The sequence below is a fragment of the Tympanuchus pallidicinctus genome, unplaced genomic scaffold (genome assembly GCF_026119805.1).
Source record: "Tympanuchus pallidicinctus isolate F22 unplaced genomic scaffold, pur_lepc_1.0 scaffold3, whole genome shotgun sequence".
NCBI lineage: Eukaryota > Metazoa > Chordata > Aves > Galliformes > Phasianidae > Tympanuchus > Tympanuchus pallidicinctus.
In genome coordinates this window covers 39,981,746-40,270,103 of record NW_026294747.1, presented here as the reverse complement: position 1 = coordinate 40,270,103, position 288,358 = coordinate 39,981,746, and the positions used below count along the sequence as shown (strand labels likewise).

Below are 288,358 nucleotides of genomic sequence, written 5' to 3'. Positions count from 1 at the left end.
ATCCCAATTTTTTATTCCTGATACCCTGACCAAGAGCTTCAACTCTTCATTTCCTCCCTGCTCAATGCATTAATCTCATTTACAATATGAGATCAAGTTGAGAGAATGCATGCATCAGGTTACTGAGTCTCACTCTGAAGTTTGACAAAGTAGAAAAAGAAAAAAGAAAAAGCATTTTTGTTAACTATAATCTGTATGCACATTTTGTCTTCACCTGTTTTTCGATAAAATTCCCTGCAGTGATTTCGAGAAATTGCTAGAAATCCAAATTTAGAAATCTTGTTACCAAGTTCAAAAAAGGGAGTATTCCCCTGAAAGTATTTTTAAATTTATCTGTATCCTGACAAGATTAACTGATTAACAGCTGGGAGAACTCTGTACTTCGTATTTCGCTTAACAAAAAGCTCACTGGTTTAACAGATACATTCTATAAAATTCATTCTAATAGAATACCACCCACAGCTTCCTTGTGCAGAGGGCACTTTGAAATGTGTGTCGATGGCATAACATCCAGGCCCTAAAAAGATTAAGGTCTTGAAGTCCTTGCAAATACTTTAAAAAACTGTTTCCCATTGTCATCTCAACTAAGCAATTTCATCCAGCCTCAGTTGCAGTTGTGACTTCCCTAAGACTGCCCATGTGTTTTTGTATTCCATTGGTAATAAGCATAGCAGAAACACCAATTAGCATCACTAAATACAGTAAAATTCTTGCTTAGGTGAACAATTAATTTAATTAGATTGAAAGTTAATACAAAATCTCTTTGCTGGGAAGTAAGCTGTGTTATGTGGTGGTTCTTGATTCCACAATTCCCTTCACACAACTTTTTTTTATTATTAAATTGTTTCCAACATAATTGGTGAAGAAATATGTGAAAATCATATTAATTGAATGGCATTTTCAAAGGCAGTTAATGCTAATGACTCCAAGACAAAAAAAACTACAGCCAGCTCTGGATGTAAAACAGCATGGCACTTAACCCTTTGCTAAGTATGGTAATTTGCAGGAATTGAGGTGGCATTTTTGTTTCACTGAGTTGAACAAGGCTAGACAAAGGAGAAACAGTTAGTTGTTAAGCACATAGTTAGTTTAGTACTATCCATGTCAAAAAAAAAAAAAAAAAAGTCAAAATAAACAGATACAAAATAATTCACTCAGGAAACATCAAAAACAACACTATTACCAATTGAAACTTGTAACACAGGGATACCACTGGGAGCTTTAAAGATGTAACTGATCCAATTGACTGAATTTTGAGCTCATTATCTAAAGTCACTTGCATGCTCTTAATTCTTAGCCTAAAATCTATTATTTTCCAGAAGTATGTAATGTATTTTACCTCAAGAGGTAAAATAACACAGGGAGTTCTTTCCTTCACCCAATGCCACCAGTAGACCAAAAACTTGCCACAGCACTTGAGCAATTCTTGATAGAGAACCACAGACTACCACCCCTGGCCTTACAATATCTGTTCAGCATCTTCATACAGGCAGTGACTTTATACTCATAAGAACTGTACTTTGTAAAATATCTGCTCAATCTCTTGACTCTTTGGCAGACTCAAAAAGTTCTTTGGAGTAGAAGGAAGCATTATTAAAGCAAACCCTATAGAACAAGTCCTTTACAGAATCACAGAATATCAGGGATTGGAAAAGATTGAAAGATCATCTAGCCCAATTACCCTGCTGGAGCAGGAATACGTAGATCAGGTCACACAAGAAAGCATCCAGGCAGGTTTTGAATGTCTCCAGAGAAGGAGAAGGAATGTCTCCAGACTGCCCAAAACCTCTCTGGGCAGTCTGTTCCAGGGTTCTGTCACTCTCACTATAAATAAGTTTTTTCTTATATTTATGAGGAACCTCCTGTGTTCCACCTTGCAGCCATTGCCCCTTTTCCTATCATTGGATGACACTGAGAAGAGCCTGGCTCCATCCTCTTGACACTCACCCTTTACATATTTATAAGCATTCATAAGGTCACCCTTCAGTCTCCTCTTCTCCAAACTAAAGACACCCAGCTGCCCCAGCCTCACCTCGTAAGGGAGATGCTCTACTCCTTTAATCACTTTTGTGGCTCTGTGGTGGACTCTCTCAAGCAGTTCCTTGTCCTTCTTGAACTGAGGGGCCAAGAAATGGACATCACACCAGATGTAGTCTCACCAGGGCAAGAGAGGCAAGAACCTCTCTTGACCTACTAACCACACCCCTTCTAATACACCCCAGGATGCCATTGGCCTCTTGGCCACAAGGGCACAGTGCTGGCTCATGATCATCCTGTGTCTACCAGGAGACCCACAGGTTCCTTTCCCATAATCTGCTCTCCAACAGGTCAGTTCCCAACCTACGCTGGTACCTGGGGTTGTTCTTGCCCAGATGCAAGACTCTACGCTTGACCTTGTTGTATTTCATTAAATTTTTCCATGCCCAACTCTCTAGGGCTTGCTGGATATCTCCTCCTATTTCTGTTACTCACTTCTCCTAACTGGGTGGGAATACATTTTCAGTATTTCTGGAGTGCTAAGAAATAGGTTATATTCACATTTCTCAGCATGTCCACAAAAGCAAGTACATGACTTTTGCTAGCTGTAAGTTTAATTTTTCATATCTTATGTCCCTTTCTCTCTTTTCATTGCATCAGGAAATGTTGGGCTTGACTTTTCCTACTAGGAATATTTATGGCTAAGTGATGGTTAGGACAATGGAGAGCACAAACTTCACTTTTCACTCCTCACCTTCTACAAGGAGGTGGAAGTATTTTTGCATATGGAACTCCTACAGAGCAAGTAATGCAAGATACTTCTTATAATCAGGACTGAAAATCCTCTCAATTCTTTCAGTCCAAAAAAACTCTACATGTCATTGCAGAGATTGATTACTGAAATCACTATAAAGATTAAGAAATGAGTTATGTCCAGTAGTTATCAGACAAGACTCTCTATTAATTCAGATTAATGATCTAATAAACAATTTGTTGACAGAAATAATTGACCAATTGTGAGAAAATTTGCTGTATGCAATGAATAATGTCAGGAAGGTGATATGCCCAGAAATCTGATAGCATTGCTATTCATATTTCTGCAATCTGTGGTAATAGATAAGTGGTACATGGTTGCTTCTGATGGTGAATTAGTGTTAATGTCTTTTATCCCAGGTAGCAACAGAGAAGGACACTATAAATAAAAACAGCATCTCAAAGTAAAACAGATGTTCTTTTTATAACAGCCTAGCCCTTTATTCTCCAGGGGTTAGAAGTCTAATATATTGATCTCCACTGCCTAGGAAATTTGCTACCTTGATAGAAGAGCTAGCATTTTCACACAGATGAGCAATCCCTACATACTAATGTAGAACAGAAACAAGGCCTTTGGGGTTGAGTTCTGTTTTGCTGAATGTCCACAAAGGTTGAAACACAATATGAACTCCTAAACTACAAGTGGGTTAACACACAAGTATTTGTGTGAATAATTCCCCAATCATTCTCATATGCTTAAAAGAAAATTTCCTTCTCAATTTGCCACCAAAAAGTAAAAAAAGTACTCCAACAGAATTTGAGCTTCTACCCCTTTCCCATATTTCTGTTGTACTGCTATTTGAAACTGAATTTGACTGATGAAATAATTTTCAAATTTTCTTTTGTTGCTTTCTTATCACTTCTCTATACTCCTTTATGACAATGCAGCTTTTCACAGGTTGAAGTCTTGAAATGCTGCTCAGAAGGAAAAAAAGAAGGAATAAACCAAAAAGAAATGATTCTTTTGTTTTTTTTCCACTAGCAAGAAGTAGAAGAAAGTGACAACAAGGAAGAAGATGAAATAGTTGAATGTCACTAACACAACATCTCTAGTTTTAAAACTAAATGAAAGGCAAGGATAGGAGAAAGATTACAAATGTTTGAGGAAAACTTTGCAAGTATACATGAAAGACTAATCTCAACCATTGATATTACAGAGAGAGTAGGTATGCTGGCTACTACTGAAAACAACAAAGGATTCAAAAAAGGGGAAAATATGTAGCACTGGCAGTAGCAAATGAAGGCAAAGGCCTTCATAATTTAAAAATGTTACCATATTTACCTAAACGTGTAACCATACTTTTCGATATTAAAAAAACAAGTTTAGTATGATTCCCATTGTTACAGTAGGAATTAATCTCTCTATGGTAGAGTACGAATTATTGTTCCAAATTTGATTATAAAAATCAACTTGAGTTTGTTTTACCTTATTTTTTTGCAAACAGCCTGGAAACATAATTAGTCTTTCATAGACATTCATTTGATTGCAGAAAAGAATTTGATATTTCTTTTAGAGCATGCTTACCAATAAATGTATAATGGTATGGTAATGGAAATATGTTAGAGACAGTCAAATTCATATACAAAACCTACTCAACATAATTAAACCCTAAAAATAAACAAAGCAAAGATTCCAATTTGAGTTCAAAAAAGTCTCAGTTTTAAACTAATTTTGGAGACCTTGCTAATAAATCCTAGTATTTCTCAAGAAAGAACAAATAGTTTGTAATTTTGTTTCATTAAGCTGTTGCCAAGTTCTGTGCTAATTAAATCCAGGCATCAATAGTAATTCCTCCAAAGATCTGAAAACGTAAACAATGCAATAAAATAAGTAACTCTGTGTTACCATGAAACAAGATGAGCCAGAAGCAAGGAGAGAGAACTGAGGAATTGAGAAATATAAGAAATTCTCTACAACTGTCTCTCATACAGATTTGTTCAATGTTTTACAATGCTTGTTGCATTTTGCATGTATTTCACACCAACAAATCTCTTGTTGGTGAGGAGGGTTAGGGGCTGGCAGCTGAGTTGCCTTCCCAGTAGACTGATAATGTTATAAACAAATGTAAGGAGGAAAAGTCCTTAGAATCTTCCTCTGCTTTCCCTGCAACATATTAATATATCTTCCTGCATTCACTGTATTAAGTATTTATAGTAAGAGAATCCTAGATCTCATAGTTTAATAATACAAGGTTGGCCCAAAGTAAAGAAAAATTGTTTATTATACTTGAAACAAAGACTTCAGAAAGATTTTTTTTTAAATATGCTGTCTTTCTTTTTCTTTGTAAAAGAACCACCTTAGAAAGTCTGTGTATTTCTTATCATAACACAATACAGCAGCAGCAAATGTAGGCCAAGGACATCAACAACACTGCAAAAGACCAGCCTTGTATCAGAATGAGAAGAAAAACATCTCTCAGAGAGACAGAGCAAAGTAAAGGACAGAAAACAGGCCAAAGGAATATGTTCTATTTATATGTATGGAAGTGACTGCAAATAACTAGTCTCAGAACAGGAGTGTTATTTCTTAACACAAAAAAAAGGTTAAGACTCGGAACCAACAGCCACCTACAGGCTGCAGTATCCCACAAATTCCTGTGATGTGGACATAGAAGGCGATCGCAAGACGACCCTTGCTTCTATGCTCCAAAGCAGCATGATGCATTATGCCTGTTCAGCCTCTGTAATTAACTAGATATCCAAGAAGAGTAGCAAGATGATCTTGAAGATCAAACAGCTTAGAGTCTTGTATTGGTTCATTACAAATTCCAACCATCCAACCACCTCATGTACTTCTGTCATTTAGTTCTAGGCTTTAAGTTCTTCTCATGTTATTACTCAGCTTAAAACTCTGGTGCTAGATAGATCTCTTCTAATCAGTCAGCGAAAGCACACAGGCCTCTGCATATTATGGAATGGACTGCAGTGAAAAACTATATATTTAAAGAAACTAATGCAATTGTACACTTAAAATAGGTGAAAGACTTCAGCAGGAAATATCGCCTCCCATACATTATCAGCTCTAAGCATTTCAAGAAAATTCAGATTCTCATATTAACAAAACTTAGTGCTTAGCATAGGAAAGGAATCCTGCTTTTCAGAAGTATCTGGTGGTTTTAGTTTGCTTTCTAACTTTTAACTACAGATTTCCTTGGTCTTCCATTTTTAAAATAAACTCTGAGAGCTTCAGCAATATTCTGTGTTTGAACTGTATTTTGCTTTGTTCTGAATGCCAATGCATTTCTAAGCATTAAACCTGCCACTTCATTCTATGCACATTTGTTCATTCAGTTGGCATGGTATATAATGAGGTTGTTGGAGTTGAGGTTTTCGGGTGGGTTTTTAATAGTGGCTCCAGAAGTGACCATACAGGTAATACAGAGAAAGTTCAATGAGGGGATGTATTTTCCCATCACTGACCTTTCTATCACATTTGTCTTCCAAAAAAAATAAATAAATAAAAGTTTGTCTGCCCCTCTGCACCCATCCAATGTAAGAATACATTGTACCACATTCACATGCTCGCAAGCTCACAGAAGTCAACTTTAAAAAATTAGCTGTCTCCAAACACCAGGAGCTCTCATCAGGAAAGAAGAATCAACCCAAGTTTACAGTAAAAGAAAAAGCAGTTATTAGAATAAAGAACTGTTTGCAAAAAACAGCCCTGTGACACAGTTGTTTATGCTTGTGTAGCAAAGACAAATCTTTGCAGGTATATAAGAAACCTTCCTCAACAGCTGGAGAGTAATGATCCAACATCATACTCATCTAAAATAAACTGCTACATGGGGCTCTGCAGATTTGATCTGCTCCTGGCACGTAAAACTTCCCCCAAACATCTGGAATACATTTGTGATCTGTGTGTGGAGTCAGACGGGTGGAGAGGACAGAGCCTTAAGCAGCAGCACAGAGTGCACTCGAGCAATTGCAACAATAGAATTCTCACCCACAGCTGATGGAATAAAATATCAAAGCTTTCTTCTTCCACAGGTGTTAATGTATCTGACCAGCATGGCACAAAGCTAATTATCTGTTACATCGCATCAAAGACAAGGAACAAGAGAGGGCATAAGAGCTGTGCAGCAAATACTTGAGACTTGGAACACTCAGAACAAACAAAATATGAAGCTCACAGCGCATCCCACTGGCTGATCTAAGAAGTATGAAAAAGGTCAGCACACAAAGATGAAGGAAGAGTGAAGGCAGAGTGCTGCAGACAACTAATCCCAAGAACATTGACATGGGAGCAAAGAGACCTCATTAAAAATATTTTTAAAGGATGTTAATGAATTTTTAGAAAGAAATGTGTACATTTTCAATAGGTCTTATTAAAAAAAACCTTCTGTGGTCAGCTTTCTTTCAAATTATGAGGAAGAAACCAATCATGGGTGGCATTGCTTATATTTCTCTAAAAATGCAGAATATTCAGATACTGAGAGCCCACCAGGGTTAAGACTTATGGTCCCCTCTGGATGTAGAGTTTATGCAGGCTGCTGTGAATTGTATTGGCTTCAGGCAGGTTTGCTCTCTAGACCTTTATGGACTAAAAGCCTATCACAGCTGTGAAGGACTGAATTCACTGACCCTAGTGGCACATTCCTATACTGTCTCCAAGCACAGTTTCTGAAGTATAAATCGAACTTCTACTGTGACTGCATAGACAAGAGCTTTGAAAAAAAACAAAAGGTACATAAAAGTTGGACATGCAACTGAACATACTCATGCTAATTTATCCATGTATCACCAGCACAGCTTCTTTCGTATTTCTAACTATTCTGAGTTCCACAATCAAGGCCAGGGTTAATGCAAGGGCAACAGATGTAATATAAAACTTGAGATTCCTTTGGGTGCTTTTGTTATGTTTTTTTGTTTTTGGGGTTTTTTTTTTGTTTGTTTGTTTTATGTCAGAATGCTCTATTTATCATATCCCAAAATCTCACAAAATAATTGTATACACTGTAGTGTACACCTCTAAAGAGAAATTCAGCTCTTATTAAAAAAAATACTGAAAAAAACACAGCAGCTCATGTTCAGAAAGCCAACCAATCTGTATACACACTTTCCCTCCATGAAAATCTCTCTGGTACTTTCTAATTTATTTTAATTACAAAGTTCTCTCTATTCAGGGAAAAAAAATGGTTTTGTACATCATGCAATACACATAAAAATAGCTACACAGAAATCTCTTTTTCCCCTAGACTGAGCTTTTCAAATATTTGTCAGCAGGTTAAAAATGCTTCTTACAAAACCAATTAAAAGTAATGCCACAAATAGTTATGAGTTCAGTTTTTGCATCATAAGCATTTTTTGCTTGGACAAATATACTTTAAAATGTTCTTTTGCATTCTCTCTGTATTGCACTTCTGCAATATTCTATTCTTAATACTCTTAATACATTGTGTCAACATGTTAAGCTATTACAAAAAAAATATATATATATATATTTCCATGGAGGGCCAATCCATTTGGTTAGTATTTCCTTCTCTTCAGTGATTCTTCTTGCAGCTTTTGAAATGACTCAGCCACTGCAGTTAGAAAATTACCCAAGTCCAAAGACCCTGAAAAGTGCTTCTAGTAAACCACAACAGCAAAACATTAGAGGCTTAGTCTCCTCTCTGGCGACTGCCAGGGCAGCCCTGAATCACATTTCTCTCCAGCTCATATTCATTAGCTCAGGACTGGATACAGGTGCTTCTACCAGACAGAGACACAGAACTGTGCCACATGGAAAAGTCAGTAACTATTTATTTTAAAGGGAAAAACATAATAATTCAATAATTTAATATTCAAATGGACAGACTTCCCTCAGGTATAATCCAGCAATATAAACAACCAAAAATTAATCTTAAAAAGATGACCCATTAATGCCATTCTCTCATCCTATCTAGCATGTTTTTCATGATTTCCCCTCTCATGATCAGCAGAAGTTCTATTAATTAACTATATTTAACACTCATATACTAGTACTATGAAGCAACCACTATGTCAAGTTGCTAAACACAATTAAAGGCATTTTGTAGCTGGAGAAACCAAAGTACTGAAAATAAATTCAACTTTTCACAATGCAGGATCTTACTGGAATCTAGCTTATTTTGTCACTCCCTCCTCCAGCATAGCAAGGCAGAAGAAAACTACCACTAGTATAAGAACAGGAAGAATGTGGTCTTGCTTCAGCCATGTCTTAAGAACTGTAGGAATGGAAAAGCATTACATTAGGAAGAATGGAAAACTGCATCTGATCAGATGAATGTCAGCTACTAGGCAGTGCAAATCGAAACACTCTCAGATACCCAATTCTTCACTTATTTATTGTTATAAAGTATATATAATTAATTAACCTTGTAATTGTGCAGCCAACTCCAAAAATTCTACACTAGGTTTTAAAACTGGAGGAAAACAAAGTTTTTGTCAGTCATTTTTCCATACTGTGGAGACAACACGAGATTAGTGAGGGAGATTCACAGCTTCAAAAGCCAATCTTCCATGCATATAGGGAAAAAAAAAAAAAAAAAAAAAAAAAGGAAGATCCTTTGATCACCCATGTTGGGTGATCATTTTCTACAGAGTACAGGTAGTAAAATTCTTCAGCTAATTATCTCCCTGTGAGATCACAGGAGCCTTTTTCCTTTGAAAAACTGTTTAGTAAGTCTTCCTGCTCCTAACATTATTCCTCTACCCTCCTGCTTTCTCATCAACATGAACGGCAAAGAGCTAAAAGCTTTACTTTACTACCGGGTAGATACCCATACTTCACATGAATTTAGTATTTATTACTTCATTTCTGTGAAAATGGTTTGTGATTTAGAGGCTGTGAAGTCTAACTTACCAGGTGCTGGTGAATCCAGGGAACTTCTTGCAGAAGTAAGTAGCCTGACAAGTAGCCTGCTCTATGCGCTAATAACAGTAACATAAACCTGTCCCATATACCCATCCAATACCCATAATGTCAGCTCTGTTATGGGACAGGAGTGTTGCCCATGTATCTTCTTGAGCTCTTAGTTCCACTGTGTTGTGAATTCCATGACTTAACTAAAATTCATTTTTACATGAGGCTGATGAAATAACTTGTATGTGTAATAGTTTGTAGTCAAGCAAATGTTATTTCCAAACATAAACCTTAGGAGGTAGTCTGTTGACTTCAGTGCTGAGCGTGGTTTAAATGCCAAAGCGAAGTATGATTAGATAGATAGTCCCTTTACACTTTGGGTAGTAATATTAATTTATCCAGTCTTTATAGACTTTGCCCTGAAAGCACCTACATTTAAGCTAATTGTTTCAACTCCCACTATAATCAATGGAGATGATATGACCTGTAATTCATCCAAAATGCATTTCAGAAGTGTTTAAATAAGGCTACCCCACTGAAAACCTTCAGGGGCTCTGATGCATGGAACACAGAGAGGAATTGAATGATATTGAGATATCAACAAATTTACTGGAGGAGACAGAGAGCTAGTGCAGTAAGACCCTTCACTATCACACAGTACAGTTACTTCTGCCCACTCTTCTAAGACAGTCAAATTAGAGCTATATATATCCAGAAGAACCATAAAATATATAATCAAAGCAACTGTGGACAGTGTTACAGCCCAGAAGGAAGCTGCTTTAGTGCAGACTGCTACTTCTGACGGGCATCACTATCACCACCACATTTGTCCCTAAGAACAGAGTAGAGACTATGTCTTTAAAATCAACAGAATATAACTGAAATCATCAAGCCACATACAGGTTTATTTGTGGTAAAAAGCAGACTTTTAAACATGACATTTGAAAGCAGATGCTTTAAGATCACTCATTATAAAAAATGTACCACCTCAGGAATACATGTGAATACATTCCCCAGCTCACCCACAGCCAATAGTTCCCATTCTGTTAAAGAATAAAGCCCTTCTAAGCCCATTACAACAAACAACTTTTTTGATATGTTATTTTGATTTTAGAACAAAGAGTTTCTGAACAGAATAACATATTAGTTTACTCTTATTAGACATACTGCTGCCTTGAATGTTTTTCATCTCCCAAATCTGTTTAAGATACCGAGCATCATTTACATACTTCTTGAACAGTTGTATAAAGACCAGGAATGTGCAGAGGGGCCAGGAACAGACACTGAGAAAGTAGGAATTAATGCAGTAAGGCTCATAATCTTCAGTCATATGACTTCAAGCATATTTTCTATTTCATTTATCCTTAGTCTTAGCTGAGTGCATATTCCTCACTTTTTTTTTTTTTTAAAAAAAAAGATTTCTTTGAATGCCTCATGTTTTCTCAAAAAATGTTCCTACAGGTAGAATGCCTTAATCTGTATGCCAGAAACCAACAGACAACAAAAATTATTGAGCTCATAATCCATACAGCTCAGGAATACTGGTACAAGCACAGACTGCAGGAGCCACTGGACTCTAACAGTAATCATTTCTAACAGCAGAAATATAGTTAGCACTACAGCTCCCTACTTTAATCCTTTACACTAGGTATTATATCTACTACAGATAAAAGATGGCATCCTACATTAACAGCCCCAAGACAGAAAGCCCTTTACCTTCCCATTACTTTGAATAATTGTATCGCTAAACTCAAGAGTCACTTAGAAAGCATTCAGTACCTTTTTGTTGTAGTAATTCTGCGTATGACAAGGAGGACACATTAGACACTTGCACTGTTATAAACTGTCATTGCAGGACAGTCGTTGATTGACTGGGGAATGTTTGCCTTCCCCCAACTCCCCAACCCTTTATCACATTCATATACCTTAAGTGGATTAGCAGGATCCATAAAGCCTTCAAAATCAAGTTTTTGTTTTCTGAATAAAATATATCTTTCTATCCCAAATGACATCTTTCAAGAATTTTTTTGCATTTAAGGAAATGAAAAAAAAAAAAAAAATCAAACTAGGAAATTTACAATTCCTATTGCCACTGGAAATTTGTTCCAAAACTGAAGATTTTGAAAGGAGGTAAACAGTGAAAGCAAAATGGTAACAAAAACTGTGCGAACTTGGACTTCAATACATTTTACTGCATCCCTTGGCAATAAAAAAAATAATTGGAAGATAAAGAGAAGCATGAAATTTACCACCCCCAACTCTGTAGAAAACAATGCTTTAGAATGTGTGCATGGCATTTATTTCCTAGTCTTGCTCTGTTTTCTGACAGTGTCCTGAAGGGTTGATTCCTGTCCACCTGTCCCCTTCACTTGCATTGTGAAGCATTTTACTTCATGATTACTTCTAATCAATGTCAGAAAATCTATCTGCAAAGTGATCATTAGCTTGATTACAGGTGACAAAGCCCAGTCTCTAACATACCAAGGTCATTACAAATAAAAAATGATCTGGGCAAATTATCTTTCCCTTTCTTTAAAAAACAGCACACCTGAGAAGTACAGAAACAAACAGGGAAAGAAAACATATCTACTGTACTAGAGCAATCTACATTACATACTGTGTCCTGACTGCAACTGTTTGTCACTCACTATGACTTACCCAAACGCTCCAATGAGCTTTCCCTCTGTCCCTCACGATGTGGCTATGGGATGGTTTAATGGTGTAGGCCACCCTATTCACACTTTCTTACTTGGACTTTCATAGTTGTGACTGACCTGTTAGGAAAGAGTGACTGTACTGTGCAGTGTCTAACTGTGCATCCCTTGCCTCAAACATTCCTCCTCCATCCTTGCAAACTATCCAAGCTGCCTTAATACCCAAGGTTTGCCAAAAGGCATTTTCACACTTATGCAAACAATGCTGAAGAGCACAACAAGCTCAGTAAAACACAGAACTGAATTCTGAGGCCCTAATAAAAGTTTATTTCATTATCAGTAGCAGTAGTCACCATAATTTCAGCTGCCAAGTAAGGTCCAGACTTCTTTAATCATTAGCTCTTATATTAGACCAAGTCCTTTGATTTCAGTCAGAGTAAGCAATAAACTGTAGAGTTCCTCAATGCTGTCATATTACACAATTGAATTCCACTCTCTTCACTCAAAGTAGCTTCCCTATTACTTGCTTCTGATATGTTTTAGCCTCAGTTTTTACATACTTCATTCCTTTCCCATCAGCATTTCTTTTTCTAAATCTTTTTTAAACCTTTAAACCTCTAAGATCTTTTCTTTTACAGCACATCAGCACATCATATTCACCACATTGGTATGCTTGGATGACAGGAAATGAAAACGCAATGTGCACTGGAAACATCAACAATGCCTTGCATAGGTGGGAAAAGAAAATTTCAATATAATCATGATCTGAAATGAGAAAAAATGAGAATCTAATATTTTAGCCCCCATCCCAGTTCACATCAGATAAAGAAGTTCTGAAGTACTCTACATAAATGCAGGGGAAGAAGAAGATGAAGAGGAGCACTGACTTGGGACTCAAAGAAGAGCAAGTCAAGCCTGAAAAATATCAGAAGGAATTTAACATCACAATTTACAAACAACAAAACTAGGGTAGTTGAGACAGGAAATTCTTCCTTATTATATCTATTTAGATAGTTGGAAAAGTGTTCAAGAAAAGAGAGTGAGTAAGCATGCAGGGGCAAATAACATGCGGCCAACAAACGGTAGAAGAGAATTCTCTTATGTAATGCTCCTCTCACCAGCCTGTTGAAGGGATATGAAAGTTCCCAGTCTATTTTTCTCCACTGCTATCTACTTTTATGACCCTGTCAAAGCCCAGGAATCACTCAATTTTCAAAAAAATTACAGCTATTGATTTCTCTCTTTTTCCTGTCCTTCTTGGAGAAATATAACTTAGGAAGTGTTTCCTTGGTTAGTCTGCGCTTTGTTATTTCTCAGACTTTTCATTCTTCTTTCCCATTCATTCCTCATTATTCCAGAGAGACCTGCACTGAAACCAGAAAAAAGAAATACTGACACTCCTAGTCTTTAAAAGGTCAACCACTGCAGTAAAGAACATCCACTGTGGTTTCCTTAACCTAGTGGAGAGAAAGCACACACAAAGTTTACATGCTCTTTGCAGAAACAGTACACGTGGCCCTCTCAGAGAAAGCTTATTTGGAAACTAGGAGCCATATTATTCAGTTTAAGGGAACAAGGATCGTTTGGGAATGAAATAAATCCAAACACCTCCAGCACAACATTACAAATAAGATCTCCAGGTACAATCAACTTCATTACCTAACTACAGCTTCCACTACAGTTCCCAGCCTTCTCACGGCTTATGTAAAAGACATACAATTTACAAATATTAACTCACCTCTCTGCTTATTGTAAACAATTCACAGACTATGAACTCAAAGACCGGTTGATGTCCATGATCAGAAATTGTCTTAGTAGGCTTTCTATTTTCTGTCTTCTCAGTTTAACTGACATTTCCTGATTTCAAACTTCTTCTCCACCACGTCAATTTTAAGGCATAAAGCAAATGCTTTTTCAAGAACATCACTAACCTAAATTACTTGTCATTACATTGTTTCCCAATGAGCCACAACAGACTCTACCAGAGAACTAAAATCTACAGTGGAATTCATTTAGGCTATCTTACTGGGGCTTGCTATAGAAGCCATGCAATGTACCTTGACAATCACCCAAGCTATAGCCTTTAGGATTTCAAATAATTGTCCACAGTACTGGAAGGTGCTAGAATCAGAACTTTTGTTGAAATTAATAAAAGCTGGAAGTACTCTAATAGAATCAATGAAATCATTTCGCATTTACAATTGTACAATTGAGACCAAAGCCAAAGCTATGATTGTTTTTCTGTTGTTTTTCTTTTTTAATGCAATAAATGGAGGAATCTAGAAATGCCTAGATGGTCAAGTCACTGTCTCACTTTGTTGAATTGTTCTGATCATTAAGTAGCAAGAATGTCTTATTTTTCAAACTCAGACTCTCTTGTCAGTATAAAACTGCCAACAGCAGCCCAGATTTCTTTCTTGCTTGCCTGATGATTACTGGTTTTGACACATGCTGGTACTCTGGGTTGTGAATAATTCAGGGATGCTGAGTTGTTCGGTGACAGACTCAGGGGGTAAAATGAAATCTGACATTGCAGCCTACCTGTTTGTGTTTCAAAGCAGAATTAACAACTAGAATCTCTCTGTTAAGCCTCAGGAATAGTGAGAAAAGGCCAGAATCAAAATGTCTTCACAAATACTGCAGAGTACCCCCACTTCAAACGAAAGGAACATGGCAAAGTAAGTTTCCCCAGCACAGTTCAATAACTTAGATTTCTAATTACCTGATTACTCTAAATTAATAATTAAATTGAATTCTTGAACAATGCTGTTTGGCTCCAAGTGACCCAGTTGTGAAAGTCAGATTTATTCTCTGAAAAAAGAGGAATTTAAGATTACAACAGCTTTCTGCTGAACCCAGCTATTCCACAGTAGAAGAGAATGGTTATTGTGTTCCACTCTATCATTTGCTGAAGGCAAAAACGTCTACAGATCTGCCAATTGAGTCCTTCAATGCTTCTTAATTTGTTCAGACAAAATCCTTTACATTACTACAACTCACAGTTTGAGTTAATCCAGATGATTTTATCTAAATTAGCAAATTGGAGAGTACTTTCAGAAACTATTCCAGGAGGCTGATAAAGCAAGATTGTGCTCAAAAATTAACACAAGTCTCTTCAGTCTGACAGCCACTCTTTGGAGAGGAGTTTCCATGTGATGATCTCTGTCTCTGTGCTGTATGCTGTTTCCATCTTTTGCTGTGCTCTTCTTTCACTAAGTCTAAGGAAGTCCTAGAGTGTTTTCTTTACAGTGTTTCTTGACCTTAGAAATACCAGCAGTGATCTAAGGAGCATAGCTGATGACAGTTAACGTCCAGTATAAACACAGGTGAATTACAAAAGCAATATCTACAAAGGGTGTAGTGCCAAGAGCCTGTAGACCAGTCAAGAGAATCCTGTCGGGCTGTAGGTAGAGTTTTCCCAGAGGACAACTACAACAGTCTCAGGACTACAACAGAAAGCTTTGCAAAGATCAGGTTGACATGAACCCACAGATTCATAGTTCAAGGAAGTATCTACAGCTACAGACTGATAACAGCGATCACACCACTGCGGGAAGTCTGGCCTTCTGAGTCTCCATCATTAAGAATTTTTCCTTATCTCAGTAATATTTATGTTGACTTCACTGGGTTTTGTTTGTTTGGTTTTTTTTAAAGGGATTTGGGGACTGGAGTCAAAATACACCTCAATGAAAACAATTCCCTCTAGTGTTCTGGGTTTTGGCTATATAAAACAATTATTTCCCAATCATTTACATAACAAAGACAATCAAGTCCCTCTTTGCTCAAAGCCTATAGGGAAAGTTTCTGATGCACCAGAGGCACAGCAAATCCATCCAGCCAGACTAAAAGACAGAGGGAAGAAGGTATTTGCACTCCAATACTCTCTACAGAGTACACTGCCTACAGAGCAGGCAGTGTAGCAGCAAGCACTCAATGTCTTCAAAAGAAAATAGGGACACTTCTAAAAAGCTTAAGCTTCACAAAATCAAAATGGAGTTCTGTAAACCATGAAATGCACCTGTGATTAACAAGTAGAAATGGCTCACAGTTAAAAATCAGTAAAGCATTCCCTGAAGGGAGTCAACTTATCTGCATGGAAACATCTCTCCACAGCATTAAAAATATGGTATCATATACAACACAAATCTTAAGGCAAGTCAAATACCAGTCATTAAGTTGACAACTCTGATTTTACTTCCTTAGAGGCAAATAGTTACACAGAACTGCACACAAAAAAGCATAAATAATGAAAAATAAGATGTATAACCTGCATCCAGTTGCTTTTCCCTGGTTGTGAAGTTGCAACCTATTGTACCTGGGAATACCATTGTGTCTCAAAATAGGACAGACCAATTGAACTTAACAGCCACCAAGCTAACCTAGTCGCTTAATAAGTAAGGCATTTCTAATAGTCCAAATGCATTTTCTTTAAAAATGCAGTGAAAAAAAGCTGTCTTCACTGCATACAGTTGCTGAATTGATTTTCATTTTTTCCTCTTCTTACTTCTTTTATTATCATGCTATCTGAAATGGAAATGCTGTTATCATTAGTTGTTTCAAGACGTATACTGTTAGCTGGAATGACACTGACTCTCCCATACCCTGAGAATGTCAGTTTTGCACTGCTTACTCTCACTTACCAGATGCTACACACTGTCTTGCTCACATCTACTTATGCAGGAGTCCTCAACCAAAAAAACCCCTCATAATAATAATAATCTATGGTTATAGAAGGCCTTCTAAGTGCAAGATGACTTGCTATTTTTCAATTTTATTTCTTTATAAACACGGAGTAGGACAGAAATCATTTTTCTTGGGTTTGATAAAGAGTCTAAAGCAAGCACATTAAGCTTTAAGTTAGCTTATTTATGAGTAAGTTGTGCAAGGAAAGTAAAAACTTTTTTATTTTTGAAGTTTCTGGCAAAAAGTAAGCGTAACCTCATCCTAATCTTCTCACACATACACACACTGTTCCCCGTTCTTTTGTTTATTACTGTCTACTCCAAAACTGTGAAAACTCCAGGAAATGTCCTATGTAGTGATGTTGGTACTTAAAGCTGAAAGCTTGAAGCCAATCATTTGATGCAGTAAATTCCAAAGGAATTTTAGTCTTCGCAGAAACTTTGCAGACCTGTCTGTTCCTCATGAAGCCTCTGTCTCCAATTCATTTCTTTTCTAAATTTCCTATGAATGGTTCAAAATAGCAACATACTGGTTAAAAATTACCTTATCTGACCTCCTTTTAACTCTTCAGGTGACATGGTGTTAATTTTTCATGCCCAACAGGAAAGCAGCACATCTGTAACACATTTTTGAAGCCTTTTTTCAGGTTAAGAAGATGATGAATTTAGGTCTGAGAAGTAAATATTTCATGATGTGCAAACAACACGTGCAGAAAAGCTTCATACCATAGATTCAGCCAAGAGAATTTTAATTTTTCATGTTAAAATGGAAAACAGTATTTCTAGCTCTATTTTCAGTTCTGACATAGTAAAACTGGTGACCTAAAAGTCACCTTTTTTTCCTCTGCTTTAGTTCTGTATTCCTGATACACCCATAAATGCCACTGGGACCACAATCTCACAAAACATGAGAAAATCGAAGAGGTGCAAACAATGCTCATGTGGCTGCAGAAGTGTTGAGTTGACTGAAGTCACTTCCAAAATGAGCCTCTCATGATGGACTCTGTCCAGCCTCTGTCAGCTTCCAACAGTGTAGGTTTGACAGAAGGACTCTGAGCATAATGGCAAAAAGACCCACACAGGGTTATTTTAGACAGCAGAACACTAAGCAGCTTTTGCAATGCTGTAACTAAATATGAAGTATTCATCTTCTCAAAATAATTGCTAATTGTTTTTTCTTGCCATGATTTCATATCATAAGCAAATCACACTATGCAGATACAGTCTGTTGGGAACAGAAGCAACTAATAGAAATGCACAAGGCATTGACTTGAGTTTGAGGAGAGAGAAGATCCCTGGGAAGCAGTAGCAGTTGCCATGTTCTGACTTCACTTCTTGGAAGGGAAGACCCGTGTAGCCCCATGTAGGAAAGGCACAAAGGCAGAGGCTGGCAGGATCTGCATGGAAAGGCAGGTGACAGTAAAGTCAATGGCAACTGAACTTCTGTATCTCTCTCCACTTAATTTCTTTGCTTTTGTATACTAATTTTATCAAAATATGTATGTATATTTCTTATTTGACTCAATATAGTGTTAACATCTTTGGAAGTTCTACTTATGGAAAATAAAATACAAGAAATTTTGAAAAATAGGGAAAAAAGCAGAAATATCAGCTTTCCATTGGAAAAAAGCAAAAAGCAAAGAAAAATATAAACATACAGAAGTCACTGCCTATGTATTTCTGATATACAACCCACTCCAACATCTTTCAGATGTCTGTATATTTTGTAAGATCTTATTATTCCACTTCTGTCTGACGTGAATACTCACTGAGATCTGAGTACTTGTCTATACAGCATTACATGCAGACTGATGTAATAATAAGTAGTATCTAAGATGGTCTGCATAAAGAACAGGACAATCATCACAGTCCTAATCAATCTTACTTTAAATAGAAAGGCACAACACATAAAGAGGAAGGACATACACTATATTTTTGGGTCTGTTCTGTCTACTGTTGTGTTGCTTTTTCCCTACATGCCGTCTTACAATTTTCAACTGAAATTTGAAGAAGAGAGATTTTCTTCTAATGTAAGCATTTAGAGGAAACACAGTTGAACTAAGAAAGCAAATGACTTGAACTTTGGACATTTATCCAAATAGGAACCCCCTAGGATGCTTTGGTATCTTCTCACTCAAGGTACTACTTTGGAATATAATTTTTCTGATAATCTCAGTTTGCCTTCAGTTCTAGAGAACACTAAAGGTTATTTTCTTCTAGTATTCTTTCATAGGTGACTTCTGTGTAGAACATATTGTAAAGAGGCATGGCAAGAAAACAAATAAATGAGTGTAGGAAATGCAAGTAATCCCAGTATCTCCTATTGGCCTGAAGATGATGCTTCTCAGATTTCTTTACTTACTCAAACATGGCCAGGTCAACAGTATTCTAAAGCTTCCACTTAGCCACGTTCCCTACCTCACATAATAGATTCACAAGCCAATGCTTTCTGAGAAGCTTATTATGCTTGATTTAACACAATGATGTAGGAACTAGTTCCTGTCAAAATATCCCATGAAAGAGCTGTGCAATGTAACACCTCCCCTACACACTAAGAAGTGTGGGAGACACAGGTACTATTTAGGACAATTATAAAAGATAATTTAACAACAGGTTATACTAGGTAATTTAACAAAATAAACTACATTTAACAAATAAACTACTACTCTGTCTTCCTTCTCCATATTTTTAATTTCCTTCGATGCTAATTATTAATGGCTGTCTGATTATCAGTGGCTGCACTTAAAGTGTGGTAGATCAAAAAGCTAGTAGAGTCCAAAGCCTGTAAATGCTTATGTGGATATCAGGTTTAACTACTCTTACATTATTTACTTCACTTACACAAAGTGTTCTTAAGAGCGTTATTCAAACGGATCAATGAACAAAACAAATGGTTGTCTTTAGCCAGCTGCTGCAGTGGCATACATTAGCACATAGCAACTGAGTGCAATACCTTGAGAGAAGTGAATTACACCCTATTCAAATAATAGCACTTCACTGACCTACGGCAGTAACAGTCAGCCTAATGTCAAAGCATTCTGCAGCTTCTCTCACATGGCTTTGCCTGGGGCTATTCACAGGGCTACAAGTCAGGCTAAGGTGTTATCATCAGATCTCACCAGCACTGCCAGGAGTTCTGGTCCTTTACCCTCTCAAACAAAATGGAAGTAGTCACTGAGGCTCCCCAGAAGTGCACCATGGCAGCCATCCTTCCAAGAGCAGACGGAGTGTAAGCCTTCTAGACAGCAAAAACTGATAGCTTTGGCTATTATTCCATCTCATAACTTTTCACTTCATGGTATATCCTAACCATAAGAGCAACCAGAGTAGTGGAAGTGGGTTCAGTAAGTAAAAAAGTAATAATTGCTCAGCCTTGTACAGCTGATTACACATATAAGTGAGACAAAATAGATCACCAGCTATGCCCTACAGACTTGTGTCCTTTGTTAGCATCTACTTTGCCTTGTGCATTCAGCAGGCTCTGAGAAGTGTTTTATGTTCCCAGTATAAATACTTGACATGGAGTATATTCAAGTTCACAAAAGTGCTGATACTAGAGACTCAGCTATACTGTATATGTAGCTTGGACAGTGCTGTCAGCCAAGCATGCAGTTGACCTATCTACTAATTATTAACTTCAAATAAAATTAATACTCAGCCAGCTATAAGTTGTCTAAGATTTTTTAAAAGTCATTTTCATGCTTGGTTGATAGTTCTAACTGGGGACTAAACACTTCTTTCCAGATGCTCAGGAAAGTATAGTGTAGTGGTGTACTGCAAATGTGAAATTCTGTTTGTTCCAACAGATGGAACCAACTCTGAAAGTGACAGAAGTTCATATTACTTGGTTTCTTTCATCTTGTCTCATCAGGTGTCAGCCAGGGGACCAGCACTGCTATGTACCCCTGCTTTCTTTCCAGTAACTCAAAAAGAACTGAACAACTAGTACTAGTAACCCAGACAGTATTTGAAAGAGAGTCCTGTGCTGCACAGTCTCAGCTGCACACACTAACAACACTGTCTTATCTATACAGAACCTTTCTATGCTGGATGGGTAAAAGTGCAGAACTACAACATTAAGAACCTGCAGCAGTTACCTCCTAGTAACAAATACCTTGCTCCTAATAAAGAAAAAGGAAGACAAACAAGAACAGGCATATTACAGACAGACTTAATCACTTAGAACTCCTCTTGTCAAGCAGCTTTATGAAAGAAATTACTTTGGCTCCCCAGGCGCCTTCAAATCAGATGAAAGGGGATTTCAGCTCAGAAAGGTGCTGACCAGTGACCAGTGACAATGTCCTCAATGAGCTTTTTTAATTTCTACATTCACCATCCTGTAGTTCACAGCCAGTGACTGAAAACAGAATGACAAAGTCAAATAGATAACTAAGGAATAGCTTTGATTTTGAAAGTCAGTGGTACAGTGACAAGTGTCTTGCTCCAAGGTCAGACAAGTTTAACATCCAGAGTACAGAAAACACAGTATTTCAGTACCAGAAGAGGACAAAGACACATGCAGTTTTATCTTATGATTGCTTAGGATACTGCTGAAATGAGATAGAACATTTAATAAAATGTGCTTTTATGGACAATTTGTTCTGAGCCTGGTTAAATAATAAGTGTGTAAGTGTGTGCTATTTTGAACAGAGACAAATATGTTTCTTCAATAATAGTGCTCTGTTGCTATTAAAATTTTTGAATGATGAATTACTGGCATGAACTTCAATGCAGAGATGACTGTTTAACAGAGAACATACTGCAGAGAACAGTGGATTTAGTAAGTGCCAAAACAGGACATTCTATTTGGATGCCAAGTAGTCTGATGACTTCACTGCTAGCCAAAAGCTGCACAAACCCTTGGTTCTAGCTGCACTTGCAACTGTATACAGGAACAGCAAGGTTAGATGCACTTGCAGGGCTGCACAGTGTCTCAGTGCACCAGGCAACACTACTGCTGAGCACAGCAGTCACTAATGAAGGCAATGCCACTGTGCAGCAAGGCATTCCAGGTACTAGACTTTTCACCTACATAAGCAATAGTTAAGAGTCAATGACAATTGGATTTCTTTCACTCACATTGAAGCAACACCTAGAAAATATTTTAACATCAGAAGTAAACAGCCTTAGAAAAATCAACTATTATTTTAAAAAGAACATACTGAAAGAGAGACTCCTTTAGCACAATTCAGATATAGTCTCTTAATCCAAAGGAGCAGTAGCATATGAGAATATGGCCCATCCAGTTTTAATATTTTAATGCATGCATTCTTTAAAAATAAATAATTGAACTGTCAGCTCTAACTGCTTCATTACTGCTCATTCGTTTCCTGCCAGCATCACAAAAATAGTTCACAGAAGGGTTTTGCATAAGGAAAGAGCTCTGAAGGGGAAGGAGTTATATGTCAAAGGGAAAGCAAAGTAGACAGCTTAGAGATGGCTGCAGATGAAATGGATCAGGGAGCCAGTCAGTGCCAAGATATGAGATCAGACATTAGAGAAGTAAATCCTACCTGTGGCAACATGGTATGGAAGGTGTTAGAGTGTAGGCAGCTGTTTAAGTAAATTAAAATTAAAGAGGAAAGAGGAAATTCATCTTTCTACAGAAAGTGGAATTTCACATCCCGTGTCTCCTGATTGTGAAATGACCCCAAACAAGCCAACTCTCAACTGATAGATTATGCTAATGAACATCCTCCAACTCAGCATTATTGCATCTAGGTATCTCATCTGCCTGATCAACAGAAGAAAGTCTTACAGGCTTATTTCTAATAGGAAATAGACTGAAAACTACCTGCTTGACATCTAATGAATCAGCTCTTATTTTCCTGCTATTCTTTTGCTACAGGCTGTGAGACTGACTATCTAAATATCAAAGCAGCTACTTCAAGAAGAAAGTAGTTAGAGTGGTCTGAAGCCCCATCTCCTACTCATTTGCAGCTAGTAATGGCAGTCCTATGATCCCACTGAAAAGGACGCCAGTGCTGCATCTTCTAATTTTTGAGAAAGAAAACAAATCACACCAACATTACCTACGGGTGTCAGGGCAAGAGCATGTCAGAGCTTGCCACTTCTGCTTCTCCACCTAATGACAGGATGAAGGCTCCTGCCAAACCCCAGGCTTATGTCCACTGTTGCTGCGTGCCCAGAGAAAAGCTCAGGAATGAAAACAGGTAATCGATAAACAAAACGGGAACCTGCCAGAGTAACTAACCTCTGTTTTGCCAATTGTATCCCAGGTTGCATCAAGAAAAGCATGACCAGCAGGTTAAGGGAAGTGATTCAGCCCCTCTACCCTGCTTCCTCGAAACCCCATCTGCAGCACTGCATCCAATTCTGAGGCCTACCACAAGACACTGAGCTGTTGGAGTGGGTCCAGAGAAGAGTCATGAAGATAATCAGAGGGCTGAAGTACCTTCCCCACAAGGATAGGCTGAGAGAGCTGGGGCCCCCAGAACCTGCAGGGTGCCTACAGGAATGCTGGGAAGGGACCTTTTATAAGGGTATGTAGCAACAAGATGAGGAGAAATGGCTTTAAACCAGAGGAAGGTAGACTTAGACTAGATATTGGGAAGAAATTCTTCACTTTGAGGGTGGTGAGTCATTGGAGTAGGTTGCCAAGAGAGGCTGTGGATGCCCCCTCCCTTCAGGTGCTTAAGACCAGGAAGGATGGAGCTTTGTGCAACCTGGTCTAGTGTATCCCAGCCTATAGCAAGGGGGGGTGGAACTAGGAGATCTTGATCCAACCCAAACCATCCTATGATTTTATGATTTTGCCTTCTAGCAAAGGGCATTTAACTCTCTCCTTTGCTCTACAACAAATTCAGATTTTTCAATAAAGAAAAATAAAGATTATTTTTGCAGCCCTTCTGATCTCTATTATACAGTGAATTATGATTTCTTCTGACATTAGGCACCATTGCAATAGTTTTGACTTGTACCCAACAACTTCAATGAATTAAATTCTGTATATTATACAAGAGTAATTGCAGACCTTCATACTGCACAACTGCAAGCTTTGGTCATATTACCTGAATGTTTATCAGGTTTATAAATACATACACAAATGAAACTGTCATAAAAATAGATGTCAAAATAAATGGCAGAAATAAAATCAATGATACAACTACAGCAAATCTTTGCTTCTCTCCTCATAAGTGACTACAGTAGTAACTTTACTAAATCTGAACTGTCACTGTACCAGGTCTTAGCTCAGTACTGGCACTCTAAGCATCATGAAGAGTATAAAAAGTGGGATGCTTATTCAATTGTGTCTGACTATGGGACGAATACAATTGCATCTAATAGGCATACTAGTAGCACTGTTCCTTGGTCCAGATAATTCAGCAATCAATAACTGACAAATCCACATTTTTGCAGAAACATCGTACAGAAGTTTATATAAAGTCTATTCTAGACGGCTTGAGAAACAAAAGCTGAAATCCAAATTTATCAAGTTGATAACAAATCCCTCATACCACATGATAGCATGTGGTTATTACACACAGCTATTGTACAGTCTCACATATACCTTCCTTCTGTCTATATGGAAAATAAGTACACTTTAATAAAAAACTACCATATTACCTCAGTGAATCAAATTGGTTTTCTAGAACCAGGTTTTTGAAAATGATAACTGCAAAACAGAGTAATGCTTACTGTCATTCTGCTATTCTCAAATTGTCATCACATCCCTCCACAGGCAAGGATCTGCAGGGAGTTTCAAGGTGCAACAGTATATCCAGATACACCAAAATCCAGGAAACAGTCCTCTTCAGCATGACTTACCCAGGAGATTTCTTGGAAACAACTGTTGAAATAATCAGGAAAAAATTAACAGAAGGTGATGGAAAGCTTCAAATCATTGTGTTTAACATATAAGCACTTTCATTTTGGAATTTTGGACCTTCATTATTCTTTACCTTAACTTATCTTTTAAACTGCATTTTAGCTTTCAACAGAGCTGTATGAAGAAACATTGTTGTGCCTTATACAGTCCTTTCCCCCTCTCTACAAATTTTCATTTCCCTACAATAACATGAGGAACTGGCTTTCTGTTAATTGCTCAGTGAAAGAGAGTGCCTCGGGGCTTTATTAAGAAAGATTTCTGAGAGACTGAACCATGTGTGACCTAAATTGGCTTTCTAAGTGGTTTCTGGAGGGCACCGAGAAGTGTTCACAAGCATAATCGCCTTTCACCTTGACATTAATTATATACTTTACCATTCAAAATAAGTCATGGTCATGAGCTGAAGCATTTATAAAGTAAACATGTCAGAGAAGCAAGATACTGTAAAATGAACAAAAATAGTCCATTCAGCACTATTAAAAAATCCTTCTCTTTTTTTTCCCTCTTTACCCTCAATTTCAATTGTGACCTGAATAGAAAACAGCCATTGGCTCTCCAGAAAGGCAGCAGATCTTCATCTCTTTAAGTTGTTTTGTTTAGAAATAAAACGAGTAATAGAAGGAAAAAATGACCTGCACAGTCCTTTTCTTCTGCATATGAAAATAAAAAGGCCTACTAATTTGAAGAGCTAGTAGTGTCACAAGGCCTCATAAAAACATCCTGCATTTCTTTCCCTTTCTAAATCAAGGATATTTGTATGAAAAGAGGATCTTTATTTCTGGAAAACAAAAAGCATATCTGTGTATTTTTTGCTGTTTACAGGACTGTGTTTAGCCGATGTGTCAAAATCCATTAACTTATTTGTCATAATTTGAGATAGCACTTCACTGCAGCCCTTGCCCTGACTTTTGCCCACACACGGTTAATTGTGCACTGATGTTCTGTTTGTGCTGAGGCACCAGGCTGTGCTGTTTGGTGGGGCAGAGCTGCTGCCATAATCATGAGGGGCAGGGAGTGGGCTGCATTTTGCACTCAGCTGGGCTGCATGAGGCCCATGAATTGTGGGTTGGACACACTTCCCTTACACTTTTTCCTGGCCATGTCCTGACAGATCCTTTTTAAACAGGCTTGAGATAGATGATTCTTTGATTTGATGTAAGATGGCTGTTCTTACACACTGTCTGTATAATACATCCATTCTCTGTTAGCTCTTTTATGTTTCTTCACATAAGTGAAAACTAAGCTTCTGGAAGAGCAATTTTGTTGATATCTGACATACTCAATAAACTAAGCAATATTTCACAACCCTGGAACACCACTTCTTTGATTCACACTGACATTAGTTATAAGTATAATAGATTACATTAATACTAGGGGTAATATTCTAAAGCTATTTCTTCAAGATAACAATAACAACGTTTAGATAAAGAGTTTCTCAACTCCTTCAGAATACTACTGCAGACAGAAAAGAATTATGATGACACTGACAAAGCATATAGAATAATAAATAACATTTAGGAAAATGATTAAGTCTCAAGTAATATTTTTTCTTAGATGAAGTTTTCTGTTACAGACTACAGTTTAAATCTTCAGTCAGATCTCCAGAAAGGCATCTTCACTGTCCAAAGTAGCTCTTCTCTAAAATAGTCACAAAGAGGCTTGAAGATTTTTAGTGCATTTTCAATACTTCAGCTTACTTACATGCTTGCTAATATTAGTTAGCAGGTGCTAATGTAAAGTGTCCATGGACTAAGAAGGTGCAAGAATTCCCATTACAAATTACTAGAAAAATTGTTTCATTTCACTTATTTTCTTTCAAATTTAACTGATTTCTAGTTCCTTTCTAGGAAAAAGAATGACTCTAGTTTATCAATATTTAGGCACTTTGGATATCTACCATATGCCCTATTCTTAAATTTTTTTCAAATTATATCCGTCTGCTTGCACTGTATTCCTCCATTTTCAAATTGTTAAATAACAGCTGATGAGTCTCATATGCAAAAGCTGATTCAAATGCATTATGTTCAGCTGGCACTGCTGTATGTGAGGGTATCACTGACTGCTCTGGAAGCCAAACCTTTCCATATCTTGCAATAAGAATTGCTATCATCCAGCAAGCAGTAAACATTCTAGAGATGACTAAGCCACTGTCCCCCCTTTGTGATGTTTTAATGATATAAACCAAACACTGTCACCAATAATAAAGACTCATGGTATCAGGTTACTACAATAGTGATGCAATTATTAAATTGCTCACTGTAACAGGCAAAATAAGCAAAGCAGAGTTGAGATAAATAACCTTAAATGTGTTCATAATGAGGAGCAGTAGCTGGAAGAACTAGATTTATCCTGGTAATTAATTTAGACAAAGTGATCAGGCAGTAATAAAAGGCCACAGGGAGATAGAACTTCACATCATAGAAATGTATTATCATTAAGTATTGGGTATCAGATATTGCAGGTGTCTTAAAATACCACACCTTCCACAGAAACATTTTTGAAGTAATGTACTGAGCAAACTGTAAAAGAAGGAACAGTGTAATTAATCACTTGGAAAATGCTTACATCAATCCCAAACAGGTACAAGAATACCCTTCAAATTTCTTTCCATTGTTCTACTTGAGCTAAAGGCTCCCAGAACAATGCACAGGTCACAGCATTAATGAAAGATCCTAGCAACATTCATTAACATAAAGCAGTGCTTAGTTTCAGGGATTTACTGGTACTTCTAATATTCTTCATAAATTGTTATATATCCTTTTCAATTCTGATCCTGTTAAATTCACTGGGAGCCTTTCTACAGGCTGCCTTAGGCCTGATTGAGATGCACAGACTCCACAATAAAGGAATTCAAGTGAAAGCAGCATAAGTAAAAGGCTTTGTGCTACAAATATATGAAAGATATAAAAACCAAAACAAGCTAAGCACGGGTATATGTTTTGTCCTGCAAACTGGGGAAAATGAAAGACATTTTGGAAAAAAAAAAAAAACAAATCAAGAGGCAGAACCCTTCCTGTTCTTCGCAGCTGAAATCCAGCTCTGTGGGAACAGTTTAATTTTCATGGGTCATTTTGTAACAGTTCCCCAGCTAAGAACATTAGTTGGTCAGCACATTAGAACAATGTTACCTACTATAAGGGTGCAGATCCCACTGCAGCTACATCTGCAACTTCCCCAGCTTGAGGAAATTATCAAGACCTACTGGAACAGTTACATATTTGCTATTATCACTCATATTTGCTCAAGTGAGTCTTTTCCAACACCAGTTATATTAGTGCTTTTGATCTTTGTGAAACATGAAAGGAAAGCAACAACAGTGCTCATTTACTGTTACAGGTAGTGCTTCTAATGTATTCATGTGCTATAAAAAAAAAATATACTTATCCAATGGCACCTTTCACATATACCATTAAGAGCACATTCACTTGCAGATGTTATCTAACTGATCCAAATTCAGATCTGTTGCCAGGTATTAAGAAATCATCACTTCCAATCATTGACTAAAAACGATTTCAAAGTTTCGTATGAGCATTTCTGCCTTTCCGTACTTGCAAGAAAAATTACATACATCTACCAGTAACACCACAGATCCATGTTTAAGAAAGAAAATTCAGTAAGCATACCAGATTATCTTACAAATGTTGATAAACTATCAACTAAGTAAAGGAAGAGAATTAGAATAAATACTGCTGGAAAGAGAACTCTCTCCACCATCCTTTTGATGATTCCATCCCCATTAAACTTACAGTGAACTGAACACACAGTGAAACAGACAAAAGTATTTCTTTGTACTTATTTACCAGGAGTCAAATTAATCAAAATTTGAAGAGCCTCAACTCTGATAAAAACTTTTACATATTCTACTTGAAACTTCTACTCAATCAAATCTGAAGCCATCTACCAAAAAAAAAAAAAAAAAAAAAAAAAAAAAAAGATGAGTTCATTTCGCAAGGCAAACATTTTTCAAAGATCATAAATATCAATATGCAATATGTCACTAAACTGAGGCCAGAATAACATTTAAACAGCACACTCATAGCAAACCTTAGAATGTGGAAGTCTGGTCTACTGCTGAACCATTAGATCACACCTGGGCACACTGGAGAACACACAGAAGTTGCACTAATTCCATCATGCTAATTTAGTGCCTCTTGTATCTTAGACACAATAAAAAGCACTGTGATGAAAAATAAAACTCATTCACTTCTTAGAGGCCTTTTCCACAAGCACGTGTACCAAACCACCTGAACAGGCGGTTTCAGAATCTTCCATGGAGCCTTCCTCAGCTTATCCTCTCCATCAGTGATATCACATACTTCAAACAGTAGCAACATAAGTGTCAGTACTTAAGTGGGTAGCAAGAAGCTGGGTATAAGATAACATGGTATGAAGTTTAAAGCACACTGGGTCATTTCATTTCAGTGGAGTACTTTCCTCTAACAATGCTGCCAGTGTTGAGCTTGTAATTATTTACTGATCATCTTTTAAGGTCTCTTATGGTCCTGCTACTTATCACAGTAACAGCACAATACAATCTAAAAGAATAGGGTGTGAGAAACTGAAAAAAATCCTCAACTTATATTTTTGGATCAGACTGCAATTTAAAGTAGAACTGATAATTCCTAGCAGCAGCAAGGCTGTCTAATCATTCCTGTAAAATTCATATTTCAGTACAAAAACTCCGTCAAACTGTAAACTGTTTGGAATGAAGTTTTTCATAACAGGCATCCATTTTATAAACAGGTATCTGACTCAGGCAGACTGCAGTTTCACCCATACTTGGGAATATACACTAGGTTTTACCTGCTCATAGAGTCCTTTAGCATTCCCTATTGATACTACTGGCAGGAATTTCGTAATCATGTAGCAGAATGGGAAGAGGGGAGGGAACAAAAAAAAAAAAAACAAAACACAAAACCAGATCAAAGGAAGCAAACTTTTTTTTTTTTTTTTTGCATCAGAAACTACTATCAGTAAGAAAAATCTCAATGTAGGAAAGAAACATTTCATTTGCACAGCAAAGATTTCTCATCTGACATACTGTAGCAGATGTAAAATTTCTGCAATGCTGATGGACTAGTCTCAAAAGAGGCAGTGTATTTGTTTCAAATTTGGTGAGCTCAAAAGACTGCAAGGAACAAACGAGTTACAGAGAGTGAAGTTACTAGTTACTATTCAGTCTTCAGAGGACCCTGAAGGTGTGATGTGGATTGCAGTGCTGTATGCTGTACTGCTTTGCTGCACATAGCGAAGAAAGGCTGTCAGGCAGAAGACTTTCACCAACACAAAATTCTCTTGCAGACTCGAGAGGAAAAAAAAAAAAAAAAAAGTATGAGGGAGGGGGGAGGGATCAATCCAGAAGTGAAGATAATTGCTAGGAATAAAGAATAGAGCTGTTTAGCATTTCAAACAGGGCTTTTGTTCACTGCCTTTCAAATCTATCAACAAAACCAGAAATCCTCAAGCTACAGTAACATCTGTTTTGTTGTTTTTTTTTTTTTCTCCAAAGGAGATCACCCTGATGGATTGTAATATGTTGAGCTGGTATGTCAGTGCGGGCTCACCCGAAGCCACGAGGGAGAACTGTCAATTCTAACAAAGATAAATACAGCTTCTAACTCATGGTGTTTCATAATGCCAGGTGCTGTCCGTTGGTTTCCCCAGCATGATGGATTTTATGGTCAGGTGTGGTGACATCTCATGACCTAAATAGCTTTCAGAAAAAGGCTGGTCTGTTTTGAATGATGATTGATTACATGCCAGAACTCTCTCTGAAAAATGACATTTCAGACTTGCAGTATTGCATGGATACAGGTAAGACCTCGTCAGTTCCTGGATTTCTACTTGGTAAACTTCCTTACTGCCTTACTGACTGCACCCAATTGTATTTTTTTCACAACTTATAACTCAGTCCCTCATTTCTCAATCACCTAAATATAAACTGATAATTGCATCTTTATCTGTACTTTGTGGCAGGGTAACACAAAGAAAAATGAGAACACTGAAGTCAGAAATACTGCTAAATGAAGCTACCAAGCATCACCAGATTTCAGCTATAGATCATGGATTTTGGTTAGCCAATTTGGCAGCAATGCCAAAGATACTAACAGTTGATAATCTGCTGTAACGTATTAATCTAACACAAACTTTAATGAGGTGCTAACTCCTTGGCAGAAAGTATAAGTAAGTATAAAGTATAAGTATAAATACTTATAAGATTTACTGGGGAAAAAATAAAAAAAAAAAAGTTGTGAAGATAGCTTCTGATAGCTTCTTAACCCAAGACTAATCACTCAGTATAAGAAGTTTAATCACTTGAAAAAAACCTGTACAGTATTTCATTTGTCAAAAACACATTTCTATAGGTCACTCTGAAAGTAATGCCCTCTATTTTATTCCATGGAAAATACAACAGCTACAAAGAGCACAAGAACACTGGTGGAACAAATTCTCAGCTGCAAAACTGAGAATTTGTTCATCCTATCAGTTATGCATTTTTACCAGCAATCAACAAAAGCCTGCAAGCAATGCTTGTATAAATCTCCATCATTAGGTTGTATCTTTAATTTCAGATTTATTTTTAATACAGTACTGCCTGAAGTTTCTCCTTGGGTCCTCCGTAGCATTCAGAAGATACTGCAGGTGAAGCAGCTACTGCTTGTTTCAAAATTTTAATCCTCTCCTAAACACCACTGATTTCTCCTTTACTTATAAAATGTTAAACAAGGTCTTGTTCCCTTTCCTAAAAACTAAGACAGGAGATAAAGGAGAAGTTACAGGTACACTTCTAAAATCCACAGTGGATATCAGAAATTTTCCATCTCCTTTTGAAAGGAAAAGTATTCTTTCTTCAGGAGAAAGAAAACACATAATCCATTACCAATCCATCAGTCAGGTGCAGACAGGTCTTTTAAATGTTTCCTGGGTGCTTCTATTAACCCTGTGCTAATACCTGCACTGAATGCTAAGCACTGAATATAAACAGTAATAAAAGCAACTCTCAAAAGACACAACTAACTACACTTATTCTAGGATTAAAAAACTACAGAGCAATTGCTCTTTCCCAGATAAGCCATAGTAACGAACCAAAGGGGTTATACGAAAAGATTTCTATTTCTGTCACATTCATAGGTCTAAGCAATCTCCCAGCAATCGTAAATGCAGCTCTATTTATTTTAAAAAGTGTTTCAACCTGAAAATTTCTAAGTGAATTCATAAAACAGTGGATTTTCCTTTCTCCTTTGTTGATGTTCTGTGCACCCCCACCCTATTACAGATAAAGCTTCTAGACCTGTTTCCTAGATGTGCACACACAAACCTGCATTGAGAAGTACCACCACTGGTGTTGGTCACATACTCTCATACCATCAGAAGAAAATGCCAAAAGCAGAAGAGTGACAGAGGACTACAAGGAAGGAAACATCCACTAGCACTAACTCACAGAGGAGATACCCACCATCAATCCCAGCAGAATGGATTCCAGAGTATGTCTTCCATCTGCTCTCCTATACTGTTGAAAAGTCATTATTCAGTTTAAAAGGCAAAGGGAGCTTAAACAGGCTTAAATACTGAAGGAATGCACTTCCATTGAAGTAGCTACTGTACCACAAGCACTGATCTCTTTCCTGTTTAAAATAATGCAGTTCTTTAGAAATAAAGTGACTGCCTGTAGATCCAAGATTAATCCAGGCAAACATTATCCAAGCTTTTATCACACAGTTTTTCTAACATGCTTGCCTCTGACCTGCCACACTTCGGCTATATTCCAGGTCTTCTTCAGTCAGATTTCATGTTTGCACCAGGCCTTGATGTTGCTGCAGTACAGAATATTTGTTCAATACAGCATGAATCATGCCATGTTCTTTGCTACTGACAAACATTGGGACCCAAAACTGTGGTTTCCACAAAGATCCATGCAAGCAGTGTCACATCAACCTCCCCAGTAAACTACTTCAAAGCATACTTGAAACCCAATCCTATTATCCTTGTACAGCAAAAGTATAATAGAAGACACTGAAAATACTGTCTAAGCAAGGACGTCCTGAAATATTCTACAAAGATTTTCAGCATTTCAAGCCAATGTACACAACTGGCTCCTAGCATCCACTATTTATCTATTTTAAGTTTGAACATTTTACAGGACTGAAAAAATGGCTCAAGATCAGCCATTTTTTTGTTGGATATTAGCAACTCTGCGAACTACAATCCTGTCTCCTGAATCAACTACATTCCAATCCACCAGGCAACTCTTGCAATGCCAAAAGTACCAGAATCAGCACCAGGAGCATTTAAGATGACATACAAATGCCCAAACCAAATCTTCATGAGAGGCAGTTCCTTTGAGATGACTCACATCAGTAATTTACATGCAAAGCAATATCAGACAGTACTACTTCATTCTCATGTATTTAAATGTTCTGCTACCAACAGCTAAAAGGTTTCACTGAGTGCTGAAGATAATAATCTCTTGTTCTTCTCCTACCTTAACAGCCAAAAAACTTCTTCATATGCCTGATTCCCCTGTACACTTCAAAACTGTTTAAAGGATTCCCAAATCAGACCATGGGAGCATACACATGCCTAAGCAATTTTTCACAAGAAACAAATTTAATAAGTAAATTTACACACAGACCTAAAGACATGCAGTTTTATGCTTCTGTTGGAACTCAACGTTTAAAAACAGTTCCAAATATTCAAGATTTGTTTCTTTAAGGGATGGTGAACATTTTACAGACAAATTCTTCTTTACTAGTTCATGAAAATTGCAAAGAAAAAAGAAAACAAAAAATATTTGCTTTTATTTGTTACAAGCAGAACTCTCACTGCAGGGCATTTAATACAAGAAACATATACTTTCCTTCTTTTAATATATGAGACATATTTTCTTCTGTAAGTGAAGAGTAATGGAAACTTTTTAGAAAGAGTTTGTTCCCATTTAATTAAAAAGGGAGGGAAGAAGAAATAAAAATACTGACAATACAAGCTTCTTGGTACCTTCCTTTATGCCTGGTGACAGAAGGGGCAGAAGTCCAACTCTGCCTGTTTCACAAAGTATTGGTTAACAATACCTAAGAGAAATTCCTCATGCTATCACCACTCATGACATTTAGTAACCAGTTCTTGTTTTACTGACAATATTTACCCTTACGTAGAACCTAAATATGCAGCTATATTAATCTGAAATATTTGATACATGGTTATTATGCCTTACATGTTTTCTTAAACACGTTGCTCTCATCAGAGCTTTCTAACATTCAGTCTGTTACCAACCTGTCAACTTCTGACACTTCAACGTGAGATCACCATACTGCTTCATAAATTCCACTGCATTAAAAAAAAAAAAAAAGTAGCAGGAAGAAAGCTTTTAAAGATATTTGGATAATCTTCTAGCTGCTCCAATTCTGCAGACACAGTACACTTTCTGATTTCCGGGCCACATAGAGATTTGGGAAAAAGGAAGACAAGCTGAAAAAAGCAAAAGTCAGCATCAGAACTGCAAGCTAATGTCTAACGGGAAATGTGTCTTTCTGAAAGGGCAGTGGAAGTCCCATGAATGTTAAAAGCAAATCTAAGCAAAGATCAGCTTCAAAATTTAATTTATTTAATACCACCACTAATTCTGGCCCCAAAAGAAGGAAGAAGTACCTGTATCCATTTAATCTCAGCATTATTATGAGATACTGAAACATGATGACCAAAAATCTAAACATAATTCTGAGAGGTTTCAGGCAAATACTGACAACAAATAGGTGAGTACAAATGTGACTTTGATCTGCAAGGTGATCCAGTTATTACTGTGTATGCCCTCTGATATTCACACCTCAGACAATGATACAACAGAAATAGATGTTCATGGAAGGGCGATAAGAGCTTCGTTAAGAGCTTTGAAATGCTCATGCACAGTGACATGGAAATGCCTTCAATTGATGACCTTAAAAAGGAGCTATAAAGAATGGAATATGATAAAAGTATATCAAATAAGGAACAGTACAAGTAAAGGAAACAGGGAGCTTCTTTTCTCTGTTGCATAATCAACATAACAGGGAGATGTGCACTGAAACTGTGAAAGGTGGAAACTGAAAACTAGCAAACTGAAATCATTTCTCATACAATGTGCATTCACTTCCACAGGAGGTAGAGGATGTCAAGAACTTAAAACTTAGAAAATACTATTAATATTCCTTATTATTCAGAATAATCCTATATTCTGAAACCACTGAGATGCACACACTGCCTCAGAGCAGCAGACAAGGGGAGGAAGACTTCTTGGAGAGCCAGACTGCCCCAGCTGTGTGTACTGTCCATCTCAGATCGACCCCACTTATGTTCCTCTAAGCTAACAAATCTGCACAGAAAGGTTCCCTGGTGCCTGTGCCTCACCTTGCAGCCTTACCACCACCCAAATTGCGTAACCTACAATATAAGAGCAGACACTGGTATTCAGCAGTGCAAAATAATCTCTTGGATGAACAATTTTCCTCTCACTCAGCAAACCATTGTCAGCTTTCACTACATAGAAAATGCAGGCAACATCCTCAAAAGGAGATAGTTAACAGATAGGGCAGACAGCCATTGGGAAAGGAGAGACACCTACATGAAAGTCTGCTAGAGTTCTCTTTCTTAGAGTTTCTTGACCTCCCATCAATTACAGTTCAAATTTTGCTACCAAATTCCCTTCAGAAACCACCTTCCTCTATTTCCCTTCCCTCCATCATCCTTCAAACCCAGTAAACTACAGTATCACAGGCACAAAATACATCAGCAAAGAGCATGACTCCATCAAAGCTTAATAACCTCACTCCCAGAAAGAATAATGGAAGAGGGCCCTCTTTGGCCATATTCATCAATTTTTGTTAAGCATTTCCTTCAGAGCTGTCAAGCCACTCATTCCCCCATCTAGCTAAAGAAAAGCCCTGGTGTGGGGCACTGCTGAAAGGCCCTAGGAGAATGAGGGCCAACAGTGTGACCAAAATCACCAAAACTCAATCTCAGCGAGGCTATTAAAGAATACACTGCTGGTTGCTACGAGCCATTCAGACAGATAAATGCTCTGCAGACTTCAAAACACCTGGAGAGAATTAGATTTCTCTAAGCTGCAGATTGCACTTTTTTTTTTTTTAATTTTTCCTCACAGGTTACTCTGTACATCTCTCAAGTGATTTTACCTCTTGTGCAGCAGGCAGACGACACTGTGCTAAGCACAGAGGCCTGGCACCCAAAGGACTTTGGTATTATTTCAACATGATTCTGAAATACGCAGAGCAGGGATGTCTGAAATATTCGTTTGATGAGAATGACTACAAAGCCAGCAGCTAACAATCAGAGTCAGTCTGAAGGGAAGGGATGGAAAGAATGCATTACTTATTTGTTTGAAATAGGTGGAGTCCCCTTAGCCATCTAGGGGCTCTGAGATATGGCAGAGATTAAACTGACCTACTCCTTGATCTAATCTGGTGATTACCACGTCCTCAGGAGATCCCAACAGTAGAAATAAGCTAAGTGATACATTTTTCTAAGTCAAGAAACATATGCCAAAACCTTCCCTTTCAAGAATGCAGAACATTCACTAGAAAAGACTTAAACTGAGCCATTCTAAATGTTTGTGAGGCAATGTTGAATCCATCAACTTCCTGCTGGTTGGCAAAGATGCCTTGTAGTTAAAGTAGATAAAATAGAAAGAAAGTGAAAACAGAACTTTCTACCTCAACTTCCAATTGACATTCTATATAACCTATTCTTTGGATTATCTGGGTTACTGAATGTCTATGCCAGAGACATTCTAGAGACAATTCAGGTCAAGTTAGACTGTTTTGTATCATCTTCTCTCCAGTAATGGCACAGGTGAGTCAGGACTAACAAAACCTTCTAGCTTGATCTGGCACCACATTAGCTCTAGGGAGAACAATACACAGATGCCCCAGTGCTTTCCTAGGTTGTCAACCAAAGGGCAACTGCATTTCCTTGTCTTCACCTCGTAGGGTATTATAAAGACATTTCTTCCACTCTCAAGACCTTTCTTCTTTCCCCTCCAAATCCTCAACTATTTTACAAATTATGTCTTGGGAAGAATCACTTTAGTGCTTGCTGAAAAAAAAAATTAGAGCCAGCAGCAACATTTTAAAGAGCATACTCAATCATAACACAATATTCAGGCTCTACTACAACTTATTACATCTACATCACACCAAAAGTAATGCCTCATTTATTTCCATGGAAACTATAACATTTCAAAGAGCACAGGAACACTACTCAATACAGCAAATTCTCAGCCACAAAACACTTTTTCAATACAGTCACCACAATTAGCTATGCATTTTCACTAGTGATGAACAAGAGCTTGCATGCCATGCTCATAAAAATCTGTACCAGCAGATTTCAACTGTTGTCATCATCACTATTGAAATGTACCATACCACTAAACAGTGTGCTCACATATGCTGTTTTTTTCCTCTGTAAATATTCAGCAAGTGTCAACAAATGCCAATGAGTATCACATTTTTCTGCTTGGAGGAATTCAGTGACATCCCTTTGCTTCATTTGCACTTCCATGCCAGACACCAATCTATCAGACTGCTCCTCTACTGCCATCTGTCACATGGCAACAAAATGTAATGGAGTACCGGTAGAAAGGTTCAGCCTTCACTGCCATACCACCAACATCTACCTCTGACGTTGCAGACCAACATAATACAATAAGAGGCATCACTTCCAGAGCAGACCTTGCACAAGGTCTGAGATTACCACAAGCAGATACATCAGGCTTCACAGAAGATGTTTTGGTTGCTTTGAAAACAAATTTATTTGGTAATACTGTCAAATCAAGATTCATACTCAAATCCAAACTTTACCCAAATTAGGCAGCATTTGAATCCAAAATTTGCTCCTGCCTATTAGCTCATCATACAATTCAGAAAGCATTAGTTAAAGGTGTTTCCACAGGAGGCAACTCCATATGCCATACTAATTACTGCTTTCTTCATGACCATATTTTTGAACTGAAGTGCACAAAGACATTATGTCAGAGAATTAGAAGAAGGCAGACTGAATCTCCAATGACTAAGCAAAATTATTCTTTTGGTTGTTAAAACTCTACAAAAAATGTGAATGAAAGAATACAGTCTCTATAGTACTCTCAAAGTCCCAGTATCTTGTGAACCATAAAATATTGTCCCAGTAAAAAACTTCAGGTCCTTGCAATGGCAATAGAGCAGATGTGAAAAGCACAAGTGAGGAAAATTGAGGTGTAGAACAAAGAACTGAATTGCTTAGGACTGCACTGAGTTAGCGGGAGAACTAGAGACTGAGCAGAGTGTACTCTGTACAAAGGAAATGAGCGAGTTCATGTACATGAACAGAAATTCTAACCACCTGCTACCCACCCACTTAGTAAATACATTCCAGAATTTATGTCACTGGAGTGCTGTGGTTCTGTTCTTGTGGCTTCCTCTCTAAATTGCACTGTGACGATCAGAGCAGACTATTGTCCCTCCATACTGTTACTGCTCATTTAGATGTAGGCAGCACGGTGCTGAGCTGAACCAAGAATCTGGCCCAAACACTAATGACAAGGTACAGCCAAAAGTCACTGATTACTGTTTCACAGCCTCACTAAAATTATCCTTTTCTAGCTGCGAGTTAGTTAAGTCTCAACTTTCCCACAGAAAGACAAGTGAGAATGAATGGCTGCCTGTCCAACATTCCTTGCCTGAGGGCTTTGGTCACAGTTATTAGCACCATGATCTGGCAGATGAAAGTAGCTTTAATGAAAAGACATTGAACAGCATCTCAGACTCCCAGCTGTTTTGTGATGCAGGCAACGAAAAAGACTTGCTAAAAATATCTCATCAGAAATGTGATCCAACTAAATATAACTCTAGCTTTGTTTTTGTTTTTTAATGTGACTTTAACAGAGCATACATGGAGATGAGATATCTTAGCATATGAGTTCAAGGGCTGTGCTATGGTTTCCTCCAATTAAGTCTACTTGCAGTCATATGCTAAACAGAACAGCACTGAAGAAAAGACCAAGAAAAGCCATTTTTTGTCCTGAATCTAAGCTGAAATAACTGGAATTGCAGCACTTTTTTTTTTTTTTTTAGTTTCTCAAATGCATTTTCATGGATGTTGTTATATTCTTCCACAACAACAATTTCCTTCACTACACACTTAGCTGTCACTCTACTTAAAGAACACATCGACTGCTAAGCAGCATACAGCAACAGCATGTAGGTCACTGAAGCAGGAGATGAAGGAGACTGATCCTTAAGTAAAATGTTTTTTTCTTTTAAGAAACAAGAGACTCAGTACAAGAACTGAAGAGTCCAACAAGCAGAGGAGCACCTTACTACATGCTAGACTGTAAATGTAATTGCTTTCTCTATCTATTCACTCCAAGTCAAAGAAACAAGAGCCAGCCATTTCCCCCTCTGATAAGTGAGAAAGGAGAACTGATTAGAGGAGATATGAAAAAGGCTGAGGTACACAATGAGTTCTTTGCCTTAGTCTTCACTGGCAGCCAGCACTCTTGCTTCTCTCATTACTGAAACTCTACATGGAACTGGGGAAGAAAAATCCCCCTCACTATAAGAACAGAGCAAGTCCACCTCATAAAACTGCATAAGTTTATTGGGCCAGATGACATGCATCCCATAGTCCTGAGGGAGCTGGCTGATGTGACTTGCAAGCCCCTTCCATCATACTTGAAAAGTCATGGCTATCAGACAGAAAGAAGGGATGTCATCCAAAGGGACCTTGACAAACTCAGAAAGATAGGTCCATGTAAACCTAAGAAGGTTCAACAGAGTCAAGTTCAAAGTGATGCACTTGGGTTGGGGCAACCCCAGATATGTATACAGACTGGGAGAACTACTCCTCAAAACTAGCCTTTCTGAGAGGGACTTAGGGGTCCTGGTAGAGGAAAGATTTAACGTGAGCCAACAGCATGCATTTGCAGCACAGAAGTCCAATAGTGTTTTGGGCTGCATTACAAAAGGCATGGCCAGTAGATCCTCTCCACACTGCCCTCATGAGGCCCCACCTGGAATACCACAAACCAGATCTGGTGCCCGCAACACAGGAAAGAAATGGGGGTTTTTGATAGGGTCCAGAAGAGGGCCACAAAGATAATCAAAGAACTGGAGCACCTCTCTTATGGAGGCAGTCTGAAGGAAATTGTCTTGTTCAGTCTTGAAGAAAGGCAGCTCCAGGGAGAACTGACAGCAGCTATCCAATAAGTAAAGGAAGATAGTAAACAGTAGGGAAATCAACATTTTACACAAGTAGTAACAGGACAAAGGGAAATGGTTTCCAAATAAAGGAGGGGAGATTTAGATAAGATGTCAGGGGGGAATTTTTCATAGAGAAGGGGAAGAGGTGCTGGAACAAGCTGTCCAGAGAGAATGTGGATGCTCCATCCCTGCAGGTGCTCAAGGTTAGGTTAGATGGGGCCTTAGGCAACCTGATCTTCTGCTTGATCTAGCAGTTGACAAGCCTGAAAGGAGGGGTGGAACTAGATGATCTTTTAGGTCCCTTCCAACCCAAGTCATTCATGATTCATTACAATGTCTCTCCTATGACGAAATGTGTTTTTGCAGGATCCCTAATGTACTGCTAGTTTTCTGAACTAATAACATTAGTAATAAATAGAAACAAAGTAGCTAGCACATCTCCAAGTTAGAAGCAGCAGCTAGGGCTGTATCACATAAAAGATTCCATAAAGTATTTGATAGTGGCAGCTCAAGCACAGTCCAGACATATTTCAATCCTATTGTTCCCGCAGGAGTGACTTCATTTACTTCAGACCATCCTTATACTTCTGTAACAGCACATGTAAAGCAAGAATCCCCTCAAGACAAAGCAGAGAAGTCAAGGGCCCCCAACACAACACCAGAATATCTAGCTGTGCCTCTTGCAAGTGAGAAACACTAAGGATAAAATATGAGTTTCTGGTCTCCACAGGACACTAATACTGACAACGAAGGAAATAGAATTCCCAGCAACTATTAATTTTACTCATCCCTTTCAAATTGTACTGACTAATACAGAACAAGATGCAAACACACTAAGAAATTTATAGAAGGAAAAAAAGCCTGCTGTGGGTGGACATCATCCCCAAGAAGTGCAAGCATCAAGCAGTAATTAATACTTTTCATAGAGTTTGTTGAGAGATTCCCCCACACACCTTATGATAAACATCTCAGAATCATAAGCAAGTCCTGCATTCCTTGGAGACCCAGGAGAGAGGAGACACAGAGTAGGGAAATGGGCTGTAGCTCCTTCTAGGTGGTTGGGATTGGGTGGGGTTTTATTATTATTATTATTATTTTGTAGCCTTTTTTTTTTTTTTTTTTTAGACAAGACAAATGTATATGTTTGGTAAAAAAAAGACTTCAATTCCAGGTTACTAGGTTTTCAAAAAGCTAGTTACAAATCTCACTTAACATCTACAAATGGACTTAATTGGTGACAGAAAAACATAAAATTCAGGCAAAGCCATCCAGTGTTATACTAATCTGTTCCTTAGAAAGAGATAAAAATCAAAGGAAAAAAAAGTGTTCCAACTTAGAAAAGCATGTCTTCCTTTTGAGCAGCAGCTGTTAAGACTGAAGGTTAAATTAAAATATTTTCTATTTCTTTATCAAGATCTTAAAAAAAATGGACTATTCAAATTCAAGTACTTTCATTCTGTAGATATTCAGCAGTACAAACACATTAATCAATTCACATCAGACCACTTCCACAAGCAGTACAGTAAGTCACATCCTAACAGTGAAAATTCTCCAAGGTGTTTATTTAATGCGGAACTCAACTGTAGCTTTTCCTAAAAGCTTTTTGCTTTTTCATTTCCCAAGACATTCATAAGCCTATGATGTACACACCAGACATTTCAAACAAGAATGAATCTCTAGATTCACAATAATCATTCAAGACTGAAGGGGCATTATTCTGAAAGCTCAGACAATTCTATATAAGAAAGAAAAGCTTTATTCCTACTCAGATTACAGAAAGAATTCCAGAATTGCTGTTACGACAAAAAGTTGCAAAGTGCATGTTCTTCCTGCCATCTACCTCTTTTATGACAAGATTCCTTCAACCATTTTTCATTTGCTTTCTATAAGGCATGTGCAGTATTGCATATACCACGTGAACATGCTCAGGTTAAAACACATCAGTTTTACTTTCATTCCTTCCTCTACTGCTGATATTAACTCATTCATATGACCAGAGTTGGAGTCAGGCTCAAAGAAGGAAAGACAAATTATAATTACAATTATCGCTGAAATACAAAGTAAAAAAAAAAAATGAAGGTGGAAATGCAGCTTTGATAGCAATGGAAAGTGCAACAATATATTGCCATCACTGGCCCCACTGACAACAGCTCTGGCACCATTTGCACAACAGGGACTCCCAGGTATATCAGCAATGCCTGCTCAGGTACTGAATGGAATCTAGACAGCAATCAGCCGAAACTATATGCAAAGTCAAGAAATTGATTTGAGTTTCTCTGCTTAATAAACATATTACTAAATATATTAGGAGTTCTTTATTGATCCAGCAGTTAAGAAATACTTTTGGTAATAACCATTTCCCAGAAAGGGTTGAAATCTGACCTCCAAAAATCACCTAGATCTATCTCCAGCTAAAACAAAAGAAAACAAACCAACAATCTTCTGTTTAACCACCGCCCAAATCACAAATTTCTTCCACTGTATCTAGAAATTATTTTAGCACATGCTGGAGAAAAATAGATAAGTTTAGAAATAAGATATTAAAAAACAAGATTTGGACACAGTTTCTCAGTTGCACTGCAGAGGATGTATGAATAGCCATTCTGCTAGCTGAGATAGACTAGAGATCAACAGGCTGATGGGTTGATTAAGGATGTGTTTATAGGAATCTCAAAAGTTCAACAAAGGGAAGCACAAAGTCCTGCAACTGGCAAGAATTCCAAACTGGAGGGACACCCAGCCGGGAAGCAGCTCTGAAGAAAAGGACCTTGGTGCCCCAGCAGACTCCAAACCGAACACAAGCCAGAAACATGCCCTTGCAGCAAGAAAGGTTAAAAGTATCCTGGGTTGCAACAGGAGGAGAGTAAAAGGGATTTTACTCAGCACTTTTATTCAGCACTGGTGAGGCCACATCTGAAGCTCTGTGTCCAGTCCACTTCTGTGCTGTGCAGGTGACAGAGCACTGACCCAGGTTGCCCAGAAAGGCTGTGGAGTCTCCTCCTGGGAGATTTTCAAAAGTTGCCTGGACATGGTACTGGACAGCCTGCTCTGGATGCCCTTGCTGGAGCAGGGGTTGGACCAGATGGACCTGGTGGTCCCTGCCAGTCTCAACCATTCTATGAGGTGACTTAGCTTGCCAGAAATTGATGGATGAGCTAAGTAAGATCTCAGGGAAACACAGACATTTTGGTCAGATTTCCTCCTTGGCAGGCAGCAATACATCCCTTAGCTTCCTTACTGAAGAGTGTATTTAACAAGTATTATTGCCTTTTCAATTAAACAAAAACATTGATTAAACATCATATTTTTCTCTTCTGAAAGCTCGATGAACATCAAAAATAGGTAATGAGAGCACTTTTTTCTATCTTAAGAGTCTTTCCTTAAAACCAAAAATAAGGATTTTCTTATTGAAGGTAAATTCAGGTTTTCAAAGGATGCATAATTTAGATGCTTTTATTTTATTTTAAATTATGAAACAGTTTTCATCTCCCTTTCAACCTGTTCAATAAGCAGTAAGGGAAGGAGATTACAATTTTTTTGCTCTTCAGCAAGTGGGATCATTTCCTTCTGATACAGTTTCTAACTTTTGGCACAAGCAGACAGCACATATTTGAGCATTCTCACTTTCTTTCACACACAAGAACTTAGAGCTTGTTGGAAGTGTCCTCCTCACTCCTAAGATTCATTCTCCTCCTCCAGTCCACCCTCAGTCAAATCCCAGTACCTTTCACAAAATCTGGCTGCAATAATAATAACTATTCCAGATGCACTGTGAACTCTTCATTTCATTTTTCCTCCAGAACATACCATACTTTGGCACTGCTTACAACCAGATGTTAAATTACTCAGGGTTCCATAGCCTACAACTTAAATCAAGTGCCATAAGAGCAAAGTTGACTTCTGAAGTGGTTTGCCAGTTACCAATTTTCACTTAGTATCATCTGGAGCAAGGAAAAAGCTGCTGTACTACAGGCAATTTTCTGCTTAGACAACTTTGTGTGAGGAAGAAGAAAGCAAAGAGATCAATGAACATTCTTGTTAACTGGATAATTCCCATTCTTGAGTTCTAGAACACAGACACACACTTCCCTCTCCCCTCTATGGAGTAAATAATGAGCCATTATTAATTCATTCAGGAAATCTGTTTTCAGTGAAACCTCCGTTCGTTAATTTCCTCAACTCTCAGCTGCCAGCACCTAGAATATTCAAGGTCAACATGCAGTGAAGATATCTCAGGGCTTCCAAATACTCACTGAGGCTAATTTTAAAAGTCATCTATCAGGGCTTTGATTTTTTTTTTTTTTTTTGGCATCCTGTATCTGACATGGTGTGTGTTTCCATGCAGGTTATTTTTAGGTGCTTATTAGCTAATAGTGATGAACAATTTTTCTCAAATTTTGCTTCTCCAACCTTAGGCTACACTATCCCTGATTAGCTGAAAAGATGTTTAAAGAAAACACAGAGTTTGTCAAATTGCCAGCAGAAATGCATCACTCTGTTGGCATCGCTATGGACTGGATGATACCAAACGCCCACCAAGATAGGATAGGTATCAGTACAAACCACAGTCTATGGACTACCTGCAAGCATATGGTTCGAGCAAGTCTGATGCACATACACTGATATAGCCACATGTAAATGATATGCTACATAAGTCACCTCTGAATTTCACTCATACTGATTTTTTTCCCCTTTAACACAAATTGGCTTTAACATATGGCAATTAAAACTAACCTAGCCAGTGGGAAAACACCTGTGTAAACCTCTCATTACCTAACAGCTTATACTACTCATATCACATGTTAAGAATTCAACATGTTGTCAGAGGTAGATTATTTTTGTGATGTTCTACAACCAAATCACTTGCCTCTTTCTTTAATCCCAAGTTTTAACATTACTGATTAGCTTTGTGGAACAACCAGTTTCAAGACATAACAGCCAAGATGTATTTTACCTAAAGCTCCATTCACAACTGACTGAGAAATACTATTTATAATTTATAGCCACTGGCAGATCTACATCAGAGAGCTCCTTGGAAGCAATTATCTGTTATACTTTGCTGAATGGAGTATACAGTATGTTCCCAAAGCTTAATTTTTAATTTTTTTTTTATTTTATTTATTTATTTATTTATTTATTTTTTTACAGAATTTACTGGTTCCTTAAGTTTGTTATTCAAACTAATTACTCTGATCGCATTCATCAGGAGGACCACAGGCCTGGTATTTTGAGAATTTTAATCCTGAAACTAACAGGATTCACAGGAACTAATAGATACTTAAGATTTTACAAGGAACTGAGCTTCTCAAATTCTATCAAAGCAAAGTCCTTATAACAAAAGTAGCTATGAGGAATGAGAAATACTGTTCCTATGCAACCTCTAGTCTATTCCACTGGAGATCAATAATACTTCAAGCAGGCAGAAGATAGCGTATATAGAGAAAGGAACGCATATTAAGCCCAAAGCTGAAGCCCAAAGACGTAGGTCTTATTCTCAGGGCTGTCAATAATTCATTAGTGACCTTTGAAAGGTACTGGAGTATTCTCCAAATAGAACTAATAAAATACTCATTCATTAACAAGCTTGCTGAACTCATTAAAATTAGTAAACTGCTTCAAAGTTCAGAAATTTTAAAGTTTGCTTCCAGCAATAACCTTAACAGTTAAGCTTAATTAATCCAAAAACCTGCTCCTTATTAGTAATGGAGATAACCACAGCTAAATGAACACACGACTTAAGAGCAGAATAAATGTACCTATTTTGTTAAAAAGGTCCTAGAGAGGGTAGGGAAAGGGAAGAAAAAAGACTCAAAAACAAGGATTTTAAAGAAGGTAAAAAGAACAGATGCCACAAAGAATTCTATCCCATATGTGATCTTAAGATATGTAGAGTATCTTAAAGTGCATCAAGAAATTAACACATTTAAAATGCTCCCTGTTAGAGAATAGAAGAGCAAAAGGAAAGGAGGGTTGCAGTGCATGATGTTGCATTTCTTTGTAGCAAAAAAAAAAATGATGCATGAGCCATAAGCAAGCATATTATTAATCTCAACACAACAAGAAGAAAAATAATCATAAATAGCAAATGTATTCATTATTTCTACTTTGACAGCTTCTTCATTCTGCTGAGATTAAACATCACATAAAACAGCACTAGAAATTCAATCACTGATATATCTACTCCAGGTCAGTCTGCACAACAGAAACCAGCACAGGTCCCCCAGAATAAATCTCCCAGTGTTTATATTCCTATTAACCTTGAAACATTCAGTCTGGAGCCGGGCAGAGGTCAGCCATTCCAGTGTATACAAGTCTATGAAGATGTTAGGATCTTCCTATCAACTTCACCCTTTCCAATTCTTTACTGAAAATTTACAAGATACCATGCTTAATTTTAAATGCCTAATTTCCTTTATTAATTTCCCTTCTATTTTATTTTTTGAAACTGCAATCCATGTGGAAAGACATCTCAAATTTCATATTTCCGAAGGTAGATTTCTAGTACTAGTAGTAAGGAAGAAAACTTCACAGAGATCACTTTATAAGTTTGGAAACAAGACAAATCAGAAACTGCTCAGCATACATAATAGTGGGTTGGTTTTTTTTTTTTTTTTTTTTTTTTTTTTTTTTTTTTTTTTGTTGTTGTTGTTGTTGTTTTGTTTTTGTTTTGTTTGTTTGTTTTTTAAGAAAGTCAACCCTTCATCCTCTTTTTCCTGAGATTTTATTGCTGAGTACAACTTCATAAAGTACAGAACATCCTTTTGATCATTTTGGGTCTGCTGTTATATTTTGCTCCCTCCTAAACTCCTCCCCAGTCCCAGCCTACTCAGATAGCAAGGCTGGAAGAAGGAAGCCTTGATACAATGCAAGCACTTCTCAGCAGCAGTCAGAACACTGTTACCAACAGTCTTAACTCCAAACACGAAGGAGGGCACCATACTATATTTCTGCTGCAAATAAAATTTACTTTGTAACTTCATCCCAGGTAAATATACATAAGGAAAGTTTTAAACCTAGTCTGGAGTACTTGCCCCTAGGAGTTATTTTCTTTGTTTTTAAAATGGAACTGCAGGGATCCAACTGTACTCTCCCAGTGTCTGTACTCTTCTTCTAAGGAGAAACACTTAGAGCCATACCTTTATTTTCAAACACTTATCTGCAGAGTAAGTATATCAGAGCATGGATAGGATGGTTTCATAAAATGAAAGGGAAGGTGGGAAAACCTTTCATTCTTGAAGGTTTGTCTTAGACTAATGCTTCCATTCCTTGGGAATCCTCACCATAATGTTACTTCTCACTCAACCTACCTTCTTACCAAAACAAAAGTCCAATAAAGTTTAAGTTGGTTCTCCTATGCTCTGCACTTTTTCTCTTACATTTTCAGCCTCAGCTGCAAATGCCCTCCATCAGTGGTTCAAAGCCAGATTTAAGCCCAATTGCTTTAAAAGAGCAAAAGGAATGATTTAAGAGTTTTATCATCAGGCTTACATAATTAGACTTCTTAACTCATTATCAAGGCCTGAAACCACCTTTTATTCTTCTAAGGCAGCTGTAGGACAAGTACTTATAAATACGCTCTACAGCCAGAATCATTTCTGACAAAAGCTTCAGAAGAAAGGTATCTCCTAGCATTTTTCATAGAGCCCAGATTTGTGTTTATAATTTCAGTCAATGTAGTCCTAATACCCATGCCAGAACACTTGTTTGGATTTTTTTATTAATCCCGTGTGTATTAAGTTGAAAATTGCCTAGTGATCCACTAGAATAGAGAACAGTATGTAAATTGCTTTATTATTTACACTATATTTAGGGCTAGTTTTTAACCAAAACAATTAAATGGAAAGATAAACCCTCACAAATACACACTCCAGCATTTGTCAGTATCAATTAAGCACACTAGATCAAAGCAACTGAAGAAACAGAGCAAGTCTGTTTTTAAAGTGCATCAGATATCCCTACACTGAGTTGACAACTGAGTATGTGCCATCAAGCCAAACAAAACCAAAACTGATCCACTGCGGTCACTGATAGTTAGTCTGCAGTTACTCTCTTAGATCTTGAGATTGGTTTTCTAGCTCTTTCTGAAATTTAACTGCTGTCTTCAAGTGTTGCTGTGGAAGCATTGCTTCCACAAATTAGTTGACACTAGAACATCTGATTTATTAAAGAGTCTAGCTTGCTGTACAGAAGTAGCATTTCTACAAACATAAACAAGTAGCTAAAACGTTAGTTTCTGTAAGATCAAGTTAATTAGCACAAGTACATTACTGAATTCTCACAGCAGGGACCTTGCAGGTAGAACTTACATGGATGCAGCCAGCTCAAACAACGTACATAGTTTAAGTAAGCAGTTGCCATAAAGGATATTTTTACACTACCTGAGGTGTAAGCTTTAAAACCAAGCTTTTCAGTCCTCCCTATTTCCATACGTGTTGTTGCACTGCCATCAAGTGGGGAACATGCAAAGAAGGACAAAAATGGTATGAAGATGTTCAAACAGAGAATAAAAGAAGGAAAAGAGGCTGAAATAAGCAAAACTTCTGAATTTCCAATTACAACAGTCATATTTCGGGAGGCAATTCCAAAGTAATATTCAGAAATCTGTGTAATTGGAATATCATTTCTACCCATAAACCAACACCAGATTGAGTACCAGTGAGCAATGTGACAGGCATGAAAAATCTGTGACCAGATTGCAAATAGATACATATTACTCTGAGTTATCTGAAGGCCTATGTACATAGAATTTTTTTCCAGAGGAAAAATTAGGTTAATTTCATCAAGTAAATCACCAGCTGTGAAAGAAAATGTGCTCCAAAGTACACAGTGCTCAAAAGGCACACAACTGCAGATGTATCCTCTCTGCCTTCTTTTGAGTTAGTCTAGTACTAGCTATGTGAACTTAGCTGATGGGCAAGAATTTGGCCATCTAGTAAATTAAAACTAGTGACTCATTTATGTCAGTACCCAATGTAACTTACAACCTGTAAAAAGGGTTTTAATTTCTTCATCTTCCCACTGTAAAGCCCAAAGTTTTTCCTAACAGAACTGCAAGTACAGCAAGAGGAATGTTGCTGAATTCTTGGCCAACTGCAGCCCTGGGCAATGTTCTACCTTAAGACAGTGCAATTGCTGCACAGCTGGCACTGAACAGGCAGCAGAAGGGAAAATTCCTGAGTACACTTTAGTTCTCAGTATTCACACTGTCAAGCCTTCATGGATGACAGGAAAGTTATGAGGTTTTGAGAGATTAATAACAATATTTATTCCCCCAACTGTCTTTAGCCAAAGGACTTTAGATAAATGGCACAGAAATGAGACTGATTATTTTTTAAGAAGTACTTCACCATCAAATGGAGTTATCCATGTTTTATGAGTCCAAATGTGCATCATATGTTATTGAGCATGCTTCCTGTCAACTAAGGTTCAAAGGAAGATGGTCATATTTTGGCAGCTGGCTGCAAATTGTGCCACGCTGTACAATAGGAAAAATGTTGTGTTGCATTCTTTTCAACACTTGCTAACTGGCTAACCAGCAAACTTTCTCTTACAGTCTGTTTTAGAAGACCGAAGTTCATCCCTTCTAAGCCCATACTAGAAAGGCAGAATAGCATTTCAGAGGTCAATGCTTTCATGACAGATGTTTTTCATATATTGATCTATGTTTAATGATTTACGATGATACAAAGAAAACTTTTCAGGAAACCAAAAATCCATCCCACAGATTTTGCATGACATCCTTCCTTTGATGGACTAACAAGAACTTCAAGCAGTTCACTCAACTCATCTAACACGCTACTAAACTGGCCAGAGATATGCATGGTTGAGACTTGTCACAAACATTATTTGTCCCATATATTATGTATGTTTATAATCCACTTAAGAGTTTGGTCCTAAGTACTTCAGAGACTTTATTTCATTATAAGTGGTTTTGCAGTAGCCAAAAACTTGCCCAGAGTGGTACCTTCTCACTTAATAGGAGAAGTGGCTGATGAGCAAGAATTCATGCTATAGCAAATCTGCATCTAACAGCAAACACTTGGGAAATATGAGAAGCGAAGGTGTCAATACTCAGTAGTAGGATCATATGTGACAATATATGACAATAGTGACAATGCTGCAAGCACCATCTGTCCTCTAAAAGTAGCAGTAGCTGTCTATTGCCTGGGACCTTCACAGTCTAAGAAACAAACTGGCCCAAGATCAGCCAGCAGATCAGCCTGCTTCTGAATTTGTTTAAATCCAAGTAACCTTATACCTTGTAGCTATAAAGTAGACAATGAAAAAGCAGATCTGTATTAAAGCATGGACGAATAGTCCTGGAAACTTCAGCTTTTCTTCTAAGAAATTCCAGCTGAGCAGAATCCGCTTATCAATGGATTTCTGCAGTGAAAGCTCCTCCCTGTTTGTGCAGCCAAATCAACAGAAGGATGGATTAAACTTCAGTTTCTCTGACATTAAGTGCTGCCCATCCCTAAGCTACCTGAAGTCTCTGACATTTGTCACTCTGAGCAGGGCATCCCACTCCAGCCCTTTAGAAAGACCTCAATCCAAAAATCCTTCAGCTAGAAATCAGAGATAATGCAAGATGAAAGTTCCCTAATGCTCACTTTTAATACAAGAATGTATACTAGTAATAAAAAGCACTGACAAACCATCCATAATTCCACTGCAAAATTAATTAAATTGCTTATAATCAGACTGAAGTGATTTCCAGCTATTTTATGCTGCTCATTTAACTCAAAATATTTCAATAGTAAGATTTGTTATGAAGTACTAAAGGCACAGAGTCACTAAGTAAAGTTTCTTCCAGTTCTCCACCTACTAGATGGTTATTATTCTTAATAATGCATTCACAGACAGAAAGCACTTTTTCTTCCTATTTTGATAGAGCATGCAGCCTTTTAGACTTTCCCTTATAACCTGTCCCCAGTCACAAATCTAGCACATTTCTACACACCAAGTTCCTCCTCCATTCATCTGAGCAACAACAATGCTTCTAAAATGGAACAAAATTAATTTCCAGGGAGGCTGCTGTAGCTGGATTTTATTCTTGTGCTGTCTCACAAATCCAGAGCTATTTTAAGAGTATTAAATATTTCTTTACAGATATTATAGGGCTTCAAATGATAAGATGACATAAATCTTGGGTACAGCTTTCCATTCTTACTTCTTGTTGCATATAAACTTTATTTGCAATCATGGCATAGTTGCACAAAGCACACAAAATGATTAAATACAGCTTCAACAACATGGTGGAACAGGATGAGCAAACCTCACAATACAAAAAGCCTCATCAGCCAGCATCATATTCCCTCATTACTAATTGCTGAACAGTTCAGTTCTTAAGACATTAAAGAGAGCATCTGATCGCAATCCTCATCATGTCACCACAAGATCCAAATAAGCAACTGCATCAGATGACTGCAACTAATGACGACATGACACATCTGCGACATCCTGCGACATCAATTATTGTAGCTTGGTAGTAGCACATTTGTGCTATAACAGTGTCTCATCACCACGCTGCAGCACATGGGAGCACAAACATCCACAACATGTTCAGATACTGAAGGATAGAAAGAGAGACACCAAAACCAGGTATCCTGCAGTGTTCCACTTCAGAAATAAGCCACAGAAGTGAAAGACATATGTTACGATACAGGTTTCGTATCATCTGATGTTAAATACCTAAATTAAAAGGTTAGTCACTTCACTGCGCAGAGATATGAACAGAAGCATTGGTGAGTCAATTTCCAGCTGTAAATTAAATGACACTGCTCTTGCTCCCCCCTTGAAAGAGCCCAGGTTCTAAGAAATCTGGGGAAATTAGTGTAAGAGAAACTCACATTTAGTGGCCAGCATTTGACACGTTGCAATGATTTAAATAAACACTTGCAAGACAGTAACACACGGGGCACATGAGGACACACTGAAAGCATGCAAGTCTTTGGCTGGTGTAAATTAACACAAAACCACTGACATTAGGGAAGCTTTGCTGGTTTTAACCTGCCAAAGAACTACAGCAAAGCTAGTTTGATGCCTCCTTCACTTCCTGCAACAGGCAGACTCCCAGTAAGGGTCTATTCAAACAGTAATTAACAATTAACATTCAAAAGTAACAAAACAACTAAAGATAAGTTGGTACTACAGTTGCTGGTACAGCACTTGCTTCATTTTGACACCCTCTCTTGACAACCAAATGTTAACAGTGATGGAATTTTCATAAAATGCATTTTTAACTGCGTGCAGATACACATCTCACCAACTTTAGTGAAAGACTGACTTCATTATCTTCCTATTCTCCTCCTAAAAGGAACTGCACTAGATTTACATGTTTTAAAAGTAAATCAAACAAATTTGTATTTTTGTTCTTCAATCAAATAGAAATTTTGGGGGGCAGTATTTTTAAAATACTATGTTCCTCTTTCCTTTAAGCTGCAGTTGAGAACTATCAACATCTCCCATACTACATGAAAATGATGAACAGAAATAAAACCAAGCCAAGTCTTCCAGCTCTGCCAAGAATTAAACACACAGTTCTACCAGCAGGAGAGCTTGCTTTAGTAACATAATCTGCCTCAGCGTATACCTAAAAGGTTTTCTAAGGCCCCAGATTAAAGTTTAAAGGCCACTGGAAAAACCTCAAGACAGGGACAGCTCCCATAGGAAAAAATGCCATACATAATTCCCTGGAAGAAAGAGGTAATCATTACTTTCAGTAACAGTTGTAATAGCAATAGTACCTATTTTTAATGATTCTCCTTCCCTAGAGATCTCAGCATGCTTTGCAAGCTATATAAGCACTAATTTAAGGTTCACTTAATACTGAAATTCAGCCATCTCTGAGACAGTTTTTCACAGTTGTGCTATACTGAATTACATTATAATATGACAAAAAAATATTAATTTAAAATCACAAGGGAAGTTTGGCAAAGCATTTGGAGAGAACATGTGGGCTTAAAAAACTCTCTACTGAGAAATGCCATGGAATATTTAACAATCTGGAATGGCCAGGATTTCTTGCTTGTAAAGTAGAAAAAGGCAGCACTTACAGCCACCTCCACTTATCATTAAAACAAACTAGGGAGGCAGTTAATCAGTGACTAAAAGGAAAATGCTCATGTACTGTATGGGAATAGCAGCTGCATAGAAAGTATGCAAATGGTATGGGCACAATTCGCACTGGAAGCAGATTTATCAGGAGGTGGATGGCTCAGCCCTTTAATGTTGTTCAGCATCACATTTATGCAAAGCATCTACTGACTAAAAAAAAAAAAAAAAAAAAAAAAAAGAAGAAAGCATATACTTACACTCAGGAAATACCAAGTAAAATTGAAACTAGAAGTAAGCAGAAGAAAAAAAATTAAAATCCCATGTTGCATTTTAATCAAGCCTTATGTTCTTCCCAGATCAGAAATTTGAGCATAACATCTAAGTTTAGAAATACTGCCTGTTGTCTCTATGCAACTCCTGCCATGCTCTCCCATTCCACCTCAGCCCCATCCTCCACAAAAAAACTCCCACACACCCACACCCACTCTTTGGGAAGAATATGTATTTGGATCCTATTTACACTGTAGCCAGAAGCAAATGACATCAGTGATAGAGCTGACATGCTAGAACCGCCCCCCCATGCACCCCCCCCCCCCCCCCCCCCCTCCAAACATGATTAAAAATGCTTCATTTATTTTAATAAAAAATAGCTAAAGCAAGCAAGTCAGAACTGTATTTTCCTTTAACCTTCTCTGATGGCTCAGACAGCCTCTGATCGTATGAGGTTCGCAAGTCATCTGAACACATTAGCATGCAACTATTTAATAACACTACAGTGATCAAGTGCCTGAAGTTATCTTATAGCCAGTTTAGTGAATGTCTAACACAAAATGAGCTAAATTAATGGTGGAGGCACAATGGCTCTATTATGGAAAGAATATTACAGCCATTTCTCTTAATAGTAATCTCCTGTCAAAGTGATGCCTATAGATATTATATAATTGCTTAACACTGAAAATTGGCCACATTGTTGTCATTCCCAGAAGACTTGACTGCAAAATGAATGGACCATGGAGAACTAACAACCCGTCAAAGCTCATAAATAGTCATCTGCAGAAGGCACTGCCTGGAGAAGCAGGAAAAGGAGATTTTTGCTCCCCTGCTGCAGAAAAGATAGAAAGTAACAGAAGTACGTAAACTTAAGAAAAACAGCTATAACTTGTAGCTTGAAAAGTTCAGTGAACATTAGGAACAGCTCCTTCACCAGAAAAGTGTAGAATAAGAGAGGCAATCCATAAAAACAGTCAACTCTGAGCTGCATCTAGACCAAATCACAGATTAGCCAGGCCAACACAGAAAGCAATCCTAACCCCAGTGGGAGGCTGGATGTGATGAAATGTCAATTTACAGTCAACTTTCCTACGATTTTTTACTTGCTACATGAACACAACCCAAGCCAAGATCTAAGTGCAATTGGAAATTGTTACAACTGTTCTTATATCACAGTAAAGCCTTAGGCATGTCATTTAAAGATCTAACAAGACCCTAGGCAGATACTTTCACCAACAGCTGCTCTTCTTCCAGAAGATGATTAAGTTTTGTCACCAATCAGAAAACATTTTAGGTAGACTCTCAATTCTTCACCTATCACACACCTTTACTAATATATAAAGGTATTTCAAACATCCAGATTAGAAGGAAGGTCTAGCACATTTCAATTTCTTCCAGAACAGCTAGCACCAGCTAGTAGTTGGTTATAAATACACAATGAATCTCAATAGACAAGGAGTGGTCAGTAGAAGAAAACTGCTTTCCTCTTTCTCTATTAGAACCTTCATAGTTTAACTTCAGGAGGAAAAAAATCTGCTTCAAAAGCCTTTCATGCTTATGAATGCAGTTTTTTTTCCCTGCCATTTAATTTCAATTTTCTAACAAGCTTTTGTAGGTGGAAGAAATACCTTTTCAAGGATAAGTGACAGATACAAACTGACAAAACTTTCTTGAAGGATTATGCAGCTGCAATCTTTCCACCCACCCCACCACTGATAGAGAACATTCCACATTCTTAAAGATGTGGATCTGCATATGCCAGGTATGCTATGTAAACACACTTATCAAATTCTCTTGTAGTCACTGTGCAATTTGCTCTGCTGACTAGGCATAGTTTTAATTAGCTAGTGAGAGTCCTAAGAAATGAATGGAGTGGGTGGTTCTCTTTCAGTTTGCTTGTTTGATTTTTGTTTTCAAACCATGGCCAACCAGAGCCATGGTGTAAAAAGAATCTTAAAAAAGGAGCTATGTGTACTATTCAGGGATTACTCTGGACTCCAAAACCTCCATTCAACTTTCTACATACTACATAATTCTTATTTCAATAGAAAAGAAAAAATACTAAGACAGTAAACTTCCACAGGTCTTCACAGGTTTTCCAGCTTGCAGGGCTCATTCAGCTTGATTTCTTTCAGATATCATAAAATGGCCTGGGACCATGAAAAGGATTACAATGACCAACTAGTTCCAACCCTCCTGCTACGTATAGGATCACCAGCCACTAGACCAGGCTGCCCAGAGCCACATCCAGCCCAGCCTTGAATGCCTCAAGGGATGGAGTATCCACAACATCCTTGAGCAATACAGCTTTCCAGGAATTGTAACTATCTTGCTAAAGAGCATGCTTAAGTACAACATTAGAAATTTTTAAGTAATGACATATCCACCACATTTGCTAATCAACTATTTGAAAGTATCTTCTCACTCAAACACTGCATTTTTTTTTAATTGCTTATTTCATTCCATTTCATGGAAGACTGAAAAAATCCCATACTAGGACTTTTTTTCAAAATGAGTTATCTGTATATCTCAAGTCAAATTCCAGACTCCCCTTCAGAAAAGGTGAAATACATCAAAGCATATGAGCCTATTTCCAGCTAAAGATCAGCCTGTTAATAGAAGACTATTTCTGTATATCTACCTGTTATTCTCAAAGATCCAGTGTTTCTTCCCACTTTCTGCACATCACTTGAATAAAGACTGACAGTGAGATGGTAATTGACTTTAAATTCTTTGTTACTTCATTCCTTTCCATGAGTTTTTTGGAAAGTTTGCTTAGGTATGGCCAGTATGTTCCATCCCTCCACGTACTGTTCTGTATTTGGCTTTATAAAGTTTTCAGCTGTGATATTCAGTTGATTCAAATTATCCTGTAATAATGCAATAGTATCCTAGCTTCTTTGTTATTAAGTAAACTAATCATATTACTTGCTATTAAATAATTTTTATCTCAGAATGCTGTTACAGTGTTGAATATAGAAGTAAAAAAATTCCTCAGATCTTTTCTTTCCCAAGAACCTTTTTAGAGCTGCCAAGATAACAGATTTTAAGCCATCCAGTACATAACCTCTTAGTTCCAAGTTTTCTGGTTTTTTTTTTCCCCAGTCAAGATGTTAGTGTGCTAAGACAAATGGCTTTGAAAAATTCAAGTACACTATAATTATTCTGCTGTCTTTATTAGCCAGAGATGTTATCTTGTCAAGAGATGACAGTTTTGTTTGACAGGACACATTTCCATAAAACCATCTTGACTGACAATAATATGCTCTTTGTCTCTAACCTTTCCTTGATGACATCCAAACTGTTCTGCTGCCAAGACTCGTGACAGTAGCTGTTCTCTTGTGTTTGGGATAGCCTCTTACCATACTTTTAAACAGCGGGATTATGACAGCTATCCTGCACTGTTATAGAGCTTTCCCATTCTGCAAAGCCCTTTAATATTGAGTTAGAGGCTCAAAGAACCTGCATGTTATTTAATAAATTTATTCCACCCATAATACCACAGGAGGATTAAAAACCACAGAAGAAACAACTGCTAAACACATCTCTCTCTTCTGTGTCACTATTTATAATTTCAGTACGAGTTCAGCAATAGATAAAATCATGTCAGGGCGACGAGGTATTGTTCCTAACCCCAAAATGCCACCTTACTATTAATTCTACTAGCTTTTGCCATTCACCTTCTCTCTTGTATCTTGCTTTAATGCAGGGGCAAAGTCTAAATCAAATTAGACACAGAAATTTACTCATGAGCTTTATCCTGAAAACACAAAAAAGATACAGTAAATTGTCTAAGCAACTACGTGCATGGAAGAAATTGAGCTTCCTTGAAAAAGAAGCAAATGAAAACGCAAACAAGTTTAGGGAACAGTTTCTTCAATATTTTTCATCTTGACTCACCCTTCAAATGTTGAAGTTTCTTTTTATACATATAAGATACAGGCAAATACATATAAGACCTGTAAGTCGATCATTTGTTTTGAAATGTAAAAATAGAACCGATGCCTATGAGAAAAAGCCAAAGACATACTTGAGAGAAGCAAAAAAATAGTTCATCTTAAATAACAACCTCCCTGATGCACTCCCCATTATCTAGTTTTAAAACACAGAAGACATACAGGGAGTTAAAATACCCTTTCCAACACCAAATGAAATGAAAGGCATACTCTGAGCTCATTGAAAAGGACATTGTTAGTCAGAGATGGACAGACATAGAGCTGTCGTGATTCTGGATTGATTAGATTCTCGCCTAAGGGTTGGTGACTTTCTACTGCCTAAAGCAAGAGTAGCTTTCTCCATATTCCCTTGAGGAGTGGGAGGAGATGGTGGAGAGGCATCCACACCTCTCCCAGTATGCTCAGTGCTGCTCGTGCTTAGCTGTGCATATGCCAGGGACATGAAGCATATGGCCCGGGGGCTGACAGTGTCCCGCTTAGCAGATGCCTTCAATACATTCTGCCATAAAACGTCTTCTGGAGGCTAGTTAGCTGTGTTTTATTACACAATTCTTTGTATCCGGTTGATAAAAAGTGCTTGATAAAATTATTTACTTTAACTGAAATACCACCAAGCAACTCAAAGGATCTTGTGCACTTTTTAACATCCAGGAAGTGGAAAATAAGAGACTTTACTACTCTACAGATTTAAATCTGCATCTAGCAAATAGACTGCATGAAGGCAGATTACTAGCTGCCACATGATGTGACAACTCTTCCAAAAGCAGCTACGCTGCTTTGGTTTTCTAAGGAACTAAGGAATTAGAAAGGAAATACAGTCAGACTTAGACAAAAACTGTACCCTGTATGACATTACTCCAAGCACCTTAAGATGAACACATCAGGATGAATGTAGTCATGCAAGCATTGCTTGTCAGCATACACATCCTCATGGTGTATCTTGCGAGCTATCCAAAAATCCACTGCAAAATAAGCTTGCATCTTTGTCCAGGGAGGGCTTCTTGGATTACAACAGCAACAACAACATCTTTACAACCAAAGTAAACTGGGATTTTTCCCCCCGTTCCTCTGGAACAATTGGTGCCAGGTTCAGAATCACTTCCTTATGTCTGAATTATAGAAGAACCTATGTTTAAAAATTTTGATTTTTCAGCAATTCCACAATACAGTTTTAATTATCCCAGTGGACAAATCTTGTTCCCACCTCCCCAGAAAGCTATTCAATAGTCTAACATATTCCACCACCTATTTTGGATTCAGCACTCCGCAGATCAAATTTTGATCAGATTAAGAGCAAGTATATAATTCTTCAGACACTTCACAGTAACCTTAATTATTTTTTTTACCGCCTTCTGAGAAATTAATCACTTGATTTCTCATACTTTCTCTACTGTGTTACCATTTAAATATAACTTAAATGAGTGTAATATGCACATATGAAGAGATCCAAATTAACAGAACTATTTTTCTTCAGTTGCTGCTTAGTCTTTAGCAAGAATTTTATTGGGCCTGATTCAGAAAGGTATACAATAGCATATTCTTCCTTAAGTTCATACCAATGAACCACTAAAATATTCATGCTGCATGTTTTCCATTCAAGTCAATAGATAATATTACTACAAATAATGGGCACACTGATCTATTTCAACAAAATATGAGCCACACCTTTCCAAGTATCTCAAATACTTGCTGACAACTACACAGAGAACAGATAGTTACACACTGCAGATTTTAGATATTTGCAATCCTCTGTTCAAACTCAGAAGTATAGATGGCAAATGCCTAGAGATACAAAAATCCTTACTCTCCTCCAGCCCTTGAGCACTTTATGGTTTACGAGAACAATCTTTGAACAGCACTTGTCTTCTGATCATTCAACCCTTCATATTCACACATATAACCATGGTGTGACAGTGCAGAGTGATTGCTTCAGGAGAATACAGCAATATGACACTTTAAGAAACTTAGAATGATTTTAAACATTCCTGTCGTGGTTTTATGAGTAGACCGTGAAATTTTTCTATCAAAAAAAAAAAAAAAAAAAAACCATGAAGAAAATAAGCTTCTATAATAACTGGGATTACTAAAGAAGAGAATAAAGTGGGTTGTTTTTGGTTTTTTTCATTTTTTTTTTTCTGGATATAACTCTTAAAAAGAAGACTGCAACTGATACATTTTTATTTATGCTAAAAAAAAAAAAAAAGAGAGAGAAAAAAAGCATGATAGCTGGTGCTCTACTCAAACTGAGAGAAGGGAAGATAATCTAATAAAGTAATGCCCATCCTTACATTTTCCAAGAAGGGAAAGATGCATGCTAGTGCTAAACTTGATAACACAAGAATGGAGGTGAGGCAACAGAATAGGATCAGACCACTTCATTTGACAAGACACTGAACGCTGACATACGAGATCACTTACTAGAGGAGATAGGAGAACAATTCACAATAAATAATTCAGTTCCCAGATGTAGCTCTTTCAATAATCAAGATCATGACAGTTTTACAGACATTTGTTATTTGCAATTATCCAGGCAAGCATTTCTAATCCACACCAACTCAAGTGCTGGCTTAAGCACTCAAAATTCACTTTGATAACCCTAACTAATGGCCACACAAGTCAGCTGTTGGTGCCGCTACTGCTTGGCTGCAGAAGCTACAAACTTCTTCAAGTACTGTTTTAGGATATATGGGTCTGAGATTATTTCCATCCAAACCTTTGCACAAAAAGAAATGTTCTTTCTGTACACTTCACAAGTGATATGGACTTGTCACTTCAAGATTTTACAGTAAGATTTTACAGATTTTTAGTCACCTTTTTTTTGGGGGGTGGGGAGGAAGAGAGTGTGGAGAGAAGGGAGTTGTGTGGGGTTTTCTCGTTTCTTTGCATGTTTGCTACCTATTTATCCAGCTCTCCTTTAAAACATAGGAGAAAAGTACGCAGCAGTAGAAGATTTTGGGGACAGATAAAATGTATAGAATAGTCCTTTTTGTCCTATCTGCTTTGTTTCTTTCCTCTATGCTTTGAAATTCAATTACTCTTTTGCTGAAATAGCATCTAAAAAGCTTAACCCAGGCATGATGCAGGTAATTGGATGCATATTCAGTATAGCTCGCATGAATACACCATTCTACTCATATAAAGCTGCAGCTTAGAAGAATTTCTGCTATGCTTCAAAAAAGAAGTGTTACTGAGGTCATGTTTCAGAATTTTACAAAAATGACTTAAATTGAGAAATACTGAAACTGGTATTTGTTTGGGGGTTTTTTTGGTTTTTTTTTTTGTTTGTTTGTTTGTTTTTTACTTTCTCTATGGTCAGGCCTCACCAATCCTCACTCATCACAATGAGTAATGAAAGAGCTTGGCACTTTTTTCTAGAACCTCAGAAAGTCATGCCAAATCAACACAACTGCCTTTTCCAGAAGCAGATCACAACATTTATGAAAGCAATCTGTTTGTTGCTAAAGACAACTTGTTTGTTGTCAGTGGCACACTTACTAAGTAGGGAAAGAAGAATCATGCAAAGCTATTGAAAACAGAGAAACTGAAAATAAGTTTCCTAAGATCATATTTCAAATGTGGCACTTTTTTGCTATGGTAGTTACTCGTTTTCAAAGTTCTGAACAAAATAACTTCACTTGGCTTTAATATTGATGTTGTGGTAAACTACCAGATGCACTTGGAGGTGAGTAAAGACTAGCTTAGTCTGTCAGGAAATAGCAAACATACTTAATGCTTCATGATGCTGACATAATGACCCTACCAGAGTCAGCTAGTTGGGAGCTGTGCTAGACATACCTTGGTCTTCATGTATTCAAAACAAGTCCTACCATCACTGTTGAAGTTCAAGGCGCTTCTCTGTTACATTAACAGGTAAATAAAGAAGGAGTTCATAGGCAATACAAAGTGCTTTGGACATTCTTCTTAACATGAATGTTGAAATTCCACAGATTAAAAAAAAGACAATTTGCTCTGACATTTCCATGCTAACTGGAAAAAGATACCGTTTTGCATCTTATTGCAACAAAGTGGGAACAACTGCCTAATTTAGCAAGGAGGAGGGGACCACTGTCTCAGATTTATTCTTTCTACATTTTTCCCCACACCTACAACATTTGTGCAATTACATTTTCTAATCCTGTCACAAAGCACTCATTCTCATCAACACATTGACAGTTAACATGCCCTCCCCACATTGACAGTTCATGTTAACTAAAGGATCTAATATAAAATATATGTAATATGCAATGCATATAAAATATATGTAATATGCAATGCATATAAATATATATATATACACACACCATTTCATATCATCTAATGGAAAATAATTACCTATAGGGAATGAATGAAACTAATGGTTTTAGGTTACAAAAGTAACCTGAAAATACTGATGGAAGTTCTCTAAATGTTCTAAACATCCAGTATACAGTATTTTTGGATCACAGCTATCTTAAACTATAAGTAATACCAATAAGCAGCCTTAAATTCAGACTCAGAACAGGGAACAGCACACACACAAGCCATTAGCACTAGATTTATCTATTTATGAATGCCACATTTCTGATTACATGGAAAATAAAGACGGGGTGATTGGCAGTAACCAACCAAAAGTAAGTCATGCCTGGCAAAACTGGTGGCCTTTTATGATGGAGTTACAGCATCAGTAGATAAAGGAGGAACAACTGACATCATCAGTCTGGAATTGTACAAAGCATTTGACGCTGTCCTCCATCGCATCCTGGCCGTCAAATTGGAAAACATTTGATTTGATAGATGGATCACTCACTGGATAAGGAGCTGGCTGGATGGTCACACTCACAGTTGCAGTCAACGGCTCAGTGGAGACCGGTGATGACTGGTGTTCCTCAGTGGGAACAGTGTTGGGACCAGAACCATTTAACATTTTTGTAGGCAATATGGACAGTGGGAATGAGAGTACCCTCAGCAAGTTCATAGACAACACCAAGCTGAGTGTGCAGTTGACACACTAGAGTGAAGGGATGTTATCCAGAACAACCTGGACAGGCTTGAGAGGCTGGCCCATGCCAACCTCATGAAGTTCAATAAGGCCAAATGCAAGGTCCTGCATCTGGGTCAGGGTAACCTCAAGCATGGATACAGGTTGGACAGAGAATATCTTGAGAGCAGCCATGAGGAGAAGGATTTTGGGGTACTGGTTGATGAAATATTCAACATGAGCAAGCAATGCGCACTTGCAGCCCAGAAGGCCAACCATATCCTGTGTTGCATCAAGAGTGTGACCAGCAGTCAAGGGAGGCGATTCTGCCCCTCCACTCCACTCTTGTGAGACCCCACCTGGAGTACTGCAATCAGTTCTGGAGCCCCCAGCACAGGGACATAGAGTTGTTGGAGCAGGTCCAGAGGAAGACCACATAGATGATCAAAGGACTAGAGCACCTCCCCTATGAGGACAGTCTGAGAGAGCTGGGGCTCTTCAGACTGGAGAAGAGAAGGCATCAAGGAGACCTTATACCTGCCTTCCAATACTTGAAGAGAACCTCCAGGAAATCTGGGGAGTGACTGGGAGGGCAGGCAGCAACAGGACAAGGAAAAATGGTTTCAAACAGGAAGAGGGTAAATTCAGACTAGACATTTGGAAGAAATTATTTACTGTGAGCATGGTGAGACACTGGAACAGGTTGCCCAGCAAGGTTAAGCATGCCCACTCCCTGGAAACATTCAAGGCCAGGCTGGATGGGACTTCGAGCAACCTGGTCTAGAGGGTGGTATCCCTGCCTGTAGCATGGGGGATGGAACTAGATGATCTTAAAGGTCCCTTTCAACCCAAACCATTCTATGATTAGGTTAAAAACCTCACACAAATAACTAAATACAATAGGATTTGAAGTTTCCTCCCAAAATGTACCTCTAAAATTAGTCTCAATGGAAATAGATAAGGGTTCCCAGAAGTAATGCCTCCTATTTCTTTCCACAGAAACTACAAGAGAACATTCACTACAGCATACAAATCAGACTGCTTCATAATGCCATAATTCTCTTTCCACAAGAAAATAAAATTAAAAATACAAAAGGTAAACAAGATGTAAACGCTGTTCAACTCCTAGATGCTGAAATAAAATGATTTGCTGCAATTTGGCCTCGGAGAAAAGAGGTGATAATGTTTCATCAAGTAGTAGATTGAAAAATACTATTTTTCCCAAGCTTTTTCTGCTTAGAGAAATTAAGAAAAATACTGCTGTTAATATACATGCAGTTAAGAAAGACAGCAAAAATATGATTGCAGATATTAAAAATGCAGTAATGATGATGCAAGACTTGTTTCACGTAGGTCTCGTAAACCAAATGACGTTAGATGATTAAATTGTCCTGAGCTAGATTCTTATTAGTGACCACTAATTAAGAAGTGCTATATTCCATGAATAAAACTCCAAAGCAACTGCTTTCATTCTCACTACTTTCATTATCACTGTGCTTTCCGTTCCGCAAAATCTCTCTATTTTCACTTCTATGATTATTAACAGCTCTAACAGGAATGAAGAAGGCTATTCATCACTCACAAACATTCTATTTGGCAAAGACATTTATGTTGTTTCCTTTTTCTTGGCCAAAATGCATCAACATGAGTATACACAACCATCCAGATGCACCTGAATGATACATATTACACATAGAAAATCTCTACGAAATTGTTTACCAGAACTGTGGTGTACTGCAGAACATTCCCTCTCCCCAGTAGATTTCGGATTCCACTGTCTCTATTTGAATGCTTGTAAAACCATTACCAAAACAATCTCGCCTCAGGCATTATCTGCTCTCCGGACACAGCTAGGTGACTCAAAGCTAATGCCGCAGCACCATCTAGTGAGTGACAACTGCTTTTAACTACTCTTAGGGGAAAAACGACAATTCATCCTTAGCGAACAGGCATGCTATGTCGTAGCTCCAGTGACTGGCAAAGAATATATGCTAGAGATAAAAATAATGGAAAGTGCCTTCAAGTTGCATTTGTGGTGGCCCATTCCCACAGCTTTTAGAAGTTTCATGTTATCTGTAATTGGGTATTTTATGTTAAGAAAAAAATCAAGAACTTAAAGCTAACACTCTTCAGTACAAATCTAATTTACAGCCCAATAAAGTTTATTTAAATTGCCAAGATTCTACTTCAACGTTTAGAACATGCACTGCTGAGAAAAGATCAATTACTTATCTTGTGGTGACATATGGCAGAAGCAATAGCAAAGGCAGCTTTCTGCTCAAGTGAAAATTCCTCTTAAATCTTGAACCTCCTCCTGTAGAACAAAATGTATTCCGTTTATAGCTGAGCATATTAATGTTTATAATATGAACACCAAGTTCCATCAGAATGGTTTTATGTATTGTGGATTATTGAGCTTCACATACAAAAACCAAAATCATGACCAAAGTAAACTGATCCCCACTGCAACTATCCTGAGAGAAAACTATATAGGAAAAAAAACCTAATATACTGAACACATAAAACACAGTCACACAGAGGGAGAAAAAACACAGTGCAAAATTTAATCCAACGTATTTCCCCCACTATCTCTCACAAGCACAGCAACAAACACTTATCAAGAAAATGAAATATCAACAACTTTTGAGCCAAAACCTGTGTAACCACATTAAAATGACCTCACTACAGGTCACATTTACATGGTACAACAGTGTCATAACAGTACAGTTAAGTATTTTCCAGACTCAGCTGGCTGGAATTTGCTTTAGGAGAGACTACAGATTATTAGGTGATAACTGAGCTACTTAGAACACACAAGATAGAATATACAAGATCAAATGGATTCTCTGGCATAATTCTGGCCTAGTCAGACATAACATGACCATTACAGAAATTACATCCTGTTAAAAAGGACAGGCAACACGCACACATTAATATTTTCCAATCATTTTTATTGGTAGAGGGACACAATTGTGAATCTCCAGTAAGCAACAGAATCTGTGTATTGTTAATCTTACCTTGATACAGATGAAAGACCATTCAGTGAACTACATCTTTCTGTACTTTATCCTAGAGATAGTCTGTTTCTTTCCCTGAGGTATGAAAGCAATTTGTGGGGTGGCAGACAGGACACTTAGCTTTAGTTAACACTTTCTAGAATGACCTCTTTAGCTAACAAGATTGCATTAATATAAAGATGTAGGAGGAACAGTAGATAACTTAGAATAAGAAAAAAACCTGCAGATTGCTGTGGAAATCACAAGGACAGTTCCTTCAAGGCTTAATCAGGCAATTAACATTGCAAGAACTGTTACTGATGACAGTGGAACATTAATTCCACTTCCTCCAATTATTCTTTCCAGTTAGGATCACAATACATCTTCTATATGTACAGGAAGGACACCATTATTACCAAGTACTAGGAACTTGGCACCTTTTATTGACAAAAAAAAAAAAATAAGATCCAGATAATTTGGCTCAAAATTTTGTCCCTTTTTCACCAAAAGTTTAGATCCCTGATTCCAGTTCATTCTTAAATATGAGAATCTTAAGACATTAATTGGATATCATATGCAGCTGCTAGAGGCCTTCAATGGCAATAGGAAACTATTTTTTCCCTGAAGTTCCCAACCACAGCAGCTGTATAGGCAGTTTTGAAAATATCATTCCATAGAACCAACCAAAAAACAAGTAGTAAGGACACCATAATTATGTTTTTACAGTATCATTATTTTAAGCTGTAGTTGTGCATTTATTGCAGCTGCCTCATGAAAAGCCAGTTTGAGCACTTCATACAGGAGGTGCAAAAAATTGTGCGTATCTATATTCCAATGAATGGAAAAACTAAAGCATACATACCCAGCCTGGCTGCATTGGGTTTGTTAAAGAAAGGCATCTACTGCAATCTGAAATTGAGGTTTTGCATCTGTGTCACTGCCCACAGGTTAGATTATCAGTCTGATTTTTTCAAAAAATTAAAAGCCCACTTATTCTTTCAGCTTTTCTGTCCAGAAGGCAGTTACAACACTGATCTCAACTTTCATCTGCAAAGATACTGAAGCTCTGCCCATGCAATTTCAACCCCTCAAGAAAGTTACCAATTCTTAGTCATCATTGTGAAGGCAAATACTTACTGAGAAACACAGCTCTTTGATCACACAATATAAACACTGCTGAAGTCCTTCATCATCAGGTTCTCAGTAATCAAGTTCTTCTGGATAGTTTATACCTCACATGTGAGCACTTTCAGCTCCTTGCCTCTAACCTCACCTGATGTTTTAAGATATTTTACTGGTTTTATCTGTTGCTTCTAAGAACAGCATAGAATTAGTGGTATGTAAAACAGTAATCTCAAAATCTTTATGCTTTTCAGTGTTGAAGACATGTAGCCAATGATAAACTCTTTTTAGTTAAATAACACTAAGCACACAGGATTCAGGGAAAATATATGAGAGTAGTAAATTTAACACACTTATTTTTCTGCTTCTACAGCTTGCAAGTTGAAAATGTTCTACTCAGCTACAGATAGTTCACCTCATAACTGGCTGAAATAATCACAGAAAGCCTCACTTCTCTCATCTCTTTAAAGCAGAGTTAAAGATTGCATCCTTACTGTATGCCTTCAGTTGAACTAACCTGTTTTCAGTCTCTGATGTACCACTGACCCTTAGATACTGTGAGAAGCTAAGGGCAAGTAAAGAACTTAAAGGATAGAACTGAGCAGACTTAACTTCCTGATTTGACATAGATACCTTGGATTCCATATATCCCTATTTATTTGGATCTATTCGTCCAGTTTTACAGGACTGCAACCTTTACTTATCAAGGAAAAAAGAAGTTAGAGTGACCAACACACTAATAATATGAGAACGTGCCAAGAACTGTGCAAGTTCAAGGAGGTCAACATCCTATCCTCAGCAATAGCTTGCAGAAATAAGTTTAAGGAATAGAATACTAGAAGGAAAGTTTCTTTTGGTCCTTGTCAGCTTTCTAGAAACAGTTAAATAGGGACAATTGATGGCATAGACCAGATATATATTGTCAAGTTGAACAGTCAACCACAGACATGTTCTTTAAATGCTTTTTCATAATTTGTCATAAGAACATAGAAAAGAATTTTCTACTAAACTTCATTCCCACTGTGTGAAAAAGATATTCCCCCCTTCTCCTTTTAAATCATCATTTCTTTTTTGCCTGCTGAGTTGCTGCGCTAGAAATAGTGAGTAATCAGTCTCTATACTTCTCCTTACTGCTTGCAATTTTATAAATCTTTAGAGGATTTTTTTCAGTAGCCTCTTTCCTGAGACAGAAAGTTCCAGTCCTCACATTGAAGTTGTTGCATCTTTCTGTACATCCTCAAAGCCTGTGTATCTTACATAAATGCTATGATACCCTTCTCAAGATATAGTGAATAGAGCTCTGCAAAGAGTCATTTAACCTTCTCTTTCTCTCCCATTAGATTTTTTTTGTTAAAAAAAAAAAAAAAAATGAAAGTATGCAGAGCTCTCTCTCCAGCCTGAGCAGTATGCAGTGAGAATGAAGTCACTTATGTTTATATCAGATTATATAAATTCATGAATGTAAAATCAGTATAAATTTAACCACAGTACACACACACTGTAGGGTGAAATGCTTTAAAGTGTTTGCACAAACCTCTCACATTATCTGTAAGTGGAAGCATAACCTATAAACTATAAACAAGAGCAGCTAAACCATTAGAGAAAACACTCTTAACAAAATCAAATATTTAAAATAAAATGGGTTTTATACTCTTCCATTATCATTATGTTAGATGTCTGATCACTAAATCATTCCTCCCAGAGAGCAGTCCCACTTTCCTTCAAGTCTCAGATGTTTGATCACAGAAATGCCTGTTAAATGGCTTTTAGCAAATGGAACATTGATTTTCAAAGCCCAAGTGGAGATTTAAAAAAGCATGATGTTCTGTCCGTGTTTTTATTCCTGTGCTCTTTATCATGTGCTTTTTTCACAAGAATAATGTCTGAATACTGTAAGCAGGCCAGCTTGTTAGCGCATTGGGATCTGACACAAGAGAAAGACAACTAATCTCATAACAGGATAATCTCAGTGTGAATCAGCATATCAGTATCACTTGGTGACTAGGTAAGAGCAGTACACTTTGCTGGAAACAATGAAATAGGGCTGCATACCTAGCCAGCAAAAAGAAACCACACAATTTTGATTTTGCCTTCTTCGAAGGTCGGTGGCCGATTCCTCCCAGTAAGCATAAATCTAGTTACAGCACTTCACTCCTGATAGCTACAAAGGTGCAATTCTGGAATGAGGATGTTTCTCTTCAAAACTCTTGCCAACATCTCTTAGCAAAATATATGCTGCCACTCCATTCCAAGAAATGTAGCTCAACTCGCATACCTCAGTCTTAACCTCCTCCTACAAGTTTCACTTTCATAGCTTAACTTAGTTCTCTGCCGATGCACCTTATATAATTTTGGGCGGGCTGACATTTATTCTGAATATTGATTTCTTACTCTCTAGTCTTAGACCGTTTCAGATGCAGGCAAGTTACTTTTACATGTGTTTCTAAACATATACAGGTGATCAAGGTTGATCATTTCTCATCCCCAAACTACCTCAGAGAAAAACAACACCACATCTTCCATGTTCCTTACTTGCAGCATTTTTCTGAATAAATTACACCCTTCATAAGTGCTAGGATTGTTCATTTATAATTGATAGTTTAAACCCTGTGATTCTTTTATCTACTTTCAGCTGAATTACTCAATTTTTCTAAGTAAAGAATTATGAACAATAAACATGTTTACAAGCTAACAACAAAAATGCCCTAGAAATGGGAGCATTGCTGGAATACTTCTGCAAATACAAACTAGACACTCAAGAATTCATGGAATCCTAAGGGATAGCCAATATAACCAAACAACATGCTCAAATAACCATTTTTCTTTATCTGGTTTTACATTTTCCCTGTTTCTGGGGATATTTCCACAGATAATAGCCAATGCTATTCCCATAATGAATATCCTGAATATATCATTGCTTGCTCACTGCCTGACCAGAGTTCTCCCTTTGGTCCTGAGCCTGCAGTCAGCACAGAAAGTTTCAAGAATGGGACTCTGAAGCTAGAAAGGAAAACATCAAGTCCAGACTCCTCTTGTCCCTAGAACCTATCCCCATGCTGGTCTTACAATTTTCTCCTATTTTATCTCGAAGGATTTTAGTTTTCTTCTTAAAGTAATTCAGGTTACTCTAGAGTTCGCCATTAATACAACAGATTCTATTGTATTAATAAGTAGTAAGTGGAGCATATACAATATTTTTAGGTTGCAAGCCATTTTAATGGGTTGGATACATCACTGCAATAAATTACTTAATTTGAAATTGTTCCTTTCCCCCAGCATCTGCACCACAACTTATGAGTCACCTCACAAAGTCATTTCAAAGATACTTTAATATATTTAAATCCACACATCTATGCAGAAGTACAGAAACCTGTTATTTTCAGTTACAAATTCTAAACCATTAGACTGCTTTTCTACTAAATTAAGTTGTTCTCCTCACTTTTTTAGTAGAACAGAAATCTATTGCTGCATTTCTTCAATAATTAAAACATTTTAAAAAGCACGAACACCATGCTTTCACCTAATCAGGGACAAAGATGGGCCTGATGTCACAACACTTTCAGTCTCTCTAGAATAAGCAGGTGTTCATTATGCTGTGTTTGTTATGTGCTGTCATCTAAAGACAGGTCCATGAGCACAAAACCAGTTGGATAACATGGAAGGTTGCCATGGCTAGGTGTAGAGCTGAGGCTCCTAGCACAATTCAGACATAAGAAATCTATACAAATAACTCATGCCCCTGGACCCGTAACATTACAGCTCTGGTAAAAATATAATACTCAGATTTCATTAAAACCTACAAGAAATTCCACTGAAGATAACCAAAGCTTCTCCCCTGAGGAAATAAGCAGTAGGGAGGAAAAAAGCAACTCATAGCAGTAATTCAATAGAGTTAAAATTAGAGTGAATGCAAAAAGGAGTATGATTCCAGAATCTTAAACATACAGCAATATCTTTCTCATTTTAAGAGTATAAGGAGTATAAGAGCATATGGTTAATAAAATTACCTGTTTAAGTATTATTTAGTGTAATAGAAATAACAAGCAACAAGAAAAACAATAAAGCAAATAAATGCACAAATATTAGTGAGTAGATATGAAATGAGACAAGAAAGATGAGAAGCAAGCAGTCATTAACTGATAGGCTGTCAAAAGAAACTACTCAAGATAGCCTTGAGGAAGGCACCACAAAATCAAAATTGTATTACAGAAGCAGAGCTGTGATAGTATATGAAAATATGGAATACTAGAGAGAACTTGAGAAGCCATACAAACATTATAGAATGCTTCAGAGAGACAAAGACAGGGTAAGGGTGAAATAAACACAGGACACTTGTCCAACTAAGCCCTGTATCTGATGAGTCTATTAACAAGTCTTATTACACCTTTTTTTATAACCTCAGCACGACTAGAGAGTAGTGGCTCCCTGAGGGGATCCAGACAGCCTAGATATGGATACATGGGCAACACCCAATTGAATGGCATACAAAGAAGCAAAGAGGCCAAGTGCCGCACTTAAGTCAAAACAACCTCATGCAGTGTGTCTGGAAAGTTGCCCAGCAAAAAAGGACCTGCAGATGCTACTCAGTAGCTGGCTGAGCATGATGCAGCAACATGCCCTGGTCAAGAAGGCCAATGATATCCTGCCTTGCTTCAAAAAATACTGCGGCCAGCAGGACCAGGGAAGATATCATGTCCCTGTATTCACGTCCTGGTTGACCACAGTTTGAATCCGGTATTGCGGGCCCCTCACAACCCTGGTAATGGGACTTGAAGGGTCAGGCTAATAGCTGAACTTAAAAATAGCAAAGGGCTTTTCCAACCTAAAAGATTCTTAATCTTACATACATGCCACAGGGGTCAATTGCCAGTAACAAGAGACCACAGATTAACAGGTCTACATACACTCTGGGGACTGCACTAGATAGCCCAGAGTGCAACAGATTTAAGTGTCAGCAACACAGAATGGATCCTAAGTCACAGGGCTCACTGGTCTGGCAGCCGGCACCAAGAGTGAAAAGAGTAGTACAAGCATGGAATTCTGTATTCTTGTACTTGCCCACATGCATTGGCTAACGAGGAACTAAAAGACCTGTATCTGAAAAGGCTCCAAATAGGTTACCGGGTAAAGTGCAGGGGTCCATATGCAGACATTAGGTCAGTCACTGGCTGGTATCGGCAACTGAGGGGTGCTTTATCTGCAACATAATTAAGAAGCTCAAGGAAAAAAAATTAATTAATCTTACCTCCATGTATTTTTTCTCTCACCCCTTCATTGCAGCACACACGTTGTAAAGCACTGAATAACTCAGAAACGAGCTCAGAAGGCGCAGACACAGCACCTCGCCTTCACCAAGACCTCCTCAGGCACGCACCATCGCGCGCTCGTGACCACAACAACCGCTCTGCAGCACAGCAGCACCGAACAAACTAAGCAGCCACCCGCACTCCTCCTTTACGAGAGCTAATAAGCACCCCTCCGCAGCACGTGCCTTTATTCCCGCTCTCTCCCTTCTCGCCAGCCCCGCCTTGTGAGCATGCGCACCTTCGCTGCCGCACGTGGCTCCGCGCGCCTCTGCCTGCCCGGGCGGAGCTGCCACGCGCTGCAGACGGGGGGATTTGCTGCTGAGGGGGTTGTTAAGCGCAGCGGCTTTTGTGGGGTGATCTGTGAACGTAAAGGAGCTGAGATCGGGCGTCACTTAAGCACACGGAGCGTCCTGGTGAAACCTCGTGTAATAAGATAGCAGTGATCCGAGGTTGCGGTACGGTTTAGTTTTTGCACGCAGTGATGGATGCCGAGTGCCAGGTTAGCTGAGGGGCAGCACGCGCCCAGCCTGCGTGCACCACTGCCCCAGCACAAACAGCTTTGCCGCTCCCGCCCTCTTCCTCAGACACGGCTGCCCTGCGGCTCCTTGCGCAGTTCGGCGCGGGGGACTGTGGGTAATGTAGTCCAATAGCGCCGCGATGCCTCGCGCTCCGTAGTGAAGGCGGAGTGACCTCTGCGAGGCATTGTGGGCCTTGTAGGAACGGGCACGCCCCAATCAGAGGTGTCGCTTGGGCAGGGCGCTCTCGCGCGGCCGATATGGTTCCACCATTATTTCCTACTCCGATCCCATTGGCCAACCAGAGGGCGTGACAGTCAGCGCCTACCCTGGCCAATCAGCGTGGGCCATGTAGAGAGGAAAGTCGTTTCCTGGCGGCTTGCGTACGCTGCCTTCAGCGGTCAGCTTTTATTCGTCAGTGCTGAGAGCTGATTGGTGGTGCTGGGGCGGTGGGTGGGGCGAAGGAGCCGGGCTCGGGGTCTGGCGACGGCGGCGGCGCAACGGAGGCCGGCGGGATGGGGCGGCGGGCGCGTCTCGCGCTGCTGCTGTGCGTCGCGGTTCTGCGGGCCGCGGGGTTGGCGGCGGCTGGTGAGTGTGTGGCTGCTGCCTTTCTACGACGCGCCGGGCTGCAACCTGTGCGGTCTCGTTTCTAGGGGCCTGCTGCTGGGGCTGCCGGCTGGGCTCTGAGGTGTGGGGGAGCCAGGAGCCCTTGGGTGCCGGGTTAGGGTGGGAGCTGCTTCGGCCTCAGCAGGGTGTTGTGGGAGCTGGGCATCTGGTAGTTGTGTGACCGCGGGGTGGGGAGCGGAGCTGGGCCAGACTGGGCCGACATAGGCCTTTAGTGGGGCGGGCCTTTTTTCCTCTGGGATCCCTCAGGAGCTGAAGGGTTTGTGCCTTGCACAGTCTGGCTCGTTCTGGTGGCACGGCAGGAGTCTGTTCAGTGCAACTTAGTGTGTTTTGGTTTAACGCAAAATGCTTTTTTCTCCCTAATATGGATCTCATAGCCGATGCGCCAATAGCGCTGATGTTGGCATTACCAGTTGAACTTTCTCCCACAGATAGATACGTAGCACTACTGGAGCGTACACTGTGTCACTGTAATACCCTTTGCTGTTTCTGTTGGGATGCTGCTTCCATTTGTGTGCTTTGTGTTTGCTGTCATCCTTCTTCCCTTCCTGGGCTCCTGTTTCCCACTCCCTTGGAACCAAAGGAGCAGAGGAGAAGAAACATGCAATGCCTTTATTCATATAGAGAGTCTTTAAAGTCTTTGAGAACTTGAATGTACAGCTTTTGCTACTCAGGGTATGCTTACAGACTGATATCTCAAGAAAGTCAACCTTTTTTCTAGAGGTAAGTTCATTAGTCTGAGATTTATTTTTCATGTGTGTGATAGCAACCTAAAGGTAAGTTCCATTGTTGGAGCTCAGACTGAATATCAACTGTAGTTATAGAGCTTAGTGCGTAATGTTATAAGCCAGCTCAACATGTCCCATGGCATGGAAAAGGCAAGTACAAGGACTGTGAAGCTAGAAGGGAGGCGTACCATGTGTGAATGCTGTGTTTGCACTGATATAAAAGGTAAAGCTGAGATAATTCACTTTAAACGAGCCATCTGTTGTTTTGTGGAAGTTCTGTCAAAATTAGGGGCTGCTTAATGGCACCTCTGTGGCTGTAGTAGCGTGCAGAATGCAGGTCTTCTGGCTGGACTGCTTTTCCATCATCCTATAGCTCTGTGAATATGAGGTTCTCATAGATTAAATTAATCTCAAAAAAAAAACCCTGTATATTTACAGTCAATTGGATTAATAGGCCCAAGTCAAACCATAGTACATTGCCTGACAGTTAAGGATGTTGTTGCCAAAATTAAATTATTCCTGTGATATAAAATTTTTCATTAATATCCCGAATTAGGGAAGGATATTGGATTACAATGGGGGGGGAGGAGGGAGGGATAATAATCTGTCTTGCTCCTATTTCCTCTATTTTCTGAAGGAGAAAGAAGTAATAATGACTTTTTAGGTGCCTTGCTTTCCTTCAGTAACAGTAAGTCTGTGTCTTGTACAGTCTGTTACACGCCTACCTACTGTGTTAAATGCTTCTTTAAATACTTGATCGTTCCCTTATGTCAGGAAACTGTTACCTGGAACCAGAGTATATTAGAGGGAGGGATTTTTAAAAGGTTAAATAAAAATGGTTCAACTGTTATGTCTGAACTTTGGAAGACACTTTTAATAAGGACTTTTCTTAGTCAGGCAATTAGCTATATATTTAAATCCTAACTGTGCTCATAGTCTGCTTCAAGCAATTTCCTGAAGATTTCTTGCAAGAAAACTCATCAAGAGAAAGGAGTGCTTCTTAATTTAAGACATAATGTTAGTACAGATTATGAAGAAATTTGAGGTTGGGTCTAGGGGAAGAATACTAAGGCATCTATGGGGGCATGGGCAAAAGCAGATGAAAATAGAAGCTACTTTTGTTCTGGTGAAAGATAGTGATCTGCTACTGCTTGTAGCTGCAGCGGCCTTCTGCTGCTTCTGCTTCATTAACAGTTTTGGGGGAACATAATCTTATTTGTTTCTGATTGTGGATATTTTTTGATTCTAGATATTTTCCCTTGCTCATGGGAATAAAGAGATAGAAGTTCTTTTGCTTTGCCTGAAGAGAGGAAGCAATTCTTGCTCTGGCTATCCTGTACCTTCTTTGCTAGCATTAGTGATAAGCATAACTTTTTTTGTACTGGTACTGTTTTATTAACTGGTAGGACAGATGAATACAGGTATGTATTTATATTAGTTCTCATAAACATCAGGGTTTAATGGCTTTTCCTGTCCCTCGCAAGGTTTTTTTGTTTTTTTTTTTCCTAACTGGAATACATTCCTAAACTTTTGCCTTATTAAAAGTCTCATTTTCTACAGAGGGCTGTAAACAACTAGCAGCAATTGCAAGGAGACTGGAAAAAAGATTTGTATTCAGTATGAGAGTTGACCATTATCTTCATCTTGTAGTTGCCCTAAAATAAGGGCACTACAAAGATTGTAACTGGGAATAATTTACTTAGATAATTTGAAGGGATAATTTGAAACTAGTCTTGCTGAATAGATGCTGCTTAAGGATTTTGCTTAACTCATTGCAAGTTTTCGAAGTTCATGTAATAGGAATAGGATCTATGCTGAAGTGGCTCTGTTGGCCATTTCTTTTCTGAATTCAACAGTTGAAAGTTTTTTATAGAATTACAGAGTTATGGATTTTTGAGTTGGAAGGGAACTTTAAAAGTCATTTATTCCAGCTCCCCTAGGGGTATCTCTTGGGGACACCTACAGCTATATTGGGTGGCTCAGAGTCCCCTATCCAATCTGACCTTGAATTTCTCCAAGGACTGAGCATCCACCACCTCTCTGGGCATCCTGTTCCTGTGCTTTACTACTCTTTTTGTAAAAAAAAAACTTTTTCCTTATACCCAGTCTAAATCTTCCCTCTTCTAGTTTGAAACCATTTCCCTTGCCCTATCAAAACAGACCTTGCTGAAGAGTTTGTCCTCTTCATTCTTATAGCCCTCTTTTAAATACTGAAAGGCCACTATCAGATTCCCTGGAATCTTCTCTTCTCCAGGCTGAACAGCCCCAGCTCATTCAGCCTGTCCTCCTAGGGGAGATGTTCCATCCCTTGGACCATTTTTGTGGCCCTTTTCTGGATGTGCTCCAACAGGTCCAAATTTGATAAGCAGTAGTCATGGGTGACTTTAGGTTTCCTTTGTTTCTACAAAATTGGGATAAACAGGGCTTGCATTCTGTTTCATCATCTGACTAGTCACTGGCACAAAAAGAATGTTCAAAGAAGTAAAAATACCACAGATGATCTCAAGAACAGCAGTCATCAAAATTCTGATGTGCATATTAAAAAGAATTTCCATGCTCAATGTTTAAGATAAATATACATGTATGTCCTACTCTGTTAATGCATTATGTACACAAAATAGAAATGAAAAAAAAAATGACAAAGATCAAGTAAATGGTATCTCATTTTATGCTTTATTAATGGTCCAAGAAATACTTTCTTCCTGCACTACAGAGACATGTCTTTGCACCCCTACTGTGTACAAAGTGTAGAGCATACTAAATTTCACTTGTTGCTTTGCTGTGATAGTGTTTGAAACTTGAAAAGTGTAGCCAATACTGTAAGAATCATAGAATCACAAGGTTGGAAATGACCTGCAAGATCATCTAGTCCAACCACCCTCCCATTCCCAGTACCACAAGCTACTAAACCATATCTCATAGCTCCTCGTCCAGGCACCTCTTGAACACTGCCAGGGACGGCAATTCCACCACTTCCCTGGGCAGCCATTCCAGTGCCTGACCACCCTATGAAAGAAAAAGTTTCTCCTAATGTTCAACCTAAACCTCCTCTAGTACAACTTCTGGCCATTTCCTCGGGTCCTACTATTTGCCTGGGAGAAGAGGCCAGACCCTTTTTCATCACAGCCTCCCTTCAGGAAGTTGTAGAGTGCAGTGAGGTCTGCCCTGAGCCTCCTCTTCTCCAGACTAAACAATCCCAGCTCCCTCAGCCGCTCCTCATAAGACTTGTGCTCCAGACCCCTCACCAGTTTCGTTGCCCTTCTCTGGACACCAACTGTCAGTCATCAATTAGAATGTTTGTTAAAACTCTGAGAGATTGTCTACAGCTTCCAGTTACTGAATTTTGGTTTGTTTCCCAAAGGTGAGCAAGCGTTCTAATGTTAAAACAAGTGTTAGTTGTCTGGTAGCAGCAGATCTTTAGCGTTATAGTTGATTTGTTCTTGAATATAGCAAAACATTGGAACTGCTGGGCTTCTTCAACCTAATAATGTTATCTGAACAGCACCACCTGATTCCCACTATTTCTACCCCCTCTTTCCTGAAATACTTTCCTGAAAGTGGTAGTTCTTATAAACCTCAGCTAGTACTACAGCTGGAATACTTCTGCTGTATTTAAATAAGCTAACTGAACAGAGGTTTTTCTATTTGGAGTAAAATAAATGCTGTTATTTGAAGCTGATCTTAGCTATATATGAAGTAGTAGATAATTGAAGCAGGTACTTAGCTGCCCCAGAATCCTGGCTGGGCATGTGAACACCCAGCTGTGTCTGTAATACTGCAAGGTTTGTAAGAAACTTGTGAATTTCACCAGCTGCCTGTTTCAGGCACAAATCCTTCTGCTTACTCTTTCCTTTCAGTACTTCTTAGTATCCTTCTTGTTTGTTTTAAAAAAAAGAAAAAAAGTAGGATTCATTTTCTTGTTTTGTTTTCCAGAAGCTCTTTATAGAGATAGGCACCCTTGATAAGAGACTCAACTTTTTTTTTTTAAAAAAAAAAAAAGTCTATTACCTTTTCTTTAGCGTTTGTGCATGGAAAAACAAATGAATCTATCAGCTTTAATCTCTGAAGCAGGTGCACAAATATATCGTCCGTGACTTTATTCAGGAGTTGAACCTTGACCAATAAGCTGTTCTGAGATCCAACTGTGACCTGCCACTAATTCTGTCAGAAGTTTTCTCAACTGCTTCTTGGAAGTAGACACTTCTGTAAATAGAGGGTGCATATTAGTCATCAGTCCTCTGGAATTAACATTAATCTCAGTTATTTCTAGTCATATAGCCAGTAATCTCTGCAACCTCATCTACTTTGCCATGACCCACAAACAGTTAAACCAGACTTGTTGTTTTAAACCGGTCTTAGAACCAATTATTCAGGTGCAGGTTTCCAATAACAAAGCTGGCTCCTTCAGAGAGAATTTCAGTGATGCAATAGAAATGAAACAGGTGATTTACTTTCAGGGTTGAAGAGCAAACATTTAATGAGCTCTAGCTTGTGTTGGTTGTGCTCAGATAGCATTATAAACCCCAATTCATGGGGAGTGGAGTGGAATTCTTATATGTAATAGGAGTTGGTGGCGTGTTTGTTTAGACTTCAAGGTTTTTATTTTGATTTGAATTCTGTACTGGCGGAAGGGAAACCTATAGCATTTTCTTTCATTTCACCTAGATGAGGTGGTGTCAGATGCTGATAATGTTGTCAGATCTGGTAAGAGTCACATTTCAGCTGTCACATTTGAGGCTTTTGATTGAGATGAATGGTAGTGTAAGTCAAGTTGTCTGAAGTACAATGAGTAGTCCTTTGAATCACTTACACAGCTCTGCAAAACAGTGATGAAAGCGTCATAACAAACTTTTCAGATGATCTGCTGCCTCGTTTTCACCTCCTTTCCTTTTGCATTTTAGTGGATCTCTGCCTAATGACATTTCTTATCTTCAGCTTCTCTTCCCCATCTTTCTAACTGGTTAGCCTGTAATAACCCATTCAGGTGAGAAAGATGACAGTTAATCTAAGATTACAGCTCTTAAACAATATCTCAAGTAATTTCTCATAGTTCTAAAGAGAAACTTCTGCCTGAAGTTTGAATATGCTGGTCAGGCACAAGGATTTATGATTCTTCTATGCAAAGTACTGTTTAATTATCAGTGAGATGGTGCTAATATCACTTTCTGGTTAATCTTGAAGCTGTTTATACTAAAGCTGATATGGTGACTCAAATCCTCTGATTACTTGAGTTATTTGCACTTTCTGTGTACCTTTTCAAGCAGTTTAGCTGAACTGGAAGAATTCAGACTGCATGTTAATGTAGAAGATTAATTTGAGTTACAGTAATAATAAATCCTTTAGCTTTTCTAATATTGGATACAGTTGTATTATGCCAATATTAGAAAAGCTACAGGATTTAAAGTTCAGATGTGAGACTTTTGATTCCTCCTGACAACACTTGATGACAGGGTCTATTTTGAAGTGTATTACTTGCATTACTCAACTTTATACACTAGAGTATTTCAAAACAGTGGTAAAATACGACAAAATCAAAACAAAACTTTAGCTGTTATTCAAAAATAAAACATTATGGAAAACATGTAATGACTTGTAATCTCTCTTATAGATGAAGAAGGGAATCAAGATGAATCTCTGGAGTCAGAGGTGAGAAAAGTTTCTAGTCATTCTGTTTTTTTTCTTGTGGAGTAAGAACAAGGGTCTGACATGCCGAGCTATGATTCAATTGTTGTTTTCAAGAATTCTTTAGCTCTCACTGTTTCATTGACTACTTCTGTGTGATGAAAGAATTAATCTTCTGTATCTTGAAAAGTGTTCTTTTCATGGAAATAGGATGGAGTCAGTGAGAGCTAATAGCTCAATTTATTTCTGCTAATCCTCTTTAAATGTACTATACTAATTGGAACCCAGATGAAAATCATGACAGCATATCTTTTTAAATTAATATATGTATTCATTTTTTTTGCAACTTCTTTCTTTGGTTTCTAATCTTCTGAATGATGTGGCTGCTTTCTTTCAGGCTTTACCTGCAGAGGACCAGGTAAAGGACCATTCTGCAGGAACTCGAGTGGTAGCAGGTCAGATCTTTCTTGAATCAGGGAAGTCAGGCTCTCAGCCTGAGGATGAAGAGAACTTCCACAGTCAAGAGGAAGAAAAAGAGAATTCTCTGGAAGAGTTGAACTCTCTAGACATGTCTGACCTATTAAATAAGGATTTGGAAGATGCAGAAATACAGAGTCCAGGTAACTGCTTGCAAGGTTATAAACTAGTCGCAAGAGAAAACACTCTGCATAACTGAGATGTAAATAAACACAAATAGTCATTTTTAACTCATCAGCTGACAAGCATCCTTACTTTTCCAGAATTTACCAGAATGGTAATTGGTATCCTTTTATTTGCAAGAAGCTCTCAGTGTGTATTTTTAGATTCATTTGAGTTTTCTTTGGTCTTATTACTACCATCTTTTTGAAAAGATTGTAATATCAAATCAATAAAGCACTGAATTCTTCATATAGGACTCAAGTACATGTATATTACTGTGTGTGTAGAAACCATAGAAAGAGAAATTGCATCAGTGTTGCAGTCTGCTGACCATGTGTCTGGAGAGTAGGTTGATAAAGAAGGAACAAACCTTGATATAAAAACAAGTTTCCTGTAAGTGCCTTAGGGCAGCAACTAAATTGCTTGTAAACTTCAGTAAATTTTCAAATACAAGTAAAACCTTGTGTCTAACATCTCTAAATTCTAGTGTTCTGGGTTTTCTGTTTGTTTGTATCTTGCTAACAATAATATGAGTTTAATATTATATACATTTATAAGTATAAATAATATAAGTATGATTATATAAAATTATTATTTTTGACTTTCAGTTAGTAGTGAATGGTACCTACGTGATACAGTTGAGTACTCTAGACTTTGTATAGCAAAGAATTTTCCTTTTCATTTTGTCCATAAAAATTTAATCTTCAATTTTGCTAAAAAGAGTAGCTACACGGTAATACTAATGGTGTCTATCTTCTCAGCTCCTGGTTTGAATATCAAAAGAAAACAGGAATAATGAATAGGATCACACTAGTTATTTTTAGTTGTTAATATATTAACTTCGAGTATTTTCTAATGTACCTTCTTAATGCAGAACTAGTGTATAGTCTGTATTAAAAAAAAGAAAAAGTTACTGATAGGATTGAATACTGCTTTTGAGAGATGTAGTGTTGTAAGGAGAAGTATATTAAACTCTACTTAATAGTTTTGTGGCACTAATGAACTAAATACTTCATTTACTCAATCTGTTTCAAAATGAGTTACTTCCTACCTCAGAATTATGTGACTAGATGGCTTGTCCCTGGGTATTGCTTGCATCTAAGATTTTTAACTGTTCTTGTTGAAGTACTGAACATGATTTAAAAACTGTAAGTTTGAACGTCCTGTCCAGTTCTTTTGAACTTGTTATGAAATAAGCTAGTGATGTGGATAGAAGGATTACTTTCTGTATACAAAATGCAGTTCTGACAGAAAAGTGCCTGTATTCTGGGAGGGAGAAGACTGTTAAAGGAAAGCTTCACTGAGGAGATTTTTAACTGAGTGGGGCAGGAATCTGCCTCAGACACATTACATCTCTTGAACGAGCTATCAGAGACAGGACTGCATTACGAGAGATTAAAGCTTTTCTAAAGATATATTCACTCATATGCATGGTGATGGGACTGCGTGCAAAATACTTTTAAACTTTCCATGTGTATTTTGCAGGTCAGTGAGCAGAGAAAAATTCCATCTTTGGAATCTTAGAATAAGTGCTATTAAGACATTTCTTTTGAGAAAGAAGTTGGATTTCTCTTCCCATCTGTGAAGAGAAAAATAAGAATGTAGTATCTTTTGGTTATTTATCCTTTTTGGACAGTTTTCCACCAACTGTAACAATCAGTTGATACGGAGCTGTCAATTCCTGCCATATTTCCCTTCTAATTTGTAGGAATCTTAGAGTAACACAATGTATTTAAAATTCCTGAATACTTATAAATATGTATTTGGATTTCATGTGGTATAAAGTATCTTCATAATGAAGTTCTGTCATGAGCTCTTAGCGTGAGGTTGTGCATTATGCAATAGCTAACTGACATCTAAAATGTTTCAAACCTACTTCCATCAAGACACATTTAATGCATGTTTGATAACACTTTTCCTCGTGTTATTTAAATTGCCTAGGGGCATCTGCCAAGGAATCAACTTAGGAAATGCAATTTGAACAAGTGATCTATTTCTGGGGATTTTTCCTATTAATAATAATAAACTAGTGTGATCTTTTGGCCTTGCAAGTGTAGTTCTCTAGAGAGAGAAAAAAAACACAAACTTTCCATACAGCCACGAGAGGTAGAAACTTTACCTTTAAAAAGCAGTCTAGTTGACATTATCAATTGCAGATCTTTGCAAATGTGTTCAAATGAAGCTCAAGCCAACTGCTGAATTCAGCATACTGAAACAGAACTTCATAAAAGGCTGACTGAAATAATTTCATGTTCAAAAAATGAAGATAGTTCATAGTCTTCATAGAGGATTGACATTACCTAAAAATAGTGCAGTGGAATTGCTAACCTTTGATAGTGTAGTGAGTGCATGAAAAGTAACACCACTAAAAGTAATTTTGAATGCAACTTAAACTGGTGAAGTGAAAAAATGTTTTCAGTGTATTTATGTAAAAAAAAAAAAAAAAAAAAAAAAAAAGTGCAATTTTTCATGGAAGTCTTTCCTTACAATTGTTATATTCTAATGCATTTGCTGAGAAATTAAAAATAAGATACCTGCTGTTCCATTTCATAATTGAAAATAAGATTAATATTTTAAAGTGTTATTTGGGAAAGTAACTGTTTTTACATGCTTTTGTAAGTTAGAATCTTTGATTCAAAAATTGATTAAATACAATTTTGACTTCATAAAAGTTAATATGTAGGAATTATGTTGGTATGTCTCCTATGTTGGTATGATAGACAGCTGCTTCTCTTTATTCTATAAATTAAAGTTATTTCTGGGTATGTATTTTCAGTTTTGACAGCTATTGGAGGCACTGCAGATGGTGAACCTTGCCACTTCCCCTTTTTGTTTATGGAGAAGGAATATGCAGAGTGTACTGCAGATGGGAGGGAAGATGGCAGGCTTTGGTGTGCAACAACCTATGATTACAAGAAAGATCAAAAGTGGGGCTTCTGTGAAAGTAAGCAAGCTGGTGTTTTTTATTTTTGTTCAAATAATACTTTCTTAATTCAGTGTTTTCATATATCCTTATGCTCTTTACTACAAGATCTAGAAGTCCTTATTGTGTATTAATGGCCATCTCGTGTAAGAAATGAGAAAGGCAAAGTTCTCATGATGGGAAATACTGGGGAAGAATTATAGTGCAAATGCAGTTTTTAAAGCTTTTGGGAAATCTTGCAGTGGGGGAATCTGTAAAACTCGCTTTCTGAAGCTGTGGAAGTATGGAGATTTGACAGTGTTCCCCATTATGCTTGCTGATTTTCTTGTATGCAAGCAAGCTTTTTCTAGAAAGCATCCTCCTGAAGGAGGAACCTTTCTTCCATGCACAGCTTGCTTTTGAGCAAGGAAAGGAATAATTTAACAGCAAACTCATGACAGAGATCACATGAGATGGTATCTTTGAAGATGCTCAACGTTTCCTTTGCCTGGTAGTCACTCAGGGTTGTTTATTGGTCTTCAAAAATACTCCTTAAACTCTATTTACCCTTAAAACAAGTAGGAATTTTGAGAGACCAGTCTTAAGATGTGTAATTGCAGATCTTAATGTTTTGGGTTATTTATTTTGCTTTTAAAAGCTGAAGAGCAGTCCAATAAGAGGAGGCAGATGCAAGAAGCTGAGGATATTTATCAGACTGGAATGAAAATCCTTAATGAAAGCACAAAAAAGGCTCAGAAGAAAGAGTAAGTCTACACCTTCCATCTCTACAAGATAATGACTATGTAGCTGGCCAGTCATTTATGTTTATGAATTAACATAAATTAGATGCCTTGGTATTTTCCTGCTTAATGGGACTTATCAACAAGTTAGGCAGTGATGGTACTGAAAATAAATTTCTGAATCAGTGTCTTCCAAGTGTTGGCTTAATGCAAGGTGGTGCTGCAGTTTTCTAGCTACAGTTTGAATGTGAGACCTGCCTGAGAGGAGAGTGTGTGATACAAGTAGTTGATAGGTCACTGTTACTAGATCCTTTTTCAAATGTTTCTTGTTATGGTTTTCATTCGTTTTCAAATACTGGGTTGGTGAAGAAGAGCTTTTCTTGTCCTGCTCTGTTCAATCTTCAGGGAAATGTTAATCTTATTCACAAATTACTAAAGCTCTAATAATTAGGTTTTTGTGAGCTAGAGTAATGTTTGTAGAAGAAACCAAAAAAGAATAGAAGGAGATGTTCTGTTCTTTCTGGTATTTTTACTTTCTGCCCTGTAATACAACCACTTGTTGGTGAGGTAGTTTTCAGTTTACTGTAATAATAGCTAAGTTAAGAAGTTAAGTTTAGAATTGCCTGGTACTTATTTTGGCAACTTCATCAGGAAGTGGTGACTTCAGGGTACTGATTATTATGTGAGAATGATTACTGCGTTAAATTTGTCGATGGAGACAAGGCAGCTTATTCTGACCTCAAAAAGCTGAGCTACACTTAGAGATTGTCCATCACACCTTGGCAAAGATAAAGACAGCTAGTACCTGTTAGCATTTGATTAAATAGTATCAGATTTTAAAACAGAGAACTTTGTTACAGCTAGCATGACTGTTTTATCACATGACTTGTCATGTGTGCAGTTGTCTTGGACCAAATATTTTGTATTTTCATCTGAATAATTTTGTACTCATCAAATCAAAGACTCCAAAGTAGTTTTCAGGCTTATTTTAATCTGCTATATTCTCTGAGGTTATTACAGAAATGGTCCTTGTAAATATTCAGCACGTTGCTTGAAATTGTTCATACAAGAATGTGAATTTTACAGGTTTAGGAATGGAATCTGTTTTGCTTTGAAGTGACTAAAATTGTTTTCTTTTAAGAGCATATCAATATCTTCTGAAGGCAGCTGACATGAATCATACCAAGGCCATGGAGAAAGTGTCTTATGCACTGTTGTTTGGGGATTACTTGAAGCAGAACATACAGTCATCTAAAGAGCTATTTGAAAAACTAACAGAAGAAGGTTCTCCTAAAGGACAAATGGTATATGAATTCTTAAATACTGCAAAAACTCCACAGGTTTATAAGTCACTTAGATCTATAGATTGTACTTGTTTTAAATGGGTTTTATAGATTGTTTTCATCTCATTCTTGAGGAAAGAACAATGAATGTCATCTGTTACCTAGATTTAAAAAAAGGTAGTAGACACAGCACTTTGTTTGAAAATGTGATGTGAAACAACTTGTTCTGGTTGTTACCAGGAGCTAACTGATCTAGCTGTAGGTATCCCTGCTCATTGCAAGAGAGTTGGTCTAGATGACTTTAAGGGCCCCTTTTCAATGGAAACAATTCTGTGGTACTTGTTCATTGTGTTGAAAATTGTGGCTATTGTCAATTTGTGTACATCAGTGTTTGCATATACTTCATTCTCTGTTTCAGAAGCATCAACTTCTTTTGGAGTTGACCGGTTTCTCTTCATTCTTTGTCTTTAAAATCCTATTCCCCACTTAGTGTTCGAGCACTGATTTGCCTTAAAAAGCGAGAGTATTTTTTTTTCTAGAGATTTAATATCAATAAAGATGACAATTTTTATCAGTCTGGAATTCAGTACTGTCGCCGTTTCTCACGGAGACTTAAGTTGTGGTCCGCCCGGCCCCCAGTGACCTGACAGCCTCAGGCCCAACGCCTGACCAAGTCAGTCCCGCACTGGGCCTGATCCATTTGTTTGCTATTCAGCACACCAAAATGATGAGTGACAAAACGCAGTTTATTGTAAGAAACACACTCTTGTTATAGCTCTCCCTATATCACAGTGTTACCAATCACCTTTGCTACGATTATCTCTACCATACCCAATAGACGTGTGGCATGTCTTGTCTTGCCATGTCTCACTATGGTTTCTCAAGAGTCAAGGGGCCCACGCAGAGCCTTGTGACCTCCACAGCCCCCCTTTTATGTATTCCATTAACCACACAAGGGGCCCCTGCAGATCCTATTACGCCTGGTGACCTCCACAGCCCTCTTATTTACGTATTCTGTTAACTACACAGTACTATCTGCATTAAGTGTTTCTCTACACTTTGAGAGCTGCCTAGAACGGTTTATGTGCGCTGTATCTTCTATGCTACTAGTTTCTCTACTGAGTCACACAGCTGTAACAGGTGTTAGAATAGATACAGTAGTACTTAACTAAACTTAAAAAATAAAAGTAACTTGGAAAAATGTAGCCAAACAATTTTTGTTACTCTAACTGCTATTGTATCTGTATTCCCTACATGTATGTAGCAATTCTGACCTTTTGTTTGTTATCTTAGGATGAATTCTGATGAATTGCATGTATGGTAGTTTCTCAAGTTTCTTAAACAACTGAACAACTTAGGAACTTGATATTGTAAAATAAGAAAGGAAGGGCCTAGATAAAGAAAGTACCAAGTGAAGGTAGAGAATAGCATATTCTTTCCGACTTTGAGTTGTTGTATGATTCCTTTATAATTATGTATTCCAGGAATACGTAATCCTGGAATTTCCATGGGATTTGCTGACTATCTTCATTTTATTTCTAGGCCCTTGGATTTCTGTATGCATCTGGTCTAGGAGTCAATTCTAGTCAAGCTAAGGTAACACATGGAAAAGAATCTTCTCTGTGTGTTTTCTTTTTATCTTGGAGGGAGATGTTTATATAATCAGTGATATTTTTATTTGTTAAGGCCCTGGTCTACTACACATTTGGAGCTTTAGGAGGAAATCTGATAGCCCATATGATCTTGGTAAGTAAAATCTCCCAGTTAAGTTTTTATATGCATGCATTTCTTATTATTCTTCCTTCGTGTAAGGAAAAATCTGCTCACTGTAAGCTGTGTGCCACTGTGGATTTAAATGAACCAAGTATATATCCCTTTTCACTTAAAGCAAAATGATATCTGCCTTAGTTGTTCTAAGCTGATAAGAATAGTGAAAGCCAAAGATCTTTGCAGAAGATGCAGTTTCAAATGATGTTGAGATTTAAGAGAAAACATATTGCATTTAAGTGGAAAGATGTTTAGGTGTTCACCTGTAAGTTTGTCCTGGAGTAATACCTGCTGTTTATTGGATACACTTAGCCTTTTGAATGGTATCAGTCAATTGCTTTTAATGGTTTTGGAATTGTCTCATGACTTTCTTTTAGCCTGTTGTCTTGTCAAAACTTGTTCCAGTAATGTGAAAACTTTTGTTTGTAATGTGGCAGGTGCTGAGTTGTGAAATGAGCGCCATCTTTGTTTTCTTCTTAGGGTTACCGTTACTGGGCTGGGATAGGAGTCCTGCAAAGCTGTGAATCTGCTCTCACTCACTATCGACTTGTAGCTAATCACGGTAAAAGCACTTTTTACTCAACTAATGTTTTTGAATGATATAGAAATACCTAGAAAGTCTCCTTTTGTCAGCATTAGAGAATTATATTTTTACACTTGTAAGTTATCAGTTTGATTCTGAATTGTAAGGTTTTGTTGTTTTTTTTTTTTACCTCTATTTTAAAAAAAAAAACTGGATCTCTGTTGGTTACTCAAAGTTGCAGTACAGTATTTGTATTGAGAAAAGCTGCCTGAAAGTTTTACAAGTGTGTTTTCTAGTTGCTAGTGATATTTCATTGACTGGTGGAACTGTGGTTCAGCGGATTCGCTTAGCAGATGAAGTAGAAAATCCAGGAATGGCAAGTGGAATGCTGGAAGAAGACTTGATTCAGTATTACCAGTTTGTAGCAGAGAAAGGAGATGTACAAGCGCAGGTAAAACTTAAGTTCATTTGATATTTTGCAGGAGTGTGGGGGGATTGTATGAAAAGTTTTAGAAAGCTAAAGCTCTAATATCTCTCAGTATTTCTCAGCAATCAGGTTGATTGACATTTCCCGATTATCTTTTGTGAGAAGGAGCTTATATTTTAGCATGCTTAAGATTGGACTTAAAGAAAAGCAAATATCTGTGGAAAAATAAATCCAAAATATTATCACTTCTGTATCTTAGAGAAGATGATATTGGAGTTCATGGAAACCAATCAGACTAGTTTAAGAATAGTTTTACATGTTGTAAGGGAAGTCTTGATCAAAAGAACTGGCCTTGTGAAAGAGCCTCAGTTTCTTACTGCTTTGTTTTTGTAATATTTCTGCATGGTGCCAGCTGGACCTCTTCTATGTGTAACAAAGATTGAGGGGAGAACACTGCAGGCCAACTGTCTTAATTTAACTCTCAACTAAGACTTAAGAATTGTGTAGAATTGAAATGAACAGTCTATTTTTTTTTTTTTTATCTAGGACAGTCACTTTTTATTATTCTCCATTAATTCTCCACTTCTCTTAACATAATATGGAGGAAATGGGTTTTGTATTCTGTCTTTGTGTTATCTGTGTTTCTAAGAAAGTAAATTTTCTAAGGAAAAGTGATTTATTTGTATTGTGCCCTTTATTTTTAGGTTGGTCTTGGACAATTGCACTTGCATGGGGGAAGAGGAGTAGAGCAAAATCATCAGGTAGCCTTTCTGTGTATCTCCAATGTGTATTACAGTTATAAAGGTGGGGTGGAAATAGTGTACCTAAGAACACAATCAAGCAGAACTCTTATTTGCCATAAGGTATTTAATGTCTTCAGTAAAATTTAATTTTGTGTTTAATACAGTTAGCTTAATACTAGTCTTAGAAATGAGGAAGTAAAAATACAAAGATGAGTTTTTCCACTAAATGTTATCTGCAACTGGCTGAGTTTCTGCATATGTAGTAGGATCTTCATGGTGGACTGTGTATACATTAGCAATTATATTCTAACTCACATGAATTTGAAGAGTAGAGCACTTCAGTAGCCAAAATGATGTGACTGAAATACTACAGTTAATAAATCTGTTTAGAAAGCAAAACTTCTGCTGTCGTAAGCTAGCCTACCTATTGCTTGAGGAAGTTAAAATAACTATCTTCTGAAAATACATACTGAAAAACTAGAGAGCTGAGTGTGCTGTTCTGAGGATTATTTCAGACTCTGCTACTGACCACACATTATGTAACAGCAACCACCTTAAAAATGGCTCATCTGTAAGAGTTTAAAGAATATGTTCAGTGGTCAGAATGAGTATACCCAAGCTTATATACCTGTATAGCTTGTGTTCAGTAGCAGTTTTTTCTCTGCCTATTGGAATACACTGAGTAGGATTGCTGCTCAGTACTGAGATTTTATATAGGGAGCTCCATTAAATAAGGCAGGATTGATAAGCCTTTTGCTCAGAAGAACCTGCAAGCCTGACAATTGCACTTGTGCTATATTTTGCAAGAAAAGACTCAGATCATATATCAAGGTAACTAAAATACTTGTTTTCCTTTCTCCAGCGCGCATTTGAGTACTTCAATCAAGCAGCTAATGCTGGCAACTCACATGCCATGGCCTTTCTAGGAAAGGTAAATATTGAACACTCAAAAATAAGACAATTGTCTGTTTCAGTAGAATAATAGTATTTCCTATCTCCTGATTTTGTGTAGTCTCAAACTGGAATGCTGGAAGCTTCAACTTTGCTAGTTTTAAACTGAGAGTAGCAGTTTATTATGTCTAGTCTGTTTTCTATTTCTTTCACTTTTGGAAGGTTTGCTTTTAGTGAAAAGTGCTTGAACTAGACCTTTAAAAATAGGAAATGGGTGTCTAGATAGTTAACTGTGGTGTAGCAAATGTTTATTCCAGGAAGGAAAAAAAAAAAAAAAAAATTTCTTATTCTGTATTGGAAACTGAGGTATCTAAATTAGTTTCCAGTAGATTTGTATCAAAGCCTGAATCTGTCTGCAGAGTGGACCTTTATATCCGTTTCCTGAGACTTATTTCCTTCTTAAATTTAAATTGGACTGAGAAGCTGCTATTTGTGGTGTGAACACCTTTCTCCTTAGAAAGGTATTCAGGTCACTTGCCTGAGATCTAGATTATCAGCTACCTTTACTCTGTATGAGGAGCTAAATCCTTATTATTCCATGTGAGTACCCTGTAAGATTAGGCAGCAGTGTGCAGTAGCTCTGGCTTACCTTCTTGAGGTTCTCACTGCACTGGAGATTAAAAAACTCATGAAAAAAAAGAGTATAGCGTGCTTATCAAGGCACCTGATCTAAGAGATTGCAGTTTCCTGCTTTCAGGGCTGTTTGAATACATATCTAATAAATGCTTGAATTGAATTAGGCTAGGAACAGGGCCTAGCAACCAATTCTTGTTTTCAAGTAGTATTTTACATGCTAGTATAGTTTTACTTCCATTGATCTTAGAGGACTTTTTTGTCTAATTGTGTTTCTCCACACTGGATCAGAAGTGAAGGATATTATTACTCAAAGCTTTTAACTTTATGGATAGTTCATTCTTCATATAACCTCTGAATCTGAAGTTATAGCATAATACATGTAATCTGCTTTGGTATAAGTTCTATAAAGAATTCCATAATAAAATAAATAGAGTTGCCTAATGCTACAGTGCTTCATGATGTCCAGAGAAAATTAATTTATTTGAGTAGTCATCAGAAATGATTTATTCTTTTTTTCTTTCAGATGTACTCAGAAGGAAGTGATGTTGTACCTCAGAATAATGAAACAGCTCTTCAGTATTTCAAGAAAGCTGCTGATATGGTATGATTATCTGCTTGCAAAAAATACAGCATCTGCACTATAGAAGTTGAATAGCTCAGAAATGCTGCTAATGCCTTTTTGCACGCTTATGTATGTGTACAGCTACTCCTGTCCTAGGCTGCAGTTTAACTAAATCTTGAATGTCAAGGATTCTGGAGACTGTTCTGATACTGGTCCTCTTGACTTGATAATTTGCTACATTCACTAAAAGTTTCTGATATGCGCCATTACCTTCTACAATTCTACTTACAATTCTACATACTTCTAGTTCAGGAGGGATGCTGGTGATTAACACAGGACCACCAGCAATCTGCCTCAATTTAAGACAGATTCTTAGAGCTTTGCTAATTGTTTGGGAGTTTCTATGGCATTCAGAATGCTTCAAACTTGGAAAAACTGAAGATAAGTTATTAATGCTCTAGCTTCCTATGGGTGAGTGTTCAACATTTTGAAAATGCACTGTGGACTTTCATAACTAGCATTAAAAGTTTTTTCCTGTTTTAATCACCTACATAGCTATTGAGCAAAATTTCCCAGATACGCTATTTTCTTCTTAAATAACTATTGCTTAATAAATTTGTTTTGCATGTTTTCATCTATTTCAGCACTGCTTGTTTTTGTGTTACTAAAGAGCTGCAAAATTTGAGAGATTTAGTTGTAGGCTTGATTTTTCTTTACAGAATTTTATTTTTTTGCTTCAGGGTAATCCAGTTGGGCAGAGTGGGTTAGGAATGGCTTATCTCTATGGAAGAGGTGTTCCAGTGGTAAGTTTTTGATGGTCATCTTTCTAGATGTAGTGGAAATGTTAAGTCATGGCCTGAATCAGTGGTTGAGCACCTGGTGGGAAGGGAGGGTCAGCCCAGGGGAGCTCAGGTGCAAGCAATGCACCTCACTGACTGGAAGAGGTGGAGCCAAGATCCACCCCTTCCCAGACCTCATTTAAGGGTTGACAGTGAAGGGTGAGGGTGTCTCTTGCTGGAGATCCCTGCTTACCTGAGCTCTTTTCCTTCATTTCTGCGTCTGTGGCTGCTGCATTTGGGTTTGTTCTCATTTGCTGTAGCCAAAGACTTTGCCACCCTGCTATTATGATCCCAGTATAGTATTACACTAGTCATAGCTGATTGTGCTGATTTTGCAACTTCTTGCTTTCTACAAGCTCTTTCTCTAGAGAGGAGTACTGTAGAACACTTACTTGTGGAGAATTATATTGCTCTGAAAGCTTCATGGAGAAACTTTTAATATAAAAATAATAGTAATTCACTGAAGGGTTAACAACTCTTAAACATGTTCTAAGTTCCTTCTAACAAGTTTGAAAATACTGCCAGAGCTGTTAGAGAAGTGGGGCAGTGTGAAAGTTTTGCTGGAGTTGTAAACTTAGCTTTAATTTTCTTGTGAAGCAAAACAAACCCTAACTGCCCCCAATTTTATCTCTTGTGTCAGTGGAGGAACACCTTGAGGCTTTTAATTAGTTCTTTGGCCTCATTGCATTACCAACACAGAGGTCTCTTTTTCTGTCAAGTGTTATATTTTTAGTTATATAAACAGGTATTTATAAAGTTTAATTTTCCAAGTTGAGGAAACAAGTTGCTTGCTTTTGAAACAGCACAAAAAAATCTTTTGAACTATAACTATTTGTGGCAACGTTATGTGTGGATGCCAGCTTTCATTTGGCCTCTAGAGGTTCCTGCCAAACTCAATCATTATATGTGATTCTATAAGTTATATCGTCCAACCTACATGCTGCAGTAGGACTTCTTAGAATGAGTTGCTTGGGACCATCTTCAATCAGCCATCTTTTGAATATCTCCCATATCTCCATCTCTTGGCAACCTGTTCACTTGTCAGTCAGAATATGCCTTGTATGTCTTATTTTTATATCTTAAGCCTGTAGCTGTTTTATTTTACACACGTTCTCTCTTTATTTAAATTGTGCTATATTGCAAGGCTCTAATAACTGGATCCAATTTTCCTGCAGAACTATGAGCTAGCTCTGAAGTATTTCCAGAAGGCTGCAGAACAGGGATGGGTTGATGGACAACTTCAGCTGGGTTCCATGTATTACAGTAAGTGGCATCAAAATAATTTGCCAGGTATAAACAACTGCCATTTCAGTATCTGTTCACTAGGTGGCATTAAAGGTGAGGATATACTGCTTGTATACTGCAGTGTTACTAGACTGCATTTATGTTTTTTTCCTATTTGTCTTTCTCCCCACTCATTTATGTACCTTTCTGTAATGTTTTGTAGCGATTGTGCTGTATTTCATACAACTTTGCCTGTTATGAGGAATGAATAGCATTGACTTAATATTTCTTTTAGATGGTATTGGAGTCAAGAGAGACTATAAACAAGCTTTGAAATATTTTAATTTGGCCTCCCAGGGTGGCCATATTCTGGCTTTTTACAATCTGGCTCAGATGCATGCTACTGGCACTGGAGTGATGCGTTCTTGTCATACTGCTGTTGAGGTAAGGTCATCCACTTATAATGCAAGTCCAATAATGTTAACTTGCAAACAATTGGATATAACTATGTCAGCTTACCTAAGATATGTCATAGTTAAAATGCATTGGTGACTGCAGAACCAAGGCTATCATAAGGGAAAGTGTTAAATTATTGCTTTGTATCTCATGAGAAAAACCTTTAAAAAAACCTTTAATTTTTATGTTGCTGTGATGTGACATTTGTTTTCTTAGCTCAGAAGAAAATTAGATGAACGTAATACACACTTCAGTATTTAAGTACTGATTTTTTTCATTTAGACATAGTTTCAAGTGTACAATTTAAGGAAATTTTTTTTAAAAGCTCTTGTTCAGTATATTTCTGAGTAAGCAGCTGAATCTTGGTGTTTTTCACACACCAAGATTTACTTAGGAATCTATATACTCTATATCTTGAGGTTTAAGCCTGTCTTAAGCAGTGAATTTATCGATTGAGATTTTCCTGTGAAATGCAAATGCTTTTAACAGGTGTTTGAATGTTCAAAGTTTACCTCCTGTAAAATACAAATTTCTGAAGTTCCTCACAGTCTTATCCATCTTCTCTATTCCTCTGCAGTTGTTTAAGAATGTTTGTGAACGAGGACGCTGGTCTGAAAGACTTATGACTGCGTACAACAGCTATAAAGATGGTGATTCAAATTCTGCTGTTGTTCAGTATCTTCTTTTGGCAGAACAAGGCTATGAAGTTGCACAAAGCAATGCTGCTTTCATACTTGATCAAAGTAAGGACTCCAGCTAGTTCTCAGAAGGTTTTTTGAGCTCACTGGTAATAGTCCTGTTAGTAGAACTTTAGAATTCTTGAAGGTCTATCTTGTTCAGTTAGTGCTTCAATGGAACTTTTGTCACCTTTCCTCCTTTTCACACTGGAAAATTGGTAGTCTTTTTACCTCTATAGCTTTCTAACCTTTAAGTCAGGAACACTTAAATTTTGACTTCTGGGATTTAAGAATAGGGTAGTGAGTGTTTTTTCAAAGGGGCTTTAGTTACTCATCTTTACATAAGCTAAAGCTGACACAGCAGAGGTATCAGTTGTAGCTGGGACATAGCATCTTGGTCTGGGTTAAAATTTCAATTATTATTATATCTATAAATCTACATCTCAATTCGAGATTAATGTAAAACTGTTAAATACACTTCATACAGAGAATCTTTTAACTGTAAGGTAGTATGCCTGAAACGATATTCACACTCCAAGTGAAAAAAATTGAGACCTTTGAAGTAGAACCATACAGTTTGCTCATAACTTGTGTGTGGGGAGAGATGTAGAAAAAACAAACAAACAAACAAACAAACAAAAAAATAAAAATGAAAGTATTTCTTACTGATTTCAGACCCGCTGAATCATATTTGGGCAATAGCACACTTAAATTTTTAATCTTTTTACGTGCTGCATATAAGTATTTGAGGGCAGCTAGGTGTGTGTGTGTGTGTGTGTGTGTGTGTGTGTGTGTGTGTGTGTGTGAGAGAGAGAGAGAGAGAGAGTACCAGGTTCTCACTTAATAAATTGATTTCCTTTCTAGAAGAAGCTAGCATAGTAGGAGAAAATGAAACATATCCACGAGCATTGCTTCACTGGAATAGGGCAGCTTCTCAAGGTACGTTTGGTATGGTAACAATTCCAGTTACGTCAGATGTCAGATACACTCTTTTTTTTTTTTTTTTCCTTTATGAAGCAAGGAAGGGGAGAAAAGCTTCTATTTTGTTCAACATTAGTCATATTCCACAAGAGCTTGTGGCTGTTCTTTATTCCACTGGCAGCCATAAAGTTATTGCTTCATGACTGTAGGCATATTGCACTCTGAAGTCCTGGAAAGTGTAAAAAAAATAAAAATTCTAAAAAAAAAAAAAATGTAGAATGCATTTCTCTTGCCATTCCACATGAAATTATAGAGCAGTATTAAAATTGAGAAATATATATTTACTTGAATATTTTAATTGATCCACCTTTTTAATGTAGATACAAAATATCTTGAGGATTTTGGTACTTGTCATCATTTATAAGAAATGTAATTCCTTATTGAAAGCAAGAAAAGACCAGTGATCAAGAATGCAGCATTGTTCAACAAAGCAGAGTTTAAACTCTAGTATTGTGATCCTATAGTAAAATACACAAATCTAAGTTTAATAATCATATATCTCAGTAGAGTTCTCTAACCTTCACACAGGTTCATCTACATAAATGTCAGTCTGTCAACTTTTTACTTAAGGGGAGGTATGATTTAAATGGAGTGTAAGATTTTGTCTGAAAATATTTAGACAGTGCTCTTTTTTACTAGAAATATTCAGTTACCAAGTGATTATCAGAGACTTCAGTTTGTTTTCATTATTTCTGTTTTAAAAACAATTCTTTAGTCCTTAATGACCATATAATAAATGAAAAGCTTTTTTACTTCAGTGACTATGGAAATTACATAGGTTTTCAATTTGTACTGGTAATAGAAATATTGTTAGGGTTACTGGGAGAAGTACTTTCTGGAAAATAGAAGTCTGTTAGGGTTGTCTAAACCTGAGTATTCCTTTTAAAAATCTGTTGTGAGAAAGGCAAAAAAAGAGAAAATATTACTTTATACAGTGTGCATAAAGCCTGTAGTGAAGCTTCATGTGAAATTGAAAGACTTACTTTGACTAGATGTTTTATCTTTTATGATGCTTTTTGTTTCTTTGTAGGATACACAGTTGCAAGAATTAAACTTGGAGATTACCATTTCTATGGATTTGGTACTGATGTTGATTATGAAACAGCATTTATTCACTATCGACTGGCATCAGAGCAGCAGCACAGTGCCCAAGCGATGTTCAATCTGGGCTACATGCATGAGAAGGGATTGGGCATCAAGCAGGTGAGTGAGGTGTAAGCTGATAGGCAGATTCATTACGGTATATTTCTAATATTAAAATCCCTAGTCATAGCAGACTTCAGCCACTATGTAGTCACTTAGCAGGAATTTGTATGCCTCAGTTCAGCCTCCCTTAGCAATTACAGAAATATATCCATTTCATGCTTCTGTGTGTGAGGAAGTAAGGTATAGGCAGGGAAAAAAATTGCCCTTAATTGTGAAGTTTGGCAAAAGGGTAACTCATATTTGCATCCAATTTTGTGATGTTTTCAAGACTTCAAAATATAATGAAAGAAATTAAAATCAATTCCAGATTCAGGCTATTTCTGCACAGGATTGCTTCTACTTATAACTCAGTGCCTGAAAGTATGTGGAGCTCTTCTTTTCAAAATGCCATGATATTGAAAACAAATGAACTGATATTTCAGAGGATATGAACAATGTGATTGTTAGATGTAGCTTTTCAAATTAGCCTAGACTGCAGTTTGCTTTACTAAAAGAAGGCAGCGCATTTAGTTCCTATAAGAAATGTATCAGATCTTAGAATCTTTTGAATTGGAAGGGACCATTAAAGATCATCTAAGCCGACTCTTCTGCAGTGAACACATTTACACCAAGATCGGTCTGTGTCTAGGGACAGGGCTTCTGCTACATCTCTGGGCAACCTATTCCGGTGTATTTTACAAAAAAAAACTTCATCCTTATGCCCAGTCTTAATCTCCTCTTTTTTAGTTTGAAACCGTTTCCCCATGCCCTATCTCAAGGGACCCTGCTGAAGAGTCTGTCCCCTTCTTTCTTCTAGCCCTCTTTTAGGTAATGAAAGGCCACTATCGTGTCACCCTGAAGCCTTCTCTTCTCCAGGCTGAACAGCCCCTAAGTAAACTAAAATGTACAGAATCCTTTACATTCTCTTATATATGTCAGAATAATGAAATTTGTATTTGCATACTAATTCTGAGCAACCTACCTTACCTTAATTGAAATAGCTAATATAAATAAGGAAAGTGAGCACTGAGAATGTCTAGACAAGAAATATCATCTATTAAACCAGTCTTGGAGATTTTGAATACCTAGCTACTCTTCGCTTGCTGTTTCCTAAATTTTAGATTCATAAGATGAGAGAGAATGGAGTTTAGGATTGACAAAAAAGACTGGAACAGTGTTGGATTAGGATAGCCTAAGAAAAGACAGACTGAATTTTGAGTCAAGAAATATTTTGTTATCCTTTCCTGGAATGGAAACTACTGAATTTTGAATGTCTCCTTCAAATAACTCAACTGAAGTCATGATGTTAGCATATGTTGTCTGCCATTGAAGTCTGTTCTTTCACTGGAGGGCTGTGGATGGGTCCTTTATTGACTTCTAGCATTGCAATATCTAACAAATTGGGAATTTTCGCTATTGAATGCAGTGTTGTGTAATTCTATTCTCTCTCTACCTATATTCATACCATTAAAATTGCAGTCAATTCAGGGCTAGGAAAAATGATCTAATAGCTGCATGACTTCAGCTCAGGTTGTTGTTGATTCAGGATAGTCCTGAATAAGTATGATACTTCTTCCAAACAGCTTATGCATTATTCACCATTTACTTACTGAATAAACAGTATTTCTTGCAGATAGGATTCTGTATCGTATTTGCTCTGTATGAATAGCTTTGAGATTCATTCTAGTTCAAAGCCAATTATTAAACCCCTTTAGAAGTTTCACACACATACTGCTATTCATGTATTCACTGATATTGTCCAATTTGAGTCTGCATATCAGAATGAAAACTATATTCTTATTTTTAACAGCATCAAGTCTCTTAAGTTAACTTTTCCATGGTGCTCTTTAGGATTCGGTGTAATCTTAGTTCTTTACTTGTATTAAGACACTTGAGCGTTTGCAGCTCTTTCTCATCTATCAAGTGAGAGTGAAGAATGTATAAATACAACTAATAACTTCCTAATTAGAAATAAAAGTAATACATGATTAGGATCCTTTGTATGCTTATTTCGTGTATACTGTCTTAGTATAAGGAAACAAGGAAATTCAGGCAGACTTCCCAGGCTTGAAGAGTACTCGAGTTGTTTTGGGGTTCATAGGTACATTGAAAAATCAATTTATTTCCGTGTGTATCAAAAAACCTAAGTTTTTCTGTGTTAACAAGTAGAAAGCAGTTGAGGGGGAGCTAAGGTATTTAGCTACATGTATCCTCTGTTCATGATACAGTCACCTTGTTCCAACTAGCTCAGTAGAGAAGGCTAATTTAAGCTTCTCTAAAATTGGCTGGCTGTTGATGTTCATGTTTTGCCACACTGCTCTCACATAGGCATGTCAGTTTACAATAAGAAATAGAATCTAATTTGGAATGTGTTCAGAAATGGTTAGAAGTTGCAGGCTTTCTGCGGGAGGCGTGCTGTACTATAGCTGGGAGGAGTTGTTGCTATGTACTCCTACATGGCTTCTGTTTTCTTACTCTTTCTCATCTGGTGTGGTGTTGCATACATAAAGTATACTCAAGTTGTTGTCTAAATATAGGCTTTGTTTTACAGTACATGGGTTGAATTTATTAATTTTGATCTCTTTATTAGCTTCAATTCCAGCATCAATTGTGCTAGCTTTATCCTTGGATGTAAGCTTCTACTTGTGTATTCAAAGATGACCATCCCTCAGGAAAAAAAAGGAGGGGGTTGTACTTGAATGGTTTTTGTTTAACTCAACCAAGAAAAAAAACATTTTCAAATGACAGCATGTATTTTCATGTAGAAAAAGCTCTAGATCTTATAACTTCTTGAGTTCTTTAGAACTGATTTTTGTATCTTTGTAATTGTAGGATATTCATCTTGCGAAACGATTCTATGATATGGCTGCTGAAGCAAGCCCAGATGCCCAGGTTCCAGTCTTCCTAGCTCTTTGCAAGCTTGGAGTGATATACTCTATGCAGTATATACGAGAAATCAATGTAAGTAGAATTAAAAAGAGAAATGTTTACAACTCAATCTTTTAAAAGAATAGATACCTTGTTTGAGCAGAAGTCTCATATGAGCCTTAAAGTAAATTTTTCTTTTTTGATGTTGTCTTTTAAAGTTGTAGAAGCTGCAGTTCTTATCTGTGCAATAGTGGGAAACCGAGAAGAGCCTAGTCAGTGCTGTTCAGTGCTATTCTTCCCTTGAAGAGAATATCCCAAACCTATTTGACTGCTTCTAGCCAAGCGTCTGATGTTAAAACTGACCACCTGTTACATTGACTGCTTAACAGAAAAGAGAGTGTTTTGGGTTATTTTTTTTTTTTTTGTAGCCCCAATTCTTTTGCTGTTTTATATTCAGTTGTAACAGTCCCACTTAAGTCATGTTTGCTTATATTTGGCAGTTCAGTTATCATACAGAGTTTCTGCTTAATGATGAAATTGAGTTTAGGCGATTTTTCTCCATATACTATCTGAAATATTCTTCAGTATTCTGAGATCTTACTATCTTTTGGATTACTTGATAAATTCAAATGATAGGAAAGCTATTTCCTCTTAGAGCAAATTTGATTTCAAGCAATCCAGGTAAGACTGGAAATCAGTAGTCTGGAACTTTCAAGAGTGAACAACTGAAACTTTTAAAATCAATTGAGCAAATAATCAGAGCTCACAGAAGCTACTACACAGAACACTGGCATTCAAAGTTTTAGATCTACAGTCAATAAGTTCATTAACAATGGCTCTAGTACAAACAATGTCACTGTAGGAGAACATGATTATGTTGGCTACAGCTTATGCAAGTCATAGTCTGATAGAAAGGCAGTTCACATGACTAACAATGAAGTGTTTTGGCTGGTAACTTCCCTGTAAGTTATCTACATGAATCTCAGTGTCATATAACTTAATTATCCTTGACCTTAATGTTCCATTTTTCACGATAGTCTGCAGATGCTTCCCTATTTGGCTGGACTGAGTTCATTTCCTCTTTGTATGTAGCATTTGTGCCCCTCTCTTCAAGACAACTAATATAAGAACAGGGCACATAATTTAAATTTTTTGTATTTGCTGTGTGTCAGGAACAGTATTTTTGGAAATAGCTCCTTCTACAGAGCATTGCTTTTATTGGCATTTAACTCCTGAAAATTGAGGATGACATTGTAATTATTATTTTTCATTCTCAGAAATAGAGGGGAAGAGTAGCAGTTCTAAAACTTCAATAGCTTGTACATTAAAAATATTAGAAGTCAAATATAAAACGTCTTCCTGTTCTTGTTCTCTGACGTGATAATATGGACTTCTTTCTTAGTTAAGGGAAGTCTTCTCACATATTGATATGGACCAGCTGCTTGGGCCTGAGTGGGACCTCTACCTTATGACCATCATCACCTTGCTTCTGGGAACAATTATAGCTTATAGACAAAGGCAACATCAGGCAATTCCCAGACCAGCAGGACTACGACCAGCTGTGCCTCAACAAGAACCACCACCTCCAGAGCATCAACCACCACAATAACAGCAAGGGCCTCGGTAAAAGAACTGGATTTTTCCAAGAAGAACAAATTTCATTGTGATTTAGGACTTCAGATTAATGGTCCCTTCCATAAAAGAGGCACAGAGAAGTTAATAAGGATTAAAGTATGAAAGCTGCTTAGAATGATGCCTTTTTTCAGGGATAAGAAATTTCTTCTGAAACTGATTTGAATGTTATTTCAGTGCCAATGGAATAACACTATGGCTTTTTTCATGGAAACACAAGTGTGCTACTACAAAAAATGTTGCCTGCTGTATCTAGTTTCTCTTTATTCTGAGTCCTTTTCATCTTAGAGAGAAAGAGAGAGAGAAGGCTAGCATTAGAAGATTTTTGCCTGTCTGATAGCAGCTGCCCTATAAAAATAATGAATTTATGGCCAGTTTCATTCCAAGAAGCTGAACTATATTTGAAGTCCAAAACAGTTGGAGCTCTATGAATTCATATTCTGATCTCCACCTCAAGTATTTCTACAATCCTTATTTGATTGATTTCTTACTCTTTGGTCTTCTATGCTGTCTTGAATGATTTAATCTGGATTATTTATAAGTTCTGTAAAACTAAACCAGCAAATATGTAATTGCATTTGTGCTTTTTTTTTTTCCAGTATTTTTCCTCATTATCATCAAAGTAGACAGTTGTCAACAGTTAGTATATAGCCCAGGAGGAGAGTTGAAATAGATAGGGTTTGTAAAACTAATTAGTTGCAAACTGTGCAGGCCCGGATCTCACATCCTTCTAAAAAGTTTTTTGGAGCCTCTTAACTTGCAATCCTTAGTAATGTAAAGAAAAGTTAGTAATATCTTTAAATAGTGTAACCTTGTTGTTACAGACATGCCAAGTCTATTTACATTGCAGAAAGCAGCAGAGTTAGTGTGGGCACTGAAGAAAGAACAGAACCATATGCCTTCCTGGTTTTAAGTAGAGAAAATCTTGTATTTTATTTCCAACAATGCTTCTTGTTATCTGCACTGTAAGAAGATCCTCTTGCAGATGAAGTGTAGTATCTTATGTGCATCTGTTTAATGCATCTGCAGCAAAAAAATAGAAGGGTCCCAAAGGCATGTACTTTCTACAGAAAGGTGTGGATTTAAGCCAGTGATGCTACAAGTTCAGTTAACTGATTAAAAAATCCTGTGTTAAATCACAGCAGTGGCCTGCACCCTTTTTGTACTGGGCATACATAAGAAAGTCAGCCAGTTTGAGTAGCTGTACAACCTGAGGATCCCTGTACCAAAATCTGAAGACAGCTAATGTTATTGACTCTTGACACCACCAAGTTAGTGTTGGCCTTTTTTGGAGTATAGAGAGTATGTATGACCTGTGGGCATATGTTTTTAGACTGCAAGAAGCTAGTGACAGTTTGTCATTGAACTACAATTTCAGAGTATGAGGTTGGAAAACAGTATCATAGGTGTAACAAATACAGATGTTTGTGCTCTTGGCAAATCAGTTAAGTACCTATTTCTGTGCTAGCATTTAAACTCCTGAATATGCTGTCCTGTCTTAAAGTAGAATGAAATACAAAGATAAGGCTTTAGCTTCTCTCTGACAAAATCTACTTCATTCAAAGGGTTAAGAGCTTTCTTTCATATACTTTTTTCAGTGCGTTGGCAGCTTCAGTGCATTGGCATAGACTTTGATCTGTTTTTATACTTAATGCAATTGTTGCATAATATATCTGTAGTTTGGGAGAGAGGGAAAGAAAGATGCTATTCTGTGAACTGAAACGCCATGGATGACTTAATATTAAAATAGAGGTATTAAAATAGAGGTAGAGCTTCTCAGTACTTGAAAATGTTTCTTCTGGTTATGTGGAGACAAATCCATTGTTGTAGTTTGATGGAGGGTTGCAGCATGTGGCAGAGGAATGTTTTTGTTTCAGTCTTTTTCATCATTATCAGTTGGAACAGTATTGAACTGAAACGTAGAGTCTGGAATGTACAACACTCCCCAGTTGCATTTCTGAGGTACCTGTGACTTCTGAGCACTTCTTCTGACCTCTTTCTTTTTGCCTCTGTCACCTAATAGTTCTTTTCTAGCTCAGCATGAATAAATTAAAGTTTATATGGGAAATGTTTTCCAGTTAACTATCACTGATTCGTTGATCTTTTAGGATGTTTAATAATTTTGTTAATGCTTTATTAAAATGTTTTTGTTGTTTTTATCTGCTAGAACTAAATTCTAAAAGCTCTGTTTGCATGAGACTCTCTCATCATTGTTGCTATGTGACAGTCTTACAGCTAGCTTTTCACTGAACTGATGCATTTTTACAGCTAAGAAATCAGCGGAAGAAAATGGCTGGAGATCAGCGAATTATTCCATTTTACAGAACTGCTTTTTGAAGAAGCAATAAGGAAGTCTTTCTGCTTTTTTCCCTGCTTTCTACCAAATTGCTACCACTAACTTTTTTCAGATGACATTCATTTGAGTGAAGTGGTAGTAGTAATGAAGTACTTACCAGGAGTAATAGCAAGTTAACTCAGGGATTAAAGAAATGAATACATTTTCTAAACCATTTGTCATACAACATCACTTCAGCTTCTGAGACAATCCCTTGCTACTCTACTCTGAAACTTGCATTTTGAGAGAAATGTGTTTAACTCTTACTAGCAATATGTTTCTTGTGTGCTTGGTTTGTCAAACTGCTTTTTTCCCTGAGGAATTGGATTGCTCAGTTGTTTGCGGTGAAGTGCTCTTCCCTTTTGGTTGTCCTATAGCTTGTATGCAGAATTATTTTAGAAGGGATACTTAATTTTAAGATAAGCATTTTTACTTATCTGAAGTGTTTTTTGAATGGAAAAACTGTATTCTTTGTGATGACTTAGGTCAAATAGGCATGCTCTGGCCTTCCCAGACACCTGCTGTTTTCTCCCTGAAGGGAAAATAACAACTATAAAGAACAGTAACTATTGTCAGTGGGAGTTCTGTATGCAAGAAAACAGTGGAAAGATGTGGTGTGAAATATTTTTCTACACCTGCAATGTTAAGTAAGCACATCAGCTGCTTCAGCTGTTCTTGCAGTCTGAAAATAACATGAAACTGTTGAGAAAACTAAAATTCTACTTCTTCCCTTTGAGATTTGCCCCAGGGCTTAATCTATCAAAACAATTTTCCTTGCTTTGTATGTCTGTTGTAGGAGAATCTAAGTGCAGGTAAAACCTTTGATATAAATATCCCAGTGAGACTCCTGAAGCAAACTTTATTTACTTCTTAGTCATCTTCCATGAAACATCAGCTCTCTTATTAAACTTAAAAGTTTAAAAAATAAAAAAATAATAAAAAAAAGAAGAACTATCAAATATTCTTCTTGGAGAAGAGCATTAAATTGTGGGTTGTGAAAGGACTTTTAAGACTATGCATTATTTAGTTTCCACCTACTTTATGCTAGTTTTGGCCTTTAAGGATTATATTACAGGGGGTCATAGTCACCTTTGCAAGTTGCTTTATTTTTAGATAGGCAACAATAAACTGAAATTTTATTTTTGTTTCAGAGAATATTAAACTAAACAAAACTTAGTTTGGTTTGAGAACTACTGGAAATGCATATGGCATAGGATTCCCCCCTCAAATAGTCCTTTGTTTTTATCGGCTGCAGTTCTTTAAAGAGTCTTGTAGGACTTTTGTAAATTTATTTTGTATTTAAAATCAGTATAAAGGCTGGTCAAATGTAATATAATTGTGTAAACAAATTCTGTTAATAGAAAGATGTACAGATTCATTTTGTACTGTATCTTTAATCTTGTGAAATAAAGATACCACTTGTGTGGTTACGTTCAGTGTTTACATTGCTTATGGTAACAGAGGATGTCAACTGTAAATCATTTGTTTTCCACTACTGAATGCATACCTTCTTATAACGATACTCATTTCACTTTTATTCCTCTTCAGAAACAAATCAAAGTTAGTTTAGAAGGATATAGAGAAGAGAAATGAAAATTGTGCATTGTATTTTCAGATGTGCTAGCTTGTCTTCTCTGTGTGATACTTTTTTCTAGTATATGCTGCATCTGGACTGTGTGTGGCAAGTGTATATGAATGTGTCTGGGGAGTGTGGGAAAAAAAGTAGTTCAAAGTAGCTAAAGCTGCTGCCAGTAGCACTTGCTGCAGGTAGCTAACAAAATGTAACTGCTGATACTAAAACCAGCTTGAGCCTGATGTACAAAACAAAGCTCGCTAAGCTTGAGCTACAAGTTGACAAGCCTGTAAGCAATAGATCACTGTTTTCTGTCGTGGGAGAAGTAGAAGATTCTCGTCCTTTTACTGGGGGGGAAGAAGGGGAGAGAGCTTCCTCAAAAGCTAAGCTGGAGTTCTACTTATCCAGTTAGTGAATAGTTTGTCATCTTTACAAGGGGAAATGGTTTTAAGTTGAAACAGTGAAGATTTAGATTAGATACTGGGGGAAGTTCTTTACTATGAGAGGGGTGAGGTGCTGGAAGAGGCTTCCCAGAGAGGCTGTGGATGCCCCATCCTTGGAGGTATTCAAGGCCAGGTTGATGGGGCCCTGAGCAGCCTGGTCTAGTATTAAATATGTAGGTTGGTGGCCCTGCCTGTGGCAGAGGGATTGGAGATTCATGATCCTTGCCATCCCTTCCAACCCAAGCCATTCTATGATCTTTTCTTTACAGGAAAGAGAAGTATGTTGAATTGGAGAACCACTGTAGTTCAGGTAGCAAGTGGTAAACACAGCTTAACTTCTGTAGCATAGTCATTGGATTCTGTAGTGCATCTGAGGGAATGCTTTCACCTTGAAATACATCATTGTTTGTTAGTCTGGTAAACTTAGGATTCTAAGCACAGTGATATTTCAAGCAGTTCACTTATGGAAGTAGTTGCTCATACTTTTACTTCTTTGAAAGTGAAATTTCTAGTTGGTTTTTGTTGTTTTTTTTTTTTTTACACTGACATTTCTAAAACTTTAAGAACAACTTTTTAAAAGTTAAAAATACTTAAATTTATTTCACTCTTCTGACACTTTCCATGTTTCCTGTCTCAGGTTATTTCTTCTTGAAAGTCATTTTCATTTCCAATCACAGCTATAAGGTAGTGTATAAGTAGGCTTTCTGGATTTTCTATGGTATGTTGTGTCATTTCTGTGCAAGGCTCATATTGATATTGCTCTTTTTTTTTAATTAATTGCTGCAGAATTGTTTCTACCTGGGATGTTTGCCTGCAGCCACTAGGGGGCATCAGATATCAAGCGGTGCCCCACAGGGAGATACTCCAGAAATAAAAATGAGAAATTCCTGTACCTTCAGAAACTGTGAAATCATGGATATCTTGAGAGGAGTTAAGTACTTGTTGGCAGGTGCCTCAGAACTTGCTTTACAAATCAAGAATTAAGTACTACTTAATTCCAAACTACTCAGTTGTGATAAGTCAGTTTAAAAGTTGCCCTCTTCTATATCTTCTACACTATTCTACTACAGTACTAAGTTAGAATGATGTGTTCTTATGTTGTGCTTGAAGTGGAGAGGGAAAATAACTACACTTTTATACTTAAAAAAAAAAAATAAAAATAAAAAAAATAAATAAACCAGTGTGGAACAGTTGCCCAGAGAGGTTGTGTCATCTCCTTGTATGGAGATATTCAAGACCTGACTGTATGCCTACCTGTGCGATCTACTGTAGGGTACCTGCTTTAGTGGGGAGGTTGGACTCTATTATTTCTTCAGATTCCAGATCCCGTCCAACCCCTGCAGTTCTGTGATTCTTTGAAATTAATTTATATGCTTGGTGAATTTTCCAGTAGTTAATAATCTTCACTGTTGTTGCTATGGTGTGGGGAGGACTTAGGTTAAATTTTGATGTAGTGATTAGTTTTCTCTGGTTCTTATCAACTTGATTGTTGGACTGGACAGTCCATCAGGAATAATAGCTATGCAAAAATATGTATAAATCCTGCAGTCAATTCCAAAGTTGATTATTGGTGTATTACTAGGTTTTTATGCAATTGGACTGATCTTCACGATTAGTTTTTCGTTTGCTTTGGTTGTTTTTCTCTGAGAAACACTGCACAGATGGGAGGTGCCTATAGTAAGAGAATTCAAACCCAGTGAGATAAATGTAGTGATCTCACTATGCACAGCTGTGTTGGCTTTTTCTGCTACTTTGCTTAACAAACAGCCTTCCTGAATGTCTTACTAGGAATATGAGCTTCAGTAGAAGATAAAGGGTCTAACCAGGCAGGTATTTCTCAGAAGAAGAAAAAAGAGGCACTGAATTAACTATTTTAGTGAATATGACAATATGTTAACTGTTTTCCTACTCCGATGTCTTGCATATTCAGTGAAGAGCTCCATTGAGATGCAAGAAAAAAGTTGCACGTGTGAAGTTTCTAATACTTGTTCGAGAGAGTCTAAATGTCATGTTGACTTTAAAAGCCCCTGGAACTTTGATCTTCACTACATTTGTCACTTTTAGTTCATAAATTCACGTGAAATATTTTTAAATGTTTCTGGTGTATGTTTAGCCTCGTAAAACATAGCTCTCATCTATTTATATTTTGGCTCAAAACTGAAAACCTCTATGGTAAATACTGAAAATGAATAGCTGGAAGAAAATGAATCACTTTACGAACTAAAAATAAACCACTTTTTTAAACTTTTCTAATGTAGCATCTCATTAGTCCTTGGAGAGCTCTGTGGTACTGTGAGATTTTCCTGCAGCTACAGGAAGGAAGTTTTCAAGTCATATAAATGAATTTCTCTGCGGCCTTTAACAATCCTTTTGCTTCTCACTTTTACAAAAAAAAAAATTTAATGCTTCCTAATTTTTACACTGACCATAGCACTTGTAGCACTACTATTCTGCAATCTTCTCATTTGCTCACATCACAGCTAACTCTGTGGCTACTGATTACAGTGGTTTACTCTTACAGGACAAAACAAGGATGCCTGGGTATCTGAGCAACATCTTTCCTTCTGAAAATGCCCAATCTAGGAATGGGAAATGAAGGTGATAGCTTGTCATAATGGGAACGGCACTTTTTTGCAGTTAGTGGATTTAAACTCATCTCAGAACATGTGCTGCTTATATCCAGTCCATGTTATTCTCTCTTGAAGCACATGATTGTTCATGTTTGCCTGTGTTAGCTGGAGCAAAGACCTCTTATCCACATCCATTTGTGTACAACGCAAGGGAGTTAAGCAGGTGATCTTGTGTATTTTATCTTACTGTTCTGTATAATCTCAGCCTCTGAGCTGAGGCACACGCATGAATATTCCTGTGTGGCTGTACTCCTTGGGATGTGGTATAAACAGATGAGCGAAGTACAGATTTATTTATTTGGAGGCAGGTGCACATTGGTGTTTAAAACTCTGGCTGTGCTTCAGTGTGGTTCTGAGATTGGCCTCTTCTGGTGTACCACAAAGGGTTAAATCACTCTCCAGAAGTTACAATGGCATTTCCTTGCTTAACTTAATGAAATGAAATATATTTGACCCTGTGAACTGATGCAACTCAGTTAAATCTGCAGAGAAATTTGCTTGAGTATCACTGTTTTGGATGGGAATAAAGGAGCTTAAGAAGTTGGTTTTTTTGTTTTTTTTGTTTTTTTAAATGCAGTGCAGTATCATCTTTAAAATGAAATATCCCAAATATATTTAAAAAAAAAAAAAAAAAAAAAAAAAAAAAAAAAAAAAACTACTGAGTTAAAAACAAATAAATAAATAAAAATTAAGAAGTGAGAGTGTATGTACTTGAATAGGATTCAGAATGATTCTAGCCTTTAGCTGGTCAGTACTACCATTCAGTGTTGTGATCTCAAATGCTCTAACCCTGTAGTCTCATCTGCTAAATTTGCCTGCAACATAGATCAGAATACCAGGAGGAGAATACTGTATTTCTATGGCTAACAGGCAACATTATGATATATATCAGAAAACTGAAGGACACAACCTTTGTTCTTCAAATCCAAACCATCTGAAGTAAACAAGGCTCTTTGAGGTGTTTGAATTAAAAATTAAGAAATAAAAATAAATTTTAACATCTCCTGCTTTTAGGAAAGAAAAAAAAAGTCTGTTCTAACTTCTCTTTTTCTATTGTGTAAATAGCAGTTTTCAACTAGAAACTTAATGTGTAATTGAAATGCTTTGGTTTGAGGTTCCATGCTTTTAATCCTGGTTATGCTTAGAAAGAATCAGAATCTGTAGGATGTGTTTTACTTGCTGGTCCTTGCATTCTGGATCCCACAGGTAAATGCATTTGGAGAACAAAAGCTTAGTGAATCATCTTGCAAGTCTGAATAGAATAATGGTTAAGTATAATAACAGTTAAATGGAGTTACATAATGGTGTTGTCTGATGCTGTGGTAAAGGAGTAATAATTGTAATGGACTAAATAACTGAAGATAATCAAATACTCTAAACCTATAGCAATATATATATATATAATACTATAAACCTATAGCTTCCCTCTATTTTAAACTGCTGAATCCAGCAACATTGGTTTACTGAAAAAGAGATCAGTGCTTCAGAGAACTTCACCTGTTCACTCAAAAGTGGCATGTTACATGCAAACCTTTTTCTTTGGATGATTTTTTTTAAGTTTAGGAATATGCTTTTTGTCAACCTTTAAACTGTCTAAAATCTGTCAGTAAACAGTGTTGAGAGAGAAAAGGGCAGTCTTCTGATGCCGAGCCTTCATTACAACCTGACTGATAAGCACAGCCTGGTGCTGCTGGCTTTACAGTGTGAGGTAGGGTGATCACTGCCACTAGGACTGCTCCTGCTGGCGTGCTTACAGTCTCAGTGCTGCTGAGAAAAGTTAGTCTGTAATGGCTAATTCTGATTCTGTTTGGAAAACAAAAAGAAGAAAAAAGAGGAAATGAAGCTCAAGGATTGACCAGAACCGGGAAGGGGCTGACAGCCTTTGCAGTCCTTTAGAGCGTGGATCTCTGCCAGCTGCCAACTGTGGCCCCTTTGGGAACTCCTCAAGGGCAAGCACTGGACGAGCTGAACCAGCTGTGCCATCTGCCACGCGCCGTGCTTTACAGGGTGGCCCTGTGGTGCTGCTCCTTTCAGAATTCCTGGTGTTCTGCAACAACGCTTCTCCTCAGGTGATCTGGTTTCAAACTTACTATTTTTTTTTTTTTTCTCAGTGACTCTGGTACTAATTAAGGTTGTTAACATTTGCATGATTATAGTGTTTACAGTTATTAACATTTTTCAGCTTGTAAGTTCCAATTTGCAAGGAAGCTGTCCAGTAAGTGGTGCTTCCTCAGCTCGCGGGAGCAATTCCCCAAATCAGTTGAGGGGTGCGGCTCGCGCACGAGCACCTGCGCACGTGTTTGTGCGCGGTGCCCGTGTTGCATGTCCGCAAGTTCCTTTGATTAAAAGCCTTGGCGCTGAGGTAGGGTTAAAAATTACAGCCTGCATACACTCACTTGCCATCTCCCTGGGGTTCCCCTCGCCTCAGGCCGGCACCAGCGCCGAGCCGTGGCCGGGGAGAGGCGGAGCTGCGGCGCCCGCGGCCAATGCGGAGGCGATGCCGCCGCCCCCGCGCCGCCGGCGAACGCCCAATGGCGGCGGCCCCGCGATGCCGGTGCCCCGGTGGGGCGGGCCGAGGGCCGCGCCGAGTGCGCCGCCACCTCCTCCACCTTCTCCCCGGGCCGAGCTGTGCCGTGCTCGCGGCGGGCGGCAGCCTCGAGGAGCGGCTGCTGCACTCCCACAGGTAGGTGAAGGGGGAGCGGCTGCCCGGCGCGGCAGGTTGAGGCAAGGTGGGAGCTGGAGCTGGACTCAGCTCAGGTGGGCCCTGGCCGGGTGCTGGGGCGGCTGCCTCCCCCGAGCGTGTTCTCTGCTGGCTGAGCTTCCCTCGGGCACCGCTCTGCTCTCGTAGTGCTGAGACTCGTCCCCCTCTATTGCGGTGCGTTTTCCTGCCGGGCTCGTGGTGCTGCACTGCCGTTTGGGTCGTGTTCCAGACGGCCATCCTCGTTTCCCGCACCCGTCTGCATCGCTGCTGGTGGGGAGGAGTGTTGGCAGCGCTGCCCAGTGCCCCGCGGTGTTCCCTCCGTGGAGCGCTCCCGTGCCTTTATGGCCCTGCGCTGTGTGCAGGAGGATTAACGACCAACGCGGGGAAACTGTCTGCATCCTCCTGCCTCTCCGCTGCTCCGGGTAATTACTCTGGGTTGGGTTTTTCCTTTTTTCATTCTAAGGAACTGTGCTGTGTTGTCAGTGGCTTTCTCAGGTTAAAATAGTAAGAAGGAAACAGAACTTGCCGGTCACCTTTCCATGGTCTATTTCGAATACTATTGGTAAATAATAGGCCATAACGGCACAAAGTTTGTATTTCCATGTCAGGTGAATTTTTATGCTAATATATGATCAGAAACGGCTTTTAGCTGCTCGCTTGTCTGTTCTGTGAGCTGCATCCCTGTTTCTGCTGGAGCTCCACTTCTCTCTATTGATCCTCGTTTGTTCTGTTGATTCTTGTGCTGTAACTGTACGCAACTTCTCACCTTCAGGCCCATGGTACTACCTTTTTTTAGACCATAGTCTTTCAATGAAAAACAGATTTAAAAAAAAATAAAAAAAAAAAACTTGACACCTTCACTGAAGCAGATGTTGCTTTACAGCTACCTTCTGCATACTTCCTGGACCATCCAATATCTTACAGTCAGTTTACAAAATTGGTTGGAGGGCAGGACATGACTCTGAGCTTCCTGATCTAGCTGTAGGTTCCTGCTTATTGCAAGGGAGTGGGACTAGATAGCCTCGAAGGGCCCTTTCAAACAGTTCTGTGTGTTTATATGATTTCTAGTTTTGACAAGGCAAAAATCTGGCAAATGTGAGCATTTCTTTGCTTGTGAATCATCTGATTAATTCTTGCCTTCTGTGAATTTGCATCTTGTACACTTACCAGTTTGGGCACACAAACCTCAAACTGCTGGCTGCTCATGTTCCCCAGTGTGTTTGTCTTCAGTTTCTTTTTTCTTTGCATAATGCACACTTGGGCTCTGGAGTTTGCCTTAATATTTGGCAGTTAAGCAAGTTTGTTATTAGATCAAGTTCGTGTTATCACAAAAAAACATGAAGACATTATCCACACCTTCAATGGGTTCTATGACATGGTGTTAGCAATGCATACTGTCCTCCTAAATACGTAGTTTTCAAATGGTTGATTGTTTCATCACCAAAAATTAGAAGGGGAAAAATTTCTGCTCACAAAGTATAGCACTGGAAGTAGCCTGCCCACGGAGGTGGTGGAGTCACCATCCGTGGAGGTGTTTGAGAACCATGTGGATGTGACACTGAGGGGCATGGTGGTGATGGACTGATGGTTGGATTAAATGATCTTAGAGGTCTTTTCCAAACTTAATATTTCTAGGGATCTAACTGATTATAATATAAAGCTATATTTGCTATGAATTAGATAGGATCTGTTGTATCATGCTTTGGTCAGGTGATAATCTTTGCCTTTTTCTGTATAGCATTACAATTATTTCATGATACTCCTATAAAAGTCTTAAGCACAAAGCAAGTCACAGTAGTTCCCCAGGACATAGTACCTCATTTTGCATGCACCTAGGAACACAGCTGGCCACTTCAGTGATGAGTGGTCTTTTATAGTCCTGGCTTTTAAATTTAAAATGTGAAAACCCTCAACTGACCATTAAATGTCTGAAGAGAAATGCTCTGATTTTTTTCTTCTCAAATATTACACTCCATCTTGGTTCTGACTGGCTGTAGCACTTACAATTCACATTCTCAGTTCTAATTAGCAACTTCCCAGCACACCTTATTAACGACAGATCTCCTTCTTATCAGTTCCTTGGATCTACAGTTATGTCAGTGGCATCATTCATGCTCTGTTGTGTGTTTGGTTTGGATAAAGGTCCAAGGGTTGCAGTGTAAGGAAGTGTAAGCTGAATCTTCCCAAGGCTGATTTTGACTCCTCAGCACCCACCAGTGCTCCTTGCAGCTCTCAGGAAAGCAGTTCAGCTATTGGTGCTGTTCACTGTTGAGAAATCCAGACTGTGTGTGGGTTGAACCATATTGTACGTGGGCTAAATACAGCGTGTTTAGAGAGCTTCATTTTCAGCTATCTCAAGTCTGGCATCAGCAAATGAGGATGAGAAATAGCACTGAAATCTGTTACAAACCTCTCAAGATGTTCTGCTCTGTGAGGCTTCTGTCACCTGTTGTAGCACTGGCTTTTCTCATCAACACAGTGCTTACCAAGGCAGAACCAACCACTACGTGATCATAGTGCTTCAGTCCTCCTGCCTTGGTGCTGCTCCTTGCAGCACCGTGGCCTCAGGCAGCTTCTAGTCTCTATGTTGCACTGAGGCTTTCTGCAAAGCAATGATGGGTCTACACCTCAAGTACTGTGTTGAGGTTTGAGCCCCTCGCTGCAAAAAAGACATTGAAGCCTTTGAGCATAACCAGAGAAGGGTAATGAGTAAGGGTCTGGAGCACAAGTCTTAAGAGAAGTGGCTGAGCAAACTAGGGTTGTTCAGTCTGGAGAAGAGGAGATTCAGGGGAGACTTTATTGCTCTGTACAACTCCCTGAAAGGAGGTTGTGGCCAGGTGGGGGCTGGTCTCTTCACTTCTTGTCCTATCACTATTATCTTGGAGATGGCCTTAAGTTGCAACAGGCTTTGCAGCCTTGTCTTTGAAAATGGAAGAATATAAACAGTAATTAAAACAAACAAACAAAAAAAAAAAAACAACAAAAAACAACAACGATCAGGAGAGAAGTGTAATATTACGTGTATGTAGAAGTTGAATATATGTGAGCTAATCCCCTAAGAGTGAGTGCTCTGCTGTCAGCTGGGAAAGGAAAGCCCTTAAAAGGAAATTCTTGGGCATTTTTTTCTGAATTGCTTGCACTACTTAAAAAAAGAAAAATTCATAAAATACCCGATGACAAAATCAGATGGTCTTTGTTTTCTGATTTCTTAGTATGTTTTCTTTGCAGTCCAACCATGCTGGGTAGTACTGTAAAGGATAGCAAGTTCTGCTAATGTATATAATAACTTTACAACCACTAACCTCAAGGGAGGAGTACCTGTCTGCGTGTGCTTTAGGATGAGTGTATTTGTCTCCAATGCTCTGTCTGTGACCAAGTGCATTTGGATCCTGGGCAGTACAACGGGAAGCTTCATAGCTCATACATCTGGGAACTTGCCTGGATAAGCGTGTAAATATTTGAAAATTTTATTGGATTCTCAAAGTATGCTGCAATTTCATCCAAGCATGTCTATGCAGATCAGATTGCTGCCCCAAAATTATGAATTTCCTTATGTGCTGCTTCTATCAATTATTTTTTTTCACTGTTCATCTTTTAAATGTGTAGATTAGATAAACTGTGAGTATGATTCTATCACTTTCAAAATGTCAGGGTATGAAAATTCTGATAAAAATTGGGGGGAAAAAAAAAAGCTGAGGAAGTGCAATGCTGTGGGGTAAGAACCAGGGTTGCAGGCTTCCCTCCTTTTCTGATGAACCATGGATGCATGTGCATTAGTGTGTTAAAACAGGAATGCACTTCTGCAGCAAACATCCTGTAATCCACTCTTGCTGCGCTTTTCACATCAGAGTGCATCAACAGGTTTCATTTCAAATGAAACCAAGCTGGAGGACAGATCACTCTGGGCACTCACATAATGTTCTCCAAGTGCTAATTCCTCCCACAGGATCTGATTGAAGATAACCTGAAGTAGAAGACTCAAAAAAGTAATATGAAAGCTCTCTCTTAATGCCAAGTATTTCACCTTACAGCTCTGCCCCCACTGATAGACTAGCATAAACTTATATATGATATAATATACATTATTTATATAATATATATATATATAATCTTGTTTCTGTTTTTTTTTTTTTTGTTTTTTTTTTAATTTAACATAATCCTTGATGTATATTTACACAAAATTATGAGAGAAAGCAAACACCAAAACATAAAGTTTAAAAAGAAAAGGTTAAGGTAAGATAACATTAATGCATACACTCCTTGGATAGCAACAGAGACAAATGGTGCTTTATTAATAGAAAATACTTTTATAGCAAATAAGTTACTGAAATATGGGTGTTTCTTAAGCATGAACTCTACATGATTGGTGGAAGGGAGCTATGAATTAAAGAGTTTTTACTGCCAGCCATGCCTGAAAATCCTTCAGTGTGTGCTTTGCTTGATGCCAAGTATTTCCTAAAATGCTGAAAAAAAAGTAGAAATTGTGAATTGGCACAATGCTATTTGTGACTGAGATTCAGGTGCCCTGGTTTAGGTGTGCAAAAGACTTGCAAGCCTGAGTTGTCATGGGTCATCACATGGGGAGGATTCACCTTGTACTAAAATAGACCAGACGAAGGGTTCTCTGGAGGTGTCATATTCCATCCACTGACTATAAACAGAGCATCGGATGGCTATCTTAGGTGTTGAACTCTGGTGTCCAGAGTTGAGTGAAATGTGATTCATCTCCATTTATTAAGGTAACTGAAGTCAGTGTCTCAGCACAATTCCTTTGACTTGAAGCTGAAGATAGAATTGGCCAATATGCTTCCAGATTTGGTGAATGTGCTGTAACCATCCACAGCTGTCTCATCCCCAAAGAGCAGATAGTGTGCTCTGGAGCTGAGGTCCCCGTCAGACCTATCTGGTGAGTTGGAGAACACAGATCTAGTTTTTTAGGGTTGTTTCTTTTTTGTTATGCTCTTTTGGGCCAAGATCTAGCTGGCCCAAAATATAGATGTGAATATTTATAGAAGCTAATTCTCTCTGTAGGATCTTGAGGTCGCCAGCTGTGAGATGAAATGAAAGCCTTACCTCTAATTTACTCTTGAAAATGGGGAGAGTATATAATATAGCAATTTTTCCTCTCCCACTGTCTAGAGCAGGGGCCTCTTGTGAACAGAAAATACCATTTTGCAGAACTTTGCAGTGGTTTGGTGGTCATGTGGGTGACTGAAATGCATGGAAAAAACAGTGCTAAATGTTTTCAAAGAGAATCAGTATTACTAGCTGTATAACTGAAACCAGAGCTGGTCAAACTCCATTGCACAAGGCTGGTTTGTTTTCTATTAAAGTAGTTTGAGTGGAGCAGCTATAGGGAGGAATTTGGACTATGAAGTTTAATGATTAGTTGCTTTTTAATTACTGGCTGCTCCTTAGGAAGGAGCTACCTTGCTACCAGAAATGTTCCTTCCTCTCTGGTCCTAGCCATATTGTTTCCAGGTCACTGAAGTTCATGTATTTACCTGTCTGAAAGTTACATCCCATATTCAAAAACTGTATATGGTGAAAGCATCAGATCTATACTCTAAATGCCATTCCAGCTTGTAAGGCACATGGGTTCAGTGTGAGGGATAAGGGCTCAGAGAGCATCTGGGTGCATGTTTTATTGGATATTCACTGCCAGAATCTCAAATGTCATTGAAGGAAAAGGCTGTGGTAGAACAGACGGGGCAGATCTGGGCATTTCCCCTCCTCACAATTAACTCATTCCTGTGACTTCTGTAAATTTAATTTAACTGACTCAATGAGATTGATTGATTGATACCATGCTTTATGTGCACTCAGAATCTGACATTGACATATTAGTATTCACTTTTTTTCCCCAAGAAACGATTACAAATATTCCTCATGCTCAATCGAAGCTATTGACACAAAGATGCTTGGGGGTAAGACTGACTGAGAATGACCACAGACCTCTGGTAGCTACAGCTCCAAACAGAGAGATGAAGCTTTTCTGTGACACTGAAATGAGAGCTGACTTACAAGTTTTAATTTCCCCACCCCCTTTCTTTAACCAGAAACTTTGTCTTAAAAAAAATATTTCTTTTAATTCTGCTAACTTCCAGTTATTCACAATGGGCTTTTGCTTTTTTGTTTGTTTGCTTGTTTTATTTTTTGGTTTTTTGTTGTTTTTCTTGGGTAAATTCAGATGAAATTGGATTTAAATCTCTGCTGAAGTGTGTCACTGCCCATTCAGGTAACAAACTGAGGGTCTCGGTCCCTTTGGATCTGTGACTCTGTGGAAGAGGGACGTAGATATCTCAGATATTTTACAACTGCTTGTCTGCATCCCATTTTCGAAACTGATACATTGGGTAGACATTCTTTGCCAAAAGTTACTGGAGTTGAGTCCCAGGAGCTGGAAAGAGAGTTTTAATGGTGCTTTAATATCATTGTAAACTGTTAATGCTGTGCAACTGAGGTGTACTGTGGACTGAGGAGCAGAATAGCACTGTTGACTCATGGCTGCGTTAGGTTGGAGGTAGACCATAAAGTCTCACTTATTTTGTACTGTTTGTTAATTTGACTGGTCAAGATATTTGTTTATAATTTGTGTGTATATATTTGTGTGTGTGTATATGTATATACATATACACACACACATATATATATATTTGGTTCTGGCATAGAAAGTACGGAGTCCCTTTACTCAAGCATATTTTCCTTTCAGAGGTGCTTTCCATTCCCCTGAAGGTAGGGACAGTCATGTTAAGCAATGGGCACCATTGAGTGTGTATATTTAGAACATTTAAAATAAAGAGTGACAACAAACACGGTGTCTGTGGATTGCCCTGGAGTGCTACAGTGTCCTGGCCTGATACTAAGTTGCATAATTGCGATTGGCTTTCCAGATGCTGGAAATGAGAAAAGACCAGCTGGATCATCCCAGGAATTTTCTGCTGGGGCAAGCTTGTTCCCCTGATACCTCTTCCAGAGTGCTATATTTTGTCTGGCTTTAAATGATTAAGCAGCACTTCCTCAGGCTAGAAGACAGTCTCACGTTTTAAGATTGCCTGTGTGCATAGCCCTCAGATAGTACCTCCCTCACAGTGCAATCCCTTTTTAATCTTGATCCCTTTGAAATGTACTGCAGATTCAGCTTTGAAGTTATCAAAGATGTCATATAAAAGTATAGGTACATAGAAGTTATTTATACATGTGGTTGTTAGTGACATGGAAATACAGAGAAAACATGAACTGAACAGGACTTTCTGCCTTAGTGTTCCCAATCTCTCTTTCTAGCCAACATTCAGCACAGACAAACTGATTTCTTTCAAGGCTGCATCGCTTCTCAATGCTCCTTCTTTTTTCTCTGCTTTCACAGTTGGATTCTGTGTTTTCCAGTCACTCAGAATCTGTTCTCCCGTCCTGTTCATACTGCTCAGCCAGATGAATGCCCATCCTCTCTGTAGGCATTCAGACTCCAGTGAAGCATCTCTGTCTGAATGATCCAGTTCTTGCCTTGTCCTGAATGTGACTAGTGTTTGAAAGAGGGCCTGACTTCTTTTTCGTGTTCTCTTAGTCCAAAATGAGTTTAACTAAAGCTCATTGATGGCAACTGATTATACCCACCATTTTCAGCAAAAGGTTTTCACCAAATTTCTAGCATGAACAATAGCATGAACTTGGCTGTAAACCAGAAGGTAAAGTCTCGATGTCATTTCTGCAACAAAAATCAGTCCTGAGGTAGTGGAGGAGTTATGCTGGCTCTCCTTTCATTGATGGAGGCAATATTGGTTTTAGAGTTGCACTGGATTCCAGTGAAGCAGTAATCTCTGGCAAGGTATACAGACACTGCTGGAATTTTAGCATTTGGCAGAATAGGATGACATTTCATGCAAGCCAGGATGTGTACTTAGTACAATGGTGTGTATCATCCAGCACTGTACTTCAGTAAATGTACAATCACTTTCTTTTCTCACTAGCATCGGTTTAGAAGAAGGATGTGTGCAGTAGAGCTTTGTGATCTGTGCTTACCCATGGACAGCTGTTCCAGGTGATGGCACACTGAAGTGACAGTTTTTTTGGGGTGGTTAATTGTACGACACCATGCTTTTTAGTTCACTGAGATAGCTTGAAATTCTAGAAAGAAAACCACACCTTGATGACCATCACAACAGCAAATAAGATATGATGGTTTTTAGAGGAATTAGCGAATGGAGTATATCTGCGTAGCTTGACTGCATGATTTAGACTGCAACAGCCTATGAAAATACCCTGTGCAAAGCAGGGTGCTCAGGGGGATCTCTCTTTTGATAAACATATTCCTTATATGATTCACTTTGGGGGGTTTGACAGAATAAACCAATTTTTAAGCCCATTTTCCCCCGTCCCCCCCATATTATGGATCGGGTTGTCAGTTACTGTAGCGAAGTAAATCAACCTTTTGTGAATTAAAGTGAATGTGGGTCAGAGAGAGTTTGTGATGTGCATAGTAATAATGTATGGAAGTCTGGGATCAGTATTTGTTCTCAATTTGTGCAGTAATGATGGGAAAGAAAATCCACAGATTTTAAATATGCTAGATAAATTAGCATCTTGCCTGTTTCTTGTGATTATTATTTTTTTTCCCCCAGTTCAGTTTTAAAGCACTGCTGCTCTATATGGTAAGATAAACATTTGACAAAGTCTGGTCTTTGCTTCAGATTCTGGTTTGAGCTTGAAGGCTGCAGTTTGGGAAATTATCCTTTTGGTTCTAGTGCAGTTACATGGCCAGAGGCTTCAGTCATGCTTTAAATGCATACTGGACCCACAGTGAGCCATATTTAAAGAATCCTGAATTGTAGAGCTGCTGACGTGACTAAGAATGTGAATGATCATTGCCAAACATTTTTGTCTAGCATTTTTCCTTAGTTTCTGCCTGTTAGACCTTACTTATAATCATTGAGGAAAAAAAAATAAATTTGATTCTTTCTTTTTCTGTATTTCTTCCCTTCTACACTACCTTTCTATGTTACTCAAGTCCTTAGGAATACAAAGAATAAAGGAGGAAGTTGTTTTTCTTCTAGTATCAGGTTTTGAAGCCTATTAAACAGTATCATGTCTCACTAGATTTGGTTGTGTGTATTTCTAAAGAAAAAAATGCAAAAAGAGAAAGACCACTGCCTTCTGAACTGTCTGAATATCCTAGTGTTGTCTGCAGGAGAGAATCTAAGATGCTCTTTTTAAAAAATAGAGGAGCTTCTGTGACAGCTGAATTGTGAAGTACAGAAAACGACAGCTATTGACCTTTCAGATATCAGACTTGATGCAAATATTCTTGAGGGAGATGCTTACGGCTTCCTTACCCACACACATCAGCTACGGACTCTCTTACTGTCAGTGGGTGTGAGCTTCCAGTAAAACTGAGCTGTGTTCCATTGAATTTTTGTGGTCTGGAGAAAATAAGGGTATTTCAGGTCACCTCAGCTTTAAGGTTGGTTCTGTCACTGATTGCAGTGCAAGTTTAGACAGAGCACCTTGTCCGTTAAAGTAAGTGGATATAGTTGTTAATTAGAGTGGTTGCACTTGGCCCTGTGCTCAGGGAAACCCACACCAATTCTCTGTCACCCAATGTGCCAGATGGCTCTGGTTATTATCAGTAGCTCACTCTTCCTTACTTCATCTCTGTCTAAAACAGCCATCTGTGCCATCAATCCATGAGATAGTGGAAATGACCGATCTGGTAATGGCATAAAGTAAACCTGGACATATTCTGATCAGAGCTCTGGTTGCTGTTTCCTTAGGAGTAATCTGCAGCAGGCAAGAGAGTTCCTGCTTCCAGAGGGTCTGGAACTCTACAAGTGAGTCACTTTGGCTCCCTGAGAGGCCAAGTTGGTCCTTATCTATTGAGAGTTCTCACATGAGTGTTATATGCACAGATAGTGGCTGAACTTCTTCAGCTGAATCTGAAATCACAGAACTCATTTAACAGCACATGTAAATTAGAGTAAATGGGGAACTGGGACAAGTTCAAAAACCTGACAGAAACTTTCTTAGAGCAATTTATAAGATAGGGGACTGAATACATGGAGAAAATGTGATTGTCAACATCAGGAAATATGTACAATAATCAAATATGACTTTACTCCTCTCATTATCTATGCTATTCATAAGATAATCTTATGTGAGGTATTTAGGCAATTATTTTTCTGTCATAATAAAATTTGAATTCCTTTATTCCTTTGATTTATTTCAAACATCTTTTTTTTCTGTGTTATTTGTCACTGGATTTTGTACTTGCCATGGCTCCCTAGCATACCTAGGATTTATTTTGGTGCTTGAGAACAGCTTTCCAGTTTGGAGTTTGCTTATTATTCAGGCCACGATGTGCTGATAGTCACTGCCTATTGCATGCCAACCTGAGAGGAAAAATCCACGAGCTCTCGCTCACTTGGAGGTTCGCCCAAGGAAACAATCACTCTGCAGTTCATCCTATTAGAATTGTTTTGTCTGTAAAGGTTTGCCAAACAGATGTAGTCAAAATAAAATTACGTCTTTTTCCTTGAGACCTTCCTGGAATCTGTGGAACTTCATTGTTACAAAAGCCATGGTCAGTCATGGCTTCTTTGCTGCTCTTTTGACTTAGTTTCTTTTTCAGCTACGCATAACAGAACTTGTTAACTTATTCTTCTTCCTTGTCATCTTTGACTCCTGCAGTAGCCAAATGAGACCTAGAGTAACCAATTACATTTAGATCATGGGGATTATATGGGAATGTATAAGCAAGAAAACAGTATTCCAGTATGGATCACAGGAATTTTTCATGAGTAGTTAAATAGTTTGAAAGTTGTTTTTGCAAATGTATCATGTTTCAGTGGTGCCATAAGCTGTTGCAGCTCTTGGTGTTTGCATTCGTAGTGCCTAATGGTTCTGCCTGAAATGAAGGCTCAACGTACACAGTGCTGGGTGTGAGGACCCTAGCAAGAAGTGTGACTTGCTCAGATATATCTTACTGGCTTAGCAATAGCAAAGGAGGAGGATATTTCCTCTGTTGCTAGAGCAGAAATATACAAAAAGAGAGACAAGTAACTTTGTCACAAGAGGAAATGCTAGAAACTGTGAATTTACATAGATTTGGAATGAGAGAAGGTTTCTAGTTAATGAAGTAGTCTATCATTTTAAAGTGAATACTCATCAATTTCAAAAAGGAATTAAGTAATGTAATCTCATCAATAAAAATATCAGGAGGACTAAATGGCCAAGGAATTTTGTTTCAGCTCAGCGATCTTTTATGAACTGGAAATGACTGTCACCCATTTGTCACCTTGATTCATATTCTCCACTGTGAAACTGTAATGTAAAAAAGGGAAACTTGAAGCAGAAATTTAGGCCACTTGGAATTTTGTGACCTTGTGGTCAAAGCACTGTGCTGGAATTCATAATAAGGATCTTTAGGCTCAACATGTATAATATTTAGCTTTGTACTGTAGTTACAGTGTAGTAGTAGTCACACATATTCACAAATTTTGAATCTCAATTTTGTTAATAAAAATCAAATAAATGAGTCCCCTTTTTTCTTTGTTGCCAATTCTATACCAAAGCCTTAATCCACATAATGCAAATCCAGAAATAACAAAATCTAAACTGACATGAACTCCATTTCTGTATGGAGGTGTAATGCTGGCCTGGGAACACTTTGATCCATTAAGTGTGTTTTTGCCTACTTTTGCTTAAGGCGTACAGCATAAACTTTTGCTTTAACTGTAGCTCACTTGGAGTAAAGGAGGATCTATCTGTTCCCTTACTCCTTGTGGGCTCTAGGAGTGACTGTGGATGTTTGGAAGGCTTTAAAGGATGGGGAGAAGAACTCCAAAAGTCACTTGCAGAGTATTCTCTACACTTTTAAAATAGTGAGTGGCATTTGTTTTGCTAAGAAAAGGATTCAGGTTAATCTGCATTGTCAAATGGATCCTGAAGAGATAGGCCCCTCTGCAGATCACAGCATTATTTTGTTAATGCAATGCGCAGTCACATTGGTGTCATGCTGGCTAAGACTCCTTGTTTCATAATGCTTGGGATTTTTTTTTTTCCTTTGGGTGATTTTTGGAAAGCCAAAAGAAGTAAAAATAATTTGAGGTGAAGTTATATTTTTTCCACATAGTCTATGTGGAAGTTAGCTGTACGTTACTCATAATTCTGTTACAGGCATTTTGGTCAGGTGATGGGATTAGAGGTTTCTTGTGAAAGCTGAGAGAACCTAAACTTTTTTTTTTTTTTTTCATCCTAACATTCATCCTTAAAATGCCTCTGCTCTGGAAATCTTTGACACTGCAATCTACTCAGGCTACTTAGCAGTTTCAGGCTGCTTATCTAAAAGCTGTGATAACTTTGGTACACCAGTACAACTGCCTTCAGATACCAGACTGGGAAGCCTGTAGAAAATTCTAGCAGTGGGGAAGCTGTATATTTGCAATATGTAATGATGGGCTTTGTAATAGTCTGTTGGGTGTGAAGACCGAAAGGCACATCCATTAGCTTGACCTGGATCTGAGGCTGGGGGACCTCATTTCTTCTGCTGTAATTGAAGGGTTCTGTGGTGCTGACACAACAGGGCACCTTGAAAAATTCAGCAGTGAAACCAGAACAGACCAAACAGAACAAATCTAGCTTCTGCCTGATATTATACGGTGAAGTACCTTTGAGTGGATTTAGACAGAATGCTTGTACCAGAGCAGTAGAATAAAAGAGCAAATTTGTACTAAAATAATGGTGTAATTCTCTCACATACGTACATAGCTGAAAGAGTTTGCTTTCTTGCCTTCTTGCCGCTATTTTCATTTGACATTAAAAAAAAAAAAAAGAGTTCTACTGGCGTCTGTGTGTATTAAGAACAAAATAAACTGTTTTCCTGTTTCATTTCCTGTGATTTCATGCTTCAGTCCAGGCTTTTCCAGGAGAAAGGAGTATTCAGTTGTTTAGGAAAAGATGTCTTGTTACAGTGAGTTAAACAAGCTAAAACCAAATAAACAAACAAAAAATCCATCCTAAGTGGTCACTTGAGAAAAAGAAGTTGGGAAGGTCATCTACTCCTTCCCTCATATGGAGTCCCTGGGACTCAAAATATCAGATCATTCATTTTTTCTTTGTTAGCTTTGGCAATGACAAATTTCTTCTATTGTTAGCTTTGCAATTTCTATTAATAGCACCCAAAATCATTTCTGTGCAAAGCAGGCAAATATATTTGCCCACACCACATAAATGAACCTCAGGCCCCATGACATCCTGGGTGTCACACAACTGGGAAACAACTCTGCAGTAAAGCATGTGGGAGTCCTGGTGGACACCACATTGAACAGGAGCCAGTAACGTGCCTCTGCTGCTTGGAAGGCTAATGGTGTTTTTGGCTGTATTAGGCAAAGTGTTGCAAAAGAATGTTGGGATGGTGACCCTTCTGCTTTGCTCAGCACTGTTGAGGCTGCATTTGAAGTACTGTGTCCAGTTCTGGGCCCTTGTACAAGAGATATAGACATACTGGAAAGAGCTCTTCTATTAGGAGAGACTGAGAGAACTGGGACTGTTCAGCCTAGAGAATGTTCAGGATTGAGACCGGATGAACCCACTGCCAACCACAACCATTTTGCGAATCTGTGAATGCAGAGCTCCTGCCATGGGAGTGGATGAGAACTAGGCTGGAGCTCACATACAGGCTGTTTTCCCAACATTAGGGAATGATGGGGAGTTGGGCATAAAGTCTGGAATGTTTGTAATGAAAGGAGTCCTACCTTCTATCAAATTGTCCTTATCCATCAGCATTCCATCTTGAGGAACCCTTCTTTGTGTTTATAGGAAACTGTCTTTCATGTTCAATTTCTGCTTTAGAAGGTCAAGTTTTCAGTTTGAGACAATGAACAATAACCCATGAAATCTCTCTGTCAGGTGTCAGACTATTTTGTGACTTTCAGATTTCAGAATTCTTCAGCTGTTTGAGCAACTCTTATGTGCTGATGGGTCTTTACTAGTACGATAACTTTGAGGCCCTAAATAGAATAATCATGGAATGGCCTACTTCCTGTAGAAAATGCTGTAAGAGTCAATGCATTTAACTACTGTTCTGTTTTTTGGACCTAGACGCTGTTTAGAATAAGAAAAAATCTCAGTGTTTGTTCTTGTTCAACAACATGAAGTTTCACTAAAATAAAATAAGTTAGGTGAGAGACAGCAGGCAAAGAGATGCCTCTTAAAGCCCTTTAAAATAGCCAAGTCTGTGTTTTAGTATTCCGAAGCATTCACGTATTATAGCAACAAGAACTTCAGTACTTGAGATGATTAAGGGCAGAACTCGCAGTCTTTCCTAGACACAGTCACTAGTCTCCTGAGAGTTTTGAAGTAGCCTGCATATCTGAAGCAGTCATGGGTGTTTGTAAAAGGAGAATTTCACTCCCCAGCTCTGACTTCCCACCTATTAGCCAAAAGTCAAGCACCCTTGGCAGTATCCAATCCTCTCTGGAAGATTCTGAGATCTGCATGGGGTATGTCCCATTGGAGTACATCCTAATTAATGTTGCTACTTCTGTAGAAGCATTTGCTGAGTTGCAGTAAAATCATGCTTAACTCCAGACATGATTTAAGACACTGTGTTTTAAACTGAAAATATAACATTCCAGTCAAGCAGAAGAATTGGAAGTGCAGCTCAAGGAGTGGACATCCTTTCATGCCCTGACTGCAGAGAGCAACCCATCCCAGTTCCAGAACTGGCTACATAAATGCTATCAATAATGAGACTGGGGATTATCACTAGTTCTTGAGGAGGATCAGATTTTGTGCAACAAGAATGTGACAGTATGTTGGAACTGAGATTAAGTTGCATCATAATGAAAATCTGCCAGACTAGGGAGAATTCCCTCGTAATGTTTCTTACTGGGTTTAAAAGAGGCAGTTCCCTGAGTTTTTATGATGAGCTGTTTTAACATGAGGATCTTTGAAGATGCTCAGATGCTTTAATCAGGGAGTTGCTCAAGTATAGCCCTCCTCTTGGCAGAAGTGACATTCCTGTCTCAAGGGTTGCAGCATTTTGGTATTACTGTGCCTGAGGTAAATAATGTGTCTTAATAGTCTGTATTATTAAAATAGTAGCAATTGTTTCTGAGTTTAATCATCTAAAAGTTATGACTTAATCTTTTTTTAACAGCATTTGAAAAGAAAGCACAAAAAATGTGTTTCCCTCTACTAGTTCATCTTCACTGTGCCTCTCTCCTATTCTGCTTCCTTCTTATAACAACTGAGTGAAGATGAGTAGCCTGCTGCTAATATGACGTCTCTGACTAGTGTCATTGCCTCCCACCAGTCTGAGTGGGTGTCCTTCACCGATGAGCTGCTCCACCCTGTTAAGCCACAAGGTAAGAGAACTCTGATTTCCTTTGAACCCTTTAAGTCTTTTTGTTCTGAATTATACTGTCGTATATGCAGTGTCATGTAGCATACCATTGTACCGCATGGTGCTGTAGATCCTGCCTTCTAAATGGAAGTGGTATGTGCAAAGGTTGAATTGTGCTTTATTACCCCAGTATAATAGGAGAATTTGGGCCAAACATGTTAGGTGCTTTCCCAGCTCTCAGCACAGATCCATTCCAAGGTTTGAATCCATCCTTGGACGTGCAAGAAGTCTTACCTGTTACACTTAAGTACAAAACTAAGCCCTGTGTTACACTAAAAATTTTGTTAGGTTAAAAATTTTATTAAGTGAAGGAAAAAAAAATCTGTGTATGTTTAATAGCAAATTTTAGAGATTTCAATAAAAATAGTGAAGTAATTGTAGTTCTTACCAATCTTTCTCTTTTGTGTCTATTTTAGGTAGCACTGAGGAACCTCTGGAAAAATGTTTTTCTTCTTCAGATACTTCCTCAGAAGAGAACCACAATGTGGACGGGGAATTTCAGGACCTCTTGCACACAGAGCCAGACAATTCAGGTGACAAGCCAAAGGAAGATTCTACAGTCCTTGGGAACCACGTGTGTCCCAAAGCTGATCTACTGTCATCTATCAGAGCTTGGGTTCAGTTTGAGGATGCACCATGGGCTAGTGCTCCACCAATTCATCCACAAGCAGGTGAGGCAAATGCATGAAAAAATCCACTCCAGTAATTTAACAAAATACAGTGAGAGCTGCCAAATATTTTCCTTGTTCTTTGGTTTCTCATAGGCTTAATTTTGATTAGTTTGTACTGTATTTTAACTCAATTCATGTCATCAGAGTAACCAAAAGGGTTTACAATATTGTTCTGGATTGACCTAGCAGCATAATCTTAATGTGTCACATATATATTTGAAAGAAAGCAAAAAAATTTCTTGTGATTCATTCAATCTTGGAGAATACCAACATATATTTATGGAGAAACAACATAGTGGGGTTTATAGTAGTCACGTTATGAACAGCCATCTGAAAGGAAACTGAGCTATGTTTGCCCCTGTAAACTGGAACTGGAAGAATGGTGATTGCTTGTTGTCTTTATCCTCTCATAATCTCTACATCGCTTTTGCCAGAAGCTTGAAATTACCAATATCTAGCATGCAGTTCTTTTTGCTTCCTTTTAATGTTTGAGCAGCTTGAAATTTACAGAGATGACAGAAACTAACCCTCACTCCAGGACTGCGCGTGATTTTGCTCCAATGCAAAAGTTCTTTCTGACATACCTCAAAAATGCATTCAAAGCCTCTGGCTTACCTACTTAGCTTGTGCTAACTGATACAACTGTATGAGATTCCAGCTTTTCTGTATAAACACACTTCTGTCCCTTCTTAGATGAGACTATTGAGTAATTGTCCAAGGAAAACATTAGTTGACTACTTGTTTAAGGTGAGATATTCTCTTAACAACTGCACTTGCATACAAAAGTATGTTACAAAAGTAGTTTAAAAGTTATGGTTTTCTGTTCACTGAGTCCACCAAATGCTCTCTGCCATATATATAGCACTGCTCGGACTGTCAACTTTGTGTTGGGATTTGAGTTTTTTGTTTTCCATCTGTTCTTTATATGGGTCTTGTCAGCTAGTCCACTTGAGACAGCAGTCCCACCTTTGTGCAGGAGATGTGGGGGAATATTCAGGCAATGATTTTTCTCCTAAGGTCCATATGAGACATTTTTATGTTTATTTCTTGATTGGTCTTAATTGTAAATATTTACAGATCCAGGTGACAAAAACAGAAACAATAACACCCGTAACTGTAAATCCATAAAACTGAGTTGCTTTACCTCTTTGTTAACTAACTGCATGATAAGGTAAAATAGTTTATTGTGAAAGAAATACAAACTCTCCTACTTTCTCTTATTTTTATTCATTCAGATACATACAGATGCATACTTTTTTAAATGGATCTGTTGGTTGCTATTAAACCACATTTCCTTCCTCCTGTGGCATCCTTGTTGACTGGAAAACCTTAAGTTCACCTTCTTATTAAAAAACAAAAAACCTTTGCTCAGACTAAATAAAGCTTGCCTTAACAACAGCAACAAAAAACTTCCATAAAGCTAATTTAATCATGTGTTACTTGTTTTCCTGTACTTACAGGAACGTGGCCCGGTTTCAAGGTCTGTGCTTAGCAAGAGCAGTGCCTCATGGTTTGTACTGAAGTCACAGTACACAGATCATAGGCAAAGCCCTTGGAAATCTAAAAGAGGTGGTCAAGGAAGACTGGCAAAAAAAAAAACAGCTGTTTTTGAAGAAGGAGCACACCCATTGTTGCCTTTCTAGTGCTCGGCCTAAATGAAGGAATATTAATACACTACAACACTGAGCATCAAACTGAGATTAATAGGGGAGGATGGTTCCCCTGACAGGCATAGCAGGAGCCTTGCTTTGTTACTCTCTGTAGTCACTGTGTGGGAGGCAGTGTTTCATTATTAACTGCATGGGAAGCCTAGGGAGATTTTCTCTAAGAAGAGGTGATATGCATAACCTTATTTTAAAATCCATATTTATCAGCTAATTCCACTCCTGCTCTGGACCTCATCTTTTAAGAGGCCCAACCAGCACAGCTGACAGCCAGTGAAGGAAGGTCACACCGCAGAGGAGATGACAGCTCTTTGTCTCTGACTGTCTGCTCTGAGGGGGCTTTGACAGCAAGATGTATGATAAGCTTCAGCTTTGTTCCCAATTAATTTGCAGGTCACATCTTTTTTTCAGTGGGTGGCAGCAAGGCCAGAATCTTTCTGTTACAAGCACGGCACACTGACATGCTCTTTGGAAAGCTGGTGGCAGTGACAGCAATTGTTCATTTCCAGCAGCAAACAGCCCACATGAATACAAGAGCCAATAGCCAGTGAAGGAGGGGGGTGGAGATAAATGCCAACTATCAGCAGACAGATTGGCGTGAGGAGGATGGAGGTGTTTGAAACCTGTTTCCTGTGTTGGCAGCTGTGAACTGCCTTGTCCTGAAGCCTCAGCATCTGCAGCTCTGCTCCTGTCAGGGCTCTAGCACTGAGGAAATCATCTGTTTGTCTCTCCGCATTGAAGCATCTGCTCAGCTGATTGGACAGTTAACCAGAGAAACAGCCAGGCTGCGTGGAAACACATTTTGAAAATGTCTTACAAAATGAGTGCCCCGAAAACAGAGGGCAGGTCCTGGGGGAGGAATGTGCTACTTCCTGACCTCAGTTCCATCGTATTGCTGCACGTGTTCCTCAGAAAGTGAACCTTTGTCCCAAGGTGCTCACCATCTAAAAACCCACTAATTTAAAATACAGCTGCCACATGGTAGTTATCCTGTAGATAGTATGTTTAAAAGAAAAGCAAGCTATAATGCTGGACCCTTGTTTTGGCAAAAGTGACATTATCAAGGGAACAGAAATTAGGGGCAAGAAACAGCACTGAAAGCATGGATGAAGAATATAGAAAGTAGAAGAAAGTTTAAAATGTGAGGTACAGAAATGATAAGAACATTATGTCCACTGTAAGGCTCACACTATATTCATTTATGACATTTCTGTTAATCTTTCAACCATGTTCAGGCAGAATAAATGCTTAGCAAATTCCTTCTTTCAGTGTATATCTGCCTTTCAGGCTCATGCGTAGACAAATGGCAGCTGCAAAATCAATGTGGCTTTCTCCCTGGGAAACAGTAGCCCTTGAGTTGAGGCCGTAGAAATATTTAGTCACAGAAATGATGCATTGTGCTTTTCTCTTCTTTCTTCCACATCTTCCTTTTGCTGGAAAAAAAAGAAATCTGATTTTTCTCGTAATTATTTTCTAGCTAGTCAGGCTTGACAAACTCATACAGCAAAAATGAAAACTGGGATTCTAGAATCACCCAAATGCTCCTATCACAAACATTACGTAATCAGCAAATGATCACAGCCAGCTGGTGACAAACATTTGCATTTGTTCTACAGCAGGCCTTCAGTTGGCAATCTCATATTCTATTGGTGTTAGCTGCAGTCCTGAATTCAATTAGAAATTTGGCAAAGCACCAAAATTAGAGCAAGGCAAGATCTGTCAATCATCTTCTCCATCCCCCCACTCCTTCCCAAGAGCTTTGTCTCCATGGTTTTAAATTGCTCAAGCTGGACTTGCGGAATGTCCCTTGTGAGACTGTCCCTCAGTAAGGCACATCTCAATTTAATCATTTTGTGCTGTTCTGTCTGAAAATAGAAAGTACACACAACACAAGATCAACAACTGAAATCTAGACAAACTGTTGCTGTCCTAAAATCAAGAAAATCTGAGATCCTGTGTAGAATGGATAGGAAGGGAAACAGCATTGATGCTAACAATTTTTATTGGAATACAGTGCAAGAGTCAAGGAGTACATTCTCAAAGCATCAAAAAGGAACTAATGCTTAAAAGTAAATCTACTGATTAGTAGATTAGTACTGAAAGCCAAGCCAATGTATTAGGAACAAATGGATCAAGAAAAGTAAAATGCAAATGGAAGGAAACATTTATCACTTCAGGAAACAATGATGTGATTTTTCATATGCTGTGGGATTTGTAATTTAGTGACAGTTTTGGCACTGGTCTTAATAACAGATCTGTTAACTGGTCTGCAATAACAAATTTCTGAGAATTGCTGTAACTGGATGGTGCTACCTCTGCATCAACTAGCTTTGACTGAATTCCAAATTAATAGGAAAAACACCTACACCATTTAGGAATTGTTTCAGTAATTCAAGAGGCTGGAGAGTAGCAGGAGCATTGACAAATCGTGAAATTAATATATCAAAGTTTTCTGCAGTGATGTTCCAGTTAGTCTTCTTCATTAGGCAACACTTGTTTTTAGAAAACAAATTAATAAAAAGATTGTTATTATTACATAAGTATATGAATTATCAAATCTTATCTGTATCTCATATGTTAAAAAAAAAAAAAGTAAAAATTATCACTGCAAATTTACGTATAAGATCCTTTTTATAAAACTCACTTTAAAAAATAAAATGACCCTTGCTACTGGTTTGCATATTGAGATCAGATTTTAAGCTCGTCTTCTGTGTCCACATGAAGGATTCTGTCCATCAAAGCCACTTCAGGTGAAGTTTTGGGGTTGACTCTTCAGATACCTCAAAGGATATTTAACAGAAGGGCTGAGGCAGCCTATAGTCATGTAATTGGCACTGTGTCTTCGCAGACATCAGCATGGTGCAAAACTGCTGGATGGAGAAGTGGGGATTTTTTGGTTGTGTTGCTGTAACATAACTGTCAATGTGTGTGATAAGGAGACACCTCCCAACTCTCGGCTCCTTTTCTGCTACTCCGAAGCAGCTCAGCATGTAGGATCACAGCTGTACAAATACAAATAGATTACTGCTTGCTTACCTAAGGGTAATAGCACAGCTACATAAAATAAATTTGCACTTCTGAGCTGGTAAGCCTACAAGCACTGTTTGCATAGCCTCTCAATGCACACAGCAAATGTATGTTTCCATAAGAAGATGGTGTCCCATCACACTGTTTTTATAGAGCAGAGGGAGAGAAATCCTCTGGAACATTAATTTGCCGTTTTCTTCCAAAGTGTTTCTCAGCCTCATAAAGGTTGGTTATGTATTACATGTTGAGATGTGAATGTATGTATCACTTAGTTCTATAAATGCTGTTTTTGAATGCACTGTCATCTTGTTAATTTAAAAGATAAACATAAATTTACTAACTTAGAGAACAGTTACTATACTGACAGTAAAATAGAATTTGTCTCTCTATGCACTTTTCCTAAGTATAGAAAGAATTTTTAATGCTTTTTTTTTTCTTCCTCCCTGTAGTCATCCACTGTTCCTAACATCTGAGTGATATGCTGGGCAGATAGTTCACAAAACACATTCATAGTATTGGACATATATGCCTGTTTAATCAACATGAGATGATGGTTAGCATAGCTTACTCTTTGAAGTATAACTTCTGGCAAGTGAGTAGAATGAGATTTTGGCCTGAAACTGAACAGAAATATTATGAAGTTAATTCAAATCAGGGCACTTCATTCTGCATATTCAGAAAACAAAGGCCATTTCTAATTCACATCAATAGGCATGTGCTAGTCCCACATGGGACTTTCTTAAGTCATCTTTCTTAAGATGACTGCTACATTTGTGCATGCGTCACTGATGCAGATGCTTAACTAAATATAACAAAACAACTTTTCATACTCTTAAGAACTCCACTGTGTTGCACAACACAGGTACTCAAATCTGTTCAGCAGTGAGAGAAACATGAAATCTAACTGCTCAGTAACACTGCTGCTTCTACAATGCTTGAACAACAGGAAAGCCAGCAGCTGCCAGCAGTGTGGAGTGGAATGCACACAATGGAAGGTAACAGTGCCAGGCGCTACTTAAGTTGCTGTGTGTTGTTAAAAAATAACCATGTTGCTGTGGTTGTTGTAATTTATATTTACAGAGTCTCAACAGGGTCCTGTAGTGTACTTTTGGAATAGCTGTGTTCATCTGCTTCTGGGTGATTGCCCTGCAAATCTCACTGGTGCCTGTTTGTTTCCTGTGCCCAGTGTCTCCACCAAAGGCACCCAGCTGGACTTCCCCCTCCTCCAGCTCTTTGGAGAGGCGAGCCCATGCATCAGAGAGCAGCTGGACAACCAACTCGGAGGACACCAGCAGCCCCAGCATTGGTCCCTCTTACACAGATCTGCAATCAATTAATACTGAGGACCTGACCAGTGGTGGAACATCTGCAGCAGATTCAGCTGGTAAGAGGAAAGCCTTCAAGTTTTTCTATTTCAGTATTTTTGATGTTACTCAAACACTGTTCTCAGAAGTAAGATTCAGGAAATAGATCCAAAGCAGAAGAAGCTCGAGGGTTAGGCAGACTAATATCTTTTTCTGGTTCAGTTCCCAAGTAAGCACACCTGGAATGACACACCCATGCTTTCTGCAGAATCCCAAGGCAATTCTTGGAGCTTCTACAAGCACCTGCAGTACTTTGGAAGGTATCCAGCTCACTCTGAGGAAGGTAGTGTCTTCCCAGTCTGATGAAAACCAATTTGCTTCTACCATAATAGCTCAGACATGCCAGGTATTTAATAAAGTGTATTTCTCTCAGGTGGTGAATGTAACAATGTGTTGGGAGAGTGGATTTCCTGAACATCACTGAGGGCGTGTGTCCCCTTCATAAGATGTACAGGATCATCTGAATATGAAATTATTTGGTGGTTCAGTGAAACAGGACTGGACATTGAGGCAGGTGTATTTGCTGATAAAAGCATACAAAATGCTTAAGCATCAACAGCAAGTCAAAGTTCAGGGCACAGGTCTTTGTATGGGAACAGATAAAAGCCTGAGTTAAGTCTAAATGCAGACATACATGTAACTGAATCCCATCAGTGACAATGTGCCTGATAGTGCCCATATTTATGTTAGGCTCTAAGTGGGTAAGGCTGGCTGACAGTCAACTTTATTACAAATTGCACAAAATTTAAGAGCAAAACAGCCCCATAGGCTTTATCTAGATTCTGTCTTTATGTAAGATGTTAACTCAAAGATACCTGAGAAAGATGGAAAAAAAACAAACAATCCCAAACTGAGAGTTTACCCTCACTGGAGGGAGGGTGGAGGGGGCTGCAAAAAGCCTCCCAACAGATGGAGTGAGGATGAGATTAGTGATTTCCTGTAAAGACAATGGATTTTACAGCAGCAAAGGTAAATAATGCATGAGCAGAGCTGGAAGCAAGACCAGTTCAGTTGCAGTGCATCTGGAAGATGATGCACTTTATTATCTGTTCTAGTTTGATCTTAGACACCGAGGAGCCTTTTACAGTGTCTTTGTCAGTCTGAAGGGCCATTCAAGCCTGCAGCAGCTAGTCAGTAAATTTGGATCAAGTGATAGCAGGCTGTCCATATAACATGGACATGTTTATATGATTCTAACAACAAGCACTTTACAACTCCACACAGCTGGGGTTTCACAGTGTTGGGAAGCTGTATTTGGTGCTGGCAAAGGGGTCTATTGCTTCAGAACTTTCTACCATGCACTGCTACGTTACTCAGTTTGGATCAAAAAGCATTGAAAGGAGCAGGAACTTGTGGTATTTGTGCTGTGCTCTGCTCACAGGACATCTCTGTTACTGATACAATTGAAGTATTTATTCATTCTGAAATGGATGCCTGCCTCCATTTTCAAAAAAGGCCAAAAGTCTGTGTGTAAGTGTGTAAGCAGAGTAAGGGGAGGCTGTCTTGTAGCTATGATTTGAGATCTGAAAGCCTTGAGATCTGTTCTGAAATTCTGAGGTGAGGTGCATAAATACCTCACCGATAAATGTTCTGCATTAAAATAGTGTCTCTCTTACTCAGCTTGCCTTGGATTTCTGCATGTCACTGTACTTCTCTAAAATAATTTTGATTATATATCTTAAATGTTGACTTAACTAAGATATATACATATATAACAAAATAGATAAGATCAATTATATATTATTTTCTATTTAATAGAACAATAGTCTGCATTACGTATAACTAAATTAAAAATTGTATATATAGTTACATAATCATAACAGTACATGATTATATGTATTTGATGTCTATCTACATGTCTAAAATTCAATAAATACACATGCATAGAATTATCATAGGAATATAGGATATATATATATATGATATAGACAGATATAAACATAACATGTCTATGTATCTATCTGTAGGTGAATAGATATAGATGTATGCATGCACAGCCTTGTTGACGTATGATAAATATTTCAGGTGCTTTGTTGTCAGTTCTGTTATATTTTCTGTTCTGATTTGTATCTAAGGCAAGCTGCAAACAACAGGTTTGCTGTTGACAGTTCAGTTTGCAGACCACTTGCACTGTTTGGCACTCTCTTAAAACTCAAGGGCTATTGGGATTATGAGGGTATCACTGTTTTGTTTTCTAAAAACATCTGCATGTTTAGAGATAGAAGATCGCATGTGAGACTCGTAGCTGCTCAAAATTCAGGAAATTAATAAATAACACAAGGAATTAACTTTTAGAGTTTTGTTATTTCCAAAACAAACTGTACATTTTGAGGGGATTCTGCTGCTTTGTTTTTAAAACTTGGAGAGGATGATTCTGGAAAGCTCAGCTCCAGCTATTTCTTGAATGTAAGGCAGAGTAAGCACTAACTGCAGCACTAACTTTTCAGACCTAGCCCTTTTTGTCTTTTATGTGTTAGTTCTCATACAAATATTGTTTCTGTGACAGCTAAATACAGAGTCCTGATATGATAATTGCAAGGAATGGTGTTCTGTAAGTTTCAAATCAGCAAATCTTAATAGATTATACAGCTGTGCAATGTTTTTGCACTGGATGCCAGAAAAAGGCCATAAGCATTGTTACAAGCTCTGAAGATAATGAACATTAATAACCAGAGCAAAGGGGAAAATAGAGTATTCTGACAGTTACTGACTTCTGCCCGGAAACGTACTTCAGCAATGCTGTGTAACTATTAACCAGCATGTTCTAGTGTCCAAATTGCAAACACAGAACAAATTTTGTAAGGGAGAGCCTGCCAGAGCATCTTGCCGGGACTGCATGGAGCAGTATCAAACTCTGCCTTCAGGGAGGAGGAAACTCAACAAGTAGAGCAGATGGAACCCAAAACATATTCTTGTCCTTGTTCAGTGCCATAAGCAGAGCTTTTTTCTTCCAACCATCAGCCACCAGATAGCAATTTAGAAGTTCTATAATCCAGTTTTAGTCCACTATCTTTTTCAAGACATTTCTAACTTATTTAATGTATATGTGAGGTAGAAGTAGAAAGCCAGGTCTGGATAATTTGAGGCAGAGAGAAGCTGTGAGCCCAGTCAGACCTGTGTACTGGAAATCAGTTATTTAACCTTTAATGACTTCTTTAAAGAACCCAAATATCTCTGTGTCATCTACAGAGGTGTTGAATAGTCATCCCTGTTTTGTATTGGAGTAACCAGGGGCTCAGTTGAGCAGGCTGGCCCATTGTGAGTTCTTCATCTTACAGTCACATGGCAGTCTTGTCTATGAAGCAGGCTGAAGACTGCAAGTATAAGCTGTAGACCAGCAAGAGAAATGGAATCATTGCCTTAGTCCCTACTTACGGCAAGAATGAAAGGCACAGGAAATCCACTGGCAGAAGACAGAAATTTTAGAGTGAAAAATGAACAGGTACCAATAAGCCAAAGCATACTTGTATCTATTCAGTAGAGAGAATTATAAAACTGGCTTGTCTGCAGCCATCTGGCCTTAAGGTCAGAAGAGAGGGCTGTGATATCATTATCTAATCTCACCTCCTGCATATCTCAGGCCAAGAAACCTCACCCATTCTTTTCTGCACCCAACCCATAACCACAGCAAGTATCTCTGTAATATTTTTCTGATTAACATCAACTACAGCAAAACCTGGAGCTGTTCTGTTATCTTTCATGTTTTTAACATGCAATTCTTGAAGTTAAAAAAAAAAAAAAAAAATTGTCTTAGTGATAAAACTTAGAATTGAGATGTCAGACTCAAGAGAGCTCAGTTTTGCCAATTCTTGTGACCTCAGCTAAGGCTAAATGCTGTCCCCTAACCTAAAAGGTTCAGTATCTGCCTCTTCTCTGCCCTGTAAAATAATTCTGATTGGTTATCTTCTCTATTTCCCTGCCTCTAGAAGAAGAATGGTTTCAGCTGCTGTAGGACTATCAGCTTCTTGCTTTTTCTTCAGGAATGATGAGGACTTTCAGAATGGAGGAGGAGAGGATAAAGCATTGCTTTCATAGGAAGAAAAGAGTTAGAAGAAAGCTCCAATCTAACAGGATTCTGTTCCTACTAACTCCTACTAGGCTGTGTTTTATCTCGTCTGATCCTATGACTTAGTCTCCCCCTTTTGCATCCCCAAAAACGTCATGTCTCAGGCAGGAAAGAGGCAAAATAAAAAAGGAGCAAGTGATGGCTATAAAGAACTGGGTCTGATTTTTATTACTGAGTAGGAACATCTAAATTAAAAACATTTTTCTAAAAATAAAAAATATATGTATGAACATAAACGTATTTAGAGAGAGTTATTCTTCTGTTTAATTGAGTGTTTTCTTGTGTTTGCACCAGTGTAATTTCAGTTCTGATTTTATCTGTATTGTTGGTCCTGTGCTGCAAACAGCAAATGGAGCATTTATTAGATGAGGTGCTGGGCATCAGAGTTTTTCCTCATGGCTATTCTGAAGTGCAGACCACAGTTGACTGTGGATTTGTGACAGGGTTACACTTTGTTAAAAAAGAGCTTAGTGCTGACCCTACATGGTGTTCTCTGTGAATGCTGCAATTTCCATGAGTAGTCACTTATGTTTTTACATAGTTGGAGCAAGTGGAAGTAAAGCAGACAGAATTCTGGCCCCAATCATGGGTCTGAATTGCTGATCTCCCTTTTTATATGTAGGCAATATCCCAGGAGAATAGACATGAGTAATTACTCCGTAGTAAATGTCATGCCAGTGAGGCGAGCTAGGTGGCAAAGCCCTGTTTGTGTTTGCAATGCTGTGATTCCTCAACCACTGTATTTATGTTGCCTCCAATTGCTCTCTAAAGTGCAGAAAGCCACGTGTCTGTGTGATAAGGCAGAGGAGTTCAGATGGATTTTGCAGCTGGGCAGAATGTTTCAGTTTGAAGCATAATTGGAGATGGAATACTTGCATTCGGTGGCCATCTATGATTGAGTGTTAGGAGAAGAAAAACTGTGTTTGTTTAGTGCAATTCTAAATTGCTTCTGAATTTACAGCCATTCAGAGTGAAGAACGCTGAGGGATCTCCCAGTATCAGACTCTTTGGTACAATACAGACGTGGAAAGTGCTGGTGTCAGTCTTCAACAGCATGTCTCAGGAATAATTTAAGTAAAACATCGACCTTTCATATTAACAACTTATTCTTCTGTGCCCACTTGGAAACTTATCTTGATTATTTTTTATGTTTAATTTTATTAGACCTCTGCCTCCCTTACTCTTCTATTTTGCCTCCATCTTAGGGAAAGGTGTGACACTTTCAAGAGAGAACATGACCATAGTTATATAGGAGCGCTGTAGGAAGACTGTTGATGTGTACCTCTTTTTGAATGCTTCCACTTCTAAGCTGGTCTAGGCTCGATCAAACCAAATAATGTTGGAGAACAGATGTGACAAGAATCTTGCAGAATAACCTTCTTCATTTGTTGTTATAAGCAATTTGGGATTAATAAGATGAGACTGAAATCCTCTTACCTAATTTTAAAATAAATACATAAAATAATAATAAAATATAAATATTAAATAAATTTTCTAATGCATATGAGTCTATTTTTGATCTAGAAAATGAGTTGTTAGAGAAGTCTCTTAGGTTTAGCTGCAACAAATTAACTTTTAAAACTATATTCCATCCCTTTTTCATCTTTTCACTTTTTCATTACAAAGCCTTGCACAGTATTATAGTCTGATTTTTACCCCTTGCAAATATCGTCACCATGGATGCTGTTCTTCAGTTCTGTGGCACCGTTCCCACGTGAACTGATTCTTTTTAAAATCCTTGGGAACAAAACTGTATTTGCATTTTTCAGTTTGCGTTTGTCAGTTTTGTCAGAGTTTAGGGATGGGGATGATAATCCCTCCTAATCTGAGGAGAGTAATCTCTTAAAAATATTTTCTTACCTCATTAATGTTAATTTTCATTTCTACTCCCTCATTCTAATTATCTATCCTGCCTCTTGTGCTCTTATCACTACATTCTGCATCATCGTTTGCATTAAAGAATAGTGGCCAAGTATTCATTAGTTTTGGTGCAACGTCTTTTAGCTGGCTTTGTGTATGCATGCACAAGGAAGGGTACTGGCACCTGAAAGAGGAGTAACTTGTTGCACTCACTGTGAGATCCTGTGGGTGCGGCCACCTGTAGTAATCTTCTTGCTGGTGGAAATCTCTGTGTAGGTAGTATTTGAGAAGGTAAGTGGCTGTAATAGACACCTTTTGGCTCTAGCATGAGGGTTTGTTGATCATTTTCAAAACTGCAGTAATGGAATGGCAATTACAAAGCGTGCCGTTTCCTGAAACACCCTAAGGCAGGTTTTGGGGCTGTGGAATAATTTAGTGCATTAGCATCATAAACTCAGATAAGTTAACACTTGGGTGTCTTCAGTGCTCCATACCAAAGTAAGAAGTGAAGTATAGGACAAAGAGTCTAGTGGCTCCTTAGGAAGGGTCTGATCGTATGAAATAGGTGTTTAGCAAGTAGCTCTTTTGATTGTTATCTGAGATGCAGATACGGTATTAGCTTAGACTTGTCACTTTCCTGGGTTTCACATTATGTTAAAGTGGGCCTTTGAAAAGGTCCTGATTTTCTGGCTCGCTCTGCAAAGAGGATGGCTCTACACAGCAATGCTGACATGGACAGAGGGAACATAGTAGCTCTGCATCTGTTTTCAGTCTGATCTGATAGATCTGAGCCTTTTCAAAAAAAATGGGGACATGTTGTATGGTCATTAATTGTGGAGGCCTGTTAGTGTTTAAAATAATCTCTATCCATACAGCTCTGTCTCTAAAGAATAGGTACATAGCACATGCAGTTGCTCTGCTTTAGTCCATTGCACATACGCTTTTGTTCAGTGTGTCCCCAGATCTGAATCCTCTTTTTCAGATTTCTTTTTTATGCAGTTGCATAAAGGTGAGTGTGGTGCTTAGCTGTACATGTTCTTAACAGGAAATATGTGGTAAGACTGTCAGTTTTAAATGAAATAAATTCATGTTCTTGCATAAGCACCAACAACATTCTTGATTCTCTTCAGCAAAACATGCAGCCAGGTTCTTCTCCAGAAAAACCCAGCAGAAACATGCAAAGTGTACGAAGATTTCCATATGGTTGTGCCCATTATATGCTGCCTCCACTTAACCATGTGTTTGTATGTTTTATGGTAGGAATGAGTCTCTGAGAGGGATCTGAACAGAGCATAGCATGGCATGCAGGGCCTAGAGAGTGCTCTGGGTGGGGGGGCTGGCCAGTGGAACAGCTGGAGGGCATTCGCTGATTTGAAGTGGCAGCTGGCATGCCAGTTCCATTGCCTCACTGCCCTTCAGGGCCATGGGCCTTTGCCTACAGCACAGCGAGCTGTCTCTGAAAGTGGGACATGAGCTCCACCCAGGGTGCTGTGCTGTGCTTCCCTGATGGCAGGCCCTTCGCTAGTCAAGCAGAATTGGGATCTGGGTGGGAAAGTTTACATAAAAGAAATAGAGGGGCTTTACTGGAGACTTTGCTTTCATGAACCCATCACTCCTCCTCCCCCAGATTGATTTGTTTGTTCAGGCTTGGTTGCCTCCAGCAACACATTATTAGTGTGAACTATGGGGTATCCTGGGAGACCTGCAAGATTCTCTGCAAACCTTTTGAATTCTTAGTCTCCAAGGAGGAGGAAACAAAAAGGGCATTTCACTCCATTGACGCAGTTGCGCGTACATTGTTTCGCTTTTTTGAATGCTGAAGTGTCTCTCCAGCAAATGCTGTAACTGGACTCTACAATCTTCATTGTGTTCCTTCAACTCAGTCAGTACAATATCCGTTTCTTGGTAAAGCCACCAACATGCGCCGTATTAAAGACTGTATTTGTGATGAGGCAATCTGCTATGATTAGGTAGGAAGGCTAAGCAGGGCTATGCAGTTGTTATCTCTGTTCACACAGGTCTGTCGTTGCTAATGGTAAACTTCAGGCTTGGTGAGTATGTCTGACCTTAAAACAAACACAGATTGCGTTATTTGTGAGCAGCTTTCTGTTTGAGTTAACATGGCTACAAAAGCAGTGAAGACACAGGGACAGAAGTCTGCAGCACAGGTATGTACTCAGAGCACTGTTAAGGTTATACATCTATGCTTAAACCTTGGTAAATTCTTCAGATATAAACAAGTGCTATGAGAGTCTCCTGCATGTTGTCAAATCCCATGGGTACACTTTCTAACTTTACTCAGTTTGAAATTGCAGGATCCAATGACTTTTCTCAGAAATCTGCTTGAGCTCCTTTGGCTGCTTTGTGTCCTGTACTTGCATGGACCAGCCTGTCTGTCACAGACAGACATCTGTTCAGATATCATGAAAAGTATTTGATTTCCCAATTAGTCACATATGTGTTGAGAGACAAACAGTGTCAGGTGAACTAAGCTGCCACAAAAGTCAAAGTGGGTTTAGCTAAGGGGGATCCATGCTCCATCAGTTAAGGCATTGACACTGGATGGCATCTCAGTAACAGTACAGAGTCAGATGCAAGGCACCTAACAGTGGTGTGGTGGTGAGGGTCTTTTAGGAAAGGTAAGAGTGTTGTGAAAACACAGAGAAAGTATCTATAGTGTCATCTACTTTCACCAGGCAGTTCACTTAGCAAGAGACCTAGGTGCTGAAGAGCTGTGCAGTTTCTTCTTTGTTCTCACGTGAAGGTTTTGTGCATTTTACAAGAGCTACAGTGAGGGACACTGGGCACAGCAGGTGTGCAGAGGCTGTCCTGAAGAGCCGTGTCCTGCTGTGTCCACAGACCAAAACCAGTTTGTCTCATGCCTCTGAGCAGCCCAGTGGCTGAACTAGTGGACCAAACAGGTAAGAAGAGAGACTGAGTTATGCCTGAACCAGCAGCTCCATGTCTGCTAGATGGAAAGAAAATCAGGTCAGTAGGAGAAACTCATCCCATCTGATGAGCTGCCCTTCAGTGAGGGAAGACTTTTGACATTAACTCATTATTGCTGGGGCTTGCTGAGGAGATCTGAAGTCAAACAGCATGTGACCAGGCTCTTCCAGGTTTCTTCTTTAGTGCCTGGAAACTCAGCTGCCACCCTTCTTGATTTATTTTTCCAGAGAAGAAATAAGAAGCAGGAAGATATGAGGACAGATCTGCACAGGCCATAGCTTTTTGTCTTTGTTTGAATTCTTTTTTACTGTGTTACGAATGAAATGACCTTAATCCACATCAGCCCTTCCACTGTCTGATTAAGAAGTTTCAGAATAACTTTCAAGCCTCATGGCTCTTTTCTGAAGAGAAAAAGGAGCCAGCAAAAGCTTCCTGATGAAAGACAGTTCTGTTTCAGGTATCATTGTAAATGATACTGCCTCCTTACATGTTCTTAGAGTTTTAAGGAGAAAAATTTCCAATTTTCACCTGCTGGTCTTTGTATGCCTTTAGAAAGATTGTGTATTGTTTCCCAGAAGTCTTCCCAGACTCTTATTTCAGGATAGAAGGTTCATTCTTCAGTTAGTAAAGTCAATTTTTGTTAGAAACTGAAATTGCAGTATTTTTGAATATTGCAGTATTTTTTGAATTTGCAGTATTGAAACTGCAGTATTTCTTAGATAAGATCTTAGGTGAGGGGTCATTCTTTTCCTCCAGAATTGCCAGCATTACGCATTTCCTAGATTTTAGTAAATCACTCAAAGATATTTTCTGCACATCTCAACAGACTGACTGTTGTACCAACTGCACTGAAACACCTGTTTACAAAAATCAGGCGAAACTTGTACTTGTGTAGCCTTTGTCTGAATTCCTAGTGTTGTCCAGGATTTCTTTTGTGTGTGTGTTGTTTTAGTTTTATATGTCTATGAAGCAGTGATATTATGGGTAGATATAAAACTTCAGTTGCTGAAATCTCTGAAATCCATCACCTAGCTCTAAGAATTGTTCTTTTACCGACAGTCTGTTTTCCCTTCTTTGTCCTCAAGATGTTCTCTCCTTCTGTCTGCTTTTTCACTTCTGGGCATTGCATTAGCACTTAGAAATGCTGTAATGCAAGTTACTTCAGCCTCTTCCTAGCAAATGAACCTGCTGCATTTTGCCATCTATCAGTGAAAGAAAAATGAACAAAGGTACTATCATCCCCTTTCTTGGCTGAGGATCTTGCTTCACAAAGAAGAATTTCTTCAAAATCTGCTTAAGAATTTAAACTCTTGTTCATTTATTGGATAATCACAGTAGCACTATTGCAAGGTAATAAATTAATAGTAGCCTCTGAAAAAACAAACACCAACTACAGTAGAAGTTAATGCGGAATTCAAGTGCACTACAGTGAAATTTAAATTTCTTCAGCAATAGTAAATTCTATGGGAACATAGGTGAAGGCAATTCAACCGTATGACTGGAAGGAGTAGAGCCTGGCTGCACCTCTCTTAGACCTCATTTAAGGGCTGACTGCCATTGGAGAAGGTTCTCTCTCTGGAGATCCCTCCTCTGTAGAGTCTTTCCTGCAAACCCAGATCTTTGAATACAGATGAGCATTCCTTCCTTGTTTGTTTCTTTTTCCCATTTTCACCACAATAATCTTTTCAGCTGTAACATCAACTGTAACAGTCTGTATCTCTATTTCTGCATAAGAAAATATGTGCTAACTGTAAAATTCAAATTTCTGGAGGAAAAATTTCAGGGTATTTTCATTATTTCAAAATTCATTCAATCCTCCCACTCTCAAAAACAAACAAAAATACTCTATATTCCTTATACTGTAGCATTTTTACTCCAATTCCATTAAAATCACATAATTTGGGAAAGTTCCACTCAAGTCACTGAATGTCTTTTTAAGACAAATGATCATCATGTTTTATAGGGCAATCACCTGCAGTGTTCTATGCAACTTACAAGAAAAGAACTGAATAGAGGGAAATTTGCTGAAGTTGCACCAAACTGCTATAGTCAAAATTAAATTGTAAAACAATTTATCCTGCTATTTTAAAAGTAATAGCATTGTAATTATTGGAGGCAAATATTCTTCACCATTTTTTCCCCCAAAATTAAAACCCTAGCGCTCCCTCTGTATTCCTTAGGTGTTTTGTTTGTTTTAAAAGCTTTCAACTCAGAAAACCACAGCTGTATTTGGAAAATGCAACATTCTCTATTTGTTCTTGTTAATGGAATTGGATTTGTGACTCTGTGGATTTGTTCTTAACAAACCTGATTTTCATTCCACTTTGTGCAACCAAATGAGAATATGTTGGAAGAGATGAAAACGTTATACTGAACATATAGAAATGTTTAAGAAGATTACTAAGCTATGTGTCAAATCTGTGCATCAAATCTGCAGGCACAGTTTATTTTAAAATAAATTTCAAATTGATACCCGTAGAAAATACCGATTTTAGTGCCAATCAGGGAAGGAAAAAAATCATTAAGACAATGAAGTGGGACTCGAACAAGCCACAGCATGTTCTTTGCTTTCTCATTGTCCTCTGATGAATGGCAGGACAGAGAATAATTCACTTTATTACTATCACAATTAGGGATAAAGTCACTTTTAATTCTGTGAGAGGAAAGATGGGTGCGGTGAAGACATTCCAACATAATGTTCTGCTCTATGGTTTGTCCCATTTGAATGCAAAGGCTGCCTTCATCAGTTGCATGTTGATTTTCTCAGCTTGTCATACTTTATAATTTGTCTATGAATATTAAAGAGCATCAAGTGAAGCAGATACTAAAAATTAGCACCCTTTGTGTCCTGTTGAAAGCAGAACAGCCCTTCCATATTAGGCGCTGCAGTTCTTTGCTAATAAGACTGACTGAACAAGTCTTCATTAAACTTCATGTTACTGGGCTGGAGAATTTATTTGGCCATCATCTGTTCAAACCATGACCTGGACAAATCAACCGTAATGCCTCAGATTTCAAAAGCCTTTGTTTGGCTTCTCACATTCTTAGCACAATTAGTGGCTCTGCAGCCTGTCTGCTAGGGCAAGGTGGTGTCACGCGGTCTCAGTGTAACTACCATTCTTTGTAAGTTGCCAGGATCATCTCTCACATGAGTCACTTGCACGTGATAGTAGCCGTGCTGCACTTGGTCCCATGGTGTACAAGGGTAAGACCAATAGCACCCAGTTGCCACAGTGTCTGTGCCAGCTGCCAGATTGGAAACATCATAGCCAAAATTTCCTCTAAATTAAAGAAACTTATTTATGCAATATGTCTGTCCTTAGGGTGGCTGAGGCTTCTCTCTTCCAGGCACTGTGGGGCAGATATTTACCACCTCTTTTTTTCAATCAGAACTTACAACAGATACAGCTTCTATCTAATGTGACAGACTATCCACAAGTCTTTGATGAAAAAGCATCTTCCACTTGAAGCTAAAGCTATTACAGGCAACACCAAATAAAACAGCTTTTTGTAATATTCATTAAAGCCTTAGGAGTTGTTTCACAGATATGTAATTCCCTGAGCATGTTGGAGTTTGCTTTTCTCCAGAAGAATGAAAGGATGGGGATTAAAGTTGTATTTCTTCATCATAAATCCTGGGGATGATGCGTTTACTTTGGCACTGGTTTTGCTGCTTCTTCAAATTAGATCTCTGTTCCCTTCAGCATTACTGCTCTGGAAGGAGTGGTATGATCTCCATTTATTATGGTCAGGAGTTAAGATTTCAGGTTTATTCCTCCAGGCATTGGCTTATGCAGCAATGAGGCTTTTGCCTTTTCTGTGCCTTAAAGTCACAATACAGAGCTAGCATACAACAGGAAAAACAGGGCGCTCCCTCTTTGTTCAAGCATATATGTATGTATATGCATATAACTGTACAGTATATACATGTAGCAGTATGCATGGTGATATGTTTCTACATAGGTGTCTGTATATGTGTGTATATGCATTTATGCAGATAATGCATGCATGATACAAATAAAATCTTTGGTTTCTGGCTCATCTTCCTACAACTTACACGCACAAATTCAATCATCTTTGGTGTGAATCACAGGCTGCTTTGCAGCACCAGGTAAGTAATTTTATATTTAGGTGTCATCCAAAGAGTTTGTGAGGAAAAGACATTTTCAGACATTTTCTTTTTTTCACAGACCTTAAGGGCTTACTCGCAAAACATGAGTTCAACCATGTGGAAACAAGTAGCAAGCAGAGACTCATCTGATATTAGTGGGTTCAGCTATTCATTTTTGCAGTTATGAGAAGCCATACTTTGCTTTAATGAGTGCCTGCATTGCGCCATCTATTACATAGCTGAGGTTATCTGGCTTTTGGTTAATCTTTCCTCTCTTTGTATTTTGATACCTTCCATTACTTATAGCTTTATTTCTCCTATGTTTTGATGTGTTTTTTTGTCGGTTTTTTTTTTTTAATTATTTGAATATATTTTGATCTGAACCACCACTTCCATCCTGCCGGGATAGTACTCCAGAGATGCATTTTGTGCCACTGGGCTTTAATTTTGCCATTTTATCTCCCAAGAAAAGGGCCCTGGGATGGTTCCTGTTGGTTGCAAGAGAAGTTATAAATCCAAGCCAAATGCAGCTGACATTGGATTGCGTTCAGCTGAGTTGTGCAGACTAGATTTGATTTGTTCTCTCAGCTACTGCAGGATGAACACAGGTCAGCAGAGACAAGATACTGTTTAAGGGCAAAACTTTGTCTGTTTTCTATATTTCAAATGTGTCAGGAAAGTGAGTTGAAACAGTCTTTGATCCAGGTTTCATCTTTTGTAAGGAAGAATATGAATAAAACCTGATGAGCTGTGATGAAAAATGGACCTGGTAATCATGGGTAGCCAGGAGAGCTTGTGGAGTCCAGAGATTTGCTCATGCAATTAGGTTGACAAGCAAGCCCCATCACTGGAATAGAGTTGGACCTGGGTTTCCTACAACCAAACAGAATCCCCTAGCCACCAGCCTAACAGATACTCTAGACTGAATTCTGATTATTCACAAAGGCTGTCTTCAAGGTGTTCACCTTGGAGGTAACAACAACTTTTTAAGCCATGAGGTTTTTTGGAAAGAAGAGATTTCTTTCCACAAATCTGATTGTGACCTACTTTGAGGTCACTGCATATCTTAAAATTTTTTTATCAGACAACAAGTCAAGGACTAATACCACGTGAGGGAAGAACCTCTGTTTCCTGAGGATCAAGTTTACTTCATTATGTCCATAATGTACCAGCACCTCATGCAGTGCCCAGTCCTAGTTGCCAGATTAATTATGGATTTAATTGGGAACAAGAAACAAAGGAGAGCATCTAGGAGAAGATGACTTCATCTCCCTGCTTGTCTTACTTTCCTGTTTCGCACAGACAGATCAGCAGACAAAATTATCTACAGAATGGTTTCACTTGGCTGAAAGGAGAAAGAATAACGTGAGAAAAGGATCACTGTTCACTTGGAAAGTCATGAGGGCAGGTTCATGTTTTCACTCTTTCTAGATGTGGTGTTTGTTTAAGCTCCGCACCTTTTCAAGTTTTTATTTAAGCAATTTGTCCTTGGGCTAATTTCTCCATCTTGTTCTGCCTTAGCCTCAACTTGCTATAGGCCAGGGAGTTTTTACCCTCTGAAACAAAAGATGCCTTTTTTGTACTGATAGAGAAAGCCCTGTCTGCCATATAAAGCTATTGCAAGGTGTAGGAGAAGAGTGAGCAGCAAGGCTGTTGCATAAGGAGTGGCTTCATGTTTGGCAGACTTAGGGTCATTAGAAAATGATCCAACTCTGCCATTAATTACCTAATTTCAGGATCAAATTTGCTAAGACCTAGATGGAGAAGCTGGCAAAAGGAGGCACTTTTTGTGGCCATTCTTCATTTCTTCCCAGAGAGGGGCATCTAGACACTGACTTCCTGACTTCCCTCTCACAGACCAGCACCAGTGCATCCTGTCATTATGGTGGTCATGTCTTTTCTGCAGGTTGGCGCCTAGAAGTTTTACTGCATGCTCTTCTATGCCTTTCCAAGCTGGAATACAGAACGCTTGTCCCCACAGTACCTATTCATATCAGTCATTCCAGCATCTAGTCCCCCTTTCATCATTTAATTAGGCTCATTGTTACACCAAAATCTCTAAATCGTAACTTGTTGATTCCACTCACTGTCATGCTCCATCACTCAAACTGTAAAGCCATTTACTTTCTTCAGTGAATTCAGTGTATTTAAAATTATTTCTATACTGATTTATTTAAGTGTTTGAATGTCAAATCAGTAATTTATTGGTAAGCCAGATTTCTGCCATGATTTCCAAATTATCCAGATAACATTGTCTTCAAATAATGTTTTCCCCAGTGTGTCAAAATGCCACATAAATTCTACTTCTCCACAACAACCATTAAGGGAAAATGAGAGAAACCTGAGTAACCCTAAAATGTCACAATGGAGAGAGGATGCTGGCTGTTCCCCATGGGCACTGACAGCTTGTCTCTGATGTTTAAACATAGAACTGAAAACTGATTGGTACAGAGAGAAGAGTAATGATAGGCATGATGAAGGCTATCTTCTGAAGGTTGGTAAGATCTAGTAGGGTATTTGGCAGATGGGGCATTATGTTTTGATAAATCAGGCTGTTTGGTGTATGGGTTATGTTTTCATCTTTATTTTGGCTTTTATGGCAAGAACTGAAGTAAACTTCCTGGATTATGAAGTCTAATCCTGTGCTATCACAAACTGATACATCCTGTTATCTCTGCCATAAATCTATTCTTGGTCTTTAAAAAAGTATTTTCATGTCTTACACATTCCCTCTGTAAGACTTTATATATTGCTTTTAATGATCAGAAACATCTTCTTAATTTCTGTCCTTTAGTTTGAAAGGGGCGTAGGAGGTACAAAAGTAGAAATTGAAACTTTAAAATTTAAGTTCTTGCCATTTAAATGTTGTCTCTATATTTTACCCAATCTGGAATAAATCCAAAACAGTTCACCTGAGAGCAAAAAAGAAAATTCAAGCCCTAAAACCAGCTGGAGTCTAAAGGATTTACTGGAGAAAGTGATTCAGCTGCTGACACAGGGAGCAGGCTACCAGGTTTCTAGGTTTCTTGCAGATGATGAGCTGAAATGTTTGGAGGTTTTTTGTTTTCTTTTTTTACAAAACCAAAAGTCAGCTTTTTTTGTAAAAGGAAGGGGGAAAAAAAGCTTAGTTTCTTTGGCAGGGCTTCACATGAAGTTTCTCACCCATTCAGCCTGTTGCTTTCTCCACCTCCTGCTTTTGTGGGTGCGGCAGATCTGGAAGTAACCTGCACATTTTTCCATCTCTGCCCTGCCCACACAGGCAGGCCGGGCTGATTGGCAGGCGGGGAGCCGCGGGTCCTGCCGCAGCACGCCGAGCGCATACCTCCCTGCTCGGCTCCTGCAGCGGGCAGCCGGTCGGGTGACGCGCCGGGGCTGGCACTGCGGAGCTGAAGTTATCTGATCCCTGGGTAAACGCAGTTAGGGGAGAACACAATCATTGGAGCAATCCGGATTTTTGTTGTTGTTGTTTTCTTTTTGTTGTGTTTTTTTTTTTGTTGTTGTTGGTGGTGGTGGTGGTGGTGGTTTTTGGGGGCTTTTTTTTTTTTTTTTTTTTTTCCATCAGCAGGAGGGGAGTGTATCAATTTAAGAAGAAAGGTATGGTAAGAGCAGGGGCAGTTCGTGACTGGATGGTGGGTGGGTTGGCGGAAGGACGGTGACGGAACTACGGATGGGGAGGATTGGAAGAAAGAAATCTCCGCCGATGGAGTCTTAGGGAACCTGTAGCAGTGTCGCTGACTTGGGAAAGTTTTGTTTCCCGCGGGACTTTGGTGCTGTGAAACTGGTAGGATAAGGCAGGGGACTGACTTTTGGTCCTCCAGGAACAAGTGATTGAAAAGGAGCTGTAAGTTACATGCATGCAGCTCAATCAGCATGCAACGTGCTGTGCTCGTAGTGCTGCATGGGAGGATATGGAGGAGGAGGGCTGTTTGGTTCATGAACTTTTGTGAGAGGTTATTTCTCTTCTGATCAGGCGGAGGAAAAGCAGGATGTTTCCTTGTCGATAAAAGCTACTCCGTGGCATTAGAAGATAATCTGAAGCGTAGAAAAAGGGCTGTATTAATTTTCTCCAAATATTCTTGAAGGGATAATAGAAAATCTGTATCTACTGATGTTCAAAAAAGGGAAGGTTTGAAACGTTTGGAAGCAGGTTTTGCTGCAAGATTAACAGCTTTGAGCTGCTCTGTATAGAATTTCAGTGGGTGAGCAAGCAATTCAGATTAGTCAAGTGCTGCATTGTTAGGGGACTTCAGTGTTCCAATGTGTTGAAAACAGAAGAAATGCATTAGCCTCGAGTATGCAGGAAAAAGCAGCTGCAATGATAAACAAGCTTACATTTGGAAATGAGTTCAGAAATGCAAAAAGGAAAGTTCAGCTAAATGTTCTGTGATCTATATGAAAAGATAATTTGATGCAGTTCTTTTTTTCTTATTATTTTATTCCTGAACAGTACTTGTACTGCAGTATCATTATGTGTAAGAGCTTGGGTGTCTGAGCATTCTGAGATCAGGTTGTGTGAGGACATGCTCACAGATATGGTTATCATGAGCCTCCTGAATAATGTCCTGGTTTACTTTGAAACTTTTACTTTCCAGTCAATTTCAAAAAAATAACCTAGTTACGTCAGTATTTTTCTGTAAAGGAGCAGCACTAATATTCATCCAGCTATTCCTAAATTTCTAAGCACAGGGGGAGTGAGATGGAACTGCCCATACCTAAACAACTGTTGCCATTATTTTTCCCATGCACAGTCATGAGAACAGCTGTTTAGAAATTAACTTGCCATTTCACAGATTAAAAGGTCAAAAATCATTAAAGTGATCGCGTTGCAGAAGCTGCTGCATATCACAAACTGTAGCTTGTCTCTGGTTGAGTTCCTATGAAAGTATAATAATTCTTTAGAACAACTCCTAACCTGCCTACAGTACTCTGGTGATTTAGAAACTTCACAGAGTTTTTGGTAAGTCAGTTGAATGGTTAGTTGCTTTTGCTGTTAAAAATCTGCTTATGATTTCTAATCTCAGTTTCTCCGCGTTGCCTTCCAACTATCCATATCACTTATCAGATCAAAGTGAGTTTCTGTCATAATTTCCTGTGTAGATGCTTACAGACTGTCTGTTCCCAAATCTCCTTTGAGCTTTTATCATCTCCTGTGTGATAGGACTTTTATTCCTTTATAGTTCTTTTGGATCTTTTCTGAGCCCTCCTCAGTTTTTCTACATCCTTGTATTCTGTATGAAAGACTGGCTTATAGTGTTTCTCCAGGAACCATGTGGACAAAGTGAATTATTTTCCCTCCTGCTTCATGTTTCTGTTTCTAAATCCTAATATTTCATCAGTTCTTTTAGACTTATGGTAGCACCAGAGGTGATAATGATCCAAATCTTTTTTCAGAATCACTACTTTCACGTGTCCTCCTTCGCATAAGGTTGCCCTACTTAGCTCTGACCATCCTTACGTGAGTGAAATCCATCTGCATTATCCCTAAGTGTTGAATACACCATTGAATGAAACACATTTGCAGAGAAGAGTGAATGAGATTTGCAAAGTCTGGATCACAGGTCTCATGAAGAGTGGCTGAGGGAATGGGGGCTGTTTAGTACAGAGAGGAGGAGGCTCAGAGGAGACATTGCTTTCTACAGCTACTTGAAAGGAGGCTGTGGTGGCTTGGGGATCGACTTCTTCTCCCTTGCAATAAGTGATAGGATGAGAGGTAAAGGCCTCAAGTTGCACCAGGGGAGGCTCAGGTTGGGTATCAAGAAAAAATTCTTCTTGGATAGAGTGGTGAGTTATTGGAATAGGCTGCCCAGGAAAGTAGTGGAGTCTTTGTCCCTGGATGTGTTCAAGAAACATGTAGATGCGGCACTGAGGGACATGGTTCAGTGGACATAGTGGTGATGGGTTGGTGATTGGACTAGCTAATCTTAGTGGTCTTTTTCAACCTTAATAATTTCTATCTATTAGTGGCTCCTACTGGCTCAGCATAGCAAGCAAGGCTCCTTTTTGTCTTTTTAAAGAATGTGCTGCTCATATTATACAAGCATTTGGTTTGCATCTCACCTACTGCAGTGTGCAAAGCCCACAGAGCCTGACCCATTGAGGAGTCAGTGCTTCTTACCAAACTGTGAGATGTTCTTGGCATGGCCATCCATGGCAGCCCACCTTCCAGGCTGTCCGTTGCTAGGAAATGAATTGAATAATGCAGGCAGAAAGAATCAACCTGGACTTGTTTCTTCCCAGATTTAAACTAAACTCCAAAGTTTTTCAGAAGCTGGAAACTGTTCAGGTGTACTGAGCTTGTTGTCTGCATTACAGCTGCCTCTGCATGTATAGGTTCCATATGGGATCGGAGCAGAATCACTGAAATACTGTCAGGAATTCTGTCCTGACCTGAAGTTCATAAGCTCTGAGATGATCTCCTGTTCTCATGAGACTTTCATTCTGCTTTGCAGGCCAAAAAGATGATGAGGGAACATCCAGCCTTCAGTGTACTTGTATGAACTTAGTTTGCAAACTAAGGAGACAGCTTTTACAAACTTGAAGGAGACAGCTGTTGCAGCTGGAGATCTTGTTCCTCTCACTGTATTAAAAGTCAGGGTGCTCCTGGCTGGGAAGGGAATTGCTTTGTCTCTGCTGGAGAGTGTTTTCCCTGTTTCTGTATCTGGGTATTATGATACCTAATAAGGGAAATAATCATTGATTTTTCTTTTTTTTTTCTTTATCAAATATAATCTAAAAATGACTTAACTATCACAAAAGCAACCAGAAGTTTTCAGTTTGTACAAAGAGTCTTCAGTATGGAGTCTGTTAATCTGCATGCTCTGGAGCTGCCCATACATACAGGCAAATACTGAGAGGCAAAAGTTAAAGCCCACGCAACTGCTCTAACTGCTCCAGTTCTAACCTAAATTTACAGAGGATAATACCGTCAATGCTATTTATATTTGTTCTTTGCTGCTTGCATTAATGACTTGTTAATTGCTGGCACTGTAGTACTCTGTGCAGGAGAAAGAGAAAAAATGTGCGTGTTTGGTGGTTGTTGTGTGTTAAAGCTGCAATACCACATCTAGCATTCCTGATCCATGAGCTTCCTGAAAAATGACTGCAACCCAGGACATTGCTGTGTATTTCTGGACACACAAGTGTGCATGTTCCATGTGTACTGTATTCATGACCTGTTTTGTGCTCATCATTTTGATCAAACTATTTCATATTCTGTAATGGGTGCCGAGGCTTGTCTGTACAAGCAACTAGTCCTGAGTGTTTCACAAATAGTTTTGCGACAGCTAACTTGCTCCAGATCAGTCCTTGAAATATGCATCTATCACCCCCCCCCCCCCCCATCCAGAGGAGACCCTGCTTACCAAATCCTGCCTTGCCCCTTTAGTGGGTGAAGGACACACAGGGGTTAACATCTCTTCCCCTCATTAACCTCAGTGCATTGCTTGTGGGCCGCTGGGGCAGTGGTGGCCCTGCCACAAGCCTGAGTGCACTGCCTCCACTCTCACCCCGCTGCTATAGCAACAGGTCGAAATTCTTCTGTCTGCCCATCGCTATGCCATTCACCAATGTCTGCTCTGCAGACAGCAGCATTGTCTGCCTGATGTTGTCTTCCCACAGCTCCCAGCCAGGCTACCCCTTCTCTAGGACAAAAGGCCCGGCACAAAGAGAGGACTGAACAGGACTATAAGTTGAAAGGAAAAAAAAAATCCCATAATTTGTGTTTTAACTGTAGGGGAGAGAGAGGAGAATAATAATTCCGACTTCTCCTAAATGATAGTTCATGATGGAGGAGAAGGGGCATAATTAGGTTTTGCTGGGATTTGGTAATTGCTTCCTGATCCCTCAGAAAGATTTACAGGGAGTCTGGCTTGCCCACAGGGCCATGTAGCGCAGTGTGGCCCCACGAGGTCAGGCTGCTGCCATCTGACAGCTGCAGATTCTATGGTAAAAGAGCTGGTGTTTGGTCTGTTTCAAGGGAATCCAATTCTTAAAACCGAAGTCATTGATGACCTTGATGCGAAGACACAGTTACATTTGTATCCAGCTCAGAGCTCTCAGCCACAGGTTTAGCCACTTGCCAAGCAGATACCTTGTTTTCTAAGAAGCTGCTGCTTATATTGTGGTGCGCAGATGATGGGGAAATTTAGTGGAAAGGATACTGCTGAGTTAGTAAATACAGGATTTAATCTTCCAAGCTGTCAGCATTTCTTAGTACTAAAATTCTGGTTCAAGTAAACATGCTCCTTTCTAGCACAACCTCTTTCCCTGTCTCATGCATAAACATACTTTCGTTAAGCCATGACAAGAGCAGAGTTCTCCTTCAGGATTTTCAGTGGTCAGACTTGTGTTCCTTAACAAATCCTTTAAGAAATACCATGTCATGTGAGATGTTAAATTCAGAGCCTTTCACAAGGTGTATCTCCTGGTCTTCAGGATGTGCCTTTTTTGTTTCCACTGTTTGATGTTGGTGTGGTCTGGATGCATAGCATGAACCGGTGACCTACAGTCCCTGAGGAAGTACAACACTGAGGAGATTGCACCATTTCCCTGAGCCCAGAACATATATTTTTGAAACTTCTTAACCCAGGAGAAGTCAGCTGAGGGTACGTTTCCAAGTGACCTCCGTCTTGACACTTAACTCCCACCATATCTAAGTAAGCCAGTGGGATAAAGGAAGCCCCCATTCCTCATGTCCTTGTACTAAAACAATTCTGCAATACTATCTTCATGAAGAAAAATCCCATTTTCCCTGGCAGTGCTGTTTATTTCTTGGGAAATAAATTCACTAGTGAACTGAGGCAGTTGTTCTTATCCATAGCAGTGTTGCTCTTTTCAGGCAACTCCTCTTCTGCACCTGTCAGTGCCAAAGTACAATAAAACACTTCTTTAGGGTGCTTTGATTATCTATTAAATGTTTGCTGTCCATTGCCAGTGTTGCCATTCGAATGTCTATTTGATCCTTTTATAGGAATAAATTACTAATTACTTTTTGTTTTACAGTGTACCTTTCTTTTCATGCTTAGTAGTCAAAGTTCTCTTATCATTTTGTTATCCCACACTCCTCGTTTCTCTGATCACTGCTCTTTCCTTCTATCAGATCTCAGACCTTCCAGGGCAATCCTGCAAAATCTTAAATGGACTCAGAAAGCAGTGCTTTGTTTACAGGGCACAGCAGCTATGGGGCCCCTTTTGTTTTCCTTTCCATCAATCACATTCTGTGCTCAGCCCTCGGTCTCTCAGCTGCCACCAAAGCTACGCAAGCTTGGAGAGACTGCCTGATAAAGGTGGTAATGTTTCTCATCATCTTGTCCATTTCATACTGACCTTATTCTGAAGGCTTACTAGGTCTCTTCCATATTTTCTTTCCCTCTGCACCCCATCAAAAGAATGCAGAGTTTCATTTGAGTGAGAAAGAGGATGCACAGCTGAGGCTGCATGGTGGTAGTGGGAGCTGAGTCCTAACAGCAGGAAAAGAAATCAGCCCAGCTGGTAAGTTGTGTAGGACCAGCATAAGGGAATTTGTGTCCTGTGTAGTCTGTGTGATACCAATGGAAAGAGCAGTAGCCTGGAGGGAAGAAATGTAAAGTTAAAATTAATGCAAAGAAAAAGGAAGCTTGGGTTTGCTTTTCACTTCTCACCACAGAGCAGGGCAGTAGCGTTATGGGTCATTTCTTTCTTTTCTACATGCATGGTTCTCTTTTGGTCAGACGCTTTCATTTAGCAGCGAGGCCCAGACATTTCTCTTCTGGGAAAGGTTTGTTGCTTAACTTCTTTGGCTACTTCTATGGACTGACTCTAAGTAATCCTATGTTCTGTGGTGGCTCTATACACACAAGCAAAAGGGAAAAACATGACTTCAGATGACATAAAAAAAGATAACAGCCCAGTATTTGGTTCTCTTCATTTCCTGTAATTGTGAATAGCTGCAACAGCTGGGGCTTTATGGTGGGAGCCTGGCCTGAAGGAAAAGGCTGTGCTAAAGGAGTCACAGACCTGGAATAGATGAGTGCGAATGAGGGGAATGGCCTCACCAGTCTGAACAGTACATCATAAAAACATCCTTTCCCTCACAATAGCCCCAGAGTCATCAACTCTCATCAGTTGCCTTGGGGTTGGAGCTGAAGGGCTGATGGTATTGCATAATGATAATAGGACTCAAAAATTGAGTCCTTCTTGATAGCAAGAGCAGTTAACTGACATTCATTTAGATGAGCACACTGACAAATTTTCTGGGGAATCCTTCTGTCATGCCTGTGTGAAGCTGGATTTGCTACATTTGTTTCAGCAGTTGGCTGCTATTGTCTCAGTGTGGCTGTGGAGTTGGTCTGGCAGGGCCACTGTCAGCTGTTGTTGCTGATGCAGCCATGCTGTTGAAAACAGTTTCCATGACAGCCCTTCTGACACCACTGTAGTTTTTATGGATGGACAAAAACTGAGAGGAGTCACTTTGTAGGAGGATAATGCTAGGTTATTACAAATGGGAATATTTCTTCTTTTATCCTGTCACCATTAAAAATTTTTGCTCAGCATGTATCCAAAACACACCTCAAGAGGTGAAAATGAGCTATGCAGCACCTTGCCAGCCCTGCAACTACTTCAGCCAGAGCTTAATAAAAATTCTAAAAGTGAAGCTGGGGTTTTTGTCTGAAATAAGCTTGCACTGATAAAAAGTGCACTGCAGTATCTTTGAGATAGAGCAAAATCTCTGTGCTGTTTGGAAGCCTAAGGGTTTTTCTCTATATTTTCAATGGAAGCTTTTCTTCTTTGGGATCAAGCCCTGTAGGCCATATATTAGTCTTCCCAATTTGTCCCTCAGCAAATATTTAGGTCTTTCAGTAGCACAGTTTAGAAGAGCATGTAACATGTCTTTATACCCTTACAGCCACAGGATGAGGAGCAGTCCCATGCTCACCTCACAGACTTGCAAAAGCTCCCAAATCTCCTTATCCAAATTTCTCCCACCCTTTTACCACTTAATCTCAGTGTGTCTGGTCTTTCTTTGTCCTACTCCTTGCTGCCTACGTGAAGCAAAATGAGACATGGAATAGTTTGGTGGGTTTTTTTCTAACATAATTATAGAGATGTTTTAAGTATTATGTTTCTGTATAATAACATCTCTCCCAGATAATAATTTTTAGCATTCCAACATTTTTCAAGGCAGATGCATTTAAAAATGACTGTATTTTAAATCACTAATTCATATGATAGTTTCCAAACTATCAGAATCAAAACCCAATAGAAGATATTCTTTCTAACTAGGATCAGTTTTTCCCCAGTTAATACTAGGTCAATCTTGGCAGACGGAACTGTGCATATACTCTTCCACTTTCAAAATAGTAGTACTGTTGTGCTGAGATCTCAGGAGACAGAGTATTGCTGGTTGGTAATAGAGGCTGTTTTGGCTTACCTCCCATATTTTTTGGTGGAATGCTTCTTTCTTGTAAATACTGTGGATAGTGCTCTGCTTCTCAGCCTAGAGGAAGAAAAAAGTAGGAAGCAAATTCCTGACATTTCTCCTTTCAGTTCACAGACAGTCCTGTACTTCAGCATCCAATCTTTGATTTCATAGCCATATATTTACTGCAGTTTCTTCACCTTTCTCTTTGCTCTCATACTTGCAAGCAGCCAGTGCATAAAGAAAAGTCTTGGCAAGCACGAGTTAAATTTTACTCAGCCAAGGACCACACCTTCTACTGTTTCCAGTTATTTCATTCCCTAAAAGAGCTGTCTTGCATATTTCATTTATCCTGCAAGATGCCTAGAAAGCTCACAAACTTGAATGTGATTTATGATCTATTCATCAACACTTGACAATAGCTATTAACGCTTTCCATTATACCAGTATTTTTACTTAACTACAGAGAGAAAACTTGCAGAACACAGGACATAGATTTCTTACTTGAATGTCACTTGGACAGTCATATTGTTCAGATTAACACTTAGGCCTTTTGCAGTCCATTACTATATCGTATCCTTTGCAACATGCTGCTTCTCAAGCACCTGTAGTTATCATCATTGGTTGAGGATAGAGGTGTGACTCTGATAGATTCATCCTAAGTAACACCTATGTTGATATTTCCAGCTAGTCTCCTTCAGTCTTTTCTGTTAAGTGTCAAAAATCCCTCTATGAATTAAATGCATATATATATTTACCTACGTATGACTTTGTTATAGCACCTTTCACCTTAGCATTGAGAACCTCACTTGTTAATTCATAATGCTTCACTGCAGCCTGGAGCTCTCAGTCAGGAAGGACTGGCAGAACTGGCTACCCTCAGTTACGTGTCTTTCCCTGCACTTCAAAACAAAACAAAACAAAGAATGTTTACATAACAAGTTACAAGGGGAAGAAATGCTAGCATCAGCTTCAGGAAGAAGTGGAGCACTGATAACTTCAACTCTTAGACATAGCTTCAGCTGTGTTGTCTATGGATATGGATGAGACCAGAGTGTGTTGCTCTGCAGCCAGCAGTCATGCTGCTTAATGGGACCACCATTTATGGAACAAGTCTGTCTTCACAGTTAATCAGGTAACTAAACTATTAAAACATGCAGCTGAAGTTTAAGTTTACATGGAGACTTGCATCAGAAATTAGAAACAAGTCTTTGTGTTTTGTTGTTCTTTATTTCTTTTGTAAGGAACAGAAATGGCGTATCTTGTAAATCATTTTGATATTGCTCAGGGTACCAGTGGTGTATAAATATGGGTTTACCTCTTGCCCAGATAACTTGAGATACGCAGACAAATCTGGCAGACAGAATTTGAGCTGCTGACTTGATATGATATAAAACTTGATCCTGGGAAATGCCTTGGGGGCAGGAATCAGGAAGTTAGTGCTACTATTTTTAAGCATTGGGGGGAGCCAGAAGTGTTGGGCAATTATACAATGTGAAGATGTAAAATACAAATGTCTGTTTTCTCTTCTTTTTCCCTTTATTTTTTCCCCTGCAGAAAAGAGATTTAAATCTTTGTATTTCACTCTAAGTTTTACTTTTACATCTTTTTATACCAGTCATTAGGCAAAACACATCCCTTTTCTCCCTGATTTACCTTATCCTGCCTCCTCCAAAATTACATGCAGATATAAACAGCACTGTTCGTTTTTGTAACTAGTGAATTGAGTAGCCGCGTATTTGACATCCTGTGACTTTTTTTGGTACAGAACCAGTACAAGCTGGGGCAGATTGTTGGGGTGCTGTTGGCTTCAGTGATGCAGAAACTGCCCAGCTAGAAATCAGAGATCAGGCAGCTATTTCACACTGACAACCAAATTGTCCTCAACTGGTGTTACTTTGTGCGACTGCTACCAGTACAGTTTCTAAACTGGTAAAACTGTTTCAGATATCCAATGCACATAGTAGTCTCTTGACTACAGTTTTCCTATGTGTATGGAAACATTTCTTGTGTTTATTTAACAGGCAGCCACCTATCCTTTTACAAGAGTACAGCTGCTTTTTGGACTCTATGAATAAGAGCACAATGTGTTGCTTTGCAGTCAGAGGTTATGTTGCTTAGTGGGACCCCAAGCTCTGGGAGGATTCATTATCTGCCAAATTTCTGCTTGAAGACTGCCACTGCAAATGTCAAGCTTATCTCACGTGGTACTATCTCAAGCATTGAGAATGAAACCAAAGAAGGTTTGCAAATGTCTGCGGCTTGTTTCTAGTCCATCACATATTGCTTATTAAACTATGACAGATTGACATACCTTATTGTCTACATATGAAATACTTATGTAGCTGCTCTTTACAAAAGAGAGCATGCTGCTGTTGACTCCTCCAAAATGGAGTGGGACTGTCTTTGCAATTTTAGTGCTGGCTTTAGATTTGTTCAGCTTACCAAATGCCACAAACTTCCTGAAACATTATCCCAAGAACTAATGTACTTGGGCTACTAGTAACATTTCCCTTTCTTGAATTTGTTTGGAGTATCTCTCTGTGAGCTCTACCATCTCATCTCAACGGCAGTTGTACTACTGACGTATATTCTCATGTGCTGCTGAGGTTAAACTCAGAGAGGGAAGTAGATCTCTGGATAGATGAAAAGTCCAAAGTACATTCAGAGGCAAACTGTCGTCACTTATCATAGCTAACATACTTTGATATGAACTGCTTTTAAAAAATGTAATGAGTATCTCTTCCTCTGTTCTCATTTCTTTTTTACACCTTTTGGATGAAAGATGGCATAGAGGAATTCATTCTTATCCAAATAACTTGACATTCTCATATTGACCTGTCTGCTGGAACAGGTTTGGCTTTATATTTCCCAGCTCTGTTCTATGCCTTCTCATACATATTAGCCAAATTGGGAGCTTAAGTATTCCAATGGTAGTAATAATGGCTAAGGCTGGTGTGTAGTCATAGTCTCAGTATCCTCTGAACAGAGCACACCTTGCTGAGAGTGAAGTTAGATGACATGGTGGTAAAAATATGTGTCGTATCTATGCTGTGTCTTCAAGGGTGGATATGAAGTTGCTTTGTGGTAGTTTATGAATCATGCATGTATGCTTAGTTACTAAGATGTTTGCTTTATGAGTGTATTGTGTTGGTCTAATGGAAATAACTTCTGTGACAAAACAAGCTTTTTTTTTTTTTTGCTTTTCTTTTTTTCCCAAAATGTTTTCTCCACCACTTACCTGAGATCTGATCACAACTTGGCTCACATGATTCCCAGTTATACACCAATAACCTTATGCCACATGTATACTGTGAGCTCTTTGAATAGGCATCACATCTTTCCCAAATCTTGCAAAAATCTTAAAGACTTCAAGTTACATTAGTCTTAATGTACCACCTTCTGGTCAGCTAATGGAAACACATGAACTGAGCTAAAGGAAATTAATGTGTTTTCTAGATCTGTGTCTCTCAGAAGGATTTAAATGTTAAAGCCTCTCTTTCTGTAAAAATTTTTGGGATCATTCCCTGCCATCGTTTCACATATAAGAGAATAACTCTACTTTCTGTCTTCAAGGTAGCCTTCTTTACTTTAAAAACAAACAAACAAAACACAAAGGAAAATGGTTTCAAGGGATAAGTAATGCTTTTTTGTGGAGTACATAATGTCTCCTATTATCTCTAGAAAAGTTTTGTTCTCCTTTGAAAGTTAAAATTTTAAAATACTTTATTTTTGCTATCTAGTTTGAGATAGCCAATAGTCATATGCAATTTTATGTAAAGACTTTAAATCTTTTGGAGAGCACTTCTTTAAATGCAGTTGTCTGTGTGATTTTTGCTTAAGGAGGCAGAGAACAATGGAAAACAAGGAAAAACATTCAGGGAAGTTAGATGCTGGCTTGAAATAAATTCAGTTCATGCACCAAGGCAGAAAAACAGCGTACACTATTTTATTTCTTGAAAGTGTTAGACCCTTCTACCACCTTTGTCTTTCCCCTTCAGGTTCGTCCTCTAATGAATCCCAAAAGTTTAAGTTAATAAAAATCTACATTAGTAAATACTCTTATTCTTAATGTAAATGCTTATAGTTAGTATTTTTAGCTACTTCTTTATTCTGCTGTAGGAAGAAATTGACCTGGTACCTTGTTTAAGGAAATACCAATATATCTTTAAGATCAGGATTAATATTTAAGTGTTTCACTTTGAAAAGTTTCTGTGTTTCTAAGTGTTTCACACAGTATCTCAGAACATTTCACATGAACCCCAGTTTGAGAAACTAGCCCCAAACTTTAAAAGGTCATCACATGATTCCTACCTGACAGGAAGCTCTATCAATTTCCTCAAAACACTGACTAACTCTTCTGTGACTTGCAGATTATCTTAAGGAAGCTCACACAGCGTGTGCGGGACAACCAGGGGATCAGGCTTAGCCAGCCTGGGTCCATGAAAGGCAAGTCCTCCATGAGCAACCTGATTCTGTGATTGAGTCACATGCCTGGTAGATGAGGAAAAGACTTCAGCAAAGCCTTTATCACTGGTTCTGTGATCTATGTCTAATTTGGAATTTGCTGTTGAAGTGATAAATGTATTGATTGGAGACTCCACCTGTCTTGCTTGCTGTGGCCTCAGGCACACAGGCATTTTTATTTCAAAATGATATGAGTTATCTTTGCAACATTGTTTAGGTGATTTCCAGATAGACACTGATTTCATTTTTCCCTGTAATTCTTTCTAACAGTGTATAAATTCTAAGTGTTTTCAGACTAAAACCTGAACAGTATTTTGGAAAATACATTTTCTAACTATAGATACATTTGCTATAAATACTTAATATACCAGTTCTGTGCACTAGGTATGTTACAGATTTGATTTTGTTTCAAGGCTAGACAGGTCCATTCTGATTACCTACAGGCTGCAGGATGTGAATGAAACTTGTACAAAGCTACAGAGATAGCTGAGAGCAGGTAACATAGCAGACATCTGTAAAAGAAAAAGGGGAGCTACCTATGTAGGTTTTGAGTTGCTGAAATACTGTTTCAGTTATTTCATACCACATCTGAAATGTTTAACTACTCAGTAAATATAATGCAAATTAAATAGTGAATATTTTTAAATTAAATCATGCAGTGATATTCTAAGTTGTGAATTCATTTTGTTATCTTGAGCATTTTCTTTACTCAAGGCATAGTGAAAGGACTCTGTCACTTGAATTGATTGAATTCCAGGCTCAATTAATTTCTTCAATTGAGTAAAGACAAAGAGGAAAGGAAAACAAGTGCAATAAAAAAGGCCCTCAAGTAGTAACATACGTAGCTGGTTGCAGTGAAACTTCCAGCTACAACTACCACTGTTCCACTGGGCTTTAATCTGGTACCTGTACACCTCATAGTTAGGTCAGGCTCAGTTGCTGGGAAGATGTTCTCTTCCCTCTCCAGTTGCAAGAGTCAGCATCAGTGAAGGAGACACAGGGCAAATAATTGAAAGCAAGGAAGCACAGTAGGAACTAATGCCTGAAATATGGTAGTTTTACCTCCCACAGATAAGTTTTTCTATAGGTGTAGAATAATAAGAAAATGTCAAAACATCAATAAAGTTTGCAAAAACTATGCTGACTTCTAGAGTCCCTTAGGATGGAGTATGGAAGACAGTTCTTTTCGACAACTTGCTTGCAGTATTAGGTCTGCTGCAGTCTCAGCCTATTACAGCTAGACAGAATTTGCTTCTATTTCTTCTTCAATATAGTGTCTGCACAATGGCTTACAAATGAAAACTTGTGATTCTCATAAAGATTAGAGATTCATAGAGCTAAATTAATTGAGCATAGATGAAATTAGTTGTGTTTTAAATAGTACTGGAATCTCTATGGCATAATGTCTTTGAAATTTCAGATAATTAAACTTCTTTTAATGATTAAACTTATTTTGGGACTTGTGATGAATTTGCAGCAGTTAGCCAAGCAACGGGAATCATATTTAAATAGTCATTAACCCACTGCTGGGTACAAGCTCTTCAGTATTTTGTATTAGAATTACTGCAGATTTGGGACAGAACTACATTAGGTTAAATCACCTATTTACATAGCCTATATTTATATACCCAAGTTCAAACAGATGTCTCAATAGGATGTGACAAAACATGGTGAAAATACAATGATGAATCCATTCAACATAATCTGAGAAGCCTTTTAAGTGGGAGGAGTAGGAACAAGAAAGGGAACCACAGCAAGAAAAGGTCAGTGACTGTACTTTGTGCCTGCAAGTTACGTAGCTGGTGATTATTATTCTGAAATACCTCTTAGTTGTGCTGTAAATCATGAAGTTAAAAACATTACTTCTTAACTGACAGTCCAGCAAAATGGAGAACCAGATTATTGGCCAGCATAATAAAATAGGAGGCATCACTTTTGTAGCTGTTGTACCTTCCAGCCTGCTGGATGTTTGTGCTCAAAGGGTTCAGGGCTTTCTGCCCCTCATTGCCCTAACTTGAGAAGAGACAATTGCCTCTTCTTCTGTCTCCAAAATCTGTTCTGAATCTCATGGAAAGAAAATGTCCTGCAGGTTGGTAGAGAGTATTTCCAAGTACCCCCTAAATGCTACCAATACTGATTGGTAGTAAAGCTACACGGGAAGCATATGGAGGTAATAACTGTTATCCTCTCAGGGACGTTCTCTGTGCAAATAAACATTAACTTCTAATTGGCAAGACAGCTGTGGTTCTTCAAGCTGCAGACTTTTATAGATAAATTCCATGGTACTTTTTTGCTGTAGTCTTGTTCAGCAAAATCGTTAGAATAATTTAGACTGATGTCTGCAGCAGTAACATGTGATTCTCCGCCATTAACAGAGCTGTGATAAACAGGAAAGCTTGCAGAAGCCAGCTTTCATAGCGTGTAGCAAACCTGAAACTCTTCACAAGTGCAGTGAAAGAGCAGAAGTATTTAATGAACAAGTTTATAGGTTTCTGTCCAGCTTATGTAATATTTGCACACTTACACTGTGTTCTTTGTGAAATAAGCATAATCACTTCAGATAAAGTTTGGCATTAGTGACAGAATCCTTATTTAGATTATTTAGATTTGTTCCAAGCTAGTTACTGTCAAGAGAAAATAGACAAGTACTCAGTGATTTAAAAATCCGGGCTTTTGCTCAGATGTATTTTTTAACATAGTAATTTTATCCAGCTTTCTTTTCAATAGATCTGCCACACCTTCAAATCTTTCTACTTGTGGGACACTGTTTCTATCATAAACAGTTTGCAGAATATCAACATCCTTTAACAGCTGGATGTGTGCCTTCCCTTTGGGTATAAGTTAGGTGATACTGCATGGTCATTTGGGCCAAAAGAGATTAAATGGAAAAATGAAAAGATAGAACAATAAAGAGGACCAGAGCCTTCTTTCCTTTCAGTGGGTTATATACCAAATGTTCTATATCTATTATATCATAGTACAGTTTTTCAGTTTATCGTATAGAAATAATTGAGCACTTTGCTGCTGTGAACATTCATAAAGCCAACAAAACATTAGGAGGCATTTGGATGGAAAAAAAAATGATGCAATTCTACAAGGCATTTTGTTGTTCACCAGGAATTATATATTTCCATATAATTTAATGGCTTGGTAATGATGTACACACGTGCATGTAGTAAGGTACAACTAGTGCTAGCTGGAGACACTACTTAGATGAGAGAATGAGAGCAGAGCTGTATAGTAGATTCATACAGGGAAAGGACATAGAGCTACTGTCCTCTTTTCCTTCCTGATAAACATCCTGCTGTGTTGTGTAGATGGGCTGGAGAAACCTTTCAGATTAGAATCTGACAAGGCAGACAAATTGAAAATGTTTTAATTCAGCCAAATAAACACTCATCAAAGTCATTTGCTTAGGAAAGAAACGATGGTCAATCAAGAAGGGAAAAACATGTCCTCCATGTTGATCACTTCCTCCCTTTTTTTTTTTTTTTTAATTCAGATTGAATCCTTCTCAGTCAGGAGCCACTCTGTGGGTGTAAGACTGTTCATCAAGTCATCTTCTTGATTTTATTTTCTAGGAAGGAATTTTAAAAACACTTATGGAAACAAAGTAGTAAACCAATTAGCTTAGCTGTTCATCTGAGGATTTGTTTTCTTAAATGACCTCTCCCAGAACTATAGGGTCTTTCCAAGTTGAAGGACACTTACATTTTAGACATTATCATCTATGTTGAAGATCTTACCAAAAGCAAAGATGAGAAAAAACTTCAAACTATTGTCTGAGCTATCTGATATCTGGATTTTTCACCATGAGATATTTTTCTTTCCACAGAAGTTACAGTATTTCTCTTGAGATATACACACTGTTTCATCTAGTTCTCAGAAAGCTTCTTTGAATACTTAGCTACATTATCATACTGTTATTTTTATCCTCCCTGCTATTAGTGGTACTCTCACTGTCTTTCAGAAGACAGAAAAACTGTCTTTCTAGAACTAGCTTTGTAATATTCAAGTATTTGTGAATTCACCATTTGGTACTTTGGCAAGAGAAGAATGTACTTTTGAATTTACTTTGAGGAAGAAAGGTTATTTCTCTTTCCAAATCTGATACTTTCTTGTATCAATTCAAATAATGGTTTATTGTTTTTTCTATAGAATAAAGTTAGACAAATGCTTACATTTACAAAACTATATTTAATGCTTCAGTGGTATTTCTAAGTATCTCAGTTAAAACAAATGCACACACAAAAAAGAAAATAGTTTATTTTATAAAATGTCTTTAGTTTAGAAAGAAAATCTGTAGGGTGAATTCTGTCTGGGTTTTATACAAACTCTAAAGGAATTCGGCTCATCTTCCTCTCTAAAATTTGCTATAAATGTTAATACTTCATTTTTGGAGTTATGCTTGGTTTCTGCAATTCAAAAGCTGAAATACAGGAAAAGAAAAAATTATAACTCCAAGCAGAGAAGAGTTGTGTTCTTGAGAAACTGATGTTCTCATCACAGGACTATTAGAAGTCCTAGAAGGAATGAATAATGTTTTTCCAGAAATACCGTAAAACCAGAGTTTCTTATTACATCCTTCCACTGCTTTTGCTTTGTTCTGGGAATTACATGCTTACTGACCAAAATACTGGGAAAACATGAGACAGTACAGAAGGTGTCAGTATGGACTTGAGGATCAGGTTTGTCATGGTGTTTTGTTTTCTTTTTTTTAATTGTTTGTTAAGGATGTGGTTCTGGATGATAATCTGTTTTTTTTTTTAATCCACAGATCTATTTCTAGTCTGGTGGCAAAACTAATGTATAAGGGACGCATTGCTATACCCAGTGGTGCAACCAGTAGCAGGGACTACGGGCAGACTTTGTGCAATGGTAGAAGTGAAAGGACAGGCTAGAGATGAAACTGAGAAACTGAGGTAGTGAAACTTCTTTTCCAAGAAATGGAACGTTTTCTAATGAATGAGTAGTCTGTAAAAGATGCTTTTTCTTGATATTACTTTATTATTGCAGTGGCTTGAAAAATAATTTGATTTTATTCCACTTTATATAAAATTCTCAATTACAATAACCTGTAGAACTTACATAAAGCGTTTTATGATTAGATCAAAGAGTTGGGTAATCTTGATACAGCTGGGATGAGAGGCGCAGAAAATCAAATAATCCAAAGCATTGTAACAAGCTAATGTCAGGACTTTGGCTGAGATGAATATTCCTTATTTCATACTCTAAATTGAGCTGAAATGAAAATTCAGACTGTCTATTATAGTTTATGCAGAATGAGAATCAAGCTCATCTATCTTGGTAACTGATAGCAGTTTGAATATGGACTTAAATATTTTGCTTTTATTGTTATTGTAAAATAAGTTCACATCAGAGATGTACAGCCAAAGTGAAGTGCTACATTTTACAGTCGCTTTTCTGTTTTTGCTGAAAAACTGTGCGTTGTGTAAAACATGATCTATATATTTATCAGAAGTAAAAAGCACAAATGCTTGCCCTTCTGTATGATATGCAGGGCAAACCTGTGGTGCAACCACAGATTTTAATTTAATACTTTCATTCATCAGCGCAGTGGAAAGCAAACAGGAAGAAAACCCTGTAATCTCTGCATGCTGAAAAAGTGATGCTCTTTTTGGGGAACACCTTATTACTGCTGCATCTATCTCCTCCAGAAAGAGCTGGGATTGAAATAGCGCAGTACAATGCTGGCTTCTGGGGAAATGTTTTGGCAGAGTCTGAGACAAGGAGAGTGATCAAGGGGGTCTTGTTCTGGCAGAGGTTTGAGGACAGCTCCCATAATGCAAGCCAAAACTACATTTTTCTTTATCCAAATGTACATTCCTAGACTATAGATTCTCCACAAGATTGTCAGAGACATCTCTGGACTGGCAGACAATTTCCCACTGTGTAAGCTACAGAGCACATCTTCTGAAAACATCTAGGGTAAAAATGCCACCTAGGCACCTTTTATGGTGCCTTTTTTTCTTAGGTCATTATGTTGGAATGAGAGCAAAGAGGTACAATCACTATTATCATTCCTTCTGTACTTCTTCCTGCTTTCCTTTTCTGTGTTCAACTGCCTATTTAAAAGTGAATCTATTTCTTTATTAATTCTTGCCATATTCTACAGAATATTATCCAAGTTTCTTCTATCTTTCTCACACAGCATGATACTGCGCAGACAGCGCTTTTCTTTTAGTGCAGAGAACTAGATAATTTCAGAATAATTAGCTGAAATTTCCTCCCCTCCCCTCTTTTTTTTTTTTTTTAAAGACAGTTCCTCATCTTTCCAAGAAGATGAAGAGGTAGATATGGAGGCTGTCAACTGGCAGCTGAACAACACCTCCATGAATGGCCGTTCTGCTGCACCAACCACAGTTCGCTTTCCCAGCTGGGTGACTTTTGATGACAATGAAATCAGTTGTTCACCACAGAATCTTTCTCCTTTGAAAATAGACACCTCACCTCCAGAAACACAGGCTCCAGATGTTAACTTTAACCTCACTGCATCATTTAAGAAACGAGAACGTCCCAAAAGCACATTGGGTGACCTCTCTAAAATTCAAAAACTGGATCTCTCTTCTTTAACCAAGTTGCCTTCTCTTGAAACACCACCATGGAGTGCTACTAATCCCTTCTTGGATGAGTCTCTTCGAGATGTCCAACCCTCACCCATCAATCCATTCAGCTCATTCTTTGAGGAGCGAGACAGGCGTTCCAAAAGCTCTTCTGTCTCCAGTGTTCCAGGCAAAAGCCAAAGAGACTCCCTCATTATTCTCCATCATGAACCCAATTCCATCAGTTTCCAAGAGGCAAACAAAAGTGTAACTCATGTAGATGCTGTGGAGCAGCTGAAGCAACTCCAGATTGGAGACCCAGATTATGTGAGCAGCCCTACCTTGCCCGATGATGACCCAACAATGCCATATGATCCAGATGCCACTTTTTTTAACCTGGCACCATCTCAGCCAAAGGATGGATGGCCGATGATGCTCAGAATCCCAGAGAAGAAGAATATTATGTCATCCAGGCACTGGGGACCAATATATGTGAAGCTGACTGACAGTGGATATATTCAGCTTTTCTATGAGAAAGGATTAGAGAAACCTTTCCGTGAATTCAAACTTGAAATCAATCATGAGATTTCAGAGCGCAAACTGCAGAACTATGATGAGAATGGAAGGATACACAGTGTGAGATTGGATCGCACAACCTACAAGGAGAAAAAGAAGTATCAGCCTAAACCAGCCATTGCTCACACAGCAGAGAGAGAGCAAATCATCAAGCTTGGTACTACAGATTATGGGGACTTCCTAAGCTTCATCAGTGCTGTGCAAGACACGCTGATGAACCTGCCAGCCTCATCAACAGATCTGAGCACAGTGGGACTAAACTATCAAGAAGAAGAAATTACTGTTGATGTCAGGGATGAGTTTCATGGCATTTTGGCCAAAGGAGACAGTGTGATTCTCCAGCACAGTGTGCTGACGCATATATATGTTCTGAGCTTCCTTTCAGGCCTGGCAGAATGCAGACTGGGTCTTAACGATATCCTAATCAAAGGGAATGAAATAGTTGCAAGGCAAGACATTATGCCCACTACTACCACAAAGTGGATTAAATTATACAGCTGTCGGTTCCATTCATGTGTGGATGAGGACATGTTTAATAACTCTCGTATTATCCTGTTTAACCCCTTGGATGCTTGCCGATTTGAACTGATGCGATTCAGAACTGTTTTTGCTGAGAAAACTTTGCCTTTCACATTGAGGACAGCAGCCAGCATCAATGGTGCTGAGGTGGAGATACAGAGCTGGCTGATGATGTCCACTGCGTTCTCTTCTAATCGTGACCCTTTAACTCAGGTCCCTTGTGAAAATGTTATGATCCGCTACCCAGTGCCAAATGAGTGGGTGAAGAACTTCCGCCGGGAAAGTGTCCTGGGGGAAAAATCTTTGAAAGCCAAGGTGAATAAGGGGGCTACTTTTGGATCAACCAGTCTGTCTGGTTCTGAGCCAGTCATGAGAGTTACCTTGGGAACTGCCAAATATGAGCATGCCTTTAATTCCATTGTATGGAGAATAAACCGACTGCCTGACAAAAACTCAGGTGAGTTGTGCATACCATCTCTACAGGAGTAAACTTAAAGAAGTTATGTATTTTGGAAGACAGGGAATACTGTGTTTACAAGGTGAGAGATAAATCATTCTTTGCAGTGAAGGGCATCTACATTTATCTGACCCTTCATTGCAGTAGTTTTAATTATCCTGCCAACACTGCTAATTATAAAAACTGATTGGGGTTTTCCAGATGCAAAAATATGCCTTCTTTCTCAGCTTTTATGAGTACACTATGGAATTTCTGCATCAAACATCTCTGTGTGTTTAGCACTGTTATTGGAAGCAAGGCTGTTTTGGTTGACTTCCAAAGACAAGATACTATGCTACGTGACTAAATAACAAGTCATGTGCTGTAGTTCTAACACATTTTTTTTGTATTTCATTTCCATTCATCACCATTGCCATGCAAACACACTGGCCAGTGCTATGTACTTTGACATGTACACTGCAATTAATCTTTAGTGTTTGGAGTGGGAGGTTGTAAGAGGGCAGAAAGTATAGTGCAACTATTATAAAGAATGTTCTGCAATTACTAGTTGTGGTTATGCTTCTGTGATCAGTGCAGACAGGTAAATGCAGCTTAATCTCAAAGAGAAAATACCAACATAAAATCCACAAGTCTTTGCATTTCTCCTAAATTGTTAATAATTAAACATTCGAATAATATGTGCAAGCTACTGTTCACTTCAGCCATTGCTGCTATTTGTTCCACTTCCAACTCTTCATTCTGGGCAATAATATCAAGATAAATTAGGTTTATTTTTTACATACAGTGAACGCTACTTTTTGATTTTTTTCATCTAGACTTTTTAAAATGTATGCATATTTTTAGTATTGATGCTGTAGTAATGCAGCTCTATGACTGAGTGCGTTTATGTGTTTGGTGTTTCCTGAAAAAAGTTTAGTGTTGGATCATATCTGACACTTTCTAAATGCACTTGTTTATCACAAGTTTAGGCTGCAGTGTTAGCTAAACATTGATCCAGGTCTTCTAAGCTTTTGGATCACATTTCAGCCCAGAGACACCAGGTTACACCATAGGTTACGAATTTGTAGGGATATCATGGACAAAAGTGAGGACTCCATGTTTTCTGTAATGCCGGTCATAAGAAAAGAGAGAGCTTGGGAACTCATAAAATATTGCAATGAAAAATTAACCTCGGGCTGTGTATGAGCAACAACCTGTTTGTGAGGAAAATCTCACTGTGCCATCTGTATAAGCTCTGGGAATGAGATGCTGTGAAACTGGGCCTTCTGTGGCATCTCCTTTCCAAAGATCTCATTATGCCATACTGATGTTTCAGCTGGGAAAATGTAAGCCACCAGACTTTAACACAACCACAGAAGAAGCCTGTAGCAAACAAGGAGAAGAGACAGAACTTCTGGCTCTGTTCAGTCTGCTGCAAGGCAATGCTCTCTTACCCACTGCAGCTCCAAGGGAGATGTTTATCTATAGCTCTTGCTTCCTTTATCTTGTCCCTCTCCCTCCCAGTGTGAGGCTTCATTACACATGCTCTGTGTCAGGGGGAAATGAATCACACTCGGCACTGCTGCTGGCACCCTGCCACAGAGCACCTATCCATCAGTGTCACTGTGCAGTGCACAGGGCTGTAGTATTTGTTTACATCCTGAAAGGAAGAGAGTGTCCTCACCTCTCCGGTCAGGCCAGATGTAATTTCAGGGAAAGGAAGGGCCTTGCAAGCACTGCCTTGGCAGGGACGCATGGGGTGTATGAGAGGGAAGGAATCTAAAAGCGATGACAGGATAGGTTAAGTGTAGCTCAATTCTAACCTTGTCTCTCAAGGGCTATTTACATTTCTTGACAGTACTCATTCCATGGCTTTCCTTACTCAGAGTATGAGGCAAACAAAGAGGGGTGAACACGGAACCACTCAAGAGCATTGATTTATGAGGGTGAACTAGGAAGTTTATTCCTGTTCCTGCTTAGATTTGGCTGATGGACCACATACACTTCTGATCACATAATAAGAATGCATAGTCTGCTCCCAACCTTGTGCTTTCTTGATAGTATCCAGCCCTACTCACAGGTTTACACAATAGCTCATCTCCTCCCAGTTACAGCAGTCTCTATAAATGACAGTGTTTTCAACATCTAAGTATAAGAATGTTCCTTGAACTCGCACTCAATGCTCTCTTACCACCGCACCTGCAGCTCACCCCTGGCAACACTTTGGGTCCCTTTAGGTGTCTGGTCCACTGATGAACTGCCTTAGACAAAGTGTTTGCTTCTGACTATGGGTTGGAAAGTGTATGACAATTGAAGGACTGTGTGTACTCTGACTATAATTTGACCTAGAAAACTAACGTGGATTGCATTTTAATGAGCATATTGCTGAAATCATTTATAAGGTAACTTAGTAAATGTTATACTGCCTTTCTCTTATTCACAACTAAGACAGTCACAGCATTTGACAAAGAAAGGCCCTGCAGAGTTTCACATACAGCAGTCTGGGCTCAAGGTGTTTCTGTTTTTTATTAATCCACCAGCAGAATGTTAAGAAAACATACACCAGCCACCAGTCATGGGAAAACACTACTGGAATGGGGCAGGGCTGCAGCCTCTGAGTGGGGCTTGGGTCAGGATGTTGAACTTGAGCCCAGTTTGGTTGAGGGTCCCCAAAATGCTGCCTGCTGCACCCTCTGCAGTAAATTAAATCCTGTAATGCAAACATGTTAGGACATCAGAGGGCTTTGAAACAGATTCCCTCCAATCACATTAAGCCAAGTGTCTTTATAAATTACATTACGAGGTCCATGATAGTCATAATGGAATGCTAGTAGCTCAAGGAAGCAGGAGGCTCAGAAGAAAATCAGTCTGGTCATTTCCTCCTGATTTTATTAGAAAAGTGCATGTGTCGGTTGCAGAGGGAGCTCTGAATGAGCCTTCTGAGCACACACAAGGTGCACAGAAGTTGTCCATTGTGTGCCTCAGGTTACTAATGAACGCTGATTTACTCAGTATTTCTTTCAGTGGTGGAATTGCTCTCATAATCTGTTTGCTTGGTTGTCTACTATGCTGATCTGGTTTACATTAATAACTTCTATATTTCTTTGAGCATTGTGCGTGGACTTTCCTTGTAGTTGGTATTCCTACTGGAAGAAATTAAATTATTGAAATTCCATTGTAAAGTGAATTTAAATAAATTCAGATATTTCTCACTATTTGAATTAATTCAAATTAATGAAATAAATATTTCATGGGATCAATTTGTTTCTAACTCTAAACTACAACTGTAGGCATTTCTGAAGGCTCTCTACCTTGATCAGCTTTCCTGTGATGTAAGTAGGACAGGTAGGGAGCCTCTTATTAAAGTGTCTGGACATTCCACACTTCAGAGCCTTATGTGTTCTGCTACAGGTTAACATTGTAGGCTGAAGTATTATATGCTAAGTTTGGGGAAAATTTTAAATTGAATTTCTGCCCAAATATTTCAGTCATTCCAGAAAATGAAGTTAGGAGAAAATGCAGTTTAGGCCATATCCAGCAGTTACCAGAACTAGGGCTGCTGTGCCTTGCACTGGGAGGGGAATATTATTTATCTTTCTTTTTGAACTTGGGATTGCTTTTCTTTGTTTGGTTTGTTTTGTTTTTACAAAAAAAATTATAATGGGATCCCTTCAGTCAGAAATCCCAAAGTGGCTGTGAGTGTTCTCATCCTCATTTGGCAGAGAGAGAAAGAGAGGCACAAAACCTAAATGGCTTGCTCAAGAGCTTAGGGAGTTGACAGTAGTCAAAAATATAACAAATCTAACTTAACTAGCAGTTCTACTTCATTTTTTTAAACATATGTGCTGTCCAGCAAAACAAGGTAGAGAATATATAATAGCAAAAAGTTATCAGGTACTGATGACAGAACTAAACACGGTTGGTTTCTCACCTTTCCATCTTTAATGACTAGCCATCTTGATGAATAAATTGTTACTTCCAAGATGTGTACAAATATGCTTTTTGAACCCAGGAAAGTTTAATGTTATCCAGTATGTTTGCTTTCACAATATATGGGGATAGCCATTTCAAAAATAAATATGAGACATCTGTCAAATCTACCTTTACTTACTATCAATGCATGATATTTTAGAAGGATATGCCACAGTGTTCTTAGTATGTTAAATAGACTCAGAGAATAAGAAGGAAAATATTTTTAGCTATGGTGGTTGATTTACATCTTGAATTGTCACCCACTAAAAGCAAATTGAACTGATTGACAGTCATTTTTTTGCAGTTCATTTAATTTATTTACTCTGACTAATTAAACTGAACTGAAACTCCAGCATATGGAGTTTCAATGCCATTAAAACAGATAAGATCCTGAAACTTGATGCAAAGTAGTTCACCCAGGCAGATTCTCAGTTTCTTGCTGTTTCATGATGTTGCTTTTACCTAGATGCAATCTTCTCTCAACAAAGCAAGACAACTTTCATGACTGTTTTGTCTCTTTTTCCAGCTTCTGGCCATCCACACTGCTTCTTCTGTCACCTAGAGCTTGGCTCTGACCGGGAAGTGCCTTCCAGTTTTGTCCGCCATGTAGATGTGGAATTTGACATGCCCACTACTTCTGCATCCAAAGCCACTGTTCGATCCATCTCTGTTGAGGACAAGATTGGTGTGAGAAAGTGGGTCAACTATTCAGCACACTACAGTTACAAGGTAAAAATGAGCATTTGTCACCATGGTTACTTTGCATACTTCATTGTCTTGAAAAGTTCAGGCAAACCAATGGGAATTTGATATGTCAGGCTCTGTTGAAGTGGCTCCCCATGTGCAGCCTGCAGATTCATGGCAGACAAGCTGAGGATTGTGGCTCAGTGAAAATGGGCTAACACTTCTTACAGTGGCTTTGTGGAAGAGCATGCATACAACAGTTCCTGGGGAAAAGCTGATAAAGTAGGAGTGTGAACAGAGACTTTTTCTACAGTGGGAGTTTTACAGTGGGAGTGTACTGCAGCAGACAAAAGGATAACATTTCTTCTGTGCTTATTATTTTTTTCTGCTTGCCCTAAGGAGGCAAACAGATGGGAAAATACACAATATGTATACCTGCCAAGAATCTTAGTATGCCAGACTTGCATGGTAGATGATCACTCAGCTGACAAATGGGCATTATACCTCCTTCTGTAAGAACAATTATGAGAGATACTGAAAAGATTCTCATGGCAAATATTTTTAATGTGAAATACTATTAGATTTTTAGTAGTATCTGAAATTTCAGAGAGATTATATTTGATCTTCCTGACTATCCCTTCTAAGAATTAAACACTCAGTTGTCCCTGAATTTTTTGAGGTATCAAAATTTAGAAAAAAGATATAGATGTGCCTTTTGCAAATAAATCTCTTCGCTTTCATCAGTTGCTTTGCAGAGTTTAAAACTGAGACTAGTCTTCTGCTGTCATGTAGAAAGCCACCTCTGCAGGTTTGGTTCTGGGTTTGGATTCAAAATATAGATGCGACTGGGAATGAAAAAAAAATGAGACCAATTCTATTCTTGATATTTTTTCTTCCAGAAATTGTTATGACACTGTTGAGTTATAAAATTGTTTGGATTTGACTCAAAACCTTATAGAAAATCAAATCCATCTTTCCCTCCTCAATCTATTACTCTTTACAGTCCTCTCATTTTACCAAGACTTGCATCATCTGAGCAGTGACCACTAAGGATTTTTCAATTTTTGTGGGTTTTTTTCTCATTATCAATGTCGTTTTTCCTCTGTCAGGTAGAAATAGAGCAGAAGAAAAGCTTGAGTGAGGATCTGAAGGGAGAAGATACTGCAAATCTCAGTGAATGTGCCATACAGTGATGGAATATCACTGTTCAAGTCCCAAGAGGTGTAGTCAAACTAACAGACTTGGAAGAAAGGACTTGCAGATTTTGGTATTTTTCTTTTAAAAGTATGGAGTATTACTTTTAAAATAATGCTTTCAAGAGTTTTATTTTTCCTGTAATTAACTGTATCTTGAGAAGAAGGTCACCAGTAATTTGTTTGGAGTGGACCCACGGGCTGGAACAATTAAAGTACTTATCACCAATACGTTTGATGTATTGACAGAATGAGTCACTTTACAGTCAAGCCTGCTTTTTGTGCTTCTTCACCATCTGGGTTCTGCACTGAACACCATCACAGCCAAATCTGAAAGCAGTCTTCATCTCATGATCTTATCCTCCTGCAATAGGCATTTTTCCTGTATTTTGCTTGGTTTGGTCATCAGCAGATTCACTTCCTTCTGAACTGTCAAATAAAACCCAGGGAACATCAAGTGAAGCAGTGATATGAAGTTTCATTTTTGAAGTCATCAACAGATTGAAAACCCTGGAGCATCATCATGGAGAATCAACAGATTCTACATGTTAAACATAGTAAACATCAAGCAAACAAGCTATTGGCAGTACAGCTAATCATGTAACCATTCTTCTACTTACCCTTTCCTGCCTTGTTCTCTGAACTGTGCTGTCGTCGTGCACGTTTTCATGGGGTTTGGAAAGCTGCAAGAATCCTGCAATTTCTTAGAATTTTCATGTGCTACTCAGGGCTGTCCTGTTATTTTGACTGAACAGGGTTACAGCTGCTAGTAACAGGGAATGTGTTATAGTAGAGATGATACTGAAGGGACTTTTCTGAAATTAGATCATTCCTAAATAGAAAGATATTTAAGGGAAATACATTGTTTGTTGGTTGTTTTTTTTTTTTGTTTTATGCTCTCTTGAAAGGATAAGACGGATGGTTATCGAAAATGTCAGAGCAGTATTACTTTAACAAGGTTTTTGCCTTCCCCAAACTCCTTGGAAGTCTCTCCTTGTTTGCCACACAATATTGCTTTCATGTTCTATCTTTAACCTACCATATAAGTAATTTTTCTGCAGCTATATTTATAAAATCCCAGGTAACTGAGACACAAAATATTTTTTCAAAAATTAAAAACAAGCTTCCATCATGGAGACTCCTAGATCTCCAGTTAACTGAAAGTAGAAGCAAGTTTCAAACCTTCTTTCTGGAAAAAAAAAAAAAAAAAAAAGCAAGCAGAAGGCAAAAATCACTCGTTCATATATTTTTTCAGAAAAGAGAACAGTGTTCAGAACACTTACTTTTTATATCTGTTTCCATGGCTTCCATAATATTTTGTCTGAAGATAGTTTTTAATGTAAAAAAAAAGGTAATTTATTAAATCATTTATCTTTTGAAAGATTTCTACTGACTTTAAAATCACAGATATGGAAAACCTTGGCAATGTATTTGAATGAGTTAAAATGAAAGCTTGTTTATAATTTTATAGGTTTATTTTATTTTAAATTTCGTATAACAGAAAATTAATATTCAATCCTGGTTTACTACTTTCACTGTGACTCCTATAAAAATCACTGCAGTCCAGAATAAAGCATGAGATTAATTATACTGAGTCTGTAACCGGCAGTGGTAGAATTTAGACCAAACTGTAGGGAACTTCTAAATGCCTTTTTATGCCTCTTTTTTTTTTTTTTTTTTTATGCCTAGTGATAAATATTTACACAGCCATGTTACTACACAACCTCTGGCAAATGTACACTGTCGTAAATATATCAAGTCTCAGTCCTACTAGGACTTCTCAATAATAAGTATATAATATTACTGAAGCCCAGAGAGCTTCTCTGAGTACACCAGCTAATACTAAATTTTGCATCATCTCACTTTAAAGGGAAGAATGCTATTAACTTTCACAGAGCATTTTGAGATCCATGGATGAAAATTAGTGATATATTGCCAGGAACTATTTATTAAATAACAATGTATATGTTATGAAATATCTGACAGCATGGAGCTGAATTCATGACTGATTCTCGGCTCTGTTACCACTTTATGTTTCAAAGGCCTTTGAAGAACTTGTTGGTATTTTTCCTGTTTTTTTTTTACTGTAGCCCCCAGTGTACAATTCCTGAAAATGACCAGCAAGAAATCCAGCAAGTCAAAACTGAATGTGTTCTGAGATGTTGCTGAGAAAGTGTGAGATGTGGACAAACTGCATTCAGACACTTCGTGTCTGAATTTCTGCATTTTTTCCCTCATCCCTTGAAAATACTAACACATAATAGCAAATAAGAGAAAGTATGGTGTACTCTTTAATGAAGGGGAAAAAAAAATCAAACGAATTTCACTTTCCATCTCAGTTGAATTCCAAACTGTTCAGTCTCTATCATACCTCCACCATAAAATATTTCAGTTCCCGAAAACTGAAAGATTAACATACTGGAGTTTTCTGGATTTACTTCATTTCTCTACTCCTTTATTACTGATTATTTATTTTCTTTAAAGTAGAAGTTAATGAATGAAAACAAGAGTATGGGCCTAAAGCTAATCTCTCTTACACAATTATTTGAATGACAGAAGAATCTCTTCCAAGACTGCAGGAGTTTATGCAGCCAAAACTGATGGGGTGTTGAGGTTTATAAAAAAGCTATTTTAATCCATTTTGATCTTTGGGGGACATCTTTGTGATGTTCTTGCCACTGAATTTTCAAAAGTATGAATTTTTGAGATATGAAATCCTCACACAGAGTTTCAAAAGATCGTATTTGTGAACACAGTTCCCATTGAATCACTAGTGTGAGTAGTTTGATTTTTCAAAAGAGCACTAACAACCAAAATGTTCAGAAAATATAATGTTGATATAATCAAGTGGCACCATTCAAAGATCTTTCCAATCTGCATCCATGATAAGTACTGAGCATTTGAACACTGAGCTCCTAAGTGCCATTGTTGAGGCTGTCATCTTTCTTGCTTAATTAAGCTGTGCCAATTCTTCCACATATGAACCTCATCTATGTGAACAGTAGGGGTAGAGCAGTAATTTAGACAGACCGTTGTTGGAGGTGAGGGGAAAAGAACTGAGGGCTTTATCCATTTTAGAGTAGCAGAAATTGCTAAATATAAGACAGGCCTTTAGATCTTTTTTTTTTTTTTTTTTTTTTTTTTTTTTTTTTTAACTTGGGGAAGAATTTCTTTAAATAGTTTCAGTGTAACACTCCTTTTGATGAAGATATAATCACTGTCTCTGTTTTATTTGAAAGCTTTGTAGTACTAAAATGTTCCATGCAGGAAATGTGCCTTCAAGGTAAGCATACATTTACTCCCTGAAGCTATTCCCACTTCGAACTTTTTATTTTTCATTATGACTTTGCTTCATTTTGTGCTGTGGTACTTGAGGTATTGCAGGGAATTTTGCCTAGAAAAATTAGCTGAATCGGTCTTTGATCACAGGAGGTAAAGATGAAGATCATCTCCGGGCAGCTGAGCTAATTTTAGTGAAATCCTCTTACATGTATTAACTATATGCATAGTATGTTAGCAAAGGAAAATGGGTGAATTCAGCTGAGGAATACTGTAACTAACCAATGATATTTTTGTCCTTTGATTTTATTTAGATTCAAATTTAGTCATCCTCTAAAGGAGACAGATTGTAGTTTCATCATTGCAACAGTATCATAAGAAACATCACAGAAATCTACCTTTCCTGGTGGGTTGCTGGCTGACATATTGGCAAGACACCCAAGTCCTGTTGGTCTACCTGTCCACATGATTCAGTAGCTTCTAAAACTCTTTTTTCTCTTGGTTATTCACCCTCCAGAACTGAGAACAATTTCTCGCACAAGAGCAACAAAGTTCAGCCTGAGGTAATTATTGTGTCTGTTGCTTGTATGAAACTCAGTAATTTCCCTCTGCCCTTGAATAATCAAGGCCCTCATAGGTTACCTCTGCTCAAGAGGTTGAAAAATTCTTTTCTGTAAGTCTTGGCAACTTGTTTTCATGGCTGTACTCATCTCCATAACTGGTCAGTGCAGAACGCATATCACTTATTGATGAAGTACTTATCCTCTTCTGCCATAGAAATTATTTCTACATCGTGAGTTGTCTGAGATAGGAAATTTTCTCTGATAATGGGCATCACTGTTCCTAGCCTTGTTTTGTTCAGCCATCTACCCATCCATCCGACCATCCGTCCTTCTCTCTCTCTTCCCTCTTTCCCCTCTACTTGCAGTCCATTCTTTGCACTACTGACATTGATTGGTTTGATAATTGTTTAGTAACATGTTCCTATCTTTTTGTTCTGTAAAATGAGAAAGTCTATACACTGGTTAACTTTATAGAAGTGGTAGGGGTTTTTTTCCTTTTGATTTTATGGGTTGAAATGGGATGTAATGTTTTGTTTAAAATATGGGAAAACTTAAATAAATGTTAAGATGAAACACCATATCCACAATTTCACTGTGAAATTCAAATTGTATGCAGCATGTGCTATATGTCCTGATAACTCGATAACAATCTTCTTAAATTTGGAGGAGGAAAATGAAATGTTTTGAATGGATTTGATCACCTAGACTGAAAGATAGACTGCAAAGAAAATGTATCAGGTCTAGAGCTTGAATCTTTCAACAGATCATAGTAGAGAATCCAACATTTTCCATGAAGTTGTCCTGAAGCAAAGTAATTGAGAATTGAAATTTCTGCCTAGCAGATCTCTTAAACTTTTACACTCTATCAGTAAAGCTCTGCATGGGATCTTCTTGTGATCAGAATATATTTCTGCAAAACAAGGATAAGGATAATGTCAGAAAAATTTACAGAATCCTCTGATACAATTCTTCATTTTCTTTCAAGTTTAAATAAGCTGTATATCATTCAATACATAGTCACTTTCTCAAAAGCACTCCCTGTGTCAGACTGAAGAGGTGGACAGTCTCACTGATTGATGGAAATCAGATACCCATTATAAGGGCTGCTTAGATTTTTGCTGAGCCCACAGTACAACTCACTAACTAACTCACTAACATACTAACTGCATGTCAGTTGTTTTATAGTATAAGAAAATGGAGGCACACAGGGAATGATTCCTTATGTTCATTATTCAAGAGTAAATTATGTCAGCCATAAGAAAGGAGGAAAGTTAAGTAGGAAAGTTAAGTAGCAATAGCACTTTATTTACTGTTATTCAGATACTCATCGACATTAGTATTAGTGTAGTTAGATTAGATAATATTACATTGGGAGTGCGGGACTAGACTTACCATCATAACTTCACAATCTGCAAAATGGATTAGAAATGAGTTATATAAAAATCAGAAAGTTTCAAAACATGCAACTTAAAGTTCCTCAGCAATAATGCAGTCCTTCAAGACAAGCCAAAATATTTCTCTGCAAGAGATGGAGATGTCAGAGTGCCAGCACAAAGAGTACCCAAACAAAAGCCATCTTTAGAGTGAGACAGCACAATTTGGAGGGAAAAGACATCACAGTTCTCTCCCAGTGCTCACAGTTGCCATGGCTGCTCTTACCATCTGATTCAGATGTGCTGACAACTTATGAGTAGTCAAAAAACTGCTGAAGGTTAGTTGAGGTAAAGCGAAACAGAAAGAGACTGTTTCTCATCCAGAATCTTGCTGCAGCAGTTCTATGCCACAGCAGATGCATCTGAAACATGAAACACATGAGTCTCAGAAAAAAAACTTCTGTCCTTGTAGTCACAGGATTAGAAACCTGATACAAACAGCCATTAAAAAAAAAAAAAAAAAAAAAAAAAAAAAGAAGTAGTTGGAATTGTTTTTCAAACATCAGCTATGAAAGGTTTCTTTTTCAATCCTGAGTGATGGAACAGCACAACCTGATGGAGAGGAGTGGCTGCAGCAGTTCTAGCAGCTGCACTGGGGAACCACAATGCAACCCCAATGGCAGACGTGCTGCAGTGCAGGGGTCAGGGCAGGCTGGTCCTTCCATGGTGTAGAAGGCTGCTGCTGTTCACAGGATCCCAGCTGCTGCCTCCCCAGAGGCTATAATACCCCTGGAACAAGTAATGTAGCCTAAAGAGCTTCTGAAGGCATGGGATGAAATATATTGTGAATACATCTGAAAGTAATTTCCTAAGGGGGAGAGCCTCTGTAAGGGTTTCTCTTATGCAGAACAGAAAAAAAAGAAAGCTCTACTTCTCTGTGTGGAGCCTGAGAAATATGTTGGGGTGCAGCCTGTTTGGAGCACTTAGATTGAAAGAGAATACACTGGGAAAGCTCCAAAAGCTCACAGATGCAGGCAGAACTGTAGGGGAGTTCTGTCTTCTGGTCAAGAGAATTACAGAATCACAGAATGGTCAGGGTTGGAAGGGACCTCAAGGATCATAAATCTCCAAACCCCCTGCCACATGCAGGGCCACTAACCTCCACGTTTAATGTTAAACCAGGCTGCCCAGGGCCCCATCCAATCTGACCTTGAACACCTCCAAGGACGGGGCATCCACAACCTCTCTGGGCAGCCTGTTCCAGTACCTCACCACTCCCTGGGTAAAGAACTTCCCCTGATGTCCGACCTAAATCTCCCCTCCCTCAACTTAAAACCATTTCCCCTCATCCTACACGTAACAACCCTTTCAAAGAATTGATTCCCTTCCCCTCTGTAGGCTCCCTTTAGGTATTGAAAGGCTGTAATGAGGTCACCCCGCAGCCTTCTTTTCTCCAGGCTGAACAAGCCCAGCTCCCTCGGCCTGTCCTTATGAGGGGAGGTGCTCCAGTCCCCTGATCATCCTACTGGCCCTCCTCTGGACCCTCTTCACCAGCTCCCTGTCTTTTTTGTACTGCGGGCTCCACACTTGGACGCAGTATTCCAGATGGGGCCTCACAAGAGCAGAGTAGAGGGGGACAATCACCTCCCTGTCCCTGCTGGCCACCCCTCTTTTGATGGACCCCAGGATACCATTTGCCCTCCAAGCCACAAGAGCACACTGTTGGCTCATATTAGAGAAACAAAAAGAGAAACAAAACCAAAATTGCAGACAGTTTTCAACCAAGTGATGATTAGAGACATCTTTTTCCATCCTCTCCTGTAGTTGAATCAAAATCTTGTTTGCACTGCATCAGTCTGCAGGATTATTTTTTTTGCAAGCTGTTCTACCTATCCTTTGCACAGGAGCAGTGAATGTCCCTGGCATTCAGGAAGCGACAGCTGGCATGAGAGGAACAACCAGGGGAGTGTGGGTGGCAAAACAGAATGTGCTGAAGTTATCATCTCATCAGAGAAAAATATGTTAATACCTCATGAAGTCTTGGGACTAGCCTTGATCTTCCAAAAAAAATATAACTTGAAGAATCCCAGTTTGCAAATGCTGACCATAGGAACAAAAGGAAAAAATAGGCCAGAATAACAATAATAATGATAATAATAATAACAACAACAACATGAATGTTATGAAATACTAGATGGCTTGTGGATCAGTATAATTCGATCTTGAACTGAACCACAAAAAAGCTGTTGTCTTTGACTGTTCTGGAGAGCATCGATAGAAGGACTCAAACCTATCTAAAGACTGATTTTGTGTTCATAAGGCACTTCAAATATCTCCAATATCCCTTGAGTAGAGCCCAGAGTAGAGCATGTTGAGAGGAGGCCTCATGGACTCACAGGGAGTGGAGGCGTAGCACTGAGCTCTGCTCTCTGGGAGTAGCATTAGGGCCCAAGGGAACGGCGTGGAGCTGCATCAGATGATGGTCAGACTGGATGGTAGGGAAAGATTCTTCGCCAGAGGGCAGTAGGCATGGAACAGGCTCCTCCAGTGGGCAGAGCCCCGTGCTGATGGAGTTGAAGAAGCACTTGGACGACACTCTCAAAGGGTTTGAATTTCCATGTGTCAATCTACCTTACACAGTTAAATAGCCAAACACAATTTCAAGCCAAACATTCTCCTGCATTCTTTCTCCTGAAGAGTCTCATCTGCTGTTTTGTCCAGAATATGCAATGTGCTTTATAAACTTGCACAATGGTTAGAGCACTGTGCCAGAGGTAGGTGAAAGACTTTTGATTCCCTTTTCCTCCTTGTCTGAAACAAGCTGGCAGGACAGGACTGACAGCCAGAGGTGAAAACAGTTCAAGACAGAATAAGAGTGAGCAAAGATTTCAAGTGTTCAGGGTACTGGATGGGTTTGTCAATCTTTCATTGCAATTTCTGTAGCTGTTAAGAAATTTAGAGGAGGGCCACAAAAATGATTCAAGGGATGGAACACCTCCCCTATCAGCACAGGCAGAGAGAGCTCTGGATCTGTTCAGTCTGGAACAAAGAAAAGGCTCAGGGGAGACCTGAGAGTGACCGTTCAGTATCTAAACAGGAGCTCTAAGAAGGAAGGAGGCAGACATTTAGCAAGGTCTGTTGTGATTGGACAAGGGGAAATGGCTTCAAACTAAAAGAGGGGAAGTTTAGGTTGTATATAAGGAAGAAGTTTTTTATGATATGGGTAGTGAAGCACTGGCACAAGTTGCCCGGAGAGGTGGTGGATGCCCCATCCTTGGAGACAGTCAAGGTCAGGCTGGACCAGGCTCTAAACAACCTGATCTAACTGTATGTGTCCCTGTTCATTTCAGGGGAGCTGAACCTTTAAGTGTCCCTTTCAACTCAAACAATTCTATGATTCTATGATTCCATTGGATTGTGGAAATAGTCATAGAGCAGGAATAGAACCCAGATCTGCCCTCTGCCTCCAGATATACCCTTCTCTGATGAGCTTGGTGAACCTGAAAGTCCTTCTCCACACTGGAAGTAGTTTATAGGATAATAATATGCCTTATTTCTTTGCTGAGGTGCTAAGAAAATACCAGCATTTAAATGCAATCTTCTACTGTATTTTTTAAGAATTAATGTAATAAGAAGTATTCTTTCTGAAATGAAATGATCCTTCTGTATTATGGCCCAGCAATAACACGGCTATATTAATTTGAAACAAATCCCTGATAGCATGGAGACTGTTTTATTCAGTTTTATCAGTCTTTCATTGCAATTTCTGTAGCTGTTAAGAAATTTAGAGGAGGGCCACAAAAGTGATTCAAGGGATGGAACACCTCCCCTATCAGAACAGGCAGAGAGAGCTCTGGGTCTGTTCAGTCTGGAACAAAGAGAAGGCTCAGGTGAGACCTGAGAGTGACCATCACGGGAAAATCGGTTTCAGCTTGTTACATAGTAATTTCTTTGCTATTTTTCAGGTTTTAATTAAATAATACATCTTTTAATTAAAGACGTATTATTTTCAGTATACATTGATCATTTAACAAGCACTATAAACCTATTTCTACAGAGTTTACAGCTAACAGTCATTGCTCTCAATAAGAGTGTTATTGGGGGATTTCAGCACAAAGAGGCATATTTTGAAAACACAGTTCTCTGATTTATTTCTGTGTTCTGCCAGTTTTTATGCTGTCATTTAAGTACTCCTGCCTCCCTCTTGTGGCTGCACTTTTACATTCTACTTGGAACACTTGCAGTGTAACCAACAGAGCTCATAATAACTACCTTCTTGATACAAGCACCCTGCTTAATTTTGCTAGAAAAGCCCCATTATGTTCACAATATCCCATACAAAATTTTTCTGCCTAAGGGAGAGATTCTTCATCACTTTCACGTGGGAGCAATTGAACAGGTGTTATAAAATCACTCATGCTGGTTACATATTGTAATTGATTCTGAATGCTCAGATTTAAGTCAGCCAAATGTATGACCTACACTTAGTAGCCATTATGGTATACATACATACTGAAAAGTTTAGACAGTTGATTTTGTAGTCAACAGTTTTGATGAAGTGAAGCTGCAAAATCTCATGGCCTATACATTTTAGGAACCACTTTGCCCTTTCCAATCAGCTGCCATTTAAGAAATAGCCTTTTCCAAATATTAAGAAATTCAACTCCAAAAGCTAACTGAAATAAAAGATTGTGTCTCTCAGACAACAAAAAATAATATTTATAATAAAAACTATGATAGCATTAAATTGGTACCTTGGAATGATAGGGCTCCAGCTGAACACAGTTCAGTCCCTCCATTGTTTCCTTAATCCACAGGAACACCTTTTTCCTTCAAGGTCCTTAGCAGATTACACCATATGTAGTGTTATTTACCTTGAATGTCTCTTCACTGTGTCCTTATGTTCTTCATTCTTTAGCAATTTGCACTGATATCAATATAGCACATTGCCTACGGCAACATTCATGTGAATTGTTTCTTGAAAGCCGCAGATGGAAACTAGGCAAGAGGGACTTAGAAATTTGTTGCAGAGAGCAGAAAGAGAATGAGTTGTAGAGCTGAAAGATGACTGCCATTCTTCTTGGTTTGTTAGATCTAAAAGAAAATGGGTCTGAAGTTCTGCACCGCTGCTACTTTCTCCAGCTTCATCTCCAGTTTCAGCTGACTTTGGCAGGAGGGAAAAGGACTTACTTTGACCACTCACACATTTATGCCAGTGATACGGATAGAGATATTATCACTGGCTTTGAACCTGCTCTCATCTGCTCCATGTTAGATGATACCCATCAGCACCTCCTTGGCTGCTGGCCAGTAAAAACATTCATGGGAGTCGAGCACAGCGCCATGCAGACTCTGCCAGGAGCTGGCTGCAGCAACAGCTACAAATTCTTGAGGAAAAATCATTCCCGGTGCCTACAGACCACATCCAACACAGGCAGTATTGAGCCCTTTATATCCATTAATGCTGACTGCATCTGTGCCTGTCTTGTTTGCTTGGCATAACAAATTCAGCCAGACCTGGGCACAACTGCATCTCTATTGGACCAGCCAGAGCATATTACACAATGTATGGGGTGGCAAGCACCATGTCACCTGGTTTCCCACCCTACAGTGTGTCTGGGCATCTGCTCACCTGCTCTTTGAGAGCATTGGATAGGATGGGTTGTGAGAAGCCATTTTCAGGGGCAAACCTCTCAGTCTGGGGATAAATTTGCCCACAGAGAAACCCCCAGGCAATTCCTCTGGGAGCTGTTAGGCCACAGCTGCACCCTTCCCAAGCTTACAAGTTGTTCCTCAGATACCACATCATCTGTGCCTCATTCTTTCACGAACCATACTGAGTTATACTGAGTAGTAGCATGGATAAGAGCATATTTACAGTCCTTAGATAAAAAATTAAGTTGCCTGAATGCTCTCTACTGGAAAAATTGCTTTCTGCTCATCATGTGCTTTGCCCATATGAAAAAACAGCAACCAACACTGCAGGAGTAGTGGATGTAACGGGATGCCTCGCTACATATGTTTGAGAAAAAGGAAATGGAGACACAGACTTGCTGACTGTGACTCTGTTTAGAGTCTGCCTCTGGGGAAAAATGAGATGGTTGATGTCAGTAAGTCGTAACGTGTAGAGGAAGATTTGTACTTGAAGATGATGTTTCAGACAGAAAAACAATCTTTCATTTAGAGCAGCAAGGCGGGAGTAGGAAGAAGCAGCTGAGGAAAAATCTGATCTCAGATCTGTAAGAACAGCTTCACAGTTTTGTTTTTGTTTTTGTTTTTTGTATGTTTGCAGCTGTCAAAATCTTTGTATGCCCAAGACTCCCGGGTTTCACACCATTTAGCATGAAGATTCAAATGGAAAGGAGCTCTGGAAATAGATTACAGGTTAGAAGTGGCAATAAATGCCTAGGGTTCTATAACTCCATTACAGGATGAGTTGGGCTGGCTTATTCCTGCTGTTTTCCTTTCTCTCTAAACCAGGGTCTTTCTCTGCTAAGCTCAGGCCTAGCAGTCACACTAGTACAGGTTTGCCAGTAGGATAATTAGCCCAGCATGGGAACTCCGTACTAACTGCTCCTAAGCCATGGAATGGCCACAACCAAGTTCACGCTTACTGTTCCTTGCTAGGAAGGCTGAACACAGCCAGAACTGAACTGGATTTGTTTTCTACAAATTTCCATCCAGTCTTGTGAAAAACAATTCTACAACTCAAACAGGGAAAAGAAAAAAAAGAAAAGAAAAAAAGAAAAGAAAGAAAAAAAAGACAAAAAAAGGAAAAAAGAAAAAAAAAAAAAAAGGGTTTGTCATGTCTGCATGATGCTTTGCAAGCTGAGTCCCAGAGAGGACATATATCACCTCCAAATAATCTGGATACATCCCTATTTTTCCATGAAATGTGCTGCCTGCTTGCCTCTAAAGCAGCTCTGAATGATCCTCAGCAATTCAGGGACTTGTGAGGCCACTCATCTGGGTACAGAAGCACTGACTTCCTACCTGGGAGTCAGTGAGTATCCGAAGAAGAGCAAACCTGCCTTGCACAATTAATTTTTAGTTTACTGACGCAAAAAATGTGTTAGCATGGGACAAACTAGTCCAACTTGCAGCCTCTCACCTGCAAGCAAGGACTAGCCCACACTGTACATATGCACTCCCAAATGAATGGGATATGATATACACAGACCAGCATCCTGTCACAGTTACATGCTGTCTGTTTGTATTCTGTCATACTCCATGGCAATTACCTTATCATAAGACATCATATGGAGTAAGAGGTAAGCAAGGCTCCTGAAGTCACTCTGTAGATCACTGTGCAAATTTTCACTATTAATCTTTCATCCTCCAATGCCTGCATAAATCAGGAATAACTGCTGAAGTGAATTCAGTTTTACTGTGGACCTCCACACATTGGAATCAGAATACATGGCAGTAATTGGTGAAAACATTTATCAGTACACTGGGTAATGCTTTGCTTTAGAATCAGTAATGTAGGATGTTGTATATGGGGAGAATTGGTATTTGAAACACAGATTTTCTGCTACCTGAGTTCCTTGTTGCTAGGCTTCCTGGCTCAGAGCCAGCACTACTTTGGCTGTTGTCAGAACCTCATCACAGTTGAGTAGCTGTGATTCACAACAGTTGCAGTCCAAGTGATTAATCTTACTCCTTAAAAAGCATTTAGGCAAGGTAGCACTGACAGAATATATAACTTGAATGGGCTCCTTTAGCTCACACCTCTGCAGAAGTACTTCAGTCTTCAGAATTTTAGGGGTTTTTTTAGCTATTTAAATAACTTAGTGCTCTATATTCTCATTGTAAATAATTTATTTTGTAGAAATCTAAACAGAAGGCCTGACACATGCAAAACAAAGAAGCAATCTCTACTATAAAACCAGTAACCTTCCCATTACAAGCATTATTGCTTGCTTAGAGCAAGTGGAGTGCGCATTTCAGCAAAGAGTGATTCTTTTTCAACATAAAGAAGTCCTGGAGGCTTTTCTGACAAAACATTTGGCAAACAATGCTATTTTGAAACATTTCCTTCACTGGTCACTTATTTCTACTCCTGTCAGCTCCTGCAGTTGTACTAATGTCTTTTGTGGGGTTGCCCTATGAACTAGATCAGGAAACGGATCCAGGTTAAAAATTAGCCTGCAGAGAACAAAAATAAATGGCACAGCAAGGAACTGGCACAGCTGCAAAAGCAGAGAACAGTGGCACAGGGATGAAATGAGCACAGGGTTGTACGGAAAGGAAGTATGGATGCAAAAAACCCACATTGTTACTGAATGCACTGGAACTGGGGAAAAACAGCATCAACATCTCAATTATTTGGTCTCTTCAAACTTAGCATGATTTTGTCAACCAGAGGCTTAAAGAAAACTATGTATCTCTGATCTATAAACATACCAGCAGAAACTTCTCCTAAGATGTAAATAAATGTACCCTGTGGCAACAGCCTAGAAAAAGCCTGTTGCCTCCTCCAGCTGTGACTGATTAAGCCACTAGAAACAGCTGCTATAATGACCATGGACTGAGACATTGAGGTTTTTTTTTGAGGGTTAAGCTGAGGGAGGCTAAGGAAAGTGAAAGTCTAAAGCTGAGGAGGTAAGAGAATTCTGAGAAAATGAAGAGTTTTGCAAAATTTCATTTGTGGAATTTGTACTAAGATTGTGATAGGAATTGTGATGTTGAGAAGAAGAGGTTTAACTGCTTGTAGTAGCTTTACAAGGAAGACTTTGGGTTGCCCCCTGGATTTTATGATATTGATCCTTACTCTCTAAAGGCTTGAGACTGCTTCTGTGGGTACACAGGGACAGGAGTAAGTGTAATAAAGAGACAGCAATAGGTGGTCACCTTCCAACGAGGGCCTCAGCAAAGGTGAAAGTTGTGTTTGTTGTCCGAAGGAGGAAGATAGTTTTTTAAAGTAGCTAGGTAGCTATGTGGCATTGCATGTATAACTAAGTGCATAGTTTATCATCCTGTTAAGTCATGCTCTAATAAGCAAGATGTTTATTAGTTGCTTTCAAACAACTGTACGTAATCAAATGATGAACAGTCTCAAAGTGTATTAAAGTTAAATTCTCCATGCTTCCTACTTTAAGTACTTTGTAAAAACAAGACAAGCCTGAGGCTCTAACAGCCTAATCGTGATAGAAAGGCTTAGTATACAGCGAGATCCTTGCCAGCTCTTGCCTGGTTTAGCACATCATGTTGTGTACTCCAACCTTCCAAGAGGCTAGTAGACACAAACCATGTTATTCTAGAGCAAGGTTTGGCTCTCTTTAGGCTTTGATGAGGACGATTGAATTGTGCGTATGTTGGACTCTTAAGCTTGGTGTTGGTGTGCTTTGGTGGAGTGCACTGTCAGGCTTCAAATTCTAGATACAAGAGCAAATCCATCACAGAAATTGAAGTATCTTTGAATAAGACTCAGATAACCTATTAAATTCAATTTCTGGCTCACTTAAATTTTTTTGGGTGGTAAATCTAGAGCTGGAGGCAAACGGGATGTGAGCTTACAGACTTTTGTTTCCAACTATGAGACTCTGTAGAGCAGACTCTTAGAAGGAAAATTTCATTCAATATTTTCTTATTAAATTCTAATTAAAGGATTTTTATGCAACATCTCAACACTGATAGAAGAAATGCTGGCACATAATGAAGTTTATTTAATAAGTAGCTTCTAAGTCTTGAAGGCTACTAGTTGTATCTAGAAAAGCTTCTATATTATGTATACTGCTATCTTCTGCCTGTGCCCAAAATGTTGAGTTGTGGTTTGGACCACCTACAATTCTTTCAGCTCTGTAGGAACACACCAATAAAAAAATCTCATTTTTATTTAAAGTTGCATTCTTTTTGGTATAGTGTGTAGAAGTAATGAGAACAAGTTCACTGTAGAGAACTGTCAACATTTTTCTGGGCCAGTTCAGCCCAGTTTCATAACTAACTGGGGCAGAGGGACCCATGCCCTGGGAGAGGGAGAAGAGGGTTAGGGAAAAGGTAAGGAGATGGGTCTAAAAACAAAATGGCAGAAGTGAGCTAACGGAAAGTGTTAATTTACTAAATATGACAGTGGAATGCAAGATAACACAATATAGTAAAATATAATTGGAATTGAAGCTAATAAAAAAAAAAAAAAAAAAAAAGAAGAGAGAGAATGTCCAAAACCAAAAGCCTTACTCTAATGCTGAAGGTGAGATGGCTAGGGAGTACACACTGCAGAGACAAGTAGTAAAAGAAGGAGCAAATCTCGTGACTTGTATGCCATTTTATCTTTGCCTCTAAACAGATCAGTAAAGTCTTTTGGGAGGTGTAATTCTTCTGAAAACCAGGAATCCAGAAGTATCAACAATCCATGGAATTGGAGCATTAACTCTTTAAGTCGCAGTGCACGGCGAGATGTTATGATGTGGAACACCGGTAACAAGCCATAAAACCATGACAAGGACATAAGTTCTAAACTCACAATGTACAACCATAACTTCAAGCAGCTTTTTCTTCAACTACCTTTGCTAGACTGGATTTGTTCAGTTTTATCATTTTAGGATGTGCTACTGCAATTTAAAAATATATGTGTATCTCATTCTACTGCAAAACTGTTGTTTCAGAGTCTGGGACAAAAAGTTTACTTCCTTGACTGATGACACCCTCAGAGACTTTTGAGAAGCATTCATTGACTTACCTTGTTTTTAAGGAAACAGTGTAACACAGTAGCTCTAAATTGTAAGTTGCCTTTGTACATGTAGAGGGGAGACTTTGTCAGGAAAGCTACAATATTAGATTAGTACAATGGATAAGACCTAAATATGGAAAAAACAAAATGCATGTTGCTAGTCTCAGTTCATGACATTTACATCATGGGTTTGCACTCCTTTACTATGGTTGAAATGAATTATTGTTTCCTTTCTTAACACTCTCTCTGCCCAGGGCAGAGGGGAATGAGCTGACACAGCTGCACTTAATGAGCTTTTCTGTAGGTTTGAGAGCTAAGAAGTTGTAAAAGACTCTTAGATTATCTAACATGAGGTGTTGCTATTCTTCACTATCTGATCAGTAATGTTTTCACAGAAAAAAATGAGGGCACTCTGATGACTGAATATTGGTTCCTCCAGGAGAATGAGATTAGGTTCATTCACTGTCTGCTCTTGGGAGACAGAATGGTAGCTTTCGTTCTTTTTTATTATTTTCAGATGAACAACAACAACAAAAGACAATAAATAAATGAAGATGATAAATGTAATCTACTTTGATTTAGAATCAAAATTTTATGGTTTTCACCTGCAACTTGGTGGCTTTCAGCGGAAATCACAGGTACTTAGCAACTTCAGGTCTTTAGACTTGTGTCCCACCCTAGCTCCTCAGATTAGCAAATACTTGTACATCAGCTCTGCTTTTGCAAAATATGGGAGATACCTAAGAATAACAATACATTACAGCTTGCAAATAAATTTAGAGTAGATTTGTAATCAAAATAATGCATACAAATGAAGAAAACTGTTTTATTTTCTTTTTCTTCCCTCATCTCCAGATTCCTTCAATCAACTTAAAGGAAAAAATCTCCTTTGAGTGACTTAGGTCCTCTGACAAAGGAGATGCATTAAGAATATAGGTGTAGTTTGTTCCCTTTGTGTTGTCTTGGCAAGCTAATGTCACAATGGTAGGGCACCTTCTTTCACTGCTGAGAAGAAATGAAGGATGCTTCTTGTATCAACAGGATCAAACAGCTGCATGGTTGATATTAGCTATAAAAAAACAGTTTGTGGATTTCAGTAGAAAGAGAGGTGATTGCACCTAGGGTTGAGTGTGAACTTTGTTTATTCCTCAGGAAAGGATCAGCTTTTGATTTTTGGACAGAAGTTTTTCCTTCATATTATCTACTCTTTGGAACTATTTGCTTGCAAAGGAAGGGGTGTACCCAAACATCAACACCCTTGCTTTGGGCATAAAGTGTAATAACACATCACTGTGCAGTTCAGCCTTAGTGCAATGGCCAAAATGTGTAACTGGCCATACCTGGTGAAGCTACCCTGAGTTGGCAATGGTAAGAAACCTTAGAGAGAAAGAAGACAGGATAACGAGCAGACTTAACGTGATCCATGACTGGCAAACAAAGAATAGTTAGCTATAGTAGTAATGCTGCATGTAATTTATGCTAATAATGCTAAGTCATCAGTGTTGCTAGTGAAGTATATATATGCATGCATGTTAATCCTGACAATGCTGAAGTGAATTCATTAACAGCAATACAGTAGGGCAGCTGAAGTACTGGGGTAGCATGGAATGAACAGATTTCAGAAAGTGTCTAATTCACTTGTTTTCCCTCAGCTGAATTGCTGTTGAATTAGGTGGACCATTGACTTGACTCAGTAGGGGGAATTTCTCATGAGGGGCTTGATTTGATTCACGGCAATGCTCGTTAAAGGAGCTTGTGGGTTACAGTGCCACACAGTAACTTGATTCTGGTATCTGTTGAAACCATGACTGGATCTGCCCACTGATCTGACCTTCTGGAGGATCTGAAAGGAATGTGATACCCTACTGAGCTACTACTGCTGTTAGTGTCCATGTTGGTTTTTGAATTACAGTGAGTCACTCTGGAAAACTGTGGGGTTTCTGGTCTATCTAGGAAAGCAATTGTAGGTACCCAGTGCTTAATATTGAAAAGAGGAAGGGTATCATTTGCAATCGGATTAATTTGTGGTGGAGTGTCAGTCGCTTCAGCGGCTAAAACTATTTGTGAACTCTGGCTGTGAATGCCCTCCCTGATATCTCCTTTTCAAGTTTTACATGATCATTTGTGCAGTTATTTAAAGTGTAGAAAATGGAAGGCCAAGAGTGTTGGACAATTTACAGATTCACTTCACAAATCCTTTGCGAGAGATTACTGCCTTTTTATTGGAGACATCAGGGTGAAATAACACTAGCACCTCAATTCCTGCTGCTTATTCAGTACAGCTTAGGTTAGATCATGAGATACAGCTGCTGAGGTGGCAGACTCTCATCACTCCTATGCTGTGGAAGTGGAAAATTCCAAGAAAAAAAAGTAGAATTGACAGTAGAGGATGGTAAAAATCTGTCCCATGTAATTTTTGTTGGAGCTCCAGCAGTATGTGCCATAAACAGTGGAGTTGGTTTATCAGTCACACGCCTCTGTAAGGTTCTCCCTTCAGAAGGGAATGGTACTCACTACCACATAACTAAAGCATCTAGAAGGATGGAATGTGAAGGTCTCCTGTATCCACTAGCAAATTAATTTTGGTCATAGGTTACCAGACAGGAGTTACTAAACATGTTGCTTGGGCTAGCTTGTAGGTGGGACTTCAGACTGAAGCTAATGTGCCAAATATGGTATGTAGTGCAGGGGTTTTTTTTTGTTTTTTTTTTTTTTTGTTTGTTTGTTTTTTCCTGAGGAGATGGATGTAACATGATTCCTTGAGTGCAGGGCTGAAATTCAGTGTTGGTTTCAATTAATGCTTGAGCAGGTCTTAAACAAGTGGGCTACCGTTGGAGCTCTAAGCTGTGTTTAGAAGTTATCCTTAAGATCGGGTGAAGGTGACATAGGAAAGTTAGCTGATGTAAAGATCCTCGTGGTTTAGAACACTTTACTGTATTACATGTGTCTTGCAAGTTGCCATGGAGAAAGGGGATAAGCAAAGGGATGAAAAAGGAAGAAAAGGCAATAAAGAGGACAAAAATGGAAGCCAAGACAAATGGCAGAGGTCTGACAGCAAGCCAGGAGTTCTCAGTGCCACAGACTCTGTGAGGAATTGCTAAAGAAGCAATTCTGCAAGTGAGGGCCCATGGGCTACAGCACGACCTGGATGCAAGCAAGTTACAGGTGATTTTACTTTTGCTGCCTGCCTCTTCCTGCGGTCTCTGTGCTGCTTTTTGTCATCAGCCTAGGTAAGGAGAGACTGAGCATCCAGGGCCAGTTCAAGGCTTGGGACAAGAGGCACCAGCGCCTGCTGGGCCAGGCAGGGCTCCTGAGTACCTGGAACTGCACAGTGAGGGGCTGACATCGAGGAGCAAACCACTCTTACAGACCGAGCGGAGGCGCTGTGAATTTCCATGTCCCGCCCTGACCTCCGGCTCGCTCCAGGCAGTTATAGTTGCCGCCTCGCGGTGGGCAGCATCCCGCCGACATCCACTCCGTTGGGCCCATCGCAGGCGTCCGGGCCGCAGAGCGGAGGCGCGCTGCCCTCGGCAGCCCCGTGACGGCAAGCGTCGCCCGCGGGGCGGGACTGAGACGCGGAGCCCGCCGGGGCAGCGTGGGAAGACTTCCGCCTCGGTACGGCGGGCGGCGCGGCAAGCAGACGAGCAACCTCGCTAGGGGGCTTCCGCCTCAGTAGGTGTCATGGCGGCGGGGCGGGCTCCTCACGTGACGGCAACCGGCGCGGCGCGCTCTCGCTTGCTACTCTCGCGGTATCTGCCGCCCCCCCGCGCGCGTCCCCCGCTCGCTCTGGCCGCTCGCGCAGCTGCTCGGCTCTCGCTATATAAAGGGGCGAAGCGGGCAGAGCGGGCGGCTGGCGGCGGCGGCTGCAGCCCCAGGGCCGGCGAACGAGGCCGGGCCAGGCCGCGGGGCTGCCCGTGAGCCGGGGCGGGACGTGCGGGCTTAGGGGGGACGCAGCCGGGCAGGTTTATTGTTTTAGGGGCGACTCCCCCCGCGGTTGGGGGCGTCCCGGGGGGCTCGGGACATGGCGAGCTCGACTAACACAAACCCCGTGGTAAGGACCGGGCCGGGGGGCGAGGGGGGCCCCGCGGTCGGCGCGGGCGGAGGGGGCCGGCGGGGCTCGCCGCCCCCTCCCCCGCACCCCCGTCCCTCGGGCCGCCCCGGCCCCCTCCCCCCCGGCCCGCGGCGGGAAGGGGCGGCGGGGTCCGGGCCGCTCCCCGCGCGGCGGCGGCAGACAACTTGTGGCGCCCGACGCCGGGGCGGGGAGAGCGCAGCCGGGGGCGGCGGGAGCGGGGCGGCGGGAGCGGAGCGGGGGGCGCGGGGCGGCGGCCCGGGGGCGGGCGGCGGACGGAGCCCCGCGGGGAGAGGCCGGGGCCGCCCGCCGCGGGCCGGGGTCCGGCGGGAAGGGGCGGGCGGGTTGGGAGGGGGGGTGGGGGGAGCCGCCCGGGGAAGGAGCGAGTGCCGCCGGCCCCGCGCCCGTCCGGGGGGCGAACTAGGTGTCGGGGTGGCGGTGGCCGCGGTGGCGGCGGCAGCCCGGGCTCCGCTGGAGCCATTTTATGTTGCTTGGTCGGAAGGAGACGATGGTTGAAAAGCACTTGTCCCAGCCCCGCGGCAGCAGTCCGCCGGGCCCGGCCCGGAACTTTTCTGCAGCGAGCGAGGCAGTATTTATTTTACAAAGAAAACTCTCGCCCCCCTGTGTCCCTTCTCGTGCTTTCTGCACCTTGGCGGGCGGCTCGCTGCGGGACGGCTCGCTCCGGTTTGCAATAAGCAGTCACACGCACGGCCGATCCCATCGCCCCTCGGTCGCCGCTCCGTCCCCGGCGCGCCCCCGGCCCCGACCCCCGCCCCGAGCGCCGGCGGCACAAACCCGGCGTCCGGCGGCAGGCGCGGCCCTGCTTGTGGCGCTCGGATCCATCATGGCTTCCCCTGCCTTTCTGCCTGCCCGCTCCTTGTGTTCCTCCTCCCTGTGGCCGCCCTGTTTATATAGAGCCATTGCCGCTCTCTAATATAGACTCTGCTAGGATGGGAAGGTGCTTTCCAGCCCCACGTCACCGCCTCTCCATTTAAACACCACATCAGCCTTTAAATAGGGAGAGAGCCGCCGAGAGCGGGCTGGGAGGTGCGTGCATCGCGGCGGAGGCTGCCGGCCGCGCTTTTTGTCGCTCTGGGTTTCGTCGGGTTTGTGCTCCTGTCTTGCTCCGTGCTCGGGGAGCGGCGGCGCTACCCGCGGCTCTCGGTGCCGGGTGGCTGTGCACTGCACGAAGAGGGCACCGCCATCCTCCCGGCCATCTGAAAACGCTTACCTTTTTAATCCCCCTCACCTCCCCCATTTTAATTTTTTTTTTTTTTTAATTAATTGTTAGTGTATGTGTCTTTTTATCCATAGCGTGTACTATCCCTCTGTACCCTTGTGGTCATCCAAGGAGTTTTGCTGCTGGATGAGGAAAGGAGAACTTAGGTGTTCTTACCCATCGTGGCAAGGAGAGATGCAGGAATTGTTTCATAGCATTTCGCCCGTGTCTGGTACAGATCTTGTACCAAAAGCAGCATTAATATTGAAGTTCTGTTTATTGGTCCTGGGCACAGATTGTGTGAATGATTGTTATGTGCTTCTGGTAACTGAAGTTGATGGGGCATACTGATGTATTGGAAGATTTTGGAATTTTCTCTATTATTTGAAGTAATTAGAATATTTTTAGTACTAGAGAGCAGTATATAAAAGCAAATGACACAGAGTTTAAATCCAAAATCTTACCTGTAATCCACCCTCATTTGATTGCAAGGAAGTAGCATTGCTTTGCTATTTTATCAACTGTTCTGTAACAAAATGTGGGACAGCAGTGAGCCATTGCATGCAGGTCAGCTGCTGGTAGGATAGTTTCTGAATGTGCATGATCCAAATCTGCTAGCTGTTCTACACACAAACTGCTGGCTTTCTTCTCTAACTGATAGCAAGGGCTCTTTGTCTCTACAGTAAGTTAGCAGTTTCATGTCTCTTTTTCTACCAAGTTATTACCTAATAGGTAACTACATCTCTGTATTGAATAATCTTCACAGCACTTATAAATATCTTTGTTTCAACAACTTGCTTATCAGTGCTGCATCTCTGTGTTAGCATAGCATAAATTCTGCAAAGTGCTGCTGAAAGGTGCCTATGTTTGATCACAGTGTTTAGAATAACAGGAACTTAAAATGAGCCCAACTTCTGTTGAGCTTAAATTCCAAGGAAAAAGTACAATTGTGCAGCACTCTGTAAAAATCAGTTCTTTTCTGTAGTAATGATAACCATATGTACCTCCGAGTTGCAGAAGATGAGCAAGAATGTGTGGAAGTACTGCAGCCAGCTGATAACTGCAGCAGAGCAGATTTTGGGCCTGGTGTGTCAGCATCTGATCAACTCTGTCCTTCCTAGGAAGGGATGCGTATAACATGGTAACAGTTTTATGTGGTATAAGGTTTTGCAGGTGACAAAGGTAATTATGTTGTATAGGTGTGACGGGTGTCACATTTAATTGCTTACAGCATAGCTTTTATATGCTACTTCTTTTGCACTCTTCTTCAGTGTAATTGTGACTAAAAGTAGTTACCTTTCCAGTGTGGTGTTCTCATGTCACACAGCTCCCAGCTGTATTTCCACAGACAGGAGAAACAGATGGGTAACATTTCAGGGATAACTGCAGAAATAACTAGGAGAAAACTGCTGTCAGATGCATAACGCGTGCAGTGTGTATTCCTTTGTAACGTGTTGGTTATTAGAAACCCAAACTGCCCAAATCCTAAGAGTTGTAACAGTAATTAGGGAGAGGTGCTGTTTTTTTCCCCTTGGAACTGATGGAATGTAGGAAGTGCAGCCCCCAAGGGCATGTGGCATTGCTTAAAATAGCTCCCTGCTTGCTCTTCTGATTTGGAGTGCGTGTGCGTGTAGCAGTCTGACCATGCTCAGAGTTTTCTTTACAAGATGTATGGAGAAAGTGAAATATAATCATTTCCGTATGTTCCCAGAGGGGGACATATGAGATTTCAAATCTTTTCTATGTGTTTGTGGTTGCATCTAATAAATCAGGAATTTTAATTGTTGTCTTTAATCTATAGTAAGTGTTTGGAGTAGTGTTTATTGAAGAGTGATTTGAGTGTGTTTGCTCTTAAAAGGGCCTGAAGTTTACAGTAATGTGCTCTTTATGAGGGAGGCACTTTAATACAAACCAGATGAAAGCACGATTATTTTAATAGCAATCTTTTAAGTTTCTGTTATGTTCTCCTTGCTTTCTTTGATTGAGTGTGAAAATTTATGACAAAATGCAACTCGCAGGCCCACTGGGGGCTCATTTAGTAATTGCGTGCCCATGTTCAGCTTTTGAGTGAGCAGTGCATGGAATGAATGATGGTCGTTCAGCTCCAGGGATGTAGGTAGTTTGTATAAACAACTTGAGCATCTCATAAATAATACTTAGAGCCAACAATTACTGCCTATCTAAAAAAGTACACTGCACTTCCTTTTTAAAGGTTGAGGTTTAAGTTCTTAAATTCCATAATTTTATGTCTAGTTTTACATCCGTAGAAGTAGCATTTTATGCTGTTTTTCACCATTCTGCCATAGGTGGCTCTTGAGAAAAGCACCGCTGCTTCATTTATGGGTGTTCAGTACAGCTGTGCACAGCCAGGGTTTATCTGAGCGTGATGGAAATGTGTATGTGAAATCAGGAAGCACAGGGACTGAGCCACTATTTCATTATAAAGTGTAGATATTTTCTTTGCTCCTTCTCCTACTAATCATATAACAGTGAGTGTATTGTATCTTGTGATACTGTGTGACCAGAGCAGACTGCTGAGCTGTAGGGCCAATTTGCTGTACCTGAATGTCAGTGTTTTTTCTCAGGGCTTTATATTCTGAATAATACTTGTAAATACACATCATGGAGACACCTGTCAGGAGGTGGTGACTGCTAGTGGAAATAAGGGCCTGATTGTGCTGAGTCTGCTTTAGTAATAAAACAGTAGATATCTGAAGGAGAAAATGCCATCTCTATTGTCCAGGAATTTCATGTGTAATTTCGGTTGTAAGGATGCACCACTGACTCAAGTGAAGCAACTCATGTACCTAAGGATAAGTGTATTTATTTGAGGAATGGTTTGGGCTTTAAGAAACAGATGCATTTAATACAATAAGAAACAATATGAATAGTAGGTCAAGTAGCATTTCTGTTCTAGTTGAACTGTGTAAGCTATATGCAATTTGTTTAATTATAGGAATAATAGGACTTAATGACATTAAGTAGAATGTCTTTTTGCATCTGCAATGAATTAAGTCTAAGTGGAAAAATAATCCTGTTAATGATGCTCAGTATTTCTCACAGCACAGAGCTGAAGTACCAGTGCTCAGGAGAAGGCAGGATTTGAAAGGCTGTTTCAGATGTCTCTATAAGTACCAGTAATGCTGTACCTAGCAGCTTAGATATAAGTATGCCATACAGTTTTGAAAGAAAAATAATCTTACTGATTATTGAGTTTTTTTCTTTTGGAGAAATTGAGTTTTGGATGTAGCTTCTGTAAAGGTGATTTTTAAGTATGGCAAACATCCACTGTTACTTGAGGCCAGAAAGTTTCTGCAGAGATGAGTAAAGGACAGGGCAAATTCTGACATTTCAGCTCCTTAATTTTCCTTGGCATATTTTAAAGTGGAAAAGTGACAAACTGATAAAATCTAGAATTAAGAAAAAAAAGAGTACTGATAGCATGCCATTTGCCAAAATGCTGAACTGTGGATTTTCAGACCAGAATGATGTGTTATCTTTTTGGTGCCTTTTTTCCTTTTTTTTTTTTTCTTTGAGAAAAACTACCAAAGCATGGCTCACATACATTGTTTAAAATACTATGGGTGTAATGCACTAAGCAGCTTTCAGGAAACAGTACCCTGGTTCCAGGCTTCCAAATAGGCTATAATGCCAATGCACTATAAGTTCCTACTTATTGGCTGCTCAGCTTTGTTCTGGACTGATAAGCCATGTGCGTAACAGAGACATAACCGTTGTATTTCATAACCTGTGCAATGTAATCTTTAGCATATTTGTAACAAATTCAGCACTTCAGGGATGCATTAAGCAACTGTGTATGCATAAAGTAAATGCTTTAAGTGCAAGCAGTAAATCTGTGCAGTCCCAGCTGGTGCACCTTAAGAACAGCCCTTCCAGAGCACTGAACTCACTGTGCCAGGATAAGGAAATTGCTTTTCATGCATACAAGGTATCTGATGCAAGTGGCATCATTTCTGATGGGAGCAGAGTAGGGGAAGATGTTATCTAAAATAATTGTGTAATTAGTTGCAGTGTAGTTTAGGAACAGTCAGCACTCAGCCCAAAGAACAGCCTCCATCAGTGAAGTATGTGTGGTTCACAGGCTGCAGGTTGGTCCTAACTCAGAGCTCACGATTGTACCTTGCAATTAGATAGCACACATATTAAACTCAGTCAACATACCACTGAGACTTACACATGTACAGAGATTCAGGCAGTGGTGTTGAGTTATAAAGTACACCTGAATAATACAGTTATCCTGTGGCTTTTGAATTAAATGTCACTCACAAATCGCTAAAGTTAAACATTTCTACTCTTCTTAAAATTGTACTTGTGTTTTAAAATTCACAGAGTGACTGAGGTTGGCAGGAACAACTGGGCCAACCCAGAGCAGGGTGCCCAGGCCTCTGTCCAGATGACTTTTGGGCACCTCCAAGGGTAGAGAATTCACCACCTCTCTGGGCAGCCTGAAGTGAGCTGACAGTTAGCTTTGCCAATGGCAGTCTAGACATGAGATCAGTGTAATAGTATGTGTGTAGTTTCGCCCCCTGAAAAATGTGTAATGTAGAAACATAAGTAATGACTGCAAACAAAAGTCTGTCTCTCTTGATATCCTGTCTTCAGTAGGTTCTGCAATGAGGTATGTTAAGCAAGGACATTTGTGTATGGATACTTGCAGTTCCATGGCTTCAATGTTTTTGAGCTCAGCTCATCCTGAGCTATATTTGATTCCTGTTCTAGTAGCAAGAGCTATTGAGATTCCTTTTTTTTTAAAAAAAAAACAAACAAACAAACTTTGACATACATATTTTGCACTCATGGAAATATTTTTATATATTCAGCATGTACACTAGCAAACAGGAAACAAATTTTCCAAATGGTAAACAATGTCATTTTTCTTGTTTAGAACTACACTCTTTATGGCTTGAAGTTTCTTTTGACACAAAAGATAGTAGATTTCCCTTCCCTTTCCATCTTGTTAGAGCTGTTTGTGTTAACTTATACTTTCTTGGATGTTTTAAGTCATTCAGAAACATGCAGTGTATAGCAACTGTAAGAGTTTACTCTTTTGGAGGGTGGGAGGAAGGGAGGATCTAGTGTTGGAATGCTAAATTTCTTAAAAAATCGAAGTAATACTGACTTTTTTTTTTTTTTTTTTTTTTTTTTTTTTTTTTTTTTTTTTAAGCCTAAACTGTACAGGTCTGTAATCGAAGATGTCATTAATGATGTCAGAGAGGTTTTTCTGGATGAAGGAGTGGATGAACAAGTTCTTATGGAACTCAAAACAGTAAGTTGAAAGTTTTTTTTTTAATAGACCAATACATCAAATGTTTCTTGGTCCTGCCTACTGTTGTATGCAGTAAAAATGCTGATTTTTATTTAGTGAAGCACTCTATTCATCTACGTGTTTGTAGTCCCATATCACTTGGACTAAATTACTCTACAGAAGTATTTGCCCACCTTGTTTACTTCCCCTAATTTGACATAACAAAACTTGACATAAACTAACAGTGAGCATCTAAATCAACAGTGTAACCACTTCAGTCCCTGAAAAATTATATCTTAAAAAAAAAAAAAAAAAAAAGGAAAAGATGTGTTTATTTTAGAGGTAAACAATTCCAAAGGTTTCTGTGCTGGAAAAATAAGCATGTCTACTCCATTTGATGTTTTTGTCTTAGTGAAGGAGTGTGTTACGTGTGTTACAGATGTATTCTGCAGGTCACGTCAGAAAAGATTCAATGAAGAAAGAGGTAAAGAAGGAAAATAAAAGAAGGCTTAGGGAGTTCTTACCAGGTCTCAGTAGTCCTGGGTGCCCTTATTTATTGAATACTTATGCCTCTCTGTTTTTGCATTTTTGTGATCGTGGCTTTTCTTGGAAGAGTTCAACTGACATCAGGAGCTACAGGGCTGGAGAGACTGAGTTTGATGTCATGGCAAAAACTGTCAGTACTTGTGCAGCTTGATATTATCTTGGGTATACTAGTAGTTTCTATTGGTATGTTTTGAAGCAACTTTTATTGAGGAGTTTTATGAAGAAGTAGTTTTGGGAAAGGCTCTAATGAATAACAGATTTTTCTGATTCATGCTTCTATAAGAGTTATTATGGTTCCTCCACAAATGGAAGAAAAAATGAATGTTAAAGCTTAGAATGTTAAAAAAAAAAAGAATATTAAAGCTTATTTTTAGCTGACTATTTAGGTCCTCTTATTAAAACATTACCTATGTGGAGTTTTTCTTGGTCTGCATTTGCCCAGAGGCTTTTTGGCTAAATAGACTGCGTAAGATAAATAGTGAAAACAAATTTAATTTTTTAGTATTGGATGTATTTTTACAGATCCTGTAAAGTAAAAATCTTCAGAGATTTCTCTTTCCTTTCTCAAACTAGCTGTGGGAGAACAAGCTGATGCAGTCCAAGGCTGTAGATGGCTTCCATTCAGAAGAGCAGCAACTTCTGTTGCAGGTGCAACAGCAGCAGCAGCAACAGCAGCAACAACAGCATCATCACCACCACCATCATACACAACCTCAGCCACAGCAGACTGTGCAGCAGCAGACTCAGCCACAACAGGTTCTTATTCCAGCAGCTCAGCAAGGTCAGGCTTACACTCTAACCTCTCTTTGAAAAGATTCAAATTAGACCAACTCCTTACTTAGCATATTCTAGATTTATGGGAAGAATGTTGATTTTGCAGGTAACTTTAGGTCTTTATGTGAGACTTTGTCCCTACTTCACTATATAATGGATCAAGTGAGCTGTTCAGATGAAAAAGTATCTTGGCATTTCTTTTAGTCTTGAATATACTTAAGATTTTGAAAAAGGTGAATTCTTTCTGCGTAACTTATTTTTTCATAATACACGACTTTCAGATTGTGACAAAAATCCATGAACTGCTTTTTGATTTCATGACAATATACAGAAGCAGTTGACAATTTATTCAGGAGATGGTAATGCCACTAAGAGCAAACAAATTTTAAAAACAAAAGAGTTCATTGAGCAAAAATGGATGCTAGGATATGAAAAACACTCAAAATATATATAGGGTATGTTTTTCATATTAGAACAAGTTTTCAGTGTAAAGCGTAATGGCTTTTTCTTGCCGCTTTAGCAGGTTGCACAGTGGGAGTTCAAGATACACTTTAGTTAGTTGTAAGAGTAGTGTTTCTTGTAGTAATTGTTTTACAAGTTCTCAATGAAACATGTAGGAAAACATTTTCGAATTTCAATTACAGAATTGTAGATACTACTAGATTTCACTGCTTTCTTACTGCATAAAAAATCTCATGGAATGCTTGAGTTATCGTATGCTATTACATCGATTGCATAAAAATATTTATCTGTGATAATAAGGGACTTCAATTTTTATCAGATTTCAGAGATCAGAGCCTTGTTTACATAAGCACAAGAGGGAACTAAACTGATTTTCTTCTCCCTCCCCCAAAAAGTTTATGTTTAAAACAGAGGGGAGCTAGTGTCAAAGGAACATGTCTTTGTTTTTTTTTTTCTTATTTTTCTTTTTTTTTTTCTTTCTTTTTTTTTTTTTCCCTGGATATAAATCAGTTGCGACTGTTGGAGTAAAATTTGTCTTGGTATTTAAGACCGCTAGAAAGAAGCATCTTGAAGTGAGCTAGTTACAGTTGACAGACTCTGCAGACGTTTTTACTTGGACCTCTAGTGGTTGCTTAGATGAATAGCTATGATTCTTTTGATCACGTTACTCACCACTAATATGGAAATCCCTTCCCCTGATTCTTAGACTCATAGAATCATAGAATGGCCTGGGTTGTAAAGGACCACAGTGATCATCTAGTCTCTACTGCCTGCTATGTGCAGGGTTGCCAACCACTAGACCAGGTTGCCCAGAGCCACGTTCTGCCTGGTCTTGAATGATACTGAGTACAGTAATATATTTTAAACTGATTTATTGTTACCCTGCACTGTGGCTTAAGACCAAATGACAGTGTGAAAGATAAATGAATTTGAATATCAAAGCACTTTAGTCACAGACACTTCCAGTTTTATTAATTGCATGACTTCCCTTTTCTGTGGGGGAGCTGATGTGGTGTAAGAATTGGGTGAGTTGGTTTATGTTTCTTTTCATGGGCTGTTGCAGCCAAAGAGTGAAACTGGGACAACAGTAAGTGGTTCCTCCTGTGTGGTGTGTAATTCTGGCATGTGATCATGATTTTGTGAAAGTTGGAGAGATGACTTTTGATCTTGGTACAGGATTGTGAGGCTTCTCTCCCCACAATTGAATCTTTCAAGAGCGTTGTACTTCAGTGTCCTTTGTTAAAGAATTAGATTGAGAATACTATATTGATGATTATTTCATATTGCTTTGTCATATTCTAATTTCCTGTCAATGAGTTTGGAGACTTTTGGATGCTTTTTTGTGATCAATAGACTGTATCACACCAAAACAATTCTGAGCCAGGTGGTTGATAATACTTCATCTACGCTATGCTAAAAAGTCAATGAAGATCGCAAGTTTAACAGCTATGCTAAGATCTAACTGAGGCTAACTGCAGTGTCCTATTAACTTGCTCTTTCTCTTGCAACAGTCCTCGTAGTATTTTTTGTTTTTGTGTGTATGTGGGTTTTTTTGTTTGGTTGTTTTTTGAGAGTTGATCACTAGTAGTTGATGTTTTTGAAAAACTGATGCTGAATATCAGCAAGTTGATTAAAAAAAATACTGTAATAGTTTTCAGAAATAAGTTTTAAATTTTACTTCACATAGAGTCAGAGTAGATAAATGAAGCCATTGAAGTAAAATCTGTAAAAGACAGAATAGCCATGCTGCATCTCAGAGCTGCTGTTTGTCATGGTTCTATGGTTTTGTTTTTGTTTTTTATGGTTTCAGTATTCCACATCAAAATATCATGTAGTGTACAGGGCATTAAAGTGTCACTGCCCCAATCCCAGCTACCTATCCCTGTACATTACAGCAGTCACGGGATCCGGCCCTTCCGGGTGGGGGGGGGCACTCTCTTGCTGCCTGGCAGTGGGTGCTGGAGGTGCTTTCCTAGCCGTTCCAAGCTTTTCAGGTTTGACTCGGTCCCTGGAACTCTCTCTCTTTTATCTTGTCTGATTTATTAATCTCAATTTCAACTAAATTGTATATATTGTGTTATTTTGTATTCCGATATTATAGTAAAATAAGTTTTTCTCCATAGATTGTTGCCACTGCTTTTTTCCTCCCTTCCTTCCTTCCCATTTTTGTGGGACTGGGGTGTGGGGGGAGGGCAGAGGCCTGTCGCCCCTGTCACGGACATAGATTGATCTGGTCAACTCCGTGACAGATTTTTGGCGCTCAACGTGGGGCTACTGCTTTTTAGCTTTTAGAACGAATCTCTTTTTCTCTCTGCTCTTAGAGAGCTTCATTAAGGAGCATTATCAGTAGTTCAGGTTTCTGTGCTGGAAAACCTGACCTTGAAAGATTAGGCATACTGCCAGTGTTCTGGTATATTTGTAAACTTTCAGCACTACTTATTCTGAGTAGTGCCTTTTTTTTCTTTTTTTTTCCCCCTCCTCTTGTTAGCTTCAATTCATTAACCCTTTTTAGCAAGCACCAGCGATGAACCCACTCGTTATTGTGGGGGTGCTGGGTAAAGGATTAAAAGCAATGGTGTTAGTCACAACCTACTGGCCAATAATCCATCTCACACTTGTGCGTTGTGGAATTGCATTCATATATAACTACCTAAGGGCACTGATGGAGGCATCTATGTTTTACCTATTTGCAATGTGATATGATTTGAACTTTGACATCTACATCCCAGAAGGAATGACTAATTTCACAAGCAACTACATCCCAAATGGAATAGCTAATTTTACAAACAACACGATGTTCAGACCAGTCTCCGGGTTTTCTTCTCGGTTTGTCAAACGTTTTTTGAACCCTGAATTAATACTCATGTTGGTGTGCGTGTGCATGTCATCAATTTTCCTGAATGTATTCCTATGCATTCGTAATAAGGGGAAGGTGTCTCCTCCAAAACTAGAGAATGATGATTGGCAGGGAATATGGAGAGGTTTAGGAAAGGTTTTAGAAGCATGGGGACCTGCAGTGTCATGGGATTTTACTCTTGAACACCTGTGTGATCCTGAGAAACTAAGCCAGTATTTGAGTCAGGGACAATGCGGCTTACATAAATCTAAGGAGGTACAACTTATTTGGGGTTTGGCTTGTGCTTACCGTGCCCTATATAATACCATTCTGGAGAGAGAGAGTTTCCGAGCTGAGGTTCAAGCCAAAGGGGAAAATCCCCAAGTCAAATCTAATCAATCAAAGGAGACACCAGTAACAATACCGGTTGCTCCTGTGGAGGGCAAGAAATGGAAACGAGTGTCTTCATGTCTTGAACGAAAAAGAGAAGAAGAGGAGGAGGTGGAGGAAGATCCAGGCGAGGGGCCCTCCTCAGAACCACCACCATCGTGAAAGGCAAAAGGGAAAACTAAGAGACATGCAGAAGAGAGTGATGAAGAGAAAATCTCTATTACTACTCGCCGGCCTCTAAAGATGACTGAAATCCAAGGTTCAAGAAAGGAGTTTACACGGCGCCCGAATGAAACTCTTGTTTCCTGGTTGGTTCGCTACTGGGACAGTGGGGCCCATAGCTTATCTCTGGATGGTAATGAAGCTCTTCAGCTAGGTGCCATTGCCGGAGATCCAGCTATTGATAGAGGAATTAGTCAATGTTTGGATGAGGCTACCAGCCTCTGGGAACGAGTGTTAATAGCCATGAAGGAAAAGTATCCCTTCAAAAATGGTTTGAAGATTGCGATGAAAAAATGGGATACAGTTGAAAAGGGTATCCAGTATTTGAGGGAAATAGGTGTGGTGGAAATGTTGTATGACCCTAACTTTGTTCCTAACCAACCACAACAAAACCGCGACCCTGAAAAAGTGAGGACGACGCCTGAGATATGGCAGAAAATCGTGACAACAGCGCTGGACAAATATGCCTCTGCACTGATGTCAGCGTGTGACAGATTCAACGAACAACAGAGAACGCCCTTAGTTTATGAATTGTTACGTTCCAAAACTATCAACAGTTGCTGTCCCCCATTGATGCTGCTGTAGCCGCTATCTCAAAAGTGACGGACCAACTGAATGAAACACGGGAGCAAATGTCTCAACTGATTAACCGTGACAAACCTGTAGCAGTATCAGAGACACTTATTTGCAGAGGTAAAGGCTGTCCAGCTAGCCTTAGATGTATGTTGCTGAACGGGAGAGGTGGCCAATGCTCTATCTTTACACTGACTCATGGATGATAGCAAATGCCTTATGGAGGTGGTTACAGCAGTGGGAGCAAAATAACTGGCAAAGAAGGGGTAAACCTATTTGGGCTGCTGAGCTGTGGAAAGACATTGCTGGCCGAACAAAAAATATGGTTGTAAAAGTGCGCCATGTAGATGCTCATGTGCCCAAGAGTCGGGCTACTGAAGAACAGCAAAATAACCATCAGGTAGACCGAGCTGCCAGAATTGAGGTGGCTGAAATAGACCTGGACTGGCAGAACAAGGGTGAACTATTCCTAGCTTGGTGGGCCCATGAGACCTCAGGTCATCAAGGGAGAGATGCAACATACAAATGAACTAGAGACCAGGGGGTGGACTTAACTGTGGATGCCATTGCACGGGTTATTCATAACTGTGAAACATGTGCCATCATCAAACAAGCCAAGAGGATGAAACCTTTCTGGGAGGAAGGGTGATGGCAAACGTACAAATATGGGGAGGCATGGCAGGTTGATTATATCACCTTGCCACGATCTCACAATGGTAAGCATTATGTGCTTACTATGGTGGAGGCAACCACTGGGTGGCTTGAAACATATGCAGTACCCCATGCTACCGCCAAAACACCATACTGGGTCTCAAGAAACAAGTCCTGTGGCGACATGGCACCCCAGAAAGGGTTGAGTCAGATAATGGGACTCATTTCAAAAATTCTCTTGTAAATACTTGGGCCAAAGATCACGGCATTGAGTGGATTTACCATATTCCCTATCATGCACCAGCCTCTGGTAAAATTGAACGATGCAATGGATTGTTAAAAACGATGCTAAAAGCACTTGGTGGCGGAACATTTAAGCACTGGGAGAAGCATTTGGCAGAAGCCACCTGGTTGGTCAATACCAGAGGATCTATCAATCGTGATGGTCCTAACCAATCCAGTTCCCTACATACCGTAGAGGGAGATAAAGTCCCTGTTGTACATGTAAAGAACATGTTAGGAAAGGCAGTTTGGGTTCTTCCAGCTTCTGGAAAGGGCAAACCTCTCCGTGGTACAGTTTTTGCCCAGGGACCAGGATCCACTTGGTGGGTAATGCAGAAGAATGGGGATGTCCAATGTGTACCACAAGGAAACTTGATGCCGGGGGAGTGCAGTCAGTAATTCTATGTATATATATATATATAGCCATATGTGAGTAATGCATTTTAATCATTTTTTGTTTGTTTGTATATATATGTGTACATATTTTAAGCATGATGTAACGATGTAGAATAAGGGGTGGAATGTCATGGTTCTATGGTTTTGTTTTTGTTTTTTATGGTTTCAGTATTCCACATCAAAACATCATGTAGTGTACAGGGCATTAAAGTGTCACTGCCCCAATCCCAGCTACCTATCCCTGTACATTACAGCAGTCACGGGATCTGGCCCTTCCGGGTGGGGGGGGGGCGCTCTCTTGCTGCCTGGCAGTGGGTGCTGGAGGTGCTTTCCTAGCCGTTCCAAGCTTTTCAGGTTTGACTCGGTCCCTGGAACTCTCTCTCTTTTATCTTGTCTGATTTATTAATCTCAATTTCAACTAAATTGTATATATTGTGTTATTTTGTATTCCGATATTATAGTAAAATAAGTTTTCCTCCATAGATTGTTGCTGCTGCTTCTTTCCTCCCTTCCTTCCTTCCCATTTTTGTGGGACTGGGGTGGGGGTGGAGAGCAGAGGCCTGTCGCCCCTGTCACGGACATAGATTGATCTGGTCAACTCTGTGACACTGTTGTATATTGTCTTGACAGTAAAACTTTCTGGTAAAACTTACTGAACTGTAAGATCATAGATTGCTCAGTAGCTGTTTTTGCTGTGAAGCTCAGCTGATATTTGTGTGATGTTTTTTCAAAGTTGTTTTGGTTTGGATGTTATTTTTGGCAGACTGTGTAGTGTTCATGAAGTGCTGTATTTTTCTGGTTTATAGCACCTCAGCAGCAGGTTATTGTGCCAGATTCCAAGCTGATCCCACACATGAATGCATCGGGCATGGTAAGAAAAGCCGAGGCTTGTACATCTATATGCTGTCATTATATAAGTTGTTTTGACTGAATAGTGAACACAAATCTGGTATTAGTCATCAGATGCTTAAAAACAGGAAACGATAAAACTGTCTGTCTCTATCTGCTTTCTGAATTCTGCTGCTGAAATGACAATCTAGAAGTAACCAAGGACTTAGTTTTAGTAACAAAGCTTAGGGCTTATCTGGATCCTCTGCTTTAAGTGGATGGTTGGACTGTGTTATATTGGAAGTCTTGTCCAACCTTGATGATGATATGATCCTATGATTCCAAGAGTGGTAAGCCTAAACTTTATTTAAATTGGAAATTGGAGTACTCTTGGTGTAAAGCTGTATGATGTATTTGTTGCATACTAATCCAACACTATTAAATGACACAAATACTGTATTTCCTAGATACAGGAAACAGCATCAACTGTTCTGAAGTCTAAGCTTATAGCAAATGAAAGTTTATTTAGCAACTCAGATCCACCTTTTATGGTCGTGTTGTTTAGATTCATTAATTTACAGTCGAATATATAGCAGTCTGGTCATTTATCCATTTCTCTCAAGAAGTTAATTTTGGTTGTTTTTTTTTATTTTTAAATGCCCTGGCTTGATAAAATAAATATATTTATATACTTTGTTCTTGAAAACAACAGCTAATAATAATTAAACATATTAAAACCAAAATTTATTACATTTTTACGACTTCTCTGGTAAAAACATATGAAGCAATGTTTCATGATTAGTCAAGGCATTGGTAACTTGCATAACCTTCAGTTCTCCATTACCTGCTGACCTTATTATAGAAAAGAATCTGAACTTCATTACTCAAGTAGAAAGATGTACTCAGATGCTGAGAGCATGCTAATATCTTGCTTTTCCTAAAGCATTTTACAACTATTTCAATGTGATTTCTAACTTCTGTAGAACAATTAAACATTTTTTTCCTCTTATTTAGTTAAATCTTATTGATGGATATTGCAAAAATGAGGTGGTGAGGATTTTAAAACTCAGGTGCTGTCAAAATACAAAAGAACTGTAAACTGCAGAAGACTACTATTCAATGAATAATCTTTGATGAAAGAGTTGGAATATTTATGTGTTTCTAATAAGCTTTTAGGTTGGTATTAAATAATGTATCTGACCTCAAATGTCTTGGAGAACAGTGACTAATGAGAATTTATTTATATGCCTTTGGGATATGTGAATGCAGAAAACCACTTTTAAGTTTTGCTTGTTTTTCTGTTGTTTTGGAAGTGGTATTGCTACTATATGGATCGGTCAGTAAGGGGGGATCGTATTTCTTATAATCAGGATGTTATGTACTCTGCCCAGTAATGAAGTTTATATCCTTTCAGTAGCAGAGGGTAATTTCTCATGGTTCTTCTGTGGTGAGGAAAGGGAGGATTTTCAAAAGATAACTGCAGTTAGACACTTGAAGTAGAAAAACCTCTGGAGAAATTCGTCCCCCTATATGAGTCAAGGACTTAATGCAGATTTTTGTGTTTGGAACTATGTGAATTGCGTTAAAATTTAATTTCCATAAGATAGAATCATTACTCATTGAGAGTTCTTGGATTTCTCTTCTAACCAGCTGTCTTGAGAGAAAAAATAAGTCATTCTGTGAGCAATCAGTATGCTGTGTGCATATATTCACTTGAAAGAATTGTGTTATTTGGAACTTGAAATGTAGATAATTTGCAGAGTGAAGAAAAGTGCAAACCTGTTTGCTGCTCCTTGTGGAAACAAGACAAGTGAAAATAATCACTGCTTAAGTACCTTATTTTCAGATTTGTAGGCTCATGTCTTTAGCTGCTTTGAAAATGTAAAGCTGCCACTTAAGCCATGTGGTATTTTATTAGTAGGTCAGGAGAGGTGCATATGTTCAGGCAATACATTGTAACACGAAACACTGGCTGTAACACTTCTTAAAAAGCTTTTCTTATATTTCAGAGTGCTGCAGCCACTGCAGCTACATTGGCTCTCCCTGCTGGTGTTACTCCTGTTCAGCAGATACTTACAAATTCAGGTAACTCCCTTTACGCTGAGGTCATGTGTGGTTTTGTGGGTGCTTCTTGGGAGGGAGAAATTGTGGATTTTACTTTCTGTCATATATTGTTCATGTATCAAAATCAGGGAATCTTCACTGGGCTCTTGGACTGTTGCTCACCGGTCTTATGAACCTAACAGATTCCATGCGGGTCTTCCCTGCTTTTTAGATATGTGCATGAAGACAAACATTGCTGTCGCTTCCTTTTGCATATTTCTGAGTACTGTGAGGTACAATGCAAACCATATTGAAAAGCAGGTGACAAAAGTGAAGGATAGCTTCATCTGTAACTGCAGATAAATGTGCCTTAATGATTGTGGTTCCTGCTGTGCTCATACAATGGAATTCCTAATTTTGTTGGCAATGCCAGTTTTACTTTAGATTTGTCACATATGTATACTGTTACGCTTTATGCTTAGAATATAATATAAATGTGACTTTCGTGAACAGCTTCATTAACAGATGCTTTATTTGAGGCCATTCCCTCTAGTCCTGTCCCTAGTTACACAAGAAAAGAGGCTGATCCTACCTCACTTAAAACCTCCTTTCAAGTAGTGAACAATAAAGTCTCCCCTGAGACCTTATTCCTCTTCTCCAGACCAAGCATTTCCAGTTCCCTCAGCCACTCCTCATAAGGCCTGTGCTTCAGACCCCCTCATCAGCTTCATTGCCTTTCTCTGACTGTGCTCCAGGGCCTCAATGTCTTTCTTGTAGTGGGAAGCCCACAGCTGAACAGAGTACTCAAGGTGCAGCCTCACCAGTGCTGAGTACAGAGGGGCGATCACTTCCCTGCTCCTGCTGGTAACGCTGTTTCTGGTATCAGCCATGATGCCATTGGCATTCTTGGTCTCCTGGGCACACTGCTGGCTCATGTTAAGCCAAGTGTTGACCAACACCCCCAGATCCCCAGTTTCTTCATGCAGTCCTCCAGCCACTGTGCCTCAAACCTGTAGCATTGCCTGAGGTATTAAAGGAAGATCTGAGAAAGTTTGTTTCCTAGAATCAGTTGCTTTTCTTTCCAGAGTAATTCACTTAGTCTGCTCAGAATCATCTGGGACTTAACCTCCCTGCTTTATGCATTTGAATGTTTAATGAATACATGGTTGGAATGAAATTGAAACGTGTAGCTGTTCTAGAAATGTAAGATCTTCTAATTCCTAAGGAAGAACATCTGTGCTTTAGAAGAGTATTATATTGTTACTTCTGTTATGCTTATTATTTTCTTCTTCAGTTGCAAATTTTTGTAGTATGTTTTCTTTAAGGAGGGGGTAGAATAGCCTGCAGAACTGTATTTCCTTCCTTCTTTCAGATTTACTTACCCATTAAAGAAATGTTTGTAGTTTGCACTGATAGGAGAACAGAAAATAAAATCAATCTTTAGAGAAATATTTAAAGTTAAGGATTGTCTAATTTCATTTCTTCTGATTCATTTGAATAGAAATGTAAAGAGCATGTTGGAATATATCTTAGTTCCCCCTTTTCAGAGTTGGAGGCCAGCTGTACAAGCATGCGAGCCTTCAACACATTTTGTGAAGAGGTGTAAAATAATAAAGCTATAGGTTAGTTAAAGAAATAGAGATAAGAATATAGGTATTGTGGAAAAAGGAAGGAGAAATGGATAATGAATACAAGGGTAGACTTTTCAGAAAGACAGCTACATATTGAATTTGTAAAGACAGTTATGTACAGAAGGATTTCCTATAATGTGGTTATCAAAGGGACAGAAGTCCCAGGAGGGGGATGCCATCTGGCTAGATCTTGGAAATACCACAGCATTGGATAAAACTAAAGTGATGTGACTACCTGTGCTTCTTGTTTTGGTAGGTATTCATGTGGATATTGTGTACCTTGACTTCAGCAAGGCTTTTTAACATGCTCTCCTGTGACATCCTCGTAGTTAAGCTTTGGAAGTGGGGGATAGATAGGTGCACAGTGAGGTGGATTGAGAACTGGCTGACTAGCAGAGCTCAGAGGATTGTGATCAGTGATGTAGAGTCTATCTGCAACCCTGTAGCTTGCACTGTTCCCCAGAGGTTGGTACTGGGCCTAGTACAGCATCATCTTCAATGACCTGGATGAAGGGATAGAGTGCACCCTCAACAAGTTTGCTGATAATAATACAAAGCTGGGGGGAGTAGCTGACACACCAGAAGGCTGTGCTGCCATTCAGTGAGATCTAGAGAGGCTGAGGAATTGGGAGGAAAGGAATATTAAGAGGTTCAGCGAAGGCAAGTGCAGAGTCCTACAGCTGGGGAGGAGTAACAACACACACCAGTGAAGGATAAGGGCTGGCTATCTGGAAATGATCTCTGCTGAGGTCAGGAGAGGGACCTGGATGTCCTGGTGGACAATAGGTAGACCATGAGCCAGCAGATATCAGTGGTATTATGGGGTGCAATAAAAAGAGTGTGGACAGCTGCTCAAGGGGTGTGTTCTTCCCCCTCTACTCCGTCATGGTGAAGCCAAATTTGGAGTACTGTGTCCAGTCCTGGGGTTTTTCGGTTCAAGAAAGACAGGGAACTTGTGTAGAGTCCAGCAGAGAGCCACAAAGATGATGAGGGGCCTTGAGCATCTCCCAATGAAGAAAGGCTGAGTAATCTGCAGCTGTTCAGCCCAGAGAAGAGAAGACCGAGAGGGGAATCTTACTGATTCTTAAAAGTAACTAATGGGTAGGAGTGAAGTGGATGATGCCAGGTTCTTTTCAGTAGTGCTCAGCAACAGGAAAAGGCTTGGTGGGCACTGACTGGGATGCAATTCCATTTGAATATGAGAAAATCTTTGTTTTATGTGAGGGTGACAGAGCACTGGAACAGGTTGCCCAGAGAGGTTGTGGAATCTCCTTTTCTGCAGATATTCAAAACCTGCCTGGATGCTTTCCTGTACAACCTACTTTAGCAGGGACATTTGGACTAGATGATCTCCAGAGGTCCTTTCCAACCCCTGCTGTTCTGTGATTCATTTGTACTCTGCCTATGTAATTTATCTTAGAAAACATGAGGTATGTTTGGAAGTAGGAACTAATACTTGAAATACTGTTTTGCTTTAGAGGTTTAGTCTTGGTTTGCATACTTCACAATGATAAACAGTCTTACTTAATGCTTCCTTTCTGGCACAGCTGCTATAGCACAGTATCTTTTAATGGGTGAAAACAGAACACAAAGCTCTTTAAATGTTATCAGTATTCTTTCAGGAAACAGCCTTCTAAACTACGGTAATTTTAAATGGAGATATCTGTTCTTTGATTAATTTGGTGTTTATTTATCTTACTACAGGCCAGATCCTCCAAGTAGTTAGAACTGCAAATGGAGCTCAATATATCATTCAGCCACAGCAGCCAGTTGTTCTACAGCAGCAGGTCATACCACAAATGCAGCCTGGTGGTGTACAAGCACCTGTTATACAGCAGGTAAAGAAAATAAATACGTACACTTGAAAGTAAAAACCTGATAGAAATTATTAAATGGGCTTGCATTTTTTTGCTGTCAAATTTAAACATTTATACAGAGACGGAAGTGGTATATTTAAAAAAGGATTGTGTTAAGGATGTTTTCAAAGACTAAATATTTTGGAATATTGTTTCAAATGTCGTTTTTATCCTTGCAAGACTCAGACTAGCATTGGCTTAAAATTGCTTTTGTATGGGTCCAGTGACAATTACATCACTTGCACAATTTTAGTCACTATCCTTTCACGAATGTATTGGTTGGTTAAATGATTTTGTGTTGCAGAGCATGTAGAGGAAAATGCCTTTAAGCAAACCCAAACAAATAAACAAAAACCCAAAGCATAAAAACAACCCCGCACCAAACCTGGACATTTCATTACTGAATACAGTAGATTTTATTGCCAGGATTTTTGTTCAGTTACAAGGTCAACTGTGCATCCAGTTTGTGTAGGCATTGAATTTATTATTGTGTCACAGTTCTGTAGCTTAGACATGAATAACAATAAAATTTCAGGTTAAGTATTCTGTAAAGAAATTTTTAAAATATTCTCCTATTTGAGTTTAAACGTTATTCCACTGTGCTTGGAATTTGAGTGCAGAAAAGTACCAAGCATTTAGAGAAGCTATATTATTGAGGACTTAATTTCCTGTCTGATATAGATGGAGTATTATTAATGTGTTTCTCTAATTAGTCCAAGTCAGATTGATATGCTGTTGCAGGGTTATCCCTAAATATAAGTCCACCACAGTATATGCTTCATTGTCTTCTGGTAGTCTGGTGTATTACCAATCACTATACTATTCCATCAGGTTTTGGCTCCAATTCCTGGAGGGATTCCCCAGCAGACAGGAGTGATTATTCAGCCTCAGCAGATCCTTTTTACAGGAAATAAAACTCAAGTTATACCTACAACAGTGGCTGCCCCTACAGCAGCTCAAGCACAGATTCCTGCAGCTGGTCAGCAGCAGCCACAGCAGCAACAGGCACAACCACAAGCACCACTTGTTCTCCAAGTTGATGGAGCAGGAGACACATCATCTGAAGAAGAAGAAGATGAGGAAGAAGACTATGATGATGATGAAGAGGAGGACAAAGAAAAAGATGGAGGTGAAGATGGCCAGGTTGAAGAGGTAAAATTAACATCATTTCAGAAGATTGCAGAATGTCTGTATTTCATTTTTAATTTTTTCACTGCAGTACTTAAAGGAATACTGTAATCCTCAAAGAATGTTCTCTCCCCATAATCTTGAAAATATCAGTGCTATCTGTGTACTGTAGTTTCCTTATATCCCATACTGACGTGTGGAAACTGTGTATTATCAAAGCACCTTGAAATGCAGCTGGTATGGCAGGGGATAACAAAAAAAACCTGTTAATTATGATGAGTGCCTTTTTAAAGACTTGAATAGTAGTATTTCTGATGGTATGAAAAGGTCAGCCCTGATATTATGAATCCTTCATAAGCAAATGGAAATAATAAATTCTATTTGGGATAGAGTGAATTCCAAAACCAGGTGGTAGGAGGAATGACAAAAGGTGAGTGTGTTTCTAATATACTGAGAGAACAAATAGGTGTGGTGATGTGGCCTGCACCTTTCTCACTGTTAGGTTGCCTTATATCATGCTAGAAGGGGCCTGAGAATGAAATTTGATTATAAAACATTTTTAAAAATACATCTGACCTTGATTTAACTAAGTCTGGAGTTAAGATTAGGAGCAAATGTTCTTAGTAACTTGCTTAATAATACTGTGTGTTTAGTTTAGATTTTCCATTTACTTGGTTTTGGACTTTAGGCAGTGGTTCTAACTGAGTTTTGTTCTGTTGCACCAAAAAACATCAAAGAAAAAGCTAATAAGCTGAAAGTACTTTTATTACAGTTTCTGGCAGGAAATTTGGTAGTCCCTAAATCTATCTGTAAGATGCATTTTGAACTGTTGGATCACTTACACAGCTTTCTGCAGATTTTCTAGTTGTCTTAAGATTTCATTTAAAATCCCAGTATGAGGAACATAGTAGCATTTCACCATCTTTATCACCCATGCATTATATATGCTGGCAGAACTTAAAATTTTTATCAAGGAGTTAAACTGGGTTTTTTGTAATACATCTGGAGTTGTGTCAAACAATATTTTTCTGTTAGAAGTTTTGTCCCTTTCCATTATACTGATTGGTACCGATGTCAGTCTTGAATGTGTTAATAGTTGCCTTAGTAAGTATGGCTCATCATGCTTCAATATTGTGTATTGTATAGATTTTTTTAATATGCTAAGGCTTCATCATCGGTGTGCCAGAGACCTCCCCATGATTTCTGTTTCTAGCATTGATCAGCAGGTAGTTAATGAGTTGAGTAATTCTTTAAAACTTAATTATGACCGTAATTGATACTAGGAACTCTGGTACACCTTTTTCTTCTCTCACTTCCATTTTCTTAGTATAGCTTATATATTTTGGGGCAGGTGGCAGGTGGGAAGATAATGATTAAGCAGAAGACCTGAGAAAAGCCATTTTGTATTTGTGTTTTTTTTTAAGATTTGAAGTACTTGCTGTTTAGATGAGGTAGAGAAAGAAGAAGAAAAAAAGAAACTTTCGCAGAAGCATTCTCACCATACTGCATAGAATGCAGTACATCAGAATTCTATTTTGACAAACACTAGAGGTTAGGTGCTTGAGGAAAGGAGTGAGAATGATTTAGAAGAGGTATCCAATTTAGAGATGAGATTTAAGACAATCCTCTTAAGTACAAGTGGGAAGGTCACGTGGGGAAGGAGAAATGAGGTTTGCAGTTCAATAGTGCTTGTAAATACCCTTGTGGCGTCATTTTGTAATCTTGCAAGACATGCACAGGTCTAAAGAAAAATAGTAATGAATAGAGGAAATAGCACAACTTGGAAGACTTCTGAGGAGGAAAGGCCACTTGTAGAAAGACAAAAAGTTGAAAATTACTTTTAAGGAAAAATACTTGTATCTGGAGAAATTATTTTTACTTATCTCTGCATCATCTTAAAATATCTTTTTTCCTCCTCTGCAAACTTCCTGCTTGTGTTGAGATCTGTTGCCATTTGTGGTACATAAGACAAAGATAAGTATGTCCTGGAGTTTCTATTCCTAATGGAACATAGAGAGATGTGAATAATGTTTTATTTGCATTGCTTAGATGCTTTAGAAAAAAAGAAAACACACATAAGGATAAGTTTTTGTGAAGAGACATTGCAAGTGCTAGAACTTTTAGAATAAAGGAATGACAGTGATTGTGGTGTGTAGTGATTTCATATGATGTGATGATGAAAGACTGCTGTGCTCATAATCTGTCCTGAACATTGAAATTGGGCAGTGAAATTGGTAAGGACATCCCCCTTGTATTATGGATGGCAGAAGGAAAATGTATATGAGCCCTCTGCTGGAAAGCTGAATACTTTGCACCTCCAATGCTTATGTAGGTCCATGCCAACAGACTGTAGCCTGGTCTAGCATGAACAATCTAAGTAACAGCTGTAATTATACTAAACATTGCAACTTTTGCCATGTATTTCTTTCAGGAGCCTCTTAACAGTGAAGATGATGTGAGCGATGAGGAAGGACAAGAATTGTTTGATACAGAAAATGTTGTTGTTTGTCAGTATGATAAGGTAAAATATAAAACACATGCAAGAATTCTAATTTCTCTTATTCCTTCAAGCCATAATTTTTAAGTGATGAAGTATCCTTTTGTGACTGTTTAGTACAGGTAGATCTGTAAAGGTTATGTGAATGTTAATGCAAGAACTACCTGTCATTTATATAAAAGCTGTTCTTTTTGTTTACTTGTTTGATGCTTTTTAGCTAGACTTGGTGGTACTGAATAAGGCCTAGAAAAGTTTGGTTGAATTTTTTTCCTCTTCATAACTATCTGTGATCTTTAACAAAAGATCAGTCATCTGTGCTCTGGAGAAGTGAACTATCATGAGTAAGCTTTGTAGTTTACTGTAGCCATAAATTAAAGTAGTAGCCATCAAGGTTTAGACTTAGTAGAAAATTGTTTACTGATCACTAAAAATTCCTCTTCTTGATGACTGTATACTTTTCAGAGGGGAGTGTTCTTTCTGTGCTATTCAAAGGTAATGTGGAATGCTTTTGCTTATTTTGCTTTAAGTTCTACTGAACTCTCCGGTCTTCTCTTGAGTTACTACTTTATTTTTGTATGTTTGCCCCAAAATACTTGAGTCTATGTGCATTCATCTTGGAATTGTTTTATATTTGTCCAAAGGCTCTTGGACACTTTTTTCTTTACTGAGGTAGTAGATTTTCTTTCTTTTCCTGTGAGGTGACTTGGACTGTGAAGAATAAGGATGCTTTCTAAAGCAGAAGAAACACTGTTGAATTAAAAAGCTCTACATTTCAAAGAATGACTTGAGTAAAAAATCTTCTGTTATTTCAGCATTCTGCTTGGACTTTCATATTTCAAAAAGAATTCAAGATTGAGGAAGGCAGTATCTGCAAGCTAGCCATTCTTCTCTTCTGGATTATAATCAGAAACTATTTGTTTGGAAACAGTTCATGAGAGTTATTGCTTACTGACACTTTTGTGTTCGATCTGTTAAAATTTACAGTGATCTTTCTTTCTCTTAGACAATATCTCACCTCTCTGAAAGATCCTCTCTCTAAATTTGTTTTCCCATTGCTTAGTTGTTCTAATGGCATGATTTATTTGTTCTGTGCTTACAGTAAGTTAGTTAAAAAAAAAAAAAGAGAATCCTAAAATATTCTTCTATCTTTATACTGAATTTAAAGCTGTTGCTTATTCTTTATCTCGTGTCAATGGGAAGATGTATCATAAAGAGAGGATCTGTTACCATCGTAGAATTGTAGGGGATCTGGAGATCGACTAGTTGAACCCCAGATGTTGTCACTGACCATTATGATAGGGACTCACTGCGGAGCAAGGAAGAATGTCTTTTTTTCTTTTCTTTTTTTTCTGTTCTAGAATTTCTTGGGTTGTTGTTGATACTTGGACTGATCACCCAGCTTAATCTTAGAAATTTTTGTTATACAAAGCACACCTTAAATACTCAGTATTTTGATTGAGAAGACTGTATAGTTTGAAGTTGAAGATGGAGTGTGTTGAGCACTCAGCTTCGTTCCATCATCCCCATCTGGAGATCTTACTTTTCTCACCTGACACTTTAAGATAGAGCAGGAATGTAAATCATATAAAATGACTTACCATTGAGAACAAACTATAGAATATAAGATTAACAGATATATGCATTACCAGCTATGCCATCTTATGCATTTTTTTTAACATAAAGATTTTCAGACTGAAGTCTTTTAAATAATCCATTTGTCTTTCAAACAGTTCTTAACATTCTAAATCCTAGTGTCAAGCTCTAATAATTTAGGTAGAAAGTTAAATACATCTACTGTCTATCTGTATATGAAGAAATCAAACTAGTTTGCAAGTAGAAAGGAATTTAGACAGCACAAGTAAAGAATAAACTTAGTGTTGGACTCCTTCAGGACTAAGTTTAAAACATCAGTCTTTGTTTCAGTGTTTGAAATAGAAATATCTGTCTTTCCAGTGGAGTTTCATGGTATGTTGTAATCAAAATAATTTATTAAAGCAGTAGAAGTTGATATATATTTCTCATGTTTCCTTTCCAACTATCTCTAAAAACTTTTAAATGCTTTGTATTTTACAATGTCTTTGAATTTGCGTGGTTTCTTGGCAGTTCCTGTGAGATTTTTTTAACCTGGTTTGACAAATGCAGCTGAAACTGCTAGATTATTAGGATTTTTAGGAATTTAGAATTTATTAGGAATTTAGAAATTAGGATTATTAGGATTTGTTCTCTGTGGCTAAATGCAGAATTGATTTTCAGTATGTTTGTAGTATTTTGGTAATGTTGTTTTTTTCATTTTTCTTGCTGATGTAATTTACTATATAGTTTACTTTATGCATTACTGCCTATTTCTGATGCAGAGTAAGACTTCAACTTTTTTCCCTATTTTTAGATCCATAGAAGTAAAAACAAATGGAAATTTCATCTCAAGGATGGCATCATGAATCTTAATGGAAGAGATTATGTATTTTCCAAAGCCATTGGGGATGCAGAATGGTGAAGTTTTTAAGACAAACAAAACAAAAACTCCCTGTAAAAGGAAAAAAATGTTCAAAAGCAGGAAAGGTTGAGACTTGGACATATTCTGCAACCAAAATGTGTTTCTGCACATGAAGCATAAGCAAAAGTATTGGAACAAAGGTAAAATGTGGCAACAAAGACACTACTTCAGATGAGCAAGCCATGGACTGTAGCAGCTATAGCATTGTCTGGGAGCTGGTTTTGTGTGTTAGGAATACCTTAATTATCAATTCTACATACAGGTACCTACAGCTGGTATTTAGCATGTAAGGCTTTGTCCCCCCCTTCTTCCCATGGTTTAAGATTTTAAAATACTTCCAATGATTGAAGGAACTCTTCCCTGTGATAGATTATTAATCTGAAAATGCTTATTGTGTGTACAAATCTTTGCTTTGAACACTTCCTTTTGGTAGTGAGGATGGTCAGAATGTTACTTCGACTGTGTGCAAGCTTTGTACAGAAGGGTAAGAATTAAGGTGTTAAATTTTAAATAACTTGTATAGGGAAAATATTTTTAATTCTGATATGCTCATTAATTATAATATCTATTTGTGGTTTTCAGTTCAGTTGCCCGTAAGCAAGTTGTTGTTCCTAGCAGTTATAAAATGTTAAAATGATCATTTATATTTCAAAGTTATTTTAATTTCATATAAGTGATACTTTTCATTTAGGACTGTTTTTTTTTTTGTTTGTTTCTTTTTTGTTTTTTTTTTTTTTTTAAATACTAAGCACCTGTAGCTCTGGGCTCCCCCTGCCCCCAAAATCAGACTGCTTAACTTTTTAATTATATTCTTGCTGTATGGTGGTGGTTTCAGCAGCATTGAACTGAAACAAATAATATAGCTTCCATTGACTTCTTCAAAGTCTTTTTGGAGAGTTTCTGAATCAAATGTGTAGGTAATCACACAACAGATGCATTCCTTCACCTACTTACTACATCCGTAGTACAGACATCCACTAAATTTTTAATATGGAAAGGAACTTTAAAACTATTAAAATCCTGGCTGCAGCTCTTTTAATCAAAGATGTGCTTTACTAAAAAGTGTAGCCATAAGTTACTTGTAGTAGTTAATCTCTCTGAAGTTTCCAGGTGGCATGTAATTTCATGAGGAGAGCTGCACGGCTTTGAGAACACGAATTATATTAAAGTGTCAGTAGACTGACTTGTTAAAAGAAAATCATAGTTAAGAGGCTCTAGATCTTGTGTAGCCACTTCCTCATATGCCTTTTCCAGAGGTATGGTTTTCTGATAATTTTTCTTTTAAGCAACAAGGTCGTTTCCCTCTGCTTCCCCTTCTCTCCTGAGAACTGAACATTTTTCTTCACACATTGGATATTCTCGCAAATTCTGCTTTCAGAAATGCAGTTACTTTTGAATGAGGAGAGGAAATGGGCATTATACCTGAGAAACTGTTGAGGAGAGAATGTCCACATGGCTCACCATTTCAAATACTTTTCTTCCCCTGAGTCCTTGGAAAGGCAATAAGAAGAACACAGTGGACATTATTTGTTACACTGAGAAAGACCTGCAGAAGCAGACAGTTGACCCATAAGTTCTGCCCTTTTTCTGTCACTCTGGAGAATGAAACTTACTAAGCATTATTTAATGAAGTCACAGGTATATTTTAGCAGGATATAAGCACTGCCCTAATTTTCATTCTCTCTGATTTACTTGCCTTGAAGTGTATTTTTAGTCTCAGTAGTATTTTAACAAACAAACAAAATACTCCAAAATACCCCCCCAAAGAGGGTTCCTTTACTGTGATTTTGTACATCTCTGCTCTCATTGATAAAGAATGAAACTGCCTCTAGGTCATGCCTTGAGCCATATGATTGTTGTAAGCCATTTACATACATAAGCTTTATGAAAAGTTAATTTTTTTTTTTCTAATTCATTCTTTTGTAATGTCATTATTTAGAGTACATTTTTGGCTCGGGTCTCTCAGACTGATTGATGTTTGTTTTCTTCTGAACAAAGCAGATATTTTAGTTATTATTATTATTTGTACCACTGTTGACACTTCTGTGTACAAATGAGATGAAGTCAATACTGTATCCGTTAATTCCTTCCTTCTCCTTTTCCAAATCTATTACCAGTGAGTCTTAAGTAGTGGACTTAGGAAAAACTCCCTTAACAGCACAACTAAACCAACAAAAGGAAGAAATCCCTTTAGCTATAGATTCCTGATGAGACTATTGGAACCCAGATTACTTGGACAACACTTGGTTTTCATACGTCTTAGAATTTTTTTTTACCCACTTATGCATACTAGAAGCTACACAACCTTTTTATTTATTTTTATGGGATAGCAGAATTTTAAAGGTAACTCAAGTTTAGGCTGTTCTGAAGGATGTCTGAAGCTATCTGAACTTGCATTCTTTTGCAAGCTAATTGTATGATATGCTTTTCAAATAAGTTTTGTTACTTTCAAATACAAGTACCTGTGAAGTTTTCTGTAAGCCAGTCAAACACAAATATACCAAACTGTGCTCTTATTTCTACATCAAGTGTTCCTTTTTTAAATCAAAAAGCATGTTTTAATTTTATTTTATTGTAGCAGCTTGCTGTAAGAATGTAGTTTGCTTAATTTTTACTATTGTACTTGAACTTTAATCATGGTTTTAACAATGTAACTGAACAGACCATTTCACTAGGTTCCACAGAAACCATTCCTTCAGAGGGCAAGGGATTCCCATGTTCATAGTTCATAAATGATTTTTTTTTTCCCTTGGAAATAGTTTTTGATGCTGTTTTATTTTTGTTTATTTTTTTTTTTTTTGAATAGTTCAGTATTACAGAAACAAATAATGATTTCAAGAGGACTTATTTAAAATTTGCACAGATAATGGAGCACCTTTTAATGACAGAAAAAATGGGGAAAGATAACTTCATAATTGTAACCATGATGACTGATGGAAACTTGCAGAGCAACAGGGCAAAATTGGTACTCTTATGCTTTTTTGGTTTGTAGAATGCCTGTTTTGCCAGTATGACAGATTTTTTTTTTTGTGTTGGTTTCCTGAAAGAGTAAATTTCCTGTAGTGCTTCAATCATAAAAGCAACTTCTTTGCTCTAATTCTGTTGGGTTCTAGTGTGTGCAATCATTTAAAAACATCTAAGTTGAAAACATGTTCAAATATGTTTTCTTTTAAAGAGATAATAGAAAATTTAGTCACATAAGGAACTTTATATTGGACTATTTAAATAAAATAATGATTTTTATCCCCCCTGAGTTGCTGGTTAGTGACAAGATTTCTTTGAGGCTTTGTACTCCTTGTTCCTACGTTAGACTTACAAGATGTGTTTGAACTTCATTCAGCTTGCTTAATGCAATTTAAAGTAGCAATTGTGGTCTGAGTTATTTCCAGGATTATGATACCTGATTCTGTAGCACAGTTTCTAGAAAAGGGTAAAAAACATGTTGTCATGTAACAGAATTTTTTACAAATGGTTTTCTATTTCTGCTGCAGAATAGAAGTGCTAATGTAAATTTCACCAAGTCTGTGAAAATAATTCCACCATGTGACAGTTAGCAGTAATTATGTCACCATAAAGCATTGCCAGAGAAAAAATTCTTATTTCCAGTGAAGCAGTTGGAGACCTTGTTAAGTAAAGTGCATTTTGATTCAGTCTCCTCAGTTTGTTTAAAACAGAAACAGAAAAAAAAAATCCTTTTAAAACAAAATGGTCAAAAATTCTTCCCAGCGCAAAAGCTCCCCATCGACTGCAATAAGATGTTCAGGAGGTGAAGAGTAATTCTTAGGATAATGCACACTGATATTGGGCTGCTTTACACAGCACTGTGGGGTTTGTTGCGTGCCACCCCCTTCCCTGTTCCACACACACCTGAAATCAGAATTATTTTCAGACTTTGAGAGTAATGACTATAAAAGATGAAGAAACTTGCACATCATTTTGTATTGATGTCTGGCATTTAAGGTCTTGTTTTCCCATTGCTTTGATTGGTTGGGAAATGTGTGAAAAACAGTCCATTGGTTTCCCTGTTGTCTACTTTTTTTAGGGAGTTCACGCAATGTATCTTTTAATTATTATTTGGCGGATTTGACATTGTGGAACAAAAGGAGCTTTTTTAACAGGAACTACCTTGAGTTAGCTAAATGTACAGTCATTCAATGAGACATGTTCCAGAGTGCATAGGGTACCAATAGAATATGGAGTGGGGGAATATCCTTTTTTGCTGTTCTGAGCTACTATTGTCAACTGCTGTTGTACATATACTGTTATGTGTAAGGGGGTAAATATATTTATTATGTTTGTAAAATTCATTCTGTACAATTGCAGATCAAGGTTGCTCCTCTGTGATATACAGGATATTATGTTTCAAAGGCCATGCTTGGAATACAATTAGAGAACTTAGTATTTTGATGTACTAAGACCTATTTTAAGTTTAATATTTTGCCTTTGCAAAAACTTTAATTAAAGATGTTATTTAAAAATGTTTGCCACTTCATTTAGTATCTTGCATGTGTGCATTTGTTTAATATCTGATGTTTAATGAATTTACTGAAGAATCTGAATTAATTTTCATAACACGAGTAACCTCTCTGTTACCTACATGTTGAGTTTGCTTTGTAGGCTTTCCATTTAACATAATCAGAATGACATGAAAACTCACATTTTAATCTTGATTCCAGACATCTGTAATTATTTAAGAATTATTGCCCTATGGTAACATGAGCCCTAGGTTTTGAGACAAGATTGTTTGAATAACTTGGTTTGCATACGGAATACCACTTCTATAGATGGAAATGCAGGATAATACTGGGAATGAAATACACAGTTGTTGGAGGAGAACAGACTGATGGAGGATTTCGACAGTGAAACTGATTTGACAGAATTGCTTTCTAATGCAAGCAACTGACATATCTTTGGTTCTGGCTAACAACAGTTTATTGAGACAGCATCACTCGTGCTTTATTTTTAAATCTGACTTTTGAACTCAAAATCATTTTTGAAAAGAGTCAGAGATGATTCTGAATAAACATCAGTAATTTTGTGTTCTACCACTGCTGTCAAAGTTGTGCAAAAACAAACAAACAAACAAACAACAAACACAGGCCTTGAAAAAGGCCTTTTGGTTTGGCAAAAAAAAAAAAAAAAAAAGTAAGAAGACAAATCAAAAGAGAATGAAAAGCAGAACAGTGACAAATTAGGATCAAACTCAAGTTATGTGGATTTTTTTTTATTTCTTGTTTGTTTTTTACTTTGTTATTCATGATTCACTGTGCTTTTGCAGGTGGCAGGAGCACAGCATTTCAAGGTTATGTTTTGGTAAAATCAAGTACTTACACTGATTGGAAAAACGGTATTTTGATTTCTTACTGGCTTTATTCTTTAACTGCAGAAGTATGAGGATAAAAATATTAGGAGGTTAGCATAGCCTTTAACGTATCTCCATTTAACTTTAACTAGGCATTATTCCTTGCAACTTGTCTTAAATCTATTAAATTTGGAGTTAGTGTTTGTGTAGGTTTTTTGTTTGTTATTTTTTGCTGGGACTTCTGTCTGTTAGAAGTCTGGTTAAAGTCTGTGTTGCTGCTTACAGTCAGAGAAGGTTATGTCAGTTTTCCCTCAGAGTACTTTTTTTGTCAGTAATGAGATTATGCCAAAACCATTTCAGGGGTGACGACATCTGGTTATCTGCAGTTTATTTGACTTTTTTGTTTCCTTTTTTTTTTTTTTTTTTTTAATCTTTATTGTGGCTATATAACAATCAGAAAAGTAGTTTTATGGCAAATTTTTCCACTTACTTTTGTGTGACGTGCCTGTGCAATTAAATCTTTTTACATGGTATGAAATGCCTGTCCTCGCTTGACTTGAAAAAGGATAATCTGGAGGTAATTCGGGGAGAATAAATGCTGAAAAATACACTTTGCTTTCCAGAGGACAGCAAGTTGCCCGTTAGTTTCTGGAGTTCAAAATCCACTCTCTAAAGACAGATACTGGTGTTTTAAGTGTTTTAAGTACCTTTTAGCACTTTATTTTTTTAAATTATTTTTTTAAAAATGCAGCTGGGTGCATTTGGTTTACACATTTTCATTCTTAGTTCATTTTTGTACAGAAAGATATTGAAATTGAACACAGCAGATATCTAGTCCAATAAAGTGTATTTCAGTAACAAGTGAAACAAAGCCTACTGTTACATTGTAGACAAAACCTTTAACCACAGAATTTTTTACCTGTAGATGCCTGATTCTATCTACTTAGAAATGCTTTTAATTTGCTAGAGGTGCCATACAAAGCAACTACACTGCAGACAAGTCCTCTGGACATGTGGAAGAGGAGACACATTTGGAATCCAGGAGATCTGGGGTTCTATTTCTCAAGGTGCAGGGGCCTATGCAGTACTAGGCAGGGTTTAAAGCCAAGGTGACGTAAGTAAATCCTACCTACCAGATGTAAGTTAATGATGGAGGAAACGGTTTGGACTAAAAAAAGGTGATCTTTTCTACTAAACCACCTTGCTTCCTCAATTTTCCAAAGGCGTGTTCCCATTTCTCCTAGGAATCATGCCATGAGGTCCCTGCAGACAGGACTTTGTGTCCTGCTTGAGCAGCACCTGAAGATCTCGCACAGAGTTTTCCCTTCAGAGGAGCTGCCTGACTCCTTGTGGTCTGCTCAGATTCTACAGGTAATGTTTTCTGAGAAACTGCTCTAGGCAGCAGAGTATTTCGTACATGTTATATTGCAGTTTTCGTCTTGTGGAGCTTCTCATAGATTTTGTTCTCTCTTGGGTTTCCCATTAGAAAAGTCAAATTTTGGATGTTCTTCCTCCCTGGGCTTGCCTTGTTGGAGCTTTTATCAAGTTTAAAAAAAAAAAAGGTTGGTGCTGGGAATAATATTTCTGGCAAACTATTCTCCATGAGCATTAAAGCGGCATCTAGTAAATTTTCCTGTATGTTCACAGAGTTAAAGAATTGCTTAATAAGGATGATGATGAAATGCTAATGCTGAAAGCTGTTTGGTTAAAGAAAAAATGTATTCCTGTTGCAGCCAATTCTGCATACATCAGGAGTTACTTTTGGAAGGGCTCAGAGAGGAAGCAGGGCACTTGTTAATTTCAGATCAAGTTGCTCTAATGTCATACCTTTAAACAGATCTCTAAAGTCTCCCTGAGGTGTCTATAGGTATGCTGCCATGCAGCTTAGAAATAGGTAATAGATATGTTTAAAATGTTAAGAGGTTCTTCATACAGAGCACAGGATTTCTTCGATGGTTGGGGAAGGATACTAAAGAGCTTCTGGAAAAAGGAAACGGAGAACACAGAATAAAGTAGCCAGACCTCTTACAAAAACAGTGCAAATATGTTTAGCTGTACAAAGAGAAGTATATATAATGAACAAAAAACTTTATCCAGTTTCTTTTAATAGGAAAATGCATCAGCCAGTGTGTTAGCCACCCCTTCTAATTTTTTGATCAAAATATACATAGTTGCTGGATTTCACTGGAAGTCAATAGCTAGCTGAAAAGAATTAATCTGTTGTTTCCACAGTTCCCTCTAGGCAGCAGCAGTAATCTGTGTATGATTTAGGGAATTCTTTTGACTGCAGTCAAACTACAAACAGCATTGTACATACAGCACAAACACAGCCATCAAGCTGCTTGGTATTTCACTGCTATCCTATATGTACCAGCCAGCAACAGGCCACGGAGAGGGCAGACATTTAGACAGCACCTCAGGATTTTGAGTGGTAGGTTTTTTGTTTACATAACTGCATTCCTACTTGGGTTTTCAGCTTTGTTTCCACATCAGACAGGGAGTGCTGTCATTTTCCTTCACTATTAGCTTTCCCAGGAAAAGCTGCTGTCTTTTCAGCTTTCAGAGAACCAGCATGAGTTTTGCAGTCCAGTTTATCAGCCTCAGAGCTTGGAACAGGGAGGCTCTTAGCAGTAAAGTTGTTCGTTTTTAGAAAAGTATCACTGTCTCTGTCTCTATGTATAAAATATACACAAGTAAATGTCCCGTTGTAGCAACTGGTTATTGAGCTTTTTGATATATATAACAAATGAAGTTCATATTCATAGCAGATCTCATTTCTTAGAAAAGAAAGAAAAACAGAATCCAAAGTTTCTCCATTTGTCCTCATCACAGCATAATGAATATCTAAAAACCAAAGTGAGTGTGCTCCTCTTTATCTAACAAATTAAGAAGCTTGATGAGCTTCAGATGAACCACACAAGTGTACAGCAGTAAAGACGTGGGTTCAGATGGCACTTAAAAGATTTGGCACTCTACATAATCAGAACAGTATGGAATGCTGTTCTGCCTAAGAAGCAGAGTAAGTTTGAAGGTGACTTAATGTAGAAGACGGGCTCTTGGAAGGAGCAAGTTTAAGATGGCCCAAGTGAGTTCCAGATTCTCTGCTGTATTTGATGAGACTTTTTTTTTTTTTTTTTTTTAACTATGAAAATAGATATTATTCTTAGGGTGGAAAATAAGACTAAAAAGTTATAAAAACTAAAGCTTTCCACAGGATTAATATCCTGTTGAATCTGAGGGCCTGAGATAATTTGAACTACTGTAGCAATTCCTATGAATGTGTGTACTTGGTGTGTGCAGAATGGGAAAAGGAAGTTAAAACTGATGGGTTTTACTGACAAAATGCTCTACTTATTGACTTCAGAGAGTCTCCTTTTTGTTGAATTTCACATCTCTATAGTCATACAAAAGTAAGTTGGGCCAAATAGAAGTAAACAGGCAAAAAGTATTTCAGTTTTGATGTAGATGTATTATTGGACCAGTATGAATTAGAAGTCTACAATGATGTCAGAATATCTCAGTGTGCGTCACTGAGACTTCTTAACCACCTTCTGTTCCAGGGCATGATAATGGCCCTTCACATCTTGTGCCTTAGCCCATAAAGCCTACATCAAAGTGCAGTACAGCATATATTTTCAAAATCACTACCAAGAAAGGAGTGCTCAACAAAGAGGCGTGGTTAGATGTCCAACTAATTTTGGGCCTTACCTCAGCTTTAACTATTAGCCAGAAGCCATACGATTACCGAGTGATTTTAAATCAAAGATACCAGGCATCTGCTAGGGAAGAAAAAAAATAATACAAACAAACAGAAAATCAAGCCAAGAGATTGTACTGCTACTACCAAGTAACCTGGAAGGAAGGATTTGTTTATTTTAAAATGTAACTATAGTCTGATCAAATCAAGCTCCACTTTTCAAGATTTTCCAAAGACTGTGCTGTGTGCATTAAGCATATCAATTATCCAGCAAGAAAGGAAATGAAAGTGCATTTCATTTTTGTTAATAAGCCAAAATACAGTGGTAGTGCATTGAAATTTATTTTTATTACTTGTATTACTTTCAGATTCCAAGATTCCACATCAGATTGTGCTTTACTTTGACTGTATCTGACACACAGTGGGTGGCATCTTGTCTGCTTATTGAGGAAAATGCATCTGTCTTCAGATGGAGAGAAAGAAGAGCAATACAGGTCAGCTATAGACAGTTTAAACTACTCAGAGAAAGTTCAACATTCTCACAACTAAGGCCGCAGCTCAGCTTTGCGGTTTTTTTCTTCACTCTGTGAATGAGGAAATCTTTCCTAGTGCCTGCAAACAGAATCATAGAAGTTTATGCAGAGAAAATAAAAGCATTCTCTGCTACAAACTGGATTTTTACATTCTGTTCCTCCATCTGAAATTCTGGGCAAGCCCAGAAGACTGTGGCTCTTGCCATTACTGTGCGGGGCTTTGAGAGAGGACAGCCAGGTCCTTGCAGCAGTTGCTCAGGTGTAAACCTGAGCTGTGAGGTCAGATCCATTGAGGTGGTGTGAACTGGAATGGTGCTGCTCTCCACTCATCTGGATTTTAAATTACAAGGGCATTACGATCAGGCCTGATGAAGGAAGGTGCAGTCAAAGATGACTTTGCAGTCTGAACTGAGGATCTGGTTGAACACAACAGCAAATGGCTGTAATGGAACAGTCTAAAAGTCTGTCTGTGCCAAAATCCTGATTGTGATCTGCTAACAAGGTGCGGTGAGAGAAGCATAGAAGGTCAGGCAGGCATCTGTGCTTACCCTAAGTACACCCATCCATCATGCAATTGCCAAGCAGAGCAATCAGGCTAAGTTCAGGAGAAATATTCTTTACTTCTGTAGGAAAAATTGCTTAAAATTTTCAGAAAAGCTCTCTGGGCCTTTTACAATTTCAAAGAAAACATTTTATTCCAAAACTCTGAGTTATTCCTGAAGTATTCTAGAGGGAAAAAGAAGTACTTCATACCAGAAATAGTACATCTTGCTGAGACATTTAAAATAGCTAGTATTACATCAGGATATAAGCAGAATCAGAATGGCTGAAGGAGCTGACCAGAGCAGAAATGTGAGAAAATTTGTATAGGATACAACTATTTACAGGTAAAAATCTGGCAAATAAATTATTTAAAGTCTACTGCCTGGATGTTTCCCATAGCTTTTAAAATATTTCTCATCAGCTTTAACACAATAAAGACTATACAAGACAAAAAATATCTAACTTTGTTCACAAAGGCAGTATCACAGAATCCTTTCAATTGACAAAAAATAGATATGCAGAGATGGGAGGTTAAAAAAGTTCAACAATGTATCTTTCAAAAGTAACAGCAAATGACTGCATTAATTCAAAAGCATTCTGCAATCAGTCCAACACACCACATCTTTCCAATGTCCTAGTAATTTTCATGAAATAAACCTTCTGGTTTAGTTTAAGGTAAAGTTTAAAAAGTTTGAAATAAGTGATCTGTGGTAGTTCTAAAAAATATTTTTTAAATTAATGCCAACTTCGTCTTTTCCCTTTTGTAAAAAAAAGACCACAATTGAAGCTGGGATTTTTTCCCTGCTGGTTCCCTAGCATATATGAAATTTATAGCATGAATATACAGTATGTTCATTGGAACTTATTGTCTTAGCTGCTGAAGTGAAAGGCACTCATCAAAGTATGGATGGGTAATTTTTTTCCCTGTAATGACTACTCCAGAATCAGAAGTACAATAGAATTGAGGGCAGGGAATTGCGTCTTATAACTTGCTTCGTATACTCTTGGGCAGGGCCATGTGTTCTGAAAACAACAGTTCCAGGGGTGTTTGCCTTAGGAGATTAGAAGAATCTGTGCATTAAGGAGCTACATTTGCATTTCTGATTATCACCTGCTGAGTCCAGGCCACAGAGCGGTTTCTGTTTCCAAGACAGCTGAAAGTAAAATGAAAATGTGGAAGCATGCTCCTCCCCAGAATAGGCAGGTAAATCAATCAGTAATGCAATTTTTTTTTAAATGGATTTAACAATGACGTAATATTTTTTAATGAGACCGTGTCACATTGTTGATGAATCTAGATGCTTGTTTCTGCACATGGAAGCAGCTTGTGTTCATAATCAGAAATATGGAATCAAAATGTTTTTGAATTGAAGTAGTACATGGCATTCACAATCGTGCAGTAACTGGCTGTAGTAGCTCACTTTTGAAAGGACTCTGCTATTATGTTTGTCTGAATATTACTAACTCTCACTATAGAAGATCCAACTGCTGTCTGGTCAGTTTAATCACTGTTCCCCAAAGACTGTAATTCCATGAAAACAGTATTGATAGTGTAGATATTACAAATGGAATATTAAAATACCTACCTGAAGGTGGAGATACGTTGAGTATTCCCTGTTCTTGTGACAGGCCTTCCAAATTGATGGGTGAAATGATCAATTGCTATCTTGTACTAGTCCAACAGAGCTAGTCTCTACCTCTGGCTGAGAATGGGCCTGATCCTGCTGGCAGGGCCAGGCACTCAGCCTTCATAAAAATGTTCAGGAAGCTGATGCAAAGTAGCTTCTACCTTGAGTCTTCATGTCTGCAAGAGACATAGAGTGCCATACCACAGTATGTTTGCTTACTGCATGCGGATGAACTGAGCATGGCCAAGCTTCATCTGTGATCTGACCCTTTTTAGCAGCAAGTGTGACAGAAGACTGGTTTAGTGCTTCACTGTAGCAAGAGTCTGCATGATGTTCCTGGTATGAGTTTGCACTTCCTTAAGTACAGTGTGGAGTGTATGCACCTAAGCTGCAGGAACACAGTGGCCAGACATAAACTAGCCATGTCCTGGATGTGGCTGAACTGCAAATGATATGAAGTTCAGATATAAGTCTCCCCACAGAGCACAGAGATGTTCTTAAGATCTGTTGCAGGTGCTAGCGGTTGGCCTTCAATTCAGTACCTGAAGGGCATGAAGTAGCCTGAAGGCAGGATACATCCTTTTTTTTTTTTGTTTTTAAGTGTAGATGCAAGCTTAGCACAGCAAGTGCTAGAAGGAAAGTCATTCTAGCCATGTAAGGGAGAGGTAAGTATGGATAGCAGTACAGTGTTTAGTGTAATACCTAAAGAGTCAATTGGATGGCGCCAGGTTTCTTTTTTCCATTGATGCCCAGTGACAGGACAAGGTACAATGGTCTCAGGGAGTTCCATATAAACAAGAGAAAAAACTTCATTGCTTTGAGGGTGACAGAACACTGGAACAGGTTACCTGGAGAGATTGTGGAATCTCCTTCTTTGGAGATTTCAAAACCCACCTGAATGATTTCCTTTGCAACCTACTATAGGGAACCTGTCTTAGCAGGGGGTTGGACTAGATGATCTCCAGAGATCCAACCCCTACAATTCTGTGATGATAAATATGGACAGATTCATGGAATCATAAAATGGTTGAGGCTGGAAGGGACCTCTGGGTCCGTCTGCTCTAACCTCTTCTCAAGAAGGATCAACCAGCACCATGTCCAGGAGACTTTTGGAGATCTCCAAGGAGATTTCACACCTCTATGGACAACTTGTGCCAGTGCTCAGCCACAGACGCAGCAAAGAAGTGCTTCCTGATGTTCAGACCAAACACTACTGGGGTTAGGTAAAGAATGAGGTGGTGTAAAAATTTAGTACAATCTTAGGTTTTAGAAAGCAAAAAATATGAAGATCATTAACTTGACTTGATCTTCAAAAGAAGTTCAGACTAAACCATTTCCTATTTAGGTTCATGAAATAGTGAGAGAAACTGATACAAAGAGATTTTATGTAACACACAAGGGCAAATGCCTATGTTTATCATCGGTTACAGATAGCAGTATAGTCAATGGCATTAGCCTTTAATCACTATAAATGCAATATGAAGAGGCTTCTTCTTGCAATTCACCCAACTAAAACAAAAACTGATAAATTGCATGTCAGGGTGGTAGAGACAGATGTAATCTGTTCCATTTTAGCTTAGGTGGAAGTTTTAGGAATTTGCTCTTAGAAGAAAAAAACTGAACCATTTGACACATAGCCAATTGCCATTTGAGATCTCCAACTAGTATCTTAAAATATAACTTTATCTATAAAACTACATTCTTTTTCAGTCATAAAAGTTCCCTGACATTTTATGCTTGGTCTCCTTCCCTATTTTCTTTAGATAAGGGTACATTTCATAGTTGCTGTCTTTTTCTATACATTAATTTTCCTATACATATATATAAATTTCCCATCCATTTCCAGCAGTATAATTGTAACAGATCTTGTGACCTGTACTGGTATGAATGTGAGACAAGAAGTTTCAAGTGAAAGAGTTATCTTTCTGAAGGTACATCAGCCACAACAAGGGTAGGGTAGGGAAAATAGGGAGAAAACATGCACTTCTCACTCAGTTTACTGTGTACACAACAACATGTCAACAAAATTGTGACTGTGTGACTTTGAGACATCATAGCTCAGTTTGCTTGCATTCTTCCACAAGAATTTGGTTTTGCATTGTCATAGCAGGAAGGTAATCGTTGACTGGGTCTTGGATGCTTGTAAGAATCTGACCTAACCCTCGGCTGATTCTCTGCCCGTAAGAGCCACTGCTGTTTTTGACTGACATTGTCTGACCTCTGTAGACTTGAGCCCGATGCTCACATATACCAAATTTGCTCAGCAGGATAAATACATCTCTTCGGAAAGCTTTGGTGAAAATAGCGTATAGAAATGGATTGGCACAAGAATTGAGTGGGTAGAAAAGTACCAGCAAAATCTTGGAATTAGTGACTGTTATCAATGGTTTGTTCATGATAGCAGATAGGGCATGGAATGAGATAGGAGCCATACACAGAAAATCAGTGAAAATCAACACAGCCATCCTCTTGGCAATTTTGGTATCTTTGTCTCCTGACTTGTACTGAGGGTTTCGCACAGTGATATAGATTTTTATGTAGCAGGCACAAATGATGACAAAAGCAATAATGTTACATATTAAAACAAAGACAACATAGGCTTCAGCCACTGGCGTTTCAGTGTCCATAGGTAAGCAGATGCTGACTTTGCTGTAGCTGCTGACTCCAACCAGTGGCAAAAGGGCTAGAAGAAAGCATGAAAGCCAACCTCCCAGCATGATAACCAAAGCATGACGGAGGCGAATCTTTCGATTGGGACGCATGGCAAAGGTGATGGCATACCAGCGCTCCAGGGTGATCACAGTGAGTGTGTATACAGAAAGCTCACTAGCAAAGACTGTGAAGAAACCTGCTGTGTTGCAACCAGGCCCTGTCTGCCACTCTATAGCGTGATTATAGTACTCTGATCTGGTGTAGAGGTCCACTGAAGCAATCAGGAGAAGGTATAACCCCATACAAAAATCAGCAAAGGCTAGATTGCACATAAGAAAGCGTGGCACGGTCAGTTTGTAATGGCTGGTTAGAAGGATAAAAAGGACAAAAACATTACCTACAATGGCCAGCAAGTTCACAAACCATACCACAATCCTCAGAAACTGGTATCCCATTATGTCCTCACAGGGATTAAACTCATCAGGCTCTGGAGTGCATATTACATCCTCACTGCCTCCACAGACAAGATAGTCATAATGACTGTCAAAGGCCTGCATGTCTTCAGTTTGAGGATTTTTGAGCTCTTGGCCAAAACCAACATTTTCTTCCCCGTGTTCTTCCAAAAATATGTAATATTGGGAATTTTCATGGAAATTCCTGAACTTGGTATTTGTGTCATAAACAGAATCAGTGCGGTCTGTGTATTCTTCTGTATAATCTTTGTAAAATGGTTCTCTGATAGCTCTGAACAATCTTCTATTTTGAAAACTGTGACTGCCAGTCTGGTTACACATCAAGTACTCCAGAATTCTGAAAGAGGACAGAGGGAAATCACCACTGGCATTTACAGTTTGAGGTGAACAAAGGGAGCACTTAAAAAAAAAAAAAAAATACCAAAGGAAAATGTAGCTATAATAATGTAATCAGTTATGTATTTGTTAGCAGAACATAAAGTAAATGAAAAACTTGAGAATTTCTGAGATCAAACAGAAAATTTCATTATCAGAATAGCTGCTGTTTTTTACCTACATCTTACTTTTCTTGGTGCCTATCAGATATCCCCAGAAGAAAGCTGGTCTGCCAACTTTTATAATCCCTCTTATTTATTGGAATCCACATTCTTAGTCGTTCACAAGCCTCCTTATAACTTTCTAGATAACACACAGTATTGTATTCCTTTTTATTTTTACTCACAAATCTGTTTTTCACAGAACGTTGATAATAATCATTTCTATTCTGTGCATTTTCTCTACCTTCCTTACAGCTAACTACCAACATAGTATCACAGAATCACAGAATGGCCAGGGTTGGAAGGGACCTCAAGGATCACGAATGTCCAACCCCCCGCCACATGCAGGGCCACCAACCTCCCCATTTAATGCCAGACCAGGCTGCCCAGGGCCCCATCCATTCTGGCCTTGAACACCTCCAGGGACGGGGCACCCACAACCTCTCTGGGCAGCTGCTCCAGCACCTCACCACTCTCTCTGTAAAGAGCTTCCCCCTGACATCCAACCTAAATCTTCCCTTCCTCAACTTTGAACCATTTCCCCTTGTCTTGCAGATATCTACCCTTTCGAAGAGTTGATAGTAGCTGAGAATACTGTACTCATGGTATCATGCGTCTGCATTTGTTATCAAGAATGTATTTTTTACTAGAAAAAAAGTTGCAATTAGGTATCTTTTATCCATTGTCAAGTAAGCTTTAGCATTTTTCATTTCCAGTTGTTTAGAATTTGAAATTGCTTACAATTTGAAATTGCCTACAATTAAATCTGAGAAATATATGTGTCTGCCAACAGACAAGCATGTCTCTGTTTCATTTTATCATTTGATTGCGCTGAGCTCTCTCTGCATATTCTACTTGTCTAGGTTTTGAATCTCTCTCCTCCTCTGTTTTGTTTGATTGCTCTCATTTTCCCATTCCATTGTAATTGTGAATAGTATTGGTATATGAGTTTATTCTTGAATAATTCATAAATTTATCATAGCATATTTTAGTATACTATAAATTCAAACTACAAACACTGCATTACTGAAGATTGAGGCTGTCTTGTTAAATCAGAGAATGGCTAAAATAACAATTCACAGCTCTTAAAACTTATTCAGCTTTAGAGAAAATTATAATGGATTTGAATTCTGTATTCTAGAATTGTGCTGCTAACCACAGCACAATGTTCCTCCTCACGTGCATTCCCCCAGCAGATGAGCTGCTCTGTTCCACTAGGACATCTATACATGCTTTTTTTTTTTTTAATCCTTACAAAATAGTTATTTCAGAATCATATATTCTCAGATTTTCAGTTAGAAAGTATCTGAAACATGAGGTTGCAAACCCCCAAAACTTATTTTTGCAGCCTTTGATATAGTACTTGTTTTTTTTTTTTCCTTCTGGGCTTAGCAAAAGGAAGAGCCTTGCAAAGGTCCTACTGATCCTGTGATGTATCAAAAATTATTTCCTTTCTGAGTTTGAAGCTGTATCCCTTTGTTTCAAAGAATGTACTCAAGAACTAGAGAAAATGTTCATAAAAGTGCTGATTATGTACTTTTGTATTAATATTTAAAAATTGTCTTTACTTCTATCTTTGAAAGACTCACCCACTGTTCTTTTTCCAGTTCTTGAAAGCGCAGCAGTGACTTGGATAGGACAGATCAGCTCGAATTAGCTGAAGAAATATCTTTACAGCTGGTAATTTCTTTAATGTCCATGTGTTTTGGGCCATTAGTTCTTTAAGGCTTTCCAATCCTTTGACAGGAAGATTAACAATGACTGTTCTGGAGACATCCCTTTGTAAAGGAAGAAACAGACAAAACAAAATAGTGAGTGATTGGATCTGAAATGTTTCAGATTCTCACAGTGGTTTATGAGATTCATAGAATTCTACAGCAGAAATAAAATCCAGGGTAGGTGGGGATTTAGGAAGCTGCATAAGTATATTCCACTTCCAAAAAAACAAAAGACATACAGCATGTTCTTATGAACTAAATAAACCTTAACTTTATACCATAGAGTAATTAAATCACTTCATCTTCAGTTTCTGATACTTTTACTAATATACAATTATATATATAATTCTATGTACATTAATATAGCCTTATTTAGGAATACTATGTATAATTTGTAGGTATGTATGTGTTTTAAAGTTCATCTTTAATGTCTCATAGATGAGAGCAGAGATGATAAATGCCAGGACTTTAAATTTACAACTTCAGAGACGATGTACAAAAAGAAAGTTCTCAAAATTCTTTAACAAAACTGCATCTTCCATTAGAAGAACTATTTTCCTTCAGGCTTCTTTAGACTCATTTTAATATGTTAGGCACCTTGTAATTGCTAAAACAATGTCCTTTATAATCTGAAATTAAAATGCTCTATCTCAGTGTATCCTGAAATGCTCACAAAATAATAATATTTGCTGCTTTCTGTTTTCTGGAACTGAGTCTGACTTAGCAGATAACGTTGCATTGTTTATGGATTTCCTTAAGCCAGTTGAATATCATCAGATCCTGCTAGTCTTTGGCACTCATTTATTTGCTTTGTATCGAACTTCTTCTAATGATGCTGGAGGTCAAGGTCATTTCTCAGAGTCAGCTCTGTAAAGAAGTAAACCAGTAAAAAAGTTTCTGTTGTGGGAGCATTAAGCACTTTCATCATGAAACACCATGCTAATAAATAGTTCTCCTTTTTCCTACTCATTGTTTTCCAAGAGTGCTGTTGTTATCACTCTAAGTCTCACCCACTCTGACTGGTTTCCTGCACTTAAAAGAAAATAATTACTAATTTTATTCTTTGAAAAAATTGCTTCTAAATCTCTTGTTATTACATTGCCTTATTTTTCCTTTTGATTCGCAAGTGTTAGTAAGTTAGAAATTGCTTCCACTGTCTGAAGGAGGGCCTTTTACATCTTATAGCTTCTTTGCTATTATATGTACTTGAATATGTCACAACTAGTTGATTTCAGTGACATCAGCTTCCTTTTTGTTCTTTTAGATCTTTTTCAGTAGGCTGTACATCTTTATGCTAAGCCCCTGAAATGGGCCTTACAACAGTCTGAATGCTCCCTCCTGTCATTTTATCTTTTATAGAGCCTCAGAGTAAGTCGAATCCAGAGGTCATCCAGTTTGACCTCCCTCTTCAAAGCAGCCACTTGGAACCAGTTGCTCAAAGCTTTGTCCTGTTGAGTTCTCAGTACCTCAGGAAATGGATACTCTACAACCTGTATAGTCAGGTTGTTCAGCATTTGTCTACCCATACAGTAAAGAAGATTTATCTTAAAGTGAACTAAACTTTTCTGTATTACATTTTGTGCTTGCCTCTTGTTCTGTTGCTACCAATGAGAGTCTGGCTGCATTTTGCCAGCTCCAACTCCATCCAATTTGAAATATTTACATACACTGGTAAGTGTCTCTTGAGCCTTCCCTTCTCCAGGCTAAATGTTCCCAAATCTCAACCTTTACTTATATGATGGGTGTTCCTATCTCTCAATTAACTTACTTGCCTTTACCTGTGGCTTTTTATTTTTCACTATTTTCTCCATGCTATATAGACCACCTTCTAAGCAAAACATCTTGGTAAAGTAGATCTTGGAGCAGATCTTACCAAGATAAAGCTGGCCTTTTGGCAACCCCCATGGGTCTCCATCAAGTCCTCATGGTGGTGGTAGCTACCTGCAGGAAGGGAACATGGTTAAATGCTGTGTGATGGGAGTTGCTAAGGCTTTTTGGAAGGGAAAAGTGGCACATCACAAATTCTTGGGCACTCTTTGAAGATGTTCTCATATAATCACATGGGAAAAGATGATGCAGTTTGCACAGTGAAGTTTTTATTTTTGAAAAGCCTTGACAAAGTCAGGTATCAAGGGCAGTTGTGGTAACTAAGAGGTTATGTAACAAGAAGAATAGCTCTTGTGGATTAATAAAAAAATAAAAGTAGTTGGGAAAAAGCCTGGGAATTTAGCATAAGTTGTCATACTAGAAAAAGAATGGGAAATCATTCATCATAGCAGCAGCAGTTCACATGACCTAGGCTAGTGCTGGTACTATTGAAATATTCATAAATAATCTGAAAAGCCAATGAGATTGGAAGCAATGAAGTTTCTTTCTGACACAAAATAATATAGGGTATTGAGAGCTAAGGATGCCTGAGAAAAGAAGCCGAAGAATCCTGCAATACTAAGTGACTGAGCGGTAGATGGGATTCAATATTGATGCAAAGTGCATTTAGGAAAACCTATCTTAACAGTAGGTAGATAACAATGATGTTTAATTTACCTAGTGCTCTGGGTAGATCTTGAAGTCCTCCCTGCAAATCTCAGCGCATTGTTACTCAATAATGTTGAAGGGAAATAGAATGCTTAGTATTTTTAGGAAAGAAGTAGAAAATCTTCAGTCCGTAAATCTAAGATGACTACGTTTTAAGTACTATCTGCAGTTCTATAAATACTACATGCAGTTTACAATGGGTAAATAAACTAGAAAAGTTTAGAAACATACATCAAGGATGATCATAGAATTATCAAATATTTTCATAGAAAATAATAAGGACTTATTGGCTTGCCAGACATTGTATCTTAATCTGCATTAACATACATATAGAACACAAATGTTCATGAATGACGTTTTTATCTTGTTTCATTGTATGATCAGTTCTGATTCTGGACTACTAAGAAAAACACAGTTATGTCAGCCTTATTAATATCTAATTATATACATAACTAAGATATTTTTAAAACACAGCTGCGTTTACAGTGCACAGAGTATCCAGCTACTACTGCGAAGCTGTAGCTGGCTCACTTTTAAAAACAAGAAGTCTGATAGACTTGACTAAAAAAGAGACAGGAAACTGATAAAATGAATGACGAATAACCAGGACTGGATGGTTTTCACTGAAAAGTTCTGAAGGAGCTTAAGGAGGAAAGTGTCGAATTAGGAGAGGAGGTGTGCATCCTCCAACTTAGCCCTATTTAGTCCCAGAACACAAAGGCAGAAAATGAGCCAACAGTTTTTGGAACATTGGGAAGCATGTGCCTATCAGGTTCTGATGTCTGCACTAGACTTTTTTTAGAAATCTAACAAGAAGAACAATTAATAAAGGTATAGACTAAGATAATGTGCCTGATAGAATCAGCAAGTAAAGGTCTTTGGTAAAGTCTTGCTTTAGAAACAAATCTCTCCAAGCATCGTGATGAAAACCTGCTCTTGTAGTCTCCTAGGACTTCCAAAAGGCCTTTTGCAAACCTCCACCAAAGGCTGATATGGAAACCAGGCAGCCACACTCCTTGTAGAAGACACCAAGTGTTCAGGGATGTGGTAAAATGCTGAAAAAGTTCACTTCTATTCCAGATCCAGCATTCATGTTGCTGGGGTTTAGAGCTCGTTCAGCTCTTGGAAAGTGATTGATTTGCAATAGCAAATGTACATGCTTTGGAGTGTGCAGTTAACACAAATACTCTCACCCATGTTTAAATTTTTTTTGTTTTTCCGTATGGTTTCTTATAAATCCTATGATGTTTTTCAGCTGTTGCTTATCTTACAGGAAATTTGAATTTATAGGGAACCAAATGTTGCATCAGCCATAGGTAAGCTTCAGATGAGTACATAAATAAAGCATAGCTTATGATTTAATAAGCTGAGTGATCAGTATACATGGTTCATGATTATATGATTAACAACATGTTCATGATATACATGATTAACAACATGTTAAATGTTTAACTGCTCAGATTTTATATATTTTTAAGGATTGTTATTTTTGGTCCTTATTTTTTAAAATGAAATTCAAAACTAGAGGTAACTGGTAAGTTTTTCCACCTTTTTTTCACAGTCAGAGACATGCAGCTGTAATATGAAATCAAATGATAATGAAAATTTAAAAGACAGATTAATTGAGAAAATGAGAGTGAATGTATAGTAGCACAATTAAGGATTTTTTATCTAATCATACCCCGTCTTCTTAGTTGTACTACTATAGTAGCTATAAAATCTATTCTAAGCTGGGCTTACACTACACATTATTTTCATTTAAGCAGAGTCTTTACATCTACAAATTCTTACTGTTTGCTTCACAGAATGCAGGCTGTTCCCATTGCTTGAAGAACTGTTTTTGCCCAGTGGCATGAACAGAGTGGATCTTCCTAAGGTAGGACTGATTCCCAGTAAGGGAAGCAATGCTTTAAAAAATGCCTCTGCTTTCTACAGATAATTCATTTTTCATAAATATCTTATGCAAGAATTAATAATGTTTTGAATTCAGACTGTATATTTTGCAAAATCTAACTATACTGTAAGCCTGATTATGTTTTCATTGTACTCTGCTGAACTTGTATAGGTCTAGGTGTCAGCTCTTGTTGATACATTTTAGTAAACCAGGTCCTCTGAATCCTAGTCAAGAATTCAAAATTTCAAAGGGAGCAGTCCATACATCTGGCTATACAGCAAAGAGAGGAATCAGAATTATTGACATTTTTCCTCCTCTCTTCAATGATCCAACTCCCCTCTTTCTTTGCTATTGCAAACTGCAAATTTATAAACAGAAATATACCTAGATTTTTAATATCTGTCTAAACATACCACCTAACCTAAATATACCACCTAGAGCATGCCCAAACTCATGTAATATATCTAGGATAATTTTAACTTAGATATTTTCCACTGGCTTTCTTTAAAGTTGAAATGGAAGAAAATTATCCTCTTGGGGTGGATCCAAGGTAATTATTTTAGTTTTTAGGTTGCTGTTGCTGCTGAAGTCCTGATCAGAAAAAAAGAGTAGTAAACTATATATCTGTGGGATAGAAGTTCCATCAACCATAACTTCAAGAGTGTATAAAAGAATCTCAAGACAATAAGTTCTGCCAGCTTGATAGGGTGGCAAGGCAGAAAGAGTCTCATTTGTTGAGATCATTTTGACTATTGTAGGCAATAATATTCATTGCTTCAGGGAATGGAATATTTATCTTTTGGCAATCTTTTTCCACATAATTATTTTGCAAGAGGAAAGAGTATTTTAAATGGAACTTTCTTCTGGAAGAAGATCCAATGTCCACAGATTCCCATGCCAGCTAATGAAGCTAACAACAGCTAGATGCCTGAACCAAAAATGACATAATTTTATATTAAAATCCTTCAGATGACTATGAGGCTGGAAGCCAGGTTACATGAGAAAGATGATAAGGCAGCAAGACCAGTAAATTTATTCTGACTGAAATTCAATTTTCATCTCTGTTTCCATTTCCTTTACAGGTCTGATACAACAGTCCCTTGTTTTACAGTTGTACTCCCATTTCATGGTCATGAGACAGATTGTAGTACAGAATCTTTCAGAAGAAAAAACTGGAGAAAAACTAATTCTAAGAGTAAATTGGTCTCCTGTGGAAAAGCTTTTGTTGCTGATCATCTTTTTGTTAACTTGCCATTCCCACCCCTCTGTTCTACTATTGATGACAGTTGAAAAGAAAGTGTAAACAAAATTATATTATTTTTAAGGCTTTCTTTACATCACTTTCTTCTACTCACAATAGAGTTGGTCCACTATGCACGCCCAGAAATGCATCTTCATTGATAACTTTCAGGTATTTGTTCTTGTGGAGATAGCTGCAGAAACAGACAAAACAGTTTGGAATTTGGAAACAGTCATCCATAGGTGAAAGATATTCAAGTTTACATGTCTAAATAGATCGACAAAAATAATATGTAAAGGACCATCCCATCCCAGAGTCAAGTTAAAGGTGCATGGTTAAAGGCAGGCAATGCAATGCTACTGAATGCTGGAAAAAAAAGTAATACAACCCAACTGAAACATTCAATTTTAAGTTTATTTTTGCATTTCTAGGTTACATCAATAGTGACTAATCTAGGATGAATCTTCATCATTTTTAAGATGAATTCCTGTTTAGCATGGTCTGAAATGATAATGTGAGAAATGTAAAAATGCATAGGCTGCTCCAAAAGTAATGCATCTTATTTATTTCCATGGATACCACAACAGATACAAAGAGCACAATAACACTGATAGAGCAAATTCTCAGCTGCAAAACCCTTCTTTTCAATATAGTCACCACCACTGGCTATTCATTTTCACCAGCAATGAACAAGAGCTCATAAAAATCTGTACCGGCAGAGATAAACTACTGTTTCACAGCTTTCTTGCAGTCCATCTTGCATGGTCTTGAACAGTTGGAAGTCAGAAGACACCAAATCTGGATTATACAGAGGCTGTGGTAGGACAGTATAGCCAAGATCAGAAATGTGCTCCATGATCTTCAAACTGGTATGGGGCCTGGTCTTAGTGTGTTGCAAGAGAAAGGTTGTATTCTCAGGACTGACTCTGGAAATACGAGCCTTCAGCTTAGTGTTGTGATGTAGTTTTGTCTGGGTTCCTGGAAATCCCAAGGGATCACCCCATTCTTAGCACAAACAACGGTGCACATCAGTTTACCCCCTCAATGCTGTGTTCTTGATGGAAAATTCACATGTTGCCATTCCATAGACTGCCTTTTTTTTCCAGCTCATAGTGATGCCATCACATCTCGTCTTATTACCAGTAATGATGCAATCCAGGAAACTGTCACTTTCAAGCTCATATTGCTTCAGTAGATCCTGACAAACTTGCATACAGTGTTCTTTCTGTTACTGTGTTACTCATGGAACCTACTTGAAACAAAACTTTGCTATATTGGAACACTGCCACCACAGTTTCCAATGGATTGAAGCCAGCATTCAGCTCTATATACAGTTCTCATAATCTGCCAATTTGCATGGATTAGTAGATCAAGACACCCTTCTTCATTGTGTAGCGTGGCAGTGGTGCATCTGGAATATGGCTTGTCTTTCAACTCACTCCTGCCACTACTGAAACACTGCCTCGTGCTTACATCCATTGTTTGGTCTCCATCAATGTTCAGCAAGTGGCAATGACGGTCAGTGGTGCCATTTTTCTGAATGGAGGAACTAAATGACTTGTATTTGCTCCATCTGGATTTCCGTGTCAGACACTGTTTTGTCAGACTGCCCTCCTGCCATCAGAACAGCGGAAGGAAGGTTCGACTTCTACTGCCCTAACACCCACATACACCTCCAACATTGTGGGCCAATGTAATAAAATAGGGCATTAGTTTTGGAGCAGCCCTTCTATACGGCTTGCAGGTAATTTAGTCAAATTGCAAACTGTAATTGCAAGGCTACACATTTATTTCTGAGACTTTTGTTCTCAATGGCCCAAGACAGTTTATGGAGGTTTTGTGGAAGAAACTAGGAGAAAAATAATTGGTTTTGGTAAATCCACAGTTGCAGGTCTACAGAGAGAAAACATAAATTCAGTAAACAGCAGAAGCACAGGCATCCTGCTTTTGTGCTGGAGGCACAGTGGATGTAGAGCACTGACCACTTCTATGAAATTCTGCAAAGAGCAGATATACACAGAACATGGTGAAATGGAAAAACAAGCATTATTTTTAATTCATCATGTATTTTATGAACAACTTCTGTGTGAGTTGGATACATTTGACATGGGGTTAGAACAAAAATATGGTTTTGGAGTAAATGTTCAGCTAAAATGTACTCCTCAAAATATCAAAGTGCATTAATTTCCTTGATGAGGTTGTACTTCATGCCATCTCCTTGGTTAGCCAGGACTATAAGCAGCCAGATCTTGTAAACACACACAGGTCACGCTGAATTTGCTAAGCAATGAAAAGAGACTGAAGATTAGGTTGTGATATATACATACATATAGATATGTATGTGTTTATATTTACATACACACTGCACACATACACAGGGATGAGGATAGGACTTCACTGTGATGACTCCTTCCCTCAGCAAGCAGTTAAGACCTGTGTTATTTTTACTTGGTTCAGTCAAGATCTATCTCAAAGTTTACCAGTGGAGTAGCTTGCAGACATCAAATATAGTCATGTTTGATAACTTAATTTCATTGGAAACTGGAGTCCTGTGATGGCAGTGAGAGTCATTTACCAGATATAGTTGTCCCTGAGGAGGAAGGAGCAAGTATGCAGCTCTCTTGGCTAAGGGGCACTATATAAGCAGTGATACCCAACAATTCAAGCATCTTGTTCCTGTGCTGTGCTAAGACAAGACCTTTGAGAGAAGTTTGAACTAAGACAGCAGTGTAGATGGTAAAATGCTGCAGGACTGAGCTTCGGGGCAGAAATGCAATATGACTCATTAAGGAGAAGAATGTAGAGAATTGCTAAGGAAAGTTGTCAGGGGGGAATGAATAATCCCCTTAATGAAAGAGGGCAAAATGATCAACACTGTAAAGGCCCTGAAGGAACATGGTGCCTAAGGCAACTGACTCTCCCCTTTATATTCAAAATAGGTTTCCTTTTTTTTTCAAATTTCTGTATAATGGGAAAAGTAAAGGCACGAATAGCAAAACACAGATTAAAACATGAGATGGCAGTCTAGGAGCAACAACAACAGCCCCAGACCACATTATTACAGATAGCTTGGGTTGGCAACAACAGTGGGTCACTCAGGATGAACAAGTAAAAGCATTCCTTGACATATTGCCAACAAAGGCTGATGGAGGTCTTGATGAAGAATGACGAAGAATAATATGACATGATGTGATAACTGTAAAACATTGCTCCTCTTAAAGCCAAATGAAGAACAGAAACCTTGCAAGGACAGCAAACAATCTGCCTTGTGGAGGTCATGTTTAAAAGGACAGAGAAAAGCAGAGAAAATTGCCAATGGTGCAGTTGATGTCAGGATGTTGGGTACTGTAACTACTATAAACTTTTTAAAGTTAGCTTGTGATGTAGCTAGGAAAGCAAAAAAATAAAAGAAAGCTTGTAACCCCTGCTCTCAGAGGATGCCAATGAAAATGCTATGCCCATTGTGCCAATTAGCGGAGGAGGTACGTGACCTGTCAAACCTTTCTTAATTCTAACCTCAGTAATAAAAACACCGTTTGAAATTAGTCAGCCAACTCAGAGAAGTGCAGAAGGATCACCATTTTACCTCTGTGCTGGGAGAATCTTCTAAATTGAGATAGGTGAACTGGGGGTTAAGCTGTAAAAGTAATAAAGTCAGTGCAATTGGTTTTTGTTTTGAAGAAAAAAAAAATTAAAAAAAAACCACAAGTAAAGCTTTTAATCCCATCCTGGTTGAAGTCACTGGCAGTTTTTCCAAAACATTTGTTGTATACAAGCTCACATTGATCACCATAGTGAGAAATGAGCAGAAGTAAATGCTCTTCAGCTGGGTTATTCAAAATAGAGTCTTACGGAGCCATGCCAGAATAAAATTTCTGGCATGTTATTCACTGGACAATGCCAATGCCTAAAGCCTTGCTTCTTACAGAGAAAAATAGCTTATTCTTTCTCCTCATCTATTGCTGTTTGAAATAAACTTTGTTTCTTTAAATATATGAAGTATTATAGTATCACCTTACGTCTGTAGTTTTTGAGAAGAACTCAAAGTCTGTAAATGACAATCTTTGTTTTGAGCTGTTGCTTCATTTTGCAAATTTCAAGATTTTATCACCAAGTGAATAAGAAAACCAAAAACAGAGCAAGAGCTAAGAATAATCCAATGGTTCTGAAGGACACAAAATCCTGCCTGATCTAATTAAACTGTCTGAATTGATAACTAGATATTATTACACAGCCAGATAAATTACTTGTCCAGCTGTGAAATATTTTCCCCTGACACTTGAATGACACAGTGATAAATTTGAAATTTTATAGTTCACATATGTGATAAAAATCTTCAAATTGACGAATGGAAGTGGTCCAGTGGAAGCTTAGGGGAAGTTCATAACCATACGTTAACAAGGAGAGGCTGCAGTGTTATTTGCCAGTTTTCACACGTCTCAGGCTCATCAGAACATATAATTTCCTGATGATAATTGATTTCAGTTTAATCTTTTACTCTGATAGGTAATTCTTATAAACAGAAAAAAAAAAAAAAAAAAAAAGACTGTGATAAACAGTCATTTGACAAAGAAAATTTATGTATAGCTAACATAACTCCTTACAAAAGCACCTTTAATCTCACTTTTATGCATGGCTTAATGGTATTGAATGTTATTTAAATGCAGTGCAGAAAGGGAAAGCACAATATATATGGTACATGTCAAATAGTGATAGTGTCAAAACAAACATTGAAAGACTGAGAATGTCTGTCCTCAGTGGAGACACTAGAATAATGATCAGTTTGAAGAGTTAATGAAAGGCAATCAGAAAAACATTAACATCACAGTGCAAAGTGTGCAGGAAGTATAGAGTAGGATAAGGTGATGGTTTAATTGTGCTATAAATGAAATGACAAATATATGAATATTCAGTCATTATCAACACATACTTCATAAAGCCACAAGTTAGATAGTCCATCTGAGGAAAAGCAACTCTTGAGTTTAGCTTTTGAAGTTTGCAGAATCATATAATTATAGAATCATTTGAGTTGAAAGCAACAATTGCAGATCATTTAGTCCAACTCCCTGCAGAGAGCAGGGACACCTACAGTTCCATCGTGTTGCTCAGGGCCCTGTCCAACCTGACCTTGAATATCTCCAGAGATAGAACATACTCCATCTCTCTGGCAATCTGTTCCAGTGTTTCGCCATCCCTATTGTAAAAACTACTTCTTATATCCACCATGAAACAGGCTCTGGACGTGTAATGCATTAGTCTAATTAAATATCCTGTTTGTTTATTAATTGGAAGTTGAAGAAATGGAGAGTCTGCAAAAGATGTGAGCAATGTTAAGGATTCATCATGTGCTTCTACTACACTGTTGTTTATCTTGTCTCTGAGCTTGACCAGGCATTAAAAATTATCCCTGGCAGCGTATACCAAAATAAATACATCCTTTTGGAGTTATTTTTGTAATTAGATTTTGAAATTGCACACTCACCATTTCAGTAATTTAGCTCTGCAAAAGCTCATCTCATGCATTTTGCCATTCACTGGAACTATATTCTTAAGAAACTTCTTTCCTCATCAATTTCCTTACAGAAATAAACATAGTTGCAGGAGCACCACTTTGCAGAATTCTGCAGAAGTGTCAGGATTAAATGTTGTTTTTGGTGGAGAGATTCAACTTTCAGATGGACAATGTTCAGTAAAAGTACAGTTCACCTCTTCATTCATGTTCTTATACTTTCCTACCATTATAAAACCTGTACGAAGACATCATGGTTTGCTATAAACACAGATTCTTGTTGAATGAGAAAACTTCATAGGTAGCACTATTGCTTAACATGGCGATCACTTATGCACAACTCCACACTTACATCTGTGTTGTTTTCAACCTCCCTGCATTATGTCTTTCAGTACTGCAAGACTGGGTGAAAGGCAAACCACATGATAGCAGGCATCTTCTTCGATTCCCCAATTTTTTTTACTATTTATAGATAGCATGTGGAATATTTGAATGATTCATCAAAAATGAAATTTTGTTTTCTATTGTTATCCTTTTTTTTGCTTGTTCTATTCTTTGAAGTAATCACTCGAAACCCATGAAAATCTTTCCCTCACTGTTTTTCTCCTCTTTTCTTTTTGCTCCTAATTTCATCTAGTCCAGAGGGCCCTAGATCAGACCCAGAGAAAAACAGGTCCTTTCTTTCCTCTGCATTGCCAGATAAATGAGAATTCAAATTAAAAGCGTCAGAATAAAGAAAATGAAATATTTGCCTTTTGCATTAACTTATTGCTGCTACTAGAAACAACAAATCTCCACCCGTGCACTTAACAGAATTATACTTTAGCTCATGTTAATCAAACTACTTAAGAAAATTAGTTTAGAAATTTCAATATAGTTTATCAAACAGATAAAGACTTCACCACTGATGTTCTGCTCCATAGTTTGCCTTGTAAATCTGGAGCTGTGCTTTGCTCCAGGTAAATCTTATATGATTTAATTACAAGAAAACTCTTTGTTGTTATGAACAATTTTTACTTCTGATAGGCAAAGCCCTGAAGCCTGCTTTTATTTTCTATTTATTTATTTAAGTAATTTTAACTAGTACATCATGAACAGCCTCTGGAAAAATTCACTAAAACAATATTGATTATAAACTTTTACTGAAAGAAAATAAGCTGTATTTGCAGAAACTTATACATGTATTCTCCTTCTCCTACCCAGTCAAATAAAGCAGAATGCCACAGACTCTGAATCATGTAGAACTATATTTCCACTTAATTCCTCAGTAATGACAAAAATTCCAGTGAAGCCAGAAGCATTTGCACAGTATCAGAGAAGGAAAAAACAAAAAAACTCCTATAGAGTCATATTTAAAATGTGTTTCATCAGTATATGAGAAGCTGAAGAGCTACACAGTTTTTCAATTGACTAATAGAGAAGTATTAAGAATTGTATATAAAGCTTGGATTTAGTCGAGATGCCACATTCATTTAGATGTGTTTTATTTCTTGTGATTTCTGTGGACATTAATATCAAACACTGTGTCATCAAGAAAAGATTTTCTTTTTCATACAGAAGTTGAATGACTGAATTCATGTGAAGCAAATAAGATCTACTCCAATTCTTTAGGTTTCAAGAAGTCCAGATAAGCATTAAGGGAGAAAGAGGCAGTTTGCAAAGATTCAGCCCATGTGAAAGATAATCTTTCAGAATTTTTATAGAACTCTAAACCTATTTAAAATAAAGAAGTAGGAAAATTTTCTGTATCCTCATGTCTCTACAGTTAACTTAAGAGTTCACAATGAAGAAATTTCTTTAACTTGTGAGATATTTTGATAACCAGACTCCAGCTGAGTAAGCTCTGCCAAAGCAAATGAAGCTTCCAAAACCTTTCTAGATTTGTTCCATGTGAACAGACCATTTTGAGAAGGATGTGAAAAGTATATTCAGTTGATAAGTAGTAGTTTTCCAGAAACTACAGTAAGAAGGTGAAGAGAAAGCTGAAATAATTGCTTTTTGCTTTGGACAGGCATATCTCTCATTTTTAGGTCGAGTGCCTGGTTCCTCCCAATTGCCTTTTTTTTTTTTTTTTTTTCCTTCAGGTAAGAGATTTCTGTGAAATGTCATTGCTACCATTACTAATATTACACTTATTAAAGTAAAATGCCTTGTAAGATTTCAATTGTCTTTGAAATCTTTTTGACCAAAAGACATTTCATTGTAGCTTTAGGTCAGAAAGTTAAACAAAATTCATACTAGAATCACCTGCTATGATTTTATTTCTAAACTATAAATATATGTATATAAAATTGAAGTACTCTGCAAAAGATGTCAAAATACCTATATTTTTATTGCTGGCTGAAATTAGTATCTTTCTCTTTTCTTTTAAAAGAAGAGATTATCTGGTACTTACATAGCATCCAGATTTGTCCCATTAAAAGCATGGCCTTGGATGCTGGTAAAACCATTATTGTAGAGTTTGCTGAAAAAAATAAATAAATAAATAAATAAAAATTAGTGTATTTTGGGATGCTTTGGTAATGAAATACCCATTATCTTATTTATCATTTTTATTTGCAACTGCGTGTTTATGAGTGAGTTAATTTCAATGTCTTGAAGAAGTAACAATTGTAGTGCAAGATTGAGCAGATGCCAGCAACTCTCCTAAATGTAGCCAAATGAAGAATACCATGTGGCAGGTATGCTGTCTTTTACTTCTTTGTGCAGAAAATATAGAACTAGACAAAAACATTTTGCCATACCTTTCCTGCTTCCAAGCTACGAACAAAGAAATAAAATTCTGCAAGGTCAAATTAAGGAAATAATAAATTGCAGTATGGATACCTTTTTACAATAATGCTTGTCTGAACTTCTAGAAGTATGGATACTACATATAATGCCTATGATGTTTCTCCATTATAAACTACTGGAGAGTACAACTGAGTTGTTTTTTTTTTTAATATAGTACCAAATGCTTGACGGATTAAGGCAAGGTGATTGCCTTTTTGGGTTAAGCTGGAAGAACTTACAGAGTTAGAGATTCATTACAGAGCCCATGGAAAGCATTTGCAGGCACTGAAGTCATGAAAGGATTGTCTGCAATTTCACTGAAAAAGGAGAAAAAACATCACAGTCAAACATCTGCCTAACAGAGCTTCTCCAGAACAGTTTTATTATTCATTTTTCTCTGCCTTGGTAATAAATAAAAGTGTAGAATTATTGTTTAGTTACACCTACAGCTGTAAGAGGCAAGCTGGGATGATTAAGAATCAAGGATGTTTCAGCATCCAAGACGTGAGCTTGCAAAGTCAATGGGTTTTATAGTCCTGGTGAGATGTGCCAGCCTGCATGATTTCTGTGGTGAACAGCAAAGACAAATTCATTCTCCCAAAATACAGATAATTTGCAAAGTGAATCATGCTGCAATGTCAACTGAGTTAGCTCAAGTGACTTTCGAGATGAGATCTTGCTGTTTATCTATGCTTAGGTAAAATATCAGAGAATACATTGTAACGGACGGAAGTATTTTCTCTTATAGAACTGCTTCTAAAGAAAGTGAAATAAAATTTTACTGTCTGATTTAACTTAATGAATTTTCTCAACTGTTGTCCAAATGAGTGTTTCAATATCTGTTATTTCTTAAAAACTTAATTCCCACTCTGCAGCCTTAAGAAATACCCACAGCACCACATAACGATTTGCTCTCTCCCCTGCCATGGGGTGGGGAACAGAATCAAAAATGAGAAAAGTGAGAAAACTCATTGTTTGAGATAAGTGCAGTTAATAAGGAAAATGAAAAAAGAAAAAAAAAAAAAGTTAAAATGAACACACAAAACCCAAAAAAACAGCAAAATATTTTGATGCACAACACAACTGATCACCACTAGCTGTCTGGTGCCCAGTCAGTCCCAGAGGAAATGTAACCCCCCACCCATCCACCCACCCACAGTTTTATAATTTAGCATGTCACTATAATGGTATGGAACATTCCTTTGTCCAGTTTGTGCCAGCTATCCAGGTTCTGTCCACTCCCAGCTTCTTGTGCACCCCCAGCCCCTCACTAACAGTGTGAGAAAGTGAAATTTCCTTGGTTCCATGCAAACACTGCTCAGCAGTAAACTAAAACTTTGGTGTGCTATCAATATCATTCTCATTCTAAACCCACAACACAGTACCACACCAGCTAAGAAGAAAATAGATTTGCTGAAACCAGGACAATTATGAAGGTGAATAGTAATGTAACAAGTAGTTATACTACTTGTGCTAGTGCTCAGCCACCCACAAAGTGAAGTGCTTTCTGATTTTCAGTTAGAACATACTGTGTTCCATTTTGTATATATGGCCTTTTATCCTAGCACTAGGCACCGCTGAAAAGAAGCTAGCTTCACCTTCTTTGCATCCCCAGTTCAGGTACTTATACGCATTGATGAGATTCCCCCAGCCTCCTCTTCCACAGGCTGAACTCTTAGCCTCTCCTTATAGGAGAAGTGTTTCAGTCCTCTAATAATCTTGGCTGCCCTGCGTTTCATTCTTTCCAGATTGATTAGGAACACCATTTATCAGTATTGAATCAACATTCAGGTCAGACCATTAATCAAGCCTTTGTAAAATCCTTTCCAGAATAGTACATCACAGTTTTAACTTTTACTAAGTCCATTCAACAGTCAAGCCTATTCTAGCTGAATGCTGTGTGATATGCAGACTGCTACCACTAAATAGTGACTAAGATACTTTCACTTTGTGTCAGCCTACAAGTCTTTGTCTTAGCTGCTCTTCCTTAGCTTGATTGCAACCCTGATTTTGGGCTTTAATTGCAAGTTAGTGTACAGAGACAGATATAGGCTTTGCTTTTTTGAATGCAAAGAAACACCTGTTTTCATGGCAGTAGTGTTTGTTTCTGAAATAGCTTTAAGGATAAAAAAGGCAGGAGACACAAAACCTCCACCACATTTGTATTCCCTTTCTTTGTCTCCAAGCTGTTCTGCAGTTTGTTCCATGAGAAAAAGGAAAGAAGAAAAAAAGAAAAGAGCGGGTCCTTTAAGCTAAAGTAAACCTTTTTTTTTTTGTTTTAAGTTGCAAGAAAAGGAGAATGCTTTACTGTGACATAGAAATGCATCATGTGAGCAAACTCAACTAAATTAGCAAAGCTGCTAATAGGACAATTCTTTCCAGCTGAGGATTGTAGTTAATGAGGACTCTTACAGGAATGCTTGCTTAAAAATAGGTAATTCCTGCTGCCTGGTTTCTTTAATGGGGTAGTAGAGTTGTGCACGAAGTGTGACTGCACAAGTAAATTTAGGCAAAGTATGTGTTCGTATGGAGCTGTGTTGTGATTCTAAGAGATGGCATCTTAAGCATCTGCTGTGAAATAAGGTGAGTGACTGAAGGGAAATAAGCAGTCCTCTCTCTTAACAGTGCCTGCTTGTAGTGTAGCCAAATAGTAGTTTTCAGGAAATATGTGGTTCTTTGTTTACGGATTTTTAGGTGCAAGGCTTTTCTACATTAGCTTGGTATTGGCAGGCTGTTTTAGTAACAAACAGAAGACTTGTTTTCCTCCACAGTGAGAAGTATGCGAAAGTGACACAAGTACTTAATAAGTGGAGGGAAAGTGCCTGGACAGAGAAAAGAAAGGAGTTCAGAGTACTTATGCTAGTTAGAGGCATGGATGATGCTGGCACTATGCCAATCACCATGGGTGTGAAAGGCCATCTTGGAGGCTTCTGCAGCTGCTTGTGCTGGACATCCACCAGCAATTCTCTCAGTATACTACAGCTACATATGTTGAGGGGAAAGGTGATGGACTCTGAAGTGTCACTGTAATGTTAGGAAGGGGAGAAGTGTTGCTTACTATTGTTCTGAAACAAGGTTATGATGTTTAGCACTAATGGAGCCCATAAGCTGAGGATGGGAGTTTACCAATGGGATCACTGGTACGTGGGAGCTACTACCACCACCTTCCAAAGATATCCAGTGCTTTTACACCCTGTCATTAGCAACTCATTAACAACCAACCACCACCTGATTCCTCGTAATAAAACAAGAGTCCTGTAGCACTAAGATGCAACAACCTAAATTACAGCAGTGCAGGCAGGCTCACAGGATGAAGAGTGGGTGTGCTGGACTGTAAAAATTGTGTATTTTGGGATGTAGCTAATTGAAGAGAAATGCAATTATGTGTATGTCTCATTCAGTTCAAATACACAGTGCAGGATGACCTGACATTTTCCAAATTTGATACTAAGAATAATTGAACTACAATTTGAGGAACAGTATTTTGACATACTTATTTTCTAATTTTCTCTAAAATGGAAGTCTTCACTATAGGTTTTCTTGGGATCTAGGGTGGCAGTATTCTATGTGGCTGTGAGAGTAGGTACTTACAGTAAAAAGTTCACATCAGATGAAGAAATTTTAGTGAGGTCAGGAAATACTTTGAGTCCAGTATTGAAAATGCCACTAAAACAGAGAAGACATAGTGTTACATGTAGTGGATCACAGCAAACATTTATGTATTACAGACATTTAATGGATCAGAAGAATAGCAAAGTTAGCAATGAGTTTCTAAAAGATTTCCTTGTAAATATAGTCAAAGTCTCACCCCTATTCCAGCTGATTTTTTTGTCCTTAAAGTAAAGCAGTAGGGAAAGTGTTACAACCTGTTCCAAAATGAAATGCAAAGAAACCACTATTGTGTAAAGAATTTAGAGAGATGTCTGTGAGGCCAAGAACCTGCAGGTGCCAAATACTTACAGGTATTTCAACAGTGGAAGGTTCTTAAAGGCATCTGGATCTATGTAATCCAAGTTTCTAAGATTTCGAATTTCACTGGAAGAAAAAAAAAGAGGGATGAGAGAATGTTACCATAACATGTATTTTTTTTATAATAGAAACCAGGAATATTAAAATTAAATTTCAGGGAACTACTTTCAGAAAATTTGACGTTTGCTTATAGATACTCAGCCATTTCCCTGTTGTTAGGGCTCTTAGAGGACATAGAAATGGTACTTTGTAAATTTGAGTGAAAAGAAAAAAAATTAATTAAAAAAGAAAAAAATTAAAAACAGTAATAAAGTTTGCATAAAGCTACATCAGTGCCACTGTTACTATTGCTGAGTAAACCTCCTGCCTGGTAACTTAATTTGAGTGTCTGCACGATTAATACAAGTCAATATAGAGTTTAAATTTTTAAAACACATTAAACAAATATGAATGCAGTAACTTCCCTAGGGAAGTAGGAGTGGGATTTCCATGTGTGAATTTATGTTACTTATCGCAGCACCCAGAACTGTAGCTGGAGTGAAAGGCACCTTTGTAAAGCTAAGACTGTGCAAAATACAATTTAAACTAGCTTCTCTTTTTCTCCTTAAGTTGGTCTGGATCACAAATGCTTTTCTTCTCTACCTATCAGAGACATGTATCCCATGAATGACCAGTCTCAAGACAGCTCTTAGACTCTCAGGACATTTTGTTACTTACATAGAGAAATTTTACAGAAGACAAGTATGTGTGGCATGGTGCTGCAGTTTCTGTGCACGATATTCTAGTCTTACATCAGTCCAAAAAGTGGTGCTACTCAGTATAGACACAGTAGAAACTGGTAGTATTTAATTTGCCATGCGCTAACATCAAGTAACCCAAGCACAGAATAAAGCTAGCCAAATATTCTGAGAAATAAAAGTGGGAAAAGAAGCATCAGACAATTGATATATCAACATGTGGAAGACTTCAGCCTCTCTATATTCTTCTTTACAGAGAGAGTTTCTGCTCCATCTTCCAAGCCTTCTGTTCTTACTGCATCTACATTATGAGGAAACAAGGACTTACATTCTATTTGCATGTTGAACTGATATAGTTAATAGTTATGCTACTGCTATTATAGTGCTGAGTATTTTTCATGTCTGTTAACTTCTTTAACAGTATTGTTTTGGTTATAAGAAATCTATGTCAGTCTCTTGCTTCTCTCAAATTACTTCAATAGTTATGTAGCAATCATATTCCCAACAGTGGAATTTTCTCCCTAAACTTTGATGTGTTTTTTCCATCACTGCTACATTTAAAAAACTGAAGTCAGGAGCTTCATGGCTACATACTCCTTTGTTGTGGACCTAATGTATTGCAGGGAGAGATCAATATTTAGTCTGGAAACGGATAATACATTGTATTGCCACAGAGTCCTCGGGTTTTGCTATTCATAGTACTCTGCATAAATGATTTGGATGAGGGTATTAAAAGTAAGAATTCGAAATCTGCAGATGGTACTAAAATTGGGAGCACAAAATAATTAACTGAGATTCAATCAGATTTTATTAAGTAACTAGGCCATGAGAGAGCAAGTGGTGGTTGAAAGGGAAATGACAAATGAGAATAAAAGATTCAGAATTGCCAGATGAGACAGTTAGCCATTAATCAGAGAAAAGCTTAAAGAACTCAAGCAAATCATTACATACAATGAAGAATGGGAAAAGGTTTATGCCCTTGCTGTTCCGGTTTCTTGAATTGATGATGCAGAGACTAGGGAAGAAATGTGCTTTAAAATATAATGTATTTATAATTCCATTTCATCCTACACATTGTATTCAGGAGGTTTCTTGTGGTCCAAAAGGGAGGGAGGAAAAGCCTTATTGTGGGCAAGTGCTACCTAAATCAAGAGCAGCAACCAGTTGCCTTGAAGTCTCTTTTCAAAAATTGATGACAAAGTGGATGAGAGAGGTGAAAGAAAAAAAGGTGATTTGACAAATTAATTGTTAATCTTAAGAAAAAGCTAGGAGAGAAATCCAGATTTCTCTGCTCCTAGTCCACGCAAATGTAACTGACTAAGTATGTGGACTCTCATTTCACATACCATATTCATATTCTTATATTCATAGAATCATAGAATCACAAGGTTGGAAAGGACCTAGAAGATCATCTAATCCAGTCGTACTCCCATTACCATTGCTACCACAAGCTACTAAACCACATCTCATAGCTCCTCATCCTCGTAGCGCCTCTTGCACACTGCCAGGGATAAAATGAAAAAGACGCCAGGGATAAATTGAAAAAGAGACAACTTTAAAGTCAGATCCATCCATGAAACTGTCATCACGTATCTCAGCACTGGATAGAATCCTCCCTAAAAATCTCAGATTTAAAGGATATCTGTAGCTCCATCAGTATTGGAACCTATGAAGTGAGCTCAAAATGAGGAAAGGTATTTTAATAGTTCTAATCACATCAGTTAATAGCACAGTGATACACAAGATGGATTTTGATTTATTTTACATGAATCAGTCATAAGTAGTATATTCAGAGGTGCCAAAATGTTATAAGACAGCAGTATTCAAATTTGTAATCAAAAGAATGTTTTGGCTTAAATATTACTTACAAAGGATAAAAAAAGAAAAAAAATAGTATTTAAAAATGTTCTAGGTTCACAATCAAAATGAAAATTTTACTGTGTGTGAATTGTACCTGAGTTTTGCTTTTTATGGAAATTACTCTAAAAACTTTAGAGCAGCAGGAACAGATGTGCAGAGAAAATTACTTAGTGATACACTTAAAATCTTTTGTCAATATTTATAAATAACTATAAATAATACTTTTCTGTTTAGGGACATATGTGAATATTTAGTTCCAAATTGAAATGAGTCTTAAAATGAAACTGATAATTACCCAGTTATTACTGTGATGAATTAACATAATGCGCCATACATTTACAAAGCAAACTCTTGAAAGCTCAGTCAGCTACTTCTTATATTGTATACATTTAGTAATATTAAAAAAGCAAAAATATTAATGTAAGTGACTTCTAAAATTCGTTTACCAGACATGTCTTTCAGACGTGCCTTGCAGTATTGACACATCCCTGAGTTTTGCTTGAGACCAGAACACAGATATTCTAAATCTGACCAGAATGTCAATATAATCCCACTGTGTTTGCTATGTATGAACAGTAAGGATGTCTAGCTCAGCAATTCTAAAACATTTTAAATCAGCTGCTTTCTTTTTCTAGTAATAACTTGTGAATTTTCCCTGCTTCCTTACATTTACTTTGCTAATGAATACCATGGCCTCCTGCGCTTGTCTGTGTTTTCCCCTCCCCCTGCAGTGAAGATGCAGACCCACTAAGAACAGCAATCCGTGGCTTTCCACCTGTCAAGTTTTGGCACTGCTAACACTAGAAAATTGGTTCAGGCTCTAGCTAGTCTATCCTCTACCTGCAGACATCACTTTTAAGATTTTTCCACACAACACTTTCTCCAGTGTCCTAAAATTCATTGCAGCTATATAACCTTTCCCTTCATTCAGTTTCCTATTAGGGCCAGCTCTTCCCTCCTCCTCTCCAGTTACCCCTCAGACGTTGTCATAAAACCACCTCTCCTTTCTGCACCCCATATCCCAGGACCTGGTTCCATGGCTGTCCATGTGCAGAAGTGCCCCTGCACCCACTCTGCTCTTGAAGTTATGTTGCATATACAAAGGTAAGCCACTTGATCCACAATCTTTGGCTGTATTCCCACACCCTCAAAGGGCTTCTCACATAGTTGTTCAAGAGGAGAGAGTGTTTGGAGTATGGAGGAGTGGGGAGAAATGAGGGAGAGAGGAGCGTGAGCAGAGACACAGAGGGTTTGAAAAGAAAGAGTAAATATTCCTTATCTTAGAGTGTTTTTTCTGGGAAACGAAGACCTAATTACAAAAGCTCCTTATTCTAATGCCATCAAGTTACAGATTGCTAGTAAGATTACGCAGCGACGTAGACTCTTTTGCATTTGCATCTAGAAAGCACAGTTTTGTGACTGCATGTGAAAGGCAGTCCAGAATTGTTAAACGTGATAAATTTGTCTCACAACCATACTTAGAAACAGTAGTGACAAAAACAGCAAGCTGGAATACATTGTGAGATCAACTTAACGTAATTGGGGAAAATATCAACACAAAGTCTTAGCCCTGATTTCAATCTTAGCATAGTGTGAATTTTACCAAGACTTTCATTTGAAATGAGATCCAGCTCATGAAATTGCAGGAGATGATATGTACTCTTAGTTTGCAAAACTTGCTCAGCGCAGGAGAAGTTTAGGCTTAGATATAATATAGGCTCAGAGGTTTCTCTTAAGGTAACAGGGGACCTAAGAGATGCATACATGCAGAAAGTCATGATAGAGGCTGTCATGGTTTTATGATTTTTGGTTATCATAACGTCACTGGGAGTTAAACTGTTAATGCTCAAGTTCCGGGCTCCTGTCTGGAGGAGAACCCAGGGGGCTTTGTGGTCAGAGAGGAGATATAACCCCTGGCAAGGTCACCTGACATGCTTTTCTTCATTGGCTCTCCTCCCTGCTGCTCAACCACACTGTGCATCTCACCTCAGTGTTATGGTGAGGCCTTTCCACCTTTTGGACGCTCTCTCAGTATATTTGATTTATTGGCTTCAAATCTAATTATGTTGTATTATAGTGTGTTATCTTGCATTCCAATACTATATTTAGTAAATTTGTTTCTCCTCAGATCATTGCTGCCGTTTTTAATTATTTTGGGATCCCCTGTTTTCCTTTTCTGGAGGTGCAGATTTTGTGAAATCCCTCTGCCCTGCTAGTCACGGAACTGGGCCAAACCAGCCCGTAAACCATTGACAGAGGCACATAGGAAGAACTGAATGTGGACCAGAAAAAAATAGAGTGCTGAAGTTCAAAACTGAGGCACACCAGCAGGCTTGGCAGACAAAATGGTGATGAACACAGGATGCCTATTCATATGACATTTGACTCAAGCCGAAGTGATTAGTGCTTTCCTTCCATAAACACTAAATTTTCTTATAAGAAGTTTTGTAGAAAAACAAATCTTTTAAAAATTAAACAGTATGTATAAGCTTAAATTGGTGTAAAAAAGATTATTTACATAAAACTGCACTCTATGAAAACTCCATGAAAAATTAATCCTGTGAAAGGTAAGCTCTGTGAAATGACTTATTTTCAAAACTGTTAGTTACTTCAAACTTCTTTAAAACAATCTATGATAATCTTTATCCGGCAATAATACTTTCAAAATAACTGTGTAAGTGGAGAACATTAAACAAATGTACAGCAAAACATAACATTTATCCCCGAATAATCTTGTTGTTTGGAAAGTAAATTAAACCCATCAACAAAAAGCGTTAACAAATCAGACTATGATTTGTTATAGAAACAATTCAGAAAAACAGTGAAATCTATAAATAGCTTTCTCTTCTCTCTTATATGCAACTGCCTGGTTTTCCAGATGTCTGGGTATCCTCTGATTTAATAATGTGCGTGGCTTTCATCCAAACAGATTTTGAAAAGTGCATGCTTTTGAGTAGTAGAAATGGACTAGTGAATATTTGGGCTTTGCCTATAGCTTTTGTGAGCAAAGAGTTCCAGTGTCTTGTCTTGAGAAGTTGTTCTGATTCTTTCATAGGAAAAAAACAACAACAAAAAAAATCTATCAATATATCTTGTCTATTTGTATTTTCCGTGTGGTATTTCTTTGTGAGAAATATAAAAAGCCCTCCGTTAAACCTAAATAACCAAAGCAAAAACCTCTCCCCACCATGCCCTCCTGTGCCATATGTGCAGTAGGACCTGTGCCATATGTGCTGTAGCTGTAGATGCCATTGAGATCCTCTGACTCCTAGACAGGCTGCAGAATGGCAGGCTGTGGGTTTGACCTAGCTGTGATAATGTGGTGGTATCAACCTTGCTGGTGTGCTCTGGCCTGACTTTTGGAAGACAGGGAGGAGCTGTGACATAGAAGCATGCGGATTGCATGACACACTATGATATACCAAGACAGCATAATGGGTTTCTCAAGTGTATGAATATGATTACACATGCTTGAAAGGCCTATATGGCAGGTGTGGATATAATGCCTTTCAGCAAGCAAGTGCTCCACTTTGAAGCATTCTGAAGAATAGCAGGTAGTTTCTAGAAGAGCCTTCATGTGCTATAGGAGGCACTGACAACTCTATAGCTCCATCCACCAGTCCTTTAAAATAGTCACACACTTCAAAATGAGCAATTTATGGAAACATAGTTTATGTCCAAAAGCTTATGCTGCATTACCCTTTGATGGAGAGCATCTTTGTGTTATTAATTAATATTCTGAGGGAGATTTTTCCTGTCCAGTCTTTACTTTGATTCTAACATAGAAACTGAAGATCATAAAATGCTCTTGGGTCATCTAACTTTATTGCAGAACCTTCTATTTCTTCTAAAATGTGAACCACAAGACAACTACCACATGAGTAATATGTGGTTGTAGTGCCAAATACTTAATTCACTGTTTATAAAATGTGATGCCAGAAAATGTTTCATTAAAAGTTTATTTTTGTTGAACAAGAAATCCTAAAGACAAAACAACTGTGAATCAGAACGGGAAAATATGAGGTAGACAGGCCTGGAAAAACTGCGTACAGAAGGGACTGCATTCAAAGCAAAGATAAATACTATTACTAGACCAAAGACTTCCAGTGATGCTATTTCAGCAATAATATAGGAGCATTTTATTGGAGTAAAGTAAGTCTCAGGATCCTAGATTTTGCTCCTAGTTCAATTTATCAGGTATTCTTAGGGGAAGCACTTCAGTTTTATGGTATTAGTTGGTCCCTATATATGACAACAGTAATGATATTATCCCCTTTATTTTTATTAACCTTTCCATTTCATGGTGTAAAATAAATGGGGGAAAAAAGTATAGAAAATAGAGCAGTGTTAAGAGATCACTTAGTTCAATTACTTTCTCTGAGTAAAGATTAAATAGACCTATATGTTTTCTGATTACACAGCCCTGAAGGAGGCATCTTTCCTATGAAAGCAAATATAGTATTTACTTGTGCCAACCATAAGAAAGTTTTCTTAAACTTTAATCTGATTTTATTGTAAGCATTGCTTTGTCAAACAACAATGAAAAATGGATTGTAGTTTCATCCCTCAAAACACATTTATATACATTTAAGATATATCTTCCTCTGTCATGTTTTCTTGAACACAAAAGTCTTTCAGATGTTTTCTGCACTCATGGTCTCCCATGGAATCTTTACATACAAAAAGCTTCTCTGAAATATGCTGAACTATAACTCATCTGAACTTATTGATATTGGCATGTTTTCCATGCCCTGATTTGAATCAGTAATGGAAACATGGAAGAGTGCCAGATGCAAGATGGATCCAATGAAACCCTCTTTAATTAATTACGTTCTTATTATACAGGGTAATGCTGAATGACTGTAACTCTCCAAATGCAGCTATTCTACCAATTTGTTTATCCTCCCTAGTACCATTCTAGCTTGGTCTTGTTCTGTCAGTTTCCTTATTGCTTCTATCACAAAATATATTGCCAAAAGCACTAGTACTGTAATTTTGACACCTTCCTGTTGCAGAGGAAATTAGATGGCCTGACATTGTTTGTTCTTAAATCCATATAGTTTAATATTTTGTTTTATAATATTCTAGTTGCTTACATACAATTGGTTTGATTACTAGTTCTGGATTTTTTTTCAGGAATTGAAGACAAGCTTCTGAGCTACCAGTTTATTTAAACTTGACATTGAATGAGAGCTTGCATGTTACAGAGAAAGGAAATTAGGAATATTTAGCTACAAAGTAGAAAGGAATGACAATTCATACATCAACATACACGTTCCTCCACACAACCTCAAATGTATTTTATCACTGCATTCATTTATTTACTTTTATTTAATTACAGTACTTACATGTGAGTGACTTTACTCAAGCTGTTGAAGGAATGGGCCTCCAGACTCCGAAGTGTTTCATCTATGGAGATATAACTAAAAACCAGCAAACAGAAAAAGAAACAAGTCACAGACCTTGGCAAACCATGGCCAGTGCCCAGTGAGGCAGTTTTTCTCTTCATCCTGTGCCACCTGCCAAGGGAGGCAGCACTGATGTTGGCAGGCAGGAGAACTTTTAACATTTAAATTTGCTGTATTACCACTAAATCACAACTACATAACAATGCTACTAAGCAGCAAATAGAAAGATTTCACATTTCAGAATTCTTTTTCTTTCCTTTTCCCAATGAAGATCACTATGGTGTTCGTCAAGAAGACTTAGCTGTCAGGTAAATTGGCAGATTTATGTATATCCAAGAAAAAAAAAAAAAAGGAAAGACACAAAGTTGGATTTTGGGTTATCACTGCAACAACTGTCACAAATTCTTTGTCATAGAGCAAATAATACTTTGTTGTTGTTGAGGGGAAAAAAAATGCTGTGATATGAATTTGGAAAAAATCTTTAGCCACGAAGAGAATGTCATAACGAGAATAAAGAGCAGTGTGGCACCAAAGCAAAACAACAAGAAAAAAAATACCCCAAGCTTAAGAAATACATATGGTTAAACTGAGTAGCACTTACATGAATATGAGAAACTAGCCCTACTGAGTCTCCCCACCACCACTAGGAAGGTAATAGTGAAATTAGTCTGTTAAAGGTTTTGAAGTGTGAGTAAAGTTGCAATACAACTAGCAAATTCAAATTTTCAAAGTCACACTGACCTTAATTATTTGGGTAACATCATCTAATTATGTCATTCAAAATATCTCTTAGTTTGAAAATTGATCAGTCCTGGAATAACATTTAAATGCTGTATTCCTGTGCTTGGTTTACATTTTCTAATTATATTAAATATATTTCTAATTTATAGATCTTTAAAATTAAAAAGTAATTAAAATATTGATAGTATTATCAGTGTTAATAGTAAATATGAAATACAAATACAATCTTTTAAATCAGAAGGACTTTGTCATGCAAGAAATTACAGATAAGATTCTTTTTTGTTGTTGTTGTTGTGGAAATAATACGGAAATTAAATTTCAACTTCTTTCCATGGATATTTTGAAAATAACTAAAATGTTTTTAAAAAATTGGAAACAATACTTTGTAATCAGCTTGTGCTCTGACAACCAGAAGATTACTAATACCATTAATTGTTCCAATGGAATTTATGTCTACTCTGGAGCAAGGCAGAACTAATTTCTACTTTTCTAAGAGGAGATCTACTTTTTATTGGTAATTGAAAATGTATTCTGCAGTATTTGAAAAGATATCAGAAAAGTAACTGGTAAAGATTGTGCAACCAGCAGATTCTCTTTTCTCAGTAATATTATTTCCAAAAAGCCATTTGGTTCTTCCAAAATGAAGGAAGAAAATAAAAGAAGAATATAATAAAGAAAGTATTTCCAGGCTGTAGCTCTGTGATTGAATATTGCAGAATTAGATGCTTACTTGAGATGCTTTAATTTTATCCTTTTAGAAGCACTGAATATCTACTACTCAAGAAACTATATTTCCACTTTTCACAGAAAAATGAATTATTTGATTTTAGCAGAGCCTACATTTTAACATACCAAAAGATAGGTAGTGTGTAGCAAACAGCAATATATAAACTAGCTTGACATAAAATCAAATGAAAACTAGAGAACAAGCAAACAAAATCCTCATGCCAAGCAGCTGGTTCTGGAAATTAGAAAGCACTATTTTTGTGTGCCCTGTAGTACTGATGGCAGTACCAGGCAGGCAGGATAACACCTATCTGACATGTATGAGAGGAGACAGAAGAGAAGCAGGGGCTGTTTTTCCTCTCTTCCTTAATCCCTCCAGCCACCATATCCCACCTGTCCACATGTCCCATTTGTACTGTGTTGGCTGGCTTGGAGCTGCCTGTGTTACAGTTTTATATCTCAAACCTGGACGGTGAAGGTAGGAAGGAAATGACATATTTTCTTGGCATGTTGACCTCTGCTTTTCTGCTTTGCAATTGTTTACATTAATTAGATGACATCATCACTCATTATATAAGTAGTCACTAGGAGCAGTGCTTGGCAAACATGCACGAACATTCATTCTCTTCTGAGAAAGAGGCGTTAATGGTGCTTAAATATTTACTTGCAACTGTTCAGAGTCCTTCTGCACTTGGTTGATGAACACATCATACAACTCATTTGAATATAAAAAATAAATATCACAGCAGTCATAATCAGAAGATGTTACACTGGGAAGAGACGGTAAGTATGTTTAAATTCCCATTTTGAAGGCATAACTCAGCAGTGCCTCCCTGTGCCAGCTGTGTTTCACTTGCAGGTTTCCGGAATGCCTCTGATATCCACCATGAATTTAGTGCCAACCTAAACGCCAAATTCACAACTTCTCTTTTGGAGAAGGTCTTTTTGCAGATAAACAACCATTTATCACCATTGCCCATTCCAAAAAACCTGAGAATTCAGGACTTCAAACAGACAACATGTGGCAGTAAAAACAATGACCTCTCACTGTTCTTCATTCTCCCTTTCTCCACCTTTCTTTGCTTTTTCTAGCTTCAACACCCCCTGTCCTGTGCTGCACAGAATCAGTTTGCACAGGATGTGAAAACACACTATGTTGCATAGAGAGATACAGAGCACAAGGGAAATGTTATGTTCTGCATAGGGCTGCTACCTTGTATGGAGAAGCTGTGAAGAAAACTGCTTGGGAGGGTACACATCAGGTGTCCATGAGGTACTCACAGATATTACACAAAGCATCAACAGTATCCTTTTCAGCTCCTCAGAGCTCAGGAAAAATTCTCTATCTTAGACCTTAAAAGTACTGTATGTTCAACCTGTTTGAAGTCAGAAGGGACAAGTATTTCTACCAAGTATTTCTACCAAGATTTTTCAACTTTAATAAAATTCTATTACATCTGAATAACTTACAAAATATTTTTTTAAATGTTTTTTAACATGCCAGAAGGGAGCATATGCACCTGAGTGCACTGATGCATTTCTGATAGGAATTAGCTTTACACTTGAGCATTTCATTGAAGTGCTTTCTATTTCATTCCTGTGGCAAAGCAGCAAAGGGAAACAAATCCCTACTTCTGACTATCAAGAATACACAGATACGCATGAACTTAAGAACAATCTAACCCTAAAATTCTTGTTTAAACAAGGTTCATAAAGAGGCTAATCTCATTTCTATTCAGTATAGAGGGTGAAAAAAGGGTTTATTCATGCAAACTATCAGTAGAAATCACATAGCAAAAGAAAGAAGTATATTTGGAGTAGTAAATACAGTCTCTATTATCTTCTTGAAACTTCAGAACACCAGGCTGGATAAAGACCTGAGCGACTTGGTTTGACTTCATATTTGGCAGAACTTTGAGCAGGTGGTTGGACTAGAGGCTTCCTGAGGTCCCTTCCAAATTACTGTGTGTTTCTAGGGAGTGAACTGAGAGATATCAGAGAAGTTCCCTGCATCAATTAGCCATTGTGGGATTACAGGCAAGCCACAAAGAGAAACTAAAAAACTTGGTACACCTTTGTCTCAGAATTGCTGATGTCAACAACCAGGGCACACTGAGAGCAGGTGGCCACTTGCAACTAAAGTGAACATGAGGCAAGTATATAGATGCTGCTGCCTCCACATTTATGGATTGTATTCATGTATGTGTTTTATATACAAAAGACATGAAACAACAGAAGTCCCTCTTGCACCACACAAGTATTATTATTTTTGTGGAAAACCATTCATATTTTAGAAAAGCTACAGGGTCTCCAGTGAAATGAATTATAAATCATGCAAGAAAAAAAGAAACAACAAAAAACATAGTAATTAGTCTGAACCAGTAATATACTATGTCGTTTGAACTAAAAAAAACCAACAAAACCTAGTATGCCTTGCTACAGATTGTTTAGTTTTGAACAATTGGATGATAACTCACAGATCTAAATTTTTGATAAAGTGGTAAAAGAATATCAGAAATAGAACTTACATTCTAGAGATATTGGGGAGATTGGAAAATGCTTCACTTGGAATTGTTCTTAGATGAGTCTCCATAAACCTCCTATAGAAATAAAAGTTTGCAAGTTAATATTCTCTGTTAAGTACAATTTAACATTAAATTGTCATGTATAACTCCAGCTCTGCTCCAGTAATTCTGTTCTTCTATTTTCCCAGCTTTTCCATCCTCACATTATTCCTACTCCTGTTTCATTATGCATCTTGGTTTGCCCAGTGTGCTCACCAGCCAAAATTCAAGTAAAGAGTTATTGCATATTATCTCCATAAAATTCCCTGTATGCTTTGTAGTAAATACACCATTTTTTCATAAACATCTGATGTGTGGATGGTAGGTATGCTGTTATTTCTTAAGTCCAGATAAGGCTGCACTTCAGGAGATAATAGAAAGACATATCTCACTCATCTGCAGAAGGTTTCAGAAAAACAGATAATATTTAGAGGAGACATATATCAACAGCCAAGTTTTTAACAGAATGAATACCCAACAGACTGACTGTTCCAATAAAGAGGAGGAAATGCTTTAGAAAATTAGCCTATAATATCTTTAGACTTACAAACGATCATTGCTGAATGAGGTCATTATTTGTTTTCCAGTACATCTGGGAATATAGTTACATATTATATAATATATATAATATATAGTCAACTAACAGTCTGAAGAGTAACCAAGAAAAAAATATAGTCATTTCTCACAGATTCTCCTAAGAACAACTTTGTATGAAATAAATGAGCAAACATTAGTAATGTTTTCTGTTTTCTTCTCATATATGTAACGTGTTCATATATACATGTTACATGCATAAGCAAAGAGAACCTAAAGGTTGTTTATCCAAAATGGATTGATGTTTCTCCTAAATTTAGTACCTCAGTTTTCTTTTCCCTCCTTCACTTTGTAAAACTGGTTCCTCTTAGGATCACAATCCTGGGCAAAATGTTTGCAAAGAATAACCAGCTGCAGCATGCTGACCTTGCTGTTGTGTTTCAACATCTGTCTGTACTTACAGTCCTTTCAGGAAATAAAAAATGATGACTGAGAAATTTCTGTTTCAGATAGATTTTAAGAAGTATTAAAGTAGAACAGTGTGGACAGATCTTGGCAGGCTGGAGAAATGAGCTGACAGAAACCTCACAAATGTCAACAAGGTGAAGCATAAAGTCCTGCCCCGAAGGGGAAAAACTCAGGCACCAGTATGTGCTGGGCCTACCCAGCTTGAAAGCAATGCTGGAGAACAAGATCTAGGACTCCTGGTAAACACAGAGTTGAGCATGAGCCAGCAGCATGCTCCATAAATAGCGCTAACAGTATCATGGTCTGCACTGGGAGGCTGTCCTAAGACTTCTCCTGAAGACTGCTAGAACCCAGAAGCTAAGAAAAACATAGGTTAAGCCATTTGCAACTATCTAGGCTTGTTTTTAACCAGTCTTATATCCCTCTGGTCCTGTTCATCTAGGAGATGTTGGCTCACAACTTCATATTTACCTCTCACACCAATCATCACAGAGATTAGTACTTAACCTGCAATCCCATACCCCAGAAAAGAATTTAAACTCTACTGTAAGTCTCGTCTCAATCTCTCGCTTTTAAGTCAAACATTCAAACTCCATCTTTGCCACATGGTGAAGTGAGCTACATAAGGGCTAAGTGAGTTCACATTAATCTTTTATTCACATGCCTGGGATTTACACCCTGTCAGAAAAGAATGGAAATTCTGGATAACATATGTGAATCCATTGCTATCAAAGTTGCTGTAGTATGAAATAGCCCTACACTTATGACTTCCTAGATAAGGCTTCTGTTATCTCAAAAATAGCACAATGAAGTAACTTAGCCGTGTATTTTAACTAAACAGCTCATAAATTTATTTATAGGTTGGAACGAGGAATATAATATATCTTCATAGCTATTTGCTAGAGATTAAAAATATATTAATTCAGCAAATATGACAAGAAACCATAGGTGGCACAAGATGTGTGAAGTGTAAAGACAACTAAGTATTAAGAGAAAGAAATCTTCGGCTGATGAAGATTGAAAATAGCAAACTTCATGACAACAACTTGGTTGTAAACTGAAATAGTTTCAGAGAACGTCAACAAATCTAAAACACAACTAGTTATGGAACATACCTACTACACAAATGATTTGCTAAATAATAGCAGATAGAGCACATAGTGTCCAAGTAATTGGTGTTACCTAACTGCAATTCCTTACCTACTTGCAGAGTTAACAGATAGCAGGCAGTTCATGGTCAGTGCTTATGTAAACCATGAAATGGAGTCAGTGCAATGACTCTAGAATTAGGCGCGAATTTTTAAGCCAGCCTTTGTGTACAGCCATCTGCAAAGCCCCAGTTCTTGCTGAAGTACCTGTGCTCTGATACATTAAAGCAAATTGTAACCCACCTTCTAAAGCAGTTTAAAAATTTGCAGAAAAACAGTCCCTGTTTCCTAGCTTTGAATCTGTGGATTATTGCTGGAGCAGTAATACTAACTAGTGGTATGTAGAAAGCTATGAGATGGGTAGTTATTCCAAAACTGAAAAGAAGAGAGACTGAGAAAAGTCTCAACCAGAGCAGTCTGTGTTGGATCAGAAATGACAGTAATTATATATAATAGCTTTAGTTTAGTTTCTAGCCCAATTTGACTACATAAAATGATGATCACAAGCTTACTCAGCTGTGCTAATACGATCCTCAAGGTGGAATGACCAGACAGTTTGGAATTTAAAGCCCAGAGCTAGAAAAGGAAGGTAGGTCAGGGCTTCCAGTTCTCCAGCCTTCCAACTATGACGCCAGCTCCGGTCTTAACATACAGTTTGAGCAGGTGGTAAATAATTGAGAATTCATTGTATGATTGCCTATGATTCTTCCTCTCTTGCATGCAGTAGAAATTTTCTTTGAATATGCATATTTTAATTTGCAGTTTAGCAAGTGAGTCCAGTATCCAACAATCTGCAAAGTCTTCACTAAGTAAGCTGGTTTTTTTTGTTTGTTTGTTTTGTTTTGTTTTGTTTTGTTTTTTAAGAATAAATTAAAAAACTGTAGCAGGAAAATACGCATTACTTTTCCATGTGAGAAAAACAGTAAAAGTAATAAGTTACATATTTAATAGCTCATTTAATATCTTTTCTCTATTAAGGAAAAGATGACACACTAACTTGAGAACTTCCATTTATTTCTACTTTTATTTTCTCATTCAGATTGAAAGCTTCAGTAAATAATAAATCTGGAAAAAGGCTTCACTTTACATTCCATAAAATCTTTCAAAAAGAAGAATCAAAAGTCTGAGGTCATTTTCATTACAAATATGCTATCAAGATTTGAAAAGTTGCAGAAGCAAACAAATCATGTTTTTACTACATGAGTTGTTTTTAAAATAGCAATAAAATATTTCAGTAAAACATTTTAAGCTTTATATGATGGCATTTAGTTTGCATTTTTCATTTTACAGGTCTCTGATTTCTAATCTAGTTGAAGTGTTAATTTTTTTTTTTCTCCTTTTGTATTTGCAGCTAAGTTTATTCTGAATGTCCCTGAAAGGCTTTGCATCACATCTATTAAGAAAATGAAACCTGAACGAAACTCATAAGAAAGATATTAGGCTACTTGAATCCAACTAATGACTGAAACACCTCCCTCTCTGATTCCTTTGAGGTCCCAAAACAATCTTCAGGAAAAGCCTAGTTACTCCTCATTGCAAAAAAAAAAACAACAAAAAAAACCAATTTCATTTTATATTTGTTGTTGTTGTTTGTTTATTTTCTTGTTGTTTTGGTTTGTAAAGTATATAGACTTAAAAATATTTTGTACCTGCACAAGAACAACCCTGCTTCTGACTACTAGGAATGCAAGTTCAAGGACTGTGAAGAACTCAGACTTAATGCAAATCTGCTTAATTTTAACGATTCATTTTAACACTTCATATTTGCTTCATTCTAACAATTTTAACTATTCATTTTAACGACATTTCTTTTTATTATTCTAAAATAAGTGAATAGTAGTCTTCCAGTGGAGCAAAAACAATGATGAAAAGGCAAGTCACAACGTGAAATGCACTTATCTGACCAGAAGATGATTACCACCTAGTGTCTATCCCTAGTATTACATACGACGCGGTAGAACTGTCAAAAAGACTCGAAGCAAAGTAATGCTAAAGAGGAAACCACTCAGGAATTCGGTAGAGGACTTCATAGCTGCTTTCCCACAGTTAAGCAGAAGTCCAAAGGAATGTCATAAACTGTATGTCAAAACTGAACAACCCTAAAAAATTGAAGAAATGCCAGAGCAGAAGTGTTCTGTTCAGAGTTTGGTTAGCATTCTGCGTGAAAAATAAGTTCTTATAGCTTACATATCCTCTTCCTATACACTCAGATGAATAGGGATGCTGTCAGAGAGACAAGAATTGGTTTCTTGTTCCTTTCTTACTAATATTTAGCAAGCAGAAAATACCAGTCAATAATTACTGAACTTGTTCTTGCTCAGTTTGTGATCACTGATTGTTTCTTGTTGGATGTAAGTAAAAAATGAAGACTTCACAAGAAGTACTGACTCTCCTAAATGTTACTTGCTGCTTGCCAGCAGACAAAATGAAATTCAGTAGATTTCAGAACTGTCAGTGTTGAAAAAATAATGTGATATAAATGCCTACAAGACAGAGGTTGAGTTCCAGTTGAGATATTGAAACTACCCAAAAAAGTGGTGAGGAAGAAGTGTTTGGCTTTATGTATAGACACTAAGACTGTCAATCAGCTGTACTCATTTTTAAGATGTTTTAAGTCTTTTCTCCTTATTCAGAGCAAAGTTGAACAGACAGTAACTTGGAAATACAATGTATCAGTATGGAAAATATTAAGATAAAAAAACCCTTCACACTTCTAAAAATAATCTAAGCACTTGTTTTGCAGAGGAAGTTTGTTCCAAGCCTACAAACATATTCATAAAATGAGTTCTGATCAAAACTGGGAGTCAACTTTGAAATCAGCTTATTTCAGTTTATGATGTCATGTAATATACTCAAAGGAAATTGTCAACGAACTCCATGGTACAACAGGTACTTAAAAACCCAGTATATAACTGCTGTTTCTGCATCAAACAAAGAAAGAAGAAGTCAAGTTAATTACATTATGGGATATCCCATATGAATATAAAACACAACAAAGACATGGATTTTATTCACTGGCTGTATTTCTCACAAGATTTTTGCTCAATCTTTTGCAGTATCTGGATATTCTGTATGTACTACTCTAAAACTCTACTATTCTTGAAAAACAGACTGTTTTAGTTGAAGTTGGTTTATTTTTCAAATAACATTAAGTTGTTCTCATGTGTAAAAGTATTTAACTATTTCTGAAGTAAGCCAGACACGTGCTTTCTTAAAGTAATTGATTACTTTTCTACTAAATATTGTTAAACTCACCAAATTCATTAAAATATCAATTGTCTTCCAGGTTCTCATTTAATTAATTTTAAGTGCTTGGTACAATGTAACATGCTTCCAAAATACTGCGTTTTACATAAATCTGTGCTCTTAAAATTTTCTTTCAAATCTCATTCACGTTATTAAATTTGACTACATATTTTTCTTTAAAAGGCATTGCATTCTGTAATCTCACCATCTTAATGGAAGTAAGTAAATATAGTAACTTTGCACTTGACAAGAATAAGTCATAAACAAAAGATGGTCTCAGGGTTCTTGAAATTGTTTTCAAACTATGAACTGCTTTGCAACACATACACAACTACCAAACAAAGAATAAGAATGAGTGAGAGTAGGTGACAAGAAATACTGGAATTGTCTAGACTTGAAATAAATACTTAAGTACATTCCCCCCTTCCCTCTCCTTCTCCCTCTCCCTTCCCCCCATTTCCCCTCCCCCCCTATTTCTTATATTTCCTTGCATCATTCTGACTTCCTTTGTAATGGCATGGAACCACAGCCAGTGCTAGGAACGTTCAAGTGCAAAAAAAGAACCATTCCTATTCTGAGTAAAAATAATCATTATCTCAGTATGCTTTAATTATATATTTAGTTTGCTTAACACAAAAGCAGAGAGATTACAAATGATTATTTTGTAGATGTTAAGAAGAGACATTTAAATGACAGTGCTTCACATGATTACAAAAGACAACGGTAATTTGGCAGTAGAAACTAATTTTTGTCTTTTCTTTGTCTAAAATGAAAATTAGTTGTGATCATCTCAAATAGGTTTTTATGCCCTGGCTTGAAAACTCTAACTTCAGAAAATATTTCAGATGTTTAGCAGTTTGATTCTGTAAGTGATACAGTTCACTGAATCTTGAATTGCCGCTGCAGTCAGTTTTCATTACACTGTTTTCTTTTAACATTTAATTTCCAGCCCACTCCTCTTCAGATGCACACAACAACTTTCTCCTGGACTGAGGAACAGAGTTTATTGATATAAATCTAAAAGGAAAGAAAAAGCTGAAAGATCAGAAAATGCTCTAACTATTTTGGAGATGTTTACAGAGTATTTTGCTAACAGCTAAGAATAGTACCTTTTCCGTTGGTATCAGTTAAGAAAGCAACTTTTCACAAATCTGACTCACACAGATGTTTTATGTATTTGCAAAATCAATAAATGTTTGGTATTACCATAACATGCATTTACAGAATCTAAACAAGGTTTTTAAAAATAAGTGATTATGTTTTGAAAACAGGATCATTTCAGGAAATGTTATAAAGAAATCTGAATGCCTATAATGGAATAATTTCACATGTACTGCAGACAGGCTACTGTTAAGTGCTGATTTACCAGAACAGGAATGAGAAGTACAGCGTACAATTTCAGTTCCTCAAAATCTTAACTTTAAACATGTGTTTTTGTGTTCTCCTGGACTCAGCCCTCAGACATCCTCAATATTTACAGGATTTACATCAAAGAATAACAAAAAAATCCCTAAGAAATTAAGTTGGAGACTTCTAATAGCACAGCAAGTTATCAGCTACATTTGTGTGTCTCTTAATTTGTACCGAACATTTTAAAGAGCACAAAAAATCTTATTTTACTTAAGAAATAAAAATGTTCATATATGTAAAAATCCCACTTTATGCCAGCAGGTTTTATTCTACTTCAGATTCTGCAGTCCTTCCAGGGCCCTCACACCTTAACCAAGACAATGAGAAGCAATAATATTTGGGATTCTGGAAAATCCAATGCCCCTGACTGAAGTAAGCACAGTAATAGCACCTAGAGTGAATTTGTTGCAATTTAAATTTCAACATGGATAATGAGCTGCTGACATATGCTAAAATTGTACTAGTTCTCTCTTGATCTCAAGGCAGTGTGTGATCTGCCTGGATCTAATGAGAGCATCAATGATTACTGTTACAGAATTATTTTGAGTTTGTTTTGAAATGAGAACAAATGTAACAAAATATACAACAATTACCTTTAGTAATTTAATGAAAACTGATGTTTTGAATGGCAATCTATAAGAAAGGTTGTGTCACAGCATAGGAAATATAAGCTATTTTTTCTAATGTACAGCGAGATACTTAAAGATTGAATAATAGTTTCCTAAAAGTCCTGGCATAAGCTTAGTAACATCTGTTCAGAAAGCTTTTTATCGGTCAGCTCACACACAAATGCTTTGTAAAAACCAGAGTGATTTATTCTGGCCAGCTCTAGAGCGGCTCTACCTGGCACTGTGTGCCCCTCTGCAGCCCACTGCTCAAAAGGGCCCCCTGCCTCGCTCTGGCTGCACAGGAACACACTCCAAATGCATTTCTAAAGTAGCAAGTTGAGAGTCTATTAACAGCCTTAAAAAAATTTCAAATGGGAATGTGAAATTTCAGAAAACCTCAGATGAGGTTTATCTCCTAGAAGAACAGACTGTAATTTCTGGCTACCATTGTTTCTAATTAGAGGACTACTAAGTGCCTATAATTGCTGCCAGCTGCTCAGCAAAGGTCAAAAAGGCTAAATGAATGTTGGGGATTATTAAGATAGACGTAAAGAACAAAACAAATATAATTGTTTTGCCACTGTGTAGATCCTAACTGAAAATGTAGCATATATAACAACCGAAAAAGGATGTTCAAGAGTACATACATATATATGAGTCACCAGTTTTGTTTCCCCGGATCCTCCTGTTAGTCTTAATGGTATGCATGATGTTTGCCTTTTTCAGACATCATGAACTTCCCTTGCTCACCATGACCTTTGAAAATTAATAAAAGAGTGGGCTCATAATGTCATTCCTATATCCATTGTAAAATAATTCTAAAATTGTTAGGTTCTAGGACACTCCAAAGGGTCAGTACATACAATTTCCCTCTGGAATGAAGTAAACTTCTTTGAAGTCAGACACGTTTATCAGAAAGGAAATATTTACCAAAACAGTATCAAAAGACTCCACGTATAAAAAGACTCCATGTTAAATATGCAGTCGTATCTTTACACATTTAATTAGGTAGTTTGCACAGTGGTAATGTAAACTATACAAAATATAATGTTCCTGCACAAGCTCTGCAATGGCGAAATTCCTTTTCCTTCTTCCATCAGAAAAGATGCAAGCTGGGAAAAGTGGAAGTGTCTGTCACAGCAAGAGAGCGAACAAAGGCTAAAACAGGAAATAATTTTATTTCTTCTTTATGAGTAAAGACAATTACAAAGAAAATATTCTTCATGGATATCTTCAAAGGCTATCTCCATTGCAATATTTTGTCATACGTGCACATGGCTCTATCAGTGCAGCTGAGGCTGAGATGATCCTCATGACAACTTTGGAATCTGTGTAGTTTAGAACAAGATTTTTGTTCCTGATATAATTTTGAACAAGTACATCTGTATTGACTGGAAAATCACAACTCTGAGCTACAGCATTACCTTTTTGGTACAGATGCACAAAAAGTGAAAATATTCATCTTCTCCACTAAAAATTATGTCTTTTTTTTCCAGCTAGCCCTACTCCCCAACCATTTGCATACGCTACAGCTTTTATTTTTCAGGTTTTTTTCTCGCTTATTTCATTTTCTTTTCAGACGTATGAATTGAAAAGTAGACACGGTAAACTGCATTTCCAGTAAAGACCAGTTTTACTGAAATCACTGTAGGTTTATTTGGGAATAAGGATTGGAATCTAACCAGCTGAGTAAAGATTACAGAACAGCATGCTTTAGTTATTAATTATATTTCAAACGTGACTTAAGGATTTTCCTGCAGTTCTATACAAACTAAAAAGTGACATCTGGCTTTGTGAGATGAAGAAAACCTCTGCGCTGCGATCATACGTACAGAAATGAAACAAGCCTAAAGAATCTTAGAGGCATCTGTAAATGACCAGAAACACTTTAAAATTCAGAAAGATTTCTGAAGCCCCTTTTATTATTTTTTTTAAAACATACGACAAACATTACGAACACATAGAAAAATGTAAAAAAAGTCAATTATAATACTATTAAGATTTACTAGAGGACTGTTAGAAAAAATTACACAAGAAGTTACTTCAGAACTACTTGAATTTCTACTGAAAACAAATACAAATAATCTTTGTATGTGTGTGTGTGTGTGTGATGAAGAATGCAAAATATCTAGTGGCACAAAGATACACAGCTTTCATCTTCTGAGACAAACAATTTATTCCAACTAGTTGCTCTAGGGTAGTTCTGGCACTGTCCTTATATGCAGTTCAGAGCATCAAAATTAGAAGCCTGAGTTTCTTGGAGTCAATACGGAGAGGCTGGCACCTCAGTAGTGGCAATTGAAAGTGAAAAATTCAGTATCTTAAGTGCAATTCTTTGTGCCACACAACACTAGCCAAAATAGAAAAAATCATGGATTCTCAACCATTTGAACAATTTGTCAAGAGTTGTATGTGACTAATGTTAATATTATTTTAAAATTAGTAGATGATTTTTCTAAACAAAGAAGCAAACAAACAAAAGAGTAAGAGCTCTAATTATCTGTAGCTATTGGGATGTTTTATGATCTTTTTCATGCAGAATGCCAGAACAAATGACCAAAAAGCATTCTCTTGGCTTTAAAATCAATGCCTCCATAGCATATTAAATAGGAAATAAAAGAAAATCAAACAGTAAACTATAGGTTTCAATCACCCTATAATTGATCTGTGTAATTTCTACTTTAAGGGCAATTAGGCTCTCTCAGGGGGAATAGTAAGATTTCTCTTTTCAGCTACCTGTAATTGCCGGTGGTAGACTATAAAGGAGAAATAACAGGATATAAAAATGCCATGAATTTATGGCATCTTGTTCATCATGACTACAGGATATCTACATGTACCTTACTAGAAAAATCGGAGAAAGAACTAGGAGCAACCTGAATCAGGGAAGAGGTGATACTAACAGTAAGTGCTCTGCCCCAGCACTGTGCTAGTGAAAGAGAAAAGCACTGCCAACTGTGAGGTTGGGACAGGGATCTCGTCATTACTATATACATCCTGCCATGGAGTAAAGGAGGAGTAGAGCCAAGAATGGACATGGATGGAAGAAATTGAGAGCCAGAATGGGGTAATGTGAGGCCAGACAAGGCCAGCTGCCAGCTGTGCAGAGATGTGAAAATACAGCTACCATGAAAGAACTGATACCTAATTTCATGTTATTTAGCAGAATATTTCAATGCTGCTTAGACCTGCTTTCCTACAATAGAATGGTAAGGATATATAATTCTCAACATCAACCAACGAAGCAAGGTCTGTCTATACTACACAGATAGATAAAAAGGAAAGAGGAAAAGGGAAAGAAGGAAATCTTGAAATCTTGTACAGAAAAAAAAAAAAGCAACTCCAAGAAAAATATCTGTGCACTCAGTCACTCTGGATAAGCAACCACATCAACTGTATTTAGACAAATTAATTAAAATAGGTTTAAAACCAAAACTCTTTCCTGGCTGAAGTTCACAACAGTTTTTCACTAGCTGAATTTGGAAATATACAATTTTTGTAATTTCTTATAAGCATAACTTGTTTAAAAACAAAAACAGCTCACACCACTCACCTAAAGTAGGACCGAGAAATGAGAACAGCCCCAACTGAATAATTGGAATGAAACTTTAATTGGAGTTTCAAGATCCCATGCACTGAAAAGAATTATCGTCTTGAAAACTGGCAAAGCATTCCTAGATTCACTACAGTCTCCCAGTTTTGTTTTCTTTTTTTTTTTTTACAAGTTCTACAAAACTGAATGGCCACAAAAGAAAATTTTAAAATAAGCTGTTTTGAGATTTCAGACACACAGAGGAAAAGTTACTTCAAGAGACAACAGAATATACATCAGACTTCTGTCATTCAGATAATAGAGAGAAAATGTGCACTCTTGATCCAGAGAGAAAACTACAAACCAAATTCTAAAAGGCCATTTTTTCCTTGAAAAGAGCTGTGTTTTCCTTATTTTCTTGGAGAATTTTCTTATCTATTTTCAAATCAGGCTGTACATTCCATGTTCTACCTTTTCTACTACACAACGTAAAATTACAGTTGTTGTTAGCAGAATTGTTTTTCTGTTCATGGAAATAAAATTTTCACTGTGTGTTCTTGTTTTATTTTGTTTTTAAACAGCAACATATGATCTTTGTGTTCCTTAGTGTTTAAACTGGTAATTATATCCCTAGAACTGCAACAGCCCACTGAAGCTGTGTACAGAGAGTGTACTTCTCAGTCCTCAAACTAGCATTTCCAGAGAAAGCATCCAATTCCATTACGTGTTCTCATTGTTACTATCAACCATTTTAAAAGCCTATGCGAAGGCATATTTCTCCTGTAAACTGAAGCTGCTTTATTTTCTACCTTGTCATGGTAGATTTCAGGGAAATCTACATACAGTACATACATACACTACATACAGTAACCTTACTGCATGTTGAAGATAAATAAACCATATACACAAAAGTATAATGTCTACATTTAAAAATATTTAATCTAAAATTTTATCAATTGCAATACTTGCATAATTGCATTGTACTATCCAGAAAGGAAGAAAAAAAAAGAAAAAAAGGACACCAAATAGCAACATCACAACAAAATAAAAACAAAACAATCCAAAAAGTCATACATAAGCAATGTAAACATCATAGATCAAGACATTATTCTCTGTCTTTCCAGATAAGTGATTAACTTGCTAAGCCTTTACTGTTAGGTGTTAAAAAATTCAAATGCCCATTTAAATACCTTCAAATATATTAATGGCTCATTTTTTTAAAATAAAGTTCCAAGAATATTTATAAAGACATAAAATAATCAACTTCTAATGGTTTTATCTTACAGTTAAATGAGTTAAAGTTTATTTGTTTGGAAAGTAATTTGCTAATAAATGAATTTCCTCTTGGAGACTAGAAACTTTTTGTGACTTAGAAAGTAAAAGACAGATAGTCATTCAGCTACTTTGCTAAAGACGACTTCTGTCATTTCCATTTCCCCACAGTTCCTGTCCCATACACAGATATGGAGCTGACAGATAGGGCACATGACATACTTTGGACTGTTAGCAGGAATCCAGATGTGATACCTTAAAGGTAACAGGAATAGAACTGAACACTACTTCTGGGTACCTGAATTGCTCTGAAATGTCTATCACTTTTGCATGTCCCAAAATTGCTGCAGTATTACATTCTCCACACTTCTGTATTTCTGAAGTACTTTATTTTCCAATCGATATATTGGGATTACTGGCACCCCTGGATTCTTTTTGTCAGGCTTCAACAAAGATGCTGAAAGTGCTCAGAAACTTACAGAAAACTGTTTGCAAGGTGGTACATACAAGTCCTATACTTTTTGCATTTAAAACTGTTTGATCTACCCTTTCTCCTCCTCCATACACAGGATATACAAAATCCAGTTTTCCCCTCTTTGCTCATACACAGTCCAGTCATTAAATTTACCATCTCATACCCAGAACTGTTGAAGTCCAGCAATCAAGAATCTTTTCACAGCTCTGTAAGGCTTGAGGGGTACTTTTCTTAGGTCTGCCAGGCACACACAGATTCTCTTCACTGCTGTTTCCCACCGTGTTTCACTGCCCAAGTGAGTTACAGCACTTTCCCACTTGACACCTCTCACAGAGTATTTACTCAGAGCATCTCATGCTTGCAAAATCAGAATATTTGCAACAAGCTCGTACCTCTCCTAACCCACCACAGCTTACTCACAGGGTCTGAGTGTCCTCTGGAAGGCTGGGAATGAAGTGGATGTCCCTGCAAGTAATTTTGTAGTCATCCCAGTCGGAGCACTCGCAGAAGGCTGACGGGCACCTTTCCGTGCCCTGGCTGCACAGCACCAGCATCAACTGGAAGGCGACAGGCAGCCACAGCATCTTTCACCACCCTTTCCCACTCTGCCCCTCGCTTCCAGAGGAGATAAGAGGGCACAGCCCACCGAGAGCAGCAGCTCGGGAGAGGCGGCACCTCTGCTGGACAACCCGCCCCTTCCCGCAGCGGGACCAGCGAACGGCTCTCAGAACCGTGCTCGCCCGCTGCACGGAGAGAGCTCCGTCTACCCCGCCCGGCCCCCGATGCCCACCCCGTCCCGCCCCGCGGGGCAGCCGCTCCCCGGCCCCCTCCCGCCGCTCTCCGGTGCAGCAGAGCCTCCCGCAGCCGCGGGGATCCGGGGCCACCTGCCGACGGCGGCCGCTGCTGCCCTGTGCGGCAATGCCCGGCACCGGACGGCCTCGCCGCTTCGCCTTCGCGGTCGGCTGCAGGACGATGTCGTCGAGCTGTCTTCTAACGCGGCGGAGTGACTTGTGGACGCCGCACTCGTTTTCCAGCACCTCTGCCGCACAGAGGGGCTGTTCTGAGCAATACCGAGTCGCTTGGAAGAGCAGCTCGAGCTTGAATGGGTGATTTTAGGGACGTGGTGGGCGAAGAGCTGATGGGTGGACGGTTGGACTTAGACGATTGGGTCTTAGAAGTCTACCTTAGTAATTAAATGATTATATGATCTTTAAAGGCCCCTTCCAAGCTTAACCATTTAACAATTCAATGCTTTTCACCAAATAAAAATTCCCTATCTGTAAAGTAAATATGTAAATAAATACGGTAAAGTAGATAAAAACAGCATTAAAAATTTAAAAAAAGCGATTTTGAAAGCTACATGATAAAAGAGAGCAAAATGGAAAGATAAACTTTTTTTTTTCAGATTCCAGAAAAGATAAAATCCTTTCACATAAGATGAGAAAGAAAATACCCAACCTTGAGATAAATAAGCTGGAACCACTGTTGTTTTAAGTGGTCACTGGTAGGGACACTGATTTACAAAGTGCACAGACATCACAGCAGTCAGACCTGTATCTGACAGACATAATGAAAGCTGAAAAGACCTGGTTAATACTAAATTAGTTCTAGCTTTCTTCATACACACGTGATGCTTCCTAAAAACAAATATTTTAAAAAATATAAATATATAACTGTTGAATTCAATGAGGCAGCTCAAATAAAATTCATTAATTCTTTGCCTCAATACTTGTTACTCTTTTTTTTTGAGTCTAAATGCCAGTCATTTTTCCTTCATGCACATATTGTGCACAAAACAAGAAAAATGCCAACCAAATGTCAAAAAAAGTGTTTGTAACTGTCTAGGAAGGAGGAAATCGAGAGAAGTAACCTGCTCATGGTAAGAAATTAGACATGGTCATAATTTTTAGAAATGCAATATAGATACAGCAAAACTGAAACAAGAATAATATTTTAGTGAAACGAAGCTAGGCTCAGCTTGAGTCCTTTATCCAAAGACAGTAATCAGCCACTAGTCAACTTCTTCTAACATATCATGTGTTGTAATATTCAGCATGCTTCAGCTGCCTTCAGGATTTTTCTAGAATATCAAACTTCTCTGCTGATTTTCTTGTTCTTACTGTTAGAATAGCTGGCTTGTGCCAGGGATGCTGCATTCTGTATTAGCAACAGGACATGAAAATCTCAATTCCTTAGTTCCTTTTGACTTGGGGAAATAAATGATTGACACAGGCTGACACAGAGGAAAACAAAATAATCTAGCAAAATGAAGAGATAACTAGAGAGATCTCTGTCTTCTCTTGATCAATGCTTTTAGCTGCCATGAGTCTATACTGCACTTAATTTCTAGGCAGTGACTAAGAGCCATAGTTGAAAGCCATCTTTTTTTACACAGAAAATATTGCCTGACACTGTCCAGCAGCAGCTTGTCAACTTCGAGCTGTAGGATTAAATTCCACTTCTAGCTTAATCTCTGTCCTCTTTTAATCTTCTTGATGATCCAATGTAACTAAGGGTACTAAGGAAGAGTCCATGTTTTTCACAACAAACAAGGACCAGTGAGATGAAGAGAGTGGGGACCTGTACTCCCTCTTTAAAGGTAGCACTGATGGAGTGATATTTTGTAACCTATTGTGACTGCTCTCTTGAAAACTCTCCCTCCCTCTTATTCTACGTCCAGTGTTACTTTTTATGTACTACTTTTTGTGGAAAAAGCAAAAGAATATTAGTTTTTTTGGTGGACAATAGGCAGTCCCTTGACTCGAGTCATTTCAGTAGGTTTTCATAAACCCGATCATACTTATTCATTTTGTGTACAAAAGATATCTTTATATTACTTACCTTTACTAATAAGCTACCTCCTATTAGCTATCTGTAGTAATTCTGCTGCGGGCTCTTAAACTAGAGGATGACTACATTGTTTCATTCCTCAGTCACTGAGGCAAAGTTAAGTTTTACTCAGTGGGGAGAAAAGTAAGAGCACAAGAACTGGCAACAGAAGCATTGATATGTCACCTGCTCCATGGCAACCACAGTAATCCAGGAAGTGTTAATGGAAGGAATAAATATCTTCCCAGCTATTAATAATAGGTAAAAAATATCAACAATGAATGGCTTTAGGCCAAAGAAATGTCAAGGATGAGGTGGCGAAAAGCCAGCATGGATGGACAAGAATCTCATGGATAAACTGAAAGGAAAGAAAGTCCATGAAATGTGGAAAAGGGGACCTGCCCACCTGGGAAGAATAAAGGAGTGTTTTCAGGCCCCGCAGGGATACAGCGAGGGAAGGTAAGGCCCTCTTAGAATTAAACCTTGTAAAGGAGGCAAAGGATAGCAAGAAAGGTTTTTTTAGGCATGTCAACAGTAAAAGGAAGACCAGGGAAAATGTGGGTCCCCTACTAAATGAAGTGGGTGCCTTGGTAACAGGGGACACTGAGAAGGCTGAAATTTTGAATCTCTTCTTTGCTTCAGTCTTTATTGCTCAGACTAGCCCTCAGGAATCCCAGACCCTGGAGATAAGAGAGGGAGTCTGGGTAGAAGAAGACTTTCCATTGGTTGAGGTGTATCTGGTCAGAGATCATCTAGCCAAAATCAATGCACGTATATCCATGGGCTCCAATGGGATGCACCAACATCTGCTGAGAGAAATGGCTGAATTGTTTTCTAACATCTTTGAAAAATCCTGGCAAATGGGAGAGGTACCTGAAGACCAGAGGATAGCCAGTATCACTCTAGTCTTCAAAAACAGGAAGGTGAATATGGGAAACTACAGGCCAGTCAGTCTCAACTCCATCTCTAGAAAGGTGATGGAACAATTTGTTCTGGATGTCATCTCCAAGCAATGGGAAGAGAAGAAGGTTATCAGGAGTAGTCAACATGGATTCACCAAGGGGAAATCATGCTTGACCAACCTTCTAGTCTTCTGTGATGTCGTAATCAGCTGGGTAGATATGGGGAGAACAGGGAATATTGTGTACCTTGATTTCAACAAGGTGTTCGATACTGTCTCCCAGAACATCCTTGTTACAAAACTTAGAATATGTGGGATAGATAAGGGAATGGTGCATTGAGAACTCGCTGACTGGCAGAGCTCAGAGGGTTGTCATCAGTTGTGCAGAGTCTGGGTGGAGGCCTGTAACTAGTGGTGCTCCCCAGGGTTTTTTTCTGGGTCCAATCTTTTTCAGTGTCTTCATCAGTGACCTGGATGAAGGGACAGAGTCCACCTTCAGTAAGCCTACAGATGACACAAAGCTGGGAGAAGTAGCTGGCACTACTGAGGGCTGTGCTACCATGGACAGACTGGAGAGTTGTGCACGAAGGAACTTGATGAGGTTTAACAAGGGCAAGTGTAGAGTCTTGCACATGAGGTGGAATAACTACATATACAGGTTAAGGGGTGGCCTGTTGGAGATAAGCTCTGAGGAGAAGAACTTGGGGGTCTTGGTGGAAAACAGGTTGGCCATAAGCCAGTAGTGTGCTCTTGTGGTCAAGAAAGCCAGTGGTATCCTGGGATGAATTAAAAAGAGTGTGGCCGATTGGCTGAGGATGGTGATCTTCCCCCTCTACTGAGCCCTAGTGAGGCCAAATTTTGAATACTGTGTCCAGTTCTGGGCTCTCTAGTTCAAAAAAGACAGGGATCTCCTAGCAGGAGTGCAGCGGAGGGCTACAGAAATGATGAAGAATCTGCATCTCCAGCATGAGGAAAGACCCCATAACCTGGGTCTGTTTAGCCTCAGGAAAAGAAGACTGAGATGGGATTTGATCAATGTTTATATATATATAAAGAGAGGTGGGACACAAATGGATGAAGCCAGGCTCTTCTTGGTGGTGTGTAGTGATAGGACAAGGAGTTATGGCTTAAAACTTGAACGTCCATACTAACATGCAGAAGAATTCAACAGTAAGGATGTCGGAGCACTGGAACAGGTTGTGGAGAGAAAGGTTGTGGAGTCCTTTTCTATGGATATGTTCAAGACTCTTATGGATGCCTACCTGTGCAAGCTATTGTAGGATACCTGCTTTAGCAGAGGGCTTGGACTCAATGATTTCTTCCGGTCCCTTTCAATGCCTACAATCCTGTGATTTTGTGATTCTGTGAAGGCTGGTACTGAAGTTGTAGATGTTATGAGTAGATTTCAAAAGGAGTAAGAACTATTCGATTCATGTTTTCTGGATTTGAATCCCAATGTCAGAAGAATTTAATTCCTCTAATTCAAAGCCTGATAGCCTTGGAGAAAACTGTGACGTCAGCCTCAGGAGAACTCCAAGTCTGGGTGCATTTCTTCCAGGGCTTTGAGACTTGGGCTTACATGCTCAGAACTCTAAGGAATTTCAGAGAAAAAGGCTGTTGCTAACCATGGGGTGATTTCACAGGCACTAGCTTAGCCCTCGGAAAAGTTCTGCTCTAACTGAAATGACATTGTAGTCTCTCACATAAGTAGAAATATATAAGGAGCCTGTCAGCTAGAGGTCAGCAATCAGTGTTTCACACTGTCTGGGCTCTGTCCCAGCCAATTTCTCTACCCCATTACTGTACCCCTATTTCATTACTTGGCCAGCTATCCAGCTGATGTCCCAGCCTGGTCCAGCCAGTCCCTGTGCCCAGGCAGGTGCCCAATGCTTAGGGCTGCCCCTGTGCCCCAGCTGCCCTGCTTCTGGCCTGAGTGTTGAGATGGTTCCGTTGTTGTCCTGCTCTGCTGCCCTGATACCCAGCACAGAGGGATACATCCTGCTAGCCATGCTCTGTCTTCCCCTAGACACCTTCTGGTCTCTCTAGACAATATTTTCTAACAAGCTGGTGGATGGTGAAACCAAAAGTATGTTTGCAAAACTACACATGGCCCCAGGCTAGGGAGGTCTGTAAATTCTAGATCATATTATCATACTTTTAAAATGACTTTGATAGCTTAACAGGAAGAGGAAAATGCAAGTCACTACATGCAAGAAGACACCTTCTGGATGTCAGGAAAAAATAGAATATTACACAGTTATTCCACTTTGCATTTAATGAGTTGTCTAAGTGCTGTATCTGGTTTGGGCATTAATTGCCAAGATAGAAACAGAAAAACTGAGGATTATTCTGTGGATAGTGAAGAAAATAGAAGGTTTTAGAAGCATGACTATTAAAGGAATGGTGGAAAAGTACTGTTTAGCTTAGGGAAGACTACAAGTATTTTAGAACGTAGAAAGGAATCGGTAGTTCTGACCACACCAGTCCTGAAAAGTGATGGTATTTAGCACTTCAAATTGAATGGCAGCTTGTCATCCCATGTAAAATATAAACAAATATTCCTTTCTTTTATACTAAAATAATGTATTATAACTATCACCCACATTTTACATACATACATGTTCAATTATATATATATATAAAATATGCATATACATAGATATACATACAGTTATATATAGAACTCTAGAGACGGACATTCAAAATCCTGTATGCCCTCACTATAAGGAAATGAAGAGGTTTTGAACAATGAATATCTTTCCAAGAACAATAAAGCATTGCTCCAATACTAATAAATCAACAAAACAGAAAAATCTCTTGAAAAACTAGTGTATATTGCAATTTCTTTTTTTTCCTGGTGCTTATTCATCTCTCCCTTTCTCAGTTCCTATTATTTTAACCATGACAAGCAGTGACAAACTACATTTTTCCACTGTTACAGATGCTCCCTCTAGTGACAGGAATGGTGGTTCATCCTGTGTGTATCTCAGTACATCAAGACTAATAATTCCGTTGTTTTGGCAGTGAGTTTATTTAGAAATAACATTACTCTTTGCTGCCGATCTGATATGATATCTTGGGCATCTTTGCGCTCATTATATGGCTTATATGCAAATCAGAAAAACCACAACAGAAGCAATTAGTAATTGCTATCCTACATAAACTTCCAAAGGGATTACAAGATATCAACAATTAAATCTCGTAATATATGTATGAGGAAGTGCTCAAAAAAGGGAGATTATTAAGTAAAGACTGGAATAAATACTTTTTTTCTTATTCATCCACGCATTCCAGACACATGCCAGCTACTACCTATTTCTAATTTTAGTAACTAAAATAATTCTTATTTGGTCAGTAAAAAAGAAATTGTATTGAAGATGCTGCTTTGGCACAGCACCACTTACTAGACCAAGAGTCAAATAGCTACATGAAAGTGTGGTTCTAGGTTCTTGAAGATTCAAGTCTGTATAACCAATTTATCTCCAACTTCAAGAACAGGTAGTCATGAAACTTTATGGTTGTGGGATTTAAGAAAATCTTGTGCTTCTCCTGTTCCTTTATTTCATGGGGAAAAAAATACGAAAAAAATAAAGCTCTCGGTTGAAAACTAACTGGGAGGTACTGCTGGGTAAAGCTTGAGGTATGTCAGTTTTAAATACACTCAGGTAGAATACTGATATTGAGCTGCTTCTCACACTTGAGCAGTTAGGAGGCAAGAACTATGAAAGCGGTGACTTCGCATTCAGAAAGGACTGCAAAATCACAGAACTCAGGTTTGAAGGGATGTCTGGACATCACCTGGTCCTACCCACGTGCTCAAGCAGAGAACAAGAGCACTAAAAAGCCAGCACGAACCTTACGGAGAAATAGACCACACTGTTCTCTCTAAAAGCAATCATTATAAGGTAACTCTTGCAACAGAAATACTGAGATACATATGATTTCATATAACAACATAAAATGTTTTGTGCTTGAAGAGTTAAAAAGCTTCTTAAGCTTCGTATGCACATTTAAATAATTTCTTTTTCTTACATATCATTTCTTACATATCATCATCCCAAGCTGAAAAGATCTTCTGTATCAATTCTATGCAGTTG

At 38.3% G+C, this 288,358-nt stretch overlaps 4 protein-coding genes across 5 annotated transcripts; 3 read left to right on the top strand and 1 right to left on the bottom strand.

Annotated features, from left to right (window-relative positions):
- The first annotated feature begins 72,657 nt into the window (after positions 1-72,657).
- Positions 72,658-103,920, top strand: SEL1L (SEL1L adaptor subunit of ERAD E3 ubiquitin ligase). The gene is made up of 21 exons (XM_052693491.1): positions 72,658-72,794; positions 79,167-79,204; positions 79,578-79,800; positions 82,596-82,763; positions 83,380-83,485; positions 84,603-84,765; positions 86,287-86,340; positions 86,431-86,490; positions 86,992-87,073; positions 87,331-87,485; positions 88,166-88,222; positions 89,067-89,135; positions 90,255-90,332; positions 91,034-91,096; positions 92,308-92,395; positions 92,652-92,800; positions 93,390-93,555; positions 94,354-94,428; positions 95,501-95,673; positions 98,488-98,616; positions 99,926-103,920. The coding sequence occupies exons 1-21, from the start codon at positions 72,722-72,724 to the stop codon at positions 100,130-100,132; spliced, it is 2,376 nt and encodes a 791-aa protein (XP_052549451.1). The 5' UTR covers positions 72,658-72,721; the 3' UTR covers positions 100,133-103,920.
- A 5,762-nt stretch (positions 103,921-109,682) lies between these two features.
- On the top strand, positions 109,683-179,173 carry STON2 (stonin 2). Of its 2 annotated transcripts, XM_052693490.1 has the most exons (8): positions 109,683-109,819; positions 114,577-114,743; positions 124,989-125,196; positions 125,651-125,905; positions 131,783-131,980; positions 167,088-168,923; positions 173,401-173,603; positions 174,668-179,173. In XM_052693490.1, the coding sequence occupies exons 3-8, from the start codon at positions 125,109-125,111 to the stop codon at positions 174,749-174,751; spliced, it is 2,664 nt and encodes an 887-aa protein (XP_052549450.1). In that variant the 5' UTR covers positions 109,683-109,819; positions 114,577-114,743; positions 124,989-125,108; the 3' UTR covers positions 174,752-179,173. The 2 variants fall into 2 exon arrangements, with proteins under 2 accessions (XP_052549450.1, XP_052549449.1); XM_052693489.1 differs by lacking the exon at positions 114,577-114,743.
- A 15,291-nt stretch (positions 179,174-194,464) lies between these two features.
- GTF2A1 (general transcription factor IIA subunit 1) lies at positions 194,465-225,279 on the top strand. The gene is made up of 9 exons (XM_052693497.1): positions 194,465-194,689; positions 201,112-201,213; positions 202,312-202,519; positions 209,131-209,195; positions 211,162-211,237; positions 214,531-214,664; positions 215,514-215,834; positions 218,242-218,331; positions 220,694-225,279. The coding sequence occupies exons 1-9, from the start codon at positions 194,660-194,662 to the stop codon at positions 220,799-220,801; spliced, it is 1,134 nt and encodes a 377-aa protein (XP_052549457.1). The 5' UTR covers positions 194,465-194,659; the 3' UTR covers positions 220,802-225,279.
- An 8,620-nt stretch (positions 225,280-233,899) lies between these two features.
- TSHR (thyroid stimulating hormone receptor) lies at positions 233,900-281,115 on the bottom strand. The gene is made up of 10 exons (XM_052693502.1): positions 280,952-281,115; positions 267,803-267,874; positions 263,748-263,822; positions 255,794-255,868; positions 255,425-255,499; positions 252,073-252,150; positions 251,457-251,525; positions 243,668-243,745; positions 237,755-237,943; positions 233,900-235,966 (listed from the first exon to the last, which is right to left on the bottom strand). Exons 1-10 carry the CDS (start codon positions 281,113-281,115, stop codon positions 234,556-234,558), a joined length of 2,286 nt encoding a protein of 761 aa, XP_052549462.1. The 3' UTR covers positions 233,900-234,555.
- Positions 281,116-288,358: the final 7,243 nt, after the last annotated feature.

Coding starts and splice junctions, on each gene's coding strand:
- SEL1L (XM_052693491.1), top strand. CDS start 72,722: ATGGGGCGGCGGGCGCGTCTCGCGCTGCTGCTGTGCGTCGCGGTTCTG. Junction 83,486..84,602: donor AAAAAGGCTCAGAAGAAAGA/GTAAGTCTACAC, acceptor TTTTCTTTTAAG/AGCATATCAATATCTTCTGA. Junction 84,766..86,286: donor GTTCTCCTAAAGGACAAATG/GTATATGAATTC, acceptor TTTTATTTCTAG/GCCCTTGGATTTCTGTATGC.
- STON2 (XM_052693489.1), top strand. CDS start 125,109: ATGACGTCTCTGACTAGTGTCATTGCCTCCCACCAGTCTGAGTGGGTG. Junction 125,197..125,650: donor CCACCCTGTTAAGCCACAAG/GTAAGAGAACTC, acceptor TGTCTATTTTAG/GTAGCACTGAGGAACCTCTG. Junction 173,604..174,667: donor CAGCACACTACAGTTACAAG/GTAAAAATGAGC, acceptor TTCCTCTGTCAG/GTAGAAATAGAGCAGAAGAA.
- GTF2A1 (XM_052693497.1), top strand. CDS start 194,660: ATGGCGAGCTCGACTAACACAAACCCCGTG. Junction 202,520..209,130: donor TATTCCAGCAGCTCAGCAAG/GTCAGGCTTACA, acceptor TCTGGTTTATAG/CACCTCAGCAGCAGGTTATT. Junction 215,835..218,241: donor AAGATGGCCAGGTTGAAGAG/GTAAAATTAACA, acceptor TATTTCTTTCAG/GAGCCTCTTAACAGTGAAGA.
- TSHR (XM_052693502.1), bottom strand. CDS start 281,115: ATGCTGTGGCTGCCTGTCGCCTTCCAGTTGATGCTGGTGCTGTGCAGC. Junction 267,875..280,951: donor CCAGAGGACACTCAGACCCT/GTGAGTAAGCTG, acceptor TTATTTCTATAG/GAGGTTTATGGAGACTCATC. Junction 237,944..243,667: donor CATAGTGGACCAACTCTATT/GTGAGTAGAAGA, acceptor TCCTTTACAAAG/GGATGTCTCCAGAACAGTCA.